Genomic DNA, 288,358 nt, shown 5'->3' on the forward strand with positions numbered 1-288,358 from the left:
CCAGCACTTTGGGAGGCCGAGGCAAGTGGATCACGAGGTCAAGAGATCGAGACCATCCTGGTCAACATGGTGAAACCCCGTCTCTACTAAAAATACAAAAAATTAGCTGGGCATGGTGGCGCATGCCTGTAATCCCAGCGACTCAGGAGGCTGGGGCAGGAGAATTGCCTGAACCCAGGAGGCGGAGGTTGCGGTGAGCCGAGATCGCGCCATTGCACTCCAGCCTGGGCAACAAGAGCGAAACTCCGTCTCAAAAAAAAAAAAAAAAAAAAAATCAAAAAATCATCAAGAAAAAATCAAGTAATTTCATAAAAAAACTGGCACATTTAGCCAGATGTGGTGGTCCACACCCGTAGCCCCAACTACTTGGGAGGCTGAGGTGAGAGAATACCTTGAGTCAGAAGCTGAGGTTACAGTGAGCCTGATTGTGCCACTGCACACCAGCCCGGGCAACAGCAAGAACCTGTGTGGGAAAGAAAAGAAAAAGGAAAAAGGCACAAGCCATGAATAATCATTTCACAGAAAAGGAAACACAATTAGGAAATAAACATATGAAAATGTGCACAATTTCTTTTTTTGTTTCTTTGTTTTTGTTTTTGAGACAGAGTCTTGTTCTGTCGTCCAGGCTGGAATGCAATAGTGTAACCTTGGGTCACTGCAACCTCTGCCTCCCAGACTAAAGCAATTTTCATGCCTCAGCCTCCCAAATAGCTGAGATTACAGGCAGGGGCCAGCATACTGGCTAATTTTTTGAATTTTTAAAAGAGACAGGGTTTCGCCAGGCTGGCTAGGCTGGTCGCAAATTCCTGACCTCAGCTGACTGCCTGCCCCGGCCTCATGAAGTGCTGAGTTTAAAGGCGTGATCCACCATGCCCAGCCTCAATCTCATTTATAATGAGGTAGGTGCAAATCACAACCACAATGAGATACTATTTCACATCTACCAGACTGACAAAAATTTTCAAAAGTAAAACACTCCTAAGTGTTGACAAGGTAGTGGGGCAGCAGCTCTACTATACTGCCAGAAAATAATTTGGCATTATCAGGTAAGTGTGTAAACTAGGCATATTCTATGACACTGATATATAACCTATGCAATATTATATCCACTGGATAAAAACAACAGAATACAACAGACACATACTCATAGAAGTTTGATTTCTAACAAGCAAAAGACAAAGAAACCAAAGACCTGGAAATAATTTAAATGTTCATTGACAGGAGAATGGAAAAACTGTGGTGTATTCATATTAAGAAATACTATATAGCAGTAAAACAAGAATAAAAAAATTAGCTACAGTAACTTGCATCAACATTATTGAATCTTACAGATACAATGAACAAAAAAATGAGCAGAAGAATGTATATATGTACATACAGTTCAAAAACTCAAAAACTAAATAATTTATTACAAACAGAAGGAAAACAAATACCTACAAATTTCAGAGTAGAGATTACTTCAGTAGTAGGGAGATGTCATTCTGGAAGAGGCTTACTGGGGTCTTTAAAGTATCAGTAATGCTCTTTTTAAAGTTAATGGTAGCTACAGATGTGTTTATCTTTTCACAGACATTTAGATTACATATACTCTTTTGTATGTATGAAATATTTCATGATATAAATATGAAAGTGTAGAAACAAACAAGAAAATGTAAAGTGTTTGTAGATGTACTAGCAGTTTAACAACTCAATAAATTCTAAGTACCATTTTTCATATATAAGGAAAAAATCAACTACATGGATTTTTGAAGGAAAAATAATCAGTGCTTTACAATCAAAATAAAAGCATAATCAAACAGGTAAAGAAAAACATTTTAAGATGTTTCATTCAAAGTCAGTTCCTTAAATGACATGGAAGTTAAAGTTAATGCATTAGGAGAAAGATGGTAAAGGTCTGTATGACTAGAGATATATTTTTGAGATTTTAACATATTTTAACATTGTATTTCTTCTTTGATTTTTCCCTTAACCCACCGTCCACCAACTTCCCACCCTAATTCAAGAAAATAGCGGGCTCAGCTGGGCACCGTGGCTCCCACCTGTAATCCCAGCACTTTGGGAGGCTGAGGCGGGTGGATTACCTGAGATCAGGAGTTTGAGACCAGCCTGATCAACATGGTGAATAACTATCTCCACTAAAAATACAAAATTAGCCAGGTGTGGTGGTGCATGCCTGTAATCTCAGCTACTCGGGAGGCTGAGGCAGGAGAATCACCTGAACCCAGGGAGCGGAGGTTGCAGTAAGCCAAGATCACACGACTGCACTCCGGCCTGGGCAACAAGAGTGAAACTCCATCTCAAAGAAAGAAAGAAAGAGAGAGAGAAAGAAAGAAAAAAGAAAGAGAGAGAGAGAAAGAAAGAAACAGAGAGAAAGAAAGAAAGAGAGAGAGAGAGAAAAGAAAAGAAAAGAAAAGAAAAGAAAAGAAAAGAAAAGAAAAGAGAGAGAAAAAGCAAATAGCAGGGTCTTTGCTTTCTTGCTCCAGAACTTTGTCAGTGTTATTTTAGTGGCCCCAAAGGAACCATGCCTCCCATATTCCTGCCCTGTGTAGTCCCTTCTGCTTCAATTTGAGATGGCCTCATGACCTGCTTTAAATAAGAGTATGATAGAAATCATTCTGTTTTTGTTTGAGTTCTAAACCTTAAGAAGGCCTATATGCTTCCACTTTGTCCTCTGGAGGAAGCCAGCCACCATGTAAGAGGTCTGACTACCCTGGAACCACTTCTCTGTGACCATCTCAGCCTAACCGAGGGGAGTCATGAGAAAGAGACCCAAGGCCCCTGGACAACAGCCCCAGCAGAATTCCCAGCCAACAGCTAGCACCAACTTGCCAGGCTGTAAGGCCGTCTCAGAAGTGACTCCTCTAACCCTCAACTGCCCAGACTGATAGCATGGGAAGCAAGGCAGGTTCCCTGAAACCCTGCCCAAGTTGCATAATTGTGGTTTCTTTAAGCCACTAGGTTTTGAGGTCCATTATTACATAGAAATTCATAATGAAAACAGGGTGGAAGGTACAAATGATACTTCCAGCAGGGACTTTTTTTTCAAAAAGCCTAAACTCTAAGGAGAATGCAGAGGATTCTAAAGACAGGATAAAAATAAAAGGAATTTTTATTTTATTTTTTTTTGAAACAGAATCTCGCTCTGTCACCCAGGCTGGAGTGTAGTGGTGTGATCTCGGCTCACTGCAACCTCCACCTCCTGCCTTAGCATCCTGAGTAGCGGGGACTACAGGTGAGTAGCGGGGACTACAGGTGAGTGACACCAAGCCCGGCTAATTTTTGTATTTTTAGTAGAGACGGAGTTTCTCCATGGTGACCAGGCTAGTCTTGAACTCCTGATCTCAAGTGATCTACATGCCTCAGCCTCCCAAAGTGCTGGGATTACAGGTGTGAACCACCATGCTCCACCGAGAAACACAGGCATTGACAGAGTGCCTTGAAGGAAGAGGAAAGGCAAAGGGTTTTATCCAGATTAAAAAAGAGATTCCCTGTAGGCTGGTAAAATGACATGATTCCCTCCCCCCCCAAATAGCTATATGTACATATAGGCAAATGGGATTTTAAAAAACCGTTGCAAATGGCGCCCATGTCCCAAGCAGCACAAAAGCAGCAGGAAGACGCTAGATCTAAAGAGGCCATGTAGACATGGATGATCCTCTACCCCTACCATCCAGAGCATTGAACTTGTTAAAACTAGGAATGAGGCTGGGCACAGCAGCTCATGCCTGTAATCCCAGCATTTGGGGAGGCTGAGGCAGGCAGCTTGCTTGAGCTCAGGAGTTCAAGACCAGCCTAGGCAACATGGGAAAAACCTGTCTTTAAAAAAAATACAAAAATTAGCCAGGCATGGTGGTGTGTGACTGCAGTCCCAGCTACTTAGGAGGCTGAAGTGGGAGGATGGTTTGAGTCCAGGAGGTAGAGGCTGCAGTAAGCTGAGATCGTGACACTGCGCTCTAGCCTGAGAGACAGAGTGAGATCCTGTCTCAAAAACAAAAATAAACAAACAAAAACTGTGAATGAAGGAACTCCAAAATGTTCTCTACCAGTTTGGTAGATTTGGGGCTCAAAGTCACAAATTATATTACAGAAAGTATTTTAACTGGCAAAACCTGAATTCATGTCACTAAAATTGTCCTTATCTCTTCAGAAACAATAAAAATAAATTTCAGAGAATAGAGGTATTAAAAAAATCACATTCATCCTGTAGAATTTCCCACAAATGGGTAAAATAAAAAATAACTCCCAAAAATCATTTTCCCTGCCCTTTATTTTCTAGGTATTTTTATTTTTTTATAATATGGAATGCTTCACAAGTTTACGTGTCATCCTAGTGCAGCGGCCATGCTAATCTTTGTATCATTTCCATTTTAGTTTATGTGCTGCCAAAGCAAGCACAATTTTCTAGGTATTTTTATTTTGGGGAAATTTAATCTCATCAGCAAATCCTAACAGGACTGCTTTTTTGTTTTCCTTCTTTTTGCCAACTACCATAGATCTGCAATATTTTTTCAAACTGGTCTCATCTCAATATACAGATACAGTGCTATTCTCCATATCGAGATTTTTGTAAGTCTACCTCTATTTCGAGTGAACCACTAAGGGGCTTGGCCACACCACTAGCTTTGGCCAGTGGGACATTAGAAAATGTGATGCAGGGCTGGGCGCGGTGGCTCACGCCTGTAATCCCAGCACTTTGGGAGGCCGAGGCGGGTGGATCACGAGGTCAAGAGATCGAGACCATCCTGGTCAACATGGTGAAACCCCGTCTCTACTAAAAATACAAAAAATTAGCTGGGTATGGTGGCGCGTGCCTGTAGTCCCGGCTACTCGGGAGGCTGAGGCAGGAGAATTGCCTGAACCCAGGAGGCGGAGATTGCGGTGAGCCGAGATCGCGCCATTGCACTCCAGCCTGGGCAACAAGAGCGAAACTCCGTCTCAAAAAAAAAAAAGAAAGAAAGAAAATGTGATGCAGGTCGAGTGTGGTGGCTTATACCTGTAATCCCAGTATTTTGGGAGGCCAAGGTGGGTGGTTCACTTGAGGTCAGGAGTTGGAAGACCAGTTTGGCCAACATGGTGAAACCTCATCTCTACTGAAAACACAAAAATTAGCCCGTCACGGTGGTGCACACCTATAGTCTTAGCTGCTCAGGAGACTGAGGTAAAAGAATCATTTGAACTCGGGGAACAGGGACTCCAGTGAGCCAAGATCAGGATCAGCATTCCAGCCTGGGTAAAAGAGTAAGACTCTATCTCAAAAATAAAAATAAAAATGTGATGCAAGCAGAGTTTCCATAAGCACTTGCACACTGGAGCCTTTTCTTTTGGAAGACTGTGACAATCAAGTAAGAACCCAAGCACTGCTATTAGAGATGTCTACTAGAGGAAAATTGAGGTGCTCCAACCAACAGCCTCGCTACCTGCCAGCCATGTGAGTGAGGCCATTGTGAGTCATCCAGCATTGGCGAAGCTACCGGATGACTGCAGCTGTTTAAGTGATTTCAAGTAAGACTAGCAGAAGATCTGTTCAGCTGATCTTAGCCCAAATTGTCAATCACAAGCAAATAAATGATTCCTATTTAAGCCACTAAGTCATTTATTTTTAAAAATGTAAAGCTACTTATTGATTGCTATTTAGCAGTATCTACAAGAAAGTAAGCAGTATACACTCGGGTAACATTACTATAGTGTTATTGTTTTTCCCGGCTTCTTCTGAACCAGTAAGCTAAATACAGAAATGATTGAGCCTACACCTAATGAATGGGTTGAGGTAAAGGAAAAGCATGCAAATCAAGAGTTTACACTGCAATTGTTCACCCATGTATGCCAGCAGATCTTAAACAGCAACATCTCTAACCATCGATTTATTTTCATGAACAAAGACCTTCTATGAATTATGACTTTTTAGCCAATATAGCATAAGAATTTCAACTTTTTGTAAAGAAGTGGCTCTTTAGAAGGAATCTTTAAATGCCCACTTAGCTAAGCCTTGCTTGGCTAATTAAAACACACCAGTATTGGGCAGGGAGCGGTGGTTCATGTCTGCAATCCCAGCACTTTGGGCGGCTAAGGTGGGAGGATCGCTGAAGGCCAAGAGTTCAAGATCAGCTTGGAAAAGAAAGCAGGATCCTGTCTCTATAAATAGAATTTAAAATTAGATGGGTGTGGTGACATACGTCTGTAGTCTTGGCTACTTGGGAGGCTGAGGCAGAAGGATTGCTTGAACCCAGGAGTTCAAGGCTGCAGTGAGCTATAATTATACCACTGCACACCAGCCTTGGCAACATAGCAACACTCTGTCAAAAAAAAAAAAAAGCCACATCAGTATCTGTTTGGTTGCCTCATCTGAGTAGGGAGATTGTTGGTGATAAAATTTCTTCTTTTAGAAGGTTTTGCAAATAAACTGTTGCATTTATATGACTATAGCTATAGACATTATGGATTCTGATTTGGCTTTTTTTGTTTTTGAGACGGAGACTCACTCTATCACCCAGGCTGGAGTGCAGTGGCATGATCTTGGCTCACTGCAACCTCCACCTTCTGGGTTCAAGCAATTCACCTGCCTCAGCCTCCTGAGTAGCTGGGATTACAGGCACATGCCACCACACCCGGCTAATCTTTGTATTTTTAGTAGAGACAGGGTTTCACCACGTTAGCCAGGCAGGTCTCAAACTCCTGACCTCGTGATCAGCTGCCTCAGCCTCCCAAAGTGCTGGGATTAGAGGTGTGAGCCACCACACCCAGCCCTTTTTTTTTTTTGAGACAGAATTTTGCTTTTGTTGCCCAGGCTGGAGTGCAATGGCTCGATCTTGGCTCACTGCAACCTCGGTCTCCCAATTCAAGCAATTCTCCTGCTCAGCCTCCCAAGTAGCCACCACACCCGGCTAATTTTGTATTTTTAGTAGAGACGGGGTTTCTCCATGTTGGTCAGGCTGGTATTGAAATCCTGACCTCAGGTGATCTGCCCACTTGGCCTCCCAAAGTGCTGGGATTACAGGCCTGAACCACTCTGCCAGGTCCTGATTTGGCTTCTTTAAATTGTTCAATCTAAATTGTTTACATTGTTTTTAACTTGGCCAACTAATTACAAATTATTTAATTTGAAACATTGTGGCTTTAGGAAAAATTGTAACTTGAGGTAATCTATTTCTTGGGCTGCTTAAAATGATGGCATTCCAGAAAAGACTTGAATTTACCCAAGATTGTGAAATGCTATCTTTGTCTTAGTTCATGTAAAAAACAAAAACACAACAACTATGTAATTATGTATTTACATATACACACACACACACACACAAAAAAAAAAAACCAGAATAGCCTTAGGCATTATAGATTAAACACAAGTTATGATTGAGTAATGATTATGGAAAATGTTCCCAACATTTAGAAAAGCTGTTCTCCAACGCAGAGGAAATAATATACCATGGAATCAAATATTCTTTTCTGGTAAAGGAAGCAGCTATAGAAAGCTTTTTTCTACTTGTTCAAAAGTAATCAGTGCTATTGATGAAAAAATCCTACAAATCCCCAAAACAAACCCCCAAAACTCTCTTAAGTAGAAAACAGATTTCATTAGAAAACAGCTGGCCAGGCAGGGTGGCTTATGTCTACAGTCCTAGCACTTTGGGAAGGCGAGGCAGGAGGATCACTTGAGCCCAGAAGTTTGGGTAACGTAGTGAGACTCTGTCTCTATTTTTTAAAAAACGGAATATTTCACACTAATAAGAAAATCAAGACCTAGGTTTTACACACACACACACACACAAACATCATATCATTAAATGGCAGTATACTGTAGTGCAACAATTTTTGAGTTTCATCTTCTGAACAGGAATGCCAAGTTATTCTCTCTTCATAAAGAGAATATACAATTTGAGGACACTTCATGACTGCCTCTTTGCCAGCACGAAGTTGGCCTCATCTGAATCTTGCCATTCCATTAGAAACATTAATTATTCACTGCAGTCTGTGGCACCAATTCTTTGCTTAGGAGCAAGGCTTCTGGCAAAGTCTTCTGGTTTCCCAGTAGCATCCCTTTCCTTTCATTTGCTGTCATCAGATTCATTGTCAGATAAAATTTTTCTTTCTGTACTATCTTTTCCCTAACCAGTTTTTTGAGGATTAAGAAATAATTCAATTAACTCGGGAAAATCTAAGTTTTATTCAGGCTCTCAATTATTATCAGCAAGTGTAAATCCTTTCCACATCAGGGAATATTCCACCTTCCCATTCACTACACCTTGACGTAGTAGTTTTTCCACCACGAAATCCTCAGGCTCTGCTTCATCAACTTTTTTACCCTTTGTATTATGTTTTTTGCCCCTCCCCACCCCGCTTTGTGTGTGTGTGTGTACAGTGCCCCTTTGTATCCTCTGGTTCCCCATCACTGGATTCTATCAACTGGAGGATAGAACATATTTTAAAACCACAATAAAACAACAAAAATAATACAAATGAAAGAACAATACAGTATAACAACTACTTACATAGCATTTACATTGTATTAGGTATTATAAGTAATCTAGACATGATTTAAAGTATGCAGGAGGATGTGTGTAGGTTGTATGCAAAGGCTTCACCCTTTTATATGAGGGACTTGAGCAGCCTTGGATTTTGGTATCCATGGGGGTCCTGGCCCAGAAACCAATTTCCCAAGGATACCAAAGGACGACTATAGTTTTACTGGAAGCCATTTTTAATTGCAGACTTGAAGAGCTATTGTTCACCAGCTCTGAGCTGCACCTGGCTTGGGTCTGTGGCATCTCAAGTGCTGCCTGACACAAGCTTGAGCTACATCCAAGGAGGAAGGGAATGAGGAGCCTCTTCAGGGGCCCCTAAGTTTGGGAGAAATTTGTTATGTAGCAATAAATAACTGATACAAGTCCACTTAAATATTTTACTCTATACTAAGACAGCTATGAAAATACAAATTTGGAGTCAATTGAAGAGAACTAATTAAGGAACTAGGCCATTTCAAACGCTTTTATTTACTTGTGATGAAAATTTAAAAAACAAACTCATCATCTTTCTTAGATGAAAATTTTTTTTTTTATATTCTGAGAACAAAAGTGATGCCATACTGCCATTAAGAAACTGATTCAGATTCGACCTCTCAACAAGATAGACAACAGCGTTCCCAGCAAGAGCTGCCCATAATACTGCAGTACACTTCTCTGGCATCATTAAAAAAAAAACTTAGAGATTATCCTGAAATCTCTTCTAAAGATAAGAAAGAGTTTGTGCCGAGCTTGGTGGCTGACGCCTGTAATCCCAGCACTTTGGAAGACCGAGGTGGGCAGATCCCGAGGTGAGGAGTTCAAGACCAGCCTGGCCAACAGGGAGAAACCCCGTCTGTAACAAAAATACAAAAATTAGCCCGGCGTGGTGGCGGGCGCTTATAGTCCCAGCTGCGGAGGCTGAGGCAGGAGAATCGCTTGAATCCGGGAGGCAGAGGTTGCGTTGATCCAGCCTGGGTAACACTCCCTCTCAAAACAAACAAAAAGAGTTGTGTATAATTGGTATTACAGAGAAATGGGAAATCTGATGATGAACCTCCAGCTCTAATCTCAATTTGCTGAAGTAGAGAGGCAAGTCATCTTACCCATTAACTAAGAATTAGAAAAACAATTCGTGCTTTTCTTGAGTCATTTAACTCAAACACTGCTACATAAAGAAGTATGAAACGGTCACATGAATTTGAAAGGTAAATAAAACATCAGGCTTGAAAGAAATCCCATTAGAATCGGGGGTTACTTTTCTGTCTTTTCTTCCTCCTCCATCTCTACCTTAGGGAACATGAACGGCATTTGGCCACAATATATGTCTTTCCAATTTTCTCTTCCACCAGCTACCGCTCCGTTCTCCCCACTTCCAGTCAAACAATTGATGTTCCCCAAACACACCTTCACAATTTCGTTCCAGTTGGTGTCTACCTCTAGTACAGGTGTAGCCAATTATACACACATTCCCCACAATCTTGAAACATCCTTATATCAACAAGCAAATGTAGGTTTCTAATGTAACACTTTGTAAGTTTGTCCATATAAGGTTTTAGCAAACCTAGTAAAATAGAAAACGCACTATTATCCAAACTTTTGAGATTTTAAGAACTGCTCTATCTGCTAACTTTGGCTTTCTGAATTTAACGATCACTCTCAAGTGTACAATATTCACGATTTCTAAGAACTGTAGAGTAAACCCAGTCCTCTAACAATGGCATTTTATTTGTTGAATTAGGTAAGGATAGTTAATGAAATGTCGCCCGGTAATGATGATTAAAGGCTTTTGCTGAAAACGTATTAGGCCATACGAATTTTGCGAACACCTACTGTAACCCTAGTAACTCTGGCGTGGGCTAATTCTTTCACAATTTACAGGCACGTGGAAGACCGCGAAGCGCAGACAGTGGGAAAACTGGGGCGCTGGAGTCACCCCCGCACCCCGAATACCGTCGGCGCTCGAGGACCCCCGCCGGCGCTCTAGGGGCCGTGAGAACGTCACAGAGTGCCCTTCTAACGATCCCACGGCCCAGCTTTGTCTCGGGGGCCCACGCTGGAGCCCACCCAGAACCACCAGGAAACGAGGAGGAAAAAGGGGCGCCGGCTCTTGTAGCGCCTATTTTCTCGACATAGGATCCACGTGCTCGCTTCGGTGGACTCTACCCGGCGAGTAGCGCGGACCTGAAGCTTCCCGCCGTCGCGCCCACGCGACCCAGCCGCGGAGCCCTCAGCGAGCCGGTGCGGCGCTGCGAGTTCGACACCTAGAGGCTCGGTCGGGATCATGGCGAGGCGGGAAGGCAGCGGGGCCCTTTCTGCCAAGAGAACACAGCTCTTCGGGAGATTCCCCCGCAGCCGCCGAGCCTTCCTTTCCCGCCACGGCCTCTGAAGACAACTCGCAGAGCGCAAGCGCCCGAAAGGACTCAGCCTCTCTCCAACTCCGGCGAGGCAGAGGGGGCGGGCCCGGCGCGCGCGCGCGGCGAAGCCCCGCCCTTGCCCGCGCGGCCTGCTGGATTCGCCCCGCCCCCTCGCCGCCACCGGCCAGCCGTCTTCGTCCTGCGCCACAGTCTCGGCGGCGGCGCTGGTCGCGGGTCGCGTTGTGAGGCTCGCGTGGGCGGCGATAGGCGCTGGGCCCAGACCCGGGCCCAGTGAGGAGCGCGCCGCGCGTCCCCTTCTCTTCTGGAGTGGCGGGCCGCGGAAGTGACGTGGTGTACGGGCAGGAGCGCGTTTGAATCGGTTCCCGGGTGATCCTTGCGCCTGCCGCGGCTCGGCCGCTATTGCCGAGGAGCGACTGCACAGCGCAGGGCCGAGCCCTCGAGCCGCCCGGGGGCTGGAGCTGAAGGCGCCGCGCGGAGCGTGCACCTCAGCCCTCAGCCCCGCGGCGGCCGGCGCCTCTGTCTTTTCTCCTTCTCCCCAATATGGCAGCGGCGGACGGCGGCGGGCCCGGCGGGGCCTCTGTGGGGACAGTGGAGGATGGCGGAGGCGTGGGCCACAGAACGGTGTACTTGTTTGACCGGCGCGAAAAGGAGTCTGAGCTCGGGGACCGGCCTCTGCAGGTCGGGGAGCGCTCGGACTACGCGGGATTCCGCGCCACTGTGTGTCAGGTACGCGAGGGGGCGAGGGAGGGATGCGCGGGTAGACTTGGGGATGGGAGGGTGACGAGAAACCCAACTTGCTCACCAAGGGCAATAAACCTGTCACCCGGCCCTGGTCCCGCAGCCTTGGCTTCTCCCTCCCCCGTGCCCGCCATGCCTGTGACCTGGTGGCTGGACGCCTCGGGCGGGCCCTGGCCCTGGCCTCGGAATGCAAAGCCGGCTCCTTTGCGGTCCTCCCTCTGCCTCCGCGGTCCTCCCTCTGCCTCCGCGGTCCTCCCTCTGCCTCCGCGGTCCTCCCCCTGCCTCCGCGGTCCTCCCCCTGCCTCCGCGGTCCTCCCCCTGCCTCCGCGGTCCTCCCCCTGCCTCCGCGGTCCTCCCTCTGCCTCCGCTCCTTTTACGAGAGGTTTTGCCGTCCCGGGTTGAGTCCTCAGCGTTTGTTGGCCCTGGGCGAGCTGAGCCCGATCGCGGCCCTGCAGTTTAGGGAAAGCCGCTGGTGTCTCTTTACTTTGTAACTTTTTTTAAACAAGAAAACGGAGATAACACCTTGGGGCTCTGTTGTGAGTGTTGCGACGGTGAGAAGTTGTGAAATTCCAGGAGTCGATCTCTCCCAGGTTCATTAGATGATGCGGGGTGTCCCCAGTGTCCCTGTCAAGGTTGCAGGTCTGTCGGAGGGATGGGGGGGTTCCTTCCGCACGGAGACACTTGTCCAAGTCAGCTTTGCAGGTAGAGCTGCCCTTCTGATTTTCCGAGCCCTAACCCTTGGGAATTCCTAAACCAAGTCAAAGGTTGGTATGGGTGGCTGTGGAACACCAGAGAACGTACCTACCCCGTGTATTGGTTTGCTTTAGAAATGAACCTGCAGGGAGACCTGCTTTAAACTGAGAAATACTTCATAGATAGGAGGTCGTGGCATTGCCTGAGCTTTGAAGAGGGAATGTTGTCATGCCCTGAATTAACCACACGAGGTCCCTTTTTAAGCTGTGCTTCCAAGGAGAAGAGCTTTGAAGCCGTGTTTTGTCTTGAGAAGGCTGATAGGTTTAGAAATGTTCTAGAGATATAACTCGTATGGTTACTGAAATAATTGATATTATGATCCGTAGAATAAAAACGATTTGGGAAGTAAGGACTTTCTTTTGTTCACAGCTGCAGTCCCAGCGTCTAGAACTGTGCCTGCCACATTGTAAATGCTCAGATTAGAATGGATAAAGACAAAAACCTATCCACTCTGAAGTTAATTCTGTGCCTGAATGTAGTAGATACCCGTTGTGTTTGAAAAGTGAATCAATGCTCATCTTTTTTGTTGAATACTTGGCATTCAGAACCATTCCACAAAAGGGAAACTTTTTACATTTATTATGTTTATTGTAAAACTATCAGTACATTAAATAAAAGGGGGGTAAGAAAGTAAATCTTTTACTCGCTGTGAAACTACTGTATAACTACTCAGCATCTGAGGTTATGTCTTTTCAGCTTTCCTTCACCTTCCCACTCCATTTTTTAAAATTACTAAAATATGTGTTTTATATTATGAATTTTTTCACTTAATAGTGTCAGAGTGTCTATTTTAACATAGGTCTTCAAATCAACATTTGAAATAGTTCATTTGCTACCATGGCTTACGTAACCGAATCTCTCCTTTCTGTTGACATTTACATTACTTTTAATTTTTTTTATTTTAATTAATGCTATGGTAAACATATTTTTTCCCAGACTCATATATTCCCGGGCTCAGGTGATCCTCCCAACTTAGCTGATCCCTCCAGGCAGCTGGGACTACAAGTGAGCACCACCATGCCCAGCTCGTGTGTGTGTGTGTGTGTGTGTGTGTGTGTGTGTGTGTGTGTATTTTTAGTACCTATGGGGTTTCACTATGTTGCCCAGGCTAGTCTCGAACTCCTGGGCTCAAGAGATCCACCTGCCTCCCAACGTGCTAGGATTACTGGACTGATCCACTGCACTTAGCGGACAGACATCTTTGAGTAATACATAGCCTTTTAGGTCTTTATTATTGTTTGCTTAGTTTGAAATCTTAGAAGTGAAATTCCTGGATCAAAGATGATACACATCTTTAAAGCTCTTGTTACATATTTTAAAATTACTTTTTGAAAACGTTTTGCTACTTTACCCTTCCTCTAGAAATGCACTATTTCTCTCTTTTTTCTTGTGAGATGTCTCAGTAACTCAGATAAATAAAGGAAGTATCATTGGCCTTTTATTACAGAAGTGTAAACACAGTTGTGAAGATGGTGACTCATCTAAGTCAAATAGTGAAACTCAAGTTAGTATTCAAACCCAGAACCTCTGTTCGTTCTGTTACGCTACTCAAATGATGTTCTTTGCTGTGGGAATGAGATGTATTTATTCCCTCCTTCAATATTTCAACTGGAACACCAAGGAAAAGATTTCTTGTAACTAATTCTTTTCCTCCTTTCTCCCTCTTCATCCTGCTAGAACAAATTTTAAATTTAGTTAGAAATGAGAGGGAACAACTGGTAAGAAAAAAAGAAGGCTAACTTTGTTGTTAAACTTGTTTTAAGCATTATTAGATTATGCTGCAGATCCTGTAACTTTTTCTCCATTACATACTTAAAGAACTGAATTAAGTTACTGAATTAAACTGAGGTTATATGGTTAACAAGCAGTGAAACTGGGATTGGAATCTAGGTCAATTTTATTCCAAAGTGTGTGTGTGTGTGTGTGTGTGTGTGTGTGTGTGTGTGTGTGTGTATTAAAAAAAAAAAGCATAACTACTCCACACTGTTTATTAGAACCATCACTTTTGTCCTTAGAGGAAGAGACAAAATAATATACTAAATTAAAGTTTTTGTTAAAATGTAAATTAAACGAATAAATGTTTGTAGCGTCAGGCAGTGTTAGGGATCCTAAACTGTTGTTTATTTATTTATTTATTTATTTGAGATGGAGTCTTGCTCTGTCACCCAGGCTGGAGTGCAGTGGCGCGATCTCGACTCACTGCAACCTCCGCCTCCCAGGTTCAAGTGGTTCTCCTGCCTCAGCCTCCCGAGTACTGGGATTACAGCCACCTGCCACCACGCCTGGCTAATTTTTATACTTTTAGTAGAGACAGGGTTTTGCCATGTTGGCCAGGCTGATCTTGAACTCCTGACCTCAGTTGATCTGCCCACCTTGGCCTCCCAAAGTGCTGAGATTACAGGCTGAGCCACCACTCCCTGCTTTAAATTGTTATTTGAAGAAAGTTCACCTCAGGAAAAAGGAGAGGGAAGAAATGGAAAGGACAAATCTGAAAGAAGCCCTCAGACCTCTGATAAGCAGCTGTTGACTCACCTGAGCCCTTGTGGCCTTGCAGAATCAACGATTAGAAAATGACTCATTTGGTTAGTCCTTAAATACACCCAGTTACTAAGTCCCATGTATGAATATCCCCCTGCCATCAATTTGAAGGAATTGTCCAGTGTTCTTCGTTGTGTGGCTATTTTAGATGCTTTGTATCTTAGTATTACATTTGCTCATCCATTTCTACAATAAACATGAGATTAGAAAAAAAAAAATGGTGTAGCAAGTGCCATAGTATGGTAACCAAATATAATGAAGCCACATTAAAAGCTGGCTGGTTTGCAGAGTTTCAGAGCAGTGGTAATTAAAGTATGTAGTTTCTGACTGATTACATCCATGGATGAAAATTACCTGTTGTTCAGAGATAGTGAAAGAAAGTAATTTAAAAAAATAAAATTAACTGATCATTTTGATAGGTAATCATTTTATGCACTGCAAGTTAATTAGTCCTTAAATATTTAAGAGAAGTTGAGGCTGGGCACAGTGGCTTACACCTGTAATTCCAACATTTTGGGAGGCCGAGGCAGGTGGATCACCTGAGGTCAAGAGTTCGAGATCGGCCTGGCCTTCTGGGTAAAACCCCGTCTCTACTAAAAATACAAAAATTAGCTGGCCCTGGTGGCGGGCGCCTGTAATCTCAGCTACTTGAGAGGCTGAGGCAGGGACAATTGCTTGAAACCAGGGATCGGAAGTTGCAGTGAGTTGAGAATGCATCACTGCACTCCAGCCTGTGATAGAGCCAGACTCTGTCACAAAAAAACAAGTTAACAATAATAAAATACTAGAAAAATTGTGAATTCAAGAAATAATTTTTATAGATGAAGCAGGGAAAACAGATAGTTTGTGTCTTTTTTTTTTTTTTTTTGCGAGGGAGTCTCGCTTTATTGCACAGGCTGGAGTGCAGTGGCATGATCCCGGCTCATTGCAACCTTCACCTCCCGTGTTCAAGCAATTCTCCTGCCTTAGCCTCTTGTGTAGCTGGGATTACAGGTGCGAGCCACCACACCCGGCTAGATAGTTTGTGCCTTACTTGAATAATAATAGATTTATAGATTAAAAATCCATGGATTTTTTTTTTTTTTTTCCTCTCGTTGCCCAGGCTGGAGTGCAATGGTGTGATCTCAAATCACCTCAGCCTCCTGGGTTCAAGTGATTCTCCTGCCTCAGCCTCCCGAGTAGCTGGGATTACAGGCGGCAGCCATCAGACCCAGCTAATTTTTTTATTTTTAGTAGAGATGACGTTTCACCATCTTGGCCATGCTGGTCTGAAACTCCCGACCTCAGGTGATCTGCCCGCCTCAGCCTCCCAAAGTGCTGGGATTACAGGTGTGAGCCACTGCGCCTGGCGAAAAATCCATGGATATTTAATATGGATTTTTAATATTGATTAAAAAATTATGAATTTTTAATGTGATTAAAAAATCATATTTAAATATAAATATGGATTAATTTAAAAAGTTTATTGCAACACTATATACAATAGTAAAGACTTGGAACCAATCCAAATGCCTATTGATGATAGATTGGATAAAGATAATGTGGCACATATACACCATGAAATACTATGCAGCCATAAAGAAAAATGAGATCATGTCATTTGCAGGGACATGGATGACGCTGGAAGCCATCATTCTCAGCAAACTAACACAGGAACAGAAAACTAAACACCCCATGTTCTCACTCATAAGCCAGAGTTGAACAATGAGAACACATGGACACAGGGAGGGAAACATCACACACTGGGACCTCTCAGGAGATAGGAGGCAAAGGGAGGGAGAGTATTGGAGAGTATTAGGACAAATACCTAATACATGTTGGGCTTAAAACCTAGGTGTTGGATTGATAGGTACAGCAGACCACCATGGCACATGTATACCTATGTAACCTGCATATTCTGCACATGTATCCAGAAACTTAAGATAATTTATGTATCTTACTTGAATAATAATAGATTTATAGATTAAAATCTATGGGCTTTTAATATGGATTAAAAATCTATGGGTTTAAGCCAGGCACAGTGGCTCATGCTTGTAATCCTAGCACTTTGGAAGGCCGAGGCGGGCAGATCACCTGAGGTCAGGAGTTCGAGACCAGCCTGACCAACATGGTGAAACCCCATCTCTATAAAAAGAAAAATAAAATAATAAAATAAAATGAAAAATCTATGAGTTTTTAATATAGATTAAAACTAAAAAGAAAATGAACTATTTGTTCCAGTGGAGGAAAATATAGGCAAAACTGGATACAATTAGTCAGGAATGATAACACAGTTGCCAGTGTTTGAAGAAGAGAATAAGATGCTACCATACCTATCCATAGGTAATTTGACAGCTGGGGATAGCAGGAGTCTTCTATGTGGCTGGTGAAGACTAAATAAACTATGCAATTATCCTAGAAAAGTACTCAAAACTTCAAAAAATGAAGAAAAAATAATAGACTTATGTGGAGATTATATGGAATAATTAGATATAAATACTTTTTAGGTGAACATAGATCTTAAAAAAATCATTTGTACGTAGTTTTTCAGTAACTGTAAAAGCACATTTTCTTCTACAGGATGCATAATTACATGATTTAACAATTGGGACACTGGCTGAGGCTGGTGGCTCACACACACCTCTAATCCCAACACTTTGGGAAGCTGAGGTGGGCAGATCATCTGAGGTCAGGAGTTCAAGACCAGCCTGACCAACATGGTTAAACCCGGTCTCTACTAAAAATACAAAAATTAACTGGATGTGGTGGCACATGCTTGTAGTCCCAGCTACTTGGGAGGCCGAGGCAGCAGAATTGCTTCAACCCGAGAGGTGGAGGTTATAGTGAGCCACGGCATTCCAGCGTGGGCAACAGAGTGAGACTCCATGTAAAAAATGAAAAAAAAAAAAAAAAAAAAATTGGGACATCTTAGAAATAAAAAAGTAGTAATGAATTTAAAAATGCATAACTGTCATGATTATATAAAACCTAATAAAAAATCTATGAGGTCAAATTTTGCCTCTGTTAAACAGATAGAAGCTTCCCAGGTAGTTTATGTTCATGCCTTTCATGGAATATGAGTATCTTTTTTTTTTTTTTGAGACTGAGTTTTGTTCTGTTGCAAGGCTGGAGTACAGTGGTGCAATCTCGGCTCGCTGCAACCTCTGCCTCCCAGATTCAAGTGATTCTCCTGCCTCAGCCTCCCAAGTAGCTGGGATTACAGGCGCATGTCACCAAGCCAGCTAATTTTTTGTATTTTTAGTAGAGACAGGGTTTTACCCTGTCAGCCAGGATGGCCTCGATCTCCTGAACTTGATCCACCCGACTCAGCCTCCCAAAGTGCTGGGATTACAGGCATGAGCTACCGTGCCTGGCCATGAGTAGCTTTTAAGTTTACTAAAGTGTGCCAAATTAATTACTTTATGTTTGTACTTTTTTTCAGTCATACCAGCAGTGTATAAGGTACCTATTTCCCTGTACACAGGCCTATACTTGATGGGTTCAGAATTTAACATTTTTGCCCACCTGATGAGAATGATAAGTTATATTAATTTCTCTGATAACTAGTGATGTTAATCTTTTTATGTTGTCTGGTCTTTTTCTTTATGACTTGTGCTATTTGCATCTTTTGAGACAGGGTCTCACTCAGTCACCCAAGCTGGAGTGCAGTAGTGTGTGATCATGGCTCACTGCAGCCTTGGCCTCCCAGGCTCAGGGGATCCTCCCACCTCAGCCTCTTGAGTGGCTCTGACTACATGTGTGCATCACCACTCCCAGCTATTATTTTTTTTTCCTATTTTTTTGTAGTGATGGGATTTTACCATGTTGTCCAGGCTGGTCTCCAACTCCTGAGCTCAAGCAGTCCGCCCACCTTGACCTCCTAAAGTGCTTCGGATTACAGCTGTGAACCACCGTGCCTGGCCCACTATTGTGTCTTTTCAGAAATCCCTTTATACTCACTCAAAATTATTTCCCTATGTTTTCTTTTACAATTTTGGGCTAATGTACAGCTGCTTTAATCCTCCTGGAATTTATTTTTGTGTAAGTTAATGTGCGTATTTGATCTGTTTTCATGTTGAGATCACTAGTTGTCTTAATATCATTCATTGGATAGTTTATTCTTTCCCCACCAATTTGTAATGTCACCTCTTCTGTTTCCTAGCTCTCCATGCATATATATATGCAGACCTGTCTTAGGGCCCTCTGTTCTCTTCCACTGGTCTATTCCAGGATATTTTAAAGTAGAAATTTTCTTATGAAAAACTTCAGACATATACAAAGAGAGAGAGTCATGTATTGAACCCCAGTGTACTCATCCAGATTCAAGTTACCAGGAATTTACCACACTAGCATCATTTTTGTCTTTCATAATAATGTATTTAAAGCATATTCTAGGTATTAGGTTATTTCACTCTATATGCGTCAGCACGAATATGTATTACAAACCATTAAAATTAAGCATTTTTCATTTTTTTTGCATTTTTAATATCTTATGTCCCTGTTCATATTGAGTTCTCTGAATGGTAAAAGTATTTTTTTATAGTTGGTTTGTTTAAATCAGGAACTGACGTAGTCCTCACATTAAACTTGTTTTTTATGTTTCCTAATTCTTTTCCGTTTAAAGCATTTGAGCAAATTCCTCCTTCCCCAGTCTCTTTAGTTTTCTTGCAGTTGACTTCTTGAATAAATCAACCAGGTTTTTTTTTGTTTTTTGGTTTTTTTTGTCCCCCAGGCTGGAGTGCAGTGGCATGATCTCGGCTCATTGCAACTTCCACTTCTTGGTTTTAAGCAGTTCTCTGCCTCAGCCTCCCAGGTAGCTGGGATTACAGGCTCGTGCCACCATGCCCGCCTAATTTGTGTATTTTTAGTAGAGACGGGGTTTCACCATCTTGGCCAGGCTAATCTTGAGCACCTGACCTCGTGATCCACCCGTCTCGGCCTCCCAAAGTGCTGGGATTACAGGCCTGAGCCACTGTGCCCAGCTCAACTAGGTTTTTAATATTCCACATTCTGGATTTGTTTGTGCTCTTTTATGGTATTAATTTATCTCCATGTATATTCTGTAAACTAGAAGCTAGCTTTAAAGGCTTGATTTGATTTAGGTTCGACTTCTTTGGGGTCAGGAGGGAAAGAATACTTTGTAGGTAGTACTGGTACTTCATGTGGCATTATATTGGGAGGCACATGAGGTGTGAGTGTTTCACCCACTCATAGCAATGCTAACATCGAAATCTTAGGATTCACCTGATTTCAGCAGGATCCCTCCAAAAGAAAGTTTTGATCTGATTTGCCTGCCATTTCTCCTGTATTTATTAGCTGGAATTCTTTAAAGAACAACTTTGTCTCATCAGCTAGAGCTGTTTGGTTACCCTGAAATACCATTGTTGCAAGAAAAACAGTGTAAATAATTTGTTCTTTGCCTTTAACTTGTCAGGGTTCAGAGTGAGAAGTTTGTTCCCTAGCTCATTTCAGTGGTGAGCAATAGGGTTTTTATTAATATCATTATTGAAGATTTAAGTACGACTAGTCTAGATTTTTTAGTTGTTTTCAGTAAGAATGTTTATCTAGACTAGTACGTTACTGCTTGAAACAGAAACCTTTTCTCTGTTTGTACATTGCTGTATTTTTCCCCTTGTTTTATTTTAGACAGAGCATGTATCTTTTAATTTTAATGTCAATGAAAATGTTAACCACTTTTCTAATTCTCATTTTTTGATTAATATTTTACAATTCATGTGTTCCTTGGTCATTTGTATTTTCTCATTTTCATTTTTTTTGTGTTTTTACTTTTTCTCTTTGTTGATCCTTGTCTTGATTAATGAAGGCTTTTTGTCTATTAAGGATGCCAACCTTTTGTTTCTTGTTGCAATTTTCCTCTATTTTTTTTTTTTTTCCTGAGACGGAGTCTCCTTCCGTTGCCCAGGCTGGAGTGCAGTAGTGCGATCTTGGCTCTCAGCAACCTTGGCTCACTGCAGCCTCCACCTCCTGGGTTCAAGCCATTCTTCTGTTGCAGCCTCCTGAGTAGCTGAGATTACAGGTGTGCGCCACCATGCTTATTTTTGTATTTCTAGTAGCGATGGGGCTTCATCATATTGGTTAGGCTGGTCTTAAACTCCTGACCTCGTGATTTCCCCCTCCTCAGCCTCCCAAAGTGCTGGGAATACAGGAGTGTGCCACTGCACCCAGCCAATTTCCTTCTAATTTATAATTTGCTTTAGTTTTTAAAGTTATTATTTTGAATGGACCTATATGTCTTGTATAACATGGCTGTTCTTTCCTTCGTGTTATAAAATGCTAACTTCTGTTTTTCTGTTTTGTTTTTGCATACTTAAATATCTAGTCTATACGAACATAAGTGTTATGTTAAAGCTTTGTTCCAAATAAATTGATAACTTGCACATTGGTATGAAATACTATGTCTTTTGTCTGGGTGGGTCCTACTGATGTTAAAACACTTTCAAAATGTTCCCTCTAATCACAAGTGTTCCCAGGTGGCTTATAGTAGCAGAAAAAAACAACCTTGTTAAATAAATAATTTATATAGATTTATGCTGTATTAATTATGCAAAGGCAAAATTTAAATATACCGAGTTTTATATTCCTAGATAAGTGTAGTAATTGTTACAGAATTATGTACTATCAATATTTTCATATTTTTATATATTTGAATAATACATTTATTTCCTTTGTGTAATAAGTGATTTTATTTCTTATTTTGGATAGACACTTGGCATTTCACCTGAAGAAAAATTTGTTATTACAACAACAAGTAGGAAAGAAATTACCTGTGATAATTTTGGTAGGTAAACAATATTACTAAGTTCATGCTTTTATATTTAATACAATCTGGTACATGATATAGCAATAACTTTTATTAGATATGCATCTAAATCTGTTGATGATTTTTGCTAACTTGTTGGGATGGGGAAGGAAACTGGCTGTATGTACATAGTTTGCACAGAGGTTATATTTTTCAAGTTTGATTACGGAAAGATAGTTGATATCAGTTATGGCTACAGAAGATGATTCTGCCTAGCACAAATCTTCTGAAGGTAATTTTCCTAAACAGCTTGGATTATTCCATTATCTTTTTTTTTTTTAACCTATTTAGTTTCCAATACCAGCTGGTTTTTCATGCCTGATTCCATTTGAATTTAGCCATTCTCCATTCATGTTGACACCACTCTATTTTAGATCCCTGTCTGATTTCCTGTGATAGTTTAACTTACTAAGAATTGAATGTTTGAAATGAATGGAAGTATTTGTACTTGTTTCATTAATATCCTTAACATGACTTAATTTACAGGTAGATGATTGGGGGTTTTTCTTACCATCGTTAAAGATAATTTCATAGATAGAATTTGTATATTCACAATTATAAGTTCATTGAGTTTCTGATGCTGACCTAGCACTTATGATTTTCACTCTTGATTACAGATGAAACTGTTAAAGATGGAGTCACCTTATACCTGCTGCAGTCAGTCAATCAGTTACTACTGACAGCTACAAAAGAACGAATTGACTTCTTACCTCACTATGACACGCTGGTTAAAAGTGGCATGTATGAATATTATGCAAGTGAAGGGCAAAATCCTTTGCGTAAGTATCTCATTCATACTAATTTTGATAAACTATTACCTGCCTTTATCCCCTGATCAGGTGTCCCATTCCTTCACTTTTTATAAATTATCTTATACTTTATTAGAAGACTGGCCACTCGTTTTCTTTCTTAACTCAAATTCATCACAGTATTATTATGTCTTCTTCTACCTATGTCATCTTTAATGAAAAGAAACTCTTTTAAAGCTAACCTACTAGTAGAACTCATTCCTTTTCAACTCATAAGGTGTCTTGTACCTATACAGCTTTCCATCTCCTTTATACTCTCTTCTCCTGATTTATTCTTCCTGGTCTCCTATAGACCTTTCCCAATTAAGAAAATACTTCTTTTGCTATGCCAATACATAGAGCTAGATTGCATAAGTAAGTAGTTTGTGTTCTTATTTCCATGTCTTTATCATTTCCTTCTACCTTTACTACTTGCTAGTTTCTGTCCTGTCTCTGGACTGTTTGCTAGTGATCTTTACAAATCGATCATTTTACTGAATCCTCTCTTTCTGGACCTGCCAAGGTGTCTAATACTACTTACATGTTCATTGGAAGCTTTTGTATTAGAATTATTTTTTTTCTCATATGTGTATACTTGTTTGCAGGAAATTAGAAAACATAGATAAGCAAAAAGAACATAAAGAATGTCTCTACTACCCAGACATCACCACCACTAACACTTTGGTGTTTATCATTTCAGACCTTTTCATATTATTTGTTTTTAATGGTTTTATATGCTGCATACTTCTTTAACCTACATTTTGTTTAAAAGTAAAGTGAACATCTTTTAATATATATGTCTTACTGTATATATTTTGATAGTATTTAGGTAACAATTTATTTCAATAGTATTCTTTTTGTTTGTTTGTTTGTTTTTTTGAGACAGAGTCTCTCTCTCTTGCTCAGGCTGGAATGCAATGTTGCGATCTTGGCTCACTGCAACCTCTGCCTCCCGAGTTCCAGCAATTCTCCTGCTTCAGCCTCCCAAGTAGCTGGGATTACAGGCATGCACCACCACACCTGGCTGATTTTTGCATTTTTAGTAGAGATAGGGTTTCTACTAAAAATCATGTTGACCATGCCGGTCTCAAACTCCTGACCTCAAGTGATCTGCCTGCCTTGCCTCCCAAAGTACTGGGATTACAGGCACAAGCCACTGTGCCTGGCCTAAACAATGTTCTTCCATTAGACATTTAGGTTGTTTTAATTTTGTTATGGTTACAAATGACCCTGAATGTTCTTGTGACTAAATCTTTGTGTGCTTTCTTAACATAACACTTCCACTACTGTTATTACTGTTGGCTAGGGTACCAGGCATTGTGCCAAGTACTTAATGAGTATTGTCTCGTTTACTTCTTAATCCTGTGTGGTAGGTAAATATCCTCTTTTGCAGAATTAACTGGGGCTAAGAGATTTTAGGTAGCTTGCCCAAGGCCACCCTACTAGTGAATAGTTGAGCCAGCATTTAAACTTTATCAGAGTGACTTCAGAGCTTGAATATATAACTAGTACATTTATTACCTCCTACATTGTTCTTTTTGTACAAAAAAAGGTCTCCAGTCTTAAAAACACTACAGTCTTCAGCCCTTCACTAGCTACTGCCTAATTTTTTGCTCCTGTTTATAGCAAAAGTCCTCCAAAGAGTTGACTGCATTCACTGTCAGCAGTACTTATTTTCCTCCCATTCTTTCCTACTCGCTCTGACCAGGCATTTTCGCCTACCACTCTGCTGTACCCACTCTTTTATGGTCACCAACAACCAAATCCAGTAATCAGTTTTTAATTTTCAGTTCTCATTTTTCTTGAAATGTTATTAGAGATTTTTTTTTGTCACTTCTTCCTTTTTGACATACTTTTTTCATTTGGCTTTTGAGAGTCCATATTCTTGATTTTCTTCCTTTTTGCAATGGTGTGACCACAGCACATTCAAACTCATGAGCTTAAGCAATCCTCCTGCCTCAGTCTCCTAAATGACTAGGACTACAGGTGCATACCAACTTGCCCAGGTAATTTAAAAAAAAAAAAAATTCTGTAGCTGAATGCAGTGCCTCATGCCTGTAATCCCAGCACTTTGAGAGGCTGAGGTTGGAAGATCACTTGAAACCAGGACTTCAGATATAATGAGATATAATGAGACCTCATCTTTACAAAGAAATACGTAAATTATTTGGATGTTGTGGTGCCTTCCTTGCTTAGCTACTTGGGAGGCAGAGGCAGGGGATTGCTTAAGCCAAGGAATTCGACGCTGCAGTGAGCTATGACTGTGCCACTGAACTTCAGCCTGGGCAACAGAGTGAGAAAAATTAAAAATACATGTGTGTACCTATGTAACAATCTTACATGTTCTTCACATGTACCCCAAAACCTAAAATGCAATTAAAAATAGAAATAAAATTTTCTTTGTAGAGATGGAATCTCGCTATGTTGCCCAGGCTGGTCTCAAATTGCTGGTCTCAAATTATCCTCTGCCTTGGCCTCCCAAAGCTCCAGGATTATAAGCACCTTGATTTTCTTCTTACCTCACTGCCTGCCGTTTCTTCTCTCCCCATCTTCTTAATGTTGAAGTGCCTCAGGGCTTAGTCCTTGCCCTTTATCTTGTATCTTACTTTCTCACTTGGTGATCAGGTCCTATCTCATGGTTCTAAATAACATCATTATGGAAGTGACTCTCACAAAGAGGAGGTAAGAAATGGCTTTTAGTTAAATATTGAAAATGGTGCCAGGTTTATCTCTTGAATTCCAGTTTTATCCATCCAGCTTCCTATGTGGCATCTCTTCCAGGATATCTAAAGTGGGAACCATCATCTGCTCACCGAATTTTATATCACACATAGTTTTCCCCATCTGAATTGATTATCCCTGTGTCCTTCCAACTGCACAGGCCAAAAATCAAATTGATACTTGTGTGTCTCATACCTCGTATTTAATCCAACAGAAAATCCTTTGGGTCCTATTCTCAATGTTTATCTTAAAATGACCATTTCTTACCCCTGCTATCGCTACGGCCTGGTCTGAGGTACCATCATATCGCCTGGATTACACTAACTGGTAGTTAACTGGTATCTCTCTTTTCATCCTTGCCCGTAAAAGGTTTGAGAAGTCAGATTGTGTCACTCTTCTGCTGAAGGCACTCATGGCTCCCCATTTTACTAAGAGTAAAAGCCAAAGTCCTTACAGCTACCTGCAGGGCCTTAGTAGCTCTGCTTTGCATCTCTCTGACTTTGTTTCTACTACCTTTCTGGCTTTTTCACTCCCCTCCAGTGCCATCCATATTCTCAGCTTAGGGCCCTCTGCTTGGAATGCGGTTCCTCCAGTTAGCCCGGGACTTACTCCCTCAGTTCATCCAAGTCTTGGTTATCTGTTGTCTTCTCAACAACTCTAACTCTATTTAATTGCAACTGTATTCCCCCTGTGTTTTTACTGTCAGTTTATTTCATTTCTCTTTTTTCTCCATTGTACATACCATCTTCTAACATGCTGTAGAATTTATTTATTTATTATGATTATATTTTCCTTCCCACATTCCTCCATTAGAATGTTGAATCCATAAGAACAGAACCTTCATCTGCTTTGTTCCATTCCTAGAACGATGCTTGGCGCATAGTAGGTGCTTAAATATTTTAAAATTGAGTGAATCTGGCTGGGCGCAGTGGCTGACGCTTGTAATTCCAGCACTTTGGAAGGCCGAGGCAGGCAGATCACTTGAGGTGAGAAGTTCGAGACCATCCTGGCCAACATGGCGAAACACGGTCTCTACTAAAAATACAAAATTGGCCGGGTGTGGAGGAGGGCGCCTGTAATCCCAGCTACTCAAGAGGCTGAGAGGCAGGAGAATTGCTTGAACCTGGGAGGCAGAGGTTGCAGTGAGCCAAGATCATGCCACCGCCACTCCAGCCTGGGCGACAGAGCAAGACTGCATCTCAAAAAAAAAAAAAAAAAATTGAGTGAATCTTTAATTCTTTTCCTGAGTATAAATTGGTAAATGTGTAATTGTAGAGTCAACAAAAGTATTCATTTTGAAGTCTTTTAATGTAGTTTAACTATTTCAGATTGATTAGTTTTCATTCCACCATCATTATGAAAACATAAAAACCATATCAGTTTTCATTCATACCGTCATTATATGGATAAGCAGAGAACCTCAGTGTTCACATTCTTGGTTTGATTTCTGTGACTTTAAAGTACATTCCTGGGTCTTTCCCTACGTCTGTTTCCCTACTTCTGGTTCTTTTTAACTCTGGTGGACATTTCTTCAAGTCATATTGATCTTTTTATGCTTTTAGTAAACTGATCCAAGCCTTATCTATTGTACCTATCTAATGAACCAAAGTCTTTATCTCTAACTGTCTTTAGTCTCAATTAAGCACAGCATCTCCTTCAGCTTTCTTTGGAACACCTCTGCTCATTGAACTTAATGTGGTGGTATGGCATCAGTGCTAAATCAAATTTTTCTTTCCTCCCTTCTGAATTTCCTCTTTGTGGGAAATATTACCATTTATCCAGTCTTCTAGAGGCAGAGACTCAAATGCATCTTGAATTTCTTTTTCCCCTCTTCTTTTTCATCTAATCAGGTTCTAAATTCTACTTATTTCTTTCTTCCAAATTTCTCTTTAAGTTTCTTTTCCTGCCATTTTCTACAGTGTCCCTTCTTCATCTTCTGGAGTTATCATCTTTAGCCAGACCCTTGTACATAATCTGATTTGTGGTAACTTCTTTGCACTTAGTTTATAACATAGCTATCCTTGGAGTATTTAGGATGAATAGAAGTGCTTGCTGGAGGGCTACTTTTTTGTTTGTTTGTTTTGTTTTTTGAGATGATGTCTCATTCTGTCACCCATGCTGGAGTGTAGTGGCATGATCTCAGCTCACTGCAACCTCTGCCTTCCAGGTTCAAGTGATTCTCCTGCCTCAGCCTTCCTAGTAGCTGGGATTATAGGCACTCGCCACCTCACTCAGCTACGTTTTGTATTTTTAGTAGAGATGGGATTTTGCCGTGTTGGTGAGGCTGGTCTCAAACTTCTGACCTCAGGTGATCAGCCCTCCTTGGCCTCCCAAAGTATTGGGATTACAGGCATGAGCCACTACGTCCAGCCTGGAGTGCTACTTTGGATTAATTAAAGCTTTCGTTGGGTTAAGCTTCTGCAGAATTAAGATATGTAAATTTGATATGTTCCCTTTCTTTTTAACTAAGGGAATAAAAGCAGGAAATAGTGTGAATAGTGATCTTGAAGAAAGTAGAATATTTAGTTAATGTTGAGCCAGTGATAGATTGAATGTCAAGTTGGTCGTGTGGTAGTGAATCAATAGCAGTTCTGTGTCAGTTGAGCAGATATATTCTCTCACTTGAAAAATTTGTTAGTCATAAGAATTCTATATCCAAATTAGCTTTCAGGAGATACTTATCTTGCAATATTGGAAATTAAAGAAAAAGAGAGAGATACTTATTGTTTGCCCTCATATTTCTAAATGTGCTTACTTGGACTTTTGCATGATGTAATTACGTACTGCAGACTATTGATTTTATGGTTATGGTCTTCTGTTTGTCTTTTAATGTCTGTATGTCTGTCTTTAGATTATAAACTCCTTGAAGCCAGGAATCATGGCTGGCTGACTCATGCTGTATAGTGCCAAACAAGTACTGATTGATGACTGCTTTTTTGATGCTGGTGGTGATTGGTGATGATGCCTTTATTATGTGTTAGATCATTAGGATCAGGATAATACTTTAATTCTAGCTCTTTGGCTTTAAGGTACTTGAGAGTTTCTTCTTCTTTGAACTTTTATATAAAGTATGTGGGAGGGAAAAGTTAAGTGATGTTTTCTTCATCTCTTGCAGCATTTGCTCTTGCAGAATTAATTGACAATTCATTGTCTGCTACTTCTCGTAACACTGGTGTCAGAAGAATACAGATCAAATTGGTAAGGAAATAATACTGTAAAGCAATTTAACTTTTCCTTTTGTAAGAATAGTAAAAGTTTATTGGAGAAAATTAGAAAATAAAGATAAAACTAAAAGTAGAAATAATTATCAGATGTCTCTTCATCCATTGTTAAAATTTTTTATGATTTTTTTTCTATGCATATATGTGTACATGTATGTGTACATTTGGTTTTTTGTAATCTTCTACTTTCCCTTAACAGTACATTGTTGACATGTGCCGTATCATGAATATTCCATTGTTGCAGTGGCTTATTGACTATATTATAAATTGGGTAGTTTGCGTTCTGTTGTCAAATATTTAGATTTTTTTCTGTGTTTTTGCCACTGGAAGGAATGCTGGAATGATGAACATTCTTATACATCTTCGTACATGTCTCTGAATATTTCCATAAGTTAAATTCTGAGAAATGGAATTTCTAGGCTAAAGGACGTGAAGAATTCTGAGGCTTTTGATACACACTGCTTCAGAAAATTGTATTCATTTACACTTCCATCAGTAATGTATAAATGAACCCATTGGATCTTTTTTTCATATTTACCTTTTTATGTTTCAAATATTGATTTGACTTTTCCTGTCTTTTTGAACTTATTTTGTTTCATAGCTTTTTGATGAAACACAAGGAAAACCTGCTGTTGCAGTGATAGATAATGGAAGAGGAATGACCTCTAAACAGCTTAACAACTGGGCCGTGTATAGGTTATCAAAATTTACAAGGCAAGGTGACTTTGAAAGGTTAGAAAACCTTACTTTTTTTTTTTGTGGGTAGCTATGTATTTTAATAAGGATAAAAAAACTGAGTATACTTTTAGATGCATATAATACATTGGAGTTTTTACTGTTATCTGCATATTTATTTAGGTTTTTATGTTATAGAATTTTTATGATTGATACTCAGAAATAGTCAGAACTACATAATATTGTGTCTTTCCATTAAACAGCTCATTTTGCATTTCCTGAGGTATGTAAGAGTTGATATGTTGAGTACCTTAGAGCTTTTCCCCTTTTTTCTCTGTGTAGCCTCTATAGCAATAGAATGGTTTTAAAATAGGCTTTAGAAATCACTTCATACCATTTGCAAAATGTCTAAAACTGCATGTGGTTCTGTGAAGCTCACTATTGCTCTACTTTCAGAGCTCTTTTTGCAAAACATTTCAGGAGCAGAATCTAGTGGAGTTATGTATCAGAATGTGCTTGTAGAAAATATCTTGAATGAGGATGTCACTGGGAAAACAAAATATGCGAAAAGCCATCAGCCATAAAAAGATTTAGATCTTTGGGATCTTAGTGGAGCTCTAGTAAAGTAGAGCTTTGACCCACAAGTCTTTTGATATTTTAAGCTATGTTGCTGTACTTCTAACAGCATACTTGGGAAGAGTCACTTGGCATTCTTATTAAATAGTTGGTGTGTGTTCATAACCTGTTTTGTTCTTTACTGTGTCAAGAAAAGTCACCCACATTTAAGGATCAATCTCAATGTGTTAATATAGTTAGCACATTGGCCGTCTTGCTTCTAAAATTTCAGCACCCTTAGAATTTTCATCATATTATTAAAGACTTAATAGTGCCATTGTAAGAGATAATGTAGTATGAAGAACAAAGACTCTTGTATCATTTGGCCTGGTTTGGATTTTAGCCTTGCCACTTACTAATTGTGTGACATTGGTCAACTTACATTACTTCTCTGTGCCCCAGCTTATATATCCATAAAATGGGGATAGTATCCCATAAGGTTTTGTAACAACTAAGTTAGTACATGTAAAATCCTTAGGACAGAGTCTGGCATATTGTAAATAGTCGATAAATATAAGCTATGGAAGCTGTCATTTTAGTTATTACTTCTCATTCCTAACCTCAGACCTTACAGAGTCTCACTCTGTTGCCCGGGCTAGAGTGCAGTGCAGTGGCACACACTCGGCTCACTGCAATTGCTGCCTCCTGGGTTCAAATGATTTTCTTGCCTCAGCCTCCCAAGTAGCTGGGACTACAGGCGCCTGCCACCACATCCAGCTATTTTTTGTATTTTTAGTAGAGACTAGGTTTCACCATGTTGACCAGTCTAGTCTTGAACTCCTGACCTCAGGTTGGTCGGCCTGCCCCAGCCTCCCAAAGTGCTAGGATTACAGGCATGAGCCACTGCACCTGGCCTAGACTTCTCCACAGCCATTGTATTTCACTATTTTCATGAATATGTGGCACTTAAAGGATTTATAAAAAGCCGGAGAGAAGGCAAAGACCAGTCTTTAATAATGTGAGGATAGGATTTAGCATATGACAGAAGTATTAGGTGGAAGGGAAGGTAGAACAGATGGTAGATAAGGCAAAATGATCAGAAACACATCAGTTATATCAACTAGAAAAGTAGAAAGAAATGAAAATCTTAACTGGATTCATGGGACATTGACTGATTTTTCTCTGGTTCTTAGAACAACACCAACTTTTAAACTTAACCAAATATTAGGGAAACTGTAATTCTGGCAAAAATCTTTTTGTGCTCTTTTAGTCTTAGCTTTATAGGTTTGGTGTCAGTAAACAATCAGTTGTTAATTCTAGCTGTTAGGTACTCATACTGTCTTTGGGTCCAGTGTCAGTTCCTTGACCCACTCTAATTTCTATCAAGATCAGATGCACTCCTTCAGCCTCTAGCTTGTGCTCAGATGCTTTATTCCTTCCATTTGTTTTTTCTGGATACAAGGATGAATGCCATAGAAGACAGGCTGTGGAAGAAAGGAAAGAACAGGCTAAAAGTACTAAACAACTAACAGTCTTGACCTGTAGCTCACAATGTATTAGAGAGAGAAACAGAAATACAAAAAATTACATGAAGAAGCATTTCAGTTATTATTACTATGAATAAAATGTAGAGTAATGTTGAAGGAATGGATTGCTAGGAAAAAAAAAAGAGTAGAGTAATAGGGCTGATGCACATCTCCTCTAGATAAGGTGGTTGGAGATGAGAGCCTCTTTGAGATTATATTTGAGTTGAGGCTTGAATAATCAAAAGAAAGCAGTGTGTTTCAAGTAGAAGAAGCACCAGCAAAGCAAAGACTCTGAAATTGTGAGTCTTGTGTTTGAAGGACAGAAAGGATGCTATTATGATTGTAGCACTGTAGATAAAGGGGAGAGTAGAGGGAGATGTAAGAATTTCAGTTTGGTAATATTATTCATAATTCTCATTTACCTGGGTACTACTCCCTAACCTCACCCTTTTTATTTTGAAAAATTTCAAGCCAATGGACAAGATGAAAGAACTAGCACCCATATATCCTTCACCTAGATTTATTGGTTGTTAACATTTTGTCACATTTATTTGTCTACACGCTTGCAAACACACACTTTGTTTTTCTGAATCATTTGAAAGTACACTGCTGTCAGCTTGTGACATTTCACTCCTAAATACTGTAGCAGGTGTATTCTGAGGACAAGTAGATTCTCATAACTAAAAATCATTATCACATCTAAAAAGTTTATCATTAATGCAACAATATCTAACATAAGATTTTCATTAGATTTTTTTTTTTCTCTTGTCATGTCTGGTCTTCTTTATTATAGTTTCCCTACCTTTTGTGTTTTTCATAATATTTTCATTTTTCTGTGGTGCTTAGGCTAGTTTTCTTGTAGAATGGTCCTCAACTGGGATCTGAGTGTTTTCTCAGCACTGTTTTCTTCCTTTAGTATTTTATTATGAACATTTAAAAACATATAGAAAAGTTGAAGTTTTACAGAAAATACCCATACCCACATCTAGGTTTTACTGTTGAACTCCATATCTGTCTGTCCCACCATTAGTTCATCTGGTTTTTTAATACAGTTTAAAACAAGTTATAAGTATCAGTATACTTTTTCCTAGTGTTGAAAGTATCCATATTATTTTCCAGGGTTCAATATTTTTAATTTTGAGGTAAAATTTACATATTATACAGTTAAATGTTTATATATATCTTAAAAGTATCTTCATTGAATTTATCTTTTATGGAGATAAAATTTACATATCATAAAATTTACAGTATTAAAGTATACTAAGTAGTTTTGAGTTAACAAAATTGTGCAGCCATCACCACTAATTCCAGAATATTTTCACAACTCCAAAAGAAACCCTGTACTAAGTGGTAGTCACTTTCTATCTCCTGGCAATTGGTAATCTTCTTTTAATATTTTTTTTGTGTTTTTTGAGACAAATCTTGCTCTGTTGTCCAGAGTGGAGTATAGTGGCACTGTCTTGGCTTGCTGCAATCTCTGCCTCTTGGGCTCAAGCCATCCTCTTACTTCAGCATCCCATTTAGCTGGGACCATAGGTGCGTGTCACCATACCTGGCTAATTTTTTGTAGAGGTGGGGTCTCACTATGTTGCCCAGGCTGGTCTCCAACTCCTGAGCTCAAGTAATCCACCTGCCTCAGCCTCCCAAAGTGCTGGGATTATAGGAGTGAGCCACCATGTCTGCCCAGTGGTTGTTAATCTACAGTTTTAATTGTTCTTCTAGGGATTACAACCAGCATCTTAATTTATAACAATACAGTTTGGATTAATGCCAATGACATGTCTATAGTATACAAAAACCACTCCTATTTAGCTTTGTTCTCCTCCCATTTCTGTGTACTATTATTTTGATATAAATGCGATTGTTGTACATTACAGCCCTGTCACTACAGTTTTCTACTTACTATTTTATGCCTTGATCTTTTAAATCAGATAGGAAAAGAGTTACAAATAATACATTTATACTGTCTTTTCTAAGTATGTGATTACCACTACCTTATTTTCTGTTTATTTCTTCATGTGTATTTGAGTTATAATACTTTCTAGTATCCTGGTATTTTAGCCCAAGCAACTCTCTATGGCTCCATTAGGGCAGATCTGCTAATGACAAATTCCCTGTTTTTATTTGAAAATGTCTTAATCTTTCCATTATTTTTGAAGGCTACTTGTGCTGGGTAAAGAACTCTTGGTTGACAGCCTTTGTCTTTTAACACTTTGAATATGTTAGTTAGCTCACTGCCATCTGGCTTTATGGTTTCTGATGAGAATTAGCAGTTAATCTTTTTGAGGATCCCTTCTGTCTAACAAATTGCTTCTCTCACTGCTTTTGAGATTCTCTTTTTGTCTCTTTTTTTTTTTTTTTTTTTTTGCATTTCCCTAATGAGGTCTCTGGCTTTTGACAGTTTAATGCTGGTGTGTTTAGGTATGGATTTGGGTTCATCCTACTTCGAGTTCATTGAGTTTCTTGGATATATAGAATAAAGTTTTTCATCAGATTTGGGAAGTTTTTGGCCATTTTTTCCTCCAGGTATTTTCCCCCTTTCTTTTTGTGACTCCTCTTATCCATATACTTGATGGTGTTCTATAGCACAGTCTCTGAGGCTTTGGTTTTTTTTCTTCATTTTTCTTTTTGTTCCTCAGACTGAATAATTTCAATCAGCCTATCTTCAAATTTATGGATTCTTCTGCCAACTAAGATCTGCTCATGAGTCTCTTAAGTGATTTTTTCATTTTGGTTATTTTTTCCAAATCTAGAATTCCTATTCAGTTCTCTTTTATGATTTTTGTCCCAACTGATACTCTCTGTTTGGTGTGTCCCACCTGATACTCTGTTTGGTGTGTCCCAACTGATACTCTCTGTTTAGTGAAATATCATTCTTATACTTTCTTTTAGTTCATTAGACATGGTTTCTGTTCTTTGACTATATTTAAAATAGTTGAGCTGCTTCTGCCACAGTTTCCACCAACTGTTCATTTTCCTTTGTGTGAACCATACTTTAATATCTCTTTGCATGGCTTGTAATTTTTTGTTGAGAACTGGCCATATTATAATATAATGTAGGAACCCTGGAAATCTGATACCACCTCTCTCCCCAAGACTTGTTGTTTCATCTGTTGTTTGTTTATGTAGTGGCTTTTCTGAACGAATTCTGTTAAGTCTATCTTTGTGTTACCCTTGAAGTTTCTGATTAGTTAGCTTTGTGGTCAGCTGATGATCAAATATTAAATGTCTTGAATCACTAAGTCTCGCAGCTTTTGCTGAGGGGCTCTACGTGCAGAGTGGGGCATGTTTTTAGTGCTCTGTTGCAGTTTACAACTCTGCCTTACTTTCACTTCTTGCTTGTATTGAACCTCAAGGTAAGCTGGAGGTGAGTCATTACTAGGACCTTCTCAATTCTTTCTTGAATATGTGTATAGCCCTGCATGTGGGAGTGACCTTATTGATTCTAGTGAATATCTTGAAGCTTTTAAAAATCCCTGCAGACCTCATGTTTCCTTGTACATTCTTGGTCAGATTCTTGTTTTCTCTGACTGTTTTCATTGCCTCAGACAGCTGTTAAAGCAGTTGATGCTGGTTGATCTTGATAGTTTTTTTTTCAGGTGTTCTCATTGCTTTAATCAGTGAGTGGATTCTTGGAAGTTCCTATGCCACCATTCTGGAAGTGATCACTCGTTTACTGATTTTTGACAAATGTATATATACACTTGTGTATCTCAGACCCTTATCAAGATACAGGACAATAGGCTGGTCAGTGGCTCACACCTGTAATGCCAACACTTTGGGAGGCTGAGGCAGGAAGGTTGCTTGAGCCCAGGAATTTGAGACCAGTTTACACAACATATGAGATCCCATCTCTACAAAACATTTTTAAAGAAATTAGCCAGGTGTAGGCCAGGCACAGTGGCTCATGCCTATAATCCCAGCACTTTGGGAGGCCGAGGCAGGCAGATCACCTGAGATCAGGAGTTCAAGACCAGCCTGGCCAGCATGGCAAAACCCTGTCTGTACTAAAAATACAAACCTTAGCTAAGTGTGGTATCATTTGCCTGTAATCTCAGCTGCTTAGGAGACTGAGACAGGAGAATTGTTTGAACCCTGGAGGTGGAGATTGCAGTGAGGCGAGATTGCGCCACTATACTCCAGCCTGGGAGACAGAGCAAGACTCCGTCTCAAAAAAAAAATTAGCCAGGTGTTATGGCTTGTACCTGTAGCCCCAGTTTCTCAGGAGGCTGAGGTGGGAGGATCACTTGAGGCCAGGAGGTCAAGGCTGTGGTAAGCCATGATCATACCACTGCATTCCAGCCTGGGCAACTGAAAAAAATCTTTTCTCTCAAAAAAAAAAAAAAAAAAAAAAAAAAAAGATGTACAACATTACATAAAGCTAGAAAATTCTCTCATAATTTGGACACTATCAGAATTATTGCTTTAGAAGTTAACGTGGGTACCTGGAACATTATTGTAATAGTGTATGTATAATTATTTTATTGGAGAAGGAGATATGACATTAGTTAAGTCAGCTGGATTCAGATATGTGTTGGATTGGTGCTACTTTTTCTGCACTTTCAACTTGCCCATCAATTAATAGGCTCTCAAGTCAGAGCCATTTTTTGAAATATTTTATAAATAAGTTAAAAATGCTATGTGACTCATGCCATATTTATTTTAAGTTGTAGAAACGGACCGCCAACAGGATTTTTTCTAATATTCCTAAAGAAGAAGCTGCTTTGTCTTATTTGGTTTTCAGCAAATTAAGATTAGCTTTTGTTTACTTTTCTAATGTTTGTATTTGCTTTAATGTAGGAATACATTTGTAACGTTTAAGCACCCTACTTTAATTTGGTCATTTTCGTATGCCTGGCAGATTTATTTCAGAGGCTCTGATTGAGATTGGTGGCCAGTTTTGTTAGAGGTGGAGCTTTCTTAATTTTGCTGTTTTTTTCTCCTCCTCTGTTAGATTCAATATCATGAGATACATGCATACATAGTTATTCTACCCTGGTTTCCTGGCAGTCATTTAGATATAGTTTCTTTTACCAATTTGATCATCTTTCTTGATAACTTTTTCTTTTTTTTTTTTGAGATGGAGTCTTACCTGTCGCCCAGGCTGGAGTGCAGTGGCATGATCTCAGCTCACTGCAACCTCTGCCTCCCATGTACAAGCGATCCTGCCTCAGCCACCCAAGTAGCTGGGATTATAGGCCCACACCACCACTCCTGGCTAATTTTGTATTTTTAGTAGACACGGAGTTTCACTGTGTTGGCCAGGCTGGTCTCAAACTCCTGACCTCAGGTGATCCACCCATCTCGGCCTCCCAAAGTGCTGGTATTACAGGAGTGAACCACTGCCTCCTGATAATTTTTCTTACTTGAAACACCTCTTACGTTTCGTTTCCATCAAAATTTCCCAAAGATTAAGTGTCCTCTTTCATTGTATTAAAATGTTTTCTGAAAATTGTTTGGACTTAATGTAAATTTATTCCTTAAGGAGGTGAATTTCCTAATTCTCCAGAGGACTGCTCTGGTATAAGACTGTTTCTTAAAATCATACTTTTCTACTTTTATTTATCTTCATAAAGGGATATTTATATAGTCCTTGAGTGGATATACGAAATTTTCTAGACTCATTAACACAAGTCTGAGACTGTCTTGAAATATATATTCTTAGCCTTACTTGCTGTGATAGAGCTGTTGCCTAGATTTGGTTTGCATGGGTCATTTGGGTTGAAAAAGGGATTATGAGTGTGTGCATTTCTAACTAGTGGAGAGATCTCTTTAGTTTTGCCTGAGCTGATGTATATATGCTGTTTTATCACTGAGCTTCTCCCTTCTCTAAACTTTGGTATGTTTTCCCAGAAATATTTTAAAGGAAAATATTGGAGGATATTTTCAACTTATTTCCTAGCAGTATTGCCATAGTAACAGAGAGAGAGAGAGAGAGACAGAGAAAGAAATGATTGTGGGCCTGGCAATGTCAGATATAAGTGATGGGGAGGAAGGCAGCAAACCACATTGCCATGTATGTACCTATGCAACAATCTTGCATGTTCTTCACATGTAACACAAAACCTAAAACGCAATAAAATATATATTAAAAAAAAAGTAGTGGTGTGTTTGTATATTGTGTGAGGTGTTTTGTATAAATGCAAGCTTGTGTTGGGAGGAATTTTGTGTGTGTTATTTTCTGTAGACAGTTTGTGTGTGTTGTATGTGGATGTGTTTGTGTGTAGATGTTGCAGGTGGTGTTGTGAGGGGATACTCTTTTGTTGTTTTGTATCTCTGGTATTACAGTATCCTACCTGGTCAATGTTGTCTTTATGTTTATTGTGATTTTTTTTTGTTTTTTTGGGGACGGAGTTTTGCTCTTGTTACCCAGGCTGGAGTGCAATGGCGCGATCTCGGCTCACTGCAACCTCCGCCTCCTGGGTTCAGGCAATTCTCCTGCCTCAGCCTCCTGAGTAGCTGGGATTACAGGCATGCGCCACCATGCCAGCTAATTTTTTGTATTTTTAGTAGAGACGGGTTTCACCGTGTTGACCAGGATGGTCTCAATCTCTTGACCTCGTGATCCACCCGCCTCGGCCTCCCAAAGTGCTGGGATTACAGGCTTGAGCCACTGTGCCCGGCCTATTGTGATTATTTATATATGGGGATAGGACTTTTTATACCAATTAAAAAGTTTTTGTTTATCCCATTCTTTCTGTTTCCTCTGTTTTCTCTTAAATTTATTGTCTTCTGCTGTTTTGTTTTCTTGCTCTGCCTTTTTTCTCCTTGATATTTTAGAATTTATATCTTCTGATTTTCTTTGAAATTTTAACATGCGTATTTAAATTTCAGGATTAAAAGTCTTTTCCTTCTCCCAATTTAAGGACTGTGTTAGCTTTGGTCACTCCCTTCCTGAAATGACATTTTTGTTATTGAAAGTATTTAAAGTCTAACTTTTGAAAGCATTTAAAGTCTGACTTTTTAGAAATTCAACAATATATATACTACCACTTTTTCACCACACAGTAAATATCTCATATGTAGTACTTAAAAAAGTTACCTTTGTATGTATCATATTATGGTGACCACTTGTATGTCAGATTGTGCTTGCAGGAATCAAGTCTTCTGGTGATAAATTACTTTGGTTTTTATCTATAAATTCTTTATTTTTCTCTAGTTGACAATTTAGGTTAACAGATTTTTTTCAGGCACTATAGTGATAATATTCTTCTCTGTCTTTTACTGTAGCTGTCAAAGCCTACTAATCTCTTTTATTCTGTTTTATCTCTCAGCCTATTTTCTAGTTTTTCTGTTTGGTTTTTGGTGTTTACAATGACGTTGATTTCTTTTTATGTGTCCTGTTTGGGCCCTTTCAGTTTTCCTGGATCTGTGAAGCCGTGTTTTTTATTGGTTCAAGAATATTTACAGCTATTTTCCATTTTCTGTTCCCTCTCTTTCTAGAACTATGTTTAATCTTATATGAGATCTTTTCCTTTGGTCATTTATGTCTTTTTTCATATTTTCAGTTTTCTTTATTTCCTGTGGTTACATTCTTTGTATCTTTCTGTTCTCTAATTCTCTCCAGCTATATCACATCTGCTTGGTCTTTAATCTTTCCGTTGAGTTTAATAGTGGTTCCAGTCTCACCTTTATTCCGTTTATTTCTGATATTGGGGGATGATGTCCCTGTGGACTTTGCCTATATTTTGAAAGACCAGTGATGCCTCTTCTTCAGAATGTTGTTATGGCTCAGTATTCCCTCAGAGTTCTTCATTTATCATGATACATGGAAATGAGAATCTCCTTTGCTCTAATTACCATTATTCAGACAATATTTTAGCAAGTTTTAACGTAGTAAACAATTTTGAAGGGAAAGTTTTAGAGGCATAAGGATAATAAAAATACTTATTTAGTCCTGTTTGCTGAGAGATTTTCTGATTTAATAGGATTGAGCCCAAGAATTTGCATTTTTTAAAAGTTTTCAGGTAAAACTGATGCATCTGGCCTAGGGACTACACTTTGAGATGCACTGGAGTAGATGTCTCGATACTGATTATTTCACCTTTCAGTTAGGGGTGTTTGCAGGCTTGGTGATCATTTTATTAACACTGAATACAAGTGCAATGAAAGTTTCATTTGGCACTTAAGTAGCTTGTTTAAAATGACTGCATTAATGTAATGTTTTATTTTAGTGACCATTCAGGATATGTTCGCCCAGTACCAGTGCCACGCAGTTTAAATAGTGATATTTCCTATTTTGGTGTTGGGGGCAAGCAAGCTGTCTTCTTTGTTGGACAATCAGCCAGAGTAAGTAAAAAAATTTCTTGTAAATGAAAGTTTGTCAAAATACTTTCAAGTTGACTCTGTCTAAATGTGTTAACCAGTTTATTAGGAATTTTAAAAGTACTCTTTTTAATATTTAACAGATGATAAGCAAACCTGCAGATTCCCAAGATGTTCATGAGCTTGTGCTTTCTAAAGAAGATTTTGAGAAGAAGGAGAAAAATAAAGAGGCAATATATAGTGGATATATTAGAAACAGAAAGGTACGATACATTTTAACTCATAATTGTAAATTTACTCCTTTGGATAGATGGTAGAACAGAACTTAACATGAAGGTATGAATTTTTCAAAATGAGTTACTCTTTCCTTTAGTTATGTTAATAACAAAAATGGGCTTTCTCAAGCCAGAAATCTTCAGACAAGTTGTCTCATAAAGCTTACTAAGCTTTCTGTAGATTGCTTGTAGGATTGTAAACTTTTTTCCCTGTTCCGAATTTGGATTTTAAAATTTATGTTATATAATAAAATCATAGAGTAGAAAACCAATAATAGGATAATGGACTTTCAGAAAATTGGACCTCCAGAGAAATAAATGAGAGATTGCTCTTATAAGTTCGCATTCAAATTCTTGTGTTAATAAGACAAAATGTTAACAAATTTGAATCTTGGTGGTGAGTAAATATTTATTGTATATTTCTTTAACTCTTCTCTGTTTGAAACATAATTTTTAATCTAAAATATTTAATATGTAAGTTAGTTTATTTATTAATAATTTTAAGAGATGGGTTCTCACTCTGTCTCTCTAGACTAGAGTGTAGTGTGCTATCACAGTTCACCACAGCCTCGAACTTCTGGTCTTAGGCAGTCCTCCAACCTTGGCCTCCTAAAGTGTTGGGATTATAGATAAATATTTTAAAGTGACTTACAGCTGGGCAGTGGCTCTCTCCTGTACTACCAACATTTTGGAAAGCTAAGATGGTAGGATCGCTTGAGCTCAGGAGTTCAAGACCAGCCTGGGTAGCATAGGAAACTTTCTAAAAAAAAAAAAAAAAGCCAAGTGTGTTGGTGTGTACCTGTAGTCCTAGCTACTCGGGAGGCTGAGGTAGGAGGATCACTTGAGCCCAGCTGCAAGTGAGCTATGATCATGCCACTGCATTCCGATTTGGGTGATAGAGCAAGACTGTCTCAAAAACAATACAACGTTTTTAAAAAGTAATTTTGAACTTTTAAAAAATTGGATTTCTGATTCTAAAACAACTTGTAGGAAACTATGTAGGAAAGCATAAGGAAAATAAAAATACTCCCAAGTCCTAGAGAAACCTACTGAAGCATTTTGGTGAATTTCCTTCAAATTCAACTTTTAAAAATATGTACTTATAGTTTTGATCCCACATTTTAAAAATTCGTATGTTGAGTATTTTCCCATCTTATAAAATATTTTGATACACAACAGTTTTTAGTAGCCTTATAACATTTCCTTCAATGAATGTAACATAGTTTCACTATTCTGTTGAGCATTTGGCTTATATAAAGGATTTTAGAATAATTGTAAAGACATTGCCATGAATATCTTTGCATAACATCTTCCCTGAATTACAGATTTTTTTTCTTAGATTGTTATAATTTTAATAGCTGTGATAATGAATTTGAAAATTTTTTTTTTTTTTTTTTGAGATGGAGTTTTGCTCCGTTGCCTAGAGTGCAGTGGCACCATCTCAGCTCACTGGAACCTCCTCCTCCCTGGTTCAAGTAGTTCCCCTGCCTCAGCCTCCTGAGTAGCTGCAATTACAGGTGCATGCCAACATGCCTGGCTAATTTTTTTTGTATTTTTAGTAGAGATGGGGTTTTACCATGTTGGCCAGATAGGTCTCAAACTCCTGACCTCAGGCAGTCCGTCCGTCCACCTCAGCCTCCCAAAGTGCTGGGATTACAGGCGTGAACCACCGCTCCCAGCCTGAATTTGGACTTTTTATATGTTCATGGCTTGTATTTCAAAATTGCATGTCAGAAAGTTTAAACCCAAAGTCATGTACACTTCCAATAACTATATGGAAGTACTTGTCTGACCATTTATTTTTCAAAAGAATGAGAGAGGGAAAAAGGACAGCAAAATCTTGACCATTTGGTAAGTTAAAAAAACACCTTTTCTTTCTTTAGTTGGTAGGTTGAATTTTTTTTCATTTTATTATCCACTTTTATTTTCCAATAATACTCACTTTGTGCAGGATATTACTTTCTTTTCTTTGTTTCATTTACTTAACAAATTACATATTTCATCTTATTTTTTCCATCTTATCTTAGCCATCACAAAGCCCTATAAAATATAATGGTGGAACTATTGCTTGCCATGATAAAACTGGTGAAAAATAGGAATTGAGAATTTAAGTGGCTTTCAAAATTGTGTACATATTACAAAGCTTGTATAGAACTGGGCTTCTTGGAGCACCATTTTTCTGCCTTTTCTATGTTTTGTGCTTAGTTCTTCCCAGCAAACATTTCATGGGTACCAACAGGTACTGGGTCCTTTTCCTTTTCTGACCAGTCTTTTCCAGTCTATTTTTGTTGAACAACTCTACTCTCTCTGACCTGTGAGCAGTTTTCAGAATGTGGGTGGAGTTGGTGGTTCTTGTTCTATAGTCAACAGTCTTGCCTTTTCTATAGATGTGTATTTGCTGCTTAAACCAAAAGCTCTCAAATCTGTGTTTCATGTGAAAACTTTTAAAATTGAGACAGTAAATCATGCTAGGTTCAGTAAAGGAAACAAACTATCCTAGGCCCTTTACACAGAACATATTTAATAGAGGGAATTAGATGCTTACTGATTATTGGAAGGGCCAAAGAAATGAGTTATGGCTAAGCCTTCTAGAATGATGCCAGGACTCTCTGAAGTTATCCTGGAGGGGTGCTGCAACATTTGCTGTAATCATTCAGTTAGAAGACCACCACTGGGTCTGGAATTCAGGAACTCACTGCTGTATCTGTGATCCAAGAGTTGGAATGATCTCACTGCCACAATTGTTCCAATACTGGAACACAGAATTTGTGGCCATAACTAGGGCTGCAGTGGCTTTTTTTGTTTTTTGGAATTGAACAATAAATGAATTTATTATTTGGTCGGTGCAAAAGCAATTGTGGTTTTTGATTACTTTTTTTTTCTTTTTAATACTTTAAGTTCTGGGGTACATGTGCAGATTGTGCAGGATTGTTACATAGGTATATAAATGCCACGGTGGTTTACTGCATCCAACCCCGTGTCATCTACATTAGGTATTGCTCCTGATGTTATCCCTCCCCAGTACTCCCACTCCCTGCTATCCCTCCCCTAGCTCTTCCACCCCCCAACAGGCCCCGGTGTGTGATGTTCCCCTCCCTGTGTCTGTGTGTTCTCATTGTTCAACACCCACTTATGAGTGAGGACACACAGTGTTTGGTTTTCTGTTCCTGTGTCAGTTTGCTGAGAATGATGGTTTCCAGCTTCATCCGTGTCCCTGCAAAGGACATGAACTCATCCTTTTTTATGGCTGCACAGGATTCCATGGTGTATATGTGCCACATTTTCTTTATCCAGTCTATGATTAATGGGCATTTGGGTTGGCTCCAAGACTTTGCTATTGTAAACAGTGCCACAGTGAGCATACGTGTGCATGTGTCTTTATAATAGAACGATTTATAATCCTTTGGGTATATACCTAGTAATGGTATTGCTGGGTCAGATGGTATTTCTATTTCTAGATCCTTGAGGAATTGCCACACTGTCTTCCACAATGGTTGAACTAATTTACATTCTCACCAACAGTGTAAAAGCATTCCTATTTCTCCACATCCTCTCCAGCATCTGTTGTCTGCAGATTTTTTAATGACCGCCGTTCTAACTGGTGTGAGATGGTATCTCAATGTAGTTTTAATTTGCATTTCTCTAATGACCAGTGTTGATGAGCAGTTTTTCATATGTTTGTCGGCTGTATTTCTGGTACCAAAACAGCGATATAGACCAATGGAACAGAACAGAGGCCTCGGAAGTAATGCCACACATCTACAACCATCTGATCTTTGACAAACTGGCCAAAAACAAGCAGTGGGGAAAGGATTCCCTGTTTAATAAATGGCGTTGGGAAAACTGGCTAGCCATGTGCAGAAAGCTGAAACTGGGCCCCTTCCTTACACCGTATAAAAAAATTAACTCCAGATGTATGTCCTCTTTTGAAAAGTGTCTGTTCATATCCTTAGCCCACTTTTTGATGGGGTTGTTTGTTTTTTTCTTGTAAATTTGTTTAAGTTTTTTATAGATTCTGGATATTAGCCCTTTGTCAGATGGGTAGATTGCAAAAGTTTTTCCCATTCTATTGGTTGCCAGTTCACTCTAATGATAGTTTCTTTTGCTGTGCAGAACTCTTAAGTTTAATTAGATCCCATTTGTCTATTTTGGCTTTTGTTGCCATTGCTTTTGGTGTTTTACTCATGAAGTCCTTCCCTATGCCTATGTCCTGAATGGTATTGCCTAGGTTTTCTTCTAGGATTTTTATGGTGTTAGTTAGGTCTTATGTTTTAATCTTTAATCCATCCGGAGTTAATTTTTGTATAAGGTGTAAGGAAGGGGTCCAATTTCAGCTTTCTGCACGTGGCTAGCCAGTTTTCCCAACACCATTTATTAAACAGAGAATCCTTTCCCCATTGCTTGTTTTTGTCAAGTTTGTAAAAGATCAGATGGTTGTAGATGTGTGGCATTAATTCTGAGGCCTCTGTTTTGTTCCATTGGTCTATATCTCTGTCTTGGTACCAGTACCATGCTGTTCTGATTACCATAGCCGTGTAGTATAGTTTGAAGTCAGGTAGCATGATGCCTGCAGCTTTGTTCTTTTTCTTGGGATTGTCTTCGCTATGCGGGCTCTTTTTTGTTCCATATTAAGTTTAAGATTGTTTTTTCCAATTCTGTGAAGAAGGTCAGTGGTAGCTTGATGGGGGATAGCATTGAATCTATAAATTACTTTGGGCGGTATAGCCATTTTCACAACGTTGATTCTTCCTAACCATGAACATGGAATGTTTTTACATCTGTTTGTGTCCTCTCTTATTTCCTTGAGGAGTGGTTTGTAGTTCTCCTTGAAGAGGTCCTTCATGTCCCTTGTTAGTTGTATTCCTAGGTATTTTATTCTCTTTGTAACAGTTGTAAATGGGAGTTCGCTCATGATTTGGCTGTCTGTTATTTGTGTATAGGAATGCTTGTGATTTGGGCACATTGATTTTGTGTCCTGAAACTTTGCTGAAGTTGCTTATCATCTTAAGGAGATTTGGGGCCGAGATGATGGTGTCTTCTAAAGATACAATCATGTCGCCTGCAAATAGAGACAATTTGACTACCTCTTTTCTAATTGAATACCCTTTATTTCTTTTTCTTGCCTGATTGCTCTGACCAGAACTTCCAATACTATGTTGAATAGGAGTGGTGAGAGAGGGCACCCTTGTCTTGTGCCAGTTTTCAAAGGGAATGCTTCCAGTTTTTGCCCATTCAGTATGATATTGGCTGTGGGTTTGTCATAAATAGCTTTTATTATTTTGAAATATGTTCCATTGATACCTAGTTTATTGAGAGTTTTTAGCATAAAGCACTGTTGAATTTCGTTGAAGGCCTTCTCTGCATCCATTGAAATAATCATGTGGGTTTTGTCTTTGGTTCTGTTTATGTGATGGATTACATTTATAGATTTGTGTATGTTGAACCAGTCTTGCATCCCCGGGATGAAACCGACTTGATCATGATGAATAAGCTTTTTGATGGGCTGTTGGATTCGGTTTGCCAGTATTTTATTGAAGATTTTCGCATCAATGTTTATCATGGATATTGGCCTGAAATTTTCTTTTTTAGTTGTATCTCTGCAAAGTTTTGATATCAGGATGATGTTGGTCTCATAAAATGAGTTAGGGAGGATTCTCTCTTTTTGTATTGTTTGGAATGGTTTCAGAAGGAATGGTACCCACTCTTCTTTGTACATTTGGTAGAATTTAGCTGTGAAGCTATCTGGTTCTGGAGGTTTTTTGGTTGTTGGGCTATTAATTGCTACCTGAACTTCATACCTTTTTATTGGTCTTTTCAGGGATTCAACTTCTTCCTGGGTTAGTCTTGGGAGGGTGTAAGTGTCCAGGAATTTGTCCATTTATTCTAGATTTACTGGTTTATTTGCATAGAGGTCTCTGATGGTAGTTTGTATTTCTGTGGAATTGCTGGTGATAGATATCCCCCTTACCATTTTTTTATTGCATCTATTTAATTCTTCTCTTTTCTTTTTTATTAATCTGGCTAGCAGTCTATTTTGGTGATCTTTTCAAAAAAACAAGCTCTTGGATTCATTGATTTTTTTGAAGGGTTTTTTTGTGTCTCTGTCTCATTCAGTTCTGCTCTGATCTTAGTTATTTCTTGTCTTCTGCTAGCTTTTGAATTTGTTTGTTCTTGCTCCTCTAGTTCTTTTAATCGTGACGTTAGGGTGTCAATTTTAGAACTTTCCTCCTTTCTCTTGTGGGCATTTAGTGCTATAAATTTCCCTCTAGACACCGCTTTAAATGTGTCCCAGAGATTCTGATACGTTATGTCTTTGTTCTCATTGGTTTCAAAGAACATCTTTATTTCTGCCTTCATTTCATTATTTATCTATTAGTCATTCAGGAGCAGGTTGTTCAGTTTCCATGTAGTTGTGCAGTTTTGAGTGAGTTTCTTAATCCTGAATTCTAATTTGATTGCACTGTGGTCTGAGAGACTATTTGTTATGATTTCCATTCTTTTGCATTTGCTGAGAAGTAATTTACTTCCAATTATGTGGTCAATTTTAGAGTAAGTGTGACATGATGGTGAGAAGAATGTATATTCTGTTGATTTGGGGTAGATAGTTCTGTAGATGTCTATTAGGTCCACTTGGTCCAGATCTGAGTTCAAGTCCTGGATGTCCTTGTTAATTGTCTGTTTTGTTGATCTTTCTAATATTGACAGCGGGGTATTAAAGTCTCCCACTATTATTGTGTGGGAATCTAAGTCTCTTTGTAGGTCATTAGGAACATGATTTATGTATCTGGGTGCTTCTGTATTGGGCGCATATGTATTTAAGATAGTTAGCTCTTCTTGTTGCATTGATCCCTTTACCATTATGTAATGCCCTTCTTTATCTCTTTTGATCTGTGTTGGTTTAAAGTCTGTTTTATCAGAGACTAGGATTGTAACCCCTGCTTTTTTTTGTTCTCCATTTGCTTAATAAATCCTCCTCCATCCCTTTATTTTGAGCCTATGTGTGTCTTTGCACGTAAGATGATTCTCCTGAATACAGCACACCTATGGGTCTTGGTTACTGATCTTTCAGTGCCTTGCATAACAGAAAACCTTTAAGAAACTTTAGAAAATAGCCTCTGCTTCATTTTTTTCATCCACATTTTAGCTGGTACCTCTAATTGGTGAAAATTAATTTGCATCCACAATCCAAACAGTATTTTTTTTGCCTTCCAACCTCATAGCCCAAGAGAGTAAATGAAAGGTCATAGGAATGGGTGATGAATACCAACTGATAATATCTAGCCCAACCATTTCCAGGTTCAGTTAGATGTTCTTTCTTAGATGTTTGAGGAATAACTCACTTTAGGTACATTTGAAGTCGAATATTGGCTGGGCACAATGGCTAACGCCTGTAATCCTAGCACATTGGGAGGCTGAGGATGGAGGATCTCTGGCGCCCAGGAGTTCAAGACCAGCTGGGCAACATAGACCCTGTCTCTTTTAAAAAAAAGAAAGGAAAGGAAAGGAAAAAAGAAAGCAAATATTATCCGTAAACCTTTCTTCTTCTTTCCTTCTCTGTTCTTCCTCTCAGGTACCTTTTTAAGTTAATGGCATCTACTGGCCGTGCAGTTAAAATTGGTCCTTTTTCGTAATCATTCAGCACATTTAATTTTGTCTTTTGTATTAGTTTCTTTCATCTACCCGTTCTTCCACCCACTTTCCACTGCTCTAATTCAGCCATCTCAGCCACATCTTTTATCATATGTTTATCGTATATCCTAAACTACCTTGTTTCCTTTATCACTCTGAAATTCATGTTTTCATTTGTCTGAAATGTTATTCAGTCATCTGCTGGGTGACTGTCATCCTCTTTTTATGTCTGTACCTCTTGGCTCATATCTTCATACATAATGGCATATTGTTTTGTAATCATTTGTTGTTTTCATCTCCTACCAGATGGAATTTGTAGAGTACAAAGGTACTGTCCTATTTATCTTTTTTTTTTTTTTTTTTAATTTATCCATTGGTACACAGTGTCCTGTTTATCTTGAACCTATCTTTCTCAGGCCCAAGTTGAGGCATAGGGCTTACAGAAGATGCTTGATAAATATTTGGATAATGAATTTGCATCATTAGTCAATTCTGACTAATTTACTGACTAAAAGTGTATGAAATGTTACTTGTATATATTGTAGCTGTGTTATTAGTAATTTAATGTGTAGAGATGCATTAGAATGGTTTTGTAGGGTTATAGTCTTAAGGGTTTTTTTTTTATCAGAAATTTTAGAATTTGGTAGACAAATTCTAAAAGAAATACAGCACTTTTTAATTAAGCAAGTAATCATACATATTTATTTTTGAAAGTCAACTAATGTTTTAGTTAGAATAGTCTGTATTTTTATTTTCACAGTTTAAAAATGTATATAGCAACATACACGGTAGAAATAGTCTCCTGTCACTTCAGGACAGGGATGCATTCTGAGAAATGTGTCATTAGGTTATTTTGTTGCTATGTGAACATAGAGTGTACTTACACAAACGTAGATGGCATGGCTTACTACACACCTAGGCTACATGGTATAGCATACTGCTCCTAGTCTGCAAATTTGTACAGCTTATTACTGTAGGCAGTTTAACAGAATGGCGAATATTTGTGTAGCTAAATATATCTAAACATAAAAAGGTACAGTAATTGTGTAATATTGTGTCATCATCTGGGACCACTGCAGTCAATTGTTAACAAAAATGTTATTATGTGGTATATGACTGTACATGAATACACACACACACACACAATTTATTTTTTTGAGACAGACTTTCATGCTTGTTGCCCAGGCTGGAGTGCAGTGGTGCGATCTTGGCTCACTGCAACCTCTGCCTCCCAGGTTCAAGTGATTCTCCTGCCTCAGCCTCCCTAGTAGCTGGGATTATAGACACTTGCCACCATGCTTGGCTAATTTTATATTTTTAATAGAGATGGGGTTTCACCATGTTGGCCAGGCTGGTCTCTAACTCCTGACCTCAGGTGATCTACCTACTTTGGACTCCCAAAGTGCTGGGATTACAGGTGCGAGCTACCACGCCTGGCCTGCAATTTATTAAAACATAGGTTCATGCTACACATTGAGAAGTTTGTAATTTTATCTTCAAATTCCCCTACCGCTTTCCTTCCATAAACTTTAGATATTCTCTGAAAGTGGGTTGGTGTCCAGGATAATTTTACTTTTAAGCACAGTGTATTTGGGCTTAGCTAGCTGGGTCCAGCCTGCCCTGTAGTTTTCTTGAACATGGAGGGCTGGGCATTGGTTCTGACCAAGTTAAGTGGTAGATATCCCAAGCAAGGATTCATTCCACCCTATGGTAAGTGTCCTCAATTTTTTAAGGCGTTTTAAAACTCAGTATTTGTCTTTACCTTTTCCTTTATGATTCTAAAATTGGTTTAGCATTATAAGAGGGTGCTTTTTATGCATGCCAGGTTAGCAGTCTGTGTGAAAGTTCTCTTGTCTTCACAGTGTTGTCACACACTCAGCCAGTTTGTTGTATTGTACCAGTTTCCTCCAAAAGTTTTTCTGAAGCCTATTTGTGAAACTCCAAGTAAATCACATTAAAATTTGATACAATGGCTATTTGTATAATTAAAATTTAATCTGTTGTATTTCTGTTCACTCTTGTAGCCCTCTGATTCTGTTCACATTACAAATGATGATGAAAGATTTCTACATCATCTTATCATAGAGGAGAAGGAAAAAGATAGCTTTACTGCTGTGGTTATCACAGGGGTACAACCAGAACATATACAGTACTTGAAAAATTATTTCCATCTTTGGACACGACAGTTAGCGTAAGTAATTATATTTGGCTTAGGAAACGTTGCTACTTAGCTTTTTTAAGACAGAAAATATTACAGATACATTGAGGCCTCTTTGGTATCCTTTTTGCTTCTGTCTCATTTTCTTCCCATCAGTATTATTCAGTACTCTGTTGTTATTGAAACAGCTCTCTATTTATTCTGTAAATACTTATAGATCATCTCTAGTATACTGAGCATTATTTGAGGAACAGGATTTTTACAATATTATAAAATTTAAAATGAACTTCACAACTTGTCAAATTGAGGACTATGTCACTTCCACAACCCCATTTTGTGCTACCTTTCCATAGCACCTGTCATAATCTTCCATACCACGTATATATATAATTTTTTTTGTTAAATTCACTGCTGTATTTTCAGTGTTTTCTAGAAGAATACTTGCTACATGGTAGATGCTCAAATTGTTTATCAAATGAATGAATGCATTAAGCCTATTAAAATAAAAAATATATATACATTGTGCCTATATGACATTAGTACTAAAAATAATTACTGTGTTTTTATTCCAGTAAAACTTGTAGGGACTGTGTATCCCATTAGACCAAATCAGAGGAATAGTTATTTAATGGCTCTAAAATTATTTTTTATAGCTGTGTGATACATATGGTTTACTGGATTGTTTCCCTTATTTATATTAGTCTGAATTACTGAGACTTGCAAAATGGGTACATCTGCACAAAATTCATATTTAAAAAATGTATCTTTTTACATTTACCCAAAAGACTATTACTCTTGAGAGTCTCAGTTTTGTACATAGATGTATACTAACAGAATTTTAATTTTTTTTTTTTTTGGGAAAATAAATTTGATTTTAGGAATACTTCTTGAATATTTCTGTTTATCACTGCTGTTACCCAAGGTATTTAAATAGGACATTGCAGTTTTCTTCTTTAAGTATATATTTTGTTAGCTGTTTTATAGTTATAGTTTCTTTTTACTGAAGGAACTCTGGACATTAACACATAACTAAAATATACTTTGGCTCTAATAAAGAAGGATTATGAGGAAATATTGCAAATTTCTATTTCACAGATACAGGCATGATTATTTTATAATCTTGAGTAATACTATCAAAATATAATCTTTTTTAAATCTTTACTTAAAGAATAAAGAGGCGTTGATTTCCAAAGTGTTGATTTTCAGTGAAACGATGTCAAATTTATTAGTTTTGTTTCTGAAATGTTGCGGTAAGATTGTCTCAGTGCTATAGGAGAGGAGAGATGAATATTCTAGAATAGGAGTGCCCAATCCCCTGATTGCGAACTGGCACCCGTCTGCGGCCTGTTAGGAACCAGGCCCCACAGTGAGTGGCGGGTAAACGAGTGAAGCATTACTGCCTGGCTCTGCCTTCTGTCAGATCAGAGGCAGCACTTGATTTCTCTCAGGAACATGAACCCTAATGTGAACTGTGCATGTGAGGCATCTGGGTTGCATGCTCCTTATGAGGCTAATACCTGATGATCTAAGGTGAATTCATCCCAAACCACCCTCCTCAACTCTCATCCCTGGAAAAATTGTCTTCCACGAAACTGGTTTTGATGCCAAAAAGACTGGGGACTGCTGTTCTAGAATGATATTCTCATATTGAGATTAGATATCTAATCGAGTGTACCCCCAACAATTGAATCCTTTCTGGAACATACCTGACAAGTAGAATTATAGACTCTTGCTGTCTAGTTTATATTTATTTGATGAATTATTTCCCGTAGAAATATAAAGTGTATGGTGTTTGAAGTTGGAAAGGCCTGGGTTGAAGCCCATGGCTCCCTAACTCTATTCTGTGATGTCAGATAAATTATATATCCTCCTTGCACCCCAGGTTCTGTATCTGTAAAATGAGATGTAATAATACCTGCATCTCAGTTGTTTTTGCCATTTAAAAAAAATGGAATACCTATTTTAAAATGCTTAATAAAATGCTTAATACCTAGTAAATAGTGTTAAAAATTTTTTGAAGGAAGATTATATTAACTATATTGTTATGTGAATTAAAAGTATATTCTTCTCTATTTTAGGCATATTTATCATTACTATATTCATGGCCCAAAAGGAAATGAAATACGAACATCAAAAGAAGTTGGACCTTTCAACAACATCGATATTGAAGTAAGAGAAAAATCCATCTTAAAATATTAAAAATTATGAGATATGTGTTCCAGTCTCAAATGACTTGGGATAATAAAAAACACTTGATAATTAGACAACTTCTCTCTCCTTGTTTTTTACCAAACTGTTTTCATTGTTTGATATCCAACTAAAGAGATTATTCCTAGATGTATTTTTCTTGAACCTTTATTTACTGTAATGCTTGGTTTATCTTTGTCTCTCTTCTGTAGAGATATGCATTGTTACTAAACATCAGTCATCTCTTGAAGCATGGAGGAGATGATGTAGCTTTCCTTTTGTTTGTAGAAGTTATATCGTGGTGACAAGATTTAGCAGCACAGAGCATCTGAGTGTTGGATTCTAAATATCCTAACCCACATGTTAGAATTTCACATATAATATTGTCCCATTTCCTACCTCTAGCAAGAAATCTTGAATTAAATGTACTCATGACTTATCTTTCCTTTGGCTCTGATTTGCTGTTTCTTTGCTTACAATATATTTTTTAGTAGTATGTTCCTTATCGAGATGCTACTTAAACCTATTTAACTCATATATAAATATATATATTTCATTAAGCCAGATTATTACTTGTACAAATAAACATAATTTTTATTTATTCTGTTGTTGAATCATAGCTGAGAACAAAAGTAAAGTTACCATAGAATTTAATTATTTTTGTTTCATTTTTATTTTAGATTTCTATGTTTGAAAAAGGGAAGACACCTAAGATTGTCAACCTAAGGGAAATACAAGATGACATGCAGACGTTGTATATAAACACAGCAGCTGATAGTTTTGAGTTCAAGGCTCATGTTGAAGGAGACGGTGTAGTGGAAGGAATTATCCGTTATCATCCATTCTTATATGATAGAGAAACTTACCCTGACGATCCGTGTTTTCCATCAAGTAGGTTAATCTGTTTTCTTAGTTATAAAATGTGAAGTTGTGATTTAGGACAGTGATTTATTTAAATGATTATCAGTTAGGCTATTAAAGTTAGCTAAATAAATATTAAACTTTTTTTCTTATGCAAGTCTTAGGTTGTTAGGTATTTGTAATTTTTGTAATTCTTGATTTTTGTGTACATTCATTTCTAGATGAATAAATCTTTAATGAACTATTAGTTCTATTACAAAACTAAACTTTTAGATGTGTATGCATGTTAATCATTTATATGTTCTCCTTATTGTCTTCTCTGTATCCTTGTAGTTTTACACTTTATGCAGTCGTATCTTCAGCTTTTTCTTTATGCTTTCTGATTTTGTTGTATTTTAGAAAGGCTTTTTACAACTCAAGATTATATAAATCTATAGCTTTTTTGTTTTCATTGTCATTTTATGGTCATGCATCTGTGTTTTCCTTTTTTATATGTAGGGTGAGGTGGGGTTTTATTTATTTATTTAAATTTTTGAGTGATGGGGTCTTGGCATGTTGCTCAGGCTGGTCTTGAATTCCTGTTCTGAAACATTCTTCCTGCCTTGGCCTCCCAGAGTACTAGGATTACATGTGTGAGTCACCATACCTGGCCCTTTTTTTTTTGGTAGAGAGATAGGGATTAATAATATTTTCTATGTGGTATTCGGTTTCTTAGTACTAGTTATTGAATATTATAATTTACCCAATAGTTAGACATATTACTTTTGTAATATAAAGTTTCCATAAGTCTAGATTCTTTACTATTAGGTACTGTTTTATATTTTATATATCAGTAATGATACTGTCTTGTAGCTTTATCTTGTAATTTGGTATCTTTGGGTCAAAACATTTTCACTGTTGTTCCTTTTTGAGAATAGTATTATAAACTTTTGCTCTCTAGATAATTTTGGAATCAGCTTCGTACATTCTCTTAAAATAATCCTAGTGGGATTATTGGGGTTGCATTGAATTTATAGATTAACAATGTTAAACTTTTTCATTCAGAATACTTAGTATATTCTTAGTTTTGTAGGGTCTGCAACCAGATTTCCTGATTTGAATTCCATCTTTGCCGCTTCCTATTGAACAAACTACTCCCTACCTTAGTTTCCTTATCTGTGAAATGGGTAGTTCATACCTCATAGGGTTGTTGTGAAGAACAAATTATAAAACTGGGGCACCTTCTTAGAATAGTGCTCACCACTATTTAGTAGTGCTCCTGTTCAGTGCATGTTGTTACTCAGTGGCTCCACTGGACTTTTTGTTTTTGTTTTGGAGACAAAGTCTTATGTTGCCACCCAGACTGGAGAGCAGTGGTGTAATCTAGGCTCACTGCAATCTTTGCCTCCTGGGTTCAAGAAGTTCTTGTGGCTCAGCCTCACAAGTAACTGGGACTACAGGTGCCCATTACCATGCCAGGCTAATCTTTTGTATTTTATTAGAGACATGGTTTTGTCGTATTGCCCAGGGTGGTACCTGAACTCAGGCAGTCCTCCCACCTCAGCCTCCCAAAGTGCTAGGATTACAGGCATGAGTTACTGTGTCCAGCCATCTCTGACCTCTTAAGTTTGCTATTTCCAATTTTTGTGTGCTAATACACCAAAAGATATAAAGTTTTTCAAATGCTGTCTTAAAAGAAGAGCCATTAAGTTGAGGGATCAATCAGAGGGATTCTCCTCTAGGAGATAAAGTGATTTTGTTTGATTGAAAGGATTATATAAGAGACTTCTTGTGAGGGCTTTTGGGGAGAAGGTTTTATTTTAGGTGGATGAACTCTAATACCAGGTTAGCTGAGGTGTTAATATGTCAGGATCATGTTGTTTAATCCTAATTTATCCGGATATATGAGAGTGTGTTGCTAATAAACATAATGTCATAGACAACTGTGCTAATTAATCCTCTTGATGTGTAGTAACATATCTTACAATTCTGTGTACATTTTTTCCATGATTACCTGAATCTGAAAAGGAAATAATTTCTAAAAAGTAAACTTAATTTTAGCATCATTCACTAATTTGTCCAAACTAGGTAAACTTGTTGCTATTAGATGTCATAAATTTCTCAGGTGATTTTCTTGTTAACATACTAGTTGTGATAAAATTGTGAAACTGTTTTAGATAAAGGATTTAAGCTCCTGTATTTGTAGGAAAGAGGGATTTTGCTATAGGGGATAATAATCTTTTTGGATGTAAGGCTCTTTTAACCCTATAAATAGATTCTAAAGATGACAGGCCCAGCAGCTAGTATAATACTTTTAACAGATTGTGTATATAAGTAATTACTGACTTTTAAATGACAGACACCATTGGTAATGTGGAACCACTTTGGAAAACTGCCTTTTTGTGGGCAGAGTATAAAACTACCTTTAGGTTTTATAGAATGAAGCTTGAAAGATTGTATGTGTTTGTTTCATTATTTCTCGCATTTTAGCAATAAACATTTTGTTCCATTTGCTCTTTTGATCTAGAATTAAAAGATGAAGATGATGATGATGATTGTTTCATACTTGAGAAAGCAGCTAGAGGGAAAAGGCCTATTTTTGAATGTTTTTGGAATGGACGATTAATACCATATACATCAGTTGAAGAGTAAGTTTGATTTTTGCTGAAATTATATTTTTACAACCTAATTTTTTTACTAACTAACATTTTGTTCTGTTTAAGCTTTGACTGGTGTACTCCTCCTAAGAAGAGAGGGCTTGCACCAATTGAATGCTACAATAGAATATCTGGTGCATTATTCACTAATGACAAATTCCAGGTCAGCACAAATAAACTGACGTTTATGGATCTTGAGCTAAAATTGAAAGATAAGAACACTCTTTTTACAAGGATTTTAAATGGACAGGTATGATTTTTAAATATAAAGTTCTGGATATTTGCAAGTGTTTTATTTTTAAGTAAAAGATACCAGCACTGTAGTTTTTATTGATATTTTGCGTCAAAAGACTATGATGTATAAATATTTTATGAGCAGCAAATGTTCACATTACTAAAAAATTTTAAACAAATTAGACTAGGTTGGGATGGGATTTAGAATTTACATATCTTTATTAGTTTTTTTTTTTTTTTTTAAGACAAAATTTCGCTCTGTCGCCCAAGCTGGAGTGCAGTGATGCAATCTTGGCTTACTGCAACCTCTGCCTCCTGGGTTCAGGGTATTCTCCCTCCTCAGTCTCCTGAGTAGCTGGGACTACAGGCACATGCCACCATGCCTGGCTAATTTTTGTACTTTTAGTAGAGATGGGGTTTTACCATGTTGGCAAGGCTGGTCTGGAACTCCTGACCTCAGGTGATCCACTCGCTTTCAGCCTCCTAAACTGCTGGGATTACACCTTGCCCGGCCAAGATCTTAATATTAAGCCCTTGACATAGTAGAAGCCACAGAAGCATCTTAATGAGAACATGTATGAACAGTTGTACTTCTTTTAAGATGTATATTTGTAGATTAATAACCTAATTGTGCAATTTTTAGCTAGTCTTGAGGGTAAAAATGGGGTAAAACTGTGAAGTACTTTGAGCTAAAAGATGGTTTGAGATTGATCAGTATTAAAATACATGCATTGATTAATATTAACAAGAATGATTCCACTTTGAAATTTGTTAAAAAGTTGAGTGTAACTAGCATACTAGTATATGCACAGACCTCAGAAATTTTTACTCGATACTATTCTTTCAGTAGTTTAATGTTGAATTGCCAAGAAATAGATGATTTTATTATCAACTTATTGCTGGACAATGAATACAATGCATAGCGAATAGTATTTATAGTCAGTCATTCCTAAAAGATGTTGAAATTAATTTTGCTATTATGAAGATTCTGAATCATAGATTAGGATACTTTTATTCACTGAGAAAGGTCTTACCAAAATAAGTTACTATTCAGTTATAATACCCTTAGAATTCATTTATAATATGGTGTTCATTATCCAACTTTTATTGCGCAGTGGGTCTTTTCAAAAGCTATCCAGAATAAATTAATTCTATTCCTTTGTTACACTGTACTTTTAAAATATGTATTTTCTAATTTTGAAAAATTCAAGCTGGGTATGATGGTTCACACCTGTAATCTTGGCTAATTGAGAGGCTGAAGGAGGAAGATGGCTTGAGGCCAGGAGTTCAAGACCAGCCTGGGCAATATAGTGAGACTACCTCTCTATTTAAAAAATAAAAATGAAGAAGAAGAAAGAAAAGAAATGTTCAAGTACATAGAAAAGTTGAAAGAATATTATAAAATGAATGTCAGCATACTCTTCCCTAGATTAACTGCCACCTTCATATGCCTACTGAATTGTACTTTGACTGTTATTGAGTGTCTGGAATTAGTGCATCTGGTAATTTGTTTGGTTGATAGTGAATCCATCCTTAGAATGTTAAAAGTGCAGTTTAACAATTTGGTAGTCAGACTTTGTGGTTCCTAGTTAATAATTTAATATCCCTGTCAAGACGGCAAACTGACAACAATGATTTGCTGATTTAGGAAAGAGTTGGTACCTAGGTATAGGAATAAGGGCAGCAACAATTTCCTGAAAACTGTATACCATTTTGGATATATGAGTCTTTACGATGTATATATATTTCTTATTCATATAACTAAAATATAAAATTTATTAATAAACTAAGATAGTATCTTTCTTGACAGCAAGCTTCAAAAACTTTGGCTGAAATTATTTTTAATTTTGCCTTTCCTTTGGAAATGGTATATTGTGGTGTAAAGTACATAAGCACCTTATGCTTGAACACAAATTTCTATATTCTCTTTAAACAGGGTGAAGAACTGTTGGCAAAAACACATCTTCTTAAGTATTATTAGAAAACACTTGACTTTTATAGTTTGAGTTTATTTTTTGGATAGGCTATATATATAAAATAGAAAATTGAAAAGTACATTTTGCATAGCAGTGTTTCTCAACCTTTTTTCATTATCACCTTCATAAGGAGTCTTTTCTTGCATCTTTTTCTCAACTGCTTCTCCCAATGAAATTTTACTATTGTAGATTTACTATCTGTTGTTTGTATATTGTATTCATGGTTATTACATTGATACACAACGAGATTTTTATCGTCCCATTGAGAATGTGATTTACAGTGAGAAGGCTTTCACTTACCCCTTTTCTGGAGCTAGCTAGTTCTCCTCCTAGGCAGCAAGGGTTCATCAGTTTTTAGTGTATCCTAGGAATTAAAGGAGGAAAGAAAGATTTTATTGTTGGCATTGACCACTGAGACCTTCGTTCTAAGAATGATATCAAATTTTTCTTCTTTGATAATCCTTTTGTTTGAAATATTCTAAATGTGTAAAGGGGAAGGATCCAGCAGAATATTTAATTTTATATTAGGTTTTCTGAGTTGGGGTATATGAAAGGAAAAATAAAATGAGTGACAAATGTTTATGGTTATATTTATTTACTAGTAGATATATTTCATAAAACATTTTAAAATTCTACAGGAACAACGAATGAAAATTGACAGAGAATTTGCTCTATGGCTGAAGGACTGTCATGAAAAGTATGATAAACAAATAAAATTTACACTTTTTAAGGGAACAATTACACGTCCTGATCTTCCTTCTAAAAAGCAAGGTCCCTGGGCAACATATTCAGCAATAGAATGGGATGGAAAGATATACAAAGCAGGACAGCTGGTAGGTTTAACTTATTTTAATTTTTTTCTTATTTAATTTAATTTAAAACACATATGCAAAATCACACGTTTAGAAAATAAGCTATTTTTTAGAATTGCTTTTTCTTCCCATTCTCACATTTCATGAAAAACATTTATCCAAACTCTTAACAGGCCTGTTTGACATCAGTGTCTTCCATCATCTCTAAGGAAATTTAACTTATTTTTAGATTGAATTTTTAGTAGAATTTGAGACCAAGTTAGATGTATTAGAATTTAATAACAGTAACAATAAATAATACAAGTATTGGCACCTCAGGAGCCAGGTAAGAATGAAAAGGACAAACTGATTTTAAATTACATAATTTATTATAGTATTAAAAAAAACTATTGCCAGAGGCTCAATTAACAAGGTTTTATTGTTTCCTAAACTAAACTACTCACATGGAGATCTCAGTGTTTTATGTTTGTTTGTTTGCTTTTTAATGTAATCTCTGAAGTACTGATTTTTAAATACTTTTTTGTCGAGCCTCTGCTGACAGTAAGTTACTACACCTTTTGACTGTGTGGTGGTGAATTCAGAGATCTAGGAGATGTGCTTTGTTCTTGGGGATATTATATACTAACAGTGGAGATACTGTAAGCATAAATAATAGGTAAGAAGGGGATAAGTGCAATGAAAAGAGAGGATTAATAGTGTTTTGGCAGGTTAGAAGGAAAGGAGAGGATTTTTTTTTTTTTTTTTTTAACTTTGGCTGATGTTGTGGGTTGGGAGAAGAGAGCAGATCATTAAATACTTTGGAAAAGAAGTAGCATTTGTGTGGACCTTGAAAGGGGTAGAGGCTCAGGTTTACATAAATAATTACAAGGTAGAAGGCTGTCTGTTCTCTCCATAAATGAGAGATAACATCATATATTTAAATCTATAGAACTGGATGAGATCACCTATACTTGGTGAGAATAGCTAAAGAGGTAAAGGATTGAGCCTGGAGCTTTCCCAGCATTTAGGGGTTAGCATGAAAGTGAGGAGCTGGCAGAGGAGACTGACAGAAGGAAACTAGCAAAATATGGCATCCCTGGAGCCAACTGAAGAGTTTCAAGGAGAAAGGAGCGATCATTTTTATCAAATGCTTTGTGGTGATGGAGTAAAATGCTTTCTAGAATATAATCTGAGCATAGAGATGTGCATAGGTAAGTACAGAAAAAGAGCAAGTAGTAAAAGTTGGCTTGTCCTGCCGCCTATTTTATGTGTGAAGAGAAATAGTTTAGAAATGAGGCTAGAAAGGTAGATTGGGGATAAACTCTTGTAGTCCTTGTTGGGAATTTCTGAATCAGAATAGTGGAAATTTCCCTTAGATTTTTTAAGTCAAGTAAGGAGAAGAAATATGAGTTGATTTATTTGAAAAATAATTTTAATTTGTCAAAGTTTATAAATTGCTGTTCATAGTCTGAGAACAGAATTATATGGGGAAAAGGGGTTTCAGGTACATTGGCAATCATAAGAACTGAGTTTGAAGGAATTATGGACTTTGAAGACACATGCTTAATTCTAACATCTTTGTTTAAAGAAGTTGCTGTTTTTATGATGATTTGTTAAGTACAGAACTTCAAAAATACAATTTTATTTGAAGATAGAGTGCTGCTTTCATTCATTTTTCTAATGATAGTTACCAAGGATTTTTCCTTTGTGATAAAAGAGTTTTTTGAAAATATTATTATTAAGCCTATTTCTCTTAGTAAATCTTAATACTGAAGCTTTTTTTTTTTTTTTAACTAAATATTAGGTCAAGACAATCAAGACACTTCCCCTCTTTTATGGAAGCATAGTAAGATTTTTCCTTTATGGTGATCATGATGGAGATGTATATGCTACAGGAGGAGAGGTTCAAATTGCAATGGTAAGACCAAATAATAAAAAATACTGAAAGATTCTTGGTGTCACTTTTGCATAATTGTTAAGATACAGTATTTTATATTTTGTTCGTGACTGGTTTTCCATTGTGTAAAGTGGTTGTAGTTTTTGTGTGGATGTTTATGTATCATAGTTGATGTTTTTAATAATCTATACAATTTAATATCATATGCTAGGTTTTTGTGAACATACGTTACAACTAGTTACCACATTAATTTTATAAAGCCATATTTCCTCTATGGCCCACAAATTAGTAAACATTGGAACCAGAATTCTATCTCAGGAATGAGTAACCAAAACTGGAGTGGGTTTTTTCCCTATATCATGCTTTCTTATTAATATTTGATATACTACAACTATAGACGTTATGTAAAAAACAAACACTGTGGTGTAATGTAAGAATAGCTACTGTGGGGGGATCAATCCAAGATGGCCATTTAGGAACAGCTCAGGATTGCAGCTCCCAGTGAAAGCGCAGAGGGTGAGTGGACACAGCATTTTTATTGCCCACAGACTAGGAAATTCCCAGGCAGAGGAGCCCCATGGGTCGTCAGCGTGGCTGTTTCGGCCAGCGCGGCTTTGTCGGCCGGCTCGGCTGCTTTGCCCCCGGGCAGCTGCTTTGTCAGCGCCCCAGCACAGCGGTTCTCCATACAAAATACACTGGTCCAGGTGCCCTTTTGGCTGGCAATCAGAGCCATGGGAAGTCACCCATTCATCTGTTTAAAAAGGAGACTGAACAGGGAACCAGGACAGTAGATTCCAGGGCAAAAAAAGCGCCAGGAATCTCAGTGCCACTGTTTAAGCCAGCGCAGTGAGTCGCCGCAGGGGAAAACACACAGATCCTGATGCTTCTTCAACAGGCGACTGGAATACAAACTTAAAAAAAAAAAAAAAAAGGCTCTGAGACAGGGAGCCAGGCAATCAGGCTCGGCTGGTCCCACCCCCACAGTAGAACAGCAATCAGAAACTCTGGATTGAGAGTTTCACAGCAAGCGCAGCTGAACCCGGGATGGTACAGCTCTGTGGGGGAGGGGCGTCTGCCATTACTAAGGCACTCCGCCAATAAGGAAATAGTCTGGCATTGCTGAGGCAGTCTGCTGTTGCCGAGGCAACCCGCCATTGCTGAGGCAGCCCGCCATTATAGAGAGAGTCCGCCAATACAGAGGTGGGCCACCATTGCCGAGGCAGTTCTAACTACACCCATATAAATAGGACTGCAGGGAAGTTCACTCGGCAGCTGGATGGAGCCCACAGCAGCTCAGCAAAGCCTGTACAGGCAGACAGTGACTAGGCTGCCTCCTTGCTGGGCAGGGCAGCTCTGAAGGAAAAAAAAAAAAGAAGGCAGCAGCACAACAGAAACTCATGAATAAAGCCCTAAATCCCTGGGGCAGAGCACCTGGGAACAAAAAGCGGTTTATGAGTTCTGCTGCAGCAGACCTAAACGTACCTGCCGAGCAGCTCTGAATGAACAATGGAGCTCACAGCTCAGCATTTGAGCTCCTATAAAGAACAGACTGTCTCCTCAAGCAGCTCCCTGACACCTGTATATCCAAAGAGTCACCTCATAAAGGAGAGATCAGATGGGACAAAGATAGCAGAAGAAGAAAACTGATAGCAACCCTTACTATTCTGCAGCTGCTGCAGGTGATCCCCAGGCAAGCAGGGCCTGGAGTGGACCTCAGCAGACCTACAGCAGAGGGGCCAGACTGTCAGAAGGAAAACTAAGAAACAGAAATAACCTCAACATCAACAAACGGAATATCCACTCAGAGACTCAATCTGAAAGACAGGAACTACAAAGACGACAGGTGGATAAATCCATAAAAATGGGAAGAAACCAGCACAAAAAGGATGACAACACCTGAAACCAGAACACCGCTCCTCCTACAAGGGATCACAATTCCTCACCAGCAAGGGAACAAGGTTGGATGGAGAACAAGTGTGATGAAATGACAAAATCAGACTTTAGAAGGTGGGTAGTAAGAAACTTCTGTGAACTAAAAGAACATGTTCTAAACCAATGCAAAGAAACTAAGAACCTTGAAAAAAGATTTGACAAAATGCTAACGAGAATGGACAAAATAGAAAGTAATATAAGTGAATCGATGGAGCTGAAAAACACAACACGAGAACTTCGCGAAGCATGCACAAGTATCAACAGCCGAATTGACCAAGCAGAAGAAAGGATATCAGAGCTCGAAGATCAACTCAATGAAATAAAATGGGAAGGCAAGAATAGAGAAAAAAGGGTAAAAAGGAATGAACAAAGTATCCCAGCAATGTGGGACTATGTGGAAAGACCTAATCTACGTTTGATGGGTGTACCTGAATGCGACGAAGAGAATAAATCCAAATTGGAAAATACTCTTCAGGATATTATCCAGGAAGACTTCCCCAACCTAGCAAGGCAGGCCAATATTCAAGTCCAGGAAATACACAGAACACCACAAAGATATTCCTAACGAAGAACAACCCCAAGGCACGTAATCGTCAGATTCACCAGGGTTGAAATGACGGAGAAAATGCTAAGGGCAGCCAGAGAGAAAGGTCGGGTTACCCACAGAGGGAAGCCCATCAGACTCACAGCAGCTCCCTCAGCAGAAACCCTGCAAGCCAGAAGAGAGTGGGGGACAATATTCAACATCGTTAAAGAAGAGAACTTTCAACCCAGAATCTCCTATTCAGCCAAACTAAGCTTCATAAGTGAAGGAGAAACAAAATATTTTGTGAACATGCAAGTACTCAGAGATGTCGTCACCACCAGGCTAGTTTTACAAGAGCTCCTGAAAGAGGCTCTACACATATAAAGGAACAACCAGTACCAGCCACTCCAAAAACATGCCAAATGGTAAAGAGAATCAACACAATGAAGAATCTGCATCAACTAATGGGCAAAACAGCCAACTAGCACCAAAATGGCAGTATGAAATTCACACACAACAATATTAACCCTAAGTGTAAATGGACTAAATGCCCCAGTGAAGACACAGACTGGCAAATTGGATAAAAAGCCAAAACCTATCAGTGTGCTGTATCCAGGAAACCTATCTCACATGCAAGGATACACAAAGGCTCAAAATAAAGGGATGGAGGATTTACCAAGCAAATGGAAAGAAAAAAAAAGCAGGAGTTGGAATTCTCATCTCTGATAAATTAGACTTTAAAGCAACAAAGATCAAAAGAGACAAAGAAAGACATTGCATAATGGTTAAAGGGATCAATGCAACAAGAAGAGCTAACGATCCTAAATATACACACGCCCAATACAGGAGCACCCAGATACATAAGGCAAGTTCTTAATGACTTACAAAGAGACTTAGACTCCCACACAATTATAGTGGGAGACTTTAACACCCCATTGTCAATATTAGACAGATCAACCAGACAGAAAATTAACAAGGATATCCAGGACTTGAACTCAGACCTGGACCAAGCAAACCTAATAGACATTCACAGAACTCTCCACACCAAATCCACAGAATATACATTCTTCTCAGCACCACATCATACCTACTCTAAAATTGACCACATAATTGGGAATAAATCACTCCTCAGCAAATGCAAAAGAACGGAAATCGTAACAAACAGTCTCTCAGACCACAGTGCAATCAAGTTAGAACTCAGAATTCAAAAACTAACCCAGAACCGCACAGCTTCATGGAAACTGAACAACTTGCTCTTGAATGTTGACTGGATAAACAATGAAATGAAGGCAGAAATAAAGATGTTCTTCGAAACCAACGAGAATGAAGACACAACATACCAGAATCTCTGGGACACATTTAAAGCAGTCTCTAGAGGAAAATATATAGCAATAAGTGCCCACATGAGAAGCAAGGAGAGATCAAAAATTGACACCCTATCGTCAAAATTGAAAGAGCTAGAGGAGCAAGATCAAAAAAACTCAAAACCTAGCAGAAGACAAGAAATAACTAAGATCAGAGCAGAACTGAAGGAGATAGAGACACAAAAAAACACTTCAAAAAATCAATAAATCCAGGAGGTGGTTTTTTGAAAAGATCAACAAAATAGACCACTAGCCAGATTAATAAAAAAGAAAGGAGAGAAGAATCAAATAGATGCAATAAAAAACAATAAAGCGGATATCACCACAGATCCACAGAAATTCAAACCATCATCAGAGATTTTTGCAGACAACTCTATGCACATAAACTAGTAAACCCGGAAGAAATGGATAAATTCCTGGACACTTGCCTCCTCCCAAGCCTAAATCAGGAAGAAGCCGAAACCCTGAACAGACCCATAACAAGGTCTGAAGTTGAGGCAGTAATTAAGAGCTTACCACCCAAAAAAAAGCCCAGGTCCAGACGGGTTCACAGCCGAATTCCACCAGACATACAAAGAGGAGCTGGTACCATTTCTTCTGAAACTATTCCAAACAATACAAAAAGAGGGAATTCTTCCCAAATCATTTTATGAGACCAACATCATCCTGATACCAAAACCCGGCATAGACTTAACAAGAAAAGAAAGCTTCAGGCCAATATCCATGATGAACATAGACACAAAAATCTTCAATAAAATACTGGCAAGCCGATTGCAACAGCACATCAAAAAGTTTATCTACCATGATCAAGTAGGCTTCATCCCAGGGATGCAAGACTGGTTTAACATACGCAAGTCTATAAACGTAATTCACCACATAAACAGACCAAAGACAACAACCACATGATTATCTCAATTGATGCAGAGAAGGCCTTTGACAAAATTCAACAGCCCTTTATGCTAAAAACCCTCAATAAGCTAGGTATTGACGGAACGTATCTCAAAATAATAAAAGTCATTTATGACAGACCCACAGCCAATATCATACTGAATGGGCAAAAACTGGAAGCATTCCCCTTGAAATCTGGCACTAGACAAGGATGCCCTCTCTCACCACTCCTAGTCAATATAGTACTGGAAGTTCTAGCCAGAGCAATCAGGCAAGAAAAAGAAATAAAGGGTATCAAATAGGAAAGGAGGAAGTCAAATTGTCTCTATTTGCAGACAACATGATTGTATATCTGGAAGACCCCATCGTCTCAGCCCAAACCCTCCTGAAACTAATAAGCAACTTCAGCAAAGTCTCAGGATACAAAATCAATATGCAAAAATCACATGCATTCCTATACACCAAAAACAAACTTAAAGAGAGCCAAATCAAGAATGAACTACCATTCACAATTGCCACAAAAAGAATAAAATACCTAGGAATACAACTAACAAGGAACGTAAAGGACCTCTTCAAGGAGAACTACAAGCCACTGCTCAACAAAATAAGAGAGGACACAAACAGATGGAGAAACATTCCATGTTCATGGTTAGGAAGAATCAATATCGTGAACATGGCCATACTGCCCAAAGTAATTTACAGATTCAATGCTATCCCCATCAAGCTACCAATGACCTTGACAGAACTGGAAAAATCCACCTTAAACTTCATATGGAACCAAAAGAGAGGATGCATAGCCAAGTCAATTCTAAGCAAAAAGAACAAAGCGGGAGGCATCACACTACCGGACTTCAAACTATACTACAAGGCTACAGTAATCAAAACAGTATGGTACTGGTACCAAAACAGAGATATAGACCACTGGAACAGAACAGAGGCCTCAAGAGGCAACACAACATAACTACAACCATCTGATCTTTGACAAACCAGACAAAAACAAGCAATGGGGAAAGGATTCCCTGTTTAATAAATGGTGCTGGGAAAACTGGCTAGCCATGTGCAGAAAGCAGAAACTGGACCCCTTCCTGACACCTTACACGAAAATTAACTCCAGATGGATTAAAGACTTAAACATAAGACCTAACACCATAAAAACCCTAGAAGAAAATCTAGGCAAAACCATTCAGGACATAGGCATAGGCAAGGACTTCAAGACCAAAACACCAAAAGCATTGACAACAAAAGCAGAAATGGACAAATGAGACCTAATTAAACTCCACAGCTTCTGCATGGCAAAAGAAACAGTCATTAGAGTGAATCGGCAAGCAATAGAATGGGAAAAAAATTTTCAGTTTACCCATCTGACAAAGGGCAGATATCCAGAATTTACAAAGAACTAAAACAATTTTACAATAAAAAAACAAACAAGCCCATTCAAAAGTGGGCAAAAGATATGAACAGATACTTTACAAAAGAAGACATACATGAGACCAACAAACATGAAAAAATGCTCATCATCACTGGTCATCAGAGAAATGCAAATCAAAACAACATTGAGATACCATCTCACAGCAGTTAGAATGGCGATCATTAAAAAATCTAGAGACAACAGATTCTGGAGAGGATGTGGAGAAATAGGAACACTTTTAGACTGTTGGTGGGAGTGTAAATTAGTTCAACCCTTGTGGAAGACAGTGTGGTGATTCCTCAAGGACCTAGAAATAGAAATTCCATTTGACCCAGCAATCCCATTACTGGGTATATATCCAAAGGATTATAAATTGTTCTACTATAAGGACACATGCACACGAATGTTCATTGCAGCACTGTTTACAGTAGCAAAGACCAGGAACCAACCCAAATGCCCATCAACGATAGATTGGACAGGGAAAATGTGGCACATATACACCATGGAATATTATGCAGCCATCAAAAACGATGAGTTTGGGTCCTTTGTAGGGACATGGATGAACCTGGAAACCATCATTCTCAGCAAACTGACAGAAGAGCAGAAGATCAAACACCGCATGTTCTCACTCATGGGGGGTGTTGAACAATGAGAACACATGGACACAGGGAGGGGAGCACTACACACTGGGGTCTGTTGAGGGGAAATAGGGGACGGATGGTGGGGGGTGTGGAGTTGGGGAGAGATAGCAAGGGGAGAGATGCTAGATGTAGGTGATGGAGAGGAAGGCAGCAAATCACACTGCCACGTGTGTACCTATGCAACAATCTTGCATGTTCTTCACATGTACCCCAAAACCTTAAATGCAGTAAAATAAATAAATGGGGGAAAAAAAAAGAATACTGTGATTTATCTACTTAATTAGGATAAAATATATTTCTTTGGAAGAAATAAATGGGTATTTGTTTTTATTACAGCTAGATTTAAGTCGTTTTCTTTGAAATGTCGGTAAATTTATTTATTCAGGAACCTCAGGCACTGTATGATGAAGTAAAAACAGTACCAATTGCAAAGCTGGATAGGACAGTTGCTGAGAAAGCTGTCAAAAAATATGTAGAAGATGAAATGGCAAGGTAAGCTACATTTCAAAATGCATGACAAAAATAAGAAAAATTGAAAAGAATTGTGCTTTTAAATATTTTTGCGTATGTCATTTACTCCGCTGTTAGGGCATTTGTAGTCTTAGATATTTTTAAGAAGTTCAGCTTAGAAGCTGAACTTTTTAAAAAAAGTAAGAGGTCTAGTTATACAAACAGATTTCTGCATTTTTTTTGTAGACAAGGAAATCTTATGTATCTAAAGTGTCACTTTTAATGGCACTATGATTAAGATGTTTTAAAAAAAATACTCAGTTTGGCCTACAACTAGGATATTACAGTACCTGCTGAGAGGTAAAGATGAGTGTATTAGTTCGTTTTCACACTGCTATAAAGATACTACTTGAAACTTGATAATTTATAAAGAAAGGAGGTTTAATTGACTCAGTTTTGCATAGCTTGGGAGGCCTCAGGAATCTTATAATTGTGACATAAGGGGAAGGGGAAGCAAGGCATGCCTTACATGGGCAGCAGAAGAGAGAGAGGAAGGAAATGCCAAACACTTTAAAAATCATCAACTCTTCTGATAACTCACTCCCTATCAAGAGAACAGCATAGGGTAAACCATTCCCGTGATCCAGTCACCTACCACCAGGCCCCTCCCTTGACACCTGGGGATTAGAATTCGAGATGAGATTTCGATGGGGACACAGAGCCAAACTTTTATCAATGAGTTAAAAAGAAGAAAAGGAAGTAGAAAATAAATGGCATTATTTCTTCTCCTCCTTCTTCTTCTTCTTCTTCTTTTTTTTTTTTTTTTTTCCATTTTTTGAGACAGTATTTCTTTATTGTTCACCATGCTGGAGTGCAGTGGTGGGATCTCAGCCTACTGCAACCTCCATCTCCTGGGTTCAAGTGGTTCTCCTGCCTCAGCTTCTCGAGTAGCTGAGATTATAGGTATGCACCACCATGCCCGGCTAATTTTGTATTTTGAGTAGAGGCAGGGTTTCTCCACTTTGGTCAGGTTGGTCTCAAACTCCTGACCTCAGGTGATCTGCCTGCCTCAATCTCCCAAAGTGCTAGGATTACAGGTGTGACCCACTGCACCCAACCAGAAAATGGCTTTTCTTCTTGTATAGCCAATGACGCAATCATTTTGATTCTTACTGAATTTTAATTCTTAGAGTTTATTCTGTCTTCTGAAGGTAACTTGTACTATAAACAAATAGAAAAATCACAAAACTTGACAGTTCCTGGCTCTTAATTCCAAAAGGTTTGCATTTTTTTCTTCCCAGTAACCACAGGAATGGTCAGGGTGGAAAAAAATTTTACATGATTAATCATAAAGAATTCCAGATTTAACCTTTTAAAATATATCAGCAATAAATATTTAGGTTTCTAATAACTTGTATCTTTTTACTTGAGATCATAATTAACAAAGCTTGTGGAACATTAATATACTGGTTTCATAACAGGCTCCCTGACAGATTATCAGTAACTTGGCCTGAAGGGGATGAATTATTGCCTAATGAGATTAGGCCTGCTGGAACTCCTATTGGTATGTTTGTTTATTTTTCTCCAAAAAAAGGGCTTTTCTTTTGTCCTACGTTTCCAATATGTGAAAGCTTAGGAAATATTAAAATGCAATGGGAAGATTTGGCAGATTCAGCAAATTCTTTGGGTGTAATTAAGATACTTTTAATTTTTGACTCATAGGTGCATTAAGAATTGAAATACTGAATAAAAAGGGGGAAGCAATGCAAAAGCTTCCAGGAACAAGTCATGGAGGGTCAAAGAAACTCCTGGTTGAGCTCAAAGTTATTTTACATTGTAAGTATACAAAGTAATTTAGATCTTTAATATTGTTTAAAAAATATATCAACTTGAGTATTTTCATATAATTATTGATGGCCTAGCAATCTGATAGGCACAACAAATTTTATTAAAGTTGGGAATTTAATGAATGTTACAAATAGCTCATTTTCTTGGTGGATTTTTTTCTAAGGTTTTTTTTAAAATACTTTATCTTGAATTTTTTCAAAATTTATCAAGAGGCATTACCACTATCCATCTAAACAATTTTTTCATCACTTAAAACTGAAACGCTGTAATAATAACTCTTCATCACTCCTTTCTCCCTGCCCTGGTAACTACTTTTTTACTTTCTATCTCTTAATTTGACTATTTTAGATACCTCATAAAAATGGAATTAAATTTGTTCTTTGTATCTGACTTATTTCACTTAGCAGAGTGTGTAGGTAACTGTGGGCTAAAGTAAAGATATGATACATATATGTAGAGGAATTTGCAGTAGGAATTTAGATAAGCGTATATGTATTATTACAGTTTTGGGGGTCAGTCGTCCAAAACAGGTTTCACTGGGCTAAAATTAAGGTGTCTTCAGGACTGCATTTTTTCCTGGAGGCTCTAGATGAACCTTGCCTTTTGTGCCTTTTAGAAGTTACTGTCGCTGGGGTTGGTGGCACAAGCCTATAGTCCCAGCTTCTTGGAAGGCTGAGGCAGGAGAATTACTTGAGCCCAGGAGTTTGAGGCTGCAGTGAGCTATTATCATGCCTGGGTGATAAAGTGAGACCCTGTCTCTAAAAAATTAAATAAGTTGCATAGAAGCCACTCTCATTCCTTCGTCTTCAAAACCAGCAGTATAGCACCTTCCATAACCTTCCTCCTATTTTTAACACACATACATATTTTTTTAATAAAATATATGTAACAAAATGTATCAAGTGGCATTACCACTATCCATCTAAATGTTTTCATAATTTCAAACTGAAATTCTATAATAATAACTCTTCATCACTCCTTTCTCCCTGCCCTGGTAACTACTTTTTTACTTTCTGTATCTGAATTTGACTATTTTAGGTACCTCATAAAAGTGGAATTATATTTGTTCTTTGTGTCTGGCTTATTTCACTTAGCATAGTGTGTTAGAAAAAGGTTGAATAATATTCTCGTGTGTGTGTATATATATATATTTACCATATTTTGTTTATCCATTGTTTGATGGATATTCAGGTTGCTTTAACCTGTTGTCTGTTGTGAAGAATGCTCCTGTTAACGTTGGTGTATAAATAATTCTTTGAGTCCCTGCTTCTCTTCCTTTTAGATATATTCCCAAAAGTGGACTTGCTGGATTACATAAAAATTATTTGATTTATTGAGAAACTACCATACTGTTTTCCACAGTGGTTGCCCCATTGTACACTGCCACCAGCAATGCACAAAGGTTCCAGTTTCTCCGTATCACCCACACTTGTTATATCCTGTGGGTTTTATTGTGTGTAGGGTGGATAATAGCCATCCTAACAGATAGAAAGTGGTATCTTACTGTGTTTTTTTAAACCTAGTTTATTGAGAGTTTTTAGCATAAAGGACTGTTGAATTTTGTAGAAGGCCTCCTCTACATCTGTTGAAATAATCACGTAGCTTTTGTCTTTGGTTCTGTTTATGTGATGGATTATGTTTATTGATTTGCGTATGTTGAACCAGCCTTGCATCCAAGGGATGAAGCCAACTTTATCGTGATGGATAAGCTTTTTGATGTGCAGTGGGATTTGGTTTGCCAGTATTTTATTGAGGATTTTCACATCAGTGTTCATCAGGGATATGATATTTTCTTTTGTAGTTGTGTCTCTGCCAGGTTTTGGTATCAGGATGATGCTGGCCTCATAAAATGAGTTAGAGAGGATTCCCTCTTTTTGTATTGTTTGGAACAGTTCCAGAAGGAATGCTGCCAGCTCCTCTTTGTACCTCTGATAGAATTCTGCTGTGAACACCTCTTGTCCTGGACTTTTTTTGGTTGGTAGGCTTTTAATTGCTGCCTCAATTTCAGACCTTGTTATTGGTCTATTTAGGGATTTGACTTCTTCCTAGTTTAGTCTTGGGAGGGTGTATATGTGTCCAGGAATTTATCCATTTCTTCTAGATTTCCTGGTTTATTTGCATAGAGGTATTTACAGTATTCTCTGATAGTAGTTTATATTTCTGTGGGATCGGTGGTGATATCCCCTTTATCATTTTTTATTGCATCTATTTGATTCTTCTCTTTTTTCTTCTTTATTAGTCTGGCTAACGGTCTATCTATTCTGTTGATCTTTTCAAAAACCAGCTCCTGGATTCATTGATTTTTTGAAGGGTTTTTTTGTGTCTCTATCTCCTTCAGTTCTGCTCTGATCTTGGTTATTTCTTGTCTTCTGCTAGCTTTTGAATTTGTTTATTCTTACTTCTCTAGTTCTTTTAATCGTGATGTTTGGGTGTCAATTTTAGATCTTTCCTCCTTTCTCTTGTGGGCATTTAGTGCTATAAACTTCCCTCTAGACACTGCTTTAAATGTGTCCCAGAGATTCTGGTATGTTATGTCTTTGTTCTCATTGGTTTCAAAGAACATCTTTATTTCTGCCTTCATTTCATTATTTAACCAGTAGTCATTCAGGAGCAGGTTGTTCAGTTTCCATGTAGTTGTGCGGTTTTGAGTGAGTTTCTTAATCCTGAATTCTAATTTGATTGCACTGTGGTCTGAGAGACTGTTACGATTTCCGTTCTTTTGCATTTGCTAAGGAGTGTTTTACTTTTAATTATGTGGTCAGTTTTAGAATAAGTGAGATGTAGTGCTGAGAAGAATGTATATTTTGTTGATTTTGGCTGGAGAGTCTATTAGGTCCGCTTGGTTCAGATCTGAGTTCAAGTGCTGAATATCCTTATTAATTTTCTGTCTCATTGATCTGTCGAATATTGACAGTGGAGTGTTAAAGTCTCCCATTGTTATTGTGTGGGCATCTAAGTTTCTTTGTAGGTCTCTAATAACTTGCCTTATGAATCTGGGTGCTCCTGTATTGGGTGCATATATATTTAAGATAGCTCTTTTTGTTGCATTGATCCCTTTGCCATTATGTAATGCCCTTCTTTATCTCTTTTGATCTTTGTTGGTTTAAAGTCAGTTTTATCAGAGACTGGGATTGTACTGCTTGCTTTCCTTTGCCTTCCACTTGCTTGGTAAATATTCCTTCGTCCCTTTATTTTGAGCCTATGTGTGTCCTTGCACGTGAGATGATTCTCCTGAATACAGCACACCAATCAGTCTTAACTCTATTCAATTTGCCAGTCTGTGTCTTTTTAATTGGGGCATTTAGCCCATTTACATTTAAGGTTAATATTATTATGTGTGAATTTGATCCTGCCATTATGTTGCTAGCTGGTTATTTTGCCTGTTAGTTGATGCAGTTTCTTCATAGTGTCAGTAGTCTTTACAATTTGGTATGTTTTTGCAGTGGCTGGTACTGGTTGTTCCTTTCCATATTTAGTGCTTCCTTCAGGAGCTCTTGTAAGGCAGGCCTGGTGGTGACAAAATCTCTCAGCAGTTGCTTGTTCATAAAGGATTTTATTTCTCCTTTGCTTATGAAGCTTAATTTGGCTGGATATGAAATTCTGGGTTGAAAATTCTTTAAGAATGTTGAATATTGGCCCCCATTCTCTTCTGCCAAGAGATCCGCTGTGAATTTGATGGGCTTCCCTTTATGGGTAACCTGACCTTTCTCTCCGGCTGCCCTTAGCATTTTTTCCTTCGTTTCAACCCTGGTGAATCTTATGATTATATGTCTTGGGGTTGCTCACCTTGAGGAGTATCTTTGTGGTGTTCTCTGTATTTCCTGAATTTGAATGTTTGCCTGCCTTGCTAGGTTGGGGAAGTTCTCCCGGATATTATCCTGAAGAGTGTTTTCCAACTTGGTTTCATTCTCCCTGTCACTTTCAGGTACAGCAATCAAACAGATTTGATCTTTTCACATAATCCTGTATTTCTTGGAAGCTTCGTTCATTTCTTTTCACTAATCTTGTCTTCTTGCTTTATTTCATTGAGTTGATCTTCAATCTGTGATATCCTTTCTTCCGCTGGATCAATTTGGAATCTATTGAAACTTGTGTATGCTTCCTGAAGTTCATATGCTGTATTTTTCAACTCCATCAGGTCATTTATGTTCTTCTCTAAACTGGCTATTCTAGTTAGCATTTCATCTAACATTTTTACAAAGTTCTTAGCTTCCTTGCATTGGATTAGAACATGCTCTTGTAACTCGGAGAAGTTTCTTATTACTCACCTTCTGAAGCCTGCTTCTATCAATTTGTCAAACTCATTGTCTGTCCAGTTTTGTTCCCTTGCTGGCAAGGAGTTGTCATCCCTTGGAGTAGAAGAGGCATTCTGGTTTTGGAATTTTCAGCCTTTTTGTGCTGGTTTCTTCCCAGCTTTGTGGATGTATCTTCCTTTGGTCTTCGAAGCCTGTGAACTTTGGGTGGGGTCTCTGAGTGGGTATCTTTTCTGTTGATGTTGCAACTATTCCTTTCTGTTTGTTAGTTTTCCTTCTCATAGTCAAGCCCCTCTGCTACAGGTCTGCTGGAGTTAGTTGGAGGTCCACTCCAGACCCTGCTTGCCTGGGAATCACCAGCAGGGGCTGCAGAACAGCAAAGATTGCTGCCTGTTCCTTCCTGTGGTAGCTTCATCCCAGAGGGCTACCTGCCAATTGCCAGCCAGAGTTTTCCTGTATGAGGTGTCTGTCAGCCTCTACTGGGAGTTGTCTCCTAGTCAGGATACATGGGATCAAGGAGCCACTTGAGGAGGCAGTCTGTTCCTTATCAGAGCTAGAACACTGTGCTGGTAGATCTACTGCTTTCTTCAGAGCTGCCAGGCAGGGACGTTTAAGTCTGCTGAAGCTGTACCCACAACCACCCCTTTTCCCAGGTGCTCTGTTCTGGGAAGGTTGGGGCTTTATTTTTAAGTCCTTGACAGGTTGATGCCTTTTTTCAGAGATGCCCGGCCCCCAGTGAGGAGGGAGTCTAGTGACACAGTCTGCCTGCAGAGGCCTTGCTGAGCTCCTGTGGGCTCCGCCCAGGTCATACTTCCTGGTGACTTTGTTTACACTGTGATGTTAAAACTGCCTACTCAAACCTCAGCAATGGTAACTGTGCCTCCCCACCCCCTGACCCATCCAGCTGGAACATCCCAGGTCAAGCTCAGACTGCTGTGCTCGCTGCAAGAATTTCAAGCCAATGGATTTTAGCTTGCTGGTTTTTGTGGGGGTGGGACCCACTGAGCCAGATCACTTGGCTCCCTGGCTTCAGCCCTCTTTCCAAGGGAGCAAACAGTTCTGTCTTGCTGGTGTTCCAGATGCCGCTGGGGTATGAAAATTAAACTGCTGCTGCCAGCTCAGTGTCTTCCCAAACAGCCGCCCAGTTTTGTGCTGGAAACCCAGGGCCCCGATGTTGTAGGCACCAGAGGGAATCTCCTGGTCTGTGAGTTGTGAAGACCTTGAGGAAAGCACGTATCTGGGCTGGAGTGCAAGGGATAGCCCCTAATGGCTTCCCTTGGCTAGAAGAGGGAGTTCCCTGGCCCCTTGTGCTTCCCGGGTGAGGCAGTGCCCCACCCTGCTTCATCTCGCCCTTCTTGAGCTGCACCCACAGTCCAACCAGTCCTAGTGAGATGAACTAGGTACCTCAGTTGGAAATGCAGAGATCACCTGCCTTCTGTGTTGATCTCGCTGGGAGCTGCTCACTGCAGCTATTCCTAGTCAGCCATCTTGCCAGCAGTCTAAAAGTTTCCAATTTTGAAAAGCAATTGGCCTCTTTTTTGTTCATTGCCTGTGCTTTTGGTATCTTATCCAAGAGATTGTTGCTAAATACAGTGTTATGAAGCTTTTCCTGAATGTTTTTGCCCTACAGATTTTATAATTTTAGCTCTGTAGTTACTACTGTGATCCATTTGATGTTAACTTTTGTATATGGTTAATTTCTTTTTATATGGAAAACTTTGCCTGTAGATACCCAGTTTTTCCAGCACCATTTGTCAAAAAGGCTATCCTTTCTCTGTTGAATTGTTTTGGCACACTTGTTGAAAGTCAGTTGTCCACATATGTGAGAGTTTATTTCTGGGCTGCCTGTTCCCTAGGTCTATATATCTGTTCATATGCCAGTACTGCACTGTTTTGATTATTGTAGCTTTATAAGTTTTAAAATCAGGAGGTGTGAGTCCTCCAACTTTATTCTTCTTTTTGAAGCTTCTTTTGGCTATTTCAGTCCATGGAGAGTCCCTATGAATGTAGGTTGGGTTTTTCTATTTCTGCAGAAAACATCATTGAGATTCTGGTAGGGATTACACTGAATATGCACATCACTTTGAGTATTATTTTTACTTAACAATCATAGGTCTTTCAATCCATGAACATGATTTTGTATCTGCAACTGTGCTGAGTTTATTAGCTATGCCAGGTTTTGCTTTTGGTTTTTTTTTGGTGGATTATTTCAGTTTTTTGCATATATGAACATGGCATTTATTAACGAAAATAATTTTACCTATTGTTTTCCAAAGTGGATGCCTTTTATTTCTTTTTCTTTTCTTATTGCTCTGGCTAGGACTTCTAATACTATGTTGAATAGAAGTGACTAAAGTGAGAATCCTTGTCCTGTTCCTGATCTTGAGGAAAACTTCAGGTCTTTCACAGTTGAGTATATGTGATGTTAACTGTTGGTCTTATATAAGGCTTTTATCATGTTGAAGAAGTTTTTTTCTATTCTTTGTGTAGTGTTTTTATCATGAAAGGGTATTGTTTTGCCAGATGCTTTCTCTGCATCAGTCCAGATAATTATGTGGGTTTTTTCCTTTATTCTCTCAGAGTTATGTATTGCATTGATTGGTGGTTTTTTTATTTTTTTTTTGAGACTGGGTCTCACTCTGTCACCCAGGCTGGAATGAAGTGGCACAGTGATGGCTTACTGCAGCCTCGAATTCCTGGGCTCAGGTGATCCTCCCACCTCAGCCTTCTGAGTAGCTAGGCATGCTCATTGTACCCAGTTAATTATTTTTTTATTTTTATTTTTTGGTGAAGACAGGGTCTGCTAGGTTGCCCAGGCTAGTCTCAAACTTCTGGCCTCAAGTTATCTCTTTCCTCAGTCCCCTGAAGTGCTAGGATTACAGGCACAAGCCACTGCACATGGCCTTGATTGTTTTTTATTTGTTGAGCTATTCTTGCATTCCAGGAATAAATCTCACTTGGTTATTGTGTATAGTCTGGCTATAGTTTGCATGTTTGTCTCAACCACACGTTGAAATTTGATCCTCGGTGTTGGAAGTGGGACCTAATGGGAGCTGTTGGAGTCGTAGGTGCAGATCTCTCATGAAGGGCTTAATGAGTGAGTTCTTGCTCTATTAATCCCATGAGAGTTGGTTGTTTAAAAAGAGCCCGGCATCTCCCTCACCCCTCTTTTGCCATGTGATCTCTGCACACACTGGCTACCCTTCACCTTTTACCATGAGTGGAAGCAGCCTGAGGCCTTCACCAGATGTCCAATCTTACAGCCAGCAGACTTGTGAACCAAATAAACAGCATTATCTGATAAATTACCTAGCCTTAGGTATTCCTTTACAGCAACACTAAATAAATTAAGGTGAGTTCTTTTAAAATTGTACAGAATTTGGTTTGCTGGCATATTGGTAAGAATTTTTGCATCGATATTCATAAGGGATTTTGGCTTGTAGTTTTCTTTCTTTCTTTCTCCCTCTCTCTCTCTCTTTCTTTCTTTCTTTTTTTTTTTTTTTTTTATGATGATGACTTTATCTGGTTTTGGTATCAGATAATGTTGACGTCAAAGAGTGAATGAGTTAGGAAGTGTTCTCTTTAATTTCTTGGTACAGTTTGAGAAGGATTGGTGTTTCCATTTATTTCTTAATCCCCTGTAACCAATTTATCACTAAATATCACACTAAAGTACAGCTGACCATTGAACAATATGGGTTTGAATTGTGCAGGTCCAGTTACGTGTGGACATTTGTGAATAAAATGCAGATTGAAAGTATGTTTTTGCAGGATTTGAAACCCACATAAACAGAGGCCAACTTTTCATATGCAGGCTCTGTAGGGCTGACCTCAGGACTTGTATGTGCAGATTTTGGTATACATGGGGATTCCAGAACCAATCTCCTGCATATACCAAGGGACAACTGTATATCTTTGTTCTGCCCATTCAAGTCCAAGTCATCATGGTCTCTCATTTTAACCATGTAGTAGCTGCCTCACTGAAGAGTCCGCTTTCACTCTTGCACTGCTCCAGCTCATTTTCTTCATTTTACCCCAAAGTGGTTTTTTTGAATTGCAGATCTGTTTACATCACTCACCTGTTTTATATTATTTCACCTTTAGTGGCCTAGGAAGCTAGTCATAGCTCTGCAATACTCTACTCATGATCTGGCCCTTCCTCTCTCTCCAACTTGATCTCATCCTCACTCATCATTCCTCTAACGACAATTTTTTTTGTGTTCTTCTCATAGAACCCCAGTTTTCCCACTTCTAGACCAAATTTTGTTGTTTCTTAAATGTGTCTCTCCTCTCTAGGACAGGGATGGCAAACTGTAAAGGATCAGATAGTAAATACTTAGGCTTTGAGGACTGTAAGTTGTTTGTTTCAGTTATGTAAGTTTGTTGTCATAGATGAATGCAGCCATTGGCAGTCCAGTAGTTTGCCAATCCCCTTGCTCTGCAAGATGAAAAACTCCAGAAAGCAATGTTGTGGGGTTTTTTTTAACTTTTTTCTAGTACTTTTTATTTAGGAGCTAATTAATAAATATTTTTTGAATAAATACATCAAAAATCAGAAAGTTGCTTGAGTCTTTTTAGAGAATTTCTCATGGTGATTTACTGTCTGATTTATAATTGCACGCTTTTGTAAAGCAAACACTGAGAAGATGTTTCTAGAACATGTTTCTTTCTCTATTGGTACAAGCTGAGAAATCCAGGAGTAAAAGGCAAATATAGGCATGCTTTCTTTAAGATACATCATAAACTGGCGTGGCCAACATGATGAAACCCCATCTCTATTAAAAAGTACAAAAATTAGCCAGCGTGGTGGTGTGCATCTATAATTTCAGCTACTTGGGAGGCTGAGGCAGGAGAATCACTTGAACCCAGGAGGCAGAGGCTGCAGTAAGCTGAAATTGTACCACTGCACTCTAGCCTGGGCAACAGAGTGGGACTCCATCTCAAAAAATAGACATATTTTTACATTTTTCATATTAATTTTATCATTGACATAAAGGTTATTCAAGAGCAAGCTGTTTGATCAAAGTATTTTATAGTTTTGAGAGTTGCTCTTGGAATTGATTTCTAGTTTTATTCCACTATGGTCCAAGAAGTTACTTGATATGATTTTGATTTTTCAAAATTTATTGAGATTTGTTTTGTGGCCTAATATATGGCCTATCTTGGAGAATGTTCCATTTGCTGATGAGAAGAATATATATTTCGCAGAATAATGTATATTCTACATATTGCTGGGTAAAATGTTCTGTAAATGTCTGCTAGGTCGTTTTGGTCTAAAGGCCAGTTTAAATCCAGTTTCTTTGTTAGTTTTTTTTTTTTTTTTTTTTTTTTTTTTTTTTTTTTTTGAGACGGAGTTTCACTCATGTTACCCAGGCTGGAGTACAATGGCGCGATCTCGGCTCACCGCAACCTCCGCCTCCTGGGTTCAGGCAATTCTCCTGCCTCAGCCTCCTGAGTAGCTGGGATTACAGGCACGTGCCACCATGCCCAGCTAATTTTTTGCATTTTTAGTAGAGACGGGGTTTCACCATGTTGACCAGGATGGTCTCGATCTCTTGACCTCGTGATCCACCCGCCTCGGCCTCCCAAAGTGCTGGGATTACAGGCTTGAGCCACCGCGCCCGGCCTTCTTTGTTAGTTTTTTATCTCCATGAACCATCTAGTGCTATCAGTAGGGTGTTGAATTTGTCATTATTAATTGTATTGCTTTCCTATGTCTTCTTAAGTCTAGTAATATTTGTTTTATGAATCTGGGCACTGGTGTATGGTACATATATATTTAGAATTGTTATATGTTCTTGTTGAATTGATCCTTTTAACATTATATAATTTTTTTTAACCGTTGATTTATAGTCTATTTTATTTGATATCAGCGACTCTTGCTCACTTGGTTTCTGTTTGCATGGAATAAGTGTTTCCACACCTCTAATTGTCTTTATGAGTAATATGAGTTTATTGTAAGCAGCATATAGTTGGTTCATTTAAAAAATCCATTCTGCCAATCTGTATCTTTTAGGTAGAGCATTTATTTACATTCAAGTTTAATATTTATGTGCGAGGTTTTGCTCCTGTCATAATGTTGTTATCTAGTTGCTTTGTAGATAACTCTTTTTTCCCCTCCTTTCTGTGTGGTTTTATTGGGATTCTGCTGTTTTCCTTTTTAATTTTTTTTCTCTTCCTCTGTTGTATAATGTTTTTATAAGACTTGTGAGTTTTATACTCTCATGTGTTTTTTGATAGCTAGTATTGACCATTTGTTTCCATGTTCAGAACTCCTTTGAGTGTTTCTTGTAGATCTGGTTTAGTGGTGGTGAATTTCCTCAGTGCTTGCTTGTCCGGGAAAAAGTTTTATTTCACCTCCATTTATGAAGCTTTTTCTAGGAGGACATAAAATTTGTGGTTGACAAGTCATTTCCTCCATGCCCCAGCACTTTGGAAACAGAATCTACTTTGAAAACAGGTGGAGTAGGATTGCAAAAAAAGAAAAAAGAAAATCCCAGTCTCTTCTAGCTTATAAATAGGTACCTGCTGGGAAATCCACTGTTAGTCTAATGGATTTTCCTTTACTAGCGACTTGTTGCTTTTTCTCTTGCTGATTTTAGGATATATTCCTTCACATTGACCTTAAACAGTCTAATTTCTAAATATTATACTGAGGCCTTTCTTGCAGTGTTTTTGCCTGGCATTCTTTGAGCCTTTTATTCTTTGGATGTGTAGATCTCTTTCTAGACTAGGGAAGTTTTCCTCATTATTTCCTCAAATCAGTTTTCGCATTTTCTTTTCTCCTGGGAATACCTGGGATTTGTTGGTTTGCTTGTTTTACATTGACCCATAGTTCCAGAAGGCTTTGATCATTTTTTTACAATTTTGTAAAATTTATTTTGTCTGATTGATTAATTCAACTGGTTTATCTTCAAATTTTGAGATTCTTCTGCTTGGTCTAGTCGATTGTTTGCTTTCAACGGTATTTTGTAATTCCTTCCATCATTTTATTAAATTCCAGAAGTTCTTTTAAAAAAAAAGCAAAAGCAAAAACTATGCCTTTGGTAAATTTCTCGTTCATATCCTGAATTTCATTTTCTTATTATTGTGTATTAGTTTTCAGATATCTCCTGTATCTCACGGACCTTCTTTAAAAATTAGTATTTTGGCGGGGCATGGTGACTGATGCCAGTAATTCCAGGAATTTAGGAGGCTGAAGTGAGAAGATAGCTTGATGCCAGGAGTTCAAGACCATTCTGGGCAACATAGTGAGACACTCTCTCTAAAAAAAATTGTTTTAATTAGCTGGGCATGATAATGCACACCTATAGTTCCAGTCCCTCAGGAGGCTGAGGTGGAAGGATCACTTGAGCCCATGAGACTACAGTGAGCTATGACTGTGCCACTGAAATTCACCCTGGGCAACAGAGTAAGACCACATCTCAAGAAGATAAAATAATCAGTATTTTGAATTTTTTATTTGATATTTCAAAGATTTCTTTTTTGTTAGGATCCATTATTAGAGAATTACTGTGTTGCTTTGGAACTGTCATAGCACCTTATTTTTTTATATTTTCTGTATTGTGCTGATTTCCTTTGCATCTGGAGTAATACTTATTTATTTTTATTTTTGAATTTACTTTTGTTGGGGCAGGACTTATTTTTTCCTTGATGATGTGTCTGTGATGTATGTTTAATAGATTCTTTTGACTTTGTTTCTTGGATGTATTCAGTAACATAGATTATGTATTATTTCCTTGTTTATAAATAGCATTAGTGTGGTGGTTTTTTCCAGTGCTGGCTGTTGTAATGTATCAGGTGGGTGAGCAGTCTCAGGGCCTCCTGTGTAGCTGCAGTGGTGTGGGCAGTTGCGGTAGTAGAGATGGTGCAGAGCTTGTCTCCTTCCTGATCACCGCACAGTTGTTTTAGGAGATGTTGTATGGACTGTGCAGGTTGGCCTCCTGTCCACTATGTGGTGCTAGAAGATAAGAGCTGGATGCAGCTGTTGCAGTAGCGTTTATGGTTTACCTTTGTTAACCAGAAGTACTCTGATGTCCTAGACATTGGGCTGGACTGTGTAACTCCCAGGGGTCCCAGTCTTGTGCTCTGCCCCGAAGCAGGTAGAGAGAGCAGAGCAAAGCTAGGCAGGGCTGGGCCAGAGAATCCTGTGTTCTGGCCACCCCAACAGTGGGCACAAGCACCAGCCCTGGCAGGCTTTGCAAGGCAGTTCTCAAGCCCCTTAAGCAATGCTTCAGGGAGGAGCAGAGCAACCACTGCCATGCCAAAGATCCTGCATGGGGAAAGGGGTTGCTAGGGCTCCACAACCTGGCAGGTGACCTGGCTGGGTTCCCTCCTACTGCCTGCTACTGGCAGCAAGCTGAAACAGCCAACCAAATCACAGGCAGTCTGTCCGTGAATCTGTCTCAGGCAGCAAAACTCCCTCCCAGCAAAAACCAGGTTCCAGGCCACAGCCCTCCCAGTCTGGCTCTGCAAAGCAGGGGTACCCAATTCTCACACCCATGGCTGGGGCCCATGTTACACTTGCCTTTCAATTCTGGTTGTGGAGGCTGCTCTCCTACTCATTATTAGATTACAAATCTTAGTCTGGAGACTCTCCAAACCAGTGACTGCCACCTATGCTGGCTGGCAGGTTTCTGTGCAGCCCCCTGTGACTTAACGATCGGGGATGGTTTCTTTCTGTTTGCACCCCCTGGTTCTGGGAGCATGGGTGGAGCACTTCCCTCTTCTTTTCCCACTCTTCCCAAGTGCTCTCCAAGTCAGATCCAGTGTTTGGTAAGGTCAAGGAGCTCCCAACTAGCTTCAGTTGCTCTCTCCTTTTCTCATACATTCAGGATTCACTCCCAGTTTTTCATGGGACAGGCAGTGCTGTTGGCCGCTGTAGTTTTTAAAGTATCCAAAGTTTGCTTTATTGGGGGGAGCGGGCAAACAATCTCTTACTCTGTTTCCAGGACTGGAGTACACTGGTGTATTCATAGCTCACTGTGGCCTCAACCTCCTGGGCTCAAACAATCCTCCCACCTCAGCCTCTCAAGTAGCTGGGACTGTAGGCATGTCCCACCATGCCTGGCTAATTTTTAAATATTTGTAGAGACAGGCCGTCACTATCTTGCCCAAGCTGGTCTCAAATTCTTGGCCTCAAGTAACCCTCCTGCTTCATCCTTCCAAAGTGCTGCAATTACAGGCATGATTTACCATGCCTGTCCTGTTAATGCTTTTATGTTGACCTCCTGTGTTCCTTCTTAGATAAAATTTCACAGTGTGACTATACTATTGTGCTATTTCCCAGTGGGTAAGGTTGACTACTTTTCTCTTTCTCTCTTTGGTTTGTGTGGTCGTCACCTACTTGATAAACATTTTGGTTTTGTTCATGACTTGCCTTTTTAAAAATTTTAGTTTTTTGAATACTTAAATTATATAATTCCAGAGTGGGCAATAAATAAAGAATTTTTTGGAGAGGTCATGTTATTCTTCTGTTCTGTTGTCTATTCTCTTTAAATAGTAATTTAAAATAAAGTGAAAGAGCTTACAAATAAAGACTTGAAATAAAGAGATTTTAATGAAGAGTAAACTTTCATTATTGCTGTTCAGTTTCATAGGATAGTGTTAGATCTTTTGAAGCTTCAAAGCAGATTTTAAAATACAGCAAATAGATATTTGGTGCCAATGTGACATTGCATATTTCATGTTTTATGTTCAGTTTCTCAAGACACTATTGTTTCTTTTTTCTTTTATTAAGCTTCAAGTGGAAATAAAGAGATTATTTCACATATTAGTCAACATGGAGGAAAATGGCCTTACTGGTTTAAAAAAATGGGTGAGTTCTCATTCTGAATGTTAAAGAATACATTGGTATTGTGTTGATCTGATTTTTAATTTCTTTTTAATTTATCCAGAAAATATTCAGAAGTTGGGGAATTATACATTGAAATTACAAGTTGTATTGAATGAAAGTAATGCAGACACTTATGCAGGAAGACCACTACCATCCAAAGCAATTAAGTTTTCTGTTAAAGGTAAGCAAAACAAAATTGTGTGTGAGTGTGTGTGTGTGTGTGTGTGTGTGTGTGTGTGAGAGAGAGAGAGAGAAAGAGAGAGAGAAAGAGAAAAGAGAGGTAAGGCAGTAAAATATGTTTGAACAATTGGGTTACCATCTCAATTTTTATTTTTTATTTTATTTATTTATTTATTTTGAGATAGGGTCTCATTCTGTCACCCAAACTGGAGTGCAATGGCACGATCTCATCTCACTGCAACCTCCACCAACTGGATTCCAGTGATTCTCCTGCCTCAGCCTCCTGAGTAGCTAGGATTACAGATACCGCCACCATTCCTGACTTCTTTTTGTATTTTTAGTAGAGACAGGGTTTCACCATGTTGGCCAGGCTGGTCTTGAAATCATGACTTCTGATGATCCACCCACCTCAGCCTCCCAAAGTGCTGGGATCACAGGCGTGAGCCACTGTGCCCAGCCCATCTTGATTTTTAAATGGCTTTATAAGTCTACTCAATAATCATATTCCTTCTGAATTTTAAAGACATTGTTTTTTACTTTCCGTTGTTGCTGGGCAAAAGTTTAAAGCTGTCCTGATTCCTGACCCTTTGCATATGACCCCTCCTCCCCGAAAATATTCTTAGTTCCCCAATCCCCAGGTGTTTAGGGGAATCCCAGTTTCTGAAATTTTCAGTTGTATGACTTCTAGTTATATACCTCATACACTCTTTCAGTCTAGAAGTTCCTGTTTTATTTTCTAGGAATTTTTCTTGAATCACTTTGATTTTCTATTCTTTTCTTTTTACATCCTTCTTTTCTTTTTTCTCTTTTCTTCTTTTTTCTCTTTTCTCTTCCCCTCTTCTCTCCTCCCCTCTCCTCTCTTCCCCTCCCCTCCTCTCCCATCCCCTCTCCTCCCCTCCCTCCCCTCCCTTCCCTCCCCTCTCCTTGAAGGAGTCTTACACTCTCCTCTCCTCTCCTCTCCTTTCAACAGAGTCTTGCACTGTTGCCTGGGCCAAAGTGCAGTGGTGTGGTCTCAGCTCGCTGCAATCTCTGCTCCGAGGTTCAAGTGATTCTCCTTGCCTCAGCCTACCACGTAGCTGGGATTACAGATGCCTGCCACCATGCCCAGCTAATGTCTTTGTATTTTTCGTAGAGATGGGGTTTCACTATGTTGGCCAGGTTGGTCTTGAACTCCTGACCTGGTGATTTGCCCATCTCAGCCTACCAAAGTGCTGGGATTACAGGCATGAGCCACCACGCCTGGCCTCTTTTCTTTTTTTTTTTTTTTTTTTTTTTTTTGAGACAGAGTTTTTGCTCTTGTTGCCCAGGTTGGAGTGCAGTTGTGTGATTGCAGCTCACTGCACCTAATTTTTTATTTTTATTTATTTTTTTTGAGATTGAGTTTTGCTCTCTTGCCCAGGCTGGAGTGCAATGGCATGATTTCGGCTTACCACAACCACTGCCTCCCAGGTTCAAGCCATTTTCCTGCCTCAGCCTCCCAAGTAACTGGGATTACAGACATGCAGCACCACGCCCTGCTAATTTTGAATTTTTAATAAAGACAGGGTTTCTCCATGTGGGTCAAGCTGGTGTCAAACTCCCAACTTCAGGTGATCTGCCTGCCTCGGCCTCCCCAAAATTCTGGGATTATGGGCATGAGCCACCGCGCCTCACCTTGTCTAATTTTTAAAAAACATTTTTTGTAGAGACGGTGTCTCGCTATGTTACATTGCCCATTGTGGTTTGAAATACTTGGGCTCGAGCAGCCTGCCTGCCTCGGCCTCCCAAAGTGCTGAGTTTACAGGTATGAGCCACTGTGCCCAGACTGCTCTTTCTTTCTAAAACATCTAATGTTAAGATGTTGGATTTCAGGACTGGTATATTATTTTTGTTTTTTCTACTTTCCATTCTTGGTTTTGTTTTGCCACCTTATTGGAGATTTCCTTAACAGCTTGATGTTCCATGCTTTCTATTTTTCCCTTTTTGCTACCATTTTTAGCTTCTAAAATCTCTTAAAATCCTCTTGCTAAACAATTCCTTAAGCATTCTCTTCCTACTTCATGAATTCAGTATCTTTATTCTCTGAGGATATTAATAATAGTGGGGGTTTTTCTAACAGCATTTTTTCTTATTCATAGTTTGTTTCTTTTATGTTGCTTTTTTTCTCCTTGTCTTTATTAGATATTCTCTTATATAACTAGTGATTTGCTTACATTTAAGAATAAGGCACTTAAAAACTTAAATTTCCTTGGGTGAAATTATGATAGGAGAATTTTAAGATCTTGTCTCTTTGGCTGTTCAGAGTGGAGCTTTCCAGTTAACTGCTAAAAGGGTAAAGACCTAGCTGCCAGCATATTGGGAACCATGCTGGGAAAGACCATTTATGTGTGTTCGTGGGGGTCTTCACATTTAGTATATAATTTTCCACTTTATTTTCCTATTTTCAATAAACACTTTCCTTTTTTTTTTTTACTAGATATCATTAGATTTACATAAGCAAACACTTTCCTCTTTTAAATGACACTTTCAAATTTAATCAGTTATATTTTTAAATGCAGGCAGGGTCTCACTATGTTACTCCTGCTGGTGCTGAACTCCTGGGCTCAAGTGATCCTGCTTTCTTGGCCTCCCAAAGTGCTGAGATTACAAGTTTGAGCCACTACGCTTGGTCAGTGATGCTTTTAGTAGTGCTATGTCTGTCACTTCTGGACCTTTTCTTCTTTCCCTGAAGAACAATCTTTCATCTTTTCCTGGGGATGCGGAGGATTGTTGACTAGCCATGCATTGAAGGAGGGGGATCTGTGAAACTGCTTCTTAAACTGACTTCAGCCAATCTTACTGTTTTATTTCAGTTTCACTATAACTTTATACAGCCGTTTCTGAGACTTTTGGGTGTCTGATAACTGCGAATCAGATTCAGTCTCTGCTTACTTTGTTGTTTGAATATTTGTTGTTCTTGGTCTTTCTGCTAAGTCAGTAACACTTATTCGTATGTTCTTTGGCTTTCCAATTATGTTACTCTTGTCTTTTTTCTTGTTTACTGCTTTTGCAGAGTCACTGATACAAGGTTTTTGGAGATAACTGATCTGAGTAGCTGTGACTATCTAGAAGGAACACCTTGGAGCGGTTTTCTTTCTTTCTTTCTTTCTTTCTTTCTTTCTTTCTTTCTTTCTTTCTTTCTTTCTTTCTTTCTTTTTTATTAAATTTTAGGAGTTTTTTTTACACATAAATCTATGTTCTTTTAACACCTGTGGAACATATTTTCATAAAATGAGTGTGCTATAGTTTAAGAAGTTTCCTGTTGATGAATTGTGTTGTTTCCAGTTTTTTGGCTATTACAAACCATAGTGTTACTTGGGAAAAAAGAAAAATTATGCTACTTTGTGTACATGTGCTAGAATCTCTTTAGGCTGATACCAAGAAATGAAAGTCCCAAAAGGCTGTTCCATAGTACCTTCACTTTTCACTATGAGAGTTCCAGTTGCCTGCATGCTCATTCCTGGCTGAACTATATATTTAGCATAGTTGGTGGTGAAACTGCTTCTCTAATATTTAGATTGTGTACCTCTTCTAGCCATTATTGGACATTGTGTGCCATCTATGAATGCTTGTTCATTTACTATACCCATTTTAATAGTTTAAAGCTGTAGTTCTCAAATTTTAGTTTGTATCAGAATCACCTGAAGGGCTTATTAAAAACACAGCTTGCTGAATTTCACCCTGAGTTTCTGATTCAGCAGGTTTGAGATGGACCCTAGAATTTACATTTTTAATAAGTTCTCAGGGGATGCTGAAACTTCAATACTAGAGAACAGCTTTGAGAACAGCTGATTTATAGGAGGGTTTCATGTAGTCTGAATTTTTCTTGTTACTTATGTTGGAAATATTTTCTCATGTGGAGCTTTATTTAACCTCATCATATATAATCATTTTATAACTATGGAATATCGTGTTTTGCCTTAAAAGTTCTTTCCTCTGAAAAGGTACAATTGCTGGACATGGCGGCTCATGCCTGGGGAGGCTGAGGCAGGTGGATAGCTTGAGCTCAGGAGCTCAAGACCAGCGTGTGCAACATGACAAGACCCTGCCCCTACAAAAATACAAAAATTAACCAGGTGTAGTGGTACACACCTGAGTCCCAGCTACTTGGGAGGTTTTTCCCAAGTGGATTGTCTGCATAACATATGATTTTTGCACTGGTTTTAAAATGCCATCTTTCACATAGTCTGATTTCTTATATAGAAATGGACCTGTTTTTGACCCTCAGTGAATTTTCTGACCAATCTACTTGGTTTTTATTTCATTTTTGTTTTTGTTAAAGAGGGTAAGCCAGAGAAATTTTCACTTGGTCTTCTGGATCCTCCTTTTCGTGTTGGCGTTCCATTCAGTATCCCTCTGGAATTTCAGGATGAATTTGGTCATACCAGTCAACTAGTAACTGATATTCAGCCAGTTCTCGAAGCAAGGTAATTTGAAGGATCAATGTGTATTTGTCCTTTCATATTTGCTAAGCATTCACTGTTTTTTTAAGCTTAATTTTTTTGTGTGTAAGGTGTTTAACTTCAGTATTTAAAATATTAGTTAATTTTATTATATCTGGGTAATTAACTCCAAGCTATCCTCTGTGACTAAAGTCATATGTAAATTGCTTCACTGAAGTTTATATTTTGACTGAATTTATTGCTGAAGTCGTTTAGGTGTTTATGTCTTTCTCCCTGTTTTTTTGCAAGTATGATATAATGTCTCCTAACAATTCATTATTTGAAATACTTCATTCTGTATCTTCTGTCATCACTGTTTTCTCTTTAGCGTTCTTAGTTATTGGATGTTGGACCTTCTGGACTGGATCCCCAATTTAAAAAATTTTTTTTCCTCAATCTTTTTGTGTTTCTGTTTTACTTTCTGATAGATTTCTACAACCTTATGATTACTACCTTTCCTTTGAGATTTTCCTTTCTGCTAACATATTTTTAATGCCATGAGTTCTCTCTGGTTCTCTGAAACTTTTTAAAGATCTTCTTGTTTTATAAATATGTTGCTTTCACTGATAAAGCAAATAATAGTTTTTTTTTTTTTTTTTTTTTTTTTTTTTTTTTTGTAACTTTCTTTTACCTATACAGATACTCTCTATTGTCTCCGGCTTAGTCAATTGCTTGTTCTTGGTGTCTAGAGATTATCTGGTTGTTGGTCACCTGCTTGTAAATGAGGAGGAGACTTGAATGCAGGTGAAAGAGAGAGGCTGTTGCTGGTGAGCGCCATTGTAGGATGACCTGTCTGGAGTACATTGTTGGGGTTAAATCCTGTTGTCAGTATTTTTAGGTCTTGGGCTAGGCAATTTCCTCAAAGAATCTCCAGTCTTTTGCCTGGAACAGGGAATAGTTTGGTTCCTAGTCAGTCAAGGAACAGGGCTGGGGTGGGAATTGTGGCAGAGAGGTCTTAGTATCCATATGCATTCATTCCAGATTACCCTTTCTATTCTTTTTTAGTGTTTTATTCTTATCCTCAACTTATCTGCTGTCCCGGGTTCAAAGAGCTTCTGTTTTAACCTTTTCAGAGATTCAAGTTTCACTCATTTGCCAGAGGCAGAGAGGAGATATCTGGAGATCTGAGATTTAAACTTTTCATCAGTCTTTTTGTTTAAGCCTTTTCCTTTTGCCGGTTCTAAACAGTACCTGACTACTCTATGGTAGAGATTGGTTTCTAGCTTTTTATATTTCTGTTTTACAATTAAGCTTTCTGGAGAGTGCTATCATTTGCCACTTGTCTGTCTTATTTTCTAGTAGATAAGTTTTGTTGCCCTGTCTCTGTTTCCTTTATGTTTTTTTGTTACGTTTTCCTTTAATAATCAGCAAAATAAATTCCTTTATGTCATATTAGTGGGGTTTTAAGAGACAGTGAAAGTAGGTGTATATGTTTAATGTGCCATTTTCCCCAGGGGATTTATCTTGTATGCCACATTACATCTTTTTTCAAATGAGCTTTACAATTTATTCTGAAAATATCTGTAAAAACTTAAATTTAATTACTCAGAAAAATTAGGCTTTTTCTCCATCATGGTATATTTTTAACTTTTTTTCCCTTTCTTTATCTTTGACAGAGTAAAATTTTGTCACTGTAAAGATCTACATCTGGTCAAATCTGATAAAATTAGCTTTGTAATCAGCTTTAGGAACCATATTACTCATGGAAGTAGATTAGGGGATCTCAATATATACTTTAACCGGTTTATGTCATCATAAGCCTGTTATTATTTGAACTTTATCCAAATTATCATTCAGTTTAATAATAGATGCCCAGAATTCTCTGAAATCCCACTGGTAAAAGATTTGAAATAATTTATGGTAAATGCTGAGTGCATCCTTAAACCTGGCTTTTTTGGGTATTTCCTTTTCTTAGGTTGGTATACATGGTCTAGCATTGGATTAGGTACTATCTTATATCTTTACTAATTCAATATGTGCTATTTTAATTTTACATTATATCTACTGTATCATCTTCAGTGTTTAACCCATTAGTATCACTTATTAATACTTGTTGGATCAATTTTCTTTGTAAAAGAAATCCATTGGAATTTTTTTGTTTAGTTCTTTATATTTAAAAAATATTTCATTAGAAAAATAGACATGCCAATGTCACATAAGAAAGGAAAAACACATTTGCAGCTTACTTGTAGGCAATTGAGGGGAGTTAAAAAATAATTTTTTTTCTCCAGTGGTTTATCTTTACATTATGAAGAAATAACCAAAGGACCAAATTGTGTAATTCGAGGTGTTACAGCTAAGGGCCCTGTAAACTCTTGTCAAGGCAAGGTAAGCATTATATTTAGATTCTATAATACTTGTTAAGTATTTATTTCTCATACGATAAGAATGAAATTGTAAATGAAAAGTAGAATGGCCTATTTTTAAAAACCAGATGACAGTAATTGGGTCCTTAGGAATTAATCAGCCTTATGCCACCTGAATTATCAGTTTCATCTGTAAGAAAAATTGGCACATTTACTACCGTTGTTGGTTAAACATAAATTAAATATTTTTCACCTGTCCCTATTATCACTGTTTCAGTTTTTTCACATTCAAAGCCATTTTTTTTTTTTTTTGGACACAGTTATCCAGAACTATGCTGGGGTTTTTTTCTCTTTCCTACTGTTTCTGTCCACTTTTGATTATTTTTCTTAGAACAAAAATGACAGTTAGAAGTACAAGAAACTTCAGCTTATGTCTTTAAACATAACACTGGTATTTAGATAAAAGGAAGTGTTTGGTGAGAGATACAGTTAGGGAAGGAATCCTATGTATAGTTTTTTGGTATAAACAATAACAACAAAAAAACAGGGTAGCTAAAGACACAAACTCTAATAAGGTAATTTTTCGATTAGGCCTGTAAAGCAGCTAGTAGACTTCACGGACTAAAAGGAACACTCTACCTAATTTTTGTTTTCAGTGTATCATTACTTTAAATGTTTAAAAATTTTTCCCTATCAGTGTGATGTTTAAAACAGAGCATGTGTATTTTTTTCAAGTACTATAGACTGCTTTATATAATCAAATTAAAAATTGAGTCCTTGATTCTTTCTGAATTCAGATTTTTCTGGAAAAACAACTTGAAATTCACAGAGAATTTGACTTTAGTAAGATAAACTTACTAAAAGTTTCTAGATTTTAAAAACCTTTTTATTTTGAAATAACTTTAAAGGAAATAACTTACAAAGGTGTTCAAAGATAGTATAGAGAGGTTGCATATAAAAGTTCCTCTATTAATGTCTTACAGAACTTTATATATTTATCCAAACGTTGACAAAATACTACTAATAAAACCTTGGACTTTTTTTTTTTTTTTTTTTTTTTTTTTTTACTTGTTTCCATTTAATTTATTTTTCTGTTCCAGGAGCCCATATAGAGTACCACATGGCATTTAGAAACTTTGTGGTTTTTGTTTCTTTCTACTTCACTGTTTCATATGTTTTGTAATATTTATCTTGATTATGATAATTATTCAGAGGTTATGCCTTTTGAGAACAAAAATTTAAGAGGAAAACTGATCCTAAAATGATATTTATATTTTGGAAAAGTAGGTTCTAGCCTAATTCTCCTCATTTCACTGTATATAAGGAAGCAGTATTGATCAATTTTTTTCCTGTAAGATTTCTGACATACATAAATGATAATTTTAGTAAGTATAAAATTGATAAGTAATTTCTACAATGGTATGAAAATAAAAAGCAAAATATAAATCAGAATTGATGTGATAAACTACTTAAGTATGTATTTAGGACCGGGTTTAATTTTTAGTATTTTCTTCAACAGAATTATAACCTGAAGGTTATTCTGCCGGGCTTAAAAGAAGACTCACAGATTTTGAAAATTAGATTACTACCTGGTAATATTATTTTAAGAAATATTCATAATTATTTAAAAATAATCTTATGATAAAGTATAATGATATAAAGTTAGAGGTTTTTGGGCTTTTGGTAGTGGTATAAGTCTTCAAAATACATTTAAATGTCAAACCATAGCACTGACAGAAATTACCAATTTTTAAAAAGGAAAACATTTAGGAAGATGTTATTGACATTCTAAAAATAATCTTGGGAGAAAAATTTGGGTATTGAATATATTTGGTGGGGAACTATTTCTCGGAATATAATTATTAGGCTTTATTAGAGATGAATCTGTTCTTTACATTTTGTTGATATAACATTCATATTTTAAGAAGAAACATTTCTAATGTCACTTTTATTAATTTGGTAATGACTTAATGAAATTGCAGTAAAGCTACACAGGCTAGAATATGCTGGCTAATTTGAGAGGCACTCTGTAGTAGAGGTGCTAAGTACATTCTGGAGCCAGCCCTTCTGGGTTTATATCTAGGTAAACTCGTCTATGTGTCAATTTCTTCATGTGTAAAATGAGATAATATCTACTCCCTTGGAGTTGTTGAGAGGATTAAATGAGTTACTACAGGTAGTCCTTGCCTTACACAGTTCTGTAGTACTCAGTGGAGGACACAGTTCCAATAGGCATGTGTTTTCATTAACACAGTACTGTACCAAGTAAGAACTGCCTGCACCTGTAAAACATAGCAATGTTCAGAATGTAAGCTTTAGCTCTGATACGAACAAGGCCACAATCACATATATGTGACCTTTTTACTGGTTTTAGGCAAAAGAAACATATTAGCTATTTGCTTTCACAAATTCAAGTTGTTTGTGATTTCCTTCCAATGTCAATTGATAAAGAATTTAGGTAGGCATATTGGTAGAAGTATAAGAAAAAAATTGTACACATCAACAAACATTCATTTATTGAGGTTAGCTTATTAAAAGTATGGATTTGAGTAGTACAATTCTTTTTTTTTTTTTTTTTTTTTTTTTTTGAGACGGAGTTTCGCTCTTGTTACCCAGGCTGGAGTGCAATGGCGCGATCTGGGCTCGCGGCAACCTCCGCCTCCCGGGTTCAGGCAATTCTCCTGTCCCCAGCCTCCTGAGTCGCTGGGATTACAGGCACGCGCCACCATGCCCAGCTAATTTTTTGTAGTTTTAGTAGAGACGGGGTTTCACCATGTTGACCGGGATGGTCTCAATCTCTTGACATCGTGATCCACCCGCCTCGGCCTCCCACAGTGCTGGGATTACAGGCTTGAGCCAGGCGCCCGGCCGTACAATTCTTAGTAGCTAGTTCCTTTGCAGGGGTAGATAGGAAGTACCATGGTGTAGTGATAAAAGTCAAGGGTGTCAAATTAAATACAAGATTTAAACCTGTATTTGCTACTTACTAGCCTTGTGACCTGGACAAAATACTTAATTTCTCTGGATCCCAGTTTCCTTACCTGTAAAATGCGGTTGATAATAGAAACGTCTTCATTAAGATTTTTGCGAAGTTTATGTAAGAACAGTGCTTAATAAAACCTAGCATAGTGTTTCATCTATAGTAAATAAATATTAACTAATATTATTACAAAGTAAAATAATTATTTTCAGTAATTCTTTCTGTATACTTATGTTATCAGTATTTAGCATTAATTGAATTTTAAAATATCAGTGTTTATGGAACAAATCAGACCGGCTTACTGCAGAAGTATAAGCCCACTCTTCTTAATCTTAAAGGAAATTTGTGATGTTAATTGCTGTTGACATCGAAGGTAGTGGGCAATCTAACAATTAAATGACCTGGTTATGTCATTACAGGAACTGATCCTTTGAATGTCTAAAACATATAGTTATTTGTGCCAGAAAAATCAGTCATCATGTAAAATTACTAAATAGTTTTAATAATCCTTTATTTTTCTTTTTGAATACCATTTTCCCAGTATCTTTTAAAGATTTGAGATAATTTCTTTTTTTTTTTTTTTTTTTTTTTGAGATGGAGTTTCACTCATGTTACCCAGGCTGGAGTGCAATGGCGCGATCTTGGCTCACCGCAACCTCCACCTCCTGGGTTCAGGCAATTCTCCTGCCTCAGCCTCCTGAGTAGCTGGGATTACAGGCACGCACCACCATGCCCAGCTAATTTTTTGTATTTTTAGTAGAGACGGGGTTTCACCATGTTGACCAGGATGGTCTCGATCTCTTGACCTCGTGATCCACCCGCCTCAGCCTCCCAAAGTGCTGGGATTACAGGCTTGAGCCACCGCGCCCGGCCGATTTTAGATAATTTCTAATGTGAATTATCACTATGTCATACCTTGTGGAATAAAACTTAGCCTAGACACCAAGCGCTTCATACAATTTAGATAAGTCTTGTCATGTATTGAATCTATACATTTTGGGATGAAACTGATTAAACATGGACATTGCTTATATTTTTCTTTGTTGGCATTGTTTATAAAATATTAAATCTTTAATGCTAAAGTTGTTTATTTTGCTATTTTAGTACTTTAGTCTTTGAAACCTGAATAAGTATTTCATTGTTTAATTTACTATTAGGTCACCCTCGTCGATTGAAAGTGAAGCCTGATTCCGAAATTTTAGTTATAGAAAATGGAACAGCTTTCCCATTTCAGGTGGAAGTTTTAGATGAATCAGGCAACATAACAGCACAACCAAAATTAATTGTTCATTGTAAGGTAAGCTTGTTGGAAGATATTTAGATTTTGAGTCCCATCGTAGTAAATGGCAATGACTATATATTTTAGCTACTCAATAGTAAGCCTATATAGGATTTAAGTCTGAAATGATTATTCCATGGAGGGATTTGTGGGATCTTACTGCCAATAGTTTGTTTCGTTTTGTTTTGTTTTTAATAATTCCTAAACTAATAAAGATGCCAACTATGCCCAGTTTTATAAATTTGTGAATAAAAGTGTACTCACCTCTCCTCCCTTGACTTCATCCCGCTCATTTCAAATGAATTATTTTATCTGTGAATAGAAAGAAATGTCTTTCAGGATTGGGAATGGACTGCTCTGCCTATGGAGTAGCTATTCTTTATTCCTTTACCTAAAAAAAAAAAAAAAAAAGATTGGGAATGGATCGTTAAATAGAAGGTAAGTAAAAGACCGCAGAAAGAAAAGGAAAACCCAATTAAGTAAAAAAGAAAAGAGTAGTGATTGGGGAAGTTGGTTTTCCTTCCAAAACAGATAAATTTTACATAGTATAGTAGAAAATTATTGTTTTTGTTCAGAAGTATTCTAGAGTTTTAGTGACTTTTACTTAGAATTTTCTTATTCGTTGCCAAAAATAGTGAATTATTTGAAATAATAGTACTGAATTATTTGAAACTTTGGACAATTACACAATGATCAAATACATTTGATGGGGGTCTTACATTATTTTGCATCCTTCAAATAGTTTTCAGGTGCTCCAAACCTTCCAGTCTATGTTGTAGACTGCAGTAGTTCCGGAACCAGTATTTTAACAGGATCTGCAATTCAAGTTCAGAATATTAAAAAAGACCAGACACTTAAAGCAAGAATTGAAATACCTGTAAGTTATTATTGTTATTCATTAATATTATAGTGAGTCTTCATACAAATAGTCTTCAACTGCTTAATAACATTTTTTGCAAAGGTGTTAACTTCTAAAAATGAGGCATTTGTGGTTCTTTCAGCCAAAGCAAAGCAAAGGCAATATGAAATGCTATAATGACTATTTTAACATTTTTGTGTCAAATATTAGTCATTGTCTTGATTTTTAAGTATCTTTTATAGTGTCTGTAACTATTATTGATTTACATTTCCCTGAAATATTTTTCTTCTAAAATGCATTGTTTTATTTCTTCTTTTGCTTTTTTTTTTTTTTTTTTTTTTTTTAAGATAGGGTCTCTCTCTTGTCTAGGCTAGAATGCAGTGGCATAATCATGACCCTCACTGCAGCCTCCAACTCCTAGGCTCTAGTGATCCTCTCACGTCAGCCTCCTAAGTAACTGGGACTACACACAAGGACCAGTGCACCTGGTTATTTATTTATTATTTATTTTTTGAGAAAGAGGGTCTTGCTATGTTGCCAGGTCTGAGCTCAAATTCTCGTCCACAAGCATTCCTCCCATCTTGGCCTCCCAGAGTGCTGAAATTACAAGTATGTGCCACTGTGCCCAGCCCTTTTGCTTTTTATTGTTCTCATTTGTTTTAGAAAATTTGGTAAATATCTCCATTTAAATCACCACGGAAGGACATATAAACCTTTAATTTTTGTATGTAATTTTTTATACACAGCTTTTTATGTGTGTTTTTACACAAAGGGATTTCTATGTAATGTACCAGTAGGATACTTTTTATTGGCGGTGCATCATGGCTGATAGCAAAGACAACGTGGAGGCAGGAGCTGTAAATAGTCTTCTAAGGTTGCTGAGTGGGATAGCTAATACTTAAGTAAAACTTTTAAGGTGGCTGAGTGGGATGACAAATACCTAAGTAAAATAATTCAATGTGATTTCTTAGTAATTGATATGGTGATAGATAACCTAATTGTTTGATTAACTCATACTTTCCTACTAATTATACATCAATTATTAACATAGCTTGAACCCCAAATAGATACAAGATGTCTTTTACTTTTTAAATTAGAATGAGATGACTCTTCATTCCAGTTCTTTTAAAGACAGTTATATTTGATAACCTTAAAGCATTTTGTTTATACAATAATATAGGCAACACATTTTTGAGCATACTTCACTGCAAAAGATTAGGACTGTGGGTTAGGGAAGAATCTGGACTTGGAAGCAAGAGTAGCAAGCATTAGGACTTAGATAACTACTACAGACTGATCAGCAGAAGACCAAGAATTCAGATCAGTTAAAACAGACACCAACATAAATCCTCTAATATGCAGTTACAAAATGTTATCCAATGACAATAACAGAGTTTAGGAGTAAGGAAAGTAAGATGCAACAGAGGATGGTTATGTGCCTGACATTCTGTGAGGTAGGAATTTTTAATATCACTCACATGAACAGGCTTCTGTAAGTTAAATGGCTGCAACTGAATGAGGAAGGAGACATGAGTTAAGTAAAATTATAAAGGTATTTTATGTTTAAACTTATTTTAAAGTTAGTGTGTGTTGTTGAATCTAGTTATTTCATAACTAGATTATGAAATAATGTAATATTTTAATTTTGTGTCCTTAAAATCAATTTATATAGTATAATCTAGATCATTCTTTGATCTGTAGAACACTGGTGTGCCAACAATAAATTGTAAATATGCCAGTATATTGATCAGTTGTCCCTAGGGTATCTGGAGCCCTTTTCTGGCTATAAACAACCTTGATCACTTACCCCAATGTGTTATGAATTGAAAAAATACTGAAAGCCTTAATGTAATCTAGTACCATTAAATAATGTATTTTATGGTAGCCATTTGTCTCTAATTTTATGGAAAGTTCTTAATTTCTTATGTCTTTATTCATATTCATAAATACAGAGTATGTAACATAATTAAAATTTCACAAGTTGGCAATACTTTTAAATAAACTTGGAAATAAGAGGAAGGGACCAGGTGCAGTGGCTCATGCCTATATCCCAGCACTTTGGGAAGACCGAGGTGGGTGGATCCTGACTGAAGTCAGGAGTTTGAGACCAGCCTGGCCAACATGGTGCCGTCTCTACTGAAAATACAAAAATTATCCATGAGTGATGATAGGTACCTATAATTCCAGCTACTCTGGAGGCTGAGGCAGGAGAATGGCTTGAACCCAGAAGGCAGAGGTTGCAATGAGCTGAGATCGTGCCACTGCCCTCCAGACTGGGAGACAAAGCGAGACTCTGTCTAAAAAAAAAAAAAAAAAAAAAAGAGGAAGGGAAACCTTTTAGTTTAAATATAATTGTTTTTGTTTTTTTGTTTGTCTGTTTTTTGAGATGGAGTCTCACTCTGTCATCAGACTGGAGTGCAGTGGCACAATCTCGGCTCACTGCAGACTCTGCTTCCTGGGTTCAAGCGATTCTCCTGCCTCAGCCTCCCAAGTAGCTGGGACTATAGGCACATGCCACCACGCCCAGCTAATTTTTGTATTTTTAGTAGGGACAGAGTTTCACCATGTTGACAAGGATGGTCTCAATCTCTAGACCTCATGATCCCCCCTCCCTGACCTCTCAAAGTGCTGGGATTACAGACGTGAGCCACCATGCTTGGCCGTTTTTGGTTTTAAGAATGTGGCCACTGTCATTTATAACCTGATGATATCTAATACAGAATTATTAATAGTACAGTACCATCTTAATGACAAAACCTGTGAGTATAACAATATGTGAGATAGTCTTCCATAATATTGAAAGTAAATTCTTCAGAAGTGTAACATTTCAGTACAGATATTACTCGGTGTTTGTGTTTTCTTCTCTTTCTAGAGTTGTAAAGATGTGGCACCTGTGGAGAAGACTATTAAGTTGCTTCCCAGTAGCCATGTTGCAAGACTACAAATATTCAGTGTAGAAGGACAAAAGGCAATCCAGATCAAACATCAGGATGAGGTTAATTGGATAGCAGGCGATGTTATGCATAATCTTATTTTTCAAATGTATGATGAAGGTGAAAGAGAAATCAATATAACATCAGCTTTAGCAGAAAAAATTAAAGTGAGTATCTCTAACAGATTGGTTATTTGTAAGAACTTTTTAAATTTTATGTTGGAAGACTGAACAAGCACTTTTATGGGTAACCTCTGAAAAAGAAGCTTGTCACAGAAAAATGATACTATTATTTCGAATTCTAAGCGGAGTAAGCTTTTTTTCATGGACTAAGGTTGAAATATGGGTGATTCATGTGTGACAAAATTATACTTAGAAAAATGTTTTTGACACTTAAAAATCTAGGTTTTGACATTTTGTTTAGTTGTGCTCTTCCCTACCAGCTGTTTTTCTGCAATCATAGTCAACATCATCACCTTAATAAAGCTAGCAGTAATTTGGTAGCGGTTCTGAAAGCACAAAACAAAAGATCTGTTAAAGGCAAGCAATGAAACAGTGTTGTTAACTACAGAGTCCCGATTTGGGCATCTGAAATTGGTATACCACTCTAAAAATGTGATTATTAGAAGAGTTTTGTTGGTCCTCATGAACCTGCTATCGTCTTAATATGACATTTGTACCTTGATAGGGTTGAATCTGCATGTTGAAACTTAACATCTCACTGAACAGGGAGCCAAATCAAAATGTTAAGAGTCTTTTTATATAAAGTAGACAGCTCTTTAGCATTTCCTTTATGGTTGGTTGACAGAATAGTGGACAGTCTATGCTTACTTCTTTCAAAATTCAGTCCATTTTTCTATAATGAGACATATGCATTCCCCAAAATCACTCTGCTGTGCAAAATTGTGCAATAAAAAAAAATCACAGGGCTTATGAGTGCAAATGGAAACTAGAGGCACAATACTCAAACTTTTCCAGTAACCCATTAAGAGAACCTAATAAAACAGTGACAAAAACAATAATGGTAATACATGTTAAATGTTAAGAAGTACATAAATACTATAATAATATGGCAGTGTACCTAGCTTGACAAAGTCTTGGGAATTATTGCAGCTTGTGAGTTACTGTAAAGTGGTGGAAAGAAGGTTTTCTGAAAGTGAAGGTAAAGTTGTTATAACAGCCTGTGGAGGAGTGTGGCTCATAACACATAGTCAACTAAGGTAACTGGTAGTTGTCTGAGGTGCAACATTTTTTGTGTTCCCACTTGGTAGGTTCAGCTGGGTATAGTTTTCTGTGCTGACCTAGTTTTTACATGGATGAAATTGTAGTTAAGCAAACGTAAAATTTGCCTTATGCTTCAATTGTTCACTGATAATTGTATTGGAACAAATTTGAATTTTCAAAGTAAGCATTGTAACAGAACTTACTGTATTTTTTCCCCTTGATGTCTATGGAGATAAAATTCCCAAGTGGGGAAAAGTCATTTACCAAAATTCCAGGCTTTTTGAGGTAGTTAGAAATAAGCATTCCTCCATGTCTGGCATTCATAGACTCTTAGTAAGGAGTTGTAATTAACCAAATTTTTGGAGAGTTAACACTGTGTAGCACTATGTAGGAGTTCCTCATTCACACTGGTATACACCCTACCCATCATGTATTTCCAAACATAAGATCTGGTCATTCAAAAGGATTATTTAGTACAGGTTGAGCTGACCTTAATTTTAAAATCTTACTTGGAACAATGCTTGTCGTAGCCAGCTTTTTTCCCCTCTTCGTAATAAGGGAAGAGAGAATTGAAATAGAAATAATTCTGATTCTGCTTGAAAAGGAGGTAAACCATTTTTATCTCTAAGCAGATTTGAAGGTAAGTGGTGGTTTAATAATAGTGCCAGGGATGTGGCTTCTGAGCTATTTCCTTGCTTTCTCACAATCATGCTTTCACTTCCTTGTTTCTATAGAAGTTTAAGAAAAACATTGACTGCAGAGCCTCTCCCTGTCATACCTTCTCTAAGCTTGCTTCCTACATTTGACACATTTTGCCTTTAATTTGGTTGTTATGTATGTCTATGCTCTTCTTCATTCACAGTAAAAGATACTCCTTTTTTCTTAAATGTACAGCCTTTATAGTGGTTTTGTAGTGTTTAGAGAATTAAGCCAAGAAGGAGGGAAGTCAGCCTGAACTGAGCTGGGACTTTGTTGAGGTGGGTACACAGCCAGGGTGAGTGAGGAAAGACTTTATCATTTTTGTGGAGCTCCTGCTTGCTTCTTATTTTCCTTTTTTTTTTTTTTTTTTTAAGTACAATAAAGAACAGAGACTAAAGATGGTTTAAAAAGATAAAGAGGTAACTAAAAACATTAGACAAGCATAAGCTAGGAAACAGAACATTAGTGGTTTTCATCAACAAGATAATTCACCACGATCAAGTAGGCCTTATTTCTGAGATTCAGGGTTGGTTCCACATATGCAAATAAGTAAGTGTGATTCACCACATAAACAAAAACCATATCATCTCAATAGATGTAGAAAATACTTTTGATAAAATGCAACATCTCTTAGTGATGAAAGCCATCACTAGACATTGAAGGAACAACCTCAAGATAATGAGAGCCATCTATGATAAACCCACAGCCAACATCATACTGAACAGGCAAAAGCTGGAAGCATTCCCCTTGAGAACTGGAACAATGCAAGGATGTCTGCTCTCACCACTTCTATTTAACATAGTACTGGAAGTTCTAGCCGGAGCAATCAGGCAAGAGAAAAATAAAAGTATCCAAATAGGAAAAGAAATAAAACTGTCACTTCGTTGTGGAGATGGTTCTATGCCTAGAAAACACTAAATATTGCCAAAAGTCTCCTGGAGCTGATAAACAACTTCAGTAGGGTTTCAGAATGCACAATCAATGTACAAAAACCAGTAGCATTTCTGTACATCAATAACGTTTATGAAAGCCAAATCAGTAAAACAGTCCCATTTACAGTAGCCACAAAAAAAAAAAGAAAAAAGAAAAAAATGCCTAGGAACACATCTAGCCAAGGAGGTAAAGATCTCTACAAGGACAACTGCAAAACACTACTGAAAGAAATCGTAGATGATACCAAAAAAATGGAAAAACATTTTATGTTTGTGAGTCAGAGGAACAAGTATCATTAAAGTGACCATACTGCCCAAAGCAATCTACAGATTCAGTGCTGTTCCTGTTAGACTACTGTCATTTTTCACAGAATTGGAAGGAAACTATTCTAAAATTCATATGGAACCAAAAAAGAGCTCAAATAGCCAAAACAATCCCAAGCAAAGTGAGAGGTATCACACTATCCACCTTCAAACTGTACTACAGAGCTACAGTAACCAAAACAGCATACTACTGGTACAAAAACAAACACATACACCAATGGAGGAGGTTAGAGAACCCAGAAATAAAGCTGTACCCATACAGCCATGTCATCTTTGACAAAGGCAACAATAACAAGCAATGGTAAAGGACTCCCTATTCAATAAACGGTGCCAGGATAACTGGCTAGCCATATGCAGAAGAGTGAAACTGGATCCCTGTTACCATATACAAAAATTAACTCAAGATGGATTAAAGACTCAAATGTAAGACAGACTGTAAAAATTCTAGAAGAAAACCTAGGAAATAGCCATTCTGGACATCAGCCCTGGCAAATAATTTATGACCAAGTCCCCAAAAGCAGTTACAACAAAAATTAAAATTGACAATTGGTACCTAATCAAACTAAAGAGCTGCACTGTTTACCAACAGAGTAAACAGCCTACAGAATGGGAAAAAATATTAACAAACTCTATATTCAAACAGCCTACAGAATGGGAAAAAAATATTAACAAACTCTGTATTCAACAAAGGCCTAATATCCAGAATCTATAAGGAACTTTAAAAAGTACAAGCAAAAAACAATACCACTTAAAAAATGGGCAAAGGATATGAACAGATAAGTTAAGAGAAGACCTGCATGTGGTCAGCAAATATATGAAAAACTGCTCAACATCATCGTAATTAGAGAAATGCAAATCAAAAGCAATGAGATACTATCTCACACCAGTCAGAATGGCTATATTTAAAAAGTCAAAAAATAACAGATGTTGGCAAGGTTGTGGAGAAAAAGGAACACTTCTACACTGTTGATGGGATTGTAAATTAGTTCAGCCACTGTGGAGAGCGGTTTGATGAGTTCTCAAAGAACCTTAAATAGAATTACCATTTGAACCAGCAATACCATTACTGTATGTATGCCCAAAGGAAAATATGCCATTTCACCAAATACACATGTAGTTCTGTGTTTATCTCAGCACTATTCACAACAGCAAAGACATGGAGTTAATCTAGGTGCCTATCAGTACTGGACTGGATAAAGAAAATATACCACAGAACACTACACAGCCATAAAAAAGAACAAAATCTTGTTCTTTGCACTAACATGGATGCAGCTGGAGGCCATTATCCTAAGTGAATTAATATAGGAAAAGGAACCCAAATACTGAATGGTCTAACTTATAAGTGGGAGCTAAACATTAAATAACACATGGACATAAAAATATAGGAACAGTAGACACTGGAGATTCCAAAAGAGGGAAGGGTAGTAGAGGAGCAAAGGTTGAAAAACTACCTATTGGGTACTATGCCCATTACCTAGGTGATGGGATAATTCATAGACCAAACTCAGCAGCATGCTGTTTACCCATGTAACAAACCTGTATGTGTACCCCCAAACCTAAAAGTAGAGGAAAAATAAAAGTGTAACTTAGAAATTTTTTTTTAAAAAGACTATTAGTGATTCTAAGGCCAGGTGTGGTGGCTCACACATGTAATCCCAGCACTTTGGAAGGCTGAAGTGGAAGGATCGCTGGAGTCCAGAAGTGCAAGACCAGCCTGGGCAACATAGACCCCTGTCTTAACAAAAAATTAGGCAGACCTGGTGATACATGACTGTAGCCTCAGCTACTCAGGAGACTGGGACAGAAGCATTGCTTGAGCCCTGAATTGGAGGCTCCAGTGAGCTATGGTCATGTCATTGCACTCCACCCTGGGCTACAGAGTGAGACCATGTCTATAAAAAACAAGAAGAGAATATTAGTGATTTTAAAATCACAACTATAGCAGGCTAAATAAAAGCAGAGAGAAAGTTGAGGTCAGAATTCTTAAATAGAAAGTATTGGAAGTTTAAAAGTAGGCATAGAGTAGGGCAAGCAACTTGAAGAAGTATGGATTAAATGACACATTGAAATATAGAATGTAAGAGGTGTAAATAATACAAAAACTAAAAGCACCCAAGAAGAGAGTAAGGCCAAAATATGGTCAGAAAAGTAGAAGTTCTATTCATGGATGAAACTTTTTTTTTTCTCACTTTGCTAAGTAAGAATAAGGTCCACCTAGATCTCATTTAAAGCCTTCCCATATATAGGATTCTTTTCAATAATTGAATATTGCTTTTCAGAATTAATCACATGATCTGACTTATATGTTATTTTTAAACTATAATGGCCACAGTGATACTTTTGTGGCAAAGCTCCAAATAAATGACTTAAGAATTTTTATTTTATCTTACTAAAAAACAGCACAACATTAACAACAAAGACAAAGTGGATGCTTTTGTGTCGTAGTAGTATATGAACCACCACCATTTCTGATTATAAAGAGACTTTTTTCATGGGGGTGAAGAAGATGGATTATAATATAGCTTTAAGAGTAAGATAAGTGGCAGAAGGAGAATATTTGACTAAGCCTTATTCTTAAATATATCATTTTATCCTAGGTTAATTGGACTCCTGAGATTAACAAAGAACACTTGCTACAGGGTCTACTTCCTGATGTACAAGTACCAACATCTGTAAAAGATATGCGCTATTGCCAGGTTTCGTTCCAAGATGATCATGTGTCTTTGGAAAGTGCATTTACAGTAAGGTTTGTGGACTCATTATATTTTGCAGTATTTTAAAATTCAACTTATGGCAACAAAAATACTTTTCTCCAGTGTACATATGTAAAAGTTGTTTTTAATGTAAAAATATTATAGTTTCTATGAAATATGTTAGATTATTTTTGGAATAAAGGATCATTGGTGATAGCGATTAATTTTTGTTATCACTATAACCCTGCACTGAATTGGCCTTCTAGTAGCTGGAACCTTCATTAAAAGAAAGTTTAGTGCACGTGACAGTGGAAACACCAGCAAAATGACAAAGACATAAAAAATACAAAAGATACAGTGTGATTAGTCATTGTTCTTCAGAAGAAAAAATTCCTTCATTGCTTAGAATTTTTAAAGCTGAGAGTCCAACCAGAGTTAATATGTAGAACTCATATTAAAGGGACAGACTTAAGTAAATGTATAAAAACAAATTTTACCCTGGCCTATCATTTTCCTGGACACCTCTTTTCCAGTAACCTCTTGTACTACCCTCTACCCATTTCTATACTATTCCCAACACTTAGAATAGTTCTGCATTTGAGATAGAATTTTCAAATGTACTACATCTGACCATAATGAGATCTCTCAATAAGTTATTAACTGATCTGTTCTCTTGTCATAGTTTCCTTTTAATCCAGCATAAATACTATGACTTAACATGTCTATAAGTTTTTGGTCCATATTCTCTATTTGCAAAGTATCTTTTCCCTATTTTCTTTTGTGTTAATAGCAGATTATATAAATTAAGGAGGCATTTGAAGGAGTATTTGAGCTATGGAATATGGACATTATGTATGTGTTATTCTGTAGCATTTTGGAACTACTTCAGTTAATGGTGTAACTAAAGATTTTTAACTTGTTAAACAATTTCAGACCACTTCCTGATGAACCTAAACATTTAAAATGTGAGTTAAAAGGAGGAAAAACAGTACAGATGGGCCAAGAACTTCAAGGAGAAGTAGGTTAGTATGGCTTGCTTTAAAAAAACAAAAAAACAAACTTCTATGATGTTTCCTGCCATGGATGTTTTAGATACATAATCTGAAAGGAGAGCTTTTGGGTTCATATAATGTTATTGTTTTAAAATCTGTTGTCAGATAAGATTGAGTATTTTGATTATCTTTGCCCAGGCTGACATAGCTTTAAAATCAGTTTGACAGACATTTTGTCAAAAAAATCTTGCCTTTTGTTAGAAGTAATAATATTACTAATTAGAAGTTAATAATAAAAGTATAAAGTAAGCTTGGCATGTTGCACATGCCTGTAGTCCCAGCTACCCAGGAAGCTGAGGTAAGAGGATTGCCTAAGTCAACGGCTTTGAGGCCAGCCTGAACAAAATACACATGCCATGGTGGTTTGCTGCACCCATCAGCCCATCATCTACATTAGGTATTTCTCCTAATTTTATCCCTCTCCTAGCCCCCCAGCCCCTGACAGGCCCCAGTGTGTGGCGTTCCCCTCTCTGTGTCCATGTGTTCAACTCCCATTTATGAGTGAGAGCATGTGGTCTTTAGTTTTCTGTTTCTGTGTTTTCTGAGAATGATAGTTTGTAGCTTCATCTGTGTCCCTGCAAAGGACATGAACTCATCCTTTTTTATGGCTGCATAGTATTTCATGGGTGTATATGTGCCACATTTTCTTTATCCAGTCTATCATTGCTGGGCATTTGCATAAAAAAAAATTCTTTTTTAAACATAAAAGTATAACATAATGTATGAATGGATTCCTATGTATTTTTTCTTATGTCTAGAAAATTGCATTCAAATCTTCAGATTTTCATGGTAAAAAATCTGATTAACATTTCATTAAATATAGCTGAATATACCTGTATAAACTCTTGATGTTTATTTTGTAGTGATTTTTTTAAATGCCTATAATTATTTTATACCAAAAATTACTCAGAGAACAAAGAGTAAGTTTCTAAGCATGTTTTTGTAAAGTATATCATAGATATTTGCATCTTCTATTAAAAGATAATACTAAAATAAAACTTCCCCCTTTTTTAGTTATAATAATTACGGATCAGTACGGAAATCAGATTCAAGCATTTTCACCAAGTTCTTTATCTGCTTTGTCAGTTGCTGGAGTTGGACTTGATAGCTCAAATTTGAAAACAACCTTTCAGGTATGGCTACCTTCTATACCATTTTGGTTTAGTTCACTCCATTGTTTTGTGTGTAACAAAAAGTTTGAGAAAAACTAGTATAACAAAAAAGCTTGGTTTTAGTTTTTAAATTGAAAAATCACAAAAGGTATTTCAAAAACATAATGAAAAAGTTTGAACATATGCAGAAATAAACATAGAATAATATGAGTATTTCTTGTGTTTCCATAATTCATCTTCAGCAGTCATCATTCTCCCCATACCATATTATTTTGAAGCAAATTCCAGATGTCATTCCATTTTATCCATAAAGATTTTGGATTTCGATTTTTTTTTAATGATAGCTTTTCGTAGTAACTGTTTAAATAAAATTTCTTGGTGTTTAAACCGTGTATAACAGAATACTGAGGAGAAAAGGCATTATAAAGGTTTGCAATGGTTCAGGTTAGCTTGAAAAGTAAAAACTCTGGTGGAATTCTTGTTTATTTAAAACAAACAACCATGCTATATACTCTGCTTGGAGAGATAGAGACAGCTTTAGGGAAAAGGACATGCTGGAGTTGGGTCTTTAAAGAACCTGCCAGTCCACAGTGGGTGAAAGAGATCTCTCAGGTCAAAGGGAAGTTAAATTCATGTAGATCATTGAATGCTTTTTTAAACTTTTCCTCCTCTGAGAGTTTCTATTATACTTTTTCTTAACAGGGCAGTCACGAAATAACTTCCATGTTTCCCTTCTACCTAGAGTTTCTGTCTCCAGTAATCTGTTCTGCTGTTTTCTAATTTCAAGAGTATCATTTTCACTGCTGAGGAACTTTGAATGATATTTTGCTTCCTGAACAGTGATAAAGTGTGCTCTTTGACTTTTAGTTTCTTCCATTATCTAGCTTCACTGTACAGGTAGATGAAATCAGAAAATAATTGTGCTCTGTTGTTATAAATGAACAATCCCTGCTTCCTATCAGTCTGTGCACAGGCTCCTAATTGCTCCTAAATTATAACCTGTCTTCCTACATCTTCAGCTGTACCTTCTACTAGATCAGTCCCACCAGCATGTAAACATGCTGGAATGTCTCTTATCTTAAACAGACAAAAGGAAAAATCCCTCCAGAAAAACCACCAAAGCTTCATTTGGCCCTGTATTCCTATCCATCTACTGCCCGAGTCCTCCATTTTATAGTAAAACTCCTTGGAAGAATTATATATTTTCATTCCTTTTCTGTCATTCTGTAGCAAGCCACACTGATCATGTTTTTCTGCTCTGTTCTACCTGACCAAATTAATGGGCCAATTTTCAGTTCTCACCACATGTTCTCACTCATAGGTGGATGTTGAACAATGAGAACACATGGACACAGGGAGGGGAGCACTACACACTGGGGTCTGTTGGGGGGAAATAGGGGAGGGACAGCGGGGGATGGGGAGTTAGGGAGAGAGAGCATCGGGAGAAATGCCAGATATAGGTGATGGGGAAGAAGGCAGCAAATCACACTGCCACGTGTGTACCTATGCAACAATCTTGCATGTTCTTCACATGTACCCCCAAACCTAAAATGCAATAAAATAAATTAAAAAAAAAAAATTTCAGTTCTCATGCTACCCATTAGACCTATCAGCATGTTACATTCTACTGCATTTGAAATCCATTGCCTTAGTATGACCTAAAATGCCTATAGTATTCCACCCTACCGTAATCTCACCCCTTTCTCTCTCCATAGCTCTTTACTCTCTAGCCAAGTGGACTTTTTTCTACTTCTGTCATTCTGTAATTGACATATATTATCTTATCTCTTTTCAGAATTCTATAGTTAATTCTATGTGTACCCATCTACAATTTGTAAATGTAATTTCATTTTCAAGATTTGAAATGAAACCAGAATAATTTCCAACATGACTTTAAAAAGAAATCACCCCTTCAGAAGGGCTTTTGGTTCAGAATGGCTATTAAATTTGGAGCCCCAGGATAGACTTTACATATTTTGAACTTTAGTACATTTTGCTAAGGAATATCTATTTAATTTGGTTTCTAAATGTTGAAAAATTTTTCTGTGCTTATTGGGGTTTTAGGGGAGATTAATTTTGATTATTTTACAGTGACTTTTTACATGAAATGTTCTGTTCTGCAAATCTTTGTTTGAGAACATAAAACATGAAGTTTTCTCTCTATTTATTTGATTTTTTTGAGACAGAATCTAACTCTGTTGCTCAAGCTGGAGTACAGTGCAGTATTGTGAATGTGGCTCACTTGTAGCTTCAGCCTCTTGGGCTCAAGTGATCCTCCCACCAGAGCCTCCCAAATAGCTGGGACTACAGACACATGTCACCACACCTGGCTAATTTTTAAATTTTTTTGTAGAGACGGGATCTTACTGTGTAGCCCAGGCTGGTCCTGAACTCCTGGACCAAGGGATCCTTCCACCTTGGTCTCGTAAAGTGCTGTGATTATAGTCATGAACCACTGTGCATGGCCTGATTTTAAAATTTTTATGAAACATTGTTACAGCAGCCCAGAAACAAAACAAATAAAATTTTGATGAAGTAGATTTGTACCTAGTAGAAATTTAAGATGACTAAATCATCAGGGGTCACCATTAAAATATGAATACTGCCACAGTCATGCCAGTGTGGAGGCATTCAGTTATATTGCAAAGATTATAGGCTAGTTTCATTGATTCTCATTGATAGGATGTGTTAGGCATTGTTCTGATTAATAGAGATTGAGCAGTGACAAATCAAAGCTCCTGCCCTTGTGGAAATCATCTTGTCATGGAGAGGACATGTAATAGATGAGAAATAAGAGGTAAGAAAAATGAAGTAGGGAAGGGGATAGATAGTATGCCAATAAGTAAGGTGGTCAGAGAAGTGCCTCTTATTAAGGTATCATGTACACAAATCTAAAGAAAAACAATGTGTATATCTGGTAAACAATATTGCAAACAGAGGGAAAGAATAAGTGTAAAGACTATTCAGGTAGCAGAATGGAGAAAGTATAAGGAAGAGAGAAATTAAGAAAAGATAAGGTAAAGAGACGTAGCCAGAACCTTTTAGATCCCCTACCCCTTGAAAGAAAAAATTCAGTTTCTCTTCTCTTAAAAATAAAATGTATGACATGCTGTTATTGCATGGGTGCAATTTATTTGCTGTCATGTTACCAAGAAACATCTGTATGCCCATGGGTTAATGACAAAACATTTTATTTTGTTTTTCTGAAAACTAAGTGATATCCTCCTATCTTACCTTAATGTACTTTTCCTCACTAGGAAAACACACAGAGTATAACTATAAGAGGCATCAGATTTATTCCAGGTCCTCCTGGAAATAAGGATCTTTGTTTTACTTGGCGTGAGTTTTCTGACTTTATTCGGGTGCAACTAACTTCTGGACCACCTGCTAAACTTCTCTTTATAGACTGGCCAGAACTAAAGGAGGTAAGTCATTTCATGCCTTCACTGAAAGAATAGTATCATATGGCTTATTACTTTCAGATTGTCAGTGGATCAGAATAGATATATTTTGTTGCTGAAGTAACTAACAGTTGTTAACAGCAAAAATAACAAAAGAGCAAGGTAATGTGAGGCTTAATACTTTGTTAATTTCATCATTGTGTCCTCATTTATTAAAAATAGTAAGTATAGCAATTCAGATCCTAAAAACTACATTAACTACATTACAGAAGATTTCAAGCATGCATAAAAATAAAAAGAATAGTGTAGTGAACTCCCATATGCCAATTACCTAGTTTCTGCAGTTACTGATTTTTGCCAATTTTGTTCTTTGTTCTCTTACACCAATCTAATAACTTTTTTGTTGGAGTTATAAAAAGCATATCCCAGACATCAAGTCATACCCATAAATACTTCAGTATGCCTTCCTATGCAAGTACTTAAATCTTTTTTTTTTTTTTTTTTTTTTTTTTTTTTTTGAGACGGAGTCTCACCGTATCGCCAGGCTGGAGTGCCATGGCCCGATCCCAGCTCACTGCAACTTCTGTTTTCGGGTTTCAGGCAATTCTCCTGCCTCAGCCTCCCAAGAAGCTGGGACTACAAGCACGCACCACCACGCCTGGCTAATTTTTTTGTGTTTTTAGTAGAGATGGGGTTTCACCATGTTGGCCAGGATGGTCTCGATCTCTTGACCTCGTGATCCACCCGCCTCAGCCTTCCAAAGTGCTGGAATTACAGACATGAGCCATCATGCCCAGCCCTTAAATCTTAAATAATAATTTTGTAAATGTCTGCCAAATCTTTTGATTTTCTTTTTTAACTGAAGTTTTAGAATTCTAATTTGATTGATGGGTAAAAATTGTACATATTTATTGTGTACAACATATTTTGAAATATGTATACATTGTGGAATGGTTAAATCAAGCTGGTTAACATACGTATTACTTCACATGTTTTTTTGGTGAAAACATTTGAAATCTATTAGCAGTTTGAAGAATGCAGTATACTGTTAACTGTAATCATTACATCATACAATAGATCTTTTGAACTTAATACACCTAACTGAAATTTTGTATCCTTTGAGAGAATTCTAGTTTTAAAATGTCCATATTCTGGCATTTGGTTATTGAATAGGAATAGCAGGGCTTTCACTTCTTTTTTTTTTTTTTTTCTTTAAGACAGAGTTTTACTCTTGTTATCCAGGCTGTAGTTCAGTGGCATGATTTTGGCTCACTGCAACCTCCACCTCCCAGGTTCAAGTAATTCTCCTGCCTCAGCCTGTCAGAGTAGCTGAGATTACAGGCATGTGCCACTATGCCCCGCTAATTTAGTAGAGGTGGAGTTTCACCATGTTGGTCATGGTTGGTCTTAAACTCCTAACCCCAGGCGATCTGTCTGCCTTGGCCTCACAAAGTGCTGGGATTACAGACGTGAATCATCACGCCCAGCCAGGACTTTAACTGTTGATATTATAGCTAACTTTAATTTTTATTTTAAAAATTTAAAAATGTATTTATTTTTAATAGGGACAGGGTTTCACCATGTTGGCTAGGCTGATTTCGAACTCCTGGGCTCAAGCGATTCTTCTGCCTCAGTCTCCCAAAGTTCTGGGATTGTAGGTGTGAGCCACCATTCCCAGCCCACGTTTTCTATAAAAGAAAATGAACTCACACATTCATGCCAGTAGTAGGTGAAAATATCTTAGTAAAGGTTATTTTGTAAGAATGGTTAATATTCTCATGCCTTAGTTTGAGATTGTTCTTTTTCATTTATGAGTTTAAAAAGCAGATAAACTGGTTTTGACACCGTACTTTATAAAATACGGTTTTTAAAATAATAGTGCGTTGACTAAAGGGTTTTACTGAAAAGCCAGTGTATTTTTTTTTTTTTCTGGGAGCGCTTACAAAACATAAACTAACCCACTTTTTATACCTGTTGATGCCAATGAAGGATTTGTTGATTGACTGTAATCTCGAACAGTTGTATGGAACAGTTTTACAGTGGAAAAAATGTGGACATGTTAGTCTTGTATCGTTTTTGGGGACGAATATAAAAAATAATGACAGTTTGTTAGCTTAAAAATGTATTCTAAGAGTTATTTGTAGATACCATAATAATCCAGAAACTTAAAATAAAACATAAACTAATATATCAGTCTGTTAGAGATATGGTTATATGTAGATGAGACTAGTTTCTGACCCACCTTACCCTCGTTAGGATCTGTGTACAAAGGAGGAACATATAATACACAAACATGATGAATAGAAATATATATGTGTATTAATAAACACATATATAATTCTTTATAAATGAGGGAACTGGCCAGATGCAGTGGTTCACGACTTGTAATCCCAACACTTTGGGGAGACCAAGGTGGAAGGATTGCCTGAGCTAGGAGTTCAAGACCTGACAGGGCAACATAGTAAGAATTTGTCTCTGTAAAAAAATAACAAAGACAAATGAGGAAACTGAAATTCTGAAATATTAACATGCCACTATTAAAAAGTGATATTAATATGTTTACGAACATTTGATTTTGGAAATTTGCATTTTCTACTATTTTCTAGAAAACTTTATTACTAGCAGTTTGGGCTACAAGTCATTTATTAAAGATAACCTTTAAAAGTAGCTAGGAATAAAAACTTAGACTGTTCTTTAAAGGTAGTTTGGGTAAACAGTCATGTGATTAGGAATACAATACTCTGTGTTTATATTTGAAAACTCAGCACTTTTCAAAATTCAAGCTTTTTGTAAACTTTGGCAGCAGTAACACAGCTATAGCTGTGTAACCTTTATAGTAGAGGGACATTGTAACTAAACTCAAGGGTCTTTGGTTTCTTTCATAATGTTGTCTTCATAGCAGACTGTTAATTTTTCTTTCCATTTTCAGCAGCCTTTCCTTGTAATCTGGTAACCAACTACCTCAGTTAAGAGTAGTGGGTAGAGGAAGCAGAAAGAACGTTCTTGGTAGAGGAGAGATGATAAATCAGTTTTTTGTTGTCGTTCTCTTTGTTCTCTTTCATCTTTTTTTAACTTTAAAATGTGACTCAGAGGATTGGGCCTTTGTCAGGTACCTTGTTTAACACTGTTTCCTTGGAAGTTTCCTATTAATATTAATAGGTCAGTAGGCAGATTTCTAGAATTATACAGCCTTACATACTAGCTAGGGGAAAAGCAAGAAGCATTTTGAGTCAACAAGACAGTGAAGATCATCAGTGAGTAGTCCTATTTAACCACGGGCTAGAAAGTCATATTACTGCATTTAATGCACAATGGCAGAGAGCTGAACATTGACTGAGGGAAAAGCTAAACAACAAATTGCCAATGCTAAATCTGAGAACCAAAGATAGGTTTCTATTTCTGTTGAACATATTCTAGTACTTATATAGCATTTACATTGTATTAGGTATTATAAGTAATCTAAAGATGTTTTCAAGTATATGCTTAGGTTATATGCAAACACTATGCAATTTATATAAAAGAGTTGAGTATCTGCAGCTTTTGGTATCCACTTGCGGTCTAGAACCAACCTCCTGTGGATGCTGAGGGAAGACTCTAATGTCAAATGCCGCTTTTCCTTTTCTCAGATCATTTATCGTTTCTATAAGAGGATCACTTGCAACAATTTAGTTGACTTTCAAAAGTTTACTTTCATTGACCAAAGAAGCCGTTTGCAAATAGAACAGAGATAAATTAAGTGATTGTTACACAAATAAACAAGTAATTGCATTGTTTGGCCCATATATTTTAGTGTTTTCTTAAAATACTTCTATTCTTTTCAGTCCATTCCAGTGATTAATGGAAGAGATTTACAGAACCCTATTATTGTTCAACTTTGTGATCAGTGGGATAATCCAGCACCGGTACCACATGTTAAAATAAGTCTTACAAAAGCTAGCAATTTAAAGGTAAGTTTTAAACTTCCTTACATTTTCACTTAAAATTCTGGATTTCATTTTCATGATAGTATCTTTAGTGTCATATTGCTTTTAAAAAAAAAATATGTTTTACATAATCTTCATGACTGCTTAGATTAAATAAACCTCAACATTTTTTATACTGATTTTGAGGAAGTAGAGTTTATATTTTACAATAGTACAGCAAGGGGCCAACATTGTACAGTTATGGCTGTTTTAGTGTTTCTTATATAGTACTAGTAAGACTTTCATTTCAGATTAGGATGAATAATAATTAACACTGACAAAGTGAACGAAGACAGATACCACAGTGATCTACAGAATGGATTAAGGAACAGGCGTTATTGGGGAAACATACATGGTGAGGCTAAACAAAAAGAGTCATGCATGTACTTATCCTCTGTTATCTTATGGAGAGCTACCAGATCCTGGGCAGAGCTGCTAGAACATATTGGTATATTCTAGGATGAGGCTCCTCTCCTCTGTTGTTCTTTTTATGGGGCAGGTATGAACATGGTCTTGTAAAGTTTAGGAACAGTCTTGGCTGCCAGAGAGTTCAAGATTAGGTATCAGTTGTTCCCATGAGTATTGAGAAGCTGCTTGGGATCTAGTGGCTGGTGCAAAGTTGGAGGCCCTCTTTCTAGGGGAAAGAGGAATAGCTTCTAGTCCTTGCAAAGTTGTTTTGTTGTTGTTGTTGTTGTTTTTTTTTCATTCGCTGTGACGCCCAACCTGGAGTGCAGTGGTGCGATCTTGGCTTACTGCAGCCTCCACCTCCTGGGTTCAAGCAATTCTCCTGCCTTAGCCTCCTGGGTAGCTGGGATTACAGGCACGTGCCGTCATGTGCAGCTAATTTTTATATTTTCAGTAGAAACAGGATTTCACCATGTTGGCTAGGCTGGTCTAAAACTCCTGACTTCGAGTGATCCACCCACCTGCCTCAGACTCCAAAAGTGCTGAGATTACAGGGGTGAGCCACCATGCTTGGCCACAAGGTTATATTTTTATACCATCTCTTCTGTTGAAGGAAATTCATTGGTCTCAGCCAGCTTGTTGCTAGGCAAGCCAGAGGGAGTTGGGGTCATATTCAGACAATCTTGAATATCCCTCCACATGTATTTTAAAAATGTAATAGGAGAAACCAGTTGATATTATGTAAAGATGATGTTTCTCTTGCAACTGATTAGTTCAATCAGAATCCCAACAGGGATTTCCCAGAACCTGACAAGGTGATCTTAAAAGTCATATGGAAAATTAAAGTGCAAGGAATGGCTTGTTATACACATGGACCTGTTTTCATAGTAATTAGCGTAGGAGTTTTTAAGACTGTTAAATGTGGCTGATATTGCTACTATCAGACCTGAAAAGACTTACTTCTCTCTGGCTTAGCAATAAGGATTTGATACCCAGATGGGAGATATATTGTGAGAAAGATGGATAAAGAGACAATGGACCAGAGGGTAATTGGGACAGGTATAAATAAACATAGGACTTCATCCTATGATTTCAGATACTCTTTCTCATTTTTTTCTATTCAGCTATTGCTTTTCCTGTCTGCATGTAGTATTATTACCTACTCTTTAGGTTCTATTAAGTTGAAATGAGTTTTAGGGTTTAGGAGAAAGTCTGATTTTTCTGTTACTGTGTTGTACAAATTCACGGTTGTTCTGAATGTTTGCTACCAGTAGAGTAAGACAATGGTTATTTTCAACCCCAAATAAAGATACGATTCTAGTTTTTGGAGAACCATATATAAAAGGCTGAAAGATCCTTCTAAACCAGTTATTAGGAAATGAGCCCACTGATTATTAATCACTTAGAAGTGAAAGCTTTTCTATCACTGTGAATGTAGTATTGCTGCAGAAGTTTGAGAAACATATCTGAGTAGACATTCAAGAGAAAAATGAAGTAAGAGTGAAGATAGTGCTATAATCCTTTGTGTCGAGTTTGTGTGTATGGTATGTATTTCTCCAGTGCTGTCTCCTACTCCTGCCCCAGCTTTGGAATATACCTTCAATGTTTATGTAAACAAACTTCATTTGATGTACCAGTGATACTGAAACAGTGAACATAGAAATTTGCAACTTAGTCACTGAAATACATTAAATTCTAGTTGAATTGATCAAGATGAGTGATTGTTATTCTCCTTTGGATTATGTCATTACATACTACATTATTTCAACTAGTTCAAATTTTAAAAATTTAGATTTTAAAATTATGCAAATACTGCTTTTAAAATAGTAATAAAGGGAAAGAATATTGTAATGGAAGAAAAGAACTTGATTGATCTCTAGAATTTTCTAATTAACCATTTTATTTTGTTTTGTTTTTAGCTCACGCCTTCAAACCAACAGCATAAAACAGATGAGAAGGGCAGGGCTAATTTGGGAGTATTCAGTGTTTTTGCCCCTAGGTAAGAACCAAAGTTTGATAGTTGTTGGCGTTATAATAGAGATTCATTTTTCTTATTGCTTGCTGAAGTTGAGTAATGACTGTTCTTCTATTTAATGTTAGGCAAGAGTTGAGACTGAATAGAAGTTGAGAGGTTTTCTAAGAGCTGAACTTTGTGTAATTGTCTCAGAATTTTTAGATTATTAACTAATGTAATTTGAACTCCTCTCCTCTTTTGTTTTGTTAGGGGAGAGCATACTGTGCAGGTTAAAGCCATCTATAATAAGAGTATAATAGAAGGACCTGTAATTAAATTAATGATTCTTCCAGATCCAGAAAAACCCATTCGTCTCAATGTTAAATATGACAAAGATGCTTCCTTCTTAGCTGGGGGTCTTTTCACTGGTGAGTATTTCACATACGTAAATAAATCTATGATGATAATTTTCCTTTTACATTAGTGGAATAAATTATTTATCCTAGGTGTTCATCGCAATAAAAAATCGTGCTTATGATAGCATCTTAAAGAAAATAGCCTCTTAAGTGGCAAAGAAAATATATTTGACTTAGCATTGCCTACCCTCATTCCCATGTCTTACATTATTTTAATGTCAAGAATGAACTGAAAGTTCATACATAAACTGATAGTCTGAGGTAATTAATTTTGGTGGTGTTTGTACATTGACTGAATTATGAAATTGTGTAAAAGAAACAGGAACTAAATGGTGAGAATTATGGAGTTATGGTCTACTAAATATGATGTTATCTTAAACCCATCATAACTAGAATTATTTAGCTTAATTTGATGGAAATATGTCACATCAGACTTTACGATTAAAGATATTTCAGAACAACAAACATTTATTAAGTAGTACTACGTTAAGATATTATGCCGTGCCCTGAATTACAATAATGAATAGCACAGTTTTCAGTGTGGTGTGCTCAGTCTAATGTAGGAGACAGGGAAGCACATGATTTCAATATCATGTGGCAGATGCTAAGTCAATAGGAAATTAGTTTTTGCTTTACACAAATAATTTTCTGGAAGACTTCTGTTTTCTTAAAGGATGAATTCCTGTACGTAGTTTTAAATAGCGAATGAAGCACCTCAAAGTTTAGATGTAAAATATTTTAACAATAATTTTTAATAATTAAGCTACATGTATACATAGCTTTTTATACTTTATAAAGTAGACTATACTTTGTATAAAGTAAATCTATTTCAGGGAGATCTATCCTGTGATTAAAAAACTAATAACAGATGGCAAACGAATGTTACAGGTGGTAAATATAATGGGAATATTATATATAATGTTCTTTTGGCTATTGCATGCTCTTGAAAACCATAAAAGAAAGTAAATATTCTGTTCTTGGAATACGTAAAGCATATGGTGCTGTAACTAGTTGGTCTAACTCTAAGTTGCTGAGTATACATAGTCTAGTCTTTTTGGTCTTGTATGCTAGAATTTACACATTTCTTCATCAAAATCATATTATTAACATTTGAATAAGATGTATGCTTTAAGGGATACAATTATTTAACCATATCCATTAATTGAACTAGAAAGAAAATAATTTTTTAATGTTTACCATGACAGATTTTATGATTAGTGTTATTTCTGAAGATGACAGTATTATTAAAAATATTAATCCAGCACGTATTTCCATGAAAATGTGGAAACTGTCTACCAGTGGGAACCGACCCCCAGCAAATGTAAGTCATGGGAAGCATTTTTTGAAGTTAAAAATAGTTCTTACATTTAACTTAAAACTAAATTTAATTTAATATAAATATATAACGTTACATAAATTTGAGAAACGGAAGTTAATTCACTCTGTTCTTTGGGGTTAAAGAAATTACATCAGTATATGTTTCAAAATTAAGGATTGATGCTACTGAAAAAGAGTAGTCTACGTTGTGATTTTTCTTAACATTTTAAGATGCCTGCACATTAAAATTATTTCATCTAAAGGACAGTAGCATAAGGCAGAAGCTATTAAATATCATGAGGGGATAATATAGAAAATGAGATAGTAAAGAGATAGGATTGATAGACTGCTTGAAAGAGTGAAGAGAGAGTTCGAGGGTCTAGAGCAGTGCTGTCCAGTAGAAAGATGACACCTGGTGTTTCAGCTTTCTAGTAGCTACATTAAAAAGCTAAAAAAAAATAAGTAGAATTCTAATTTTTTAACCTTTTAATATATCAAAAGTTACCATTTCAACACATATTCAGTAGTTTAAAAATTATTGCTGGTATTTTACATTCTTTTATCTTACCAAGTCTTTGAAATTCGGTGTTTATTTTCACTGTATATTAATTCAGACAAGCCACATTTCAACTGCCCAGTAGCCACGACTAGCCATTATTTACCATACTGGACAAGGAAGATCTGAAATCTAAAATTGGAAACTAAAGTTTGTCAGTGTCCTGATACCTACTTCAACATTTATGGCTCATTTTAATCATTGGTTTTGGAAACTATTTTGCTTAATTAATCCTGAATCTTTGCTTGCTTAATTTAGACCATGAGTCCAGGCAAGTTGCTATTACCTTAAAATAATACCACCATAAAGATCTATTGTGTGTCTTTTTTAATGGGGTGTCATTCCACTGTGACTAATCTCACATTGTACTTCACATGGTATATATCTGTGTATGTCTACCTGTATCATAAATAGAATCTGGATTCACCTTCAGTTCAGGTATATAATAAGTTTTCCTCCTAAGTATACTATATTAAATTTTGTCATTTTCCCCTCTCCCCTTCTCCCTACTCACCTTTCTAGGCAGAAACATTTAGTTGTAATAAAATAAAAGATAATGACAAGGAAGATGGCTGCTTCTATTTCAGGTATTTCTCAAATCATTTCATATTTTGAATACATACCTTTTTACAGAATAATTCAACCCTGGAGGTATTTGTGGGCTCACCTGAGGAAAAGTAATTTATGATCAAATAGAAATATTAGTATCTCTAAATTTTTGTCTGTTTTTGGGAAAAGATGTGTCTTCATTTTCAAGCTTTAAATTGGTTTTAAGCTTTGTAAATTGTAATTGTATTTGCTTTTGAAACTATTGAAGTAATCAGAAGAATTAGTTTATGTTGTCAAAGCACTTTATAACTCTTTATTATATAGGAGGTTTCTATAAAGATTGGACTGACTTTTGAAGTTTTTGTGACTTTGAAAATGTTGCTGCTACGTTTTCAAATCTGAAAAGATATGTCTTAAGTTTCTTTAAAAATCCTTTATCATCAAAGGGGTCAAAATGTTCATTATATTTGTTCAGTACTTTTTCAGACTAACTGGTAAAGGACCAATCATGGAAGTTCCACCTCTTACCTCTTCCAGTTATTACCTTCTTCCTTCCTGTTGTGCATGCCACGCACACGCTCTTGTAGACACACGCGTGCACATACCACAAACCCTCTCGTGCCTTGGTCTTATTTAGAGTTCCATTTATCTTACCATACATCCCTATCATCTCTGATTTAATTGTTTCCATTTTTGAACTGGATATACAATTTTCTTTTGGTATGTAACTTCTTGCACTCAGCATCATGAGATTATTCTGTAGCATATACGTATAAATCCATTCATTTCCATTGCTATATAGAAGTCCATTGTGTGAACACACTACAATTTTCCTAATAGCTATTTGCATTTTAAGTTTTGGGCTATTACAAATAATGTTTATTACACTGGTGCTCATATAAAAGTAAAATTGCTGGGTTATAAGTTTAGTGAAACCAAACATAGATATGTATATTTAACTTGAGTAGTCTTGCTCTATCACCCAGGCCAAAGTGCAATGGCTCACTGCAACCTCTGCCTCCCTGGCTCAAGTGATCCCCCTGCCTCAGCCTCTCCAGTAGCTGGGGCTATAGGAATGTGCTGTCATGCTCAGCAAATTAATTTGTTGTTGACGTTGTTGTTGTGTGGACACCAGGTTTCACCACATTCATTGCTCAGGGTTCGTCTTGAACTCCTGAGCTCAAGGCCGTCTGTCCGCCTCAGCCTCCCAAAGTGGTAGGATTATAAGCATGAGCCATCATGCCCGGCCCTTCCCAACACTTGGTTTTGTCAATCTTTTCAGGTATAATATTCTGGTGGACGTGTAATAGAGTGACATCACACTTACTCTTAATTTGCGTTTCCCTTTTTATCATATTTATTGGCCACTTAGATTACCTTTTATGAAGTGCCTATTTGAGTGTCTGACCAAATTTAGTATTTTTTTATATTAACTTGTAGGAGTTCTTTGTATATTAGGGATATAAGCCTTTTGTTAGACATCTTTTCCTATCCTGTGGCTTGCTCTCCCACTTTATAGTTGATCTTTGTGTCCTGTTTAAGTCTTTCCTTACATTTAGGTCATCAACACATTCTACTATATTACTTTGTTGGGGGTTCCCAATACCAATGCCAGGTTTGATGATTCGCCAGGAGGACTCACAGGACTTAGTATATAGTTGGGCTCATACCTGTGTTTTATTGAAATAAAAGGATTCAGGCCGGGCGCAGTGGCTCAAGCCTGTAATCCCAGCACTTTTGGAGGCCGAGGTGGGTGGATCACGAAGTCAAGAGATCGAGACCATCCTGGTCAACATGGTGAAACCCCGTCTCTACTAAAAATACAAAAAATTAGCTGGGCATGGTGGCGCGTGCCTGTAATCCCAGCTACTCAGAAGGCTGAGGCAGGAGAATTGCCTGAACCCAGGAGGCGGAGGTTGCGGTGAGCTGAGGTCGCGCCATTGCACTCCAGCCTGGGTAACATGAGTGAAACTCTGTCTCAAAAAAAAAAAAAAAAAAGGATTCAGAGTGAAATGAGCAAGGTGAAAAGCTCATGGGATGATGTCCAAGGGAAACCAGACACAGAGGAAGCTTTTCAAGGATTCTGTCTTGGTTAAGTCACATCGTATGTGCTTAATTCCTCAGCAATAAATTGTGACAATGAGTATAAGATGTTGTCAGCCAAGGAAACTCACTAGAGACTCAGCACCTAGGGTTTTGGTTAGAGTGGAGTCACATAGGCAACCTCTGCCTAGCAAAAACCAAATTTCCAGAAGAAAAACAAGCGTGTAGAATAAACCATGTTAGCACAGTGGGTTAGGCAATGTGAGCCACTCATACCAGTTAAAGGTGGGAAACATCCTGAAATCTAAACTCACAGATGTCTGCCAAGCGCCCATTTTGCAAGCAGGCCTTTCTATGGATAGCACTTTAGGTTTGCTGTGTTCTTTGTGTACAGTTTTATGTGGAATTTCTTTGTGTACAGTTATATGTGGAATTTTTTTTTTAATGTGTAGTGTGAGGCTGGGTGCAATGGCTCACACCTGTAATCCCAGCACTTTGGGAGGCCGAGGCAGGTGGATCATATGAAGTCAGGAGTTCAAGACCAGCCTGGCCAACATGGTGAAACCCCATCTCTACTAAAAATACAAAAATTAGCCGGATGTGGTGTTGTGCACCTGTGGTCCTAGTTATTTAGGAGGCTGACGTATGAGAATTCTTGAACCTGGGAGTGGAGGTTACAATGAACTGAGATTGTGCCACTGCACTCCAGCCTGGATGACACAGAAAGTCTCTGTCTCAAAAAAATATATATATGTATACTGTGAGGCAGATGGTCAAGTTTTGTTTTTATTCTCATGTATATATACCATATTAGTTATTGAAAAAATAATTTTCTACAGTGGCATCCTTAGGCATATATCTGTACATGTTTGGGTCTATTTATAGACTCCCTATTTTGATTTATTGGCCTATTTATTTTGCCAGTGCCATACTGTCTTGAGAAGTCTGGTATTCTGTAGAACAAATACTCCAACCCTGTTCTTCATTTATGTCTTGGCTCTGTTTTTTTATATAAATTTTGCTATCAGTATATCAAATTCAAATAAGCAAAACACATCTTAAGTGGCAAGACCTTTTAGGATTTGTTTGAATAGAAGTTTGGGAAAATCTTTCAGCTCATGAGTATGGCATATCGTTTCATTTATTTAAATTTCTTTAATTTTTCTTGTAACATTTTATAATTTTCTCAAAGTCTTATACATCTTTTCTTAGATTAATTCCTAAATTGTTGATATTTTTATGGCATTATTGTAAATGATATCTTTTGAGACGGAGTCTTACTCTGTTGTCCGGGCTGGAGTGCGATGGTATGATCTTGGCTCATTGCAACTTCTGCCTTCTAGTTCAAGCAATTCTCCTGCCTCAGCCTCCCGAGTAGCTGGGATTACAGGTGCGCTTTACCACTCCCAGCTAATTTTTATATTTGTTTAGTAGAGATGGGGTTTCACCATGTTGGCCAGGCTGCTCTCGAACTTCTGACCTCAGATGATCCACCCACCTCGCCCTCCCAAAGTGCTGGGATTACAGGCATGAGCCACCATGCCCGGCCATAAATGGTATCTCTTAAAACATTTTTATTTTCTGTTGTTTTTGGTTATAGAGATGCAGTTGATTTATGTATATTGACCTTGTACCAGTTATCTTTGTTAAACTCCTTTATTTCTAATTTTATTTTATTATTTATTTTGAGACAGGGTCTCACTCTGTCACCTAGTGCAGTGGTACACACCTAGTGTAGTGCAGTGGCACAATCCTGGCTCACTGTAGCCTTGACCTGCCAAGCTCAAGCACTCCTCCTACCTCAGTCTCCCAAGTAGCTGAGACTACAGACCCACACCACTACGTCTATTTTATTTTTTGTAGAGACATGGTGTTACTGTGTTGTCTGGGGCTTGCCTTGAAATCCTGGGCTCAAACAACCCTCCTGCCTTAGCTTTCCAACTAGTTCGGACTACAGGCACATACCACCACACTCGGCAAATTTTTTCATTTTTGTGGACTCAAGGTCTCTCTGCTGACCTTGAACTCCTGGGCTCAAGCAGTCCTCCCACCTCAGCCTCCCAAAGTGCTGGGATTACAGAGGTGAGGCACCACTTCTGGCTCCAATTTTATTTGTAGATTCTTTGGGATTTAATAAAAATATCTATGATTTATGATAGTAGGTTTGTTACTTTCCAGTTTTTGTGTATTTTATTTTTCTTTTTTTTTTTTTTTTTTTTTAAAGTTTGCTCTATTTATTTATTTATATATATTTTTTGAGACAGAGTTTCACTCACGTTACCCAGGCTGGAGTGCAATGGCGCGATCTCGGCTCACCACAACCTCCACCTCCTGGGTTCAGGCAATTCTCCTGCCTCAGCCTCCTGAGTAGCTGGGATTACAGGCATGCACCACCATGCCCAGCTAATTTTTTGTATTTTTAGTAGAGACGGGGTTTCACCATGTTGACCAGGATGGTCTCGATCTCTTGACCTCGTGATCCACCCGCCTCGGCCTCCCAAAGTGCTGGGATTACAGGCTTGAGCCACCGCGCCCGGCTTATTTTATTTTTCTTATACCACACCACCTTGGATTTACAGCACAATGTTAAGTAGGCATGATAAGAGTGATCATCCTGTTCTGGTTTCGAATCTCAGAGGGAACATTTCAACATTCCACCACTAAGTGTGGTGTTTGCTTTAGAGTTTTTCTTTTGTCAAAGTGTTCATTTCTGAGCCTTAAGAGAAGTTCTCTTAATTATAAATTGACTTTAGATTTCATCATTTGTTGAGGCAATACATGCTATTTTTCCTTTAAAAAATACCCTTTAAGAACAGACTTTATTCCTTTACTTTTTAATGTGGTGATTATAGTACATGAGTTTTCTGAATGGTCAGCCAACCTTGCAATTACTGGAATAAACCCAACTTTATCATGTTGTATTATCATTTTTATATATTGATGGAGTTGTTTTGCTAATGTTTTGCTTAGGATTTTTACATCTACCTTGATGTTTGAAGTTAACCTGCATTTTCTTTCTTACAAATTCTTCTTAATTTGCTATCTAGGTCATGTAGGCCTCACAAAAGTAGCAAGAAATTTTCCCTCTGTCTACGTTTATTCTTTGGAGGCTCTTATATAAGAGTGTTATTATTCCTTCCTTAAATGGTGATAGAATTCATCAGTGAAGCCATCTGAGCCTGGTGTTTTTGTTGGGGGAAGGTTTTAGTAATGGATTCAGTTTGTTCAAATTCAGAAGTTACAGAACTATTTGTGTTTCCTGTCTCTTGCTCAGTTTTGATATATTTATCAAACTATCTTTTTTTTTTTTTTTTTTTAAGTTTTTGAGACAGAGTCTCACTTTGTCACCCAGGCTGGAGTGCAGTGGTATGATCTTGGCTCACTGCAACCTCCACCTCCCGGGTACAAGCTATTCTCCTGCCTCAGCCTCCCAAGTAACTGGGACTACAGGTGTGCACCACCATGGCTGGCTTATTTTCTTTGAGATCTAATGATCTCTCTTGACATTATTTGTACTCTCTTTGTGGCTTGATTAATCTTAGTAAGAGATTTCAATTTTATAGATCTTTTAAAGAACAGACTTTTGGCTTTTAAAATATATTTTACCTATGTTTTAATTAATTTCCTTTACTTCCTTTGCATTTAATTTGTTATTTTATTAAAACTGCTTTAGATGGTTTCTTATTTATTGTGGTCATACACACATACACAGTATGTATATGTGTATATGTAGAGCTGTACATTTCTAAGCGTAGCTTTAATAGCATTCACAAGCTTTGTATGTTTTATTTTTATTAGCATTTGGATCAAAAATTGTTTTTTCTTTTTTCAAACCAGAGTCTTACTCTTTCATCCGGGCTGGAGGGCCATGTATAACTCACTATAGCCTTGAACTCCTGGGTTCAAACAACTCTCCTGCCTTAGCCTCCTTAGTTGTAGGAGGTGTAGGAGGACCTCAGGTGTGCACGACCACACCCAGCTAATTTTTTTTTTTTTTATTTAGTAGATATGGGGGCCTCACTATATTGCCTAGACTGTTCTCAAACTCTTGATCTCAGGTAGTTTTTCCACTGCAGCTTCCCAAAGTGCTGATACAGGTTTGAGCCACTGAGTCCAGCCTTGGATTAAAATATTTTCCAGTTTTCATTGTGATTTCATCCTTTGACCCATGGCTTATTTAGATGTTTACTAAACTGTGAAATTTTCTGGTTATCTTTTTTCTAGCTTAATTCTACCATGGGCAGAAAGTCTACACTGTATGATTTCGGTCCTTTGAAATTAGTTGGTATTTGTTTTTGTACTGGGTGTATAATAGTCAATTTTTGTGTATGTTCCAAATATATTAGATAATAATGTGGTTTTTGTATTTGAGGTACAGTGTTCTACCTTTTGTTTATTTTTTTTTTGTCTTTCACCTAACAGTGTAGCAAATCTCCAATTTGTCAATTTTTTTATGTTAGTTTTGTAGTGTTTGCCTTACGTATTTTGAGGCTTTGTTATTAGGTACATACAGACTTAGATTATTATTATATTTTTCTTACAAATTAAACCTGTTATTATTATGAAGTTTTTTTTTTTTTTTTTTTTTTTTTTTGAGAGGGGGTTTTTCTTTTTTACCCAGGCTGGAGTTCATTGGCGGAATCTCTGCTCACCGCAACCTCCGCCTCCTGGGTTCAGGCAATTCTCCTGCCTCAGCCTCCTGAGTAGCTGGGATTACAGGCACGCGCCACCATGCCCAGCTAATTTTTTGTATTTTTAGTAGAGACGGGGTTTCACCATGTTGACCAGGATGGTCTCGGTCTCTTGACTTCGTGATCCACCCGCCTCGGCCTCCCAAAGTGCTGGGATTACAGGCGTGAGCCACCGCGCCCGGCCTATTGTGAAGCATTCTTTTTCTCTAGTAATGTTTTTTGCCTTAAAGTTTACTTTGATAGCAGTATACCAACTTTCCCTGTGAATGACATGCAAAAGCCACTAGGAATCATGAGGATTAGTGTGTGCATGCATGCGTGCATGTATGTATGTGTACTTTTAAGTGTTCTTTTGTAAATGGCATTATCTTTTTTTTTTTTCTAATAATCTTTGTTTTCTAATTGAAAGTTTAGGCCTTGCATATACCAGTTCACTTGGTTTGGGATCTCTTGTTTTCTGTGTGATCCATCGGTTTTTTTTTTCCTCTTTCCTGTTTTATTTATTTATTTATTGTTTCTAGTTGTCATTTTTTGTAACTTGGTAGTTATACCATTCTCTAATTGATTTCCTTAGAGATTTGTAACATGTATACTTGACATACCAATATCTAGTAAATTTGTATTTTTTTGCTTTCTCGAGCAGTGCATGGATCTCGGACCACTTACTTTCATTCCTTTCTCCTAATTTACATGCCTTTTTTGTTGCGCATGTTAAACCTATCAAGGCATCATTTTTATTGCTCACAGTCAGTGTTCATTTAGATTTATTCATTTATCCTTTCTGTTAATCTTGAACTCAAGGCTTTCAACTGGTATTGTTTTCCATCTTGGGACTTTTCTTCAGTGTGTCTACTGGTGATGAATTATCTTAGTTTTACCTGAAAATATCTTCGTTCTACCTTCATACTTGAAGGATATTTTTACTGCCTATGGTATTCAAGGTCAGCAGTTTCTTACCACCATCCTTCACTATCCCATCATTCTGTTGTCAGTCTCAGTATTGTTTTTTAAAAAATATATTTTCCCTCCTTTGGTTGTTTTGTGGTTGGTTCCTCCCCTGCCTACCCCAGCAGTTCTTGCCAAGCAGTTTTACTATGCCTAGCAGTTTTACTATGATATGTCTGTGTGGATTTCTTTTTTATATCCTGCTGAGTTTTCATGGGCTTTGATTTCGTCATCTTAAGTTTTAAAATTTTGTAAATTTTTTCCCATTCTTTTTCCCTTCCTTCTTCTAGGTGATTACTTTGAACTGTCTTCAGTTAACTGATTCTCTATTCAGTGACATCTGATTTTCTGTTAAATCGCTTCTTGAGTTGCCAATTTCTGTTTGGCATTTTCAGTTAATCAATGTATTAAAGTCTGCCTAGAGTTCCTTTAGTTCTGTTGTGATTTTCTCCTGGTTTCTGTAGTTTTCATTCTAGTTCTGTCCTTCGTGTATCTGGTGATTCTGTTACGGCTGTGATTCAACTAGACATTTTATTTATGAATATTTATAGAAATAATTGATATATAGGATAAGAGTATGTTACATTTGTTTCTGTCAGTTGTCTGGGCTGCTGCCCATCTATTACCACTTCAGTCCAGTTTCAGAGATTTGAGACAATTCAAAGCCAAGTCCCATTTCTTTGGCAAGCTGGTCTGCTTTAGGCTTACTTGTGCTGCTAGAATTTACTCCCAGGAGTAAAGCATCTTTAAATGTGAAATCTCCATTCTTATCTTATATTCTGCTGAGTTATTTTTTACTTTAGCTTGTTAACTGTTGAACATTTTCAAGCAATTTTTGTTGTTGTTGTTCTACAGCTGTTTTCATCATGAAGGGTTGGCCTGCCATTTGGAAGCAGAAGTCCGTTTTAATTTTCTCTTTTTTTTTTTTTTTGTTTTTGAGACAGAGTCTCGCTTTGTCACCCAAACTGGAGTGCAGTGGCATGATCTCAGCTCACTGCCTTCGGGCTCAAGTGATTTTCCTGCCTTGGCCTCTCGAATAGCTGGGACTAGAGGCACCCACCACCACGCCTGGCTCATTTTTGTATTATTAGTAGAGACGGGGTTTCACCATGTTGGCCAGGCTAGTTTCAAACTCCTGACCTCAAGTGATCTGCCTGCTTTGGCCTCCGAAATTGCTGGGATTACAAGCATGAGCCGCTGCACCCAGCCTTGTTTTAATTCTCAATATAACTTTCTTAGGAATTACCATCTCAAAGAAAACATACAGAGAAAGGTTAAATAATTTTCTTCAAGGTTACGTAAATGTTACAGTGCTGGGATTTCAATTCAAATATGTATTCAAAGCCTGTGCTTTTTAATACATTGAGCCAGTATTTTGAGAATATGAATGACATGCAAAAGCTACTCTAGGGATCATGAGCTACATTACACATACTGTAGAATATCATTCATATTTTCAATTTTAGTATATGTGCTGCCGAAGCAAGCACTCATTCATATTTTCATTGTGGTAAAGCGTGACCAAAATAGGTTAATAAGTGTACTTCTTCTTAGGCACTGAGTTCCTTATTGATAGTTGAATCACAGTAAATACTTAGTATATGTAGTTAAATATTTCAAATAATATCTGAATGGAAGTAAAGTTACATAGATTAGCAGGATGTTCTATAATTTTGAAATACAAAATTGTCAGAAATTTATGAAGTAGAAATGAAGCAAAATTTACTTTACATGTAATTCAGCATTTTTGATGTATTTACTGCTTTCTCAACTTCATAGTCCTGTTCTTTCAATGTTTGTCATATCCAGTGCTTTTGTTCTGGATGTTTTGTGAAAGAATGAGCAGGTAAGAGGAACCTGGGAGTAAGCAAGAAATATTTGTTGAATGAATGAAGATCAAAATAGTATTAGTAGTTCTTTCTAGTCATTTATTTTTGTGGAAAGAACAGAAATGTTGACACTTTAAATTCTTTCTTTCTTTATACAAACATTGTCAGTAATCTTAACTTTCCTTTCAATTTAGGGATAAAGTAATTCCTAATAAAGTGGGGACATATTGTATCCAGTTTGGTTTTATGATGGATAAAACAAATATTCTCAACAGTGAACAGGTTTGCTTACCTTTTTTATATACCAGTTAGCTTTATATTTTCTTTTTTGCTCCTTGGTTCTGCATTAAATGATATAGCTTTACATTTTCTCATGTAGTTTATGAACAAAATGTTTTGTTTAAAAGTGAAGGAATTATTGGATGCGAAATATAAATAATTCAATTTTCAGGAATATTAGTATAGAATATGTTTAAATTTGTTCAATAATTGGCCTGTTACAGGAGTAACATTTCCATTTGTCTTTATATCAGAGACTTAGTAAGCATTTTAGTGTGTTGTGTGGTAAAGTTGCTCATATCAACCATGCATGAAAAAAGATTAGTAATATTTCACACAGCCATAACAAAGAGCGAAATTATGTCCTTTGCAGCAACATGGATGTGGCTAGAGGCCATTATTTTAAGTAAATTAGTTAACTAAGAAACCACAAACCAATTACTGCCTGTTCTCCCTTACAAGTGGGGGCTAAACATTGCGTCCACATGGACACAAAGATGGGAACAGTGAACACTGGGGATTGGAAAAGAGGGGATAGAGGGAGGTGGGTAAGAGTTGAAAAACTACCTGTTAGATACTTTGTTCACTCCTTGGATCCCGGGATCATTAGAAGCCCAAACCTCAGCATCCTGCAGTATACTCATTTAACAAAACTGCACATAAGCTTTCTGAATCTAAGATAAAATTTTTAAAATAATAAAAATTGGAAATTAAAACTAAACAGTATTTCAGTTATTAGAATTCTAGGTAGTGATGTTCAAGGTAGTTTAAGTATACATCATCTGCATTTAATACTGTTAGTATAGGCTGGGCATGGTGGCTCATGCCTGTAATCCCAGCACTTTGGGAGGCTGAGGTGAGTGGATCACTTGAGATCAGGAGCTCAAGACCAGCTTGGCCAATATGGTGAAACCCCATCTCTACTAAAAATACAAAAATCAGCTGGGCATGGTGGTTGAGCGCCTGTAGTCCCAGCTACTCGGGAGGCTGAGGCAGGGGAATTGCTTCAACCTGGGAGGCGGAGGTTGCAGTGAGCCAAGATCACGCCATTGCACTCCAACCTGGGTGTCACAACGAGACTCCATCTCAAAAAAACAATACTGTTGGTATACTAATTTTTTTAAATTACATATGTTTTTTAATACCTCTAAGTTTGTTCTTAGATGGCCATAAGCATCCAAAAATTAACCTGACCTGACTTTTATACTGAATCTTAAAAGCAAATTGGTTACTTTTAAAAGATTCGTGGAAATAAATTTTAGAAGGAAACAATTTTTTTTTTTCTTTGAGAAAGAGTCTTGCTCTGTCGCCAAGCTGGAGTGCAATGATGCAATCTCAGCTCACTGCAACCCCCACCACCCAGGTTCGAATGATTCTGCTGCCTCAGCCTCCTGAGTAGCTGGGACTACAGGCACCCACCACCACACTCGGCTAATTTTTTGTATTTTAGTAGAGACGGGGTTTCAGCATGTTGGCCAGGTTGGTCTCAATCTCCTGACCTTGTGATCCACCCACCTTGGCCTCCCCAAGTGCTGGGATTACAGGACTAAGCCATGTGCCTGGCCCAACATTTAATTTTATTTAGTATGTGCCATCATTATGTCTTCCCTTCTTCTTAAATGCTAACGTGTTGACATGTTGGTAATCAGAATGTCTCTCTTGTTTTGTAAGATTATAGTTGATGTCCTGCCTAATCAACCTGTGAAGTTAGTGCCTAAAATTAAACCACCTACACCAGCTGTTTCTAATGTTCGCTCAGTTGCCAGTAGGACCTTGGTCAGAGATTTACATCTCGGTATCACGGTAATGTTTATTTTCTTCCAAAGCTACAAATGGTAATAAGAAAAATTATCTTTGATTTTAGGGTACAAAATGATTTTTATGGATTCTGTCAGTTGCTCCGTTTGAGGTTATAGGGAAAACCTGTGCAGAAGAATTAAATATTCGTAAATATCTTTGTATTTTAATACAAATAGAGAATACATAGCATTATACATGAAGTGAATCTAGACATACTAAGCAGAACGTACTCAAAGTGCAGAAATCTCAATCTGCCTACCTTTTTTTTTTTTTTTTTTTGAGACAGGGTCTTGCTCTGTCACTTAGGCTACAGTACTGTGGCACAGTCATAGCTCACTGCAGCCTCAAGCAGTCCTCCCACCTCAGCCTCCTGAGTAGCTGGGACCACAGACACGCAGCACCACACCTGGCTAGTTCTAAATTTTTTCTGTGGGATTTTGCTGTTGCCCAGGCTGGTCTTGAAATCTTAGTCGCTGGTCTTGAAATCTTAGCCTCACGTTTATCCTCCTTCCTCAGCCTTCCAAAGTGCTGGGATTACAGCTGTGAACCACCACACCCAGCTGCTACCTTGCCTAATACATACCTTTACTTACCTGTTTCATGTATATATTATGAATGAGTATGAACTATGTTGACTCCTCAATGTCCGGTTCACTGAGGGGACAGGAGGAGATAAGTATTTTTTTTTAAAAGATCTGCTCTGATGACTGCTTTTAGTTGAGAAAGAAAGTCAGAGCTCCTCCAAGGCTGCTGATTTCATAAAGAGTAAGCAGCAACACGGCTGCCAAAAATATTAACAAAAACATGTAGAACACAGTAGTGGGACTGCACCTTTATGGAAAATGTGTTTGGTGGGATACATATTTACTTTCAGTTTATTTTCCTGCTTTAGATGATTGGTTATTCTTCCTCAAACATCTCTTTTCCAAAACATCTTGTTGGGGTAAACAGTGCCATGGAATTACTCCAAGCGTCTTTGAATCTCATGTAAGCACCAAACATTGTGTGAGACACATATAGGCCTATTGGTTTTCAAATGTATACAGATGCTGCTGGAGTTATTAAAATGATTAAAGTCACTACAGGTTTATAGTAACTTTTTATTAAGCACTTTTTCACATCAGTAGGTGCTAAAAGTACATGAAAAGGTGACATTTTAAAATGAGAGTCCTTGTAATTCAGTAAGGTAGGAACTATTAGGTGGAAGTCAGTTGTTCTTTTATGGTTTCTAGAACTATTTCTTGCCTGTGGAACACTCAAACTTAGAACTGAATTCTGTGCTTAGATTGAGAAAGAACCAGATAATGTTGGGGGCTCTATGTCTTTTTTCTGATTTGTATATGCTCGTCTCTGGGTTTAATCATTTGACCAGTTTCTCTAATTGTTTTCCATTTTTTATTTTAAGGATGACTACAATAACCATACTGGAATTGATTTGGTTGGCACTATAGTGGCCACCATTAAAGGTTCTAATGAGGAAGATACTGATACCCCACTCTTTATTGGGAAAGTTAGAACACTTGAATTCCCCTTTGTGAATGGTTCAGCTGAAATCATGGTAAATTTTTTATATCTTTTGGTAGATAGGATTTCTGTATTTAATGTTTTTAACCACTTTTAAGATAGCTTTTCTTTTGTATAGTTATAAAGATGTTCTAATCATAGCACTAAATTGGAAAATAAGCTGAAGTATTTTCTGATTTTGCTATTACATATTGAACCCAGGATCTTTGTAAGACTCCTCTTTTTCCTATGGGATGACAAACAGCTTTCTCCGATTCTAGTCATTTGTAACTTTAGTGACAATATGTGATGTTTTATGTTTCATTGAAAAGCTGCCATTATGCAGATAGAAACATAATAAAATATACCTCAGGTAAATTTTAATTAAATACTTTATTATTCATTTTTTTCTAAAATGAAAATAGTTTTATTTGTATTTTTAAAATATCCAGTGCAAGAACCTGCATAAATAATAAAGATATTGTCACCTGTCAGAGATAATAGATGATTAACAATTTATTATTACCTTCCAGAGTTTTGAAACATACACTAATGTTGCCTGCATACCATTATATGTATGTGTTCAGAGGGTGTAAAATTTCATTAATAGAATTATGCCTTTATAAAAATCTTTTCTTGTTTAACGTCTCTAATATCTTCTAGGTAAAAGTAAGCCTTACATCATTGTCCATTAATGACCAGAATTTATCTGGTCAATTCTTAGTGAAAATTTAGTTCTTTTCTAAAGTTTGTTTTTATCAACAGTGCTTCCATTAGCTTTCTTCTAAGTACAGTCAACCCCCCATATCCATGGGTTTCACATCTGTGGATTAAAAAATACTGGGAAAAAATTTCATCTGTACTGAAGATGTACAGATTTTTTTCTTGTCAGTATTATATAAACAATACAACAGCTGTTTACATAGTATTAGGTATTGTTATTAAGTAATCTAGGGATGATTCAAAGTATATGGAGTATGTGCATAGACTGTATGCAAATACTACACCATTTTATATCAGGGACATGAGTATGCATGGATTTGGTTATCTGTGGGAGTCCTGGAATCAGTATCCCACAGATACCAGGGGATAACTATATATACTTTTGCATATATTATTATGTTAAGAAATTACTAGAGGCAGAATGTGTTAGAGATAGGATATGCATATTTTAAGCCTTTTGGTAGTTACTGCCAATTGCTCTTAGTTTATATTCCCACCAAAATATATGTCTATTTTACTCTTATTAGAAACACTATGTATACGAACATTTTTTAAAATTCTAACCACACCTGTAATCCCAACACTTTGGGAGGTGTAGTTGGATCACAAGGTCAAGAGATTGAGACCATCCTGGCCAAATGGTGAAACCCCATCTCTACTAAAAATACAAAAATTAGGTGGGCATGGTGGCATGCACCTGTAGTCCCAGCTACTTGGGAGGCTGAGGCAGGAGAATCGTGTGAACCCGGAAAGTGGAGGTTGCAGTGAGCCACGATAGCACCACTGCACTCCAGCCTGACAACAGAGCGAGACTTTGACTCAAAAAAATAAATATTGTAACCAAATATCCGATTAAAAATTTTTTTTGTTACTACTACGGTTGAACTTTTTTTGGTTGTAATCTTTCTAAGATTGTCACTGACTATTTCTTTTAGAATTTTCATTTTTTTCTTAATTAAAAATATTAGCGTTATTTGGTAAATAAGTACTTTTTCCTGAGGTGTTTTGTTTTGTTTTGTTTTTAGAACTTTCCTTTGTTTATATTGGAGGGGCAGATCATATTCACAGTGCTATCTCTGATATCCTTATTCCTTTAATTTTTTATATTTCTGGGTTTTATTGACCCTTATTCAAATCCATTAGTTTTCTTGGTATCTTTATCAGTAGTTCTAAAAGTACTAATAGATGTGAAATGTTCATTTTTCTTGTATTTTTGTTGTTATTCATTTCTGTATCTAACTCATTGCTAATATCACATTGTTTCAATAAAATTAGGCTTATACAGTAGGAGCCTGCCAGCTGTACCTGGCCTAAAGACTTGTCAGTTGGTCTGGCAATGGCTGACCAATACAGCATTTTCATTTTAATTAGTTTTCAACATTTAAAGTTCTGGAGTTGCACGTAAAAATCTGCATTTCTAATTTATTTGGTGAAATCTAAAGATCTGGCAACACTGGGTGAGGATTCTCCTATGCCAGCTATATGTGCGGCCTCAGTCACTGTTTCTCTCAGTGTATCTGGTTACCAGTCAGCCACTTCCATGCCACTTCTTTTCATTTATTGACATTGAGGACATACGTTATTTGCCACTTAAATTCACACTTGTTCTTTTATTTCTATTACAGTAGAGAATAAAGTAAAATTTTCTTGTGTCCTAACAAAAATTAGGTAATGAAAGCCACATTGAAAAACAAAGGGAAATGGGGAGACATACTTAATATGCAGAGTGGGTTTCTGTTGGAAGAAGACTTCTAGTCCACTTTACCTGTTTTCCTATTTACCTATGTCCAGTTTTCTTGGCCCCCTTGTAGACATTTGAAATTGCTAAGCCTGCTGTATGTATTCCCGAGATTCAGACAGATTTAGCTATCCCCCAACAGCTGTGTATAAAAATTTCTTCATATCATGCATGTAAATGTCCTTTTACCACTAGAGGTCCCTAATATCTCACTGAATAAGTAGAAAACTCAAGCCCTTCTTGGCTCCTGCCTCAGATACTGATTTAGTATGTCTGAAGCAGGGATATAGAATCTGATTTTTAACAAGCATGTGATTCTTATCATTAGGGAAGTTTAGGAAACACTGGTCCAGAGCACAACCAGTATTTGTAAATGTTCCACATTGTTGCTTCATTTAAAGGTATAATCTAAATTTGTAGTTGCTCAAGTTTGTTAACTGTGCTATTTAAATTCAGTGTATTATTTGCCTGCATGATCCGGAAATTTCTGATGGCAGTGTCTGAATTTCATTGGGAGGCCAAGGTGGAAGGATTGCTGGAGCCCAGGAATTCAAAACAAGCTTGGGCAACATGGCAAAACCCCATCTCTACAAAAAGGAAAAAAAAAAAAATTATCCAATTACCCAAGCATGGTGGCATGCATCTATAGCTTTAAGCTACTCAGGAGGCTGAGGTGGGAAGATAGCTTAAGCCTGGGAGGTTGAGACTATAACGAGCTGTGATTATGTCACTGCAAACAGTTACAATGTGTTGATAATTGTTGACAGTGGATGATCAGATTTACTATGTGATTCTTTAATAGAACAAAAAGTTTTTACAGTAGTATATTGAGGACAACTATCGATTTTGCTATATGCAGTCATGTCATCACTTAATGATGGGCATACGTTCTGAGAAATGTATCTTTAGGTGATTTCATTGTTGTTCAAACATTGTAGAGTATACTTACACAAACCTAGGTGGTATAGCCTACTATATACCTGGGCTATATGGTATAACCTATTTCTTTCTTTTCTTTCTTTCTTTTTTTTTTTTTTTTGTTTAAGACAGGCCTCACTCTGTCACCCAGGCTAGAGTACAGTGGTACACTCTTGGCCCACTGCAACCTCCACCTCCTGGGTTCAAACGATCCTCGCACCTCAGCATCCCGAGTAGCTGGGACTGCAGGCATGCCCCACCACACCCGGCTAATTTTTTTGTATTTTTGGTAGAGATGGGGCTTCACCATGTTGGCCAGGTTGATCTCGAGCTCCTGACCTCAGGTGATACACCCACCTCAGCCTCCCAAAGTGCTGGAATTATAGGTGTGAGCCCCTACACCCAGTAGTATAACTTATTTTTCCTAGGCTAAAAACCTGTACAGTATATGACTGTACGTAATTTTAACATAATATTTGTATCTAAACATAGAAAAGGTACAGTAAAAGTACAGTATCTTTTGGGACCGCCATTTTATATGTGGTCCTTTGTTAACTGAAATTTCGTTATGTGGTGTATGACTGTACGTGTAGATACATATAATTAGAGGACTGATATTTGAACAGATTTCTAAAACCTCCTAAGGAGCTACTTGCAAATCAATTTTTTAAAAAGACAAACCAGTAGAAAAATAAATGGGCAAAAAATATGAGCAAGCAATTAATGGAAAAGAAAGTATAAATAACCTGTAAACATAAGAAGCATGATTTCAGTACCACTCAGGAAAATGTTGGTTAAAGTAATAATGACTGGTTGCTCTTTAATTCCCCTTTTTAGAAAAAAATACATGATTGATATTAAATGTTGGCCAGCATCAGGGGAATTGGGCACTCCCATACGCTGCTGGTGAGAGGATAAATTGATACAGCTTCTTTTATACAGCTTCTTTTAAGGGAAATTTGATACTACCTATTAAAATAAACTTATACTTCTCATTATTAATCCTAGAAAACACATTTGCAGAGAAGCATTTGGAGATATATTTTTGCTGTATTATAGATAATAGTTTAAAGATTTTAAATATACTCAATATCCACCACCCAATGAATGGGTAGTATAGTGTACTATGTATAAATTTTTTAAATTGGCATCTATACATTCACATGAATTGATCAACAAACCAAATCAAGTGCTGAAAGCAAGTTGCTAAAGTATAAAGTCTATGTTACTTATTTTTTTTAAATGCAAAATGGTTTTTCAATACATGTTTGCATTCATGTAAGTCTATTGAAAACCACATTCAGAAACTGATTGGCAATTGGTTTAGTGGTGGGCTTGTACTCTATATTCTTTGGGAAAAAATATCTGTGAGCTGTAATTTATAATATTTCATGGATTGCCCTACAGTGTCACACTGATTTAGATTTTTAAAAAATATTACTTCTCTGTAAATTGTATTGTTATAGTCCAAACAAAAACAGCTACTGTCTGTTGTTTCCTTTAGAACTTTGTAAAAAAAAAAAAATCATTTTAGATAAAAATATATTTGTGTCATTTACTAGTTATATGTTATGGTCTTAAAATATAGCAAAAGTTTTTTTGTCCATTAATGAGAAAAATGCAATTTAAAAAATCTTTAGAGCTTTTCAAAACCTCTTGTTCAGTCACCTGGGACTGATGAGTCTATTTCCATGGTAACAGCTGTAACTTAAACTCAGCATTGGGCTTTGTGATTGTTTTTATAACTTTCACACTATCAGCTGTCTCATGCTGCTTTCAATTTAGAGGTTAGAATCAAGAAGATTTTACAGGTCAAAACTGTAAGCAGCCTTTGATATTTTTAATGTGAATGAAATAACTTTTTCTTGAAATTTTGTATTATATATAATTTTTACATAAGCTGTTTATTGATATGATTATTTGGCTTTCAAACCAATACCAAAAGGTAAAAAGTTTTATGTCATGGGTAGTGGTGGTGGTGATGATAGTTTAATGGAATCTTAAGGATCAGCTTATGCCTTTTGCCTTTAAAATTAACCACTTACTTGAAAACAGAATGTAATGAGTTATGTAAAACTTTATATGTTGAAAAATATCTTTTTAAATCTTGTTTTCCCCTATTGTTTGTTTTTATGTACAGAGTCTGGTGCTAGCAGAAAGTAGTCCTGGAAGAGATAGTACTGAATATTTTATTATATTTGAGCCCCGGCTACCACTTTTATCAAGAACTTTAGAACCATATATCCTACCATTCATGTTTTACAATGGTAAGTTTCTAGGAAATAAATGGTTAAGCTCCGTTGTTAGTGATACTTTAGATAACCTTGTTTTGCTTCCCATTAACATGGTGTTTATTAGCTATCTAATCACATTATGACATATTTTAGAAAAGTCCATTTTAAAATTATCTGAATTTTTTTTTCTTAGATGTTAAAAAGCAGCAACAAATGGCAGCACTTACAAAAGAAAAGGACCAATTATCTCAGTCTATTATTATGTATAAAAGTTTATTTGAAGCGGGCCAACAGCTTCTTAATGAAATGAAATGTAAGTCATTTTGTATTCAAGACAAAAAGTATGCTTTGGGGAATGATAAGGCAGAAGGTGAGATTGTGATACACAAACGTGCTTCCACTTTCCTAATCCACAAGTAAAATGCAGAATGTTGCAGAAAGGTGGCAATGATGGTTGACATTGTCGTTGATAATTGCTAAGATGAAGTATTTCTTATTTTAAATAAATATGTATCATACTTACTTGTAGAAAATTGACATGTTCTGTTAGGAATCTGGACCTGTGGAAAATTTAAGGCTTTCAACATAATAATAATGTTTATATTTATCTCCAGCTTCTGGCAAAAGATACTGGATAATACTATCACCAAGGAAGTGATGTGTAACATAAATTTTTTATTTGGCTCCTGAGCTATATGTATTTTACTTCAAACATCCACAGTTTGTCATACTATGAAGGTATCTGGGGTGTCATACACTCGTACTGAAATATGTAAATTATTCTTGAGTCAATTCATAGAACATTTGCTGCAATTTTTTTTTTTTGGAGGCACAGTCTCACTCTGTCGCCCAACCTGGAGTGCAGTGGCTCGATCTCACTCACTGCAATCTCTGCCTCCTGAGATCATATGATTCTCGTGCCTTAGCCTCCCACGTAACTAGGATTACAGGTGCGCACTACCACACTGGCTAATTTTTATACTTTTAGTAGAGACGGGGTTTCACCATGTTGGGCAGGCTGGTCTTGAACTCCTGCTCTCAAGTGATCTGCCCACCTTGGCCTCCCAAAGTGCTAGAATTACAGGCATGAGCCACCGCACCCAGCCTACATTTGCTGCGATTCTTAATAATATTGTTTATAATTGAAAGACAAGACACTTTCTGAGTTGTGCTCTATCATCTTCCCTTTTCATTTGTCAGATTTTTTTGCTAAGGATTTTGGCTTTGTGTTAGTTATTTTGATCAGTTAACCAACAAATATTTACTGCTTGCCTCAAAGTACTCACTTTTGTATATGCCTATACAAAATCAAGGATATTTAGAATATAATAGGCGCTAAATCTAGAAATAAGATAATATATCATCTGTGTAGCACTAAAAATTGTTTTTGTAAAGTTTACTTTGAGAACAACCTTGTGCAATTATGTGTAAATTATGTATACTCATGTGGGTTAAGATTAAATAACTTATCCAACATTACTAGGAGTTTGCAGTATATCATATCTCCCTTTAGTTGGATTAATTCTGTTTTCTCATTTTTATATATCAGAACTGAGCCTTAAGATGTATAGTTTAATTTTGAATTTCTAAAATAGTCACCTATCAATTTTCATTTTAGCATCAGACATCAAAAGGGAAAAACAAAAGGAATTTTAAAATATTTTTCAAAAACTATGGTTTTGGCAGCTTTCAGAAATTGATGCAAATTTTTTTTTTTTAAATTTTAGGTCAATTTGAAGAAGCAAGATTAAAAGAGGCCCAATTGCGAAATGAACTAAAAATACATAATATTGACATTCCTACAACACAGCAGGTATAGTTTCCAAGTATACATGAAAGATTTTTTATTAAAGTCTATTCTACAGTTTTCTCAGTTTTTCAGGTTTTATTAGGAATTCCATGAGTACTGTTTTAGGGTACAAAGATGTGTACATTGTAGTTTAGTCACTTACTAGACATAAAAAATGACTAACAAAATGATAGAGTGCTCTATTAAAAGAAATTGCAATTTGTATTTTTAATGTAATGACACCAATAAATGCAGTTAATACATCAGTTCAAGTACTGCATTGAAAAGGCTGCATAGTCAATACACGGGTTGGTAAATAAGAGAAAATAACAAAAAGCAATTTAGATTTTTAAAATTTATTTTTTTTTATATATGTAACTAGGTTTCAAAGAAAAGTCTTATTATAGGTAGTGCATTTCTTGGCTAAGATTTTGTTAAATTCAGTGAAGTGGAAACTTCATATTACTATAACCATGGTTTTTAAATTTTTGTTTTCTCTCTCTCTCTCTCTCTCTCTCTCTCTCTCTGTGTTTTCTGATTTTTTTTTTAATAATGTCTGCTTACCAACTCTATATTCTTGAGTTATCTAAATTGTTAATTTTTCTCCACTGTCACTATGGGCTGCCTTTTAATTTTTTTTTTTTAAATAAATTATAGGTGCCGCACATTGAAACACTTCTGAAAAGAAAGCTATCAGAACAGGAAGAACTAAAGAAAAAACCTAGAAGATCATGTACTCTTCCAAACTATACTAAAGGCAGTGGAGATGTGTTGGGAAAGGTTTGTGTTTGTTAAGCCTTTTGAGAGGCAGTACTTTTTATTCTCTTGCTTGTTTAAAATGGGTCTTCTAAAAGTAACAAAGTGTCAGGTTCTTTGTAATGTATTTCTTTCCGATAAAGTACCTGCTCTCATTATTGCAATAGGGATTTGGCAGAGTTTAAACCAAAAATCTGTAATATTACTATTGAGGGCTGTGGCAGAAGCTGTTAGCATGTATTATTAGGTCAAGGCTTATTGTTTGCTTAGAGATACTTTCGTGTAATGCAGCTCTTTTTTAGAGGGAGAGACGGTCTCACTGCCACCCAGGCTGCAGTGCAGTGGTAAGACTGTGGCTCACTGCTCCCTCCATCACTGGGCTCAAGCGATCCTCCTGCCTCAGCCCCCCAAGTAGCTGTGACTGCAAGATGTGCCACCGTGCCCAGCTGAAACGGAGGGCAAGTAATTTGCTCAGAGTTGCACAGCTAGCAGATGGCAGAGCCAGGGCCAAAACCCCAGGTAGTCTGACTCTGGAGCCTATGGTTATTGCCTATACATGTATATTCTACTTTTATAACCACAGTCTAAACCGTTATTTTGTAGTATTTCTCATTTATGCATAAGGAAATTGAAATCCAGGGAGCTCAAATAACTTGTTAAAATATAGTTAAAGGTATAGCTTAGATATGACTCAAGGTCTCTCTGACTCTAAAGTCTATGGTAGTACTGCCCCCCTGAAAATAGGGGGTAATGTGTAGCAATGTTTATGATGAAAGCTATGTTACATTATTACCCAAACCTCAAATCTGCAGATTTAAAAAATTAATTGAATTTTAATTTAAGTTAAATTAAATATAAATTTATGCATTAGGAAATGAGTTGCCAATATACAATGTTTTAAAATGTTACTCTTTGGAACCAATTTTTAGAAATCAATTATTTGATCCTAAGCATATAAATATCTGGTTTCCACATTTTAATAATTCATCCAATATAAAATTCTTGCACAATATGTAAGATTTTTACCAACATATATATTTTAGCAAGAGAGATGTATTTTAAAGTCTTTTTAAATATTTCCCATTGCATGTCTTGAAAATCTTGGGGAAATCTTTTAAATCTCATTTTACATAGTTTCTCTTTTGTTTCCTCAGAAGTACAAACCCTACACTAACCAGTAGGAGAACTTTACAATCCCTCCATGTCATCCTTAGTCTTTTCCCTTGCTTCCTTAAAAAATACTCTTTCTGGCATTTATTCTAAAACTAGAATAGTCTTCAGTGTGGTGGCTCACGCCCGTAATCCCTACACTTTGGGAGGCTGAGGCGGGCGCGTTACCTGAGGTCAGGAATTTGAGACTAGCCTGGCCAACCTGGTGAAACCCCATCTCTAATAAAAAATACAAAAACTAGCCAGATGTGATGATGTCCACCTGTAATTCCAGCTACTCAGGAGGCTGAGGCAGGAGAATTGTTTGAACCCGGGAGGCAGAGGTTGCAGTGAGCCAAGATCACACCACTGCACTCAAGCCTAGGCGACAAAGTGAGACTCTGTCTAAAAAAAAAAAAAAAACTAGAATAAATAATCCTAGGAACAAGGGGAGATTTTTCCCCCCAAACCTTAAAACATATTTATTTTTAATATCGTGAATACCTCAAGTAACTTACATATTTTATGCTTTTCTTCCTCAATTCCAAATATCTTGAAATCCCATCTCTAAATGAGGAAGATTTATAGCAGTTTTAAGATTTTTTTGTTCAGTTAAACATATTATAGTTATTATTAACATGCCCTTCTAAATAGGTTTTTATGCCAGTATTGTTGTATTTTTTACAAACACATCTAAATGTCACAAGTAGGCCATTTCATGTGCTTACATTTCATCTGCCTCTATTAATTCTTTCTCCATTGGCTAGAACATTGTTTTCATTTACATGTACTAGTTTTTTTGCATGATAGTTTTCTTAGCTTTCTTCCACTCACTTCTAGAGAATTAGAATATAAGGGTAGATGTTAGGATGTGTTTTGTTTTTAGGGTTTTTTTGAGACAGGATCTCACTCCTGTCATCCAGGCTGGAGTGCAGTGGTGCAATCTTGGCTCACTGTAGCCTCGACTTCTTGAACTCAGGTGATCCTCCCACTTCAGCCTCCCGAGAAGCTGGGAATACAGTTTCATGCCACCATGCTCCCCTAATTTTTTGTGTTTTTAGTAGAAATGGGGTTTCGTGGTGTTGCCCAAGCTGGTCTCAAACTCCTGGGCTCAAGCAGTCCACCTGCCTCAACTCCCAAAGTGCCAGGATGATAATTGTGAGTCACCACATCCAGCCTGATGTTTCTAAAAGTGACACACAGTGTTCTTATTGCTAGGGCAGGTTTGTGCTACCAGATTAAGTAAGATTAAAGGGTAGACACCACCATACTAGCACAATGAATTAGGCTTTGATAGTGGCCACAATAGTCCAACTTTGGTGGACTTGACTTTGAACAAGAATCCTTGTTGATGATTGGGTGGTCATGCTTGTATGTGACATATGCCACCCTTGAACCTTGTTATGATGTTGGCATATTACCTGCCTGACCTGAGGGAAAGAAAAAGAATACTTGTGACTGAAGCAAAGATTTATAATTATTTATTTATTCTAAGCTCCAAAGAATTGTTCCGAGAAACAGAAACAGTTTTTTTTTTGAGACAGGGTCTTGCTCTGTCACCCAGACTGTAGTGCATTGGCACAATCTCAGCTCCCTGTAGCCTCCTGGCTCAAGCTATCCTCCTGCCCCAGCCTCTTGAGTAGCAGAAGAAACAATTCTTATTTGTGATGTTTAGACTTGTTTTCTGAAAGGAATGCTATAATAGTGGAGTGAAGTGTTTACTTAGAAGGGAAGGGTATATTAAATGTATTTATGTTTAATTGAACTGCATTATTTTATGTGTGTATTATTTAAATACACTTTATGATGATTTTACCAGGAAGACAGATTCCATTTTTATAGAGTATTAAAATGTGAAAAAAGTATGTATTATTAGCTAATAATATTCCTAATTATTTCGTCCCTGAGAGGTCTGAGAAAAAAAAAATTCCTAATATTTTTATTTGCTCTTTTTTTTGCAACTTTACTGGAGTTTAGTTTTAGAAAAAAATTTTTTAATTTAATAGCAGAATAGAATGTTTAATATATTCAAGTTAAGTTTTTAACAACTTGACTATTTTTAATTCATGTGTTTCAGAAGTTTTTGTTATCTAGGCTTGTGCTTTTAAAGTAATATCAAATTTTTATATATGTATTTTATATTTTTTTACTTGATTTTATTAAAATGGGTTATAGATTGCACATCTAGCACAAATTGAAGATGATAGAGCTGCGATGGTTATTTCTTGGCATCTGGCAAGTGACATGGACTGTGTAGTCACCCTAACCACTGATGCTGCACGTCGTATCTATGATGAAACCCAAGGTCGTCAGCAGGTGTTGCCCCTTGATTCTATTTATAAGAAGACCCTTCCAGATTGGAAAAGGTTAGAAAAAAGTGAAAGTAATGATTTTTTCTGAAATATATGTTCTGTTTTTTTTAACAAACCTTGATTTAAAAATGATTTATCTAAAAGATATCTAAAACAGAGAATTGACTTTAATTATTTACATTATTTTTGTCTTCATCACAAATAGGCATTTTTCATTGTTTATGCTGGCTATGTTTTATTTGCCAATTAAATGTCATTTGTATATGTAACATATACACACAAAGACATGCACAAAAAAACCCACAGCAAATCTTTGGCCTTTACAACAGGAAAGATGGAAGGATATTATTATTGTTAACTGAATATGCAACACCTTTATTTGGAATAAGGCTAGAGTTGCTTATCTTTTAGCCTGTTTATACTCTATGAAAATAAGCCATCATTTAGATAGAGAGGATTTGTTGGAATGGCTATTCAGCAGATATTGGAAGTGCTAATAGTAGGGTTGAAATGTAAGAGACTGTTTAGTTGGATATTACATCTTTATTTCAATATAAAGTTAGTTTCTTTAATTGTTTTCTCATTTACTTTTCAAAATATGTTTTTAGGGGATAACCATGGAAACCAATTACACATTTTTAATCTAAATTCCTTTTTTTTTTTAATTTTTAAATTTTTATTTTTTGAGATGCAATCTTGCTTTGTCAGCCAAGCTGGTCGTGATCACGACACAGTACAGCCTCAACCCCCCTGGACTCAAGTGATCTTCCACCTCGGCTTTCTGAGTAGCTGGGACTACAGGTGCATGCCACCACACCCAGCTAATTTTTTCTTTAAGAGATGAGGTCTTGCTATATCAGGCTGGTCTCAAACATTTGGGACCAAGCAGTCCTCCCACCTCAGCCTCCCATACCGCTGGGATTACAGGCATGAGCACCGACCCAGCCCCTTTTTTATATTTTATGTGTACTCTTGATTAGGCCTACTTTTAAAAATTCACCTAAAGACAGGAAGAAAATACTAACAAAATAATAAATAAAAATGTGTAATAGAGTATTAGCGAGTAATTTCCTTAGATTACTAAACAAAGCTTTTCAGGGCTTGTAATTGCATAGGAATGGGGACTTGAAGGAGAACCGGATCTCATTAAGAGTCTACAATTTCAGTAAACATGTTATTTCATCTTATAAATCTAAAACTAGATTGAGGAAACAGCTGGGTGTTGAACTCAAATCTATCAGATTCTAGTTACCACCCTGCAACTAGTCAGTACTCAAAGGAACAGTGTGGGAAATCCTGACAGGTCATAATTACTGTGTTAATAAGGGTATACTTTTTTCTTTTTTAAAGAGAAGAGATTTCACTCTTGCCTATGCTGGAGTGCAGTGGTTCCTCACAGGCACGGTCATAGCTCACTCTAGCCTCAAACTCTTGGGCTCAAGTGATCCTCCTGCCTCAGCCTCCCAAGTAACTGGGACTAGAGGCACATGCCCCCACACCCTAATACTTTTTGTGAGAAGAATTTTTTCTCCAAGAGGGCTTCTTTATCTCTATAATCCCTGGAGACTAAGTTAAAAATCCTTGATTTAGGGAAACTGGATTTGACATTTAGGGCTAATGTTTGTTCTAGAAACTAATTATGCTCTCTGTTTCTGGTATTCTCCCTCTTACTGGGATTGAGTTAACTAGAGCTCCTCCCTGCCTATGTTGAAGGGAAGGTCCCTGCCACCCTAATCAACTACGGTCTCAGAAATTCCATTGTTACCATCTGCTGGCTTCTATTGCTCTTCCTATATTGTATGGGAAGGACAGGGAGCCAGGGGACATAGAGCTGCCTTCCTCATATGTGTCTCAGTCTTGAGCCGTGCCCCTTCCCCTACTCAGTCTGTGGGCACTCTTCACATGAACAGTTATTCATTGGTACTCTCATTTGGAGCCAGCTTTAAAGGCTACCTTTTTTTCTTTCCTCGTCAAATGAAACTATTATTATATCATTAATACAAACTAATAGAGGGTAGTAGTACAGATAAAACCAAGTAATTTTTTATGTGGTAAATATTGTTTTCATTTCTAAGGGCATAATAGCAGATCATTTAGAAGTGTCACTTGTGGTGGATTGGGAGTTGATTATTTGATCAAAATGATGCGCAATATATTCATGTTTTCCATATTGTCTTTTTTAAAATTAAAAAGTCATGTGCTTTAATAGTTTTTTAAAATTTCTTTTTATTTAGACCTCTACCTCATTTCCGAAATGGAAAATTATATTTTAAACCCATTGGAGATCCAGTCTTTGCTAGAGACTTGTTAACATTTCCAGATAATATAGAACATTGTGAAACAGGTAAAAGACATTATGGTGACTTTAATTTTGTACAGATGTTAAATTTGTGATAAAAATCTATAAATTACTGATAATGAAAATTTATGTTCTTATTTTGCTTATAAGTCATATATTTATCAGTATTTTTCAGAGGACAGTCAAATAAAATTATAACAATAGTAGCATTCTTTCAAAGAAAGATTTGCAATGTGTATTATATTTTAATATGACCAAGGAAAATACCATAATTTTCAAAATTCATTTGTTGACTTTTTTAGTATTTGGTATGCTGCTAGGAGACACCATTATTTTGGATAATCTGGATGCAGCCAATCATTATAGAAAAGAGGTACGTATTTGATTTCTTTTTAAATTTGTAGGCTTCAATTTTAATGTGTATCATATCATTTGATGATACATATACCAATGTTTAAGTAACCTTTTCATAACCAGTTTAAATTCTACAAATTGATAAGCAGCATAAAAGTAGGCAAAATGTAGGAATGAATGGGCCAGGATGCAAATTTAAATAGATGTGTTTGGGGCTATGAAATTATCTAAGACTCAAAACAGTGTCTATTAGTATTGGAAATAAGTGCTGTCAAATAATTTGGGTGTAAAATGTAATTTGCTACATCACTTTGTATTAGTTTGCTGGGACAGCTATTCACTGGTACAAATAATAGAAATATTATTGTCCCACAACAGACTGGATGGCTTAAATAATAGAAATTTATTGTCCCACAGTTCTGGACACTGGAGATCCAAATTCACAATTTCAGTAGGGCTGGTTTCTTCTGAAGACTATGATTGAAGGATCTGTTCCAGGCCTCTCCCTGCCTTGTAGATGGCTGTCTTTCCCCTGTCTCTTTACATCTGTGTGTAACTGTGTTCAAGTTTCCCCTTTGTTGTAAGGATACCAATCATATTGGATCAGGGCCCACCGCAGTGACCTCATAATAACTTGATTACCTCAGTAAAGACCCTGTCTCTAAATAATGTCATATTCTGAGGGACTAGGGGTTAGGACTTTAACATGGATTTGTCGGGGGGCTGGTCCAAAGGTAATGAGTTATCTCAGTTGATTATTCACGGTCAATTACAGCTCTAACTCTTTGTTTTATACTTTCCTCCCCTTCTCACTAGTCTATTTTACTGGTCTTATAAAAAAATAAAATAAAATGAAAGATTTTGAGGGAGCACAGTTTAGCCCACAGCACCTTTGGAGGGGAGTTTGGCAATATAAATATTTCAGTTATTTACTGCTGCTATATAACACTCTAAATATTAAGTTTCAACAACAATGACATGTATTAGCCCTCTTAACTCTGTATGTTTCTCCAAGTGATGTTGGCTAGTTGAACTGGGATAATGGCAAGACTAAAATGCCTGCCTTATGTAGCTGGCAACAGGTACCTGTTGTCACCTGGCAAATCAGCTGATATTGGCCAGAGGTCCTGTTGGGAATGTCTGCTAGGGTTATTATTCTCACCCATAAGGGTCAGGTAGAGTAGGCTAATGCCATTTAGAGTTTTAAAACCTCTTTTGTCTAGCTAAGAGGATCCAGGAGGGCAGTAGTTTAAATCTTTCAGAAGTCTTAACAAAGGGACATCCTTGACTTGATTTTGACTCTTAAGGCCACATTTTATAGACAGTACCCTGGATTCGATCTAAGCCAATATGTGTAAATAGTGTATTCTAGAATTACAGGGACCATAGGGTTCATCTAGGATGATCTATGACCAGTGAGAATAGAGAGAAACCGTAAGCTGATAACAAATAATGGAGAGCCGGACATGTGATGCATGCCTGTAGTTCCAGCTACTTGGGAAGCTGAGAGAGGTTTTCTTGAACCCAAGAGTTCAAGGCTATAGGCTGTTGTGTGCTCTGATCATGCCTGTGAGTAGCCATTGCACTCCAGCCTAGGCATATAATGAGACCTTGTCTCTAAAAAAATAAAAATTTTTAAAAGGGAGGTAGGGTATTTGTCCCAAGTCACACTACTAATTTATGGCAGAGCTAGACCTAAACTGGTCTGAGTCCTAAACTGGTCTGAGTAATTTTTCTTTGGGCCTAGTTAAGAAACAATAATAGGGGCGAGTACAGTGGCTCACACTTGTAACCCCAGCAGTTTGAGGTCAGGAGTTTGGGACCAGCTTGGCCAACATGGTGAAACCTCATCTCTACTAAAAATACAAAAATTAGCCAGGTGTGGTGGCAGGTACCTATAATCCCAGGCACTTGGGAGGCTGAGGCAGGAGAATCACCTGAGCTCGGGAGGTGGAGGTTACAGTGAGCAGAGATCATGCGGCTACATTCCAGCCTAGGCAACAGAGCGAGATTCCATCTTGTGGTGGTGGGGGGGCGGGGGGCGGGGAATAAAGCAATAATAAATGCATCTAAGTTTAGAAAAATTAAATTACTGGGATTATTGAGCATTATATAGCTAATTGGAAAATGGTATTTGGCATCTTCATGAATGTTTCCTTTTAAACCAAATAATAAGTATAATATACTGTACCAGAAACTGGCTGTGGGTGGGAGAGCTACTATATTCTGGTTGTGGTTAGCATTCTTATATATCCCAAATTATGAAGTAGAAACATACTCATTAAATGTTATGATAGCATGGAATCAGTTTGGAGGAGGTAAGAAGCTTACTGGTGAGGATAGAACTAACGAATAGGATGATAACTGGAAGACTCTAGTTCAACCAGATATTTGCATACTTACTGTGTATGAGACAGGGGTGTGCTGTTGCGTGTTGAACTAGCTCTCTGAGGAGGCATGTGAAGTCCCTGATTTGTAGCTTTTGCCAGTTTTTATGGTGTAAGTGCCTGTGTCATGGATCATTTCCAGCAGACTATATGAAGTCCTTCATGCCTATATGAATGTGGTGTTCAGGAGACTTGACTTCTGTGACCCAGGATAAACTGGCTACAGCACATCACTAGGCACAGTGCTCTAAGGGTTATACGGTGATGAACTAGGCAAACCAGATAGCCATTGGAAACTCCAGGTGAGATTAGCTTAAATGCTATTTCAGATATATATCTTAATGAACTGGCAAGAAAGTGAGGATTTTAAGTGGATATGGGAACCCAGAGAGATAAACAGAACACTAATGCCAGGTTTTTGCAGTAAGAACATTTGCCAAACTAATTGAACTTAAGCATTGATTTTTCACTCCCTCGAGGGGCTTGAGGGTAGGAGACAAAACCCAGGGCTCTAAACAACATGGGGAATCTGATAACTGGGGACACCCCCTCCATGGGGGGAACCTTAGCATAAGGGTAAACAAACACATAAACCTGTCACCTTCTTCTCAACTCCAGCTGCTTCAGGGAACTACCAGAAAATTCTCTTTCTTGAACCTTGGCACTAAGTAGAAAAGTTAAAAAGTTAAACATTTTTCTAGAGAATTCATCAATGTAAACAGATTGAATCTAATATCTGTTTCCAACAGGCTTCCATACTACTTGGATGTTCTGAAAACCCTCAAGTGCAGAACTTGAGGATTTCATGTGCAGGGCTAGTAGTGTCTTTAGATATCCGATTGAAGCAAACACAAATATTTGCTGGAGAAATTTCACCATTATTTTAGAATGGAAATAATTTTCACATTTAAAATGAGAGCAAATATTTAAAAAGTGTTAACTAATATTTGATTAATATAGTTCAAAAAAAGAAAGTGTTGAAAATGCAAAAAGAACAAGTCAACTTGAAAAAAATTAAATAGTGCTTCTAAAAATCAAAAGCTATAATAGAAATTAAATACTGAGCAGGTTTAATATCTTAAGAAAGAATTTGTGAATTAAAAGAAGGGTCAGAAAAAAATATTCAGATTGCAACCCAGAGAGAAAGAGAAAATGGAATGTAAGACAAAGAAGTTGAAGAGACAGGGATTTCTTCTTCATAATCGATAATAGCACATACTGATTTCCTTGCTTCCAGGTTTCTAAATGAAGCCTTAGGTAACTTTGCCAATTAAATACTATTTTAAAGCTCTTCTGAGAAAAGGTTCTTAATGACATTCCTTGGTCACATTGTTGGGTGTCAGAGTTGTAATACTGTTGTTCATTCCAGAATTTCCAAACACTATCATGCCTTTCTTTGTCCTTAGGTAGAATCATGAGATTGAGGGAGAATTGAGAAACTGTGAAAGTAGTATTTCCAGAATTATTGTAAAAGGGGAGTCAAATTGTCTGTCCTTCTGCCATAACTCTTTTCCCTTATATTGTCTGTTAACAAGAGAATAAAAAATCTTTACATTTTAGTGTATTAAAGATCATATTAGGCTGAGCATGATGGCTCATGTCTGTAATCCCAGCACTTTGAGAGGCCAAGACAGGAGTATCACTTGAAGCCAAGAGTTCAAGACCAGCCTAGGCAACATAGTGAGACCCCCATTGTTTGAGCCCAAAAGTCAGAGGCTGTAGTGAGCCATGATCATGCCACTGCATTCCAGCCTGGGCAACATAGCACAACTCAAAATATATGTATGTATGTATGTGTATATAATCCTTCGAAACATTGCCTGAATCTTGATAAATGGATAGCACATGAAGCCAGTTTGTATTTTTGGTTGTTGCTGTTCACCACTAGAAACACACAAACCCAAACCAAAACTAAGAAATTAAGTTGTGCTTATTTCTTATAAAAACAAATAATTTTTGAATTTGTAAATACTGACTTTACCAAAGAATTCACTACAGGATTTCTTCAAATAATCATCTTATTACATTTACTTTATCTTATATTTATATAATTCAGAGACTATTTAGCCCCAATATTAGATTGGACTACATTTTTGTGCTTGTTAAAAATTACGGTATTCTTCTTCAGTCATTAATGTATGTGTGTATATTTTATTTTATTGTATGGGTGTGCCATAATTTACTTGTGTAACTTGTTGAGACATGTAAGTTTACTATTCATTATTAAAACAATATTTCACTGTACATCATTCACATTTGTGATTATTTTTTCCTGATGAGAGTCTTAGAAGTAGAACTGCTGAATCATACAGAATGTTAAACTTTTTAATACTTGTCACATTTCCTTTGAGAAGGGCTATCTCAGGGCACCCCCAAAGGGGTGTGTGTGTATGTGTGTATGTATTTTAATATACTGAATAGTAAAAATATCTGAATTCCACGTCTCTGGTTACCAATGAAGTTTAATTTTTATTTTTAAATATTTCCTGCACCTTTTTTGCAAGAACATTCTTCTAGATCACAACATACTAAATCCAGTGTTTTTCTTTTATTCTGATTTTTCTGAAGAATTTCATTCTTAATTAACTCTTCATCTTTTCCTTTCCATTACTTTAGCTTTTCTACATGATTTTAGTTCCCCTAACTCTCAAATTATCACCTTTTTATCTTCCCATAACTAAAACCATAGTATTATCTTCAGAAGGGTCAGTCTAATGCTTTCCAGTCTGAATTTCTGCAACGTCGTAATATTCTCCTTTTGCTATCCTTTGGTCATCTAAAAAAACTTAACATCTAACAGAGGAAACTGGGTTGGCAGTGCTACCTTGATACTTAACTGCCATGGGTTCCAAAGCGCAGAACTCTCTGGCCTGTCCTCTTCCTTCTACTTACCAATCCAGTCATCATTCACTTTTTTCACTTGTGTTATCACTCTTTTAGGCTGACATTAGAGAAGCTGTCTAATTCATCTCTCTGCCTCTGGATTTTGCCCTCCAGTTTATCTTACACGTCACTAGTTACTAATTTTGTGAAAATACTGCCATGATCCTGTCATTTCTAACCTCAGAAACCTAAAATGATTTCTCCTTTTTTGGAGCAGTTGAAATAAGTTGCTCACTACTTAATATTCACTTATTTACAATAGGTTGTTAAAATTACACACTGTCCTACACTGTTGACCAGAGATGGAGATCGAATTCGAAGTAATGGAAAGTTTGGGGGCCTTCAGAATAAAGCTCCTCCAATGGATAAACTTCGGGGAATGGTATTTGGAGCTCCAGTACCAAAACAGTGCCTGATCTTAGGGGAACAAATAGGTATGTTAAATAAGTACTTAAATAGCAATTTCTAATTTGATTTTACTCTTTAATTTTTTTTAAGAGCTTATGTTTTGAGAATCTAACATGAAAAATTAACCAGTAACAAATTTAAATAAGATGTTTTTGTCTACTACTTTCAGCTTTTTTATATCAGGTAGTTTAGAGTTATGTAGCTAGTAGCTTTATCCTTTATATTTTCATTCCTATATGTGTCACATACCTGTGTTCCCAGCTACTTGGGAAGCTAAGATAAGAGTGTCGCTTGAACCCAGGAGTTTGAGGTCAGCCTGGGCAACATAGTGAGACTCCATCTCTTAAAAAAAAAGAAGATATTTTTGTCCTGATTGAATAAGTCAGTATTTTATTACTTAATCATAATACTTAATTTTATCTTGAAATTTATAACTATCTAGAACAATTAAGACTTATTAGAAAGTGTATGACATGTGATCTCCTGCCCCTTTGACCCTTCCACAGGCTGTGTCCCTTTGCATCTAATTAGCCAATATAATTGTCTCTGCACATCTATTCTCTGAAGCACATGTACGTAATAGGAAGTTTCCTTACCATCTATTACCTTAGAGCCTATTTGCTCTTAATTTATATAATTAATTCTAATACACTCAACTCTCTACTTTCCCATCACAGAGCAGTTTGTTGTTGTTAACTTTCTTTTAATTGCAAAATACATATAACTTAAAATTTACCATCTTAACTATTTTTAAGAGTACAAGTCTTTGATGTTAAATGCATTCACATTGTTGTTCATTCTTTGTCTGGAACAGTTTTCAGTATGCACAGCTGAAACTTTGTATAAACTCTCCATTGTCCATTCCCTGGCAGCCATTATACTACTTTTTGTCTCTCTGAATATGACTATTTTAGATACTTCATATAAGTGCAGTCGTACAGTATTTGTTCTTTTGTGACTGGCTTTGCATAAAGTCCTCAAGGTCTGTCCATGTTGTAATAAGTGTTAAATGTCCCTCCTTTGTAAGGCTGAGTAATACATATTCCATTGCATGTATTTGTAAGATTTTGTTTACTTCTATTTTTTCTTTCTCTTTTTTTTTTTTTTTTTTTTTTTTTTTTTTGTTTTTTGAGGTAAAGTTTTGTTCTGTCACCATGCTGGAGTACACTGGCACGATCTTGGCTCAGTGCAACCTCTGACTCCCTGGCTCAAGCAATTCTTCTGCCTCAGCCTCCCGAGTAGCTGGGATTACGGGCACGCACCACCATGCCCAGCTAATTTTTTAATTTTTAGTAGACACAGGGTTTCACCATGTTGATCAGGATGGTCTCAATCTCCTGACCATGTCATGATCTGCCCGCCTCGGCCTCCCAAAGTGCTGGGATTACAGGCATGAGCCGCCGTGCCTGCTGGTCTTTTTATTTTCTTTTCTTTTTTGAGACAGAGTTTCACTCTTGTTGCCCAAGCTGGAGTGCAATGGCATGATCTCGGCTCACTGCAACCTCCACCTCCCAGGTTCAGGCAATTCTCCTGCCTCAGCCACCCAAGTTGCTAAGATTACAGGCGTGTCCTACCACACCTGGCTAATTTTTGTATCTGTAGTAGAGATGGGGTTTGAACTCCTGGGTTCAAGTGATCCCCCTTCCTTGGCCTCCCAAAGTGCTGGGATTACAAGCATGAGCCACCACACCCAGCCACTTTGTTTACTTTTATTAAAGTAAAATACACATAGAAAAATGCACACATTTCATGAACATTCAGTTTGATGGATCTTCACAACATGAACACTGCACTTGTATTAAAAATAGAACATCTGGCTGGGCGTGGTGGCTCACACCTGTAATCCCAGCACTTTGGGAGGCTGAGGCAGGTGGATTACCTGAGGTCAGGAATTTAAGACTAGCCTTGCCAACATGGTAAAACCCCATCTCTACCAAAAATACAAAAATTAGCTGGGTGTGGTGGCAGGTGGCTCTTGTGCCAGCTACTCTCAAAGCTGTGGCAGGAGCATCGCTTGAGCCTGGGAGGTGGAGGTTGCAATGAACCGAGATTGTGCCATTGCACTCCAGCCTGGGTGACAAGAGCGAAACTCCATATAAAAAAAATTTTTTTCAAACACCGGTACTTTAGAAAATTTCTTTTTTTCTCCTCCAGTCCCCATCCAACATTCCATACTCAAAGGATAACAATTTTCTTGACTTACAGTAACATAGATTAATTTTGCCCATTTTTATACTTTATATACATGGAATTCTGCAGTGCATACCTTTTTATGTGTCTGCTTTTGTTCATTCAACGCTATGCATATAGTTCGTTTTCATTGCAGGATAGTATTTCATTGTGTGAATGAAATGTACAATTTATTTATTCTACTGTTGAGGAATTTGAGTAGTGTCTTAGTCTGTTTTGTGTTGCTATAAAGGAATACCTGAAGTTGGGTAATCTATAAAGAAAAAAAGATAATTGTTCATACAGTTTTTCTGGCTGAAAAGTTCAAGATTGGGCATCTGCATCTGGTGAGGGCCTCAGGCTGCTTCCAGTCACAGTAGATGAAGAGGAGCTGGCATGTGCCATCATCACATCTTAAGAAAGGAAGCAAAAGGGGAGGGCAGGTGCCATGTTCTTTTAACAACCAGCTTTTAGGAACAGAGCAAGAATTCACTCACTCCCACGGGATGGCACTAATCTATTCATGAGGGATCTGCCTTCATGACCTCAACATTAGGCCTCACCTCCCAGCACCACTATGGATTAAATTTTAACATGAGCTTTGGTGGAGACAGACAAACCATAGCAGGTAATTTCCATTTTGGGCTATCAGTTTAGCCTCAGAAGTTTTTAAAAGAGTAGTTGAGAAAGGTGGTGGGAAGAAGAGTCATACTTCTGTTTATGATGTCAGTTAACACATACAGTCTCTGCAATGAGTAAGTATCTAAAGAAACTGATAAGAAATCAGAGAAAACATTTTAATCAAGGTCAGTGAACCAATGTAAAAGGCCTCAACTCTATACATAAGCGTGTTATGGCAGTAGTTCCCAGTACCAGAAAGAATTACCTATGGAACTTAAAAATACACAAATGTCATATCTTCAAAGATACACTCCTACATATAGACTAATGATTCATTGATAAGAACTCAAAGGAGACCAAGTAAGGTTACTAATCATATAAAGTACTTTTGGTTGTAAGCAACCATCTGTGACTACTTTAAGCCAAACAGGAATCTATTGGAAGGAAACTGGAAGATACCACAGATTTAAAGGAGATGGAAACAGCCAAGACAAACTCAGAGACAACTCTGGGACAGTCAGCAGCCTTGTGTTCCATATACCTTCACCCTGCAATTTTAATACAACCGAACTCTCACCACTACCAGGAGAAAGAAATGCCCAATGCCTTCCAGGTCAGCTGGATTTAGTACAGATCAAATAAAGCAAACAGCTTTGGGGACGTTCCCCTGGATATCATGGAATCATTCTCAGAGCAAAAGCAATTTTGAGGAAGGCCATTCACAATAAAAATTGTCTACTACTAGCATAGTTATAAGCAAAGTATTTGTCTTCTAAATAATTTGCCTATACATCATCTTGCATGATAGTATTTGGTATGAGATAAGAGCAAATCAGAGCATAAGAAAAAAAATTACTGGATATTTATGTATTATGAAATATTATGTAGCAGACACCCTGTTAAGGTTGTCACATGAATGATCTTATTTACTACTGTTATCTTCATTTTATAGATGAAGAAGTTGAGGCTCAAAAAGGTTAGTTAAGTTTCCCATGTTTAGAACAGTGTGTATTCGTTACCACATTGAAGAAAGAGTAGAAAGAAAAATACTTTTCTGTAATTCTGGATTATATAATTGAGATAATTTTTTTCTCCATTATCCCTTTTCTATATATTTTCCATACCTGCCTCAGTGAACATTGTGTCACTTTCATAATCAGAAAAATTTACTAATTGCTTTTAGTATTCATGTTATTTTCATTTTTTATTTTTTTTATTTTTTGAGATGGAGCCTCGCTCTGTTGCCCCAGCTTGAGTGCAGTGGCACAAACTCAGCTAATTGCAACCTCCACCTGCCAGGTTCAAGTGATTCTTGTGCTTCAGCCTTCCAAGTAGCTGGGATTACAGGTGTGTGCCTCCAGGCCCAGCTAATTTTTATATATTTGTAAAGATGGGGTTTCACCATGTTGGCCAGGCTGGTTTCAAATTCCTGACCTCAGCTATCTCCCCACCTTAGCCTCTCCTGGGATTGCAATGTGAGCCACCACACCCAGCCAAATTCATGTTCTTTTAAAGCATAATTGATCTTCTAGGAAATGTGCCTAAACAAACAATTCTAAATATAGATAAGGCATTGTTTTACTCAGATGAATATCACAGCTTTTTTTTCTTTTTATTTGTTTTTCGTTTTTGTTTTGAGACAGGGTCTCACTTTGTTGCCCAGGTTGGAATGCAGTGGCATGATCATGGCTCACCATAGCCTTCCAACTTCTTAGGCTCAGATGATCCTCCCACCTTAGCCTTTTGAGTAGCTGGAACTACAGGCTTCTGCCACCACACTGGCTAATTTTTTTGGTTTTTGGTGGTGGTGGTGGTTTTTTTTTTTTTTTTTTTTTTTTTGGTAGACATGGTGTTTCACCATGTTGCCCAGACTGGTCTCAAATTCCTGGGCTCAAGCAATCTGCCTGCCTTGGCCTCCCAAAGTGCTGGGGATTACAGGCATGAGCCACTGTGTCTGGCCATAGCCTTGTTTTTCAAGTAAAACACAGAAATCTTAAATCCTTTAATTGAATTTATAATCTGGAGAATGTCTACATCAAAGTTAAGTGGAAGGTGAATAAAAATACAAATATTACACATGTTAAAAATTAAACCTGTAAACCTGTGGACTGAAAAGAAAAAAGTGAGATGGTAGACCCACTGGTTTTTTTCCCCACTGTTTGTTTCCTATACAGACTTAGGATGTTTCAACTTAGGTTTAACTTTACAATGGTGTTAAACCAATACATATTCAGTACACTTCCTAACTTACAATAGGAATATGTCTGGATAAGCTCTTAATAAGTTGAGAATACCATAAGTTGGAACCACACACTCAACTTTTACAATATTTTCAAGTTGTGATGGGTTTATTGGGATATAACTTCATCATAAGTTGAGGAGCATCTGTATTATTTCAAGTTTTCTCTAGAGATCTTGGAAATAGAAATATTTTTAAAATGCAAAGAAAATAACTGAGGACACTATAGAAGCCAGGATGTAGACAGAAGAGAGAAGGAGTTGTTAATAATAAACTCAAGAGAAGCATCTTATCATAAGTGCTTGCAGTAGTCCCCCCTTCCCTGCAGTTTTGTTTTGTATAAATTTAATTACCAAAATTTGGAAGTCAACAATAGTCCAAGAATAGATGAATGCAGTACAAGATACTTTGAGAGGGAAAGACCATGTTCATATAGCTTTATTACAGTATATTTTTACTATTGTTAATCTCTACTGTACCTAATTTATAAATTAAACTTTATCATAGGCTGGTATGTTTAGGATAAAACACAGTACAGGCCAGGTATGGTGGTTCATGCCTATAATCCTAGCACTCTGGGAAGCCGAGGTAGGTGTATCACCTGAGGTCAGGAGTTCCCAGTTACTTGGGAGGCTGAGGCAGGTGAATCACTTGAACCTAGGAGGCAGAGGTTGCAGTAAGCCAAGATCATGCCACTGCACTCCAGCCTGGGTGATAGAGTGAGATTCCATCTCAAAAAACAAAATACCACAGTATGGGTAGAAGAACATAATTCAAATGTCCCTAGCATGCAGAAGAAATATTAAGATGAGGGATATCCCAATTATCCTTATTTATCTTGACACATTATATAAATGTATCAGAATATCACATGTGCCCTGAAAATGTGTACATCTGTCATATATCAATTTTTAAAATGAAAAAGTAATGAGAATTGGAAAGGAAATAAAATTGTAACTATTTGTAGATTATATAACAATATACCTATAAAACCCAAGGTAATCAAGGATAAAAATTAAAATAACTTATTTATGGGAGAAAGTTATATAATTAGCATACAAAAATAGCCTTCATATAATCTTACAGTAAGTAGTTAGAAGATATAATGGGAAAGAAAAAGGTCATATACAGGAACAACAAAAATAAGTTTTAAAAGATGTTTCTACAGCTAAAAATGTTGATCCTAAATACAAACAAAAATAAACATGCATGAATACCTAAGAACAGAGACTTCTGCTTCTCACTAAGATGGAATGACTTACATGAAAACAAGCCAAAGGAAAAAAAAGCACTGAGGCCCAGAGCACAGTGGCTCACACCTATAATCCCAGCACTTTGGGAGGCCAAGGTGGGCAGATCAGCCTGGGCAATACAGTGACACCTCATCTCTACAAAAAAATAAAATAGTTGGGCCTAGTGGCTTGCTCCTGTAGTTCCACTTCTTCGGGAGGCTGAGGTTGCTGTGAGCAGCAATTGTGCCATTACATTCCAGCCTGGGTGGCAAAGTGAGGCTCTGCCTCAAAAACACAAACAAAAACAAAGCACTGAGCAAAATATGTGAAAGAATAGCTTTCAAGACTTTGGATATTAACCAATGAAGAATGGCGATTCCTGAGAAATGGGAATCAACTGAAGTAGCCCTATGGTTGCCTCAGCTTACTGCATGGAGAGATTTTCCAGACTATGTAAAATAGAAAGGGGAAACCCAGGAAGGAGCTTTGATTATTAAAACATTGCCAGTCTTGTTTCATTTATACCCACCCTGTCACAGCTTGCCTCTATCTTTCTCTTCCTGGGTGGGTTATTTGAAGCAAGTCAAAGCAGAGGTTCTAGTGTATTTTTTCCCAGTCATAAGTGTTTATCAGGGTTTTTTTTTGTTTTTTGTTTTGTTTTGTTTTTGCCAGTAGGTTTCTTAGAATTATGTGGTGCACAAAATTTGAAGAGCACTAAATATTATTCAGGAAAGTCTGCTTACGCATCTAAACTGCATAAATCCTTCAGTGGTGAGAAAGTTGCTTCAGCCTTCTATTAACCCATGTTTGAGCAGTCCTTACACACTTACCTAATAACAGCCTTTCAGATATACTTTCAGTCCTTTTGTGTTGTTTCTAGTAGCTTCGCATAGTCATTCTCCCGAACATGTTGAAATAACCTGTCTTTCTTAATATTGTAACTCATGTACATACAAAATAAGCATTATTTTGTATGTAATATTGTAACTCATTTACATACAAAACAAGCGTTATTTTGTATGTAATATTGTAACTCATTACATACAAAATAAACATCATTTTATATGTAATAATAATTACATTGCTTTAATGTGGAATTAGAAGTGCTATCAGACCAGAATAAAGTTCCCAATAAACTATATAGCATAAGGAACATAAGGGTCTTATTGTCACTCGGTTTCACGTATAGAATTTGTATTTAAATATGAATATATTCACAAGCACACACAGATGTGTATGTGTAATTTGGCCACTCATTCTAAGTGTAGATTTCTAGAAAATTAGGTAGTTTTTTTTAAAAATAACACTACTCTTGACCCTTATAGAATTAATTTTTTCCACAGTTTTATATATAAACTACTTATGTATATTTGTTAAGTGATTGAGTGTTTATATGTCCATTCCCCTAGATATTGATCATCTTGCTGTGTGACTAGAGCCTTATCCAGATGCTAAATGTTTTAGGTTTTGCAAGCCAACTGGCAAAATCAAGGATATTATGAAGATATTTATATAGCTGTTTAAAATGTAACCATTTTAAAATGGATAGGCCAGGCACACTGGCTCACTCCTATAATCCCAGCACTTTGGGAGCCCGAGGTGGTCAGATCGCTTGAGCCCAGGAGTTCGAGACCAGTCTGGGCTCAAGCAGTCCACCTACTTTGGCCTCCCAAAGATTGAACAGCGTGGTGAAACCCCATCTCTACAAAAGTTAGATAGGCATGGTGGCTTGTGCCTGTAGTCCAGGCTACTCATGAAGCTAAGGTGGCAGAATCACTTGAGCCCGGGAAGTTGAGGCTGCAGTGAGCAGTGATTGTGTCACTGCACTCCATCCTGGGCGACAGAGTAAGACTCTGTCTCAAAAAACAAAAACAACTGAATAAACCATCCTTGGCCCGTGAGTGGTAGTTTACTAACCCCTAGCCTAGAGTGTAGTCACTATTTAATACTTAGTGTCTAATAAATCATGCAGGCAGGCAATAATCTCAAACCTGAATAATGTAATACTATTTTTGGACTTTCAAAATGTATTGTTATGGCAAAAAGAACACAGGATTATTATGGGAAAAAATTGGAACATACAGGCAGCACCATGAATTTTTTAAAAATCTCATTATTCCCAAACCCAGAGATTAAACATTGTTAATAATTTACTGTATCATCTTTTAGCCTTTTGTCTATACATATAGGAGTATATATAGTTTAAAATAAGTTGGATTATTCTAACAATGTTGTTTTATAGTCCTTTTCTGTATACTATTCTGTACTTTTCCCAGGTCATTAATTTAAACAATGTAATACATTTTTAAACAAAGTAATTTAAGGAAAGTTAAAATTTTTGAAAGTGAAGTATTTTTCTGAGTGTATTTTTGAAAAATCCTGTGTTTAAGCATAATAGCCATGCCTTTTGGAAGCAATGATTTTCTTTCTACTGTACAAAGAATAAGAACAATTAATGAGTTGCATTGCAGCCAAGTTTGAACCACAGCATGCTCACTGTCAGTTACATTTACAAATGTTTTTTTTAGAAACCCCTTATTACTCATCAGTTTTCATTTGGGAAGCAGTGATTTTCTAACAATACAAAATTTAATGTACTTGCCTTCCCCCTGCCAAATTTGTCCACATGGAATTAGACTGAATATTGAATATCGGACAAGATATAAACATTCGCTTGAGAGAGTGAGCCAATAAAACAGAGCACTTTTTAGAGAATTCTTCCCTGATACAGAAATAAACTTAAAGAAAATTAAATTTAACAATTTTGTGCTGGGATCTTTACTATGCTTTTTAAATTTCATTTGTTTATATTGAATGTTTTATGGCTTTAAAAGTAGCTCCCATACGATACCGTAACACAAATCCCAGTTTACTAATTTTTTCCCCTAAAACATGGGTTTGGTGTGATAGCAGTAATTTAATCAAATGTCTTTGGTTTCTTTACAGATCTTCTTCAGCAGTATCGTTCTGCTGTGTGCAAACTAGACAGTGTGAATAAGGATCTTAACAGTCAGTTAGAGTACCTTCGTACTCCAGATATGAAGAAGAAAAAGCAAGAACTTGATGAACATGAGAAAAATCTCAAACTAATAGAGGAAAAACTAGGTAAGTCTTTACGCTTTGTTAACTTCTACTTTCTTTATATGAAAATAAATATTTATGATGAGAGAGAATCCAACTACAAGAAAAAAGAATGCAAATGATTCAGAACTTAAATCAACAGAAACTCTTAACCTCTAAGTCCTATCTGATAAATGGTTATAAACTATTCTTTTACCAGAAGTAATAAGAGGCATTCTCAGTATTCTTTCCTAATTCTTTTTCTATAAATTTTGACATATTCATGTTTGCATTTCTCTCATCAAATAATTCCATTGTTTTTATTGTAAAGCAACTTTCTACATTTTCCATCTTCACAGGTATGACTCCCATACGTAAGTGTAATGACTCATTGCGCCAATCGCCAAAGGTTGAGATGACAGATTGTCCAATTCCTCCTAAAAGAATGAGACGAGAAGTTACAAGACAAAATAGGTGAGTCTGTTATGACTTGAAAACTATGCTTGGGTTTCAAAAAAGTTCTTGGGTCTCATCATACCATTTTTTTTTTTTTTTTTTTTTTTTTTGAGATGACGTCTTGTCCTGTTGCCCAGGCTGGAGTGCAGTGGTGCAATCGTGGCTCACTGCAACCTCCACCTCCCAGGCTCAGGGGATTCTCATGTCTCATCCTCCCAAGTAGTTGGCATTACAGGTGTGCACCACCATGCTTGGCTAACTTTTTGTATTTTTTTGTAGAGATGGTGTTTCACTGTGTTGGCCAGGCTAGCCTCAAACTCCTGACCTCAAGCAATCTGCCTGCCTTGGCCTCCCAAAGTGCTATGATGACAGGCATGAGCCACTGCTCCTGACCAGGTCATCATACTTTAAAAACAGAATGAGTTCATGTCTAATTCTTTCCTTGAGCCAGAATTAGTATTTTAAATTAAAAAAAAAAAATTAAGCGATGATAATTAAGATAAAACTTAAGCATTATATTCTCTTAGGATACCCAGTCTTCTAAATAACTTTTGCTAATTCTTGAGAAATGTTATAGTTTATGTTATGTTAAAAGTCATTGGTTTTTTTAATGTTAAAAGTCAAATTGCTTTTCTATTGTTTGGCTCACTGCATTCTCTTTCATAGGATCAGTAACTTGATAATTATAGAATATGCAAAAACATTTGTAAATTACTTATTTTTAACTTGCTTCTAATTTTTGGTTTGGAGATTCAGTTGGGTCATTTAGATGACCCAAAAACCAACACAGCCATTTGCACCCTAACTCCATAGTAAGAAAACTGTCCCTTTTAGATTAAGTATTAGTAAAGTCATCCCACAGAAGGATATCATGGTACTGATGTTTCCTTTATATTATTTCAAAAGGTTGAATTATAGATTGTACCTGAATACGTTTCTCATATCAAATCAACCTTAGAGGAGTTCCCTTGAAACTATGGTGTTTGGAGTTGGTATTCTGTGCCCTGTCCATGTGCATATTCTACATTTATTTAGTTAAGATTTGAAATCTCACTCTGTGCTGTATGTTGCTTGGTGAATAAAACTGACATGGTTCTTACCTCCATTGGAATTCTGTAATTCTGGGAAGTAGAGGGACAATTTAAAAAGTAAACAAACTTTTTGATATTTATAAGGAATGAAAAAGCCAGGTGCAGTGGTTCACACCTATAATCCCAGCACTTTGGGAGGCTGAGGGGGGTGGATCACCTGAGGTCAGGAGTTCAAGACTAGCCAGGCTAACATGAGGTGAAACCCTGTCTCTAATAAAAAGACAAAAATATCTCTGGTCGTATCTCTTCACCCCAACCAAATATCCTTCCCAGCCTCTGGCATCTATTCATTCTATTTACTTCCATGAGATCAACTTTTCTAGCTTCCACATATAAATGGGAATATCCAAAAAAAAAAAAAAAATTAGCCAGGCATGGTGGTGCACACCTATAATCCTAGCTACTTAGGAGGCTGAGGCAGGAGAATCTCTTGAACCCAGGAGGTGGAGGTTGCAGTGAGCAGAGATCACGCCATTGCACTCTATCTAGCCTGGGCGACAAGAGCAAAACACCATCTCAAAAAAAAAAAAAAAAAGGTTGGGGAGAGAAAATAATGAATGAAAAAATGATGAAGTAATAGAAAATAACAGAGAAACAGTATCAGCTGTCAGGAGAGGTACACTGAAACAGAACTTAAGGATGGTAAGGAACCAGCCATATAGAGGTTGGTTTCAGTCAGAGGTTGGGAAGGAAGCATGATGCTCTAAGAAAATAACAGGTGTGGCATGCTTGAAGAACTGAAAAGATGCTAGTAGATAAGGCATGGTATGCAAGAGGGAGAGGGCCAAGCTGTGGTTGGACATAGAGGCAGAGTCCAGATTATGAAACTCCTCCCTCATCATGTTGCAAAAAAAAATTCTATTTTAAGTTCATTGATATCTTTTGTGTATCACACATGCAGGCATGTGAATGATGTGTTCATGGGCATGAGGTTTATACAGACTGTTAAGCTGATTATTCAGAGTGTGTTGGGGCAATTTAACATCAGAAAGATTCTTTGCAGTGGATTTAAACATATAATTTTTAGATATCACGAGTTCAGAATGATGTAAAAAGCCCTCATTGGTCATTGTTGCTGGTTGCTAGGGTACCAACTTGTAACTTAAAATTTATATATTCATATAGAAAAGACGTGTGTTCTGTCTTCCTTGTATGGACTATCTTTCAGGTTACCAAATAGTTATAGAAAGTTCTTCTTTGGAGAAGCTCTTCTTTGGAGAAAGTTATTCTATTGGTTAAATAATGTGGTGTCTGGGATATACTCTAAAATACTCCAGGAAAATAAAGTGACAAAGGATATCAAAACAAGACTTGGCAGAATGTTCTAATTACTGAAGCTTCAAATAAGAAATTCACTATATTATTCCCTCTGCTTTTATGTAGGTTTGCCATAATTTTTTAAAGAAGTATTTTATGATCAGTGGGATTATTTTTCCAGTGTTTAAGAGACCAGAGCCCACTTCCCACTAAGGAAATTCCTCAGGCGCAGTTCTAGGCTTAGATGTAAGGGACATGTTCTTGTGCCACAGTCTAAGCACTAAATTTGCCATAGACCTTCCGGTTACTACAACACTACTATAGACATTGATTTGGATCTTGTTATTTAAGAGTTTATAGCAATTCAGAGAGAGTATGGGTTAAACTTTATTTTTTCGTTTATAATATTGTTGATAGTATAATGAGCATCAGTCTCATATATACATATATATATATATACACACACACACACACATATATATAGTATAGATTTACAGTGTGTACTATATGTGAGCCACATATATAATTTTAAATTCTCTAGAAGCCATATTAAAAGCAAAAGAGAAACAGTGATAATAATTTTAGTAATAGATGTTCTTGAAGCCAATATCCAAAATATCATTTCTACATGTAAACAATGTTAAAAATGATTAATGAGCTATTTTACATTTTTTTTTTAATACAAAGTCTTCACAATTCAGAAGACAGCAAATCTCAATTAGGACTAGCTACATTGCAACTACTCTGAAGCCACACATGGCTGGTGGCTACCATTTTGGACAGCACAGATATAGAAAGAGCTGATAATCATAAAATCATGTGTCCTATGCATCCTTACCCCTGTTCCATCCTTCAGAGGCAACCCTTGTTTTAACTGTTAATTTTTAGTTACTCGTTGTTGCCTCCACTTTTAAAGTTACATTGTTATGACTATGTAAATATTCTTCGGTACTAGGCAAACTTTGTGTGCTAGAATTACATTTCCTTCTCTATAGGGGTCTAATGTCATGACTCTTACTTCAGCCACCAGTTAGTGCTCCAAACCTGAGGCTCAAATAAATTTTCCTTACTCTGTGATTCTTAAAATCATGTTAAGTGTTATTCCAATTGTTACTAAGACTCTTTCTTGTATGCTTTTAATTTTTCTGGAGTTTTTAATTGCCATTTTTTTTTTTTTTTTCCTTTCCCTATGTATCTTAATCACACCTTCTTCTTCCTGTACCAGTGACTGGTAATTGTGCAGGCCTGTAAATCTGCCATCCTGGGTCTTCCTTAGCAACTCTCTTGGATTGTATCCATTGTTTATTGGATTCTGTGTCTTTCTCTGTCTTATAAATTCCTTAGAAAAAATGTATAGGAAGAAAACTTGGAGCCCTTCCATGTCCAAAGATGTCTTTATTTTGCATTCACATTTAATTGAGGTTTTCTGGGGATAACAGGATAGAAACAAGGCTAGAATATACTAGAGAACGGTTTGGGAAATAGTTTATAAATAATAGGAGACAGATTATGCTGGATTTAGCCCCAGAAATACTTTGGACTTAGAGTCAGTAAAACAAAAGAGTGAGAAGTCCAGCTCCAAACAGGGAGAGTGGCAAATAAAAAGGATAGAACAGAATGGAAAAAGAATGGAAGCCTATAATATGTTAATTTTCAAACCAAACTTTGAAAGCTTTGTTTCCTTGCCATCAGGCATAAAAAGATGCCACTACAAAGTTAGATAACAATGGAAATGAATTAAATGTTGGTATATTGGCTTTTGGTAGTTGCTGGTACCCTAGGGCTTAATGTTGGCCTCTGGGAACCAAAAGACTGATAATTGGCTCTGCAACTGCATGTTTATCTATTTTTTAATTCAACAAGTTTTATGTATTTATTTTATAGAGATGGGGCCTTGCTTTGTTGCCCAGGCTGGTCTCAAACTCCTGGGCTTAAGCTACTCTCCTGCCTTGGCCTCCCAAGGTACAGGGATTACAGGCTTGAGTCACCACACTTGGCCCAACAGCCACATGTTTAAAGCAAAACCTCTGGACCCATGACCTTGCTTTGCCCTATCCCAGTTATAGTTTCCACTCAAAAGAGACTTGGTGGTAAAACAGTTATATTTTTATAAAAGTAGAAGAAATTCCAGCTAGCAACATAATCCTCTTTCTTAAATGTAATTGTAAACCAGGGATCATCACACATCTGAGGGTAGCCAGCAACATGAGAGACAAAATTCAAGATAAGTGCCAATATCAACCTGGAGGACAATTTATTAAAGATACTAGACCTCTTTTATAAAATTAAAATTACTACATAGCAGAAAGGAGCCAGGACAAAAATGAATAAACAGATTATAAATATTATTACTGAAATAAAAAGTTCAATAGGAGGACTAAAGTCAAAAAAGAAAAATTCCCAAATACAAACAAAGATAGAAGACGTGGAGAACCAATTCAGACTATTAGGAATCCAGAAAGAAGAAAATGGAGAGGCAAAGGCTATCATGTGGAAGAGAATTTGGCAAGGATGAATGAAAGGCACAGACCCATTGAACATCCAGCAACAGTGACTGACATACTCACTAAGATAATTCATAGTGATACTGTATCATATCAAGGAAAAGGAGAAAGAATGTCAGTGTTTTTAGAAAGCCAAAGAACCATATTTTCAGTACAGCTTTTGGCACATGGGGAGACATACGCACACACAGCTATCATTTGTTTAGCTTTGTGATGGCAGTATTTGAAGTTTAGGTTGAAAATTTGGTATATTCTGGACTATGACTTTCTCCCCTTTGCATCCTGATTATCTTCAGGAAATTTGTTAAAATCACTGTTAGGGATTTTCTCATCCACAGTCTTTTCCTATTCACCATAACTCTTTAATAAATCTCATACTCTCTCAAGCCTGTAATCCCAGCACTTTGGGAGGCCGAGGCGGGTGGATCACGAGGTCAAGAGATCGAGACCATCCTGGTCAACATGGTGAAACCCTGTCTCTACTAAAAATACAAAAAATTAGCTGGGCATGGTGGCACGTGCCTGTAATCCCAGCTACTCAGGAGGCTGAGGCAGGAGAATTGCCTGAACCCAGGAGGCGGAGGTTGTGGTGAGCCGAGATCGCGCCATTGCACTCCAGCCTGGGTAACAAGAGCGAAGCTCCGTCTCAAAAAATAAATAAATAAATAAATAAATAAATCTCATACTCTCAAAAGGTCAGAGCATTTGAAATAAAATATCTTAACAGTATTGAATATTGGTATATTTCATCCATACAATCAGGAACAAATTTAATAGTGGGAAAGGAAATAGGTACATTATATGTGTGTCGTCTGTATATTTATGTTTATGTTTTTATTTACATATGTGTACTGAATATTTCTTGTTTGTGCTTACAGATCATATACTATGTTTCATCAGCTTAAAGATTTCATTAACTATAAGAAATGATATTATTTTATGAAACATTAAAGAAAAATGTTGCAAATTAACTCATACATGATAAAGTACATCTGGATTTCGAGATGTTAAATGCCAGAAAAAATCTTAGAATCCATTAAGTATGCTTAGCAATATATGATACTATGCAGTAGGCTCCATTGTTTTCTTGAATGGAGACTTCAGTTTTCTAAATTATTTTCTACTTATAAAGATTAAAAATTAGTTCTGTTAAAAATATGTATCTTCTATTTGGAGATGGCAGTTCAGGGAACTATTAGAAAATATTTAAATATATCTGAATTTTTTAAATCTGTTGGTATATGTGTCAAGGTGTTCACTTTGTTCATCTCTACATGAATGGGATTATGAATATTAAATGTTTTATTTTGCTTGTCTTTATTTTGTGACTTTTCTGTAATAAGCATTATAATTCCTGTTCTTAAAATAATAAGTTTATTTAAGGAAAGGGAGTAAAAAGCAAAAATCTGCAGAATTCGGGTCTGAGATGATACCATTTCAAAGCACTGTGATACAAATTACTTATATATGTCATATACTGTGTGTGTGTGTGTGTGTGTGTGTGTGTGTGTGTGTGTGTGTTAACTACTTTGGGGCTTGTTTTGCATACATGTGACAGAAATGATTGTATATAAGGATTTAATTAAATCTGTTTAGACCAAGAATTATAATTAAGAGAACATGGTTTTATTGGCTATTTAAGCATCCAGATATGATGAGGGAGATAAGGGAAAGGAAACCTTTGGTACTTAAAACTTTTTTTTTCTTTCCTCCTCGACCAGGATTATAACCAAAACAGATATATGAGAGGTGACAGAAGAGGCCATTGGTCTTACTAAGAATGCCTTGCTTTCTGCATCTCTGTTTCAGAAGACAAAGAGAGTGACTTACCAGACTGAATATTTCTGGGGACAATACAAGTAACTGGGCATGAATTTCTATTTCTATTCAGATGGGACTGGAAACAACCGTTCAATTTTATGAATCTTACTGAACAATATGGATTTACTGGAATTATTCCAGACATTATGCCCTTTGGTTGTCATTATCTTGCAAATGTATAAGAGGAAAATGTGCTAATGTGGCAGTGACTCTAAAACTGGTACATGGCATTTCTTAATCCTGAAGAAAAGTGTATGTACTATTTTTCCGTATAATTATAATGAACATGTTAGAACTATTTCTTGAAAACCGTTTTATTACTTTTGCGTGAATTTATTTAACAAAGATGTTTTGTCTTTTGTGTAAGGAAGGTTCTAGAGGCTAGATATCTAATTGTCAATATGTGAGGAAACTCAATGCAGAATTCAGGATAAAAATTTTAAAAGCACAGGTATTTGGGAATTGAAATGTTAAAAATACCCAGAAAACCATTAAATTGATGAGTGAACTTGTGACAGTGGTGGCATTTCAAATTTCAAAAGACTTATCCTGTATATACATATAGTATTCAGCAGCAGCAAGTTTTATAACTATTGTTTGACTTTATTAATAATAAAATATGTAGTCTCAGCCTTAATTCTACATTTACATTATTTTGTAATTTTTTATTACTATTTTTAAGGGGTTAAAGAACATACATTCTCACATTAATGTACTTTCTGGTAGAAAGTTGCTGCAAAAACATTTGAATTGTATATTAACTCAAGATAATGTATATCATATATATGTCTTTGTGTAAGTTCAAGACTATTGATCTGTGAAGTTATTTTGTAAGGACATACATTTGGTAAGTTTGTGTCCCAGGAAATGTATGTGTTTTTAAACCCTTTCTAAATATGCAGGGCGTTAATAAACAAGATCGTTTCTTCCCTACTGAATAGATAAGTGTTTTTCTTTTTTAATATTGAAAGCTTCATGTAAGTTATCTTTTTAAAAAACTATTATGGTGTTAACCTATCTTAATAATTGGAAATCATTTAAACTGTTGTTACAGAAAGAAACAAACAAAATGGCCATTATAGAATTAGCTGTGGAGAAGGTTGGCTCCCATAGTACTACGCATTGAGTAGCCCTTATTCTAAATACTTGGGATCCGAAGTGTTTTGGATTTTGGTTTTGTTTTGTTTTTTTGGTGGTTGTTGTTGTTTTTTGAATATTTGCATTGTATTTACAAGTTGAGCATCCCTAATCCAAATATCTTTCATTAGAAATTGGAAATGCTTCAGTGAGCATTTCCTTTATGTGTCGTGTCTGCACTCAAATGTTTTGAATTTTGGAAGATTTCTGATTTCTGATTTTTAGATTAGGGATACTCATCTGTACAAATAATATTTGGACATTAGATTATATGAAAATGATTGATAGATAAGAAAGGTTAAAGAGAAATGACTTCTTAGAAACTAGACCTAAAAGTATAATTAATATGTGGAACTAGTTTGCTTTTATAATTCATTGTATCAAAAAGGAGTCATGTTTCAAATCCAAGACATTGAGACTGTCTAGAAGCAAAAAAACTGGTTTTAAAATGTCTTAATTTTTATTAGCAGTGTGTTTAAAAACATGTCTATTTTTTTTCCCCTGAGCGACAGTGGTCTCACTACATTGCCCATGCCAGTCTTGAACTCCTGGGTTCAAGCAATCTTCCTGCCTTAGCCTCCTATATAACTGGGATTATAGGCATGCACCAACATGTCAATTTTTATTGCTTAATATGGTAGATTCTATGGCTATTATCTAGCACCAAGCCCATATCTGTAAATTTTTGTTCATTTTATAATAATGGAAAGAAATAGTGTTATAGTAAAATAAGGTTTTAAGTATGAATATCCATTTTTATGGAGTATAATTAACTTTGTGGTTCCCAGTAATTACAGTAAAAAGCTTTTCTACATTTTCACGGCTGGATTTATCTAAGGATATTTATCAGCATATTAAGGTAACCTTTTCTATATTTGAGCAAATACTGAGGTTCATACTGTACCAAATATTAATAATAAATAACTTGTGTTTAATATGTAAAATGTAAGAACAATTAAAATTTTCTTCTAAGATTTAATACTAGGCTTTTACTATAAAAGAATGTAACTGGAGAAAAAAATGCCACAGCCATTTATCCTATGTTATGTGTTATATAATCTGAAATTTGTCACTATGTTACAATCAGGAAATTTTTTTTCTGGTTTCTTCTTCCAAAGGAAAATAATAATCTACTTGTATTTTGAAGTGACTGAAATAGAACTCTTTCCAAGCCTTTTTACACATTATGTTAATCAGTTTTAATGTGTACATTTGGCCAGGCCTGTGGTAAAAATAGGCTCAATAGAGCCTATTTTTGTTATAAGATTCTTTATAGAAACTAAAATTTATGTTGTATATATAATATTCAGATTATTTTAAGTGAAAATGGTTCCTATTGTTAAATATTAGTGCTAAAAAGATAAAAGTTCCATCTTCTAAATTGTCTATACTTTGACTCTATGACTTTATTATTTTATAGTCATGAAAATGATGGGGTTAATTCCATTGTGTTTTTAGTATCGAGTTTTTAAATTATTCTTTGGCTTCTGGGTTACATGTGCAGAACATGCAGGTTTGTTAGATAGGTATACACATGCCATGGTAGTTTACTCCATCCATCACCTCATCATCTACATTAGGTATTTCTCCCAATGCTATTCCTCCCATACCCCTCACCCCCTGCTATCCCTCCTCCAGCCCCCCACCCCTGACAGGTCCCGGTGTGTGATGTTCTCCTCCCTTTAGTCATGTGTTCTCATAGTTCAGCACCCACTTAGGAGTGAGAACATGCAGTGTTTGGTTTTTTATTCTTGTGTAAGTTTGCTGAGAATGATGGTTTTCAGCTTCATCCATGTCTCTGCAAAGGACATGAACTCATCCTTTTTTATGGCTGCATAGTATTCCATGCTGTATATGTGCCACATTTTCTTTATCCAGTCTATCATTGATGGGCATTTGGGTTGGTTCCAAGTCTTTGCTATTGTGAACAGTGCCACAATAAACATACATGTGCATGTGACTTTATAATAGAATGATTTATAATCCTTTGTGTATATACCCTGTAATGGGATTGGCTGGGTCAGATGGTATTTCTAGTTCTAGATCCTTGAGGAATCACCACACTGTCTTCCACAATGGTTGAACTAATTTACACTGCCACCAACAGTGTGAAAACATTCTCATTTCACCACATTCTCTCCAGCATCTGTTGTCTCCTAAATTTTTTTTTTTTTTTTTTTTTTTTTGAGACGGAGTTTCGCTCTTGTTACCCAGGCTGGAGTGCAATGGCGCGATCTCGGCTCACCACAACCTCCGCCTCCTGGGTTCAGGCAATTCTCCTGCCTCAGCCTCCCGAGTAGCTGGGATTACAGGCACGCACCACCATGCCCAGCTGATTTTTTGTATTTTTAGTAGAGACGGGGTTTCACCATGTTGACCAGGATGGTCTCGATCTCTTGACCTCATGATCCACCTGCCTCAGCCTCCCAAAGTGCTGGGATTACAGGCTTGAGCCATCGTGCCCCACCGGCATATCTCCTAAATTTTTTATGATCGCCATTCTAACTATCATGAGATGGTATCTCATTGTGGTTTTGATTTGCATTTCTCTAGTGACCACTGATGATGAGCTTTTTTTCATGTGTTTTTGGCTGCATAAATGTTTTCTGTCCTTCACCCACTTTTTGATGGGGTTGTTTTTCTTCTTGTAAATTTGTTTAAGTTCTTTGTAGATTCTGGATATTAGCCCTTTGTCAGATGAGTAGATTGCAAAAATTTTTTTCCATTCTGTTGGTTGCTGGTTCACTCTAATGATAGTTTCTTTTGCTGTGCAGAAGCTCTTTAATTTAATTAGATCCCATTTGTCTATTTTGGCTTTTGTTGCCTTTGCTTTTGGTGTTTTAGTCATGAAGTCCTTGCCCATGCCTATGTCCTGAATGGTATTGCCTAGGTTTTCTTCTAGGGTTTTTATGGTGTTAGGTCTTATGTTTAAATCTTTAATCCATCTTGAGTTAATTTTTGTTTAAGTTGTAAGGAAGGGATCCAGTTTGAGCTTTCTGCATATGTCTAGCCAGTTTTCCCAACACCATTTATTAAATACAGAATCCTTTCCCCATTGCCTGTGTTTGTCAAAGATCAGATAGTTGTAGATGTGTGGTGTTACTTCTGAGGCTTCTGTTCTGTTCCATTGGTCTATATCTTTGTTTTGGTACCAGTATCATGCAGTTTTGATTACTGTAGCCTTGTAGTGTAGTTTGAAGTGATGCCTCCAGCTTTGTTCTTTTTGCTTAGGATTGTCTTGGCTATGTGGGCTCTTTTTTGGTTCCATATGAAATTTAAGGTGGTTTTTTCCAATTCTCTGAAGAAAGTCAATGGTAGCTTGATGGGGATAGCATTAATCCATAAATTACTTTGGGCAGTATGGCCATTTTCACGATACTGATTCCTCCTAACCATGAGCATGGAATGTTTTTCTATCTGTTTTTATCCTCTCATTTTCCTTGAGCAGTGGTTTATAGTTCTCCTTGAAGAGGTCCTTCACATACCTTTTAGTAAAAAAATTTTAATGTTTAATTTTCATACTGTGAAACTGATGAAAAATATTAAAAGTAACCATTTAAAACCTCTGGAAATGGTCCTGAGGACAAATGGCAATGAATAAACATCTATTCAAGAACATCTACAAAAATTCAATAAGGAAGATGGAAATCTGTGGTAGTTTGAACCAAGACTGATTACTCACTTCCAAGCTCAGCAAGCAGACTAATGCAGCCAAAAACGCTGGGTTCCTTATCCCACCATCTCCCAGCCAGAATTTTTTCTTTACCCAAAAGGACCAAGACTTGAGTGATTCTGTCCTGCCTTCAACTGCCTTTTGCTAGCACTAAGTCCGGGTAAGTGTGGCCAAGAGATAAGAGCTGTCTTCTTCCCACCAGGCTCCAAAACCTTGAACATATGTGCTGAGATTACTGGGGCATTGATAGCCCTCTGGCTTATGAAGAAGGGTTCTACCCCAGGAAAAGCAAGTCAGGAGGATCTCAGACTACTGCCCCATTCCATTGCACTCAACTTCTAAAGCTAGAGTGTCAACTCAAGCTTGCCATTGCTCCCACCTCTAGCTCCAGGTCCCTGGCTCAGAGATCTTCACCTGCAAAGGAGGTAGGATGAAAACAAAACAAGTATCTCCTAATCTCTTTCCAAAGGAACTGTCTTTTACAAAAGAAAATGAGAAGTTTAAAAAGAGTTCTTTCAAAAACAGTAGAAATTATGCTGTTGATGGCTGTGGTGACACCTGGGTTCTTCTTAGTTTAAAAGAATTTTAAAAAGAGACACACAGCAAAAGAACTGCAACATAGAGTAATTTATCATAAAGGAGAAAGAATATTTTGAACGTTAAGTGCAGAATGGACAGTACACCCTGAGAGAGGATTCAGGGAAGGGTGAGACAGCAAAGACTGAAACTAGGGCGTTGGTGTAAACAATAGAGCAATAAGCCAGTAATTAGTTGAACAACAGGGCAGATGTCAGAGGAAAAAGTGGAAGAGAGCCCTACGAGTACCGTTATCCCCAGGATTTCTGGGGCATACCAAAAGCTGTGCCTTCCTGAGGAAGAACTTGAGGAACAACGCTGTTGGCTATAGGGAAGGATAGATTACACTAAAATAATTCAGTCAGTCACTAAACTTAAGCAAATAATAATAACCAAACCAGAGGGAGGTGAACTAGTAGAGTAACTACAGCATGTTATTTAAAATGTCCAGTTTCCAACAAAAATGTATGGTATGACTCATACACTGGAAATAGGTAGCAAAAACTGCCTGTAGAGTGATCAGATGTCAGATTTAACAAAAAAATCATAAATATATTCATATATAGTACCCATTATAAATATATTCACAGAACTAAACAAAAGCCTGATTAAAGAACTAAACATTATAACAATGTCACATCAAATAAAGAATATCTCCTAAGCAAACTAACAGAAACAGAAAACCAAATACCACATGTTCTCACTTACAAGGGGATGTTAAACATTGAGCACAGATGGACATAAACATGGGAACGATAGACACTGTGGACTACTGGGGTGGGAAGTAGGGAGTGGGTTGAAAAACTATCCATTGGGTACTATGCTCACTACCTTGGTTGCAACATACCCATGTAACACACACGTGTGTACCCCCTGTATCTAAAATGAAAGTTGAAATTAAACGTGTGTGTATATATAATTACTATATATAAATAGAAAATTTTTTAAAGAACCACGTGGTAATTCTGGAATTGGAAAGTGCAATAACTGAAATCTAAAAATTCACGAGGGGCTCAACAGTAGGTTTGAACTGGCAGAAGAGAGACTTGGTGGATCTGAAGACAGATTGTTAGAAATTATGTTAAAATTGAACAGAGAGAAAAGGCAATGAAAATGGACAAAACCTCAGAGAAACGTGGAACACCATTAAGTGCATTAATGTATGCATAATGGTAGTACTAGAGGGAGAGGGGAGACAGAAGGTAGGAAAAATATTCAAGAGATTGAATCAGTAAATCAGTGATCCAAAAACTACCCACTAAAAAAGCTCAGACCTAAATGGCTTTACCACTCAATTCTACAGGAACTAATACCAGTTCTTTGCAAACTCTCCCCAAAAATAGGAAAACTTTCCATCGCTTTCTCTGAGTTCAGTAATACCCTGATAACCAAAACCAGATGAAGACATCACAAGAAAACTACAGGCCAATATTTATGAATATGAATGCAAAAATCCTCAATAAAATCCCAGCAAAATAAATCCAGAATTCAGAATGAGAAGGTAACAGGCATTGCTCAGAAGCATGAAAGAAACAAGCTACAACTAATAACCCATAGTTGTCTGTGGAAAAGATTGTGATAAAAATATACAATAGACTGCCTAAGGCCTAGGAGGAAAAGCTGGGGAGAGTTTCTTTGGAGAATTAAAATCATTCAAAAATATCATGGAGACCAGGCTCAGTGACTCACACCTCTAATCCCAACACTTTGGGAGGCCAAGGCAGGAGGATCACTTGAGTTCAGAGGTTTGAGACTGGCCTGAGCAACATACCGAGACCTCATCTGTACTAAAAAAAATTGTTTTAATTAGCCAGACATAGTGGTGCACATCTACAGTCCCAGCTACTTGGGAGGCTATGATGGGAGGATCACTTGAGCCCAAGAGATCAGTGCTGCAGGGAGCTAGAGACAGATCCTGTCTCAAAAAAAAAAAAAAACATCTATACGTGTATATGTACGTATTTAAAAAGCCACAAATTTGCCTGGGCAAGATGAATGCTCAGGAAAGACTTGAGGCTAATCCCTAGGTTTAGGACAAGCCTAGTTAAGTGTTGAAGGAGGGCCCTAACACAGAGTCAATCTACAGAGACTGGGAGAGGGCTGTTGCTTTTTAGTTCCTGGTACTCAAGGAAATATGTTAAAACATCAGCTGAACACTATTTAAGGAAAAGAGACTTCAGTGACCATTTGCAACAAGGAATAGTCTTTGCAAAAATAGTTTGGGGAATCACTAGCTGAGTAGACTACTACAGCATTAACACACACACACACACACACACACACACACACACACAGAGCAAACTTTAGGGAAGAGTTTCTCAGTTGTCACATTATACTATTCAAATGTTCAGTTAACAACAACAATCACCAAGTATACAAAGAAACAGAAAACTCATTTATTTAATGGAATAATAAATGGACAAAAACTGTCCCTGGGAAAGTCTAGAACAGACTTACTATACAGACTTTAAACCAATTATCTTAAATATGCTCAAAGAGTTAAAGGAAAATGGACAAAGAACTAAAGGAAATCAGAAAACAATATATGAACAAAATGAGGATATGAGTGAAGAGAAACTGTAAAGAAGAACCAAAGAGAAGTTCTTGAGAAAAAGTACAATAACTGAGATTTAAAAAAAAAAAAAAAAAAAAAAACTCACTGCTGTACAACAGGAGCCATAAGCATAAAGATGAAAAAAAAAAATCAGTGATTGTGAAGACAGGACACTTGAAATTACTGCATCTGAGGAGCAGATAGAAAAACAAAGAATGAAGAATAGTTTAATAATGCGCCCAAAGTTCCCAGATTTGATGAAATACATGAATCCACAAATCCAAGATGTTCAATGAACTCTAAGTAGGATAAACTTTAACAGACCCACACCATGACACATTATAATTACACTGTTGAAAAACAAAGGAAAAGAATTTTGAAAGACACGAGAGAAGTGACTCATTACATACAAGTTATCCTCAATAAAATTAATTTTTCATCAGGAACTACTGATGCCATTGATTGAAATGGCATATTTAAAGTGATAAAAGGCTGGGGGAGAAAGATCAACCAGGAATTCTATATACCGCAAAACTTTTGTTTTAAAAGAAGAAATTAAGACATTCCAGATAAACAAATGCTGAGAGAGTTCTTTACTACTAATCTTGCCCTACAACAAATGATAATGGGAGTCCTTCAGGTTGAAATAAAAGAACACTAGATAGATAAAACCATATAGAGAAAAAAAGATCTCAAGTAGAGGTAAATGCATGGACAAATATAAAAGCCAATGTTCTATTTTTTGTTTGTAACTAGTTTTTATTTCCTACAGCACTTAAAGTACAAATGCATGAAAAATAATTATAAATTGGCTGGGCATGGTGACACACACCTATAATCCCAGCACTTTGGTAAGCAGATCACTCGAAGCCAGTAGTTGAGACCAGCCTGGGCAACATGGCAAAACCTGGTCTTGGCTAGGTGCAGTGGCTCACACCTGTAATCCCAGCACTTTGGGAGGCCACGGCAGGCAGATCATGAAGTCGGGAGTTCAAGACCAGCCTGGCCAATATGGTGAAACCCCATCTCTACTAAAAATAAAAAAATTAGCTGGCCATGGTGGCATGCACCTGTAGTCCCAGCTACTCAGGAGGCTGAGGCAAAAGAATCACTTGAACCCAGGAGACGGAGGTTGCAGTGAGCTGAGATTGCACCATTGTGCTCCAGCCTGGGCGACAGAGCAAGACTCCGTTTCAAAACAAAAAAACAACAACAAAAAAAACCCTCATCTCTACTAAAAATACAAAAATTAGCCAGGCATGGTGGAGCACGCTTGTAATCCCAGCTACTTGGAAGGCTGAAGCAGAAGAATCACTTGAGCCCAGGAGGTGGAGGTTGCAGTGAGCTGAGATTATACCACTGCACTCCAGCCTGAGCAACAGAGCAAGACTCTGTCTCAAAATAATAGTGACTATTACTATAAATCTGTTATTAGGCACAAACGTATGAAGATGTAACGTGACAATGTAAAAGTTGGGGAGGCAAAGTTGATAGCAATGTTTTTGTATACTATTGAGGTTACGTTAGTAACTATTGTGATAGATACTATGATTTAGAATAAGAAATATATAGGTGGTCATCATTTTCTGGTACACAGTTCCTAAAATCCTTTGAATCTCTTAAGTGATAAATGTCTTTGTATGCCAATGAGATGACTAGTGGCTGGGTGCACCTGGAAAGCCTCAGGATCGGGGGCTGATTGCCAAAAGAACCAACCCTTGTTTACGGGGTTGGAACTTTCAGCTTCACTCACTCCCTCAACATCTGGAGAAGACAGAGCAACTGGAGTTTGAGATAGTTGCCAGTGGCCAATATCATCAGTTGTGCCTATCTAATGAAGCCTCCATTAAAAAAAAAAAAAAAAAAAAAAAAAAAGGACAGAGTTGAAAGAGTTTCTGGATTGCTGAACACCTGGAGGTGTCTGGAAGGTATTAGGTCTGAAGAGGGCATGGGAGCTCCAGGCCTCTTCCCACATACCTTGCCCCATATATTTCTTCATCTATCCTTTGTACTATATTTATAACAAACCAGTAAATACACGTTCTCTGAGTAATGTGAGCCTTCTTAGAAAATTAACTGAAATTAGGATGTGGTCATTGGAACTCCACTTTATAGCGACTGGGTCAGAAAGACAGGTGACAACGTACTCCTCATACTTGGCATCTGAAAGGGGAGGCAATCCCATATGATTGAGCCCTTAACTTGTAGGCTCTGACTCTAACTCCAAGTAGACGGCATCACAGTTGAATTGACTTGTAGGACACCCAGCTGGTGTCTGCTGGAAAGTTGCTTGGTGTGTGGGGAAAAACTTTCACATACTTTGGTGACCAGAGGTGAAGTATTCTGTGATGAGTATGTGACGGTGGGAATTCTACTTTATTTTTTTCTATCTCAAATGCTATTCAAATTATATTGTCATATATTTAGAATGTTAAATGCAAACTTCATGTCAACAACAAAGAAAATATCTTTAAAAAAAAAACCTACATAGATAAATGAGGGGGGAATCAAAATCGTTCCCCACAAAACGAAACAAAAAACAAACAAAAAAAAACTCAACACAAAGAAGGAAGTATTGAAGGAAATGAGGGACAAGTGTATAAGACTATAGAACATAGCAAAATGGCAAAAGTAATCATCAGAAATTACCTTAAATGTAAATGTAAATGGATTAAACTCCTTAATCATATAGGAGCAGTGGCTCAAGCCTGTAATCCTAGTACTTTGGGAGGCCAAGGCAGGAGGATTGCTTGAGCCCAGCAGTTTAAGACCAGCCTGGGCAACATGGCATGACCTTGTCTCTACAAAAAGTAAAAAATAATTAGCTGGGTGTGGTGGTGCACACTTGTGGTCCAAGCTATTTGTGAGGATTACTTGATCCCAGAAGGTGGAGGCTGCAGTGAGCCATGATTTTGCCACTGTACTCAAGCCTGGCAACAGAGAGAGACAGAACCTGTCTTAAAAATAATAATAATAAAAAGACCTGTTGCAGTAGCTCACACCTGTAATCCCAGCACTTTGGGAGTCTGAGTCAGGTGGATCACCTGAGGTCAGAGTTCAAGACCAGCCTGGAACCTGGCCAACATGGTAAAACCCCGTATCTACTAAAAATATAAAAAATTAGCCAGGTGTGTTGGCAGGCGCCTGTAATCCCAGCTACTTGGGAGGCTGAGGTAGGAGAATCGCTTGAACCCGGGAGGTGGAGGCTGCATTGAGCCATGATTGCACCACTGCACTATACAGCCTGGGCAACAAGAGTGAGACTCCTTCTCAAAAAATAAATTAATTAAAAATTAAAATAAAATAAAACTAATCACAGTAATTTGGGAGGCCAAGGTGGGTGAATTGCTTGAGGCCAGGAGTTTGAGATCAGCCTGGGCAATATAGTAAGAACCAGTCTCTACAAAAAATACAAATATTAGCCAGATGTGGTGGTAGTGCATGCCTGTAATTCCAGCTACTCGGGAGGCTGAGCTGCGAAGACTGCTTGAGCCCGAGAGGTTGAGGCTGCAGTCAGCCTTGATCACACAACTGCCCTCCAGCCTGGGCAACAAAGTGAGACTCTGTCTCCAAAGAAAAAAAAAAAAGGAAAGAAAAAAAAAGAAAACCAAGATATCACATTAACAGAATGAATTTAAAAAATCACATGATCATCTTATTTAATGTAGTAAAGGCATTTAACAAAATCCAACATTCTTTCATGATAAAAACACTCAGAACACTAGACATGGAAGGAAACGTTCTCAACATAATTAAAGGACATATATGAAAAACCTACAGCCAACATTATATTCAATGGTGAAAGACTGAAATTCTTCCCCGAAGATCAGGAACAAGACAAGAATGCTGCCTTCACAAGCGTTATGCAACACAGTACTGGAAGCTCTAGCCAGAGCAATTAGACAAGTAAAAGAAATAAAAGGCACCCAAATTAAAAAGGAAGTAAAACTATTCTCAGATATGATCCTATATATGAAAGAACGCTATTAGACCTTATAAAGGAATTCAGCAGAGTTGTAGAGTACAAGATAAACATGCAAACATCAGTTGAGTTTCTAAACACTGGCAATAAATCAGAAAGAAATTATGAAAGTGATTAATTATAATAGTGTCTTAAAGAAAACAATACCGAGAAATAAATTTAAACAATGAGCTGAAAGACTTGTACACTGAAATCTACAAATGTTGCTGAAAGAAATTAAATTCTGCAGATTGGAAGTCTGAGATCGGGATGCTAGCAGGGTTGGGTTCTTGCTGAGGGCCCTTTTTTGAGTTTCAGACAGCTGACCTCTCCCTCTATCCTTACGTGGCAGAAAGAGAGAGAGAGAGAGATAGCTCTCTTTCTCTTCTTATAAAAGCACTGATCCCCTCATGGAGGCTCCTCAGGACCTAATTACCTGCCAAAAGCCCCCACTAATTACTGTTGACATTTTTGAACTTTACAGAAATAAAAAAAAAATTATACTTCAATGGAATAGCCTTCTCTAACTTGTTTCTTTCACTTAACATACCTGTGAGCTTCATTCATATTGATGTGCACATCAGTAATCATCCATGTTCATTGCTGTATAGTATTCCATTGTGTGGATGTACCACAATTTATATTACTTTTGTTTTGTTTTGTTTTGTTGTTTTGTTTTTGAGACAAAGTCTCACTCTGTCTCCCAGGCTGGAGTACAGTGGTGTGAATTCAGCTCACTGCAACCTTTGCCTCCCAGATTCAAGCAATTCTAATGCCTTGGCCTCCTGAGTAGCTGGGATTACAGGTGCATGCCACCATGCCTGGCTAATTTTTGTATTTTTAGTAGAGACAGGGTTTCATCATGTTGGCCAGTCTGGTCTCGAACTCCTGACCTCAAGTTATCTGCCCACCTTGGCCTCCCAAATGGGTTACAGGCCTGAGACACTGCACCTGGCCTTATCCATTTTACTTTTAATAAAGAAAGATTTCAGTCGTTTCTAGCTATTATAAACATCGCTGGAACTTTTTTTTTTTTTTTGACAGGGTCTCACTCTGTCACCCAGGCTGGAGTGCAGTAGTGTGATCACGGCTCACTGTAGCCTCGACCTCCTGGGCTCAAACGATCCTCCCACCTCATCCTCCCAAGTGGCTGGGACCATAGGTCCATGTCACTATGCCCAGCTAATTTTTTTAATGTTTTGTTAAGATGGTGTCTCACTGTGTTGCCCAGGCTAAGTAGCATTTTAATTTAAGTCTTCTGGTGCACTTATCCAAAATTTCCTTAAGGGTATATATCTAGGTTGCTAGGTTTTAGAGTGTGCATTTATTCATATGTAAACAGTAATGTAGACTGTTTTTCAAAGTAGTTGAACCAGTTTAGACCCTATCTTAGTCTGTTTTGTGTTGCTGTAAAGGAATACCTGGGGCTGGGTAATTTATAAAGAAAAGAGGGCCAGGCACGGTGGCTCACCCCTGTGAACTCACTGAGGCGGGCAGATCACTAGGTCAGGAGTTCAAGACCAGTCTGGCCAACATTGTGAAACCCTGTCTCTAGTAAAAATACAAAAAATTAGCTGAATGTGGTGGCGTGTGCCTGTTAACCCAGCTACTTGGGAGGCTGAGGCAGGAGAATCATGTGAACCCGGGAGGTAGAGGTTGCAGTGAGCCTTGATGGTGCCATTGCACTCCAGTCCGGGCGATAGTGCAAGACTCCGTCTCAAAAAAAAAAAAAAAGAAAGATTTATTGGGTTAATGGTTCTACAGGTTGTACAAGAGGCGCGACCCCAGCACTTACTTCTGATGAAGGCCTCAGGCTGCTTCTACTCATGGCAGAAGACAAAGAGATGCCAACATGTGCAGAGGTCACAAGGCAAGAGAGGAAGCAGGAGAGCCAGGGAGTGCCAGGCACCTTTTTAACAACCAGCAATCATGGGAACTAATAGAGCAAGAACGTATCACCTTCCCCAGAGAGGGCAATAATCTATTCATGAGGGACCTGCCCCATCACCCAGACACCTCCCATTAGGCCCCTCCTCCAACCTTGAGGATCTCATTTCCTGGAGGGACAGACGCCCAAATGATAGGACGCCCCTACCAGCAGTACATCACGGTTTCTCTCCATATTCTTACAAACCCTGGGCATTGTCAGACTTGTAAATTTTTTTCTGTCAGGCATGTAGTGTGATCCGACTATATTAGATATTAAATCATTAAGTAGGTATTAACTTGTACTTTCATGATTATTCATGAGGTTGAGCGTATTTGCGTTTATTGGCCATTTGAGTTTCCTCTTTCTTTCAAGGGCAGATTCCAATTTTTTTGCCTATTTTTCTATTGGATTGCTTGTCTTTTTCTTGTTGATTTGTCGTTGTTGCGGATTTGCTAAGTTCCACTATAAATTCTTTCTCAGTTATTTGTTTCAACATCTGAGAGGGCCTGGAGACACTGGAGAAGCTTCAAAGGAGGGCTGAGGACAGCCGAGGTGTTGTAGGAGGAGCTGAAGTTCTCGGGGCGGGGCGGGGCGGCCGGGAGCATCCCCACCGTCCCAACCCTCCCACACAGGTGAGCAACTTGTGCAAAGATTACATTTGCTGATTACATTGCCTCCAATCACACATAACTGGAAAAAGGAGAGATGAGAAGAACTGCTTTCTCCACCCAGCTTTCTCAGGCAAATTAGATGTGTTTCTGGCTTGAACGTTCCTGTTTTTGAAGACTGCTTACAACGTGGATAAAATGGATTTATGTATCTCCAGCTGGAGCTTTAGCTCCACCCGGAGTCTTTGAAGCTTATCTCTGAGAAGTTACAACAGATCTCTGGGGAGGAGAGTGGGGCAGACTGGAGGGCCGCATCCTCTAAATGAAATCGTTCTCATGGTCAAGACTTGTTCCTTTTAGGTTTTTTTTTTTTTTTTTTTTTTTTTTTTTTTGAGACAGAATCTCTGTTGCCCAGGCTGGAATGCAGTGGCGCAATCTCAGCTCACTGCACCCTCCCCCTCCCAAGTTCAAGCGATTCTCCTGCCTCAGCCTCCTGAGAAGGTGCCCACCACCATGCCCAGTAATTTTTGTATTTTTAGTAGAGATGAGTTTTCACCACGTTGGCCAGGTTGGTCTTGAACTCCTGACCTCAATTAATCTGCCCGCCTCGGCCTCCCAAAGTGCTCCTTTAAAATTTTGAAGTATCTTGAAGTATTTGCAACCCCAATCTAGCAAGATTATTCATCATGAATCTGCCCTTCTAAAGATAAAATATATTTGCATTTCTCTGGAATCATTTAGGAACAAAGCTTGAAATGAGTTTTCCTCATTTGCTATCTCTCACCATTGACAGATCTCTCTTGCTAAGCTGCGATTTGGCAGTGTTTGGTTCTTAATTCCAGCTCTTTAAAAGAAAGAACAGTTAAGGAAAACTGTAATGCTGAGGCATTGCGTGCTTTGAAACCTTATTTGGCCTCTCATTATCCCATTCTTTGGGGCGGGAGGCACTGAGGCTGGGGTCACATGGCTGGCCTAGGGAGAAGGTGACTGTTCTGTCCTCAGACTGACTGGGAAGGCTGAAAATAGTCATTTATTGGCTGCATCTGTTAGGCGGGAGGGTCTCTGTAACGCAGGGCCACTGACAAGTGAGAAGGAGAAGTGAGGTCCCCAGGGGTGAGTGAGCCTCAGCAGGTCAGTGTGTGTGTTTGGAGGACAGTTGAGGAACTCCGAAGGAAAGATTTCCAGAGCTCTAGGTTATTCCAGTTCTTACTATTGTTACAAGAGAAAACTGAAGTGTAGTCTTCTGATGAAAATTTGAGTTTTCAACTCATTTTCGTGTTAGCATTCTGTATCCTAGTTCTCACCCAAACGAAGCATCACTTTCCCCCTATATATTATGTGTGTTAATTTGGTCAATTATCTTGTAAAAGTCAGGTGCCTGCCTGCTTGTTCTCACTCATTTGATCTATGTGACTGAACAAGTATTATGCACCAGGCACTGTACCAGGCATAGGGATAAAGTATGAATAAGACAAATAAGAAATAAGTTTTTCCTCTGAGGAATCTTTGTTCAAAGGTAATAGCCGGGGCTGGGTGCTATAGCTCAGGCCTGTAATCTCAGCATTTTGGGAGGCCAAGGCAGGCAGATCACCTGAGGTCAGGAGTTCGAGACCAGACTTGTCAAAATCGTGAAAACCTGTCTCCACTAAAAATTCCAAAATAGCTGTGTGTGGTGGCGCATGCCTGTAGCCCCAGCTACTTGGCATGCTGAGGCAGGAGAATTGTTTGAACCTGGGAGGTGGAGATTGCAGTCAACCAAGATGACACCACTGAACTCCAGCCTAGGTGACAGAGCAAGACTCTGCTTCAAAAAAAAAAAAAAAAAAAAAAAGTAATAGCAGGGCACAGTGGTTCAGACCTATAATACCGGCCCTTTGGGAGCCTGGACAATATAGCAAGACACAAGAGGAAAAAAGGGAAACACTGGTGTTGGTGGTCAGAACAGATGTGACTTTGGGGTAGCGTTGTTAAGTGGAGGGAGCCATGAGGGGTTCTCTGGGGCTGATCGTGTTTTCCTTCATGATCCTGATGCTGATTCCACAGCTATGTTCACTTTGTGAAAATTCATTGAGCTGATCACCTATGATTTGTGTATATTTTTAGTAAGAATGTTATGCTTTGATAAAACTTACATTAGAAAACTATGATCCACAAATAATTCTTGAGACAGGGTCTTGTGTCACACAGGCTGGACTGTGGTGGCGTGATCATAGCTCCCTGCAGCCTCAAATTCTTAGGCTCAGATGATCCCCCCGCCTCAGCCTCCCAAGTAGCTAGGACTATAGGGGCATGCCTCCACTCCTGGCCCACAGACATTTATGTTAAAAACAGCTTTATTAAATTGGAATCCTCAGTAGTGCAGTGAACATTTCTTTTAAGGTTGAAACACACTGGAACTAAATTAAAGCATCTTTTTTTCTAGTGTTTTATTTTTCCCAGAAATCCTGGCACCATTTTGCCCCCAAAAAGCCCTTTAGAAAGCAAAACCTCAGAATATTCAAGAAATAAAATACTTTGTTTTTTGTGTTTTTTAAAGTTAGGGAAAAACATGTAAGAGTGCAATAGAAAATTAAGGCAGGTTCCTCTTTGACCCCGAGACTGTTTCTAAATAGGAAATGCTCATTTCACCTTGCATTTTCCATTAATCAAAAGATAGTAACAGCTTTGATCTGTCCATAACATGTTTATGTCATTTTAGCTTTTTTCATCCCTGTTGAGGATTTTTCTTTTAGGGTTTTTAAACAGTTTTGAGGTCAGAAAGGTCCAAGTTCAAATCACGTGATGATTTTTTTATTTTTAAGAGATGGGGGTCTCATTTAGTCACCCAGGCTGGAGTGCACTGGCAAAATCACAGCTCACTTTGGTGTCAAACTCCTGTGATCAAGTCATCCTCTCACCTCAGCCTCCTGAGTAGCTATGACTACAGGCAAGGCACATGCCACCATGTCTGTGTTGTTTTAGTCTTTCTTTCTGTCTCTCTCTTTTTTTTTTTGAGATGGAGTTTTGCTCTGTTGCCCAGGCTGGAGTGCAGTGGTACAATTTCAGCTCACTGCAGCCTCTGCCTCACGAGTTCAAGCAGTTCTCGTGCCTCAGCCTCCTGAGTAGCTGAACGTATCGGCATGTGCCACCACACCGATTAATTTTTGCATTTTTAGTGGAGATGGGGTTTCACCATGTTGACCAGGCTGGTCTCAAACTTCTGACCTCAAGTGATCTGCCTGCCTCGGCCTCCCAAAGTGCTGGAATTACAGGCACATGCCACCATGCCTGGCTATGTGGTTTTAGTCTTTTAAAATAAAAATTGTTTTAAGGTGTCAACATGGCTTAGGTTGTGGACTGCACATGAGCAGGACCTGCTGTGTGATATTTAACTTTGCTATGACCAGTTCAGGGCATTTAAATAGAATATAGCACCATGCTTCTGTATTCTTATTTAGCTCCTGAGGATGAGTTGAGAAGTATGTATAGTGAAATGCCTTCCATGTTTAACTTTTAAGTAATGATGTCTGCAAAGACAGAGCCAAGGAAAGCACATGCAGATATCCAGCTTCATCCACAATCAACTAAACCACCAAGTATCAAGTGTTTATTCAACTTAAAAAACATATATAAACTTCAAAAGTTACGAAAATGCAGAAGGCAATAAGAGAAGAACCTGTCCCAGGTGGAGTGATGACTGACAGGCCTGCGCTGTCTCCTTTTCTGACCTTACTAGTTGCACTGACACTTAATGATGTAGCCTTTATCAAGATTTGTTAAACAAACTGGTGTGGCTTTCAGTTCATTTCAGGTCCCTTAGAATCACCGAATAATTTATTTTCCAAAACTAGTCACTTTTGAAGATGAAAAGAAACACTAAAGATAATCAACAGGGTTACTGACTTACAACAGGAGCACACTGAGGCTGAGCAGGCAAATCAGGACGTCTGCTCACCCTACTTACCTTTGGAAGAAAACAAACTAAAGTTCGGGGTTTTTTTTCCCCACTAACCTTTACTATGTCTTTTTTTTTTTTTGACGGCCACCTCCTGGGTTCAAGCAATTCTCATGCCTCAACCTCCTGAGTAGCTGAGATTAGAGGTACACGCCACCACGCCTGGCTAATTTTTGAATTTTCAGTAGTGACGGAGTTTCCCCATGTTGGTAAGGCTGGCCTTGAACTCCTGACCTTGTGATCTGCCTGCCTCGGCCTCCCAAAGTGCTGGGATTGTGGGTGTGAGCCACCATACCTGGCCCATGTGTCTTTTAACAGTGGCGGGTCCTGTACCCTTTCCTCAAGTCCAATCTTGCCTGGCTCCTTGCCCTCCCTCCCTCCTGGCTACTGTAAGGCTGTGTATCTTGGTCTAGCTAATCTACCAGCTGGGTGAGTGGGCTCAAGATTGCCCACAGGGCTAGAGGGCGGAGTTTAACTGGTATATGACCTTCTGTATTAGTCAGGGTTCCCTAGAGGGGCAGAACTAATTGTGTGTGTGTGTGTGTGTGTATATATATAAAATATATAGTGTGTGTATATACATATATGTATATATAGTGTGTATATATTGGTGTGTAGGTATAGGTATATATATATATATATATATATATATATATATAGAGAGAGAGAGAGAGAGAGAGAGAGAGACAGAGAGAGAGACAGAGAAAGAATTATTAGCTTACATGATGACAAAGTCCCACAGTAGGCTGTCTGCAAGCTTGAGGAGCAAAGAGAATCAGTCCAAGTGTCAAAACTGAAGAAGCTGGAGTCCAATATTCGAGGGCAGGGAGCATCCAGCACGGGAGAAAGATGGAGGCTGGAGGGTAGGCCCATCTCTCTCTTTCATATTTTTCTGCCTGCTTTATATTGGCTGGAGGCTGATTAGATTGTGCCCACCAGATTGAGGGTGGCTCTGACTCCTCCAGCTGGCTGACTCAGATGTTAATCTCTTTTGGCAACACCCTCACAGACACACCCAGGTCAATACTTTGTATCCTTCAGTTCAATCTAGTTGACCCTCAGTATTAACCATCACACCTTCCTCTAGAAGTGTTAGACTGGTAAGGGAAGAATGTCTCAAATGAGCATGTGTACAAGTCCAGTAAACACAATGCAAGTACGGCCCCTACCAAGTTCTGGCAGCCCACTGCATATGCGGACAGCCCAGCCCACGGGCAGAATCGAGGGGGAAGGAATGCAAGACCCCCAGAAGTATGCCAGCATATAAAATCCCATGTCAAAAGGTCAAACCGCACATTGGATCTCTGAAGTCGCCTCCTTGGCCCTCTTCCAAGTGTACTTTATTTCCTTTCATTTCTGCTCTAAATCTTTTTTTTCTTTGAGATGGAGTCTCTGTCACCCAGGCTAGAGTGCAGTGGCGTGATCTCAGCTTGCTGCAACCTCTGCCTTCTGGGTTCAAGCAATTCTCGTGCTTCAGCCTCCTGAGTAGCTGGGACTACAGGTGCCTACCTGTATTTTTAGTAGACAGGGTTTTGCCACGTTGGCCAGGCTGGTCTTGAACTCCTGACCTCATGTGATCTGCCTGCTTCAGCCTCTTAAAATGTTGAGATTATAGACATGCACCACCAGGCTGGCCTGCTCTAAAACTTGTCTCAGCATCTCCTTCTGCCTTATGCCCCTTAGTTGAATTCTTTCTTCTAAAGAGGCAAAAATTGAGGTTGCTGCAGACCCCCCTTGGACACGGATTCACTGCCAGTAACAATTTCACTGTTTAAAATGGCTCCCAGGCACAGTGCTGAAGGGCCGTCTGATGCTCCTAGCACAAGGAGGCTGTGATGTGCCTTACGGAGAAAATATGTGTGTGTGTGAAGATCATTCCCACATGAGTTCTAGTTAGGTTGGCCATGAGTTCAGTGTTAGTGAATCAACAAGATATATTAAATTAGGTATCTTTAAATAAAAACACACACAAAACAAAGTTATGTATTGCTTGACAGACAAAAACACTTTTTGACCAGAGGCTGGTAAGAACCTAATGCTGTATTTCCCCTAGAAGCAATTGTTTGATATTTGCTAATTTAGTGTTTACGGCAACTTTATAAAACACAAATACTGCAAATAAAGAGAACTGACTGTACTTAAATAAACACTGCCCAGCCTGAAATACTGGAAAGAGTTAACTTGTTCACAACTAGTCCATACTATTCTGAGTATATACCAAGATTGTTCTAAAATTTAATAATTTATTTCTGAATCACCAAATACACTTTGCCTATTTAGAACATTTTGTTGATTTCAAAACAATCGACTCACATTCCATAAATAAATTATGAACCACAACACAGTTTGATGTGGCTCATCTATAAGAAGACATTATTGCCTAAGCTATTATAGCTGTCTTGGAAACACGCGAAAAAACTCTAAGAGCCTATTTTTGTCAGTTATTTCTTATGATGAAAAAAATGTGTTCAAAAAATGTGTTCAAAACCATATCATAAGTGTGTCAGAGATGACATCTCAAATGTAATGTATGGCATATTGTTAACTGTAGAAAATATTCTTTAGATCTAAGAAACATCTGAAAAAAATTAAGGAATATGGAAGGAGTAACTAATTTGATGTTTTTGAGAAAGAAGATCTTCACTGTTGAATTGCACGATGATCTAAATTCATTTACGTAGTGTTATTAATCTCTCAAAGAGGTCATTGACTTGTTTAAAATAAATTCATTTGCTGTATAGAGGATAAATCTTCTAACCAACAAGCTGAGCTACATGTTTTCTCTGGGGAGCAGCAGAAAGAAAACTGGGCTAGAAGTAATATTCTTGTTTTTCTAAACAGAGTCTTGTTTTGTCACCGAGGCTGGAGTGCGGTGGCGCCATCTCAGCTCACTGCAACCTCCATCTCCCAGGTTCAAGAGATTCTCTGGAGTAGCTGGTACTACAGGTGGCTGTCACCATACCCGGCTAATTTTTTGTATTTTGATTAGAGATGGGGTTTCGGTATGTTGGCCAGGCTGGTCTTGAACTCCTGCCCCTAAGTGATCTGCCCGCCTCGACCTCTCACAGTGCTGGGATTACAGGTGTGAGCCCCCGGGTGGAATAGTATTCTATTCTGGACAATCGCACTTCAGTAAAAATAACAACTTTGAAGTTAGGATCAGGAGCTTTATCATTCCTTTTGTGTACCAGCCAACATGGAAGCTGACCATCTATTGCAATTCTTTCCAAACATGAAGTGTAAGGAGTGCACATGTATAACTCAGTCAGAATAGCCCTAACTCCAAATTTGTTATTTTTACTGAAGTGGGAGAGCAATAATAACAACGGTGAGTATTCACCCTCCATTCACTGAGTGCCAGAAATGATGCTAAGCAGTTTACATCTGGCAATCCAATGAATCCTCACCACAGCCATGTGAGCAATTCCAATTTTCAGAGGAGAATTTTCAGAGGAGCATACATATTGCTTGTCCAAAATCATTCAGCTAAGCGGGTAAGGGTGCCGTATTTATGTTTTATTTTTTATGTTTTATAAAGTACACTAACTCTACCATGTAAATTCTGAAAACCTTTTTTTTTTCCATGTGTGATTTTAATTTTTCACAGTTTTGAAACTCTCAGGTGATAGTGTAAAGCGTATGAAGGCCCACATCCCTAATCAATGTATAAACATTTCCTCCTGGTACCTCTCAAGAAAGATGATTAAAATAGTGACCATAGTCCTTAAGAGTGCCATCTAATCAGTCAGTTGATAAGAACTGTCTTAGGTTCAAATGATGAGATTTTTTTGACTCCTTAGCTTTGTATAGCAAATGGGATATTTACAAATAAGTAAGTTAAGAAAAACTGAAGAAAGCAAGTGTTCTTTGTTTTTATTTGATTTGTTTGATCAAAGCCTTTGACAAGACAAAAAAGCAGGTGTTATTTATAAATTTTGAAGTCTAGAGAGTCATTGAGTTTGTTCTGGGCCTGGTCCAGAGGTTCATGCCTGTAATCCCAGCACTTGGGAGGCCAAAGCAGGTGGATTGCTTGAGCTCAGAAGTCCAGACCATCCTGGGCAACATGGGGAAACCCCGTCTCTACTGAAAATACAAAAACTAGCTGGGTGTGGTGGTATGCACATGTGAAAAGAGAGTAGTCCCAGCTACTCAGGAGGCTGAGGTGGGAGGATCACCTGAGCCCAGGAGGTCAAGGCTGCAGTGAGCCATGATTGCACCCCTGCACTCCAGCCTGGGTGACAGAGCCAGACGCTATCAAAAAAAAAAAAAAAAAAAAAAAATTGTTCTGAAGTTCCTTCTCCAACACAATGCCTATTTCAACTGTAGCTAATCAAAATTGTATCACACACACCCAGCATTCCAGAACACAGAACAGGCTGGATGATGCAGCCAATTCATTTTCTCACAGATATTTCTATCTCTTTCCCTGTCAAACTGCATTTAAAAAAAAAAAAAAGAATGAAGGGTGTCTTTTATTCAAGATGTCTAGTCTTCAGGAACTTTGTTTTTCCATTATTAAATAAGCAGAACAAGGAAGCAATAAAGACACCTAAAAGTACACCTAGAAATCCAGAGGCCAGTTTTTCTGAACTCCGGAAAGTAAACAGCCGAGGCAGGAGGGTCGCTGGAGGCTGCCAGTTTGAAACCAGACGGACAACACAGAGATACACCCGTCTCTACAAAAAAAATGGATAAAAATTAGCCAGATGAGATGGCACATGCCTGTAGTCCCAACTATTCAGGAGGCTGAGGTAGGAGGATGGCTTGAGCCTGAGAGGTGGAGGCTGCGGTGACTATGGTAGCACTCTAGCCTGGGTGACAGAGCCAGACGCTATCTAAAAAAAAAAAAAAAAAAAAAGTAGAGATGAGTGATTAGAAGGGCGGAAAGCCCAGGCTAATCTTATGATTCTTGACCACATCCTAGCTGCAAATCGGTTTATCTTGATCAAATGTCCCCTGTGCAGATGACTGGGGTGGGGCCAGGGGAAACATATTTGCCTGCTGCCTCAGTGGTGGTCACCCTCCTTTTCCAACAGGCAATGGAGGGCGTACCTGGGTGTGCTGGAGGCCCAGGAGGCTCACTGCTTCCAAGAGAACCGTCCCTAAGCACGCGCAGAGCCTGATGAACAACTGACGTCATGACCCACGAGTGAATGAGAGAGCGGACTGTACACAGTTGTTGTTCCTTGAATTTTTGCTTTGGGCAAACTGGTCACACAATCAAGGGTGTAAGTTACTATGGGACACTTGCTTTAAAAGCAGAAGAAATTCCTTCAGACTGTTATAGAAAACATAGTTTTCAGGTGCTCATTTAAGGTAGTTGGCAGCATATAAAAAATTCATTCTTGCCGGGCGCGGTGGCTCACGCCTGTAATCCCAGCACTTTGGGAGGCCGAGGCGGGCGGATCACGAGGTCAAGAGATCAAGACCATCCTGGTCAACATGGTGAAACCCCGTCTCTACTAAAAATACACACAAAAAAATTAGCTGGGCACGGTGGCACGTGCCTGTAATCCCAGCTACTCAGGAGGCTGAGGCAGGAGAATTGCCTGAACCCAGGAGGCAGAGGTTGCGGTGAGCCGAGATCGCGCCATTGCACTCCAGCCTGGGTAACAAGAGCGAAACTCCGTCTCAAAAAAAAAAAAAAAAAAATTCATTCTTGCAGCTTTCTGCCAGTCATATCCACGTTATTGTTCATGGCAGGGATCAGAAGTCCTGCTCAATTAGACTGTTTCTTAACGTGCTGAAGCTCTCTGTCCTCGGGAAGCTTCCCTCTGACTTGTTTCTTGTGCAGGGCTCTCTGGTTTCTGAGTTTGTTGCATCCCTTCCTCCAGCTGGGAAAGAGAAAAGAAAGAGCTCTCTTGGGATCTTGGCCTCAAATCAAGAAATAACCTTGTGGCTGGGCACAGTGATTCATGCCTGTAATCCCAAGACTTTAGGAGACCAAGGCAGGAGGATTGCTTGAAGCCAGGAGTTCGAGATCATCCTGGGCAACAAAGTGAGACCCACCTGTCTCTACAAAAAATAAAATATTAGCTGGGCATGGTAGCATGTGCCTGTACTCCTTAGCTGCTTAGCAGACTGAGGTAGGAGGATCACTCGAGCCCAGAAATTGGAGACTATAGTGAGCTATGATGGCGCACAAACATCAGCCTGGTGTGGTGGTGTGTGCCTGTAGTTCCAGCTATTCAGAAGACTGAGGCAGGAGGATTGTTTGAGCTCAGGGACATCGAGACTACAGTGAGCCATGATGACACCACTGCACTCCAGCCTGGATGAGAGAGCAAGACGCCATCTCAAGAGAAAAAAACAAAAAAGTAAAAGAATGGAATAATAGGCCAGGCACAGTGGCTCATGTCTTGCAATCCCAACATCTGAAGAAGCCAAGGCAGAAGGATTGCTTGAGATTAAGAGTTCAAGACCAGCCTGGGCAACATGGTGAGATCCCATTTCTACCAAAAATTAGAAAAATTAGCTGGGTGTGATAGCACACACCTGTGGTCTCAGCTACTCACGAGGCTAAAGTGGGAGGATTGCTTGAGCCTGGGAGGTCCAGGCTGCAGTGAGCCATGATCATGCCACTGGGACTCCAGCATGGGTGACAGAGACCCTGTCCCATAAATAAATAGATAGATAAAAGAGAGCAGTAACCTGAAAGTCAAGAATCTCCTAACTTCCCAGAGCAGCCCCACAACAACATACATGGCCTTCTGTCTAGAGAAAGACGTGCAATAAACATTAGCTCACTTAATTGACTGTCCATCAGGAACTCTAACACCCTTTACCGTATGGCAATGCCTGGAAGCTCTCCAAACACAGGGCCCCTGTCAGTTTGGGCTCACTCATGAATCCTCAGTAGTTTTGCACAATGCCTAGCTCGTAACAGATGCTCAGAATGAAATGTATTTACCAATAAATGCTATTGATAGGTGATGGAATATAGTATTGTGGTCATCTCAATGAAAAGTTGGTCCTTATATTCTTGGACAACTTCCTAGTATAACTCTGATTTGATGGAAAAAACAGATTAACTTGATCAGTTCAACTCACTTTCAACTTTGAGAATTTCCTGTGTCAGAGAGACATTGGAGTTGTTCTCTAGCTGTAGATACACACAGGCTTGTGCGTTTCCTCCATTTCCCCTCTTTTCCGCTTCTTCATTTCTATGCTCTGTTTCTACTCTATGAGTCTTTACCGGCAAGTTGGTGTTATGACAGGCAGGATAGGGAAGTCACACAGAAAGACACAGATTGGGTTACGAAAGACAGCTTTTTATCCCTTTCTGTTATTATCCCCCCCAGAGTGGCTCTTTTGAAGGCTGGGATGACTTCAGTCCACTATTAGCATGATCTTCCGTTTAGAGTTCAGGGACAGATGATGTCCTCACATAGTATAATGTTCTGCTTGGCTCTTGTAGTTTCTTCTTAGGGACTTCTCTTTCTTTCATCTGCAAATCAAAAGGTTCAACAACACCATCAAAGAACATTAGAAACAAAATAGGCCAATGGCTTCATTTAATAGAGTAAGAACATAGCAAAGCTTTTTTATTTTATATATATATTTTTGAGACGAATTTTCACTCTTGTTGCCCAGGCTGGAGGACAGTGGTGAGATCTTGGCTCACTGCAACCTCCAGCTCCCTGGTTCAAGTGATTCTCCTGCCTCAGCCTCCCAAGTAGCTGGGATTACAGGCATGCGCCACCATGCCTGGCTAATTTTATTTATTTTTGAATTTTTAGTAGAGACGGAGTTTCATCATGTTGGTCAGGCTGGTCTTGAACTCCTGACCTCAGGTGATCCACCCTCCTCGGCCTCCCAAAGTGCTGGGATTACAGGTGTGAGCCACCCTGTCTGGCCCACAGCAAAGCTTTATTCACTTAACAAGTGACGGCCAGCAGCGTCTGGTTAGTTCACAGAGGCCACAGTTTATCTGCTCAGTCTGGAAATCACCTCACGACTCTACATTAAGCAGGTCATCTGAAATACAGAGCTCTCTTCATCACCCGTTAGAATACAACACTTGGGTGGATTTTACTTAACATTCCGGTACTTCCTCCCAAAAAGAAATTGCTGGAGATTAGTGTAACTCAAGAATAGTCAGAAAACATACAAGAAAGTTTAAGACAGATGTCCAGCAGTGTCTGAACTGTTGAGAAGCAAAGGTCAGTAAATAAATGCCTTTAGTTTTCATAGAAAAAGTAAGTTCACAGTAGGACCTCAGAAGCAGAGGCTGTGAGATCACCTTTCAAGAATTGGTGTACATGATAGAGCTGGACGCTGAGCTGCAGCAGACACCGGGAATTGGTGGGGCTGTGGCTTGTCCTGTCCTTCTGCCCCCCGCGTGGACGCGGAAACTGTGAGATGGATGCCTAAGGCAGAGTTGGGTAAAGAGAAGCAGCGTTCATTTTCCCCTGGACTCTAAGTCCATGAAGGTGGTGGAGGAATGGCCGCGTCTTGCCCAAGGAGGAAATCCGATTCGAGCCCCCACTCCTCTCCCCGAGGGACTGATAGACTTGTCCCTCGTTCATCCGGGAGGCTGGCACCCAGGCACGACGCGAGGACAGCCAGACTAGCCGACGGCGGCCGCGTCCCGAGGGGCAGGGTGCGCGCCTGTTGGAAGGTGGGAGGCGGAGTTGCTCGGCATCTGGGAAGAGACCAAAGGAATGAGTAATTGGAAATTCTGTAACATAGACCCTTCTCCCAAACCCTTTAGCTCTTCCAGCCCAAGCCCCCTGCCGAGAGGCGAAGGGACTGGAGACAGGGAGACGTGGTGGAGGCAGAGTCACGTTTCGGAGAGGGAAGTGAAATAAAGAGGGCGGCACCCGGGGGGACCTGTGCGTCATTGAGAGACCGAGGAGAAGCGCAGGGCGCACGGGGCTGCAAAAGAAATAGGAACGAGGAGCCGAGGGGCCGGCCGCGGAGCGTCGGAGTTTCCAGACTTTCTTGGCGGCGCTCCGGCCGCCGGCAGCCTAGTTCTTGGCCCCTGCCCCGACCCGCCGCGCTCCGGACCCTGGCAGGCGGGGCGCGCCCGCTGCGCGCAGAATGTGGCAGCCGACTTGGCCCCGGCCCCTCGCGCCCTGGAGCTGGGCGCTAGCGCTGCTGGCCCTGGGCGGCGTGGGGCTGTGCCGCGCCGGCCCGCAGGCCGGGTACCCCGTGCGGCCCAGCGCCAGAAACAAGTAAGTGCGCGCCCCTCCGCTGGCCCCAAACCTCCTACCCCTCCCCGGCCGCCGCTGAGCCCCGGAGCTGCCCAGCCTGAGACGACGAGCGGCAGCCGGGGGTCTCCCTTGGACTTCCCCTGGCGACCCCTTCTCCGGGTGACCGCGCGCTCCACGGCCAGCGCCTCAGGCAGAGCTGACTCCGGGGGCGTGGGCACAGAGAGTGTCCCTCAGACCCGGGTGATCCAAAAACGACGCCCAGGAATTCCAGGACCCCCTGGGACCGTGGGTGCTTTTCTTGCCCGTCTTGGTCGGGTCAAGGCGCGCGCTCTCCAGGCACGCACCGGGGCGCCCTCTGGCGTCTGCTCTGTGAAGCTCCCACCTCCGCTGAGGGCGACTGGCTCCCCGACCCTCTCTGGGTCTGGGGCTGCTGTCCCCTCCCCTGGCCTCATTGTTCTCCGGGTTTACACGGTTCCCTTCACCCTCTCTCTCCTGCCTCCCAGGAACTGGTGCGCCTACATCGTGAACAAGAATGTGAGCTGCTCTGTGCTGGAGGGAAGTGAGAGTTTTATTCAGGCTCAGTACAACTGTGCCTGGAACCAGATGCCCTGTCCGTCCGCGCTGGTGTAAGTCCTGGAGCCAGGAAGCGAGGGGGGGGCGGTGCGCCCGGGCCGGGACGGTGGGGGTGGGGTGGGGTTGTCGCGCTAGGCTCTAGTCCTCCAGTAAATCTCTTCCAGATCCTGTGTAAACCCGCAGCGGAACAGCGCTCAGAGCGCTGCGCGAGGCACCGGCCACGCTGGGGTATTTAGGGAGCGTGTGCTGCCCGAGTGATCGGGGAGGATGCGCACCCCTGGGGAGTGTGGGGTCGCGGGGGCATAGGAGAGGATGAACAAAGCTCCCACTCCCACTTCTGTTTTTTTCCTTTCAATTTTTGTTTCTAACATAAGGCAGCTGAATCTAATTAGATCCATATTGTGTGCTCTGGGGCACACAGAAGATTCCAAAATGTATACTGCTAAAGACTTTTCAGTGTAGGATTCGCTGAGAGGTTTGGCTAAGCAGTGTTCTAAAACAGGTGAGTTCTGTCCACATGTCCCCATAAAACGGAATCTTCCAGTGTCGTAGATGTCTAAGCTAAAACCTCAGGAACACTTTGTTGAACGCTGTGGTTCTCCAGCAACCCTCCCCACAACTTAGTTTGGAATTTTGCTAGAGATTGTGGGAGAGATGGCCGTTAAAGACAGGGGGAAGAATTAATCATCTTTTTGCTTATAAAGATTTCACCATCTTAAAAAAGCAACGCGATAAAGTACAAATGCTGTTAAATGCATGACATTCAATTATCATCCGGCAAGTCTTTGGGGTTTTGTGTCACTCTGATATCGGAAGATGGGCCGATGTGAATAAATGGCTGTTGAGGAACACATGATGGCTGAAATTAATTGTTTTTCACTAAGAATAAGTTGTTTGTCTTAGAGCACAGTTGTCATTACAGGGGCAAATAGTCAGTAGGCGGATCTGTCTTCGGTAAAACCAAGGGACAGACTGGAACTTGTACTCCAGGAAACCTTATTCCAGAGAACAGTAAATGAGCCTGTAGTCCTGTGGGAAGTGGTCGCTGGATGCACGCTACGTGGGGTGTTGGAGGAGCTGCAAACAGGGTTCAGCTAATTCCTGCTGGGCAAAAACAACACAAAACAAACAGAAACTTAGAGAGGTCCCCACTTCCTAATATACAGTGAAAAACGCTGAAATTGAATGCCCAGCTAGGCTATCTCTTTGAGTTGGATACATTGTCAGAGAGATTAGATACTGTCATCCGACCTTAATCTCTTAGTAAGATTGAGACCTCATCATCTAAGGCCAGCAGTCAGTGAACCCAGAACCAAGTAAGGTTTTTACACTGTGGGAGTGATATAAACTAAGTATTCAACACAGTTTGAATGCATTTCTTTAAAATTAGAATTGAGTTATTAATCAGGAATATTTTATTCATCTTATACAAGAATTGGATGTTGTGGCTTGGTATAACTTTAAAACTTACTGGTGACAGTTTGGAGGTAAATGAATTTTTCGTTTTGGAAGGTAATGCATTTTTGTTTAAAAGATGCCTTGTTTTTATTTTCTCAAATTATTTTAGCTGCTTAGAATACCAAAGTATGATTAATTGTTCTATTTGATCAAAACTCAATGAAACTTGGTTGTCAGTGGGGAGAGAATTGCCTCCAGATCAGCAGGTTAACGCAAGACAGTGGGAATGTATTTTTGCCACCCAGTGTGTAGGACAACAGAATCATTGTAACAGATGACAGACATTTCTGTTGTTTTATTAAAACCAAAATAAGTGACCCGGGTATTTTTCTTCAGTAATAACCATGTGAACAATTCAAGTGCATTTTTACATTTTAAGTACTGCACTGTAGGTGTGAAGTTTAAGAAACAAAGACAGACTCTTTGAGTTGATGAACCTGAAAATCTTGACATTAGCTTCACAGTAAATTCAGTCTTGACCTTTTTCAGTTTCTTTAGGGATGGGACAGAATGGTTTGCCTTATTTTTCAACTGAGGAATGTTTCCTAAGGTTTCTTTTTTGGTTTTTGTTTGTTTGTTTTGTTTTGAGACACTCTCACTGTGTCGCCAGGCTGGGATGATCTCAGCTCACTGTAACCTCTGCCTCCTGGGTTCAAGTGATTCTCATTCCTTGGGCTCCCGAGTTGCTGGAACTACAGGTGCATGCCGCCACACCCAGCTAATTTTTTTTTTTTCTATTTTTAGTAGAGACAGAGTTTCACCGTGTTGGCCAGGCTGGTCTCGAACTCTTGAGCCCAGGCAATCTGCCCGCCTTGGCCTCCTAAAGTGCTAGGATTACAAGTGTGACCACCTGGCCTGGCCCCTAAGTTTTGAGAATTAGTGGATGAAGGAAGATAAAGGAAGGAGCCTTCTTTTTATACTTAACAAGGAGGAATGGCTGTTTCACATGGAATTGCTCAGTTTTCTCTGAGGAATCCAGAAGCCTGAGTCACGTCTCAATTTATTGTCAAGTCAGCCATTTCATAATTTGTTCCTTAGAACCTGGGACCTGTGGAAGGGAAGTTGAAGTTCTTTATTATGGTTGTTGTTTTTTAGAGACAAGGTCTCACTGTGTCACCCAGGCTGGGGTGAAGTAGCATGAAAATAGTTTACCACAGCCTCTAACTCTTGGGCTCAAATTATCCTTCCACCTCAGCCTCCTGAGTAGCTGGGATTATAAGCACAAGTCACTGCATCCTGCTAATTTTTTACTTTTTTTTTTTTTAGGGTCTGGCAACTATGTTGCCCAGGCTGGAAGAGAAGGTTCTTCAGAAACTCACCCTAGAGTGACTGAGGGGTAATTTGTGAGCAGTGTTGGGAGTACAGGGCTGAAGCTTGGCTGAGATGCTGGAGATAGAAACGCATTTCTGCAGTTGAGAGTGACAGGTCAGCCCCACTGAGGCCTTGAGATGGTTGAGCAGAGCTGAGTTCTTAGGGACGGTGGAGGAGAAGGAGGAGGAGGAGCCAGGCAAGAAGAGAGAGTGAAGTAAAGACATTGGTGGAGGAAACCCCATCTTAGAGACTCAGAGAAGTCCTGGAGGCTTCAGCCTTCAGAAAGACCACGGGTTAGTCAGCAGGAAGCAGTTGCTTCTGCAGAAAGAGACCATTCAGGTCAGTGGGGTGTAGCATTGCCATTTGTGTGAGATTGAAGGAGTGAGTCGTGAGGAAACTTAATTACACAGAAAATGGTATGTTGGGAAAAAGGCTCTGATGATTAAAAAAAAAGAAAGTTAGGTGGTAGCCAAGCAGGTAAAGAATTACTTACAGAGAGGGAGCTCTGGGCCAGGTGCGGTGGCTGATGCCTGTAATCCAACATTTTGGGAGGCTAAGGTGGGAGGATCACTTGAGCCCAAAAGGGAGGCTGAGATAGGATTGCTTGAGCCCAGGAGTTCAAGGCTGTAGTGAACTATGATCATGTCACTGTGCTTCAGCCTGGGTGACCAAGTGAGACTCCGTCTCAAAACAGAGAGAGATACAGAGAGAGAGAGAGAATGAATGAGAGTGTCAGTCTTGCTTGGTCATGTTTGGATGTACGGCTGGTAGAAAACAGCACGGTCATTCTTCTCTTTATTGGACTGGCATTGTTTTTTTTTCATGCGTCCACATTGTCCCATCACCTCCTGGTCAGCCTGGTGTTTTTAGTATTGGGGGCACTGGGAGGCGTCTGGTCCACAGACAGGCTGCATTGTTGGTAAAGACATCCAAGGACCCCAGAGATGAGGCAGAATTATTCTGAGTTCACTTTGCCTCCCCACTCAGGGCTGATGCTCTGTAGGGCAGAGTTTTCTGACACCACACACTGACTTGGGCTTATCAGCATCTGGCCACCTCCCTGCACCGCCTCGTGGCCAGTGTTGTATCTTGGCAGAATTTTTCCTATTAGCTTTTTTCCTAAAAAAGATCTCGGCAGTTGGGAAGGGGTCTGGGTGGGGCCAGCACACAGAGTCTGTGCTGCTGAGATAATGTCTGCCAGGAATTTGCAGCAGGTGTTGACTTCTCCTGTTGAGTTCGGAACACCTCTAATTCTACTCAGGCTCCGAAGGGAGTAGATGGTTGTTCGGTTGAAGAAAAGTTGTCTCTTAGGTAATAACCTCAGCCAGGGAATGTGACTTTAAAAAAAAAGACACAGAACATTTGGCTGGGCGTGGTGGCCCATGTCTGTAATCCCAGCACTTTGGGATGCTGAGGCGAGAGGGTCACGTGAGCTCAGGAGTTCACGACCAGCCTGATTAACATAGTGAGACCCTGTCTCTACAAAAAATAGAAGAAATTAGCTGGGTGTGGTGGCACATGCCTGTAGTCCCAGCTACTGGAGAGGCTGAGGTGGGGGGATTGCTTGAGCCTGGGAGTTCAAGGCTGCAGGGACCCACGATTGCACCATGGCACTGCAGCCTGGTTGACAAGAGTCTAAAAGAACAACAACAAAACCCCAGAACAGAACGTGTAAGGCTCGTTGGGGGGCGCAGGGGCACGGGCGGGGAATGAGGGCTTACGTCTTCCAGAGCCCATTTTCTGTTTTCTACATCTCTAGGAACAGAATAACTTTCAGTTCAAAAGGTGCCTTTTGTGTATAGCTTTGGAGGCATTTTTTTTCTTTTAGCTTTTAAACAAAAGTTTTGCCATCAATTGGCTGTCAGGAGGCTCGTTTCTTGGCATTGAAGGTAACTTGGAGTCAGCTAAGGAAGACTGAGCTCGTGCCAGAGAGGCACAGCTGTTGCTATTTTGAGTTTCTTTCTTTGGGTTTCCATTCTTTATCGGCCTCTTAGGGCTGCTCCCCTAGAATCTCCAGACCTTCCTATTAAGTTTCTTATTTCTCTTGTTCCTATCTCTTCCTAGATTCCCATTGGAGGAGATGCTATGCTCACAGGGCCTTTGGCATTTCCAGAACATTTCCACACCATTACTTTATTCTTATCACAAGTTCAGCCAGGAGATTAGGCAGGGCGGAGACTGGGGTCTTGGAAAATGAACATGCGTATGTTTGGGCTACAGTTTCTACCTTTGTCTTAGAAAACAGCGAATAGCCTTCAAGTAGAGGTAATGGCCTTACGAAAAACTGCTTGCTTTTTGTTAGAACTTGTTTTCATGAAGCCCCTTAATTGGTCTTTCTCTGTTGATCTGTTTCACCTACATTGGCACGTGGTACTTGAGTTAAATTCCTGAGGTAGCCAGAAAAGGGGAGGCAGGTGGGTTAGGCTGTAGAGAATGGCGAACGGCTGGGAGCTCCATCCAAGTGGAGTGGGTGGCTGACGTGCTCTGGAAGAGGAGATACAAGAGTTGGCTTGCAGCCCCACCAAGCTGTGTGACCACAGGAAAGTCATTTAGCCCTTCTGAGGCACATTTTTCTCACATCTGCATGACAGGGTTGTGGGGAGGAGGCTCAAGCTGCCATTTACATGCTGTTTGAAAGAATAAATTGGTGCCAATATCAGTGGAGAATTGAGGTTTCTCATGAAATGGAAAGATTCAGATGAGGCAGGCTTGGTGCTGGCGAGAGGTAAATATGAAGTGTCCTCAAATTGTAATTGCTTTTTATGAAAAGAGACTAACTTGGCATTCTTGTCCAGAAGATGAAGCTCAATAATTGTTCACACATTTTATACATATATATATGTATGTATAAAATTTGGTTCTTGGTTTTTTATTTACTAGTGTGATGAAATAACTACATCCTAATGAAAATCAACTTTGATATGTTCACTTTGAAAGTAGTGTTGGAAGAGTTGTTGGGGGGTTTTTTGCATCCATAGCACTGGTTACTTTGAACAAATAAAAGCTTTCTGTAAAAAAAAAAAAAAAAAAATTGCACTGTCACACTAATGTAACGCCTACCTAGCAGGCACATCTGGTGAGCACTCAGCGATTTTATTGTTTGTTTGTTTGAAATGTCGCTGCCTCATGGGGGATCTTACCTTTGAAGACTTTGGGTCTGAAGTTGATGCTTACTGACACATTGGAGAAAAGCTAAAATACTCACAATTGAAATCGTTACATTCAGTGAATTAAGATAATAATGACACTGACATGCTTAAGATGAACTTTAAAAGATTAAGTGAAGCTCAGCCAGGCACAGTGGCGTGTTCCTATAATTCCAGCTACTCGGGAGGCTGAGGCGGGAGGATCGCTTGAGTCCAGGAGTTTAAATCCAGCCTGGGCAACATAGTGAGACCCCCCCATCTCTAAAAAAATAACATAAAATTTAAATGTAAACAAATTAAGTGAAATTCTTAGAGATTGCATTGGAAGCTGAGCCAGAAGTGCAGACTCTTTGGGGGTATGCATGTAAGTGATTATGCTCAAAGTCAACGCTGCCGTGGCCCGTGGTATTTCTTGCTGGTTCTGCAGGTGTCTCTGTACCTGGAGTAGGTCAGTAAAGAAAGGTTAGCTAGATGTTGGATGTTGGATGTTGCTGTGAGCAGTGGTAAACTGGTGCCAATCCCCAGGTGATCTATCACCAGCCACTAATGTGTTCCTTGAATTCTTTTAGAAAAAAAATCCTCTTCCTCTTTGCATAATATTAAGATGTTATCTACACATGCTCTGTGTACGTAATGAAGCAGTTGCCACATTCAGCAGTTACACAGAGCTTTGCATCCTGTTTTTAAAAAATCTAAAACGGGTAAACGACACCAGTGGTGAGATTCCTTCCAGTCTGCCGCACAAATGTTCTGATTTATTGTTGGCCGCGTGAGTTTTTTACTGCTCAGCGTTAACTGCTTCCATCCTTGATGAAGTAGATTTCTGGGCTTAAAAATAACAACAAACCACTTGATAACATGGTACAGCTGAGCATGACTTCGCCTTACAAAGAACTATTTTCCTGGGAGAATCGAGGGAGGAGCCCCATATTCCTTAACATGACAGCGGTTCACACTGAAGGAAAAATAATGAAATGACTAAAACTACACACACCAATAAGTTTTCTTCTTTCCTTCCTGTTTTGAAGTGGTGATGGGTGCTGAAACAAAGTAGGGAGCATTCACATGAGCCAAATTCCTGGTTCGAAAATGCTGTGAAAGCAAACTTTTCTGGGTGTGTCACTTAGAAGGACCCAGGGGGACTCAGCTGCCTTTTTTTTTTTTTTTTTTGTTCCACCTAAGAAAATATTAGGAGATGAGAGAATACGCCTAAGAATTACTGTCTGCAGCGTCAGCCTTTCAAGACAATGTATTTTATTATGCGTTTGGTTAAAAGAAGTTTGGTTGAAGAAAAACAGTGCAGATGAAACTTTTTAAGTGGATCATTTCGATGGAAGACTTTGCTGAGACTTTACAGCTGTTCCCCAGGTTTCCCCATCTCCGCGCGCCGTTGTGATTGCAGGGGTTCTGCCTAACGCATGGGCTTCATTAGGTTTGCTTTTACAGAGACGTACTCAAGAGGAGGCAGAAGATGTTTCCCTCTTGAAGTTGTTTCCCTCCATCTGCTCCACAGGGATGTTGTGAGAAAATAATGAAGTAAAGACCTAAAAATGTTTTCTAAACCATAGTGGTGACAATGCTACTTGTTTTTCTGCTAACTGAAGCTTTTCCACATATCTTGAAAACAGAGGAGGAAAGCTGGTGATTGCAACAGAACTCAGGGTGTGGGGTGTTTCACAATCCAGCCCTTTTCAGGGAGAACCTCTTTCTACTAAAACGACTCTGGCTTGCGTTTAGCCTTTGAATGAAGGGGACTGGGGCAGGGAGGCATGGTCAAGCCTTTCTTAATATTTCACACATTCCAGAACTTTGAGTCTGGCCTGCCATGCGGACGGTGCTCAGACCTGGTTTATGTCAGGAATCTCCGACCTTGGAGATCTCGGGCAGCTTTCAGCAGGAGGGGCAGCCTTCTGGTGTGTGGAAGCAAGGTCAGGGCCCCACTCTGCTACGATGGACCATGCGCCCTTTCCCATCACAACATATTTCATCACCTCCTGGCCACTCTCGAGGTTTGTGAGTCATTCTGTTGCATTGCTGCTGAGAAGTACTGGCAAGGCAAGGCACAGATCTCCTTCTCATGGACAGGGCACGTTGGGGTGGGGCAGGTGGGAAGCAGAAATGCCGCTGTCTCATGTCTAGAACCGAAGAGCAAAGCACTTTCTAGACTTACTCCTTGTCAGAGTCATTACCGGAAAACGAGTAATCCCAATTAGGAAGAACTTCTTGTTGTGTTTTCTTTTTTTGTTTATTTATTTAAAATTTCCATAGGTTACTGGGGAGCTGGTAGCATTTGGTTACATGAGTAAGTTCTTTAGTGCTGATTTGTGAGATTTTTGTGCACCCATCACTGGCACAGTATACACTGCACCCAATTTGTAGTCTTTTATTCCTCACCTGCTTCCCACCCTTTTCCCCTGAGTCCCCAAAGTCCATTGTATCCACATAGTTTGGCTCCCACTTATGAGTGAGAACATAATGATGTTTGGTGTTCCATTCATGAGTTACTTCCCTTAGAATAATAGTCTCCAGTTCCATTCAGATTGCTGCAAATGCCATTAATTCATACCTTTTTATAAATGAGTAGTATTCCATCATGTATGTGTGTGTATATACATGATGGAATGTGTATGTACACGATGGAATGTGTGTATATATATTTCTGTATGTGTGTGTGTATATATATATATATACACACACACACATATACACACACATACACACACACACACACACACACACCCCACACAGTTTGTTTCTTGTTTATTTATTTATTTTGAGAGAGAGTCTCACTCTGTTGCCCAGACTGGAGTGCAGCAGCTCGATCTCGGCTCACTGCAACCTCCACCTCCTGGGTTCAAGCGATTCTCCCACCTCAGCCTGCCGAGTAGCTGGGATTTGATTAGAGGTGCCTGCCACCATGCCTCGGCTAATTTTTGTAGTTTTACTTGAGTCGGAGTTTGACCATGTTGGCCAGGCTGGTCTCGAACTCTTGACCTCAAGTGATCTATCTGCCTCAGCCTCCCCGAGTGCTGGGATTACAGGCGTAACCCACAGCACCCAGCCCTATAGCACAGTTTCTTTATCCACTTGTTGATTGATAGGCATTTGAGTTGGTTCCACATTTTTGCAATTATGAATTGTGTTACTATAAACATGCATGTGCACGTATCTTTTTCATGTAACGACTTCTTTTTCTCTGGGTAGATACCCAGTAGTGGGATTGCTGGATCAAATGGTAGTTCTACTTTTAGTTCTTTAAGGAATCCCCACACTGTTTTCCATAGTGGTTGGACTAGTTTACATTTCCGCCAGCAGAGTAGAAGTGTTCCCTCTTTATAGCATCCATGCTAGCATCTACTATTTTTATTTTTTGATTATGGCCATTCTTGCAGGAGTAAGGTGGTATTGCACTGTGGTTTTGATTTGCATTTCCCTGATCATTAGTGATGTTGAACATTTTTTCATATGTGTTTTAGCCATTTGTACATCTTCTTTTGAGAATTGTCTATGTCCTTAGCCTACTTTTTAATGGGATTATTTGTTTTCTTCTTGCTAATTTGTTTGTGTTTGTTGTAGATTCTGGATATTAGTCCTTATATGTATAGATTGTGAAGATTTTTTCCCACTCTGTGGGTTGTCCATTAACGCTGTTGACTGTTCCTTTTGCCATGAAAAAGCTCTTTAGTTTAATTAAGTCCCACCTATTTATCTTTGTTTTTGTTATATTTGCTTTTTGGTTCTTAGTCATGAAGTCTTTGCCTAAGCCAATGTCTAGAAGGGTTTTTCCACTGTTATCTTCTAGTATTTTTATAGTTTCAGGTCTTAGATTTAAGTCCTATATCCATCTTAAGTTGATTTTTGTGTAAAGTGAGACATGAGGATCCAGTTTAATTCTTCTACATGTGACTTGCCAGTTATCTCAGCACCATTTGTTGAATAAGGTGTCCTTTCCCCACTTTATATTTTTGCTTCCTTTGTTGAATACCAGTTGGCTGTATGTATTACAGTTTACATCTGGATTCTCTATTCTGTTCCATTGGTCTATGTATCTATTTTTATACCAGTACCATGCTGTTTTGGTGACTATGGCCTTATAGTATAGTTTGAAGTCAGATAGTGTGATGCCCCCAGATTTGTTTCTTTTGCTTAGTTTTGCTTTGGCTATGTGGGCTCTTGGTTCCGTATGGATTTTAGGATTTTTTTTCTAGGTCTGTGAAGAATGTTGGTGGTATTTTGATGGCAATTGCATTGAATTTGTAGATTGCTTTTGGCAGTTATGTTTATTTTCACAATATTGATTCTACCCATTCATGAACATGGGGTATGTTTCCATTTGTTTGTGTCATCTATGATTTCTTTCAGCAATGTTTTTGTAGTTTTCCTTGTAGAGGTCTTTTACCTCCTTGGTTAGGTATATTCCTAAGTATTTTATTTATTCATTTATTTTGCATCTGTTGTAAAAGGAGTTGAGTTCTTGATTTGATTTTCAGCTTGGTCACTATTGGTGTATATCAGAGCTACTAATTTGTGTACATTAATTTTGTATCCTGAAACTTTGCTGAATTTGTCAGTTCTGGGAGCTTTTTGGAGGATTCTTTAGGGATCTAGGTATACAATCATATCATCAGCAAACAGTGACAGTTTGACTTCCTTTTTACCAATTTCAAGGCCCTTTATTTTTTTCTCTTGTCTGACTGCTCTGGCTTGGACTTCCAGTACAATGTTGAATAGAAGTGGTGAAAGTGGGCATCCTTGTCTTATTCCAGTTCTCAGAGAGAATGCTTTCAACTTTTCCCCATTCAGTATTATGTTGACTGTAGGTTTGTCATACATGGTTTTTATGACATTGAGGTATGTCCCTTGTATGCCTATTTTGCTGAGGGTTTTAATAATAAAGAGATGCTGGGTTTTATCACATGGCTTTCTGCATCTATCAAGATGATCATGTGATTTTTGTTTTTAAATTGTTTATGTTATGTATCACATTTATTGACTTGTGTATGTTAAATTATCCCTGCATCCCTGGTATGAAACTGACTTGATATGCTGTTGGATTTGGTTAGCTAGTATTTTGTTAAGGATTTTTGCATTTATCTTCATCAGAGATATTGGTCTATAGTTTTCTTGTTTTGTTATGTCCTTTCCTGGTTTTCGTATTGGGATGATACTGGCTTTATAGAATGATTTAGGGAGGATTCTCTCTTTCTGTATCTTGTGGAATAGTGTCAACAGGATTGGTACCAATTCTTCTTTAAATGTCTGGTAGGATTCAGCTGTGAATCCATCTGGTCCTGGTCTTATTTCTTGTTGTATTTTCAAAATGCTAATATACATCTGTGATGTTTTGTGTTATTTTATACAACATGGCAGTTTGAAGGCAGTTATTTTTTTTTAAAGAAATCCTGTTTGGCTTTCTTCCTTAATCATTGATCCAATACCTTTAAAAGAACAAAAGTAAATATTAGACCTGAGTTCTCAACAGGCAGAAACAATTGGTTGCAAGGCTGAAGAGTAATCTGATACATTTTTTTTAAAAAAACAACTCTTCTTAAACCTTCATTCTGAAACTCTGACAAAGACTTAATGATGCTGAATTTAGTTTCTGTGTAATTGAAATATATTATTGCATAGTCAAGAAAAGACTGGTACTGTGCTTTCACAGATTTGAAGAGATTTTAAAATACCTTAATGCAGAAATTACATAGTTTAAAAAAAAGCTTAACTGAAGTATAATTTACATGAGTAAGCCACATATTTGAAGTTGTACAATTTAATATTTTGACATCTACACCCATGAAACCAACATTACAATCAACATATCCCTTGCTAATCCCTCCTTCCAGTTTCTCCCCACACACCCGCTCCCTGGGAACTGCTGATCTGCTTTCCCTCACTAGGGATAAGTTTGCATATTTTAAAGTTTTATGTAAATAGAGTCATGCAGGTTGTAGTCTCTTTTGGCTGGCTTCTTTCATTGAACAGAAAGATTTTGAGATTCATTCATGTTGTAATATGTATCAATAGTTGACTTTTTACTTGAGATGGGATCTCACTACGTTGCCCAGACTGGTCTTGAACTCCTGGGCTCAAGTGACCCTTCCAACTCAGCCTCCTGAGTGGCTAGGACTCCAGGTGTGCGCCACTGCACCTGGCTGTAGTTGATTACTTTTTGTTGTTAGAGTCTCGTGTGTGTGTGTGTGTGTGTGTGTATGTGTGTGTGTGTGTGTGTACCATCATCTGTATATAGTTGCTGAAGGCATGGTGAAATTCAGAGTGAGAAAAACAACTTATATTGATAGTAAGGATACTCCTTGGAGTTTCTGAAGAACCACTGAGATGGTAGAGATGTAACAGATATAGAACACTAGATAAAATCATAATGGACCAGGCATGGGGGCTCACACCTTTAATCTTGACACTTTGGGAGGCTGAGGTGGGAAGATCACTTGGGCTCAGGAGTTAGAGACCAGCCTGGGCAATGTGGAAAAACCCAGTCTCTAATTTTGTAAAAATACAAAAATTAGCTGGGCGTGGTGGTGCACACCTGCGGTCCCAGCTACTCAGGATGCTGAGATGGGAGGATCGCTTGGGCTGGGGAGGTTGAGGCTATAGTGAGTATGATCTTGCCAATGCACTCCAGCCTATGTGACAGACCCTGTCTCAAAATCAATAAGTAAAAATAAAACCATCATGGAGTAAAAAACATTTTACATTTACAGCCCTGGAAAATGTTGGATTAAGGATTCATAATTAGCATAAGCTATTTTGAATTGGCAGAAAGCTCAATAGGCTTGAAATAAAACTTACTCTTTTAAGACTGTTTCATTAAACACATTTTCTTTGTGTAAGGCCTACATGTGGCCCAGAACCAGTTTCTACAGGGATACAGCAAGGATCTTTCTGTTGGCTTCTGGAAGTTCATATCTAGCAGGTGAATTGAAACAGATGCATAAATAATTACAACATAAAAGCTAGAAATGAAGATTGCCGTAAGAGAAACACAAAGTGCTGGGGGTGTTCAGAGGTGGAAGAAAATTATTTCCAGTCAGGAGGAATCTGAGAATTTGTTTGCAAGTGTTGACTTCTTAGGCCTTTGAAGGAAGCTTCCAGTTGAATATATGCAGATGTGAAAGAAGGCCAGGTCAATGTAAGTCAAAATACACCAGCAGGGACCTGGAGGTGGGTGTCCACAGGGAGTCATAAATCAACATGTGGGCAGGGTAGGGTCTCCTGAGGGCTTCAAGGGAAGGATCTGTTCTAGGCCTCTCTCTGTAGCTCGTAGACATCTGTCTTTGCCCCGTGTCTCTTCACATTGTCTGTCCTCTGTGTGTGCCTGTCTCTGTCTCCAGATTCCCCCATTCTCCACCCCCTCTTTTTTTCTTTACCCAGTTAACTAAATTTTTCACATTTTCTAAGAACACCAGACCTACCTGATTAGGACCCACTGTAATGACCTTGTTTTAACTTGATCACCTCTATAAAGACCCTATCTCCAAATAAAGTCACATTTTTCGGTACTGGGGGTTAGGATGCCAATATATCTTATCTGTGGGGGGACACAATTCAGTCCATAACACTGTGGTTGGGAGTGTGGGCTTTATTATCCGCTCAAAGGAGGGTCATGAATGCTTTCATTAGGAACATCATCAAACTTGGGTTTCCCCACTTTTTATGGAGAATGGGATCATGCTGTGTTCCCCAGGCTGGCCTCAAACTCCTGGGCTCAGGTGACCCTCCTGCCTCTGCCTCCCAAAGTATTGTGATTACAGGCATGAGCCACCACACCTGGCAGGGACATCATCAGAGCTGTGCATATATATATATATATATATAATTGCATTTTAGGTTCTGGGGTACATGTAAAGAACATGTAGGATTGTTACATAGGTACATACATGGCAATGTAGTTTGCTGCCTCCATCCCCATCACCTATATCTGGCATTTCTCCCCATGTTATCCCTCCCCAACTCCCTACCTCCCGACTGTCCCTCCCCTAGTCCCCACAACAGACCCCAGTATGTGATGCTCCCCTCCCTGTGTCCATGTGTTCTCATCATTCAGCACCTACCTATGAGTGAGAACATGCGGTGTTTGATTTTCTGTTCCTGTGTCAGTTTGCTGTGAATGGTGGTTTCCAGGTTCATCCATGTCCCTACAAAGGACCCAAACTCATCGTTTTTTATGGCTGCATAGTATTCTATGGTGTATATGTACCACATTTTCCCTGTCCAGTCTATCATCAGTGGGCATTTGGGTTGGGCATTCCAAGTCTTTGCTATTGTAAACAGTGCTGCAGTAAGCATATGTGTGTATGTGTCCTTAGAATGATTTATAATCCTCTGGATATATACCCAGTAACGAGATTGCTGGGTCAAATGGAATTTCTATTTCTAGGTCCTTGAGGAATCACCACACTGTCTTCCACAGTGGTTGAGCTAATTTACACTTCCACCAGCAGTGTAAAAGTGTTCCTATTTCTCCACATCCTCTCCAGCATCTGTTGTCTCCAGATTTTTTAATGACCGCCATTCTAACAGGCATGAGATGGTATCTCAATGTAGTTTTGATTTGCATTTCTCTAATGACCAGTGATGATGAGCATTTTTTCATATGTTTGTTGGCCTCATGTATGTCTTCTTTTGCAAAGTGTCTGCTCATATCCTTTGCCCACTTTTGAATGGGCTTGTTTGTTTTTTTCTTGTAAATCTGTTTTAGTTCTTTGTAGATTTTGGATATAAGTCCTTTGTCAGATGGGTAGATTGCAAAAATTTTCTCCCATTCTGTTGGTTGCTGGTTTACTCTAATGATAGTTTCTTTTGCTGTACAGAAGCTCTTAAGTTTAATTAGATTCCATTTGTCTATTTTGGCTTTTGTTGCCATTGCTTTTGGTGTTTTAGTCATGAAGTCCTTGCCTATGCCTATGTCCTGAATGGTTTTGCCTAGGTTTTCTTCTAAGGTTTTTATGGTGTTAGGTCTTATGTTTAAGTCTTTAATCCATCTGGAGTTAATTTTAGTGTAAGGTGTCAGGAAGGGGTCCAGTTTCTGCCTTCTGCACATGTCTAGCCAGTTTTCCCAATACCATTTATTAAACAGGGAATTCTTTCCTCATTGCTTGTTTTTGTCAGGTTGTACATGTGTGGCGTTGCCTCCGAGGCCTCTGTTCAGTTCCATTGGTCTATATCTCTGTTTTGGTACCCGTACCATGCTGTTTTGATTACTGTAGCCTTGTAGCATAGTTTGAAGTCAGGTAGCGTGATGCCTCCAGCTTTGTTCTTTTTGCTTAGAATTGACTTGGCTATACAGGCTGTCTTTTGGTTCCATATGAAGTTTAAGGTGGTTTTTTCCAGTTCTGTGAAGAAGGTCATTGGTACCTTGATGGGGATAGCATTGAATCTATAAATTACTTTGAGCAATATGGCCATTTTCACGATATTGATTCTTCCTAACCATGAGCATGGAATGTTTTTCCATCTGTCTGTGTCCTCTCTTATTTCGTTGAGCAATGGCTTGTAGTTCTCCTTGAAGAGGTCCTTTACATCCTTTGTTAGTTGTATTCCTAGGTATTTTATTCTCTTTGTAGCAATTGTGAATGGCAGTTTGTTCTTGATTTGGCTCTCTTTAAGTCTGTTATTGATGTATAGGAATGCTGGTGATTTTTGCACATTTATTTTGCATCCTGGGACTTTGCTTAAGTTGCTTATCAGTTTAAAGAGATTTTGGGCTGAGACGATAGGGTCTTCTAAATATACAATAATGTCGTCTGCAAATAGAGACAATTTGACTTCCTCCTTTCCTAATTAAATACCCTTTATTTCTTTTTCTTGCCTGATTGCTCTGGCTAGAATTTCCAATACTATATTGAATAGGAGTGGTGAGAGAGGGCATCCTTGTCTAGTACCAAATTTCACAGGGAATGCTTCCAGTTTTTGCCCATTCAGTATGATATTGGCTGTGGGTCTGTCATAAATGACTTTTATTATTTTGAGATACATTCTGTCGATAACTAGTTTATTGAGAGCTTTTAGCATAAAGGGCTGTTGAATTTTGTCAAAGGTTTGCTCTGAATCTATTGAGAAAATCAGGTGGTTTTGTCTTTGGTTCTGTTTATGTGGTGAATTATGTTTATAGACTTGCATATATTGAACCAGCCTTGCATCCCAGGATGAAGCCTACTTGATCGTGATGGATAAGTTTTTTGATGTGCTGTTGCAATCGGTTTGCCAGTATTTTATTGAAGATTTTTGTTTCTATGTTCATCATGGCTATTGGCCTGAAGATTTCTTTTCTTGTTGAGTCTCTGCCGGGTTTTGGTAACAGGATGATGTTGGTCTCATAAAATGATTTGGGGAGGATTCCCTCTTTTTGGATTGTTTGGAATAGTTCCGTAAGGAGTGGTACCAGCTCCTCTTTGTATGTCTGGTAGAATTCAGCTGTGAACCCATCTGGACCTGGGCTTTTTTTGGTTGGTAAGCTATTAATTGCTGCCTCAACTTCAGCCCTTGTTATTGGTCTATTCAGTTGACTTCTTCCTGGTTTAGGCTTGGGAGGGTGTAAGTGTCCAGGAATTTATCCATTTCTTCCAGGTTTACTAGTTTATGTGCATAGAGTTGTTTGTAGTAATCTCTGATAGTGGTTTGTATTTCTGTGGAATCTGTGGTGATATTCCCTTTATTGTTTTTTATTGCATCTATTTGATTCTTCTTTCTTTTTTATTAATCTGGCTAGTGGTCTATTTTGTTGATCTTTCAAAAAACCACCTCCTGGATTTATTGATTTTTTGAAGTGCTTTTTGTGTCTCTATCTCCTTCAATTCTGCTCTGATCTTAGTTATTTCTTGTCTTCTGCTAGCTTTTGAGTTTTTTTTGATCTTGCTCCTCTAGCTCTTTCAATTTTGATGATAGGATGTAGATTTTAGATCTTTCCTTGTTTCTCACATGGGCACTTATTGCTATAAATTTTTCTCTAGACACCTCTTTTAATGTGTCCCAGAGATTCTGGTACGTTGTGTCTTCATTCTTGTTGGTTTTAAAGAACATCTTTATTTCTGCCTTCATTTCATTGTTTATCCAGTGAACATTCAAGAGCCAGTTGTTCAGTTTCCATGAAGTTCTGTGGTTCTGAGTTAGTTTCTGAATCCTGAGTTCTAATTTGATTGCACTGTGGTATGAGAGACTGTTTGTTATGATTTCCCTTTTTTTGCATTTTCTAAGGAGTGATTTACTTCCAATAATGTGGTCAATTTTAGATTAGGTGCGATGTAGTGCTGAGAAGAATGTATATTCTGTGGATTTGGGGTGGAGGGTCGGTGGCTATTAGGTTTGCTTGGTCCAGATCTGAGTTCATGTCCAGGATATCCTTGTTAATTTTCTGTCTTGTTGGTCTAATATTGACAGTGGAGTGTTAAAGTCTCCCACTGTTATTGTGTGTGAGTCTAAGTCTCTTTTTAGGTGGTTAAGAACTTGCTCTATGTATCTGGGTGCTCCTGTGTTGGCTGAGTATATATTTAGGATCATTAGCTCTTCTTGTTGCATTGATCCTTTTACCATTATGTAATGCCCTTCTTGTCTCTTTTGATCTTTGTTGGTTTAAAGTCTATTTTATCAGAGACTAGGATTGCAACTCCTGCTTTTTTCGCTCTCTGTTTGCTTGGCAGATCTTCCTCTATCCCTTTATTTGAGCCTGTGTGTATCCTTGCATGTGAGATGGGTTTCCTGGATAAAGCACACTGATGAATTTTGACTTTTTATCCAATTTGCCAGTCTGTGTCTTTTAATTGGAGCATTTAGCCCATTTACATTTAAGGTTAATATTGTAATGTGTGAATTTGATACTGCCATTTTGATGCTAGCTGGTTGTTTTGCCCGTTAGTTGACGCAGTTTCTTCATTGTGTCGATACTGTTTACCATTTGGTACGATTTTGGAGTGGCTGGTACTGGTTGTTCCTTTCTATGTTTAGTGTTTCTTTCAGGAGCTCTTTTTTTTTTTTCCTTAAATTACAAAGTTAAATTCAGGATTGATGACCCCTTTGAAAAGACCTAGGGGAAAAGAGTTATGTCCAAGATAAAGACCTAAAAAAATCCTTGTGGGTAAAGAGAAGTGCCCAGAAATTGAATGTAGGATATACCCCAGAATTTGAATGTAGAGAATCTGAAACTCAAGAAAGAGTGAGCTGGTCGTGAAAGTAACACAGGAGAGGGGGCCAGAAGGGAAATGCATGCAACAGCCCAAAGGGGACTCTCAAGTGTTCCCTCACCAGCAGAGGATCAGAAATTAACAGGATTGTGAGGCTTGTTTTGGGGAAGGGGAATCAATCCTCCTTGTTTTTGTCTATTATGCATCATAAGGCATCTTGTCAAGGAGACCAATAAATATTTACTAATGGTTAGAATGAAACTTGAGCAACAGGTTATTAGTGCTGCTCAAAGCCAGGTGCGTAAGATCCAGGAAAAGGACAGGAAAGTCTTCCTTGGACACTCTTTGAGTGGAAAAGCAATCAAGTCCTTGAGATTAAGTCCAAGTTCAAAAGGAACATCTTTTTGCCTACAGTTATCATTAGAGTTAAATCCTTCATGAGAAAAAAAAATACCAGTGATCACAAAAAAACTCAGGAAAAAGCAAACATTTCATTATTTCGCCCTTCAGAGATATCTTTGTAAGACAAGGGTCAATTGTAATATAGTCCATTACAATTTTTTTAATTGTACTTTAAGTTCTGGGGTACATGTGCAGATCTTGCAGTTTGTTGCATAGGTATACTACACATGCCATGGTGGTTTGCTGTCTCTGTTCCCTGGACACCTACATCAGGCATTTCTCCCAGTGTTACTCCCTCCCAACCTCCCTGCCCCACAATTTTTTTTTCCAAAAAAAAAAAAAAAAAAAAAAAAAGAAGAAAGAAAGAAAGAATAATAATAAAAAAAAAAAGAATGAGGGAGAAGAAGAAAGAGGAAGAGGGAGAGAGAACGGGGGTGATGCTTTATTGCCCGGGCTACAATGCAGTCTAAAAATGGGTATGCCTATAATTGTGCTTAATAATAGAGACATGAAAAAAAATGAGGGAAGAAAATAACAAACAAGCAGCCAACCAATATTTCATTTAAACCTGTAAATAGATGTGATGTGGTACTGATAAGAGTGTATATTTTGTGTATTTAAAGTGGAGAGTTCTATAAATGTTAATTAAGTTTACTTGTTCCGAATCTGAGTTCAAATCCTGGATATCGTTGTTAATTTTCTGTCTCATTGATCTGTCTAACATTGATGTTGAAGTCTCCCACTATTATTGTGTGGGAGTCTAAGTCTGTTTATAAGTCTTATAGCCGAGCGCGGTGGCTGAAGCCTGTAATCCCAGCACTTTGGGAGCCCAAGGCGGGTGGATCACGAGGTCAAGAGATCGAGACCATCCTGGTCAACATGGTGAAAACCCGTCTCTACTAAAAATACAAAACATTAGCTGGGCATGGTGGCGCATGCCTGTAATCTCAGCCACTCAGGAGGTTGAGGCAGGAGAATTGCCTGAATCCAGGAGGCGGAGGTTGCGGTGAGCCGAGATCACGCCATTGCACTCCAGCCTGGGTAACAAGAGTGAAACTCTGTCTCAAAAAAAAAATAAATAAATAAATAATAAGTCTTATATATCTGGGTATTCCTGTATTGGGTGCGTATATATTTAGAATCTTTAGCTCTTCTTGTTGCATTGATCCTTTTATCATTATGTAATATCCTTCTTTGCTTCTTTTGATCTTTGTTGCTTTAAAGCAACTCCTGCTTTTTATTTATTTATTTATTTTTGCTCTCCATTTGGTTGGTAAATCTTTCTCCATCCCTTTGTTTTGAGTCTTCGTGTATCCTTGCATGTGAGATGGGTCTGGATACAGTATACGGATGGGTTTTGGCTTTTTTTGCCTGTCTGTGTCTTTGGATTGGGGGATTTAGTCGATTTAAATTTAGAATTAATAATAATATATGTGAGTTTAATACTGCCATTTAATGTTAGCTGGCTGTTTTGCCTATTAGTTGATGTAAATTCTTGATTATGTCGATGTTCTTTACTTTTTGGTATTTTTTAGAAAGGCCGATACTGGTTGTTCCTTTCTATGTGTAGTGGTTCTTTCAGAAGCTCTTGTAAAGCAGGCCTGATGGTGATGAAATCTGTAAGTGCTTGCATGTTCACAAAAGATTTTATTTTTCCTTCACTTATGAAGCTTAGTTTGGCTGGATGTAAAATTCTGGGTTGAAAGTTCTTTAAGGATGTTGATTATTGGCCCCCACTCTCTTCTAGCTTGTAGGGTTTCTGCTGAGACATCTGCTGTGAGTCTGATAGGCTTCCCTTTATGGGTAACCTGATCTTTCTCTCTGGCTGCCCTCAGTATTTTCTCCTTCATTTCAACCCTGGTGAATCTGGCGATTATGTGCCTTGAGGTTGGTCTTCTTGAGGAATATCTTTGTGGTGTTCTCTGTATTACCTGGTGTTGAATATTGTCCTGCCTTGCTAGATTGGGAAGGTTTTCCTGAATAATATCCTGAAGCGTATTTTCCAGCTTGGATTGATTCTCTTCGTCACATTCAGGTACACCTATCAAGCGTAGATTAGGTCTTTTCACATAGCCCCATATTTCTTGGAGACTTTGCTCGTTCTTTTTTATCCTTTCTCCTCTAATCTTGTCATCTTGTTTTATTTCATTAAGTTGGTCTTCGACTTCTGATATCTCTTCTGCTTGATCGATTCAGCTGTTAAAACTTGTGCATAGTTCGCGAAGTTCTTGTGTTGTGTTTTTCAGCTCCATTAATTCACTTATATTCCTCTCTAAATTGTGTATTTTTGTTAACATTTCATCAAACCTTTTTTCAAAGTTCTTAGTTTCTTTGCATTGGGTTAGAACAAGTTCTTTTAATTCATAGAAGTTTTTTATCATCCACCTTTTGAAGCCTGCTTCTGTTAATGGAACACACTCGTTCTCCATCAGGCCTTGTTCCGTTGCTGATGAGGAACTGTGATCCCCTGTAGAGGGAGAGGCGTTCTGATTTTGGGTATTCTCAGCCTTTTTAGGCTGTTTTCTTCCCTTCGTTATAAATTTATCCATCTGTGGTCTTTATAGTTACTGTCTTTATAATTGGGTTTCTGAGTGGACGTCCAACTTGTTGATTACAGGGCTAAAATCTGAGCAACCCACTGTGCCGGCCAAAACAGCAGTGTTATGATTGATGGTGCTTTTCTGACTCTGCACAAAGAACCACCGCACCAAGGCAGCGGCAAAACCGCCTCACCAGCCACAAGAGTTGCACTGGCGACCCGTGGGGCTCCTCCGCTGGGAATCTCCTGGTGCGTGAGCAACAAAAATTCATCTGAAAGTGTGGCGTCCTCTCATTCTCTGTGCTTTCACTGGGAGCTACAATCCCATGCTGCTAGTGATCAGCTATCTTGGATCTCTCTCCCCCAGGAGCTCTAGTAAGGCAGGCCTGGTGGTGATGAAATCTGTCAGCAGTTCTTGTCCATAAAGGATTTTATTTCTCCTTTGCTTAGTTTGCCTGGATATGAAATTCTAGGTTGAAATTTCTGTTTTTTAAGGATGTGGAATATTGGCCCCCACTCTTTTCTGGCTTGTAGGGTTTCTGCTGAGAGATCTGCTGTGAGTCTGATGGGCTTCCCTTTATGGGTAACCCGATCTTTCTCTCTTGCTGCCCTTAGCATTTTTTCCCTCATTTCAGCCCTGGTGAATCTGACAATTATGTGCCTTGGAGCTGCTCTTCTTGAAGAATATCTTTGTGGTGTTCTCTGTATTTCTTGGACTTGAATGTTGGCCTTCTTTGCTAGGTTGGGGAAGTTCTCCTGGATAATATCCTGAAGAGTGTTTTCCAGCTTGGATTCATTCTGTCACATTCAGGTACACCTATCAAACGTATATTAGGTCTTTTCACATAATCCCATATTTCTTGGAGGCTTTGTTCATTTCTGTTTACTCTTTTTTCTCTAATCTTGTCTTCTCATTTTATTTCATTGAGTTGATCTTCAATCTCTGATATCCTTTCTTCTGCCTGGTCAATTTGGCTATTGAAACTTGTATATGCTTCGGGAAGTTCTCATGTTACGTTTTTCAGCTCCATCAATTCATTTATATTCCTCTCTAAGCTGTTAATTCTTGTTAGCATTTCGTCAAACCTTTTTTCTAGGTTCTTAGTTTCTTTGCATTGGGTTAGAACATGATCTTTAGCTCAGAGAGGTTTGTTATTACCCACGTTCTGAAACCTGTTTCTGTCAGTTCATCAGACTCATTCTCCATCCAGCCTTGTTCCCTTGCTGATGAGGAGTTGTGATCCCTTGGTGGAGGAGAGGCGTTCTGGTTTTGAGTGTTTTCATCCTTTTTGCACTGGTTTCTTCCCATCTTAGAGGTGTGCTTTCAAATGCTAACCAGCCATGTGTGCAAAATGTATTTGAGTGGGGGGACTGGGTGGGGTGAGAGGTGCAGGAAGGACTCATCCAGGAGACTAACAGTCTGTGCCAGAACTGAGAGGGATGCCCAGCCGGCAGCGGAGGGGAGTGAGCGCTGGGCTTGGGACTGCAGCTCCTTATGCCCCACAGGTTCTGAGGACGTGGAGATTTGGCACTGAGCAGGGATCTGTGTGCTGCTCTATTGAGGGTTTTGCTAGAAACGACCACGTGTTGCAAAGGAAGGTGAATTAGTTCCTGGCCTGTCATTTGGAGGTTATGGCAGGACTGCTTTTATCCAGGAGACAATCAGGACCTCATTATTTATCACCTGATTGTCAGAAATTAACTGTAATCCTTGATGTGGGCAGTGGAGTCAACTATTATGGAAGGAATTCAAATTTTTAGTCTCATTGCAAGTGTTTGCCTTATGGTAAATAAATACACGTGCTCTATATAATTTTCTTTCATTTCTGTAAAGCTTTATTGTTTCAAAGCTTTTTCCTTTTAATGTTTGGGGTACAAAAGAGGGCAAATATTATAAATCTCAGTTGATATTTGAGGTAACTGAAGATTAGAGCAGGGTTGGGTCTTGTCTGATGTCATTCATCTTTGGCCGAGCTGGGACTAGTGCACCTCGGTGGTTATGGATGATAGAGATATGTTTATTGTTCATAGGGTTTCCATATTAGTATAACTGCTTCATATTGAATACTGATGGCTCAAGGAAGGCTGTGGTGCCCAGGTACCACCTGCTAGGCATCTAAAGGACACTGCCGTTGCTCAATGGATGGATGAAAGAGTGTGTGTTTTTAGCTTGTCTTTCTACTAAGAATCATATGATCTGGGTTGAGTTTTCAATTTTCAATCATGGAGACTACAAATTTGAGCAACTCTCCATGGCTTATATTTTTTAAATGGAAATTGTGGGACATATAGTCTTTGAAAATGGTTTTCATTTTCTTTTCTTTTTTATTTTTATTTTTTTTTGAGACAGAGTCTTACTCTGTTGCCCAGGCTAGAGTGTAGTGGCATGATCTTGGCTCACTGCAACTTCTACTCCCCAGGCTCAAGTGATCCTCCTGACTCAGCCTCCTGAGTAGCTGGGAATACAAGCCCGTGCCACCATGCACAGCTAATTTTTGTATTTTTAGTAGAGACGGGGTTTCACCGTGTTGACCAGGCTGGTCTTGAACTCTTGACCTCTGATCCGCCTGCCTCGGCCTCCCAAAGTGCTGGGATTACAGGCATGAGCCACAAAACTTGGCCTGGAAATGGTTTTCTTTTTGATAACAGATTCATATGGGGTCTCACCATGTTGCCCAGGCTGCTCTCAAGCCCTTATGCTCATGCAGTCCACCTGCCTTGTCTTCCCACAGTGCTTGGATTACGGCTGTGAGCCACCATGCCTGCATTGAAAATGGTTTTTAGTACTCAGTGAAAAAGCTTGTAGCTAAAATGATGTGATACATTGGATTATAGTTAAATCAACCAAACTAATGATATAACTTGTAATATAGGTTACTTACCTGGCAATCTCACTGTAATCTCTATGACACAGCTTTCAAATTGTGAAGGTTCATGTCACGCCACTATAAAGAAGTTTGGTGTTACCGAGAGGATGCAATGACCAAAGATATAACTGCTCTTAGAAAAAGGTGAATATTAAACACATGGGGAATTATTTCTAATATTAATCGTGTGGTTTCTTTGAGAATACCATGCCTGGTTCTTTATTTTATTTGCAAAAATTGATTGAAGCAAAGTGAAGTCTTTTTGGGTCGTGGGTCAGCTTATGCCCATGTTCATTAAGAGGACAAGAAACAATGCCTAACCCACAGATCTTGATTGTTTTATTTAAATAAAACAACAAAATAACGCAGATTATGTGATTTTTTTTAAAACTTAATTTTAAAGAAATGGGAAGCAAGTCACCCATATTTAAAACTTGTAGGCTGGGGCCAGCCATGGTGGCTCACACCTGTAACCCCAGCACTTTGGGAGGCCGAGGCAAGCGGATCACCTGAGGTCAGGACTTCAAGACCAGTCTGGCCAACATGCAAAACTCCAGCTCTACTAAAAATACAAAAGTTAGGCCGGCATGGTGGCGCGTGCCTGTAATACCAGCTACTCGGGAGGCTGAGGCAGAACAATTGCTTGAACCCAGGAGGCAGAGATTGCAGTGAGCCAGTTTTACACCACTGCACTCCAGCCTGGGCAACAGAGTGAGACTCGTTCTCTAAATAAATAAATAATAAATAAAACAAACTTGTAGACCGGGCGTGGTAGCTCATGCCTGTAATCCCAGCACTTTGGGAGGCCAAGGTGGGGGGATCACTTGAGGTCAGGGGTTTAAGACCAAATTGACCAACATGGCAAAACCCTGTCTCTGCTAAAAATACAAAAATTAGCTGGGCATGCTGGTGCACATCTGTAATCCCAGCTACTTGGGAGGCTGAGGCAGGAGAATCACTTGAACCCAGAAGGCAGAGGTTACAGTGAGCTGAGATTTCACCACTGCCCTCCAGCCTGGGCAATAGAGTGAGACTCTGTCTCAACAAAATAAATAAATAAAAACAAAAACGAAAAAAAAAATTTGTGAACAGATGTCAGTTGAGTTCCTTTTCACCTCAAAGTCTACATATTTGTCTCATTCCTCTGGAAGGACAGGAATTGTAGCAGCCCCAGATCTTCCCTGTAGACAGGGGCAGTTTTCAAGGCTTAGCATCCTGCGGCCTCCTGAGTTCTGTGCTGGCTCTCTTAACCACGCTTGGTTGGCCTCGGTATGGAATGTTATACCCTCAAGTTCCCTAATAGAAATCCAGTCCCACAACCCTGTGCAAGCCGTGAGGACTTTACTGATGATTGTCACAACACGAATGGCTTAAGTCTGTTGGCCACCCTGATTAATCCTGGAGAAAAGCTCCTCTTCTTACTCCCTCATGGTCACCGTCCCCATCACCCCTCTCATTTAAGAGCAAATAAACACATTCATGTTGTATAAGAGTATGTATTAGTTGTTGAGTCCTTTTTTTTTTTTTTTTTTTTTCTTTTTTTTTAAGAGATGGGATCTCGCTATATTGCCCAGGCTGGTCTCAAACTCCTGAGCTTAAGCAATCCTTCCACCTCAGCTTCCTGAGTGGCTAGGACTCCAGGTGTGCACCCTTGCACTGTGCTGTAGTTGATTATTTTTTGTTGTTGGATAGATTCCTCTGTGTGTTGTGTGTGTGTGTACGCGTGCACGCGGGCGCATGTGTGTTCACGCGCCATCATTGACTGAAGGCATGTGGTGACATACAGAATGGGAAAAACAACTTTGCATCAGTCTTTATCTCACTAAGCAGCCCCTTCCCATCCTTGGTGCTGTCTACCCCTCCAGGTCTGGAGGTGGGTTGGGCTCTCGCAGTATTCCAGAAACGCCATTCCCCTTCTGAGCAGAGTGCAGGTGAATGAAGACGTCTGCACCTCACTATGTGAAATGTGAATGTTAAAAGCATAGTAATATTGTGTTAGCTTGGACTATGGAAGAAATTTGAAACTAGGTTATGTTTGGGTCCTTTTCCTTCCATATGATCATAAATTAGAACAGAAATATAAGTGTTCCTATGTTTTCAAATCTAGATTTTTTTTTCCAATGAGAATGAATTTGCCAAAAGGAAGAAACTGAGTTTATATCTGCAAAGAAGCTCTTAATGTCTCCAGATTTTTGATGCTTCTGAGTGACTAGCACTAGGTTGCATGCGTGGCCTGTTTAAGAGCTTGTCAGTATCTGTGGCCTTCACCAAGAGGTCTGAAATTGATTCCAAATGGGATGTCATGGCCACTTCTCTTGGTGTACAGGATCTAAAAGTGACACTGAGCAGTCTCTGAAGTGTGGCTGGAGGATGTGCCACCCAGGAAGAGAAAGCATGGGGTGACCAAAGTCCTTGAAGAAGGAGGGGTGCTGGCACTGCAAACCAGGGAAGGGCCAGGTTGAGGAACAAGCAGGAGAAAGGATGTCAGTCACTCTTGTGACTTTTTTAGGAGAACTTGGGCCATTAAAAAAGAAAGGAAATACATGCCTGTAATCCCAGCACTTTGGGAGGCTGAGGTGGGTGGATCAGGAGGTCAGTAGATTGAGACCATTCTGGCCAATGTGGTGAAAGCCTGTCTCTACTAAAAATACAAAAAAAAAAAAAAAAAAAAAAATTAGCTGGGCGTGGTTGGTGCATGCCTATATCCCAGCTACTTGGGAGTCTGAGGCAGGAGAGTTGCTTGAACCCGGGAGGTAGAGATTGTAGTTGAACCGAGATCATGCCATTGCACTACAGCCTAGGGGACAATGCAAAACTCCGTTTCAAAAAAAAATAAAAAACAAAAAAAGGAAATGATCAAAATAGGGTTGTTCAGCAGCTCTGGATAGAAAGGGTTGGATCACAAGACCACAGAGGGAGGGTCACTTTGAGGTGAGCACCACGCTGATGACTCTGGCCAGCAGATGTTCTCACGATCATGCTCTGGGAACACTCGGGGAGTTGATGAGGGAGTGATGGGGAGACCAGTGTTCTATGATTCTGCCTCCAAGAATGAGGAAATATGATGTCAGTTTCAGAATGGGATAGTATAGAATTTATTTGGCTGGAGCAGCCTGTAGCAGCAATGGCCCTCCCCAAAATAATTCTTTAGGAGGATGTGGGCCTCCACCAAGTCTCATATTTCCCAGTTAGCTAAGGCTCGTGGGATGCCCCATGCTCACTCCCCTCCTCCCCATGATTAGGGCAGTGCCTTGAGTTTTGTGATACACCTCCCACGGTGGAAGGCATGCATGAGCTGTATTTCATGAGGCTGAGCACAGCCTGCAGTTGGAGATGATGTCATTTTTAGCCATGTCAATTTGCTCAAAAGGAAGGTACTGCTCTCCTAGTAAATCTAAGAATAACAACTTCACTACGGCAGCCAAGTTGGGACCAAGCCTCTCGGCAGAGCTGCTGTGGTTTTCTTTCATCACCTTTCTTTTGGACTGTAGAAATGCTCCATCTGTTGGGATACGGGGGTTGACAAATTGTGGGGAAAACTATTCATTACACTACATGATCAGGGCAAAAATACCAAGAAGTGAAAAGGATTTCAGATTTTAAAAGCTAGCTTGCCACTCTACATGATAAGGAAATTAGTTCAAGAGGAAATGGAAAAATAAGCAGCCTACAATTGTGGTTTCTCCAGCAGATATACCCTTTGTACTGGGAAACAGTCTCCTGTGGAATACTTTCAGCTTGAACACACTGCATTGGTTTTAGATCTCTTATTTTTAAAATATGTACAAAGCGGCCAGGCATGGTGGCTCATGCCTGTTATCCCAGCACTTTGGGAGGCCGAGGCAGGTGGCTCACGAGGTCAGGAGTTTGAGATCAGCCTGACCAACATGGTGAAACCCCATCTCTACTAAAAATACAAAAATTAGCCAAATGTGGTGGTGAGCGCCTGTAATCCCAGCTACTCGGGAGGCTGAGGCAGGAGAATCACTTGAACCTGGGAGGCAGAGGTTGCAGTGGGCTGAGATTGTGCCACTACATTCCAGCCTGCGTGACAGAGCAAGACTCCATCCCAAAAAAAAAAGAAAAATGTACAAAGCTATATTGTAATCTGATTTTCGTCAGGCCTCTTCAGTCTTTTAGATTCATTGGATACATTTTGTGTTTCAGAAATATATTTGCCCAAGCATTCTGGCTTTTATAATTTAGATGAATTTTCCTAAAAGGCCAAGTGAAATATTTCACATTTCGTTGCTTTCATGTTATTAATTTCTCCATATAGAGATCTGATTAAAAATGTGTAGTATAGCAGAAAGAAGTAAGATGAAAATTCTGGTTTGGGCATTTGATGTTCTTTAAGCTGCAAGAAGATCCTTTGGTTTTTTGACTTTATCTGGAGCGGGGAGACTGTGGAATGTTTTCATTGGAAGGGACCTCAGGGGCTAGAGTGCACCTCCTAACATGCAGAGATTGGCTTTGTAGATGCACATGGTTTCCAATGGTCAGTTTTTGACTGTCAGTAGGACAAAGTGGATTCAAATGGAAAGTGTTTCTTCCACTGGACAGAACTACTTTTCCTTCATCCTAGTTTTGAAATCACTTCCTATTTCAAACCGTATAGCCTCTACTTCCTAGAAGGTTGGCAAAGTGTCAATAAATATAAAAAGTCCTCTTTTCCTCTTTCTCATACCACCTCATCTAAAGAAAAAAAAAAAGCTTGTTTTTTATTCATTGACACTTTTTTTTTTTTTTTTACAAAACATTTGTCATAAGCAGTTCCTAGAAAATCAGTCTACTGGCCAGGCGCAGTGGCTCACATCTGTAATCCCAGCACTTTGGGAGACTGAGATGGGCAGATCATATGAGGTCAGTAGTTTGAGACCAGCCTGACCAACATGGCAAAACCCCATCTCCACTAAAAATACAAAAAAAAAAAAAAAATCAGCTGGGTACGGTGGCACGCGTTTGTAATCCCAGCTACTCAGGAGGCTGAGGCAGGAGAATTACTGGAACCCAGGAGGTGGCGGTTGAAGTGAGCTGAGATCGAACCACTGCATGCCAGCCTGGGTGACAGACAGACACTCTGTCTCAAAAAAAGAAAGAAAGAAAATCAGTCCACTGTCATGTGAATTTCTAAATCAGAACACTGAAGTCAACTTTATAAAAGTGAATTGCTATGTAAAAAGGAAGGAAATTCTGACACATGCTACAACCTGGATGAGCCTTAAGGACATTACACTAAGTGAAAGAAGCCAGTCGCAAAGAGACAAATACACTATGATTGCACTTAAATGAGGTACAAGAGTCGTCAAATTCATAGAGAACGTACAGTGGTGGTTTCCAGGGACTGGGGGCAGAGGGGAATGGGGAGCTGGTGTTTAATAGGGACAGAGTTTCAGTTTGGGAAGGTGAAACAGTTCTGGAGATGGCCAGTGGTGATGATTACATAGCATGAGTGTGCTTAACGCTGCAGAACCGTATGCTTAAAAGTGGTTAAGATGCTAAATTTCAGGCAGCTGGGTGTGGCGGCTCACACCTGTTATCTCAGCACTTTGGGAGGCAGAGGCCGGCAGATCACCTGAGGTCAGGAGTTCGAAACCAGCCTGGCCAACATGACGAAACTCTGTCTCTACTAAAAATACAAACATTAGCCAGGCTTGGTGGCATGCGCCCTAATGTTAGCTACTTGTGAGGCTGAGGCAGGAGAATCGCTTGAACGCGGGAGGTGAAGTTTGCAGTAAGCTGAGATCACGCCACTGTACTCCAGCCTGGGCGCCAGAGTAAGACTCCATTTCAAGATTTTAAAAAAAAAAGCTACATTTCATGTTATGTGTATTTTATCAAAATTTAAAAAGAACGAATTACTGTGGCTGGAATGAACTGCTCCGTGGAAACTTAGTGCAGTAGAGGATTCCAGGTAACCGAGTCTGCCCTGTCTGAGAATCGGAGTCTCCTAGAAATGCTGATTTTCTAGGAGAATGTTTGGGGCGGACAGTTATTTCTCCTTGCCTGGCTAGGGTACTTCCTCCCATCCCTGGGGAAGCACTTCCTTTCCGGTTCCTTCCTCCATCCTCTCGGCTCCATTTCGGTTGATACTGTGCTTCCACACACATGAATGGAGCAAGAAGAGCTGGCTCGAGGCTTCTGGGGGCAGCCAGAGACTGGAAGGAGAGGATTTGCTAGAAGGTTGGCTCTTGGGAGAAATCCCGTCAAGCAAGTGTCCCCAAGGGGACAACCAGCTTTTGGTTCTGTGCAGTTTTAGTGACCTGTGTCAAAATAAAATGCAGGTCAGTGCCGTAAACACAGGGCAAAGAGCCTTGCCTTGTGGAGCAGCTGGCGAGATGTTCCCCTGGGATAATTTCCTCCCAGAGAGTGTTTTCAGTGAAGCGCAGGTGTTTTCAGCGAAGCGTTCCTTTCATAGGTCTGGAATGGATGTCGGGGGAGAAAAGACTGGTTGATGTGGGTTAGGGATGGAGAATTGAACAGACTCGTGCCTGCTGCTGATTCCTCAACAGTCTCATGAGTCCCAAGCACAGCTCTGTCAGGTAGAACGTCCTGTGATGATGGAGATGTTCGCGCTGCCCCACACTGTGAGCGCAGCCACTGCCACTTGTGCTGTTAAGTCTATGAAACACGCCTAGTATGACCGAGGAACTAAACGTTCAGTCTTAACTGGTTTAAATGTTAACAGCTACACGCAGCCAACGGCTGCCTTATTAGACAGTACCGTTCTAGGTCACCTCTGGTGTGATTCTCATCCAGATCAGTACAGCCTAAGGATCCTGAAGCTTGACTTGGTTCTGGGAAGACTCGGGAACTTACACTTGCTTTGGTTAGACCTGAGGACAACTCTGGGGTTTACAGTATGGACACTAGACTCCATAAAACCTAGTAGCACAAGACAACTGGTCATTAATTGTTTGATTAATCAATTATTGATTTGATGATTTTTTTTTGAGACATAGTTTCACTCTGCTACCCAGGCTGGGGTGCACAGGTACCATCTCGGCTCACAGCAACCTTCACTTCCCAGGTTCAAGCAATTCTTGTGCCTCAGCCTCCTGAGTAGTGGGGGCCACAGGTGCGAACACCACACATGGCTAATTTTTTTTTTTTTGTATTTTTAGTAGAGATGAGATTTTACCATGTTGGTCAGGCTGGCCTCAAACTCCTGACCTCAAGTGATCTGCTGACCTTGGCTTCACAAAGTGCTGGGATTACAGGCATGAGCCACAGTGGCTGGTCTAAAAAATGGGAATGCTTTTAAACACAGATGATGGAATGTTATACAACACTAAAAAGATATGAGTCATGAAGCCATGGAAAGACAAAGAAGAAATTTAAATACATGTTAGTAAGTGAAAGAAGCCAACCAGAAAAGGCTACATATAACCAGGTACAGTGGCTCACGCCTGTAATCCCAAACACTTTAGGAGGCTGAGGCAGGAGGATCACTGGAGCTCAGGAGTTCAAGACCAGCCTGGGCAACACAGTAAGACTCTGTCTCCACAAAAAATTAAAAACAAAAATGAGCCAGGCATGATGATGCGTGCCTCTTGTTCCAGCTCTTCAGAAGGCTGAGGTTGGAGGATTGTTTGAGCATAGGAGGTCAAGACTGCAGTGAGCTGTGATCGCGCCACTGCTCTCCAGCCAGGGCAGGAGAGCAAGACCCTGTACGACAAACAAAGAAGAAAAGGCTACATCCTATATGATTTCAACTATATGACATTCTGGAAATAGCAAAGCTATGGAGATAGTGAAAAGCTGAGGGATGAATCGGTGGAGCATGGAGGATTTTTAGGCAGTGAAAATGCCCTGTGTGGTAACTCTAATGGTGGATGCACATCACTTTATATTTGTCCAGATCTATAGAATGGACAGCACCATGAGTGAATCCTGAGGTGAGCTGTGGACTCGGGGTGTCGATGGTGTGTCACTGGAGGTTGGGTTTGTCAGCTGTAACAAATGCACCACTCTGAGGGGGCACGTTGGTGAGGGAGGGTGTGCATGATGGGAAGAAGTGTATGGGAAATCTCTGTACCTTCCTCTCAATTTTGCTGTAATCCTAAAACTGCTCTAAAAAGTTTGGCCGGGCGCAGTGGCTCATGCCTGTGATCCCAGCACTTTGGGAGGCTGAGGCAGTGATACCCTGAAGTCAGGAGTTTGAGACCAGTCTGGCCAACATGGTAAACCCTCTCTGTACTAAATATACCAAAAAAAAAAAAAAATTAGGCATGATGGTAGGCACCTGTAACCCAGCTACTCAGTAGGCTGAGACAGGAGAATCATTTGAATCTGGTAGGCAAAGGTTGCCGTGAGCCAAGATCGCACCACTGTACTACAGCCTGGGCAACAGAGGGAGACTCCGTCTCAAAAACAAAAACAAACAAACAAATATATATATATATATAATTTATTTGTTTATTTTTTGAGGTAGGGTCTCTGTCATCCAGGCTGGAGTGCAGTGAATGTGATCATGGCTCACAGAAGCCTCAACTTCAAGGGCTCACATGATCCTCCTGCCTCCTCAGCCTCCCGAGTAGCTGGGATAAGAGGCATGTGTCACCATGCATGGCTAACTTTTAAATATGTTTAGTAGAAATGAGGTTTTGCTGTGTTGCACGGACAGGTCTCAAACTCCTGAGCTCAGTGATTCTCACTCCTTGGCCTCCCAAAGTGCTAGGTTTACAGGCATGAGCCACTGTGCCCAGCCTAGTATATTAATTCTTTTTAAATGGAATGTATGATGAACAAAGCCAATGGGAATTCTGTGCTCATGGGGCTTACAGTCTGGCAAGGAAGACAAACATGGAGTAAACAAACACAAGCGTGAACTGAGGCGTGATACGAAGGAGATCTCAACTCGAGTCCGTAGGAGTCGTCGTGGGGGTGACGTCAAGTGGAGGTACTGTCATTTTATCACGTTTTAACAGGGACACTTCCAGTCATATGATCCCTGGATGCTAACACAACTTTTCCAGGCCTTTTCCTGATCCCTTCCTTCTCATTAGCATCTCCTGGGCCAGTCCAGTGTCTTGACATAGTGGTTGAACCCATGAAAATGGGAAGTCCTTATTTCACCTCCAAAAAGGGTTTCAGAGGAAGCGGAGGAGGAGGAGGAGGGGGAAGGGGAATGACGGGGAATTCACAGGGGTGAAGTGGCAGGGCGACAGGCCTGGGTTAGAGCTCCAAGGGCCATCCCCGCCCACCCAAGGCAGCTGTGGACGGGCTCTCCAAAGTGTTGGTGAACTGTCACAGTCACAGCCAAGGCTGGGAGGGGAGCCAGGCCTGCAGCGCCGCCCAGCCCTGCCTTAAACTTTTCGTCTGGGCTGGGGTTTTTCAGCTTGACTACCCCCATGCTGCACTTAGCTGACCAGTTCTGCATTAAGTGAGCTTCTCCCATGTGCTCGCAGCCCAGGGGCCCCTGGGGATACTCAGGCCACCTGCCTCTGCTTCATGTCCCCTGCCTGGTCCTCCGGCTCCCAGGCCTAGTAGGAGGGTGGCTGATTCCCTGGAGGGAGAAAATGGAGCCTGGGTCTGGGGCTTCTTCTCTCTGGCTGCACTTAACAATGACTTGGGGACTTTTAGAAGGGTACGAGCACCCTCTACCATTTAAGGTCTAATTTTGCGGGCAAAGTCTTTGGCATTTTCTAAAGCTCACTGGCTATTTGTCTGCAGTGCCTTGGATGCTAAAGAGAGTGATCCAGAATCCTCCTTAGCTCCTCCCCATCCTCTAGGGAACTTTCTAGCTGGCTACTGCCTTAGTGGGAACCTCCTTTCTGCTGGGAAAATTCCCTAGGGATTTGGGATCAGACAACCCTTTCATCTCCCCCTCCTCAGCTCCCAACTGAGCCTGAGGGCTGACTAGCAGGGCCTAAAGCCACCTCTGAGATGCAACCTTGTCATCATCATGTGACATCCCTAGGGAGCTTCCCCACCGTAGGAGGTGGCTGCCTTCCAGCTGTTGTTGCCAGCCAGGAAGTCCTCTTCCCCACCTAGACTTGAAAACTTGCCAGGAGCAGCTCAACCTGAACTCCTTGGCCAGAAACCCACAGCAGGCAGATTAGGCACCTCGTGGGAGTGGGTGTGGGGGGTGGCGGGGGCTCCAGGCTCCAAGGGACTTTCCTACATTAGGAGCTGGGGAGCTGGCCCCCAAATAAAATTGCCTTGAAAGAAAAAACAAAGTGTGTTGGCACAGCAAGGCCTTTCTTCCGCTCTGGGGCATGACAGAGGTCACAGCTCCCTGCTGGGCTGGGTGGGGGCTGTTCTTCTTGAATGGGCACAAGTGTGTGCTCTGCCCGCCCTGGCTCAGCCTCCTCTGAGAGAGCTTCTTGCAGGCCTGGGCTGTCCTCTCCTGGCGGATGAACAAAACCCGAGGGCAAACACATTTCACGTTTAGTCAGAGTGCTCAGAGGAACCACGTTTTTCTGAGAGTACACATTCTTCCAGCATTAGGTTGTACTTGAGAACGCAAAACAATACAGTGGTATGATGATGCTTTCTTCCCTTTTTACATTTTTGAGGACCACACAGAGGACTCCTGCTAGGTGGCGGTGGGGACTGAGGGCCGGCGTGTACCTGGCCATGGGTGGGATGCTCAGCAGTGGGCTGGCTGAAGTGGGGGTTGGCTGCCTTCTTACCCAGCCCTTAGGGCCTGCTGGAACATCTTCACGTGGGGCGGCTTCCTCAAATGTCAGGCATTGCCCGGGAGAATGGCTGCTTGTGTGGGGGGCAGGAGGACGCTTGGGGCTAACCATCCTGTACCTTCCCGGTTGCTTGAACTTGGACAAGTTGCTTAACCCCATGAGCCTCTGTTTTCTCACTTGTGAAAAGGGGAAAATGTAAATAGTGGGGCCTTGGTGGAGGAGGGTGGGAATGAGAGAAGGAAGAGCCTGGAAGGAAGGTCTTTCCCCCTCCTCATTCCGCCCCCCAAGCGGCCCTTGTTTTTCATTTTATTATTGGTCTTCCTCTTCAGTTTCCCTTGGAAAAGCCTCTCTGGAGCTTTCTAACATCTGCGCGCCTGGCCGCCACCCCAGACCCCTTAAATCGGAACCTCTGAGGGTGAGACCCAGGCGTGGGTAGTTTTTCAGTTTCCTGAGTGATTCTGATGGCTCAGGCTGAGAACCACTGCCCTAAAGACCAAAGCAAACAGGCCAGGCGTGGTGGCTTATGCCTGTAATCCCAGCACTGTGAGGCTGAGGTTGGGGGGTCACTTGAGGCCATGGGCTCCAGTCCAGCCTGGGCAACATGGTGAGACCCTCGTCTCTTAAAAAATTTTTTAAAAATTGGCTGGGCACAGTGGCTCACACCTGGAATCCCAGCACTTTGGGGGGCCGAGGCGGATGGATCACCTGAGGTCAGGAGTTTGAGACCAGCCTGGCCAACATGGTGAAACCCTGTCTCTACTAAAAATACAAAAAATAGCGAGGCATTGTGGCGGGCACCTATAATCCCAGCTACTTGGGAGGCTGAGGCAGGAGAATCGCTTGAACACAGGAGGCAGAGGTTGCAGTGAGCTAACATCTAGCCATTGCACTCCAGCCTGGGCAACAAGAGTGAAACTCCATCTAAAAAAAAAAGCCATGGTGGCTGTAATCTCAGTATTTTGGGAGGCTGAGGTGGGAGGATCACTTGAGCCCAGGAGTTTGAGGCTGCAGTGAACCATGATCATACCCCTACACTCCAGCCTGGGTGACCAAGTGATACCTGTCTCTACAAAACAAAAAACACAACAAAAACCAAAGGAAACAGGGACAATGGAAGGTACTAGGAAGTCTAACGGGCTTGGAGGGTTCTGGTATCAGCAGGGCCCTCTTGGCTTCTGCAGGTCACCTAGCCAGCCCCAGTGGGGTGGATCCGGTACCCAGGTGTAATTGTCAGGGTGTGACCCTCGGGGAGGATGTCAAAGGTCCATCACATGTCAAAGGTCCAGCACATGATTTGTGCTTTCTGTAGGGAGGTAACTTTGAAGTTCACCTGCTGCAGGGCTGGTACCCGGGAGGGCGTTGCTTTGCTGGGTAACCCCCTGCAGCCATTGTCCCGCCTTCCCCAAGGGCGTTCTCAGCAATCCTGAAAAAGTGATACTCAGCCTGTTGCTTTCTGGGAATTGGCCCAAGAAGGCCAGCTGCTGGTGCTGGTGTAAGAAACGAAGAGAAGGGGAAGAGGTTCAAAAGAGAGATGATTTCCAAGCCAGGAAATCGCAATTGGGCTGAAGTAGGGAGGCCCCGCCTTGTGCGGCTGTGGCTTCTGCCTGTGCTGTGAGCAGGGGCCACTGCGGGGGGCTGAACTCCTGGCTCCATCCCTGGTGAGCCCAGGCTGCTGGGCCGTCAGAGTCTGTTTTGGGCCAGGCCGAGCCCTGTGTCTGGAGGACTTTCCAGCACACTGCAAAACGCACTCTGTGACATTCCGGGCATAAGGGAATGTGCACTGTCAACAGGACTTTTTGAGTGCTTCCAATTCTGCTTCCTGATTTCCGTCATTGATAGTATGAACCAGGGAATCTTTGTAAAAAGTGAACACACACAGTGTGAGCTGCCATCTCCAATAGCTGGTGGCCACCTTTGCTAGCATCGGGGAGGGGAGGTGCAGAGGTGAACACAGACATGATGCAGGGACAGGGTGCCAGGGATGTTTCTCTCTTTTTCTTATTTTTGAGACAATCTGGCTCTGTTGCCCAGGCTGGAGTGCAGTGGTGTGATCTCAGCTCACTGCAACCTCCGCCTTCTGGATTCAAACGATTCTTTTTTTTTTTTTTTTTTAAGACGGGGTTTCACCATGTTGATCAGGCTGGTCTTGAACTCCCGACCTTATGTGATCCTCCCACCTTGGCCTCCAAAGTTCTTGGATTACAGGCATGAGCCACCACACCCACCTTTTTTTTGGGGGGGGGCGGTTTCAAACAATTCTTATGCCTCAGTCATAGCTGGGACTACAGGCACGTGCCACCACGCCTGGCTAATTTTTGTATTTTCTGTAGACACCAGGTTTCACCGTGTTGGCCAGGCTGGTCTTGAACCTTGCTAGCCTCAAATGATCTGCCCCCCTTCGCCTCCCAAAGTGCTGGGATTAAAGGGATGAGCCACTGTGCCTAGCCAGGAATGTTTCTTTAAAACACAAAACCAAACAATGTCTAGTGACACCTGAAACAAGACCTCACAAACTGTGACTTGTAGAACAGAAATTTGGTGAAACAAAAGCTCTGTTTGGGGACTGAAAATTGTCCTTCTCAAATGGGAGTCTTGGTGGAGAATTTCTAAGCTGTGTGTTCCCCTTGCTGGGAAACGGGTGCTCAGGGCAGGTGGAGGATGGGGGAGCCCCTGCCTTCCTGAGGCTGATCTGAGTTAGGCTGAACACCCCCAGCCAGATCTGGACCGAGGAGACCATTGCCCCCTCCTGGCCAGCCTGGAAGAGCAGGCAGGTTCCTGCGAGCCCTGAATCCTCTTTATTTGGGTCCAGCGCCGGAAGGTGCTAGTAACAGCAGTCAGTAAAGAGAGATGCCATCCCTTCTGTCCACAGGTATCGAGTGAACTTCAGACCTAGATATGTCACTAAGTATAAGACAGTGACACAGCTGGAATGGAGGTGCTGTCCTGGCTTTAGAGGGGGAGACTGCCAAGAAGGTCCCAAAGACCCTGTGAAGACCCTCAGCCCCATGCCCACTCGGCCTCGAAACAACTTGAAGAAAGCCACAGGTGACTTATTTGTGCTGTTACATATGGCCAGCCACCTTTAACATTGCCAGGGCTCCTTCAAACAACAGGATTTATGCTTTACAATGGTGAGCTTTGCATGGTCTTCGAATAACACACGTACGATGCCTGCAGTAGCCACATGTGACAGACAAATGTATTCAAAGGAGCGGTAGCAATTGGAAGACAAACTTTCTTGGAAGTAAACTGCTTTGCTAGAGCCAGCTCGTTGTGAAAACCAATGCCTTAAAAATCAGGGCAGGAAATGCCAGTGGGTTCAGACTTGTGTCACCTGGAGGCACAGCTGTAAGGAGATTCAGATGTAATTATGTACTGCTTGCTTTTACTTGGACCCATAAATCTGGATTTAAGGGTGTTAAATTCTCCCTACCCTGGAGACAGAGTCTCATTCTGTTGCCCAGGCTGGAGTGCAATGGCTGGCGTGATCTCAGCTCACTGCAACCTCTGCCTTTCAGGTGCAAGCAATTCTCCTGCCTCAGCCTCCTGAGTAGCTGGGATTACAGGCACCTGCCACCACGCCCAGCTAATTTTTGTATTTAGTAGAGGCAGGATTTTACCATGTTTGTCAGACTGATCTCAAACTCCTGACGTCGTGATCTGCCCACCTTGGCCTCCCAAAGTGCTGGGATTACAAGTGTGAGCCACTGCACCCGACCTGTTTTTTATTTTTAATTAATTTATTTTTTTGAGATGGAGTCTTGCTCTGTCACCCAGGCTGGAGTGCAGTGGTGCAATCTAGGCTTACTGCACCTCCATCTCCTGAATTCAAGCGATTCTCCTGCCTCAGCCTCCCAAGTAGCTGGGATTACAGGCGTGTGCCACCACGCCTGGCTAATTTTTGTATTTTTAGTGGAGATGGGGCTTCACCATGCTGGCCAGGCTGGTCTTGAACTCCTGATATCAGGTGATCTGCCCACCCTAGCATCCCAAAGTGCTGGGATTACAGGCGTGAGCCACCACGCTCAGCCATCACTTCATCTTTGTAAGTTCAGTCACAATAAATGCAGCCTAGGTTTTCTTATGACATTATATGCTTAAATGATATTTTGCCATGAGGTGTTCTCAATTTTGAAAATGGTAGTGCTTCCCAACATTGTCTGTAAAAATAGATTTTAAAATGACTTTTTAACCACAAAAGTAATGCATGTCAATTAAAGAAAATGTTTACAAAATATAGGAAAAATATTTAAGGATACATGATCTCATGACTAAATGAAAACTACTATTGACATTTTGCTATAAAACCTTATTCTCTTTCCTATGTCTGCACATTCATTTTGTTAAAGAAAAATTCATTCATCTCGCAAATGGTTATTGAACTTCTATATCTGTCAGGCTTTTTACTGGGTACTTGGAATAAGTGAGAAAAAAGGCAGACAGAGTCCCTGACTTCATGAAAGGCAAACATTAGACTACTGTAACTACAATAATTCATGACACATACTGTGATAGGGGGAATATGACATGGGAGCTGGTGGATTGTAATACTTTATTTTTGTTTCATTTTAGTTTTTGTTTGATAGAAGTTTAAGCATGTTGTAGTTTAATAAGCTGAATAGCTTTATAAGGACTAATAGGAAAAAAAAAATGACCCCTGTCCCCAACCCTCTTCTTTTCCTGGAGGTAGTACTTTAAACTCTTCAGATGAATCTTTTGGAATTTACCTCCATATCTATTGGTTTCTCACGGTGGGAGGTGAGAATTTAACTCCCTTTCATCTACTCCTCAACACATGGCTCCTATCTCCCCATCCCTTTCATACAGTTAAACTATATTCTTTATTTATTCGGTATTCAATGTTTACACTGTAGTAACTATGTAGATGTTTACAGCTGAGCCATGTGGTGTACTATCAATAGGTTTTCTTTCATACACAGCTTTTTGATTCCTTACAGTTAATCATTGTCTTACGTTTTTCTTTTGCTTGGTTTTCTGTGTTTTTATTGCTATTTAAACCCAACTCTTCTCTGGTTCTCTAAATGTCCCCTCCATATGTTTAGACACAGCAGTTTCATCTTCTTGAAGAAGTCTCCCTTGAGCCTTCTCACTTGCCCTACCTGGACTGGACATCCTCCTTTCCTATCAACACCCGAGGATCTTAACTTACCCCTCTCCTGTTGAATTTCCTGTTTCCTGTGTCCCCTGCTCCCTCTTTCTTGGTTTATTCCCTTAATTTGCTTGAGCATGTCCTTAAGTAGCTTCATGAGACAATTACATGGGAGGCAAAGTTTTTACTACTTTATAGTCTGAAAATTATTTTTATTCTAGCTTCAGAAATCTAGGTCAGAAATCACTTTCCTTGAGAATTTTGAAAATAGTGCTCAGTTTTCTTCCAGCTTCCAATATTGCTGCTAAAAAAGACCAAAATGTTCTGACTCCCAGTTTTTTAAGTGTGACTTGAGTAGATTTTTTTTCCTCCCCTCTCTCTCTCTTTTTTTTTGTTTTGTTTTAGTGGGATTTTAGGAGGAAGTAAATATTTGCATTCTTCGACTTAGTGAATCCTACCCATATATGGTCAGACGGTGCTATTGTTGGGAGACACTGATGAAATAGTTGCTTTGTCTCTGTTGCCTTTTGTCTCTCAAACTGCAGACAGGGCTAAACAATATCTATGAGACTCTTTGAGCACAGAAATGTTAATAAAAGTAAAAGACAAAACATTCAGGCATTGCTTTAAGGATAACATCAGATGATATGATATCATATGATATCACCATCCAACAGCTAATGGGTGGATCTTGCTAAAGTGGCTTCTTGTGGTTTTACTGTATGCAGTCAACTCTTAGGGTGTGGCTGCAGTTCACTAATATGGGCTTGAAGCGTTCATATGATAAAGCGGATAATGAATGTTTCCTCTCAGGGTGAAAGAGCCCATTGGTTATCTATTAGGTGCCATGTACATATTATTTCAACAGCTCTAGGAGGAATTGTACCCCCTCTTTATAGATGAGAGGATTATAGTTCACAGAAGTTAGTTAACTTGCTCGAGGGCAAACAGTAAATAGAAGTAGAGGTCTATTTGACTCCAAAGCCCATCCTCTTTTCTAATGTACCACAGTAATTACCTATAATTGTGTAGTGACCTGTAAGTGAAGGTGTATGTGTATTTTGTAGTTACTCTGTTTACTGTCTTGGCAGAAACTGGCTAAAGGCAGAAAATGTTAATTCATGTCCAACTTTATCTTTGTAACAGATGATGAACCCAGTCAAGTCTCAGAGCCCAAGAAGACTTTGTCCCCAAATGGTACAGCACAACCAAGCCGGGGGACAGACCCAAAAGCAGGGCGCCAGGAACTTCAGGAAAAGAAGATACAGGTGCTCGAGGAGAAGGTTCTCCGACTCACAAGGACGGTTCTTGACCTCCAGTCTTCCCTTGCTGGAGTGAGTGAAAATCTCAAACACGCCACTCAGGACGATGCCAGTAAAACACGGGCCCCAGGGCTCAGCGGCCAGCACCCCCAGCCTGACGTCACTGTTAGTGGAGACACAGAAACAGCCCAGCATCCTGGCATCCTCAACACTAAGGAACCTGGCATGACGGACATCAAGTCCGAATTGGCTGAAGTCAAAGATACTCTGAAGAACAAAAGTAACAAGCTGGAAGAACTGGATGGGAAAGTGAAGGGCTATGAAGGGCAGCTCAGGCAGCTCCAGGAAGCAGCCCAGGGCCCGACAGTGACCATGACAGCCAACGAACTCTACCAAGCCTATGTGGACAGTAAGATTGATGCCCTGAGAGAGGAGCTCATGGAGGGCATGGACAGAAAGCTGGCTGACCTGAAGAACTCGTGTGAGTACAGGCTCATCGGCCTCCAACAGCAGTGTGACGACTATGGGAGCAGCTACCTGGGAGTGATAGAGCTGATAGGGGAGAAGGAAACAAGCCTGAGAAAAGAAATAAACGACCTCCGAGCCCAGCTCCAGGAGCCTTCAGCCCAGGCAAATTGCTCTAATGGCGAAAATAATGGTGACATTGGTCAACAGATCAAGACATTGGACCAGAAAATTGAGAGAGTTGCTGAAGCCACAAGAATGCTGAATGGAAGACTGGACAATGAGTTTGACCGCCTTGTAGTTCCAGAGCCAGATGTGGATTTCGATGCAAAATGGAATGAACTCGATGCAAGGATCAATGTGACGGAGAAGAATGCTGAAGAACATTGCTTTTACATTGAGGAAACCCTTCGGGGGACCATTAATGGAGAGGTGAGTGACTTGAAGCAACTTGTGGATCAGAAAATACAGTTTCTGGAAGACCGTCTGGGGAGTGTTCTCCTACAGATGGCCAACAACACTGATGCAGAGCTCGGTCCCCCGGGGGCGGCAGCCCAGCCGGGAGTGTCAGGGTCAGGAGATGAACAGGTCATGATGGAATTATACCACCTGAAGTACAAAGTTGAAGTTGTTGAAGACATTTGCCTGCAGAACTTGCAGAGAAAGCCTCATGGGATGGAAGGTGCTTTGCCAGACAGGGAAGACCACGCAGGGCGTGACAACCTGCGCCTTTTGAAATCTCTAAACGACACGATGCACAGGAAGTTTCAAGAAACCGAACGGACCATCCAGAAACTTCAACAGGATTTTAGTTTTCTTTCTTCTCAACTAAACCACACAGAAAATAATGTGACTCAGCTTCAGAAGGAAATGAGCAAGTGTAGAGCAGGTGAAAATGCTGGCCCGGGTGGGTTCACTAAGACGGGTGAGCAACAAAGGACAGTGGAGACCCTGCCGTCCCCCCAGCACCCCACGGCTCATTGCTGCGGTCAGCTGGAGGAGAGGTGGCAGAGGCTGCTGAGCCAGGTCCTCTCGGAGCTGGACACCTGTAAGGAAGGCACGCAGGGGGTCCAGACAGAGGTCTCCATGGTGGAGGGCAGGGTGTCTCATATCGAGAAAACTTGTAGCAAGCTGGATTCCATCTCGGGAAGTCTTCAGAAGATCAAGGAGGGGCTCAACAAGCACGTCAGCAGCCTGTGGAACTGCGTCAGGCAGATGAATGGGACGCTCAGGTCGCATTCCAGAGACATTTCTGGACTGAAGAATTCAGTCCAGCAGTTCTATAGACACGTCTTCCAGATTTCATCTGATTTGCAAGATCTGGTCAAATTTCAACCATCAGCAAGTAAGTTGAATCTTACAATTCTATTTCTTGTATTTCTTTGCAGCACACGACAGCATTTTTTTTTTTTTTTTTTTTTTTTTTAGATGGAGTCTTGCTCTGTCATCTAGGCTCGAGTGCAGTGGCATGATCTTGGCTCACTGCAACCTCTACGCCCCGGGGTTCAGGCAATTCTCCTGCCTCAACCTCCTAAGTAGTTGGGATTACAGGTGTGCCACCACACCCAGCTAATATTTGTATTTTTAGTAGAGATGGGGTTTCACTACGTTGGCCAGGATGGTCTCAATCTCTTGACCTTGTGATCCGCCCATCTCGGCCTCCCAAAGTGCTGGGATTACAGGCTTGAGCCACGGTGCCTGTCTGACAGCATTTTTAAAGTTTTTTGTTCATTTTTTATTTTGTTGAAACTTCAGGTAAAAATGTGACTGTTTTTGGACAGTTCATGGAATGAACTAAATGCGTCTGTCCTACCCAAAATGTGGTTCATAGATTGGTGCCTGTTTGTGAATTATTTGGTGCTGGGTAGCAATGAGATAAATACGTAATCTCAATGTTAGTATTTAAGAACTTCTAAAATAATTTGACAGGCCAGTCGCAGCGGCTCACACCTGTAATGCCAGCACTTTGGGAGGTCAAGGTGGGTGGATCACCTGACGTAAGGCATTCAAGACCAACCTGGCCAACATGGTGTAAACCCATCTCTACTAAAAATACAAAAATTATCTGCGTGTGGTGGCACATGCCTGTAGTCCCAGCTACTCGGGAGGTTGAGGTGGGAGAATTGCTTGATCCCGGGAGGCGGAGGTTGCTGTGAGCCAACCACTGCACTCCAGCCTAGGCGGCAGAGTGAGATTCCATCTCAAATAAATAAATAAACAAATAAATAAAAATAAATCAAATAATTTGACAACAATCCAGTATTCAAGCACATGATCTATGTATTTTACAAAAATAGCCCACAACACATTGAAAATTAAGAAGAAAAACTGGTTCTTCTCACAGACGGAGGGCAGAATATTAACTATAGAATCATATTGGTGAGCTCAGAGTTGGGATCAGATTTTTGGCATAACAGCTTGAGGCAGTGGGTGTTGTCCTCTCTTCTACCTACTGAGTCTCCTCTGTTCACCTCTCTTCAAGCCTCACTTTTTAACTGTGTCATTTTCATCTTCAGGACTTAGCCGATGGCAGATAGGATGCTGTCATGTTTGTTTCCAGACACAGACGGAATCATGGATGAGAGCAGTGTAGGGGCAGAAACTGTCTGAAGCCCTGTGGCCCCTGGGTTCAGGAAGCTCAGCAGTAGTGCTGAAAGCCGTGATGGCTGTACCTTAGGCACTCAACAAATGTTTTTTGAATGAATAAATGAGTAATATATGCAATAAGATTAATTTTTTGTTACTTGAGGGGTTAAATGCAGCATCCTCAAAGGACAGAGCTTCTCTTGTGCCTGGGTTTGTACTCCAAGCCAGCCTCAGTCATGAGCCAGCCCTCTTTAGTCGGAGTCCAGGCGTGAAAGGAAGGAAGAGGGAGGGAGACAGTGGTTTTGAGCACTTTATGTAGAACCCCAGCTTGGTCCCTTCAGAGGGACTGAATCCCATCACAGCCTCACAGGGAAGGCACACTGTTTTCCAGCAGGGAAAATGTGTCCAAAGTCACATGGCTGTTCAGTGGGGGAGCCCAGATGGGAACCAGGCCAGGCTGTATCCAAGAACTGTTCTCTTCCAGTCCAGCCATGAGGACGATGTGTGTCCCAGAGCTGAGTGCAGACTTGTCTGGTTCATAGGGACTTGTTGAGAGGCCTGCTTTGTGTTAGAAGGAGCCTGTTTCCTGACTTCCCCCTCCCTGTTTTCTCCTGTGCTTGCCTTTGGGACTTTTATCTCCCCGACCTGGTTCAGCTCTGGGTGACACCGGTCCTTGCACAAGGAACTGAGATTTCATAGCCTCTGCGAGCCTTGGGATTTTATGATCAAGCCACAGATGAGACATAAAACCCGAGGTGGGGAAAGCTAAAACATGGGAAGCAGGCAAGCTCTGGCTTGGCCAGGGAGAGCCAGGGCCAGGTCCCGGCAGCTCAGGAATGTGGAGAGGGTCCAAGACAGGTGGGAAAATGCCCTGGACGTCCCCAGAGCACTGTGCTTATCTTGAAGATGAGGAGTCACCTAAGCTCAGGAGGACCAGGAATCTGTCCCCCATCCCAGTATCCGGCCCACTGTACCTCACTGTTTATAACCCAGCCCTCCCCCTGTCCAGGGCCACTCAGCTCCTCTATCTCTGGAATGTTGAGTAGAGGTCACAAGACCATGTATGTGTTCATAGAATGATTGTCCCTTGTGGTGACAGTGCTGTCTGGTCTGTGCCTTATGATAACAGATTGAACCAGATATTTCCAGTTGATTTGGAACTCCCTGGCAGCGTGGGAAGCTCTGTTAACATTTTCACATTTGTCATTGCAGTAGGAGTTGGGGGTGGATCCCTTTAAAGATAATGTGGCTTACAAAACATTGTCCTTTTGGATTGAACTCATGGTGGTGAGTGTAGACTGCCTGGAGTTTTGAGAATTTCTTTGATTGGAAAAGAGCCAGAAATAAACAAGCTGCCGTTGTCTAGCATCCAGCTCTAGGAGACTTGGAACCTGAGTACCGTACGTGGGAGAATCTGGAGCTAAGGTCACAATGAAAGTGACAAGTCAATCAGTTAAAAGTCAACAGAACATTTGTTGAGTGCCTACGATGTGCAAGGCTCTTGGGGGACCTGGATAGAAGTAGGCTTAATCCTTACTCTAAAGTGTTTTCAATCACAGTGGGAAAGAGACTCACAGGTCTGCAGAGAGAGCGAATGAGATTGTGGCATAGGAGTTTATCCCGTTAGTGCATAAGATCTTGTTGAGCCCGTATGATGTGGTAGGTAATGGCTGTGTGGGGGAGTATGTGGATAAAAGACAGTCTGATGAGGAAACAAGCAGGTAGTCATGGGAATGGGGTGTGCATGAGCTACCTTGGGTGTGCAGAGAAACGCCCACAGTGGAAGTCAGGGAGGGATTCTCAGGAGAGAGCCCTGAGCTGAGCCCTCAGTGTAGGTATTTACTGAGCAGAGTACAGAGGCTGACGGGGTGAGGAAGGAGGTGAGAGAAGCTTCCGGGAGGAGGTGTTACTGGATCTGATTGAGGGATGGGTGGGATTCAGAAAGTAGGAGGGGAGGACATTGTAGATTCGCTATTTATTGGTTTGTAACAATTCACTCCAAGTCTTGCTGGCTTAAAACAACAAAGATGTATTCGTTTCCATTATTCTGTGGGTCAGGAACCCGGGCAGGGCTTGGCTCAGCGGTTCTTCTGCTCTATGTGGCATCAGCTTCAGTTGCCCACTCAGCTGCATTCAGCTTGTGATCGACCGGAAGGTCTGTGAAGAGCTGGTCATATGTCTGGTGCCTCGGTGCTCCCCCACCTGGCACCTCTCTCCATGTGGCCAATCTGGGCTTCCTCACAGCATGGCGGTCTCAAGTGGTCAGACTATGGCAACTGGCTCATCAAGGGAAGGTGGAAGCTGCTGGGCCTCCCACAGGCTAGCTCAGAGCTGGAGTGGCGTCACGGCTGCCACATTCTGTTGTCAACGCAGGTCTGCTCCTTTGAAGTGATGTGGCTGCTATGTTTGGGGAGGGAAGGGGGCTTAATGGTGGTCATGATATCTACCACAGTGAGCACAGGTTTAGAGGTGAAGATGTGTGACAGTTTTGGACCAGTAACCAGATCACTGGACCAGGAGCAACACACCCTGTGGCCTTTCTACTCAGCCTGTTGCCCTCTTCACAGATCTGGTTTTCTTTGGAAGCATCACTGAGGTAGGGCTGAATTATCCAAGAAGCAGCCAATAGGGGAGAAGAGGGTGCTTCAGCTCATGCTGAATTAGATCCAAGTCTCTTTTTTTTTCTTGTCCAAGTCTCTTTTGTATCTTTCTGTTAAGTGTAGGTGTTCTTCCCTGGGGTTTAAAAGGGATTCCTGAAATTATGTGCATACATATAATAAATACATACACACATTATATATATATATTTAATTTTTTTTTTTTTTTTTGAGATGAAATGTCCCTCTTTCACCAGGGCTGGAGTGCAGTGGCATGATCTTAGCTCACTGCAACCTCTTTCTCCTGTGTTCAAGCGATTCTCCTCCCTCAGCCTCCCAAGTAGCTGGGATTACAGGTGTCTGCCACCATGCCCAGCTAATTTTTGTATTTTTAGTAGAGATGAAGTTTCACCATGTTGGTCAGGCTGGTCTCGAACTCCTGACCTCAGGTAATCCACCCACCTTGGCTTCCCAAAGTGCAGGGATTACAGGCGTGAGCCACCACACCCAGCTGGATGGATATATATATATATGACAGGATCTTGCTCCGTCACCCAGGCTAGATAGAGTGCAGTGGTGCAATCACAGCTCACTGTAGCCTCAGTCTTCATAGGCTCAGGTGATCCTCCCACCTCAGCCACCCGGGTAGCTAGTACTACTGGCATGTACCACCATGCCCAGCTAATTTTTTGTTGGTTTTTTTGTTTTCCTTAAGAAAGATGAGTTTCACCATATTTCCCAGGCTGGTCTCAAACTCTTGGGCTCAAGCAATTCGCCTGCCCCAGCCTTGCAAAGTGCAGGCATGAGCCAGTGAGCCTGGACAGGTTTTTGGGGGTAGGGACAAAAGGTCCGCGAGTCCTGGTGCAGTGGCTCACGCCTATAATCCTAGCACTTTGGGAGGCCCAGACGGGTGGATCGCTTGAGCCCAAGAGTTCCAAACCAGCCTGGGCAACATAGGGAGTCCCTGTCCCTACAAGATTACAAAACATTGTACTTTTGAGAAAATGGTCTGCGCAGAGGGAACAGCATTTTCAAAGGCTATGAGTCAGGAATGACTGCTCTTCTGAAAAACCCGGAATACCAGTATGACCAAGCATATGAGCAAGGCAGAAGGTCATCAGCAATGAGGTCAAAGTGAGGGTAGGAATGAGGTCAGGCAGGCTTTCTAGGCTGTGATAAAGGAGCAGGATTTTAAGTACTATGAGAAACTATTGCAGGATTTTCAGCTGGGGAGTGATTACTTCCCAGGTTTGAAATCTCAGCTCATCCATGCTTGTCAACAGTGGAGGATTAGCTAGTGTCTGGACTTGGTAATCACTCAGGAAATGTTACCTATTACTTAAATCCTCCGTCCCCTAGAATGGATGTTTAATCTATTCATGACTGAACTTTTCTCCCTATCTCTACCTAGAAACCCCCAGGCCTCCAGTCTTGGAAGAGTGAGAGAGGGCATGTAAGCACAGCAGAAACAGGGCGAGGTCCCCAGTGGCTCCGGGGATGCTGTAGATGGCCACGGGTCTTTTTTTTTTTTTTTTTTTTTTCTGTTCTCACTTTCCCTTTCTTTTTCTTCTTTTTATAATCAGTGTTCACATAGGCAGTGTAAAAAGCTTTAGAAATGGCAAGAAGCTGCGCCTCATGCCTGTAATCCCAGGACTTTGGGAGGCCAAGGTGGGAGGATCACTTGAGCACAGGAGTTCAAGACCAGCGTGGGCAACAGAGATCCTGTCTGTACAGATTAAAAATTAGCTGAGTGTGGTGATGTGCACCTGTGGTTCCACCTACTTGAGAGGCTGAGGCAGGAGGCTCCCTTGAGCCCAGGAGTTTGAGGCTGCAGCGAGCTATGATCGCACCACTACACTAGCCTGAGCAACACAGCATGATCCTGTCTCTTAAAAAAAATGCCTAGTGATCTCCCTTTTCAGCATTCACAGCTTCATGTATCTCATGTATCAATAGTTTTGTTGACCAGAATCTCATTGCTTAAGAACAAATTAGGTTCTAAGTGGAAAGGAGGCTGGAGGCCCTTTGTTCTTTCTGCAATGTGGCCACAGAGTGGAGCCCTCCTTCCCGGATGGGCACACTCCCATTTTCACAAGTGCAGAGAGCATCGGGCCTGCACACCTTCTCAGCAGGCACCCTCTTTTGTTCCTTTTCCCCAAGTTGCCCAGCCTTACCCACACCCGAGTCTGTGGCCCTAGGGAATCACTCACGGGTATCCCCACAAGCAGGGGTGGTGTCCTGGCCTCAGGGTCTGCCTCCCAGGCATTGGGTGCCCAGCAGAGGCTGTCTCCTTACCTAGGGCCCAGGACTGCCCTGACTTGCAGCCCAGTGGCAGCAGCACGTGGAGAATGGGGCAGCCCACCCTCCCCAGCTGGCTTTAGTGTCCCCTGGCCCCATGCAGAGGCTGAGCCTCAGCTGGACCCCACCTTCCCACTGTTCCTCTCCCAGTACGGGAAGAAGGGGTGCTGGTGACGAGCAGGAAGGGTAGGCAGAGCTATGTAGCTGTGTGCAGGGGACTTCTCTTTCCAGATGTCACGCTTCCAAGAAGAGACAGCCTGCGTAGATGTCAGCACGCTAGAGATAAGGGCATCACTTCCTTTTTCTCCCCTCCCACCCCTTACTGCTCATGTCTCTGAGTAATTTTCATCATAGCATTTCTTTTAGGAGTACTGTAGGCTTAAGCATACTCTTTTTTATTGAGTTAAGCCGTAAGAATGAAAAAGCACAGCCTATTCAAATAACTATTTAACCAGAAAGCCTGGCCAGAGCACTGCTGATGCCAACATTCTGACCACTTTGGCCCCGACTCGAAATCAGCTGAGTTTGGAGTGAGTTTAGGCCCAAGGTAGCATGATGGACTTATAGTTTTGTAGGCATATAAAGGCTCAATAAATTGCATACATTCAGGCCATAGGGAACTCCTGACAACTCGTGCTCTTTATCCTGTGGGCACCAGGTTTCTGCAGTGCTCTTTGGTGTCATCTGCAGCTGCTTTTCTGCATCTTAGCCTTGCACTTAGAGCTACAGTGTTCTGAGAATGGAGCTTTCCGAGAGCTGCATGCTTAAAATCCTGTGGGAGCTTTTACAAAAAAAAAAGTGGGCTCATTCAGGGTTTCCCTGCTCAGCAGGGATGAGGTGAGGCCCAGGAATTTGCAATTAAATTTGTAACTAAAACAAAAAACCACTGGCTCTAGTTCTGGAAATTGAAGGAAGGTTACCCCAGAGGCAGCAGGATCTACCCACCCCAGGCAAACTGTACCCAAAAAGAAAGAGGATGTGGGCGGGAGGGAGGACACAGAATAAACCACTGACTCTGACACTGCCCCACTAACAGAAGTCAGCTGTGTGTGTGAGCCCTCTTACGGACTATTCTGTTCCGGCTTTTGAGGTCTCTCCTTACAGCTTATTCATGTAGCTTTATAGTGAGTCTTCAAATCAAGCAGTATAGATCCTCCTATGCATTCCCATATAAATTTTAGAATCAGCTTGAGAATTTCTCTCTTGGTTTTTTTTTGTTTTTTTTTTTTGAGATGGAGTCTTGCTCTGTCACCCAGGCTGGAGTGCAGTGGCATGATCTCAGCTCACTGCAACTTCCACCTCCTGGGTTAAAGCAATTCTCCTGCCTCAGCCTCCCGAGTAGCTAGAATTACAGGCATCTGCCACCACACCCCATTAATTTTGTATTTTTAGTAGAGACAGGGTTTCACCATGTTGGTCAGGCTGGTTTCAATCTCCTGACCTCAGGTGATCTGCCCACCTTGGCCTCCCGAAGGGCTGGGATTATAGATGTGAGCCACCGTGCCCAGCCCAGCTTGTGAATTCCTTAAAAAAAAAGAAACATTAAAAAATTCCGAGTGCTGCTGATACTCAGCTGAGTGAGTGCCTTCTCTGTCAGGGTTTCATGATAGCAAATTACTTTCCAGCTCAAATGTATTGCCACAGATTTTAGCATACATGACTAAAGCTGTATTTATATTTCAACATTTTCTAGTTTGTACTTGCAGAAAATTAAACCCATTTTCTCTAGCCCGATTCCATGGGTTTCCCTATTGTTATATCTGGATTCTTATGATTTTGGTGTCAATATGGTCCCTTCTGCAGTGCAACCAACACAGTGTTCCCTCTTACAGGCTTGAGGGCTTTTCTTCATTTAAACCAAATTCAAAAACAGCATTCATTCATTCATTCATTTACTTATGTATTTTTGAGACAGGATCTTGCTCTGTTGCCCAGGCTGGAGTGCAGTGGTGTGACTATAGCCCCCTTTTCTGGGCTCATGTGATCTTTCTGCCTTAGCCTCCTGAAGAGCCGAAACTACAGGGACATATTACCATCCCCAGCTAATTTTTTAAATTTTGTGTTGAGACAGAGTCTGGCTATGTTGAAAGGTTGGTCTTGAACTCCTGGCCTCAAGCGATCCTCCCACTGCAGCCTCCTAAAGTACTGGGATTGCAGGCGTGAGCCACGGTGCCCAACTTGAAAGCAGTGTTGAGATGGCCGTTGACTCTCGGAGGAGAACTATTCCAAGGAATGCATGTTTGCTTCTCAGCCCCAGGGATCCTTTTGCATACGTACTTGTCAGGCCCTTGGTGTCCTGCCCTCCTGTCCTGCAGGGAAGACCATCAACTGTTTGCTCGAAAAAGCCTCTTTGTGTAAGTGCACTCTGGTTCCATTCAGCACCATGAGCCACAGTTTCTCTGAATTTTCTGATGAGTCCAGCATTTCTCACGCTTCAGTCATTGATGGTATGGGGGCTATTTCCCAGGAACTAGAGCTTTGCCACTCCGTGGAGCAGTCAACTGTGAAAACATCTTCCGTCCATCAGCTTAGCATTCTGTATGTCAGCAGTTTGATACATCTTTTTTTTTTTTAAAGCCTGAAGTCTTGATCAGCATCTTTAAAATACCCCACTTTCAGCGTTTGGTCAGCAGGTAAACCCTTTGGATGGCAGGGAGATCGGATTTCACCTTCAATGGACTTCTGATGAATTACACTTAACATTTGCATAGTGTTTTACAAGTAGTGGGGCATTAGCAGGGCACACCCTTTCCCCAGGTCTCCTCCTGCAGCCCAGCCACTCAGGGCTCTTGCAGAAAGCAGTCGGCTGGGCCGGGCATGGTGGCTCAAGCACTTTGGAGGCCAAGGCGGGCGGATCACTTGAGGTCAGGAGTTCAAGACCAGCCTGACCAACATGGTGAAACCCCATCTTAAAAAAAAAAAAAAAGCAAGCAGTCAGCTGCTGGAGAGGTCTCTTTCCAGAATGAGCAGAGTGCTATGCAGTCTTCATTAGAACTTGGTCATAAACCTGTGTGTTTGACACCCCACGTGATGCTATGGACTGAGCTGGAGCTGGGAGAGGCCAGGGCTGGGGGTACCCATCGGAATGAGATGTCGCTTTTTCATGACTGTCTCTGCTGTGATGTGGCAGGCTGCTTTGGAGCCTTCAGCTGTCTACGACACTCATGCACGGACTCCCCAAGGAGATCCACTGAGGATATTTGGCTCAAGCAATATCTTAGTTCATTGCTGCTTCTGATTGGCATCAGTTTCAGCCTGGATGACAGGAGGGTACTGCAGGTTGAGCCTGTTGCATGAACACAGTTTCAGTGGCTTTCCCACAGTCAGGCCTCAACCATATGCCCTCATAGCTAAGGTCAGGCTTTCTCCAACAGCCTCTGCTCATTGAAAAGACACCTCTTAGTTGCCAAGTACAGGACCAACCCTTTCCCCAGGTCTCCTCCTGCAGCACAGCTGCTCAGGGCCCTTGCAGAAAGCAGGGCTTCCTGGAGACAGGAGGCAACCCCCAACTCCTGTAATGAGCGAGGGTGTTAATTCAGGAGGAAGACACTGAGTTTTAGCACATCAGCCTCATGAATTATTGGAGATTTTCTTAGGAAAGTCTTTGTTTTAGTAAAAGTTGAAATTGACATTTGGTTTTGAAATTGACTTTTAATAGGAGCTTTTGAGGAGAGGGAGTGGCCTTCAACCCCTGCATATCAGGTTCACCCATGGTGAGGCTGTGACCCCACCTGACCCCTGCAGGGTGTCAGGCAGGCCTGGTGCAGTGTGGCTGGTCTGTCCCTATCATTCCTTAGGAGTTAAAACACAGGAGGAGCAACCCTTGGCTCTCATGAAGAATTCATTTCAAATGGTCGTTCTTGAATTAGAAACACATGTTCAGTTCAGAAAGCAGTTGGCTGCTGGAGAGGTCTCTTTCCAGAATGAGCAGAGTGCTATCCAGCCTTCATTAGGACTTGGTCGTAAACCTCTGCGTTTGACACCCCATGTGACGCTATGGACTGAGCCGGAGCTGGGAGAGGCCAGGGCTGGGGGCACCCATCCGAATGAGATGTCGCTTTTTCATGACTGTCTCTGCTGTGATGTGGCAGGCTGCTTTGGAGCCTTCAGCTGTCTACGGCACTCATGCACGGACTCCCCAAGGAGATCCACTGAGGATATTTGGCTCAAGCAATATCTTAGTTCATTCCTTTTCCTCCGCCTTCCACTTAGTGCAACAAGTCTGGGTGTTGAGGGAGTAATGGATATATTTAAATGGATTATAGTGAAAGAACTATCACCATCCTATATGTACCAGATCTGCCTTATTAGGACCCCAGAATGGCAATTATTTTGGCAAAATTGGGGTTCCCAGTTTAATGGCTGGCAGGAATTAGGATGCATGGCCCATTGTACCTGTCATAGGTAGGTTCAGCCTTCTTTTATTCACTCAATACTTAAATTGTTCAATGTCAGTTACCAGGTCTTGTGCTAGGCCCCGGAAATGGCAGAAAATTATGATGCTCCAGTACTCATCAGTCAGCCAGAGAGAAAAGGTCTGAACCACAGAAAGAGCCCCCAGGGGTCCATGTTGCTTCCTGATGCAGAGGCAGGACTGCTCAAGCCCGCTAGGCCAATCCAAGAAGGCTTCATGGAAGTGGTGGTATTGAACTGGGACTTCAGGAATGGGTGCCGTTTCTCTCAATGAGGGTGCTGGAAGAGGCCATTTTAGGGGTGCATGTGGCAAAGGCACGAAGCCAGGAAAATCATGAGAGCTGGGTACCAGTGAGGACACTGTTGGCAGCCAAAGTGGGGTACCTGGAATGTCAGGCCGAGGCGAGTCAGTTTGATTTTTATGAGAAGTACAGAACAATGGAAGATTTTTGAACAGAAAATATGCTTAGAATGTTTTCTAAAGAGCATTCTTGAAAAGGTGTGAATGAAGGATCCAAGCAATATTTCAAAATTAGAATCAGCTGGGCTTAGCAACAAATTTATGAAAGATGGGGGTGGGGGAGAAGGGAGACAAAGGAGAAAGAGTAAAATAGGACTCCACATGCCTGGATGAGGCAGAACAAGTGTGGATTTCAGAGGAAGACGGTGATGTGAAGGGTTTGGTGGGGACAGGGGAAAAAATAAGGGCCAGTTTGGGGGTGGGCCTTTGCTTTGCCATTTTAAGATACTTTGCTGACTATAACTTATTGAGGGTTGAAGGCCTAAGGAAAATTCTGTTTTTTCCTGAGTTTTGGATGGAGAGACATACATTTGGGTTAAAAGGAAGGAACTAGTGGGGAGGAAGGAAAGAGAGGTTGAGAAGAGAGAGGAGTGATGTCAGATGGAGCCGTTCCAAGAAGAGCTGGGAGGGTGGGGCTGGGGCTCAGGCAGAGGCCTGTGCCCTGGGAGGCAGGCCAGCTTCTGAGCCAGGGAGATGGTGTCCAGAGAGGAGGAGGAAAGAAAAGGAAGATGACGCGTAGACTCAAGCGTGCTTGTATTAGAGGGGAAAGGGGAGAAATAGGCCCTCAGTGTCTTCTACAATTATATTTTATAAAAATAAGTAAAATAACACTGAGAAGGTCATAATGAAAACCAGCTTCCCTGTTGCCTTCCTCATCCTTCTTCCCACGCCCCAGAGGCAGCCACATGCAACTCTTCCAGCTGTTTCTTTTCTTTAGTACTTACCTCCATACTTCTAAATTGATTTATCAGCTTTTGACATTGTATATTGACTCCCCTTCCTCCCAATTTCCAACAGAGTTATCCCACAGTCAACATGCAACATTTATGCTATGCTGAACTCAATAGCTTTCTAAGGTTGTATTGCTTTCCTTTTCACTTTTCTCTTAATTGGTAACAGTGTTGCGTATACGCTAGGTATCTATTTTGGAGTCTTCCTACCCTTCAACAGCCTCTTAATACAATTTTCTACATCATAAAAAGTATCAGATCATTTGTTCAACTTTAAAAAAAAATTGACCCCCTTCCAGGAATTCTTGCTCTTCCTGATCTAGCCTGGACTGGTTATTCTCTAGACTTTCAATAAGGCTTTAGGTCTGAGCCTGCCTTCACTACTATCCTAGAAATGGCTTTTACCTCTCTCTCCTTTCTTTATTCTCTGGTGCTTTTTCATGTTTACTCCCTTGTTTCAGTAGCACACATTTTCCAATAGCTTTTTAAGAAAGGGTGCTTGAGAGAGAGCATTTTTAAATTTTTAAAATATTGCTGTCTAAAAATATCTTTATTCTATTCTTCTATTTGATGGGTATTTTGGCTGGGTATAGAATTCAAGGTTGATAATTATATTCTATCAATATTGACATTGTTCCCTTGTCTTCTAGTTGCCAATACTGTTGAGAAGCTTGGTGATGCCTTCCTGATTTGCAGTCACTTTTTAAATTTTTTCCCTTGAAAGTTTGTAATATCTTCCTTTTATCTTCAGTGTCCTGAATATGGCTTGGTTTATTCCTTTTATTCAGTAATTGTGCTGGGATCTTTCATTTTCTTCAGTTCTGGGAAGTTGTGTATTTATTTGATAATCTTCTCCTTACCACCCCATCACTCCTACAAACCAGTTTTTCAGATCTCTTTTTTTCTGGAAGGACTTCTTAGGTTGACCCTTTAATTTTTTTTATGATTTACTTCCTATTGTCAATCATTTTGTCATCTTCTATCTTTTGAAAGATTTCCCTGATTTTTGTCTACCAACCCTTTTATTGAAATCTCTGATTTTGGCCAGCGCCTTTTTAATCAGCAAAGGCTCACCCTTATTCTCTGACTATCCCTTTTGTACAGCAATCAATTCTTGCATCTTAAATGCAGTGTCATCGTCTTCTCTGAGGTCAGTGTGTGTTTATTTTCTTGCACCATGTCTGTCTCTTTAGAGTTCCTTTTCATTGGTTGGTGTGGCTTGCTTTGGTCTCTGTCATTCATATTGGCAGCTTTCCTCATATGTCAGGTGACTTTGACTTTCATTCACATTTAACGGGGAGACACTAAATAGAGTTTTACGGCTGTGGGCATCATTATAAGGTCAATTTGAAGAATCCTCCTATTTCCAGCTAGAGGTATAAGCAAGTGGCTGGGATCTGAGCAGAGAATGGGGGCTGTGAGCCTCCTTATTTAGGGAGCAGACTTTCACTTAGCATTTTTATTTCTTTATTATTTATTTATTTATTTATTTATTTTGAGATAGTCTCACTCTGTCACCTGGGCTGGAGTGCAGTGGCATGGTCTTGGCTCACTGCAACTTCCACCTCACAAGTTCAAGCGATTCTCCTGCCTCAGTCTCTCGAGTATCTGGGATTACAGGTGCCCACCACCACACCCGGCTAATTTTTTTTAATTTTTAGTAGAGACTGGGTTTCACTGTGGTGGTCAGGCTGGTCTCGAGCTCCTGACCTCGTGCTCCACCTGCCTTGGCCTCCCAAAGTGCTGGGATTACAGGCATGAGCCACCACACCCGGCCTTACTTAGTGTTTTTAGACTGGTGTCTTACTCCTGAATCTTCCACTGTAGCTGGGATCTCCATGTTTTTCAATCCCTCTGCCTCTTTCCCTGTCTAACCCAGCCTTTCTCAACCAGGATTCTAAAGAGATGTAAATCCTGATGTCATTCTGTTGTGTGGAATGAACTGACTTCTCTGTATCTAGAATGGAATTAGCTCTGTACCATCCTGGGGGAAAATTGAGAAAGTAATCATTCAGATTGTTTTCTTTTGGGCTTCTCTCATGGAATATTGGTTAGGAAAGGCCGTTGGAGAAACTGCCTGTCGGTGCCATCAGGTTCCTTTCAGTCATTTGCGACGCTCCCATGGTGTCCACGGGCCGTGAAATCGGGAATTGTTGGGCACCAGAGCCAAGGATGAGGCCAGTTGCAGAGCACACCTGTCTACGCAGGAGAGGCTGGAACCCCCAGCCCTGGGCAGGGGTCCCCGGTGGCTCCCAGGTGGTCATGCTGCCTCGGAAGACACAGGTGGACGCCCGTGTGTCCTGCTAGCGCCACGCGGTGGGGGCGGCCGCATAGTCCCGCGGGGACCCGACTCACCAGGGCTTACGGAGGGGCCTGATGGGGCAGTCAGGGCTGAGGATCCTAACCCTGTGTGTTTCTTTCTTTTTCCCACGATGCCCAGCGGAGCAGCCCTCGGAACCGTCCTCGCCCCCGCTGCCAGTAGAGGCCCCAACGGAGCCGCCGCAGCCCGAACCCGCCCCACCGAGGCCCAGCAGCCACGCAACCCCCGAAGACCCTGCGCACCGCCCGCCCACGGGCCAGAAGCCTGTCCTGCCCCAGTGGCCCCTGCAGCCGCGGCCCCCAGAAGAGAGGCCACCCCCTCCCGTGCGGCCCGGCCAGACCATGTGGCCCCGGCTGCCGGGCTCCACCGGGGTCTTCATGGAGACGGGCCAGGCCGGGCCCCCAGCAGGTGTGGGCGTCTCGGGTCGAGGCCTGCTAAGGGGCGTGGACGGCCAGACTGGGCGCGGGTCCGTCCCCAGCGCGGAAGGCTTTGCGGGAGCACCAGGTGAGGCCCGGGGCTGCGCTGGGAGAGCATGGGGTGGGGGGGGGTAGGAGGAGCGTGGGGGGGTAGGAGGAGCGTGGGGGGTAGGAGGAGCGTGGGGAGGAGCTCGGGGCTCACCCAGACCTTCCGCCTGAGCCTCGGGGTCTGCCGAGGGGCTTGGCGTTCTGGGGTCTAACCTTCAGGGGGACAAGTTCAGAAAGGCAGCTTTGCAAAGATGCCTAGGCCTGAGGGGCCATTCATGCGAATCCCATACGTGGAGGCTGGGGCACCCCAGGGACTGTGCAATCGTCGATGCTTAGAAATAGAATGGGACCGCGGGTGGGAGTACCTGTGCCACATGGACAGCTCATTGATCTTCCCAGCAGGAAGGACTTGGAAGCCATAGGGTATTAGGCGCTTAGGTAGTAGCAAAGCAGGTGGCACAGCTGCGTGGCTGGGCAGGAAGGCTGTCAACCACAGGCTTTGGGACCTGGGGCAGCTTCCTGAGCTCTCTGAGCTGCAGTTCCTTCAACCACAAAGTGAGGAGAGTGCCAGACCTTAGAGCGTTACTGTGAGGAAGGAGAAAAGCCCTGTGGAGCGCTTCGCTGGAAAGTGCTCTGCATGAGTTGTGAATGTCTGCACCATTACTGTCAGTGACATGGGGTAGTGTCAGCAGAGACAGGAGGAGAAGGCAGTGAGCATTTGCGGGATCCCAACCATGTACCAGGGACTGAACTGCATCTGGGTCTCCTGCAGCCCTCCCAACGCACTGTGAAGCCAGTGTTGTTTTACAGATGAGGAAACTGAGATTGGGGCTGTAACAGGTAAACAGATAACCCTGAATGGGGCAGGTCATGTCATCTGCCATAGAACAATGCAAACCAGTCCCCTCTGAATCAGACCAGGCTGACCATCAGGGACATGCAGACACTGGCAGGGCTGAGGTTGGTTCCCATCAGTTCCCATCAGTGCACAGCCTCGTGCACCCATGGCCCCTGATGCCCATGGCTGTCCGGAAGGCTGGGTCACTGCTGAGAAGACAAGGAGACGTTTTCTTTCACCAGCTCTTTTTTTCTATTCCTTTTCAGCCACCTGAGCTGCGGTGATCACAGCTCTCTTAGGCAGATGTCCTGCGTTTTCTAAAATAACACTTATCTTCTGTTAGTTCCATGTATCATGGATGCTTAGGCTCTCTTGGGCTATTCGTTCCCTCGTTCGTCCTTCCACATACCCTTCCATGTATACATCCACCCACCCACACATCTATCCATGTATCCACCCATCGGCACATCCATCCAGCAGCCTGTGCATCTATCCATCCACCCACATATGCATCCTCATATGTAGAGACCAGGGCACCCAGGGACCCCCCCCACCCACCCGTGTATCCATGACGCATCCATCCACACATCAATCCGTGCACTCTTCCCTGCATGCATCCACTCATCCATCTGTTTGTGCCTCCATTTATGCACCCACCCACCCATGCCTCCATCTGGGAAGTACTGCATTCAGTCTAGTTGGAGGCGAAGCTCTTGAACAGATAACACTGCTAGAGGGCAAATGTTAGTTGGCTCGTGTGACTCTCAGTCGCAGAGAAGTCTCCAAGGCTCCAGTGCCCATCTCTTTCTTTCCTGCAGCCAGCTTGCCCTCAGGGCCCTCTTCCCTGCCAGGGATAAATAGGCCAGTGAGGAAGCAGGGACAGGTTGGTACCCATGTGCCTCTGCTTCGAGGAGGGCAGTGACAGTGGGTGGCCTTGTTCTATGTCTGTTTCTTTAGTGGTGAAGACTCGATTTGAACTTGTGAGGAGCAAAGAGAAAAAGGGGGGCTCAGAACAAGGAGCTGGTGCATAGGACCTTGTTTGACATGCCATTTCCTTTTTGTTTTTCAGGATACCCGAAGTCGCCTCCTGTAGCTTCCCCAGGTATGTCTGCTGGGAGACCACGGGGCAGGAGAGTTCTCCTTAGTGGGCTCTGCCCCTCCCCAGATTTCCTGCCTCCTCACTCCAGGCTGTTAATACAGATCAAGCCTGAGCCCAGCCCTTCCCCACCCAGTAGCACTGGGACAGCCCTCTGCTGACTACAGTGGACTAAACTCCCCAAGTTTTGCTCATCAGAGAGGGTTAGAGGCAGGCCCGAGACAAGGAATCTTCCCTCCATCATCCCGGCTCACTGAGTTTCCCAAGGGGATCACTGGGTGGGCCTCTGCCCTTGTGTGGTCCTGACGAGCTTCCTGAGGCTCCAATTTTATTGGTTTATTAGTAAGTAAGCAGCTCCCTGGATGATGATGCACCCACTACCTGGCCTGGCCTCCTAACACGTGTGCTTATGAGTGTGCATTCACACGCGTGCGTGCATGCACATGCACGCGCGCGCGCGCACACACACACACACCCTCCTAACAAGAGCCCGTCCGGTTTCCTCAGATTCCTCAGCTGTCCTGACTACAGATATCAGACAGGGAACCCTCTGGCCTGTGGGTGGGAGGAGTTTGATTCACCACTTTGGGTGAAATTAAAATGGGCCTGGCATGTAGGCCTGTTTTCCATGCCCTTCCCCCAGAGGATAGAAGCACCTGGGTCAACCCATTCCATCCTTTCTCTGTTCCAGGAGCTCCAGTGCCTTCTCTGGTATCTTTTTCTGCGGGGCTCACCCAGAAGCCTTTCCCCAGCAATGGGGGCGTTGTCCTCTTTAACAAAGTGCTGGTGAACGACGGGGATGTTTACAACCCCAGCACGGGTGAGTGTCTGAAGGGAACTGGTGCTGTGTCCCCCTCCTTCTCCAGTGCAGGTGGGACCCCTCCTACCATGGCTGTCTGGTTCCCTGGGTCCCGTGGGGTCAGGGAGGATGTCACCCCAGAGCAGATGCTGAGTGGGCCTTCACATAGAACGTTTCCTGGCTCGAGAACTGCAGGCAGCATGGGTAACATTTTCTAGTCGTGAGGTCAACACGCTAGTCCTCAGCATGCACCACTGGGGTCGCTGTTCATTTTTTATGGCGGTTATGAGAGCTCTGCCAGCACAGCCCGCCACACCCTGGCTGCCTCTGATAGCCACCGCCTCGCCCCACTCTCTCGGGCTCTGATAGTCATCCTGACATCCTGGGTCACGACAAGCAGGAGGCTCCCTCAGGGTCCCCTAGTTTATGATGAGCAGAGCCAGAAAAACGACTGCTCTTCCAGAGGCCTCGTGCTCCGTAACAATCCCTTTAGCTGGGAGCTTGAATCTGTCTGCAGCGCCTGGCGCATCCCCTGCCCCAGGTTCTTTCTGGGGGGTCCCAAGAATCGTGGGCGTGCAGTTTACCTCTCAGTCCCCTGTGTCCTATCAGTGTCCACCTAGGCTGGGCAGCTCTGAGGAAAGCAGGGGCCAGGGGTGCCTGGGCCTATCAGGGCAGAGCCCCCAGGCACGTGTGGGGAGGTCCCGAGGCCCGGGGTCTTTCCTGACCTCTATGCCCTCAGCAGTCACTGTTCTGCTCACCCACTGTGAACAGGGCCTCCTGGAGGGGCCAGATTTCAGGGAGGCCTTGCCACCCATAAGCCACTGGGAGGAAGGGGGACTTGGTTTCCTTCTTGGTCGTTTTTAGCCACCCCCAGCCTCACATTTGCCCTGTCTGGTCACTGTCCTTAGGGCAGTGGCTCTTAAGTGTCATGTTAACAAGGATAAGTCACCTGCAGAACTGAGAGAAATGAATTCTCAGTGCTCCAGGTTGATGAAGGTGGAGCTTGGCATCTAAGGCAGGTCTGGGCTGGGGGAACACCGCTTAATTTCCACCACTCTGTGGCTTCCTCCTGGGCCCCACATACCCCCAGGCCTCTGCTCAGAGTGGCTGTGGCCTTTGGAGTCAGTACGTTAGTGGCAGGGAATCCATATGGGTCTCTCAGTGCTCACCTACTCAGAAGAAAGAGTTTGACCAAAGGGCACAAGGCTGAGAGACTGAGGCAAGTTTTAGAGCAAGAAGGAAAGTACACTTGGGGGACAGCCAAGTGGGTAACCTGAGAGATTCAAGTGAGGTCTGACCAGTGACTTGGGGTCTTAGACGCTGGCATGCTTCCAGGGGGTGGGTTGCATCCCTTTCCTGATTCTTCCCTTTGGGGGGCTGTCCGCATGCACAGTGGCCTGCCAGCACCTCAGAGGGGAGTGTGCGTGGTGTTTATCGGAGTTGTGTGCATGCTCACACAAGGTTCTTCCCTTACCAGTCGCGTGTTCCCAGGTCATACGCCAGTTAAAGGCCATTGTAAATGTCATCTTGCCTCTTAAGGCGCATGTGAGAGTTTAATTGCCCAACAACTCCTGAGATCTTATCAGGAAGCAGCTGACCACAACCTTCAGGTTTTGTCTATTGGGCAACTGCCTTTCTGTGGTCCTGGCAGGGACCAATCATTATTTTAGAGAGACAGTTAACAACTGCAGGATCATCACCTGATGGGCACCTGATGTTCCTAGTTGGGGCAGGAGCTCTTCTACCCTGCTGCCATCTGCCTGACTATAAAAAGGCAACCCTTCCCAGGTAATTCTGCAGTGCCTTGGCCATGGGGATGGCTCATGCTTTTGGATAGGTCAGGTAGTGCTTGCCAGCAGGGATGGTGACCTATGGTATCGCATTCCCAGAGCTACCTCTAGTCTTGCATGGAGCAGGTGCAGAAAGGTAATTCTGGGTGAACTGAGCAAGGCTTCATCACAGGCGACTCTGAACCAAGGTGAAGACCACACCCAGAACACTGGGACTGGTGCTGGCCTTGGGGCCAGGTGCCTTAGGAAGACTCTGGAAAGCCTTCAGTTACTTGCTGTTCAAAGTTGGGAAGGGGGCTGGGTGGCTGGGCTTCTTCTGTTTCCCAGAGCAGACTGAAGGCCTGGGCCCCTGAAAACCTTTTTTTTTTTTTTTTTTTTGAGATGGGAGTCTTGCTCTGTTGTCCAGGCTGGAGTGTTGTAGCACCATCTCAGCTCACTGCAACCTCTGCCACCCAGGTTCAAGGGATTCTTGTGTCTCAGTCTCCCATGTAGTTGGGACTCCAGATGCATGCCACCATGCCTGGCTAAGGTTTTTGTATTTTTAGTAGAGACAGGGTTTTGCTGTATTGGCCAGGATAGTCTCGAACTCCTGACCTCAGGTGATCTGCCCACCTTGGCCTCCCAAAGTGCTGGGATTCCAGGTGTGAGCCACACTGTGCATGGCCCGGATCACTCTTTATAGCTCCTGGGCCCTCTGTTTTATGTCAGCTCTTAGATTGTGGTCACTGGCAAGGTCTGGTGTCCACCGTGGAGCCTGTAACGGCCATCCCTGCCCGCATTTGGTGTGGGCACTGATTCTCCTAGCTGTGGGGCCACCTATAGCTGCTTCTGAAGAGCAAATAGTGGCACATACAGATCTTTTCACCTTCCTCACTTCTGGCCACCACTTCCCTTCCCACCCCAGGCCCAAAATGTGTGGGTCATGGGCTGAGTATCAGCACTCATTTCTGGCCACTGCCCAACGCAGGGAGAATGGACCTCGTGCAGGAGGAGCCTGGCGTGGCCCCTGGGGTTACATGGTACTGTGTCTGCTTCTCCCTGGGTTGGTGGCAAACTTCGTCTTTATTGGCCCTGCCTCATGGGTATTCTGCCCAGCAGCCAAGTTTTGAGGCTGACTTTAAGTTAGCCTTTAGGGAGAAATGCCCCAAGAGGCATTCTTAGGTCTATGGCAAAAAGTGGTATGTAGCTAAGGTGGCCTCTGCATTACTGGTAGGCTGTAGGGGGTGAGCATAAAAAGAAGCTGAGGCAGGCAACTAGCTGCCATGGGAAGACAGAGATGGCTGGTTTCCCAGGCCCAGGTTAACCACTAGGGGACCACTTACTGCTATGGCAAGGACTGTGACAGCAGCAAATGAGCGTAACGCTTACCTTTCTCCCCGCAGGGGTCTTCACGGCTCCTTATGATGGGCGCTACCTGATCACGGCCACCCTCACCCCTGAGAGAGACGCCTATGTGGAAGCAGTGCTATCGGTCGCCAACACCAGCGTAGCCCAGCTGCATACTGCTGGGTACAGGAGAGAGTTCCTGGAATACCACCACTCCCCAGGGGCTCTGCGCACCTGCGGGGGTCTGGGGGCATTTCACCTCATCGTGCACTTGAAGGCAGGAGATGCAGTCAACGTCGTGGTGACTGGGGGCAAGCTGGCTCACACAGACTTTGATGAAATGTACTCCACATTTAGTGGGGTTTTCTTATATCCTTTCCTTTCCCACCTCTAGGGCGGTGAGGGAGAGGTCAGGGGAAAGACAGCTGTAAAAACTCCAAAGCTTTAATATATTCGGTTTTATATGTAATAGAAGCACTGGGCTAGCGTTTTCCACCTATGTCCTCCCACCTGTCCCCAACATAAAGGCCTTTCCTTGCTGCTGAGGACACCGTGCCTTACTATGTCCAGCCAGGCCGTCAAGAGTAAGGCACATGGCAGATGTGGCCACTGAGTTTTCTGTCATGTTAACTTGACAACTGGAAGACTTGGAAAGGCCTCCACCTGTAGCTGCACTCTGAGGGCCCTGGACTGGGCCTGACTTTGCTGCAGAGGCTCCATCCTCTGGCAGGGGAGATCCAGTCACCGTGGCTGGTCTTTACTGCACAGTAGCACTGTGGCCAGCTGTCTTTACACTGCACGCAGAAGTTTAAACACTGAAGTGCCACCGCACAGAGACCCCCAACTTGACTTGGGCTATTCCATGCCTGGTTCACCACTGCCACCTGGGACTTACCCCTACTCACCCAGGCCTTGCCCCAGCTGTAAATGGTGACGTGTTAGAGACTGTTCCCAAAGCTTGTTGGGCTCCTTCAATGACATACAATTTCAGTGCAAAGACAGGAAGTGTCAATAAAGATGTAAAGCCACTTCCAGTTACTTTTGTGAAGCATGCCTTACAGATTGGGAGTTGTTGCTAAAAAGCAAACTGCAGAAAGGAAATTGTTTCAAAAAGGGCTATAAAAAGTAATTGAGTAAAATTAATCTCAGCTACAAAACTGTTACCCCTCCCCATCCAAGCTATATACTTGGGTTTTGTTTTTGGTTTGTGGAGACGGAGTCAAGGCCCCACGTGATCTGCAGCTGGAGGGGCTCCTCTGCGGATGCTGCACTCGGAGCCCACAGCGGCTGCCCAGGCTAACTGTTCCCTGCTGCTTCACTGCACCACTCTCCAGCAGACACAGCTCGAGGAGCCTCTCAGGTTCCTAAGCACCAGGAGGCCCAATATAATGCTGGCAGCTGAGCCCATCCGAGAACACGGTATCATCCCACAGCAAGACGTCTGCTCTGAAGGGAGGCCCCAGAGTATTAATGTTACCAGCCGCCACAGAGACCTCTCAGTACCCTTAGCTCAAGGTGGTCTCTATGGATCAGGTTGGTAAAATCTGGCTAATCAAGTCCCACTGGGGATAAGGAAGGAGACCCTTAATCCTCTTAAGCTTTTAAGACCCCTTCCCCCCTAGACTTCCACATTGCATTTCAATTGGAGAAGTAAAGGCTAGCAGACCGGGCGCCGCCCTTAATCACACTCCTGTAGATCGCAGGCATGGTATGGCGGAGTCCTTCCGGAAGGCATTGTTTTTGCTTAAACACAATCAAATCCCCACATAGTCACGTACCCCACCCATGAAAGGGTCATGGATCAAGACCCTTTCACATGTAATTTCTAAAATTGTAAGCCTTTAAAAGGGCAAGGATTTTGTCCGGGAGCTCTGTTGTTGAAGTATTTTTACCTGTGGCAGCTCCTGGCTGAATAAATCACCACTTCCTTCCCTGTTTGGTGTTCAAGAGGTTTGTCTGCCGTGGCTCCTGCTTCAGGGAAAGGTTTGCACAGCAGAAACAAGACCTGTGGTTTCCTTGGCCCGTCAAGCCACTAGAAGATGTTCTTATGCTATAGAAATGCTTTAAGGACTGTATGCAAATTAATTTACAGGGTGGCCACTGGACATGTCAAAGTTCCTACTTATTCCCCCCACCCTAGCTAGGAAGAAAAGAGCAAGAACTAAAGGTCTGCCATTTTACTATTTAAAATTTGGATCTCTTTGTCCAGGAGCAGGAGGGAGCATGGCATCTCACCCCGTTACTACAGCTGGGGAACTGGCTAAAGGGAGCTGTCAGAGTATCCCTGGCTGCCCTAGGAATGACTCATGGAAAAAGCCCCAGTGCAGCAGTGTTTTCAGGAAAACCCAGCTGGCACGCGCCATCGCCCTCTCCCCCACACTCCTTTTGAAAAGACCGCACTCAGTGCCCAAGGGACGTGCTCAAGAGCTGCAGGGGCTGGTTCCAGGCAGAAGGTGGGTGATGACTACCTGATGCTTTCCCTACTCCGTAGACGGCTCTGGAGCACTGGGTAAAACCCGGTCCTCCTCTCAGAGCATCTCAACTCACCAACGAAGGTGAATCTCAGCTCTGTGTATTCAATCAAGATAGGCAAAACACAATACGCCTCATTATAGCTGGAGCCTGCCTCTACTTTGAGATAAAGCAGGATAATAGCTGGATCCTGGCCCATTTAGGAGGCATCTTTAGAAAGGAAAGGCTTTCTGTACAGGTAGTAGAACAGGGTCAGCTGAGCTTAAGGCTGTGGGGTTCTGAGCAGCTCCTCAAGAAGTCATCAGACCCGAAGTAGCATGCTTGTGAGTCAGAGGCATACCAAACCTTGAGACACAGGCACAAGTTCACAACTTCTGATACCATGCTGTTGCTGAGAAAAGGTCAGGACACTTCTTAAGTAGAGAAGGACTGTGACATGCCCTCCCCACCTCCATGTAACACTAGCAAATGGTCTCATTTACATGATTAAAAACAAAATGGTATCATCAATAAATGCACATCTTAAACTGCATTTGAAATTATGTCCTGGTTGGCATGCTAATCCAGATTTCCCAGATGACTAATTGTTTCTCACAATTTATGTATTTGCAGCCTGACAGGGAGTATTTGTGATTGGAATCACTGAAGTTCATGCGTGTAGCTTGGAAACCTGGGTTTGCACATATCTGCCCCACAGCCCCTTTCTAAGCATAAATGCGTATTTTCCTTATGCCATCCTATAAATGGGAAGGAAAAAGGAAGGACACACGCCAACTCCAATGGGTACAGGGCACAACAGAAAGAAGCCACACACAGGCACGTCCTCAGAGCTCAGGGATAAAAAGTCCACTGTTCCTCTGAAGCCCTCAAAGCTGCTCTGGGTAAAGACCATTTCCTTTCTAGCCAATCTCCCTGAGCTCTTGTGTTCCCAAAGACCGATACGTAGTTGCCATCACCCAGCCACCACGTCATGGCAAGGAGGCAGGAAATGCATAACATTTCCATCCTAAACACACGCTCACGTGGAGGGCCTTTGGGATGCAGGGTTCAACATATGCCGTATCTGGTAAGGGCCCAACATTCTGAAAGGACAAAAAGATCACCATTTAATAATATATGGGATGTGGTTTTGATCAAAGATCACTCTAACTTTGTGATAAAAACATCAGGATTGATTGCTAAATCGTATCCACCCTGAGGAAGGGTTTAAAGAAAGGTGGGTTGTCCCAGGGCTCTGGCCAGGACTCCCAGGGAATTCAAGGCTGAGGGATAGGAGATAAACTAAACACAGCCTCCCTCCCGGACAGCAGCAAGACCACAGCAGAAGTCACATATGGATGGGTTTTCCTGGCAGAACATACAAAGCAAGAGATTAGTTCCTGGGGGTGCAGCTGCACTTCTGGAGCCAGGTTTTAAAAATATGCAACAAAAAGGATCCCCTCCTGTAGACAAATTTAAGTGTCAGCAAAGATCAAGATGCTAATTTATGGAAATTACCAATTTCTGGCAAGAATCTAGAGAGATAGTTTCAATGTCCCCTGAATGAAAGAGCCTAATGCATTCAGTTTCTGTTCATTTATTGTTGTAACACTTTGTTTTGAACATCAAACACTGCATCAAAATATGAGCCGTTCATCTTGCAACAATTGCTTTACCATAACTAAGAGTACTATACTGATGTTTACAATTAACTTTGGACAACTTAAAACTTATTAGAGACATTGCTGTCAATAATCAAATACTTCATCATAGGCTGAACATAATTATTAAAAAAGCAAAGTTTCCCCTCCCTTTCTTACTTTCAAACCAAACCAAAAGAGTAGTTTTCACCTGGAAGGAGCACTTCAGGGAAAAATTCATTTTTTAACCATTTTTATTAAAAGCTGGAAGCTCAAAAACATGGGAAAATATCATGGTATGAAAAAAAGATGAAATTCCCTAAAGTCTGTTTTTGCCAACTTGCAAAAAAGTGAAAGGGCCGACTTCTGTTTATTCTTTAAACTGTTGGCCTGCACCCACTATGCCAACTGCGGAAAGGCTGTGTGCAGGCCCCACAGTCGCAGGGGCTATTCAGGGGCAGCGTTTCCCAGTCATCCAATCTCCTTAATCCCTCAGTTGTTCTGTGACTTTGAGCAGCTTTCATTTTAGGACATCCCATTTTTAAGTTTTTTCTTTTTCTAGTTGAAAACTATGTAGATGTTTTTAGACAGAGCAAAACATAACACAGTACCCAAACATGGAGACAGCCTGCATGCTCCAGGTCCACACGAGCACCTCACAGTCTGATGAGAGGCAGACAGCAACCCACGCAGAATGGGCTTCAGCACAGACAGCAAAGCAAATACGAGTTAGACTGAATTGCAAAGAGGGAAAGGGCCACTTCACCAATGGAGCAACTGATAAAATGACTTAGAGCCCAATCTGCCTGCAATCTCCCTGAGCCATCACCCCCCCGTCACTGAAGATAGTGCAAGGGTGATGCTTCAACTCACCATCCTAAGGGTTTGTGTACAAACACATTTGAGGGCAACTCTTTCACAGAAAGAACAAATGTCATTTGTACCAAATGGCAATGGATTTTCAGCACAAACTTAATACTTTCCTAACACGACAGAAATAGTAATCATCTACTTTTAGCAAGAGGGACTCCTTTAAACAAGGAAAAAGACTCACATTAATTAGCCTATGTACCCACTGGATCAATCTACAGCAACAAAGTCTAGTGCTAGCAGACACAGGGACAGAGGGACCAGCCACCTTCAACACAGGGCAGGGCCAGGAGAGCTGGGTCCTAGGCTGGACCCTCTAAGGAGGCCCATATGTCCAAAGAAAAGAGCTGTCAAGAAAAAGAAACTAGTCAAAAACTCTTTAAAGGACAACCTAAAAAGGATTAAAGATGTATATTAAGATTTTTAGTACCATATATATGCAAAGAAGTCCTACTATAAGCTCAGTTAAGCACATAAAGCTCTCCTTCTTTCTCTAAATAGAGGGCAGTCAAGAGGACACGCAGATGGCATCTATGGAACAAGGTGGCTGCATGGCTGCTATGCTAGATTTTAATTCACAAACTGGGCAGACTTCATATAAACAGAACCCAGGATCCCTAATCTATACATAAATAAACTCATTAAATAATTTGTCCTTGTGAACTATGTAAGCCGGGGGAAGCTTTGCACCAAAGGCTCATGTGGTCCCTTCTCTGGGAACATGTGCCTTCCTAGGTTTTGCCACTGAGAACTGTGTTCAGGGGACTTAAACATTGTCTCTGCATCTGACAGCACTAGGAAAAATGGCTGAAATCAGTCAGGAACTTTTCGACTCTCCAATCTGGAAAAATAACCACCCCTATTTCTCCATCTCTAGATCAGCATTATCTTAGGTGAAACAAACCCAAACATGTGCAGGTTCCACTACAATGGCAGGGCCATGAAAAGTTGGCCATGAGACCACCCTGAGCACCAAGCCTTTATCTGCAGCTCCCTCTCTGCTCAGGAACCACCATGTCCTGTGTTCTCGCCAATGGAGACCAAGACCTGGGGTTGGTTCTGGGCTCCTGACAGTTCTCTCAGTGTTAATAGTGCAGCTCTGTCAACATCAAGCATATCAAAAGCTCTGGAGCGGCTCACAGCATACCTTTCCCTGGTGCCATCTCTTCAGACATATGATGTGAGCTCATTACAACTGTATCAGTAAATGGAGCTGCTATGTATATTTTAGTGAAAATACATGGGTACCCATGTCCTCATGGGATCTCACAAGGCTGGGGTGGGGACAGTGCTGGGAAGGGGCAGTCTGCTCCATAGGAGCTCCAAGACCCCTCTTTGACACAGGCTCAAGGCTTCCACAGGCCTGATTACAGGGTGTGATTCCAAAAGCCAAAGTCACACAAAGCTGGTCAGTGCCTTTAAGCAAGCTTCACTGTGCTTCCCTGTCAAATCTCAATCACAGAATTTTAGAAATCTTGTCCCAAAGCAAGACACTTTCCAAAGGCCCATTTACGCCAGGCAGCAAACAGAGGGATATAGCGCTCTTCCTAGGACCCCATTCAACTGCATATCTGCATTTCTGAGGCATCCCTAAAAGCAGAGTTGTTGGAGGGTTTTTGGTTTGTTTTAAAACCCACCTTCCCACTTTTATTACAGACATCAAATATATACCTGTGAGACCTGTTCTCGTGAAGTCTAAGAATAACTTAAAGGGCTCCTGGAGTTGTCACAGATGACAGGAAGATGTTCTGTGGGGATCTTTCCCCCGAGATGGCCACGTTTATGGGACTGGGCTCAGTGGCTCTGGTGCATGGGCCTGGGGCTGGGGTCCTGCCCAACTTGGCTCACTGGAGCAGCTGACCTGTTCAGTGTAGCGAGAAACGAGGAGGTGCCCAGAGAAGAAATGTGCACAGGCAGCTTCGGCCAGCATCACTGATGGAGACTGCAGTCGTTCAGGGGCCCTGACATCTGAAGACAGCCCTGGTCAGAGAGAGAAGCCACCTCAACTGCCCAGTGGAAACTGTAACTTCACTGGGTGCAGTGTTTTGGTCCATTCTTCTTTAACTGCCTTTTTTCTTCCTTTAAAATGATGCAATGGAAGGAGCTCCCAGCACACAGTAGGAAGCATGTGTACGACCTACAGAGGAGAGATCCCAGGTCTCCAGCCCCAGGGCCCAACTCCTCCCTTCTCCTTCCAGGAGCTGAGCTGCAGTCTTGCCGAGCTGGGAAGGCAAAGGAGGATGGCAGGACCAGCTCCAGGAGTGCCCGTCCCCATGGGGAAGGCTGGTATCCAAGGTCAGCAGAAGGGCCAGCCACCTTCCCTTGCTGTGGGAAGGGGGACCAAGCCCCACCCACCCACTGAGGTGCTGCCTCAGGACAGGTCATCCAGGTCCACTTCAGGTATTGGGTCTCGCCAGTAGCAGAAGGAGCTGAACTCTGGGCAGGGAAAAGCGGAATTCTGCTCCTTACTGAGAAGGGGAAACACGTGCTCCACGAGCTCACTCAGCCTGTGATACCTAGGAGAAGGGTTGGGGAAGAAGCAAGGGCTATTACTTCAAGATTGGTCAAAGGAACGGGATGAGGGGCTGTGAAGCTGTTACTCGGATTCCTGAGGTGGGCAGGTTCAGAGGCAGGTCTCAGTCCCACCCCAGACTCCGTTTTACAAGTCTAGGATAATCAGACACCCCTCAAACAGCTATTGGGAAAGAGAGATACCCATAGAGCAGATGTAGCTATCCTTTGAGTGGGGCCTGATCTCAAGGATTGGGAGGAAAGGGACACGGGCTGTCTTTCCCCAACTATATCCCCTGACTGCAGGGCGCTGGGCTGAGAGCTAGGAATACACTTACGATGACTTGTTTCCTTTGGTTCTTTCTTGTATTAATTCACCCTTGGGGTTCACGGTGAATATTCTACAGTCTGGAACTCCAACTTGTGTGTAGGCATAGACATCCTGCAGAAGAAAACAGCAAGTGGGTGATTCCAGGGAGGAGAAATCAGGAGATGCTTCTCAGGCTCCTTGTGAGCCAGAAGCACTGCACAGACAGACTCAATGGAAAACATGTGGAGCTGGCACAATGCAGCTGCCACTGAAACTGAGCTTCAGACAAACCTAAACTACAGAGTGGCGCTTGGAGAGTCTGAAAACTCAGGCAGCCACCAAGAGGAAGCCAGGGGCCCTGGGGCAGAAGAGGCCAGGAGGCCACATCTGCACACCTGAGGGGTGATGGCCCTGTGGAAGGGAGGCAGGTTGGCTAGTGAAGGGCCAGCACTGACCCTGGCTCTGGGGTAGTCCAAGGATGCAGCTTAGAACTGCTTAGAAGGAGTCGGAGCCACCTGAGGAGATGGAATGGCAGCCACAGAAACAAAGGGAAAGTGTCCTTCGTAGAAATTCTGGGGCAGATCTGTACCTACAGGACTTCCCCAGTTTCTACAGAAATTTGGAACAGATCTAGTGAAAACTGAGCGAGCAGAACAGATGTCTCATTTTGCTTACAAAACTGCTTTGAGAATGGGATGTGGCTACACCCCAGGAAGTACATCCCTCTGAATTTCACCCACATCAGAACCCAGAGCCCAGGAGATACTCACATTTGGACGGTTTCCAAAGGCGGCATAGAAGGGATGCTTGGATGGGGCAAACAGATTCTTGATATCATTTAGACACTCAATTTTGAACTTCTCTGGTTTCTTTTCTATCACTTCTCTAAGAAAAAAATACAAATACAATCACCAAACTCCAAATGGTCCTTTTTCCCAGTGAGTGGTCCTGAAAAAATGTTAGTGCTCACAGCCACCCAACATCTTCAATCCTTTTAAATGGAATCTTTCCTTCTCCTTCTTTGCAAGTTTGATAACTAAGAAAATCTGAGTGATGAAGTTTAGGGAAGGAGAAAATTTGACGTTTCCTAGAACTTGACTTTCTTCCCTAGGCAGTATGTGATAGGACACCACAGAGGCCAAAGAGCTGGGAGAGGTGTGGCAGCTCCAAGGTCTGACGTCTGTTCCCACACATCCTCCCACCTTGGGCCCAGCCCTGTCCACATGTGGGTGTACCTGTGGAAGGCGGAGAACAGGCTGCTGGGGGACAGCATCAGGGGACCCCGGGGCAAGATCGTTCCCTTGTCATTGACCCAGTGCAGGTAGCCACGGGTCATGTCGGCCATGCCAATGGCACGGGCCGAGCAGTACAGGAACTTGTAGCCATTCCTGAAAGAAAACATACCCTGTTAACCCACGTTTTGGCTAAGAAAAAAAAAGAAAAAAACACCAATATTTTTCTTTTCTTTTCTGAGACGGAGTCACTTTGTTACCCAGGCTGGAGTGCAGTGGCACCATCTCGGCTCATTGCAACCTCCCCCTCCTGGATTCAAGTGATTGTCTTGCCTCAGGCTCCCAAGTAGCTGAGATTACAGGTACGCAACACCATCTCTAGTTAATTTTTATATTTTTTAGTAGAGATGGGGTTTCACCATGTTGGTCAAGCTGATCTCGAGCTCCTGACCTCTGGTGACACGCCTGCATCAGCCACCCAAAGTGCTGGGATTACAGGTATGAGCCACCACTCCCAGCCTGAACTTTCCTTTTAAAAGATCCAAATAAAGTTCCTCTCATTTACTGTGAAAGCCAAATTCTCCAATTTAGCAGGAAACTGCATAGGATTATAGAGATTTCACCTTTCCATGGAAAATACCGTGTGCAAAAAAAAATAGAGGTACAGGCAACTAAGAACTATGTTAAATTTTTAAGTACTGATACAAAATGTTCAGCATCTAGTCCATGAAAGCCATATTAGAGAACAGAAAAAACCTTGGACTATCTTTAAATTACCTACTGTAAAGAAAAAAATATGGGGGATCTTATTTGTAAAGGTAATGTGCAAGATGCAAACCACTTCATCAGACGAAGCAAAATTATACTCAGGTAACTGACATATTCTTAATTTTTCATATTATGGCATTCTCAACTAATGCTGAAGACACTGAGATTATTCAGATCAATGTAATGCATGTATTAGGATCCCACAAAGGCCATGGCACTGCTATCTTCCCCCCACGAAGGATGCCCCAAGAGAGAGCAGCCCATGTGAGAACTATTTCCCCCATACACACGTGCACTATCTGTGCAAAGAAATACAATTTTAAAATACCCAGAAAAAAAACCAAAAATGCAAATCAGCTCTCTTGTTAAATTCTAGCTAAAAAAATAACTATAGTTTCAGTTATAGGTGTAATTAGTGCCTGAAAAACACAGCACTGTGGGGATTAACTGAGATGACACACGTAAGACACATCGTGCGATGCCAAGCACATACAGCTCACCCATCATCAATGGGAAAGGAGTGAGGAAGAGCAGGAATGCTGCAGCATAAACACATGATTTATGTGGACTGAAGATATACACCATTGTTCTATAGTTATTATAACAGTTATTAAAGCAAGCTTCCAGCTCACCAGAGCAAGTTAACATGTGGGGAGGGTACCTACTCATTGATGGAATGGTAGAGCTTTGCTATACCCTGGTGAGTCCAGTCTTTGCCCAGCTGTGGGAGAATCTGTCCCAAAGCATCAGACCTAAGATGACGGTAGACACAGGAAAAGTTATCAGGAATCAAACATGTATTCCTATTTGGTTGACTATCAGTTGCCAATAAATAATTGGTGACGGGACACTCATGAAAGTGGATTTCATCACAGCTTCAGGCAACTGCAAGGAGTCCCTGCAAATGTACCCACTGAGGTGCTTCTGAAAGTGGAGTCTCCAGAGCGCCACATGTGTGTGTTCGGAGGTAACTGACCACCACGCATTCTCTTTTCTTCTACTTTAATGTCAAGGGGCTTGTTTTCATAACAGAATTGAAACCAAATAACTAAATCTTTCCAAAAGTGATTTTTGACATTTATTATGTCTACCCCCCCCCAATCTCCTCCATGCAGAAAATGACCCCATGTGAACTATATTGGAGATGCCTCAGGGCATATGGCTTTAAAGTGCCTTTGCTGACGGCTGCCAGCCCCAAGTGAGGAACTCCCCACCATACACTGCGTGCCCCTCCCTGAATACGGGGTTGCTCCCTGCCACCCGCCCAAAGGATGGAGCTTACTTGGTAATTGTCCCATCAATATCAGAAATGATGATCTTGTCATTCCAGTTCCACAGGTAAATGGTTCCTGCACAGCGACAGGTGCCTTGATACTGGGTTGTAATACTAAACACAACATCATTTGGGCCATCATGGAGCTTCAGTTTTGCCTTTTTAAAAAGCGTAAGAATAAAGAAAATCAGCTGGAAACATATAGTTTGAAACAATTAAAAAAATTACAGAACAACTGGTGTCTTGGAATCCCAGCAAGAGGCAGGATGCTCTCCAGGGTGTCAAACAGGCCACCCTGTGCCCAGCACAGCTAACAACGCTGAGGGAGCCACTGACTCAACAGTGTTTTAGGGTTCCAGGGACTTCGCTGAACCCCCACAAAGCAAAAGGTCTACTACTCTTCGTCTACTACTCTTCTACCACACCTGAGAATCACTGCTTTAGCCATAGCCTGCTCTGGTCCCAGCAAGACCTTTTCATACTGAAAATGGGTCAAAGTCAGGGTGGGAAATAAACAAGAGAGGAGAAATTGTGTCTAAAATATCATTTCTTAGGCCTGGCGCCGTGGCTCACGCCTATAATCCCAGCACTTTGGGAGGTCGAGGCGGGTGGATCACGAGGTCAAGAGATCGAGACCATCCTGGTCAACATGGTGAAACCCCATCTCTACTAAAAATACAAAAATTAGATGGGCATGGTGGCGTGCGCCTGTAGCCCCAGCTACTCGGGAGGCTGAGGCAGGAGAATTGCTTGAACCAAGGAGGCGGAGGTTGCAGTGAGCTGAGATTGTGCCACTGCACTCCAGCGTGGGTAACAAGAGCGAAACTCCGTTTCAAAAAAATAAATAAATAAATATCATTTCTTTATTGCTGTGGCTCCTAAGAGACAGTACCTGGCCCAGCGCTGGGTTAGCTGTACACAACTAACTCTCAGAGATGGAGGAAGGAAGTCTGGGGTGGGTGGCAGGACCCAAGCCACAGGTTTCCCAGGTGGGCCTGATGGCTCCTGGGGGTGGGAGTCATGGTTCCACTGTGGGTAGGCATTGACACGACCATGACATGTAGTGTGTATGCAGCTGGGGACAGGTGGACAGAAGAGGATGTGCATCAAATTAAACCATTACTAAAATAAGTCCTACAGGGATCATGCAAGACTCACGATCTGGTCTGAGGAGAGGCGGAGAGACTTCTTATATGAAGTCGTGCTGCCATGGCTCAGGGGCTCTGTGGGAATGGGGTCCACTTTGACGGATTCTTCCAGCTCCTGTGACCCCTCATCACTCGAGGAGTCATTCTCGGCCGGCCTATTCAACATCAACCCAATTACAGGAAGAGGAAGAAGGGCGTTTTATTGATGAGAGCATTTCATTTAGGATCAAGAAAATAAAAATATCCTAAATCTTTTCTAGGAATGGGTAGAGTTATCCCTTCTGCCATTTTCCCATAGCCACAGCTCTTTACGCCTCAAATTCATATTGTTATAAGGCCACTTTTATAATTGGCAAGCACTTACTTTCTGACTATGACCTGCTATTTCCTGCTATGCCCAGTGAATGCTAGGTCTACTAACTCTTCTTGAAAAGGATATGTACGTTTCAAAAGGTACAAATTAAAGAAAACATAATTGTTCACAATGATTTAACAAAACTAGGGGCTGGGTGCAGTGCCTCACATCTGTCATCTCAATACTTTGGGAGGCCAAGGTAGAAGGACAGCTTGAGCCCAGGAGTTTGAGACCAGCCTAAACAACATAGGGAGACCCCGTCTCTACAAAAAATTTAAAAATTAGCCAGGGGTAGTAACACTTGCCTGTAGTCCTAACTAGTTGGGAGGCTGAGGCAGGAAGATTGCTTGAGCCCAGGAGTTTGAGACCAGCCTGGACAACATAGCAAGACCCTGTCTCTACAAAATACAAATTTAAAAATTAGCCAGGCATAGTATCCTGTAGTCCCAGCTACTCAGGAGGCTGAGGCAGGAGGATCGCATGAGCTGAGGAGCTATGATTGTACCACTGCACCCCAGCCTGAGTGATAGAGTGACTCTCTCTCTAGAAAAAAACAAAAACTAGTAAGAAAAATTTTAGACACCCCTTAAAACAAACAGGATAGGAAGTGGTAAAGAGGAAGAAAATAAACCCTCAGTCTTAGATACTAAATGAAACAGGCAGGCGCTTGGGGAGATGAACAGGCAGAAGCAGGAACAGGGTGTATCTTGAGCAACTCCTCTCACAGCTGCTCAAACTGTCCAAAGAATGCTGTTTCTTCCAGGAAATGAAATCCACCCAAACCAACCTTCAGATTATTTTTTTGTCTCCCTTTGGCATATGTCTCCCTTGGGCTCCGATGGGATGCAAGGGGAGCAGGGGCACCAGGGACAACATGGCTAAAACATTCCTCAGAACCCCTTCCCATACACCAATGCCACAGCTCCATGAGGAGGCAGGGTATTTAGGAAGCAGAGATGAGTGCATTTATTTCTCTAAGCTGGTGATAGCTTTTAGAAAGCAGTTGTAACCTGCTGAGTGGCACAACCATATCACATCATGTCATATCTGTAGAAGATGTTCCCAAGAACTAAACAAGCTGCCAAGGTCAACTAAGAAATAATGGCCCTGCTAGGAGGGCCCAAGTGCTGTGAGCTGGGCAGAGAACAGGGTGCCCACCTGGCACTGGCTGGCTCCTTGGCGCTGGACGGCAGGTCACTGGCTGGCGGTGCCTCAGATTTTCCCTCCTTGGATTCTGGCAGCTGTAATAGCGAGATGATAATGGCAAAGTGCAATTTTTTCCCTACGGATAAGCCAAATTCATTAGCAGAAGCTCTCTCTAGGAAAGAACACAACTGCTTTCTGAACCCATAACTTAAAAATGCACAAAAACCAGACTATCTCTATTCTGAGCCAAAGAATTAGAAACGTAAGACAGAAGTCATGTGCTTCTATGCAAATCACTCCCCCTAAAGACCCAGAAGTAAAACATTTTAAGACCACCATTTCAAGTCACAAAACAAATACAAACGACGCAAACTTGTTAGGTCCCCAGCTTCCTTCTCCTCCTAGGAGTAACTCAGCTCATGCAGAAGGGACTGAAAGGCAGCCCCCATGCTGACATGGAAATGAACTTGGTTCAGGCGTGATTTCCTTTCTGATATTTGAAAAACAGGTGAAACTCCCTGAACCCTCTTTTTCAGAAGGTGCTGAGGGAAAAAAGACTTGCTCTGCTGCTGGTTTAGTATGATTCTCTGAATGAACCTACATGGAGGCCTGGTGGCAGATTCTGGTTATTTGCATCTGGAGCTGTGCAGGGGGATGATAACCTTCTGCTCCTATCTGATAGGTAATGCAGTGCAGTGGAAAGAGCACAAGATCTGGAGTCAGACTCAGGGTCTAGCCCCAGCTTTCTCTCTCACTAGTTACGTGACTTCGTGAAGCACCCAAGTTTCCTTACCTGTGAAATGGCAACTCAAACATCTCTAGTGCTGAGCTATAGTAAAGGACCAGGGGTAATGTACACAAATCACTTGGCACAGCACCTGTACGTAGTAAGTGCTCAAAAATGGGAACTGCTATATGGTAAAACAGCACTATATAGTCCACACTCCTGTGCCTAACAAAAAAGGTTTTTTGAATAAATGAAAGTTTCATTTATTTCCGACCATGGAAACAGTGACTTCTAGGTTGTTACCTGTTTGGTCATGCTTTCTCTCTTTCGCCAAAACCACCAGCGACCAGATTTCTTTGGCATCTTATCTTTGACCCAGGACTCAACTGTGGCCTGGAAACAACCAACCTGGGTTAGTCTGGGCAATCTGTTGGCCACACAGCACCTACCTTCTATGCTAACCTGCAGGACGGGGCCTTACTATGGAATGTGAGAACGTGAGCAATACTCTCTCCACCCCTCCCAGACTCCTCTAGTGTTTTTAACACCTCTGAGAGACAGACCCTGTCCTGCTTTCATGGCTGCATGGCTTCGTGACAGCTCTGTGGCCTGGTTTAGGCAGTCTGCTCACATAGGATCTTAGGGGCTGACAGGTGGACAAATCTCATTTCTCTATCTTTGGAAAACGTGGTTCTCAGGAGTTAAGAGGACCAACTAGGCTGATGATGTCTTCTTGGTGGACAGATTAAAAACAAATTTGTGAGTTTGTATATAATAGGTATGTTAGCCATAATCTGCCCTAACCACACTGATATCAAGCTTCTCTTGGCTACATCACCTTCTTCTTGCTGCTTCTTCCCATATTAACAGGAGAAAAAGTTTTTTTCATTCATAATGATATTTAATTTATGATTAGTAAAACCGCTCAACTTTTTACAGACTATCAGAAACTAGCATTTATATCTAATAAAAATGAAATAAAGAAGTGGCAGCCCAGCTAATTTCCTAGAGTTTAGGCATGAGATATTTTTAGTGGGTACATATGACTTTGATCTTTTATATGAATATTAAGCTCACATAAAACTCTGAATAGTACCCAGTTCAGAAATATGCACATATGGATTTGTCTAAGTACTAGACACTGTGGATGCTTTCGGAAAGGCAGCAGATGGTGGATCGCCTCACCTTAGGCAAGCTCTTCTGGAATACTTGCAAGCTAAGGATCATGGGAGCTGCCAAAGCCCAGTTATAGTAACTGTGAGAAACAAAAATTGTGCAAAACCATTACACAGTGAAAGACAGCAAGCGAGAGGGAGAGGGAATCGGGAAGGGAGAGAGGAGAGAAGTGATATATAAAATTGCTTATTCTTTTCAATAAAGACGATCAGCTAAATTTTTTGTCACATGAATAACCTTTGTTTCAAGCACAACTCTGAACAGAGAAGCCATAAAATCTATCAAACAGAATAACATTTCAATGCTTCATTTAAAAATAAAATTGAAGCTTTACTTTCACTTCAAAGTCATTGCCCATTAGGTAATTTATATGAGATGACAAGTTTTATAAAAAGGAAAACTTTAACAGTTAAAAATAGCACTTGTAAAAAAAAATTGCAAGAGTATTTAACAATGATAAAAGCAGGAGTATTTACCGATTATATATCCTTATTACAAGGTTAGGATTGTCTATAAGTCCAGGGTTTTCTGCAAATTCGTGATAAGTAATGATATGCTCCATGAATTTTTCTGCAACGTAAAATAATAATCAATTTGGTTAGATTACATAAATTCCTATATGAGATTATTACAATACTCTCTGCATTGCAGAGACTGTAGGCTAAATCATCTTAAAAAAATTAATATTTGAATATCCACCAAAAGCAAAATGTCAGATGCCTTTTTCCCTCCCCAGGACAAAAATAACACTTCTTTTCTTTCTTTCTTTTTTTTTAGACGGAATTTCACTCTTGTTGCCTAGGCTGGAGTGCAATGGCACAATCTCAGCTCAATACAACCTCCGCCTCTGGGGTTCAAGCGATTCTTCTGCCCCAGCCTCCCGGGTAACTGGCGTTACAGGTGCCCACCACCATGCCCAGTTAATTTTTTTTTTTTGTATTTTTAATAGAGATGGGGTTTCACTATATTGGCCAGGCTGGTCTCGAACTCCTGACCTCAGGTGATCCACCCACCTCACCCTCCCACAGTGCTGGGATTACAGGCAAGAACACTTCTTTTCTATTCTCCTTTTCCACTGTCTCCCAATGAAAACAAACAAACTAGTAAAAAGGGACAGGCCAGATACTTTAAAAAAAACACATACAGATGTGGCTAGAGAGGGAGGGAAGACAGACACAGAGACAGAGACAGACAAAGACACATGCAAATGAAAACTGTAAGTTCCATTCTCAGAGGAAGAAACTTTATTGGCAGGTAACAGCACAAACTGGGCAATATTCATAGGGGTCTACATCAAAACATATCTTAAAATTGCTTGGGCCAGGGACGGTGGCTCACACCTGTAATTCCAACACTTTGGGAGGCCAATGTAGGCTGATCACTTGAGGTCAGGAGTTAAGAGACAAGCCTGGCCAGTACAGCGAAACCCCATCTCTACTAAAAATACAAGAATTAGCCAGGTGTAATGGTGCACACCAGTAATTCCAACTACTTGGAAGGCTGAGACAGGCATGAGAATCTCTTGAACCCAGGAGGCGGAGGTTGTAGTGAGCTGAGATGGTGCCACTGCACTCCAGCCTGGCTGACAGAGCGAGACACTGTCTTAAAAAAAACAAACAAAAAACCAAAACACTTATCTTACAATTGCTTGGAGAATTAAAACAAAAAAACACAAAAACACCTAGAATTTGGCTCAAAGTCTGCTGAATGAATCCCAAGTTCTTGCAGAGTAAATGAGGGCTTCCCATGAATTTTTGTTCCCTGTTCCTAAACCTGTTGTCTCCTAGATCTAGGCTAACAGAAATTGCTCACTTGGATTGTTTCTCCAGGTGATGTGTGTATTATTTACTTTTACTTGCCATTTCTGCCTCTTCCAGTAAACTCTACCAGAATAAGTTACCAATTTTTAAAACAAAGGTGTGACTTTTATATTTTACATAAAATGTGTATTTGTCATTCCCTCCCATATAATTTTTTAAACCGAACATTTAAGAGAATTACAAAAAGAATGTGATCTATTTAGCTTTGTCCCTAGAATAAACCATTGGCCATAACACACTTTAAATTTCTTGCAAAATATAAAGGAAACAAATAATGAAAATTTGAGAAGAGAAGAAAGAGGCATGAGCTTCCTGTGACCGGCAAAAAGAAAGACTTCAGAACACATGGTCCTGAGCCTCTGGGCATGCAGTCCGCCACATCACACTTTCAGTTCCTCTAAGGGAGAGGGAAGACAAAAGGTAACACTAGTCACGAAAAGAAAATCTTTCCTTAGAGGAAAATCAAATGGGGGTCACAGGCGAAACTAGGAAATACTAAGAAGAGTTCAGTTTAAAAAGGAAGGTTAAAAAAAGGGGGGCTGAGGAACTGAGGACAGATACACATAGTGCTCAGCCCTGCCTACAGGCTTCCTGACACCTCCACTAAGCTCCCTCTCGATTCTTGAGCAAGCTTTACTTTCATGGGCCACCCTCCAGCCTTATACAGAAAGTAGTCCTCCTACTTTTTGCCAGAAAGACCATTTACTCAGTGGACAATCAATTTTCTGCAACTTCAGGTTTCTATATTCATGTCTAAGGACTAATGCTTTCCAGAAGGGCAGCTGGGACCCAGTCCCACAAATGTTTCAGTAACTTTACAGATGGGAAAACTGGTGCAGTGTGATCAACCTACCCTGGTGGCAACAGGGCAGCCTGATAATCCCAACCTCTTAACTTGAAATTAGAGCCTTTAAGAGCACACTACCTCAAAGCCACCCCCATAAAGAGGCGTCAATGAAGACATTAAATGAGCGTCTAAGTGTCTGACATTATAGAAGGATTCCTTTTTCCCAAACAAGATCACTAAAGAATTTAAATATCCTGAAATGGCTACATGGCAAGTTTTAATCAAGTGATGACCAGGCTGCTCTCTGAAATGAAGACAGGACACCCAGCATACCTTTTGAAATTTCTCCATTTTCACTGAGGCCCCCGCAAAGGGAGAGGGTGACGTCAGGCAAGTCCATGGCAGAATCCGAGAGGCACTCAGTACCACTATCTGCAGCTGCACTTCCCACAGACTGTGGGGACTGGGAGCCAGAGAGCGTGTCACACTCAGGCCACTGCCTGGATCCGGGCTCTGATTCACTGCGGGCAGGGGATGGGGAAAAAGATCTGCTTTATTGCAACTCCTTGAATTCCAAGTTTACTGTATGGTTCTCTGGGGGCTCAAACCAAATAACACATCCCCTAAAAAGAATAGATGGACCTACAATCAGGCATAACTTTTCTTAGGTAGGGATTAGAATCGTATCATAAATGACATTAAAGATAACCTAATATAGTGTTAGTGAGAAATGAAGTGTGACTACAGTAAATACACCAGTTATTCATAATAATGTAAACATTTCAACTGTGGTGTTTCTGATTTTAATTAAAGGAGTAAAACAGTTATAAGCATTTATTTACATTTCCATGATGAAAATGACAGGGTAATTAAGAAAATGTGATGTTCAGAAACGTTTGATTCTAACATCCTAAAAAAAGCGGCGGCACTTTATACACCCTGTAGAAAATTACTGTAGTCCAAGGCTATATTCTTTAAAAACCAAAGCTTTTCTAAGACCACTTATTACCTCACAAAGAAGGAAGCAGAAATTAAAGGAGCAAAGTCTCAGGGGGCAAGACACACCTAGAAAAAGAAATGTATTGAGAAATAAACTGAATATAACTGTTCTTCCAGGAGCCAAAGATAAGAAGACTGATATTTACATTTTTCAAGATAAGGCACAGAAGCCAGGTTTCAGAAGTTGATCAAGGGAAACCTTATGTCATCAAGTATAAACCTGAGTGAGAACAATCACAAATGGCACAGCATCTTTTTTTGTTTTTAGACAGAGTCTTGCTCTGTTGCCAGGCTAGAGTGCAGTGGCGTAATCTCGGCTCCCTGCAACCTCCACCTCCTGGGTTCAAGCGATTCTTCCGCTTCAGCCTCCCGAGTAGCTGGGACCACAGGCGCGTGCCACCACGCCCAGCTAATTTTTGTATTTTTAGTAGAGACAGGGTTTCACCATATTGGCCAGGATGGTCTCGATCCTTGGCCTCCCAAAGAGCTGGGATTACAGGCGTGAGCCACTGCGTCTGGCTTGGCACGGCATCTTACATCTCATAGTCACCAATGCTTACTACCCTATACCCTTTGAATAGGTATTTAATGTCACATTTGAGAGGCTGAATATTTTCGAATTCACTTATTTTATTCAAAAAGCCAGTATTTTTCATGTTTGATTTAAAAACACATGACCCAGCAGTTTATCAGCTCTTTCAAATAAATCTCATCTTTGAGCAGTAGATGGCGGCAGACTACAGATACGTCATAACTAGAAAACTGTTTCAAAAGCTGTTTCTCATTTGAATCAACAAAAAATTCAGGTTTTCAGACTTTTTTTCTCTTAACAGGAATGCACACTCATATCCACAAAATTGAGATTAACTGGACTGACAGAATGTTCTCATTGGAAACAGAAAGGCAGCAGAACTGTTGTTATGCTGGGGGTGAGGGGCAAGGTCAACCCTTCTATGTTCACCATACCTGTGTCCTCTTTCTCCGGGGCACATGGCGAGACCTCCTTGCAGTTAGATGTGGCCATATGAGCACATGACCAAGCCGTGAATGTGGATGGGAGGGGTACATGGTGCCCTTCCCCAGGGACCCTCTCCTATATGATGCTCCTTCCTTTCTCTGCTGTCTGCAAGCCCTGGACCCTGAGACCCTATGGGGATGGGAGAGCCTCAAGGTGAAAGGAGCCTGTGTTCCTGAATCCCTGTGGGCAAGGCCTCTCCCCAAACACGAACACAGAATGTTCTCACAGGGGCAAGGAACAAACTTCCATTGTGGCAGGCCAACAAGATCAGGAGTTCCACCACTATAGCAGCTAGTGTTACCCCAACTAGGAACAACATCTACACACATGGGGATGCCATCTGACTCAGGATGCCACCAAATACCTAAATGTGTGCTTTAAAGTTTAGCTACTATTACAAATGTTGTAAATTTAGTAATGAAGATAAGGATCATGACACGACTGATGCTTACATGGATTACAAGAGTCTCATTCACTATCTTTAAATATTTATGAAATGTCTCAAGAAATAGTTCATGAGGTAAGAAGCTTACTTAGTGCATGGACAGTAACTGTGAACAGTTAAATTACAGTAGAGTGGAATAAGATATCATCGCCTTAATTACCCTCCTTATTTTTTAAAAGAGAAACTAAGACATAAACCTAAGGAGTATCAACATAAATAAAAAATTAGGGACTGGGAAATGTGGGGAAAAAGTAATAATTCTAAGACAGCTTATATGTGAACTTTCCTACTGTTAAAAATAAAAAGACGCAGTTTCAGTTTTTTCACCTTAAAAAAATCCAGCTATTACTTCAAATGAAGTAGATATGTTTAGGTAAGTTTAGGGCACAGAACTAGAAAGGAGTTTTAAGAACTTTCCCAAAATACCTGTAAAAAACTTAAATATCTTTATGTCAATCCCATCTTTCTATTCTAAATAAAAAAAAAAACAAAATATATATATTTTTTTTTTTTTTTTTTTTTTTCCGAGACGGAGTTTCGCTCTTGTTACCCAGGCTGGAGTGCAATGGCGCGATCTCGGCTCACCGCAACCTCCGCCTCCTGGGTTCAGGCAATTCTCCTGCCTCAGCCTCCTGAGTAGATGGGATTACAGGCACGCACCACCATGCCCAGCTAATTTTTTGTAGTAGTTTTAGTAGAGACGGGGTTTCACCATGTTGACCAGGATGGTCTCGATCTCTTGACCTCGTGATCCACCCGCCTCGGCCTCCCAAAGTGCTGGGATTACAGGCGTGAGCCACCGCGCCCGGCTACAAAATATATTTTCAATAATTCATTTACAAGTGTTTAATTATGTGTACCAATGGCTCAGTATATTTGAGTCATACTTTCTATAGAGAAAAGTTTTCTTTTTTTCTGGTAACCAGAGTAGCAGTATAACAGAATTTCCTTAAGAGTAGAAATGAGGCCGGGCGCGGTGGCTCACGCCTATAATCCCAGCACTTTGGGAGGCCGAGGCGGGTGGATCACGAGGTCAAGGAATCGAGACCGTCCTGGTCAACATAGTGAAACCCCGTCTCTACCAAAAATACAAAAATTAGCTGGGCATGGTGGTGCATGCCTGTAGTCCCAGCTACTCGGGAGGCTGAGGCAGGAGAATTGCCTGAACCCAGGAGGCGGAGGTTGCGGTGAGCCGAGATCGCGCCATTGCACTCCAGCCTGGGTAACAAGAGTGAAACTCCGTCTCAAAAAAAAAAAAAAAAAAAAAAAAAAAAAAAAAAAAAAAAGAGTAGAAATGAACTTAGGAAGGTAGTCTAAGTGTATCATATTTGAGGTTCATATATGAATTAATTCAAAGGAAAAATCGTGCGGGACAGTGAGGTAGGCTGTGTGGCAGCTAGGGAGCTGCAGAGGATGTGGGCAACACGGGCCACTGCAGCAGTGCCTCACCAAACCCAGACCCAAGTTCAGAAAAGACTCAGGATCTCAGATTCCAATGGAGTGAAAGCATTCTTTGGAAAACATTTTCAAATAAAGATGTGTTTCTTTTAAAACACATAATAAAACAAATGCTAAAAAAATCTTCCCAAGCATGCTGAGTTTGTATTAATCACTACAGAAAATGCTAATCAGAAGCCATATACCCTTATGTAGGCTTAACTAGTATCTCCTCATTGTATTGAGAATGTCTTCATAAGTAATTATTAATTTCAAGTCACTACACTGAAAGAACACATGCACTATTTCTGAATTTTCTAAAACCTGAAGCCATCATCAGATTTAGCTAAAGGACACCATCATCTTGTACCTTTCTCCGGAGATGAAATGTTTTACTCTAGAAATAACTAGACTATTTCAGAGCTGTCTTTCAATAAACAAGGATCACTTTACCTTTTAGGGAAATAAAGAGCTGCAACCTCAGGTTCTAGAGCCTTTAAATCATCAAGGTAAATATCATCAGGTCCCTGGTGTTGGCTTCTTTTGTGAACACCTATTAAAAAAAAAAATCAGAGGTAAGAATTTAGTTATTCTTCATTTACAACTCTGCAACACACACACAGGTGTGCAAACAGTAAGACTGACAAGCAGGATTTAAACAGGATTTTAATTTTAAAGGTGTCATATACCTAAGCAAACAGGTTGGTTCTCAACCACCCATGCCAATAGAAGAGAAGTTCAGTGCTCCATACATATACTTCGATTTTACTCATTCTCTCATTTGCTGTTAATTAATACTAGCCCCTAAATAATTTATATTTTAATGATAAAGTCATTTTTATATTTATAGGTAAGAACAAACATGACCAAACTTAAGGCAACCACCTGCATTGGGAATGAGGGTGTTACTCTAAAACCATGAAGGAAAGGTCGTCTGGGCACAGGATATTCACATGGTGCCCAAGTGTCCAGCCTGTATTACCTCCTAACTACAAAAGGACAAAAAATACTTCACAATGGATAGATGTGGCAGATAACATCTTAAAAAATAATCACATTGAGCATTACTATTAGTGGTCATCACGAGATACAATATGAGTACCCCATTTATGCAATAAAGTAATCTTCAATTCAAACAATAACTTTAAGCTTCTAGACTCATAATGCCCACTCTAGTGACCACATGTGGCTACTGAGCATTTAAACTGCTAAGGTGAGGTACACAAAATATGTTTAAAATGCATAAACACACTACCTTAGGACACTTCATTCGTAATTTTATATTGATTACATATTAAATTATAATATTTTAGATTTATTGGCTTGGATGAAATACATTACTGAACTTAATTTCACTTTATTTTACTTTTTTAAAAGTGGCAATGAGAAAATCCAAAATTACACATGTGATTCATATTCCATTTCTACTGGGAAATATGTTCTAGAGCTAACTCTCAGTTAAGAAAATACAGGAATGCCACCTTCAAAAAAAAAAAAAATCAGACACATCCAGAACATGAGAGAGCCTAGAAGACACTGGCTAAGCTCTTTAAAAGGTTACTATCGTGGGTGTAGAATATGAGGGTATGTATCGATCTATGAGAGAGAGTTCTAAAATAAAAAAGACCGATTAAAAGAAACTTAAAAATCAAATGCAATATGTGAACCTTGATGGGATTTTGGCTTGGGAAACAAGCCAGCTAAAAAAAATATTCTTGGTACAATTAGTGAAATGTAAACATGAATTCTTCAAGATGACAATAGTATGTGGCTATGCAGAGAATGTTCACATTTTTAGAAGGTATACCCTGGCATATCTAAGAGTGAACTGTCGTGCCTGTGATTTGTTTTCAAATGTTTTATTAATAAAACACTACGTGTGTGAGTGGAGAGATGTAGGGAAAGAAAGGTTGAGAAGAAGGGGGGTGCAAAAATGTATAATAAAAAGTGGAGGGGAAAAAGAATGAGACCAAAAGAAGAGTAGAAACCACTCAGGGTTCCTGTCTCTAGTCAGCTCCTCAACTGTGTGCTAAGAACAGGGGTCATGATTTCCAAAAACAAAGCATTCATCCTAGAAGAACTGGATTTCTCCCCTTAACATATCTTGGAGCAGAACAAACGGCTGCAGGCCTTTGGTGGAAGAGCGGGTGCCAAGTTAAGTCACCATTAGCTGGATGGTTGGATCTGACCGCCAACACCTTCAATAGTCACATTCTTTTATTTTAGATAAATTATTTCTTAGTGACCTTGAAGGTCCATACCTGTAGTGAATATATATTAAATTGGTTTATGATTACCTAATTTTTGGTGCTAGAATTTTTTTTTAAATGTGAAGTAGGTAATTGGCTATATAAGATGTTGGGTAATCTTAGGGAAGGTTTCACACTTTCCTAAAAATGTGATCCAAGGCCAGTGTTCAGAGTATGTGTGTTCTGACTCTTACTGTACCAAGTGTCAATGGTTGACTTTGTATTTTCAAATAGTAAGGATGTTCTGATTTATTAAACTTGTGTACCAAAAGTGAGGAAGAACTGTTGAACCAAGAGTTAAATGTTTTCTCTACCTCTTTTTTTTTTTTTTTTTTTTTTTCAGACAAGGTCTCATTCTGTTACCCAGGTTAGAGTACAGTGGTACAATCACAGCTCACTGCAATTTTGCCCTCCCTGGGTTCAGGCAGCTAGAATAATTTCTTAAAGGTAATTAAAAAAAATTTATTATTATTATTATTATTATTATTATTATTATTATTTGCGACAGCGTCTCACTCTGTCACCCAGGCTGGAATGCAGTGGCGTGATCTTGGCTCACTGCAACCTCTGCCCCCGCGGCTCAAGTGATCCATCTCAGCCTCCCATGTAGTTGGGACCACAGATGAACACCACCATTCCAGGCTAAGTTTTTGTATGTTTGATAGAGACAGGTTTCACCATGTTGCCCAGGCTGGTCTCAAAATCCTGAGCTCAAGTAATCTGCCTGCCTCAGCTTCCCAAAGTGCTGGAATTACAGGTGTGAGCCACTGCACCTAGCCTTCTACCCATTTTTGAGGGAAATAATCAATGAAAGAGAGCACATACTCATTATTATGTATTTACTTTTATCCGGTATCATTGCTAAAAAACCTACATAATTTAGCCTCAACTAAGCAGATGTTTCAAGTGAAAACATTTTTTCTCCAATTTTTTCAGATTCTACTTCACTTTACTGACATACCTAATCAATAAAGTGGTTAATTTTACTCATCAATTGCTTACCATTCATTCATTTTCTTAATAAATGCTTCTCAAGAACCCACTGAGTAGGAACAGTCAGGAGACAGGAGTGCACAAGTCAAGCCCTGCTCCAACTGGACTTTCCAGGGGGATGCCATGGAAAATAATTGTAAAAAGTGTGTGATGGGGCTGGGTATGGTGGCTTATGCCTGTAATCCTAGCATTTTGGGAGGCCGACGCAGGCAGATCACCCGAGGTCAGAAGTTTGAGACCAGTTTGGCTAACATAGTGGAACCCCATCTCTACTAAAAATACAAAAATCAGCCACGCATGGGTGGCGTGTGCCTGTAATCCCAGTTACTCAGGCGGCTGAGGCAGGAGAACTGCTTGAACCCGGGAGGCGGAGGTTGCAGTGAGCCAAGATCACGCCATTGCACTCTAGCTTGGGTGTCAATTCGAAACTCCATCTCAAAACAAAAAAAGAAAGTGTGTGATGGGTTCTGACTGGGGAGTAAAAATACAGAGGCAGCTATCACATGTTACTTGGAACACTGAAATAATTTACCATCTAATTTGAGAGCACCTGGTGCCAAATTAAATAAATGATTACCTTTCTTCTTTGACGGCGAGTCCACTTTAGCTGCCGGTTTGCATTCTGAGGGTGCCTCCACTGAGGCTGGGTTGGGAAGGTGGTCTGCATCTAACATAGATGAAATCTGAGGACTTTCAAGAGGAGGTTCAAGAAGCTCTGCCACAGACGTTGGGTCGCTCATCTGTGTACCCAGGGCTCTGGGTTTGGGCTTCACTATAGTACAGACAGTGTCTTCCATGGAAGCATCCTTCTCAACTTCACTTATGAGGTTGTCCTCACTGGGAATTACCCGAAAATGGGTATTTTCTGATGGTGTAATTGTAGCTGTCCTAGGATGATGGTCAGATCGTTCTCTTTTGCTGACCTAAAAAAGGTAAATTGTTTAAAAATTAAACTACTTTCAGGGTATTTGTTATAATCTATTTCCTAAGCTGGCAAATGTGTTCATTTTATTTTTAACTTAACACATTCATTTAAAATATTACTTTGTACATGCAAATATTCCATAATAAAGTGTGGAAAACTAATAATTGTCTTTTGTTCAATATCATGATACTTATAAAAGTTACATATAAATGTTCTGGCTGGGCACAATGGCTCATGCCTATAAACCCAGTACTTTGGGAGGCCAAGGTGGGCAGACCACTTAAGGTCAGGGGTTTGAGACCAGCCTGGCCAACAGGATGAAACCCTGTCTCTATTAAAAATACCAAAATTAGCCGGGCATGGTAGCAGGCGCCTGTAATATCAGCTACTCAGGAGGCTGAGGCAAGATAACTGCTCAAACCCAGGAGATGGAGGTTGCAGTGAGCCAAGATGGCACCACTGCATCTCAGCCTGGTGACAGAGCAAGACTCCATCTCAAAAAAAAAAAAAAAAAAAAAAGGTATATATATAAATGTTCTACTGTTAAGAGTTATACTGGAGAAGACTGAGGAAATGGACAATTTTCAGTAGTAGAGAATATTCATTTTGAGGGCGAAAACTAAATAAAAATTTAGCCCTCCTTGGACCACAGGAAGGCTTTGTTAAAACAGTGTAAAAGTGGCAAGTCTAAATTCAATCACAAATATAAGCAAAATGTGTATTTAAAAAACCTAAATTCAGCAGATGATCTAAACATTTTCTCTCTCAAGAAACTTATCTTCCCAGTTCTTTCTTCTTCATTATGAGCTGGCAAAAAAGGTTTAACAATTTCCTGTTTAAAATTTCAGTGCTGGCTAGGATGGTGGCTCATGCATGTAATCCCAGCACTCTGGGAGGCCGAGGCAGGAGGATCCCTTGAGCCCAGGAGTTTGAAATCAGGGTAGGCTGATACAGTGAGACTCTGTCTCTACAAAAAAATTAAAACTGAAAAATTAACTGGGTGTGGTGGCACACATGTGCTGTCTCAGCTACTTGAAAATCTGGTGTGGCAGAATCACCTGAGCCCAGGAGCTTGAGGCTGAAGTGAGTTGTGGTTGTACCACTGCTCTCCAGCCTGGGTGACAGAGCAAGACCCTGCCTCCAGAAGAAAAAAAAAAAATCAGTGTGAAAATTTTAGTTTAAGGTACCTTTTAAAATTTCCTTATAATAATTAACAATCAATGTTATTATTCAGTAAATAGAAATATAAACAAAATACTACTGAATTCCTTCAGCTGCAAATACATGGTCCAAATGTTACCAGAAATGTTAACTTTGAATTTACTTTTATGACATGAGGGTACTATCATTTACATTCATGAAAGCTCAGTCAGAAATTGTCTCCTTTACTTATGGGTGGAGGGATTCTTCACTTGTCTAATCAGATACTTTCCACAGGCAAGTAAACTCCAGTACCTTGGTGGACTCTGGGAATCCACCCCACGTCCACTCCATATGAGACTCTGATCTGAGCAGGCTCTCAGCGGGTTTCACTTCCAGCTCTGAATCACTCTTAGGACACACTGCCTGGGGATAGGTGCTGCAAACAGAACAAAGAAACATGATGACTTAAAAGTCAGGAAACCTTCAGTCTTGCTGAGCCTGACAGATTAAAAGAAACAAATTTGAATATATTGACTTTATCCTGCATATATAATAACTCCATGAAAGAGAACATCATTTATTTCTTCCACTTGAGTTCTTTAAGAATAATAAAAATGATGCCAACTAGTATTTATGAGGACTTCCCAGGTCCTTTGTAAACACTGTATATTCATAATCTCATTTGCTTTTCACAAGAAATCAATCAGAAAAAAAAGATAATTTTGTAGGAAAGGAAAAGCAGGCAAATTAATGTAACTAACACCCGAGGATTTGATTGCAGGATAAAGTTATGACTATACTTTTTTTCACTATATTTTCACTGACAGCCAGTAGTTGACACTGAAAGATTAGAATTTAAGAATTATAGATGAGTGGGCACAATGTCACGTCTGTAATCCCAGTGCTTTGGGAGGCCAAGGTGAGAGGATCACCTGAGGCCAGGAGTTCAAGAATGGCCTGGGCAAAACAGCGAGACTCTGTCTCTACAAAAAATTTAAAAATTAGCTGAGCACAGTGGTACATGCCTGTAGTCCCAGTTAGGCAGGAGGCTGAGGCGGGAGGATCACTCGAGCCCAGGAGTTTAAGGCTGCAGTGAGCTATGAGCGTGCCACTGCACTCCAGCCTGGGCAACAGAGTGAGACCTTTTCTCTACTAAAAAGAAAAAGAAAAAAAAAAAGAACTGTAGACAGCTAAATTCCATGCTGATTACACAGATCTACAGTTGGCCAACATTAAGTTAGATCAAATTTAGAAACAAGTCGGTCCTGGTTAGTACTTGGATGGGAGACCGCCTGGGAATACTGGGTGCTGTAGGTGAAAGAAAGAAGGAGGGAGGGAGGGAGGAGGGAGGGAGGGGAAGGAGGGAGGGAGGGAGGGAAGGAAGGGAGGGAGGGAGGGA

General features: G+C 40.1%; 3 protein-coding genes, 1 non-coding gene and 2 pseudogenes across 7 annotated transcripts in view; 3 read left to right on the forward strand and 3 right to left on the reverse strand.

Moving 5' to 3' along the window:
- Positions 1–4,291: 4,291 nt before the first annotated feature.
- Positions 4,292–4,395, reverse strand: LOC116561638. The gene has a single exon (XR_004273533.1). It is a non-coding gene; the product is annotated as a U6 spliceosomal RNA (small nuclear RNA).
- A 2,549-nt stretch (positions 4,396–6,944) lies between these two features.
- LOC116561310 lies at positions 6,945–9,312 on the reverse strand (annotated as a pseudogene).
- Positions 9,313–11,045: 1,733 nt separating this feature from the next.
- Positions 11,046–170,644, forward strand: SMCHD1 (structural maintenance of chromosomes flexible hinge domain containing 1). 2 transcript variants are annotated; one of them, XM_032293271.1, is made up of 48 exons: positions 11,046–11,596; positions 21,602–21,677; positions 22,316–22,477; positions 28,323–28,405; positions 29,030–29,160; positions 39,359–39,473; positions 39,593–39,712; positions 49,378–49,544; positions 51,590–51,680; positions 52,379–52,589; positions 55,066–55,186; positions 55,262–55,445; positions 58,044–58,238; positions 60,001–60,114; positions 67,238–67,344; positions 68,784–68,866; positions 69,025–69,138; positions 83,143–83,220; positions 83,300–83,419; positions 87,719–87,863; positions 90,110–90,206; positions 91,704–91,776; positions 94,322–94,461; positions 95,186–95,320; positions 98,175–98,402; positions 104,011–104,159; positions 105,040–105,128; positions 106,173–106,291; positions 109,528–109,695; positions 113,493–113,618; positions 115,958–116,037; positions 116,263–116,420; positions 117,614–117,729; positions 118,804–118,868; positions 128,533–128,620; positions 130,289–130,420; positions 131,823–131,975; positions 137,440–137,566; positions 137,727–137,846; positions 139,261–139,346; positions 139,980–140,102; positions 143,403–143,593; positions 145,774–145,883; positions 146,141–146,211; positions 151,725–151,896; positions 161,078–161,236; positions 161,551–161,665; positions 168,221–170,644. In XM_032293271.1, exons 1-48 carry the CDS (start codon positions 11,411–11,413, stop codon positions 168,243–168,245), a joined length of 6,018 nt encoding a protein of 2,005 aa, XP_032149162.1. In that variant the 5' UTR covers positions 11,046–11,410; the 3' UTR covers positions 168,246–170,644. The 2 variants fall into 2 exon arrangements, 1 of the variants encoding a protein (XP_032149162.1); XR_004273454.1 differs by lacking the exons at positions 151,725–151,896; positions 168,221–170,644 and having other exon boundaries at positions 161,551–161,642.
- LOC116561658 lies at positions 142,569–142,658 on the forward strand (annotated as a pseudogene).
- A 24,920-nt stretch (positions 170,645–195,564) lies between the features above and the next one.
- On the forward strand, positions 195,565–261,473 carry EMILIN2 (elastin microfibril interfacer 2). The gene is made up of 8 exons (XM_032293272.1): positions 195,565–195,869; positions 196,352–196,474; positions 233,791–233,966; positions 237,178–239,103; positions 253,344–253,727; positions 255,595–255,627; positions 256,313–256,441; positions 259,593–261,473. Exons 1-8 carry the CDS (start codon positions 195,736–195,738, stop codon positions 259,928–259,930), a joined length of 3,243 nt encoding a protein of 1,080 aa, XP_032149163.1. The 5' UTR covers positions 195,565–195,735; the 3' UTR covers positions 259,931–261,473.
- Positions 261,474–263,574: 2,101 nt separating this feature from the next.
- LPIN2 (lipin 2) overlaps positions 263,575–288,358 on the reverse strand; it is a 93,419-nt gene continuing 68,635 nt past the window's right edge. For 2 of the 3 annotated variants that reach the window (XM_032293275.1, XM_032293273.1), the window contains exons 6-20: positions 287,272–287,395; positions 285,469–285,814; positions 282,103–282,202; positions 278,084–278,271; positions 275,620–275,713; positions 275,153–275,222; positions 274,271–274,360; positions 273,253–273,335; positions 271,750–271,894; positions 270,601–270,749; positions 269,984–270,070; positions 268,554–268,706; positions 268,089–268,203; positions 267,347–267,450; positions 263,575–267,013 (exon numbers count right to left, since the gene is read on the reverse strand). In XM_032293275.1, coding sequence (XP_032149166.1) covers positions 266,869–267,013; positions 267,347–267,450; positions 268,089–268,203; positions 268,554–268,706; positions 269,984–270,070; positions 270,601–270,749; positions 271,750–271,894; positions 273,253–273,335; positions 274,271–274,360; positions 275,153–275,222; positions 275,620–275,713; positions 278,084–278,271; positions 282,103–282,202; positions 285,469–285,814; positions 287,272–287,395 — 1,993 coding nt within the window. In that variant the 3' untranslated portion in view covers positions 263,575–266,868. The remainder of the gene's footprint in view (positions 267,014–267,346; positions 267,451–268,088; positions 268,204–268,553; positions 268,707–269,983; positions 270,071–270,600; positions 270,750–271,749; positions 271,895–273,252; positions 273,336–274,270; positions 274,361–275,152; positions 275,223–275,619; positions 275,714–278,083; positions 278,272–282,102; positions 282,203–285,468; positions 285,815–287,271; positions 287,396–288,358) is intronic. The other variant, XM_032293274.1, reaches the window with a different exon arrangement.

This window comes from Sapajus apella, unplaced genomic scaffold, assembly GCF_009761245.1.
Source record: "Sapajus apella isolate SASKATOON/1434 unplaced genomic scaffold, GSC_monkey_1.0 scaffold29, whole genome shotgun sequence".
NCBI lineage: Eukaryota > Metazoa > Chordata > Mammalia > Primates > Cebidae > Sapajus > Sapajus apella.

Bases quoted from the DNA above. Each gene is read 5' to 3' on its own strand.
- SMCHD1 (XM_032293271.1), top strand. From the start codon at position 11,411: ATGGCAGCGGCGGACGGCGGCGGGCCCGGCGGGGCCTCTGTGGGGACA. The intron at 137,567-137,726 runs GTAAGTTTCTAG...TTTTTTTCTTAG, and splicing joins ACCATTCATGTTTTACAATG to ATGTTAAAAAGCAGCAACAA. The intron at 151,897-161,077 runs GTATGTTAAATA...GTTTCTTTACAG, and splicing joins GATCTTAGGGGAACAAATAG to ATCTTCTTCAGCAGTATCGT.
- EMILIN2 (XM_032293272.1), top strand. From the start codon at position 195,736: ATGTGGCAGCCGACTTGGCCCCGGCCCCTCGCGCCCTGGAGCTGGGCG. The intron at 239,104-253,343 runs GTAAGTTGAATC...CACGATGCCCAG, and splicing joins CAAATTTCAACCATCAGCAA to CGGAGCAGCCCTCGGAACCG. The intron at 253,728-255,594 runs GTGAGGCCCGGG...TTTGTTTTTCAG, and splicing joins AGGCTTTGCGGGAGCACCAG to GATACCCGAAGTCGCCTCCT.